At 49.5% G+C, this 273,388-nt stretch overlaps 67 protein-coding genes across 67 annotated transcripts; 29 read left to right on the top strand and 38 right to left on the bottom strand.

The window, feature by feature from the left end:
- Window positions 1-3,903: 3,903 nt before the first annotated feature.
- On the top strand, window positions 3,904-5,483 carry HOO65_040742 (Zinc finger protein with KRAB and SCAN domains 3; the record flags this gene model as incomplete). The annotated part of the gene is made up of 2 exons (XM_071002776.1): window positions 3,904-4,507; window positions 4,588-5,483. The coding sequence occupies 2 exons, from the start codon at window positions 3,904-3,906 to the stop codon at window positions 5,481-5,483; spliced, it is 1,500 nt and encodes a 499-aa protein (XP_070859585.1).
- A 962-nt stretch (window positions 5,484-6,445) lies between these two features.
- Window positions 6,446-7,450, bottom strand: HOO65_040741 (Transcription initiation factor IIE subunit beta; the record flags this gene model as incomplete). Its single annotated transcript, XM_071000725.1, has 1 exon — window positions 6,446-7,450. The coding sequence occupies one exon, from the start codon at window positions 7,448-7,450 to the stop codon at window positions 6,446-6,448; it is 1,005 nt and encodes a 334-aa protein (XP_070859584.1).
- Window positions 7,451-8,293: 843 nt separating this feature from the next.
- Window positions 8,294-8,886, bottom strand: HOO65_040740 (putative cytochrome b5; the record flags this gene model as incomplete). Its single annotated transcript, XM_071003036.1, has 3 exons — window positions 8,294-8,458; window positions 8,562-8,688; window positions 8,768-8,886. 3 exons carry the CDS (start codon window positions 8,884-8,886, stop codon window positions 8,294-8,296), a joined length of 411 nt encoding a protein of 136 aa, XP_070859583.1.
- Window positions 8,887-9,785: 899 nt separating this feature from the next.
- Window positions 9,786-12,685, bottom strand: HOO65_040739 (2-oxoisovalerate dehydrogenase e1 beta subunit; the record flags this gene model as incomplete). The annotated part of the gene is made up of 8 exons (XM_071002567.1): window positions 9,786-10,137; window positions 10,209-10,346; window positions 10,417-10,559; window positions 10,622-10,737; window positions 10,875-10,893; window positions 11,044-11,088; window positions 11,405-11,430; window positions 11,506-12,685. The coding sequence occupies 8 exons, from the start codon at window positions 12,683-12,685 to the stop codon at window positions 9,786-9,788; spliced, it is 2,019 nt and encodes a 672-aa protein (XP_070859582.1).
- Window positions 12,686-13,505: 820 nt separating this feature from the next.
- Window positions 13,506-16,212, top strand: HOO65_040738 (putative glucan 1,3-beta-glucosidase D; the record flags this gene model as incomplete). Its single annotated transcript, XM_071002589.1, has 2 exons — window positions 13,506-14,559; window positions 14,630-16,212. The coding sequence occupies 2 exons, from the start codon at window positions 13,506-13,508 to the stop codon at window positions 16,210-16,212; spliced, it is 2,637 nt and encodes an 878-aa protein (XP_070859581.1).
- Window positions 16,213-18,577: 2,365 nt separating this feature from the next.
- HOO65_040737 (putative drug/proton antiporter YHK8) lies at window positions 18,578-20,700 on the top strand (the record flags this gene model as incomplete). Its single annotated transcript, XM_071002666.1, has 5 exons — window positions 18,578-18,930; window positions 18,985-19,487; window positions 19,567-20,095; window positions 20,373-20,442; window positions 20,587-20,700. The coding sequence occupies 5 exons, from the start codon at window positions 18,578-18,580 to the stop codon at window positions 20,698-20,700; spliced, it is 1,569 nt and encodes a 522-aa protein (XP_070859580.1).
- Window positions 20,701-23,561: 2,861 nt separating this feature from the next.
- HOO65_040736 (Transcription activator of gluconeogenesis) lies at window positions 23,562-26,024 on the top strand (the record flags this gene model as incomplete). Its single annotated transcript, XM_071002610.1, has 3 exons — window positions 23,562-23,916; window positions 24,032-25,911; window positions 25,980-26,024. 3 exons carry the CDS (start codon window positions 23,562-23,564, stop codon window positions 26,022-26,024), a joined length of 2,280 nt encoding a protein of 759 aa, XP_070859579.1.
- A 317-nt stretch (window positions 26,025-26,341) lies between these two features.
- Window positions 26,342-27,127, bottom strand: HOO65_040735 (Riboflavin kinase; the record flags this gene model as incomplete). The annotated part of the gene is made up of 2 exons (XM_071003011.1): window positions 26,342-26,848; window positions 27,014-27,127. The coding sequence occupies 2 exons, from the start codon at window positions 27,125-27,127 to the stop codon at window positions 26,342-26,344; spliced, it is 621 nt and encodes a 206-aa protein (XP_070859578.1).
- Window positions 27,128-29,364: 2,237 nt separating this feature from the next.
- On the top strand, window positions 29,365-31,254 carry HOO65_040734 (putative double-stranded RNA/RNA-DNA hybrid binding protein; the record flags this gene model as incomplete). Its single annotated transcript, XM_071000724.1, has 1 exon — window positions 29,365-31,254. One exon carries the CDS (start codon window positions 29,365-29,367, stop codon window positions 31,252-31,254), a length of 1,890 nt encoding a protein of 629 aa, XP_070859577.1.
- A 1,383-nt stretch (window positions 31,255-32,637) lies between these two features.
- HOO65_040733 (Protein FMP52, mitochondrial) lies at window positions 32,638-33,336 on the bottom strand (the record flags this gene model as incomplete). The annotated part of the gene is made up of 1 exon (XM_071000723.1): window positions 32,638-33,336. The coding sequence occupies one exon, from the start codon at window positions 33,334-33,336 to the stop codon at window positions 32,638-32,640; it is 699 nt and encodes a 232-aa protein (XP_070859576.1).
- A 442-nt stretch (window positions 33,337-33,778) lies between these two features.
- HOO65_040732 (putative RING finger protein YBR062C) lies at window positions 33,779-34,477 on the top strand (the record flags this gene model as incomplete). Its single annotated transcript, XM_071003022.1, has 2 exons — window positions 33,779-33,797; window positions 33,876-34,477. The coding sequence occupies 2 exons, from the start codon at window positions 33,779-33,781 to the stop codon at window positions 34,475-34,477; spliced, it is 621 nt and encodes a 206-aa protein (XP_070859575.1).
- A 160-nt stretch (window positions 34,478-34,637) lies between these two features.
- On the bottom strand, window positions 34,638-35,468 carry HOO65_040731 (Phosphatidyl-N-methylethanolamine N-methyltransferase; the record flags this gene model as incomplete). The annotated part of the gene is made up of 4 exons (XM_071003000.1): window positions 34,638-35,146; window positions 35,223-35,239; window positions 35,302-35,341; window positions 35,405-35,468. The coding sequence occupies 4 exons, from the start codon at window positions 35,466-35,468 to the stop codon at window positions 34,638-34,640; spliced, it is 630 nt and encodes a 209-aa protein (XP_070859574.1).
- An 892-nt stretch (window positions 35,469-36,360) lies between these two features.
- Window positions 36,361-37,832, bottom strand: HOO65_040730 (3-ketoacyl-CoA thiolase peroxisomal; the record flags this gene model as incomplete). Its single annotated transcript, XM_071002803.1, has 3 exons — window positions 36,361-37,521; window positions 37,588-37,679; window positions 37,826-37,832. The coding sequence occupies 3 exons, from the start codon at window positions 37,830-37,832 to the stop codon at window positions 36,361-36,363; spliced, it is 1,260 nt and encodes a 419-aa protein (XP_070859573.1).
- Window positions 37,833-39,279: 1,447 nt separating this feature from the next.
- On the bottom strand, window positions 39,280-42,019 carry HOO65_040729 (uncharacterized protein; the record flags this gene model as incomplete). The annotated part of the gene is made up of 2 exons (XM_071002587.1): window positions 39,280-41,039; window positions 41,140-42,019. The coding sequence occupies 2 exons, from the start codon at window positions 42,017-42,019 to the stop codon at window positions 39,280-39,282; spliced, it is 2,640 nt and encodes an 879-aa protein (XP_070859572.1).
- A 2,706-nt stretch (window positions 42,020-44,725) lies between these two features.
- On the bottom strand, window positions 44,726-45,609 carry HOO65_040728 (Golgi apparatus membrane protein TVP18; the record flags this gene model as incomplete). The annotated part of the gene is made up of 3 exons (XM_071002988.1): window positions 44,726-45,026; window positions 45,086-45,181; window positions 45,452-45,609. 3 exons carry the CDS (start codon window positions 45,607-45,609, stop codon window positions 44,726-44,728), a joined length of 555 nt encoding a protein of 184 aa, XP_070859571.1.
- A 2,220-nt stretch (window positions 45,610-47,829) lies between these two features.
- Window positions 47,830-49,444, top strand: HOO65_040727 (ornithine cyclodeaminase; the record flags this gene model as incomplete). The annotated part of the gene is made up of 3 exons (XM_071002766.1): window positions 47,830-48,064; window positions 48,136-48,901; window positions 48,964-49,444. 3 exons carry the CDS (start codon window positions 47,830-47,832, stop codon window positions 49,442-49,444), a joined length of 1,482 nt encoding a protein of 493 aa, XP_070859570.1.
- Window positions 49,445-49,886: 442 nt separating this feature from the next.
- On the bottom strand, window positions 49,887-51,140 carry HOO65_040726 (uncharacterized protein; the record flags this gene model as incomplete). The annotated part of the gene is made up of 1 exon (XM_071000722.1): window positions 49,887-51,140. One exon carries the CDS (start codon window positions 51,138-51,140, stop codon window positions 49,887-49,889), a length of 1,254 nt encoding a protein of 417 aa, XP_070859569.1.
- Window positions 51,141-51,873: 733 nt separating this feature from the next.
- On the top strand, window positions 51,874-57,343 carry HOO65_040725 (DNA replication ATP-dependent helicase/nuclease dna2; the record flags this gene model as incomplete). Its single annotated transcript, XM_071002465.1, has 4 exons — window positions 51,874-51,921; window positions 51,990-53,519; window positions 53,755-53,847; window positions 53,918-57,343. The coding sequence occupies 4 exons, from the start codon at window positions 51,874-51,876 to the stop codon at window positions 57,341-57,343; spliced, it is 5,097 nt and encodes a 1,698-aa protein (XP_070859568.1).
- A 576-nt stretch (window positions 57,344-57,919) lies between these two features.
- Window positions 57,920-58,388, top strand: HOO65_040724 (NADH ubiquinone oxidoreductase 11.6kD subunit; the record flags this gene model as incomplete). The annotated part of the gene is made up of 2 exons (XM_071003053.1): window positions 57,920-58,221; window positions 58,301-58,388. The coding sequence occupies 2 exons, from the start codon at window positions 57,920-57,922 to the stop codon at window positions 58,386-58,388; spliced, it is 390 nt and encodes a 129-aa protein (XP_070859567.1).
- An 821-nt stretch (window positions 58,389-59,209) lies between these two features.
- Window positions 59,210-60,555, bottom strand: HOO65_040723 (Branched-chain-amino-acid aminotransferase, cytosolic; the record flags this gene model as incomplete). Its single annotated transcript, XM_071002838.1, has 2 exons — window positions 59,210-60,222; window positions 60,309-60,555. 2 exons carry the CDS (start codon window positions 60,553-60,555, stop codon window positions 59,210-59,212), a joined length of 1,260 nt encoding a protein of 419 aa, XP_070859566.1.
- A 3,864-nt stretch (window positions 60,556-64,419) lies between these two features.
- HOO65_040722 (Vegetative incompatibility protein HET-E-1) lies at window positions 64,420-69,370 on the top strand (the record flags this gene model as incomplete). Its single annotated transcript, XM_071002476.1, has 4 exons — window positions 64,420-64,953; window positions 65,021-67,012; window positions 67,074-69,041; window positions 69,248-69,370. 4 exons carry the CDS (start codon window positions 64,420-64,422, stop codon window positions 69,368-69,370), a joined length of 4,617 nt encoding a protein of 1,538 aa, XP_070859565.1.
- A 1,181-nt stretch (window positions 69,371-70,551) lies between these two features.
- On the bottom strand, window positions 70,552-75,074 carry HOO65_040721 (Vegetative incompatibility protein HET-E-1; the record flags this gene model as incomplete). Its single annotated transcript, XM_071002485.1, has 7 exons — window positions 70,552-72,312; window positions 72,375-72,412; window positions 72,467-73,392; window positions 73,480-74,415; window positions 74,481-74,765; window positions 74,826-74,964; window positions 75,020-75,074. 7 exons carry the CDS (start codon window positions 75,072-75,074, stop codon window positions 70,552-70,554), a joined length of 4,140 nt encoding a protein of 1,379 aa, XP_070859564.1.
- A 3,866-nt stretch (window positions 75,075-78,940) lies between these two features.
- HOO65_040720 (carbohydrate-binding protein family 6 protein) lies at window positions 78,941-79,975 on the bottom strand (the record flags this gene model as incomplete). Its single annotated transcript, XM_071000721.1, has 1 exon — window positions 78,941-79,975. One exon carries the CDS (start codon window positions 79,973-79,975, stop codon window positions 78,941-78,943), a length of 1,035 nt encoding a protein of 344 aa, XP_070859563.1.
- A 2,921-nt stretch (window positions 79,976-82,896) lies between these two features.
- Window positions 82,897-86,068, bottom strand: HOO65_040719 (Transcriptional activator protein DAL81; the record flags this gene model as incomplete). Its single annotated transcript, XM_071002544.1, has 3 exons — window positions 82,897-84,700; window positions 85,521-85,602; window positions 85,642-86,068. 3 exons carry the CDS (start codon window positions 86,066-86,068, stop codon window positions 82,897-82,899), a joined length of 2,313 nt encoding a protein of 770 aa, XP_070859562.1.
- A 6,531-nt stretch (window positions 86,069-92,599) lies between these two features.
- HOO65_040718 (Polyphenol oxidase 1) lies at window positions 92,600-93,802 on the bottom strand (the record flags this gene model as incomplete). The annotated part of the gene is made up of 1 exon (XM_071000720.1): window positions 92,600-93,802. The coding sequence occupies one exon, from the start codon at window positions 93,800-93,802 to the stop codon at window positions 92,600-92,602; it is 1,203 nt and encodes a 400-aa protein (XP_070859561.1).
- A 47-nt stretch (window positions 93,803-93,849) lies between these two features.
- On the bottom strand, window positions 93,850-94,683 carry HOO65_040717 (Polyphenol oxidase 1; the record flags this gene model as incomplete). Its single annotated transcript, XM_071002999.1, has 5 exons — window positions 93,850-94,002; window positions 94,106-94,153; window positions 94,231-94,310; window positions 94,383-94,459; window positions 94,520-94,683. The coding sequence occupies 5 exons, from the start codon at window positions 94,681-94,683 to the stop codon at window positions 93,850-93,852; spliced, it is 522 nt and encodes a 173-aa protein (XP_070859560.1).
- A 14,828-nt stretch (window positions 94,684-109,511) lies between these two features.
- HOO65_040716 (uncharacterized protein) lies at window positions 109,512-112,886 on the top strand (the record flags this gene model as incomplete). The annotated part of the gene is made up of 3 exons (XM_071002530.1): window positions 109,512-109,884; window positions 110,098-112,706; window positions 112,767-112,886. 3 exons carry the CDS (start codon window positions 109,512-109,514, stop codon window positions 112,884-112,886), a joined length of 3,102 nt encoding a protein of 1,033 aa, XP_070859559.1.
- A 6,962-nt stretch (window positions 112,887-119,848) lies between these two features.
- Window positions 119,849-120,991, bottom strand: HOO65_040715 (dihydrodipicolinate synthetase family protein; the record flags this gene model as incomplete). The annotated part of the gene is made up of 1 exon (XM_071000719.1): window positions 119,849-120,991. The coding sequence occupies one exon, from the start codon at window positions 120,989-120,991 to the stop codon at window positions 119,849-119,851; it is 1,143 nt and encodes a 380-aa protein (XP_070859558.1).
- Window positions 120,992-123,010: 2,019 nt separating this feature from the next.
- HOO65_040714 (NAD-dependent protein deacetylase hst1) lies at window positions 123,011-124,642 on the bottom strand (the record flags this gene model as incomplete). The annotated part of the gene is made up of 1 exon (XM_071000718.1): window positions 123,011-124,642. The coding sequence occupies one exon, from the start codon at window positions 124,640-124,642 to the stop codon at window positions 123,011-123,013; it is 1,632 nt and encodes a 543-aa protein (XP_070859557.1).
- Window positions 124,643-126,104: 1,462 nt separating this feature from the next.
- Window positions 126,105-130,129, bottom strand: HOO65_040713 (Calcium-transporting ATPase 2; the record flags this gene model as incomplete). Its single annotated transcript, XM_071002500.1, has 2 exons — window positions 126,105-126,849; window positions 126,921-130,129. 2 exons carry the CDS (start codon window positions 130,127-130,129, stop codon window positions 126,105-126,107), a joined length of 3,954 nt encoding a protein of 1,317 aa, XP_070859556.1.
- Window positions 130,130-137,043: 6,914 nt separating this feature from the next.
- HOO65_040712 (putative tubulin--tyrosine ligase PBY1) lies at window positions 137,044-139,833 on the bottom strand (the record flags this gene model as incomplete). The annotated part of the gene is made up of 3 exons (XM_071002580.1): window positions 137,044-138,373; window positions 138,814-138,879; window positions 138,941-139,833. The coding sequence occupies 3 exons, from the start codon at window positions 139,831-139,833 to the stop codon at window positions 137,044-137,046; spliced, it is 2,289 nt and encodes a 762-aa protein (XP_070859555.1).
- A 2,101-nt stretch (window positions 139,834-141,934) lies between these two features.
- HOO65_040711 (uncharacterized protein) lies at window positions 141,935-143,257 on the bottom strand (the record flags this gene model as incomplete). The annotated part of the gene is made up of 1 exon (XM_071000717.1): window positions 141,935-143,257. The coding sequence occupies one exon, from the start codon at window positions 143,255-143,257 to the stop codon at window positions 141,935-141,937; it is 1,323 nt and encodes a 440-aa protein (XP_070859554.1).
- Window positions 143,258-144,709: 1,452 nt separating this feature from the next.
- On the top strand, window positions 144,710-145,469 carry HOO65_040710 (DASH complex subunit duo1; the record flags this gene model as incomplete). The annotated part of the gene is made up of 3 exons (XM_071003014.1): window positions 144,710-144,964; window positions 145,115-145,352; window positions 145,402-145,469. The coding sequence occupies 3 exons, from the start codon at window positions 144,710-144,712 to the stop codon at window positions 145,467-145,469; spliced, it is 561 nt and encodes a 186-aa protein (XP_070859553.1).
- Window positions 145,470-145,875: 406 nt separating this feature from the next.
- On the bottom strand, window positions 145,876-147,129 carry HOO65_040709 (Ydr279p protein family protein (RNase H2 complexcomponent); the record flags this gene model as incomplete). Its single annotated transcript, XM_071000716.1, has 1 exon — window positions 145,876-147,129. The coding sequence occupies one exon, from the start codon at window positions 147,127-147,129 to the stop codon at window positions 145,876-145,878; it is 1,254 nt and encodes a 417-aa protein (XP_070859552.1).
- Window positions 147,130-148,095: 966 nt separating this feature from the next.
- On the top strand, window positions 148,096-150,570 carry HOO65_040708 (DNA replication licensing factor mcm10; the record flags this gene model as incomplete). Its single annotated transcript, XM_071000715.1, has 1 exon — window positions 148,096-150,570. The coding sequence occupies one exon, from the start codon at window positions 148,096-148,098 to the stop codon at window positions 150,568-150,570; it is 2,475 nt and encodes an 824-aa protein (XP_070859551.1).
- A 425-nt stretch (window positions 150,571-150,995) lies between these two features.
- On the bottom strand, window positions 150,996-154,054 carry HOO65_040707 (SCY1 protein kinase; the record flags this gene model as incomplete). The annotated part of the gene is made up of 3 exons (XM_071002556.1): window positions 150,996-152,359; window positions 152,457-153,300; window positions 153,428-154,054. 3 exons carry the CDS (start codon window positions 154,052-154,054, stop codon window positions 150,996-150,998), a joined length of 2,835 nt encoding a protein of 944 aa, XP_070859550.1.
- Window positions 154,055-154,806: 752 nt separating this feature from the next.
- Window positions 154,807-155,868, bottom strand: HOO65_040706 (3'(2') 5'-bisphosphate nucleotidase; the record flags this gene model as incomplete). The annotated part of the gene is made up of 1 exon (XM_071000714.1): window positions 154,807-155,868. One exon carries the CDS (start codon window positions 155,866-155,868, stop codon window positions 154,807-154,809), a length of 1,062 nt encoding a protein of 353 aa, XP_070859549.1.
- A 1,132-nt stretch (window positions 155,869-157,000) lies between these two features.
- On the top strand, window positions 157,001-158,868 carry HOO65_040705 (Methyltransferase-like protein 13; the record flags this gene model as incomplete). The annotated part of the gene is made up of 3 exons (XM_071002717.1): window positions 157,001-158,040; window positions 158,104-158,407; window positions 158,461-158,868. The coding sequence occupies 3 exons, from the start codon at window positions 157,001-157,003 to the stop codon at window positions 158,866-158,868; spliced, it is 1,752 nt and encodes a 583-aa protein (XP_070859548.1).
- A 2,719-nt stretch (window positions 158,869-161,587) lies between these two features.
- HOO65_040704 (uncharacterized protein) lies at window positions 161,588-167,508 on the top strand (the record flags this gene model as incomplete). Its single annotated transcript, XM_071002455.1, has 2 exons — window positions 161,588-161,625; window positions 161,685-167,508. 2 exons carry the CDS (start codon window positions 161,588-161,590, stop codon window positions 167,506-167,508), a joined length of 5,862 nt encoding a protein of 1,953 aa, XP_070859547.1.
- A 1,059-nt stretch (window positions 167,509-168,567) lies between these two features.
- On the bottom strand, window positions 168,568-172,887 carry HOO65_040703 (uncharacterized protein; the record flags this gene model as incomplete). The annotated part of the gene is made up of 4 exons (XM_071002490.1): window positions 168,568-171,847; window positions 171,900-171,960; window positions 172,002-172,323; window positions 172,870-172,887. 4 exons carry the CDS (start codon window positions 172,885-172,887, stop codon window positions 168,568-168,570), a joined length of 3,681 nt encoding a protein of 1,226 aa, XP_070859546.1.
- Window positions 172,888-182,041: 9,154 nt separating this feature from the next.
- Window positions 182,042-184,422, top strand: HOO65_040702 (putative ABC transporter ATP-binding protein C29A3.09c; the record flags this gene model as incomplete). The annotated part of the gene is made up of 2 exons (XM_071002623.1): window positions 182,042-182,908; window positions 183,037-184,422. 2 exons carry the CDS (start codon window positions 182,042-182,044, stop codon window positions 184,420-184,422), a joined length of 2,253 nt encoding a protein of 750 aa, XP_070859545.1.
- Window positions 184,423-190,350: 5,928 nt separating this feature from the next.
- Window positions 190,351-192,675, top strand: HOO65_040701 (uncharacterized protein; the record flags this gene model as incomplete). Its single annotated transcript, XM_071000713.1, has 1 exon — window positions 190,351-192,675. One exon carries the CDS (start codon window positions 190,351-190,353, stop codon window positions 192,673-192,675), a length of 2,325 nt encoding a protein of 774 aa, XP_070859544.1.
- A 1,814-nt stretch (window positions 192,676-194,489) lies between these two features.
- Window positions 194,490-196,718, bottom strand: HOO65_040700 (Protein kinase domain protein; the record flags this gene model as incomplete). The annotated part of the gene is made up of 1 exon (XM_071000712.1): window positions 194,490-196,718. The coding sequence occupies one exon, from the start codon at window positions 196,716-196,718 to the stop codon at window positions 194,490-194,492; it is 2,229 nt and encodes a 742-aa protein (XP_070859543.1).
- Window positions 196,719-197,204: 486 nt separating this feature from the next.
- HOO65_040699 (uncharacterized protein) lies at window positions 197,205-198,590 on the bottom strand (the record flags this gene model as incomplete). Its single annotated transcript, XM_071000711.1, has 1 exon — window positions 197,205-198,590. The coding sequence occupies one exon, from the start codon at window positions 198,588-198,590 to the stop codon at window positions 197,205-197,207; it is 1,386 nt and encodes a 461-aa protein (XP_070859542.1).
- A 3,401-nt stretch (window positions 198,591-201,991) lies between these two features.
- HOO65_040698 (methylthioribose kinase) lies at window positions 201,992-203,309 on the bottom strand (the record flags this gene model as incomplete). The annotated part of the gene is made up of 3 exons (XM_071002845.1): window positions 201,992-202,457; window positions 202,518-203,020; window positions 203,085-203,309. 3 exons carry the CDS (start codon window positions 203,307-203,309, stop codon window positions 201,992-201,994), a joined length of 1,194 nt encoding a protein of 397 aa, XP_070859541.1.
- Window positions 203,310-205,378: 2,069 nt separating this feature from the next.
- On the top strand, window positions 205,379-207,220 carry HOO65_040697 (Siderophore iron transporter 1; the record flags this gene model as incomplete). Its single annotated transcript, XM_071000710.1, has 1 exon — window positions 205,379-207,220. One exon carries the CDS (start codon window positions 205,379-205,381, stop codon window positions 207,218-207,220), a length of 1,842 nt encoding a protein of 613 aa, XP_070859540.1.
- A 2,825-nt stretch (window positions 207,221-210,045) lies between these two features.
- On the top strand, window positions 210,046-211,384 carry HOO65_040696 (putative PH domain-containing protein; the record flags this gene model as incomplete). Its single annotated transcript, XM_071002840.1, has 2 exons — window positions 210,046-210,285; window positions 210,362-211,384. The coding sequence occupies 2 exons, from the start codon at window positions 210,046-210,048 to the stop codon at window positions 211,382-211,384; spliced, it is 1,263 nt and encodes a 420-aa protein (XP_070859539.1).
- Window positions 211,385-212,212: 828 nt separating this feature from the next.
- HOO65_040695 (uncharacterized protein) lies at window positions 212,213-213,770 on the bottom strand (the record flags this gene model as incomplete). The annotated part of the gene is made up of 3 exons (XM_071002783.1): window positions 212,213-213,379; window positions 213,471-213,617; window positions 213,714-213,770. The coding sequence occupies 3 exons, from the start codon at window positions 213,768-213,770 to the stop codon at window positions 212,213-212,215; spliced, it is 1,371 nt and encodes a 456-aa protein (XP_070859538.1).
- A 2,470-nt stretch (window positions 213,771-216,240) lies between these two features.
- Window positions 216,241-218,679, top strand: HOO65_040694 (Nucleolysin TIA-1; the record flags this gene model as incomplete). Its single annotated transcript, XM_071002613.1, has 6 exons — window positions 216,241-216,399; window positions 216,459-216,539; window positions 217,085-217,180; window positions 217,402-218,049; window positions 218,108-218,240; window positions 218,411-218,679. The coding sequence occupies 6 exons, from the start codon at window positions 216,241-216,243 to the stop codon at window positions 218,677-218,679; spliced, it is 1,386 nt and encodes a 461-aa protein (XP_070859537.1).
- Window positions 218,680-220,893: 2,214 nt separating this feature from the next.
- Window positions 220,894-224,904, top strand: HOO65_040693 (Serine/threonine-protein kinase ppk15; the record flags this gene model as incomplete). Its single annotated transcript, XM_071002502.1, has 4 exons — window positions 220,894-222,144; window positions 222,673-222,872; window positions 222,986-223,884; window positions 223,973-224,904. 4 exons carry the CDS (start codon window positions 220,894-220,896, stop codon window positions 224,902-224,904), a joined length of 3,282 nt encoding a protein of 1,093 aa, XP_070859536.1.
- A 722-nt stretch (window positions 224,905-225,626) lies between these two features.
- Window positions 225,627-227,084, bottom strand: HOO65_040692 (putative RNA-binding protein; the record flags this gene model as incomplete). The annotated part of the gene is made up of 4 exons (XM_071002809.1): window positions 225,627-225,929; window positions 226,012-226,746; window positions 226,854-226,960; window positions 227,030-227,084. 4 exons carry the CDS (start codon window positions 227,082-227,084, stop codon window positions 225,627-225,629), a joined length of 1,200 nt encoding a protein of 399 aa, XP_070859535.1.
- Window positions 227,085-228,080: 996 nt separating this feature from the next.
- On the top strand, window positions 228,081-230,117 carry HOO65_040691 (uncharacterized protein; the record flags this gene model as incomplete). The annotated part of the gene is made up of 2 exons (XM_071002687.1): window positions 228,081-228,360; window positions 228,418-230,117. 2 exons carry the CDS (start codon window positions 228,081-228,083, stop codon window positions 230,115-230,117), a joined length of 1,980 nt encoding a protein of 659 aa, XP_070859534.1.
- A 1,041-nt stretch (window positions 230,118-231,158) lies between these two features.
- Window positions 231,159-232,232, top strand: HOO65_040690 (Cytoplasmic tRNA 2-thiolation protein 2; the record flags this gene model as incomplete). The annotated part of the gene is made up of 1 exon (XM_071000709.1): window positions 231,159-232,232. The coding sequence occupies one exon, from the start codon at window positions 231,159-231,161 to the stop codon at window positions 232,230-232,232; it is 1,074 nt and encodes a 357-aa protein (XP_070859533.1).
- Window positions 232,233-232,571: 339 nt separating this feature from the next.
- HOO65_040689 (Mitochondrial oxaloacetate transport protein) lies at window positions 232,572-233,761 on the bottom strand (the record flags this gene model as incomplete). Its single annotated transcript, XM_071002882.1, has 4 exons — window positions 232,572-232,810; window positions 232,888-233,489; window positions 233,579-233,653; window positions 233,745-233,761. 4 exons carry the CDS (start codon window positions 233,759-233,761, stop codon window positions 232,572-232,574), a joined length of 933 nt encoding a protein of 310 aa, XP_070859532.1.
- Window positions 233,762-235,097: 1,336 nt separating this feature from the next.
- Window positions 235,098-236,163, bottom strand: HOO65_040688 (putative endo-1 3(4)-beta-glucanase; the record flags this gene model as incomplete). The annotated part of the gene is made up of 2 exons (XM_071002924.1): window positions 235,098-235,928; window positions 235,975-236,163. The coding sequence occupies 2 exons, from the start codon at window positions 236,161-236,163 to the stop codon at window positions 235,098-235,100; spliced, it is 1,020 nt and encodes a 339-aa protein (XP_070859531.1).
- Window positions 236,164-239,414: 3,251 nt separating this feature from the next.
- Window positions 239,415-240,686, top strand: HOO65_040687 (wd repeat protein; the record flags this gene model as incomplete). The annotated part of the gene is made up of 2 exons (XM_071002852.1): window positions 239,415-239,534; window positions 239,649-240,686. The coding sequence occupies 2 exons, from the start codon at window positions 239,415-239,417 to the stop codon at window positions 240,684-240,686; spliced, it is 1,158 nt and encodes a 385-aa protein (XP_070859530.1).
- A 502-nt stretch (window positions 240,687-241,188) lies between these two features.
- On the top strand, window positions 241,189-241,695 carry HOO65_040686 (putative protein C17H9.07; the record flags this gene model as incomplete). The annotated part of the gene is made up of 2 exons (XM_071003048.1): window positions 241,189-241,269; window positions 241,345-241,695. 2 exons carry the CDS (start codon window positions 241,189-241,191, stop codon window positions 241,693-241,695), a joined length of 432 nt encoding a protein of 143 aa, XP_070859529.1.
- Window positions 241,696-242,145: 450 nt separating this feature from the next.
- On the bottom strand, window positions 242,146-243,417 carry HOO65_040685 (small subunit of ribonucleotide reductase; the record flags this gene model as incomplete). Its single annotated transcript, XM_071002851.1, has 3 exons — window positions 242,146-243,081; window positions 243,145-243,306; window positions 243,388-243,417. 3 exons carry the CDS (start codon window positions 243,415-243,417, stop codon window positions 242,146-242,148), a joined length of 1,128 nt encoding a protein of 375 aa, XP_070859528.1.
- A 2,535-nt stretch (window positions 243,418-245,952) lies between these two features.
- Window positions 245,953-247,254, bottom strand: HOO65_040684 (putative feruloyl esterase C; the record flags this gene model as incomplete). Its single annotated transcript, XM_071000708.1, has 1 exon — window positions 245,953-247,254. The coding sequence occupies one exon, from the start codon at window positions 247,252-247,254 to the stop codon at window positions 245,953-245,955; it is 1,302 nt and encodes a 433-aa protein (XP_070859527.1).
- A 446-nt stretch (window positions 247,255-247,700) lies between these two features.
- HOO65_040683 (putative membrane protein YLR326W) lies at window positions 247,701-248,717 on the bottom strand (the record flags this gene model as incomplete). Its single annotated transcript, XM_071002947.1, has 3 exons — window positions 247,701-248,229; window positions 248,358-248,572; window positions 248,643-248,717. The coding sequence occupies 3 exons, from the start codon at window positions 248,715-248,717 to the stop codon at window positions 247,701-247,703; spliced, it is 819 nt and encodes a 272-aa protein (XP_070859526.1).
- A 2,796-nt stretch (window positions 248,718-251,513) lies between these two features.
- Window positions 251,514-255,037, top strand: HOO65_040682 (mRNA-decapping enzyme 2; the record flags this gene model as incomplete). Its single annotated transcript, XM_071002520.1, has 2 exons — window positions 251,514-251,553; window positions 251,730-255,037. The coding sequence occupies 2 exons, from the start codon at window positions 251,514-251,516 to the stop codon at window positions 255,035-255,037; spliced, it is 3,348 nt and encodes a 1,115-aa protein (XP_070859525.1).
- Window positions 255,038-256,144: 1,107 nt separating this feature from the next.
- Window positions 256,145-258,196, top strand: HOO65_040681 (putative lipase atg15; the record flags this gene model as incomplete). Its single annotated transcript, XM_071000707.1, has 1 exon — window positions 256,145-258,196. One exon carries the CDS (start codon window positions 256,145-256,147, stop codon window positions 258,194-258,196), a length of 2,052 nt encoding a protein of 683 aa, XP_070859524.1.
- A 358-nt stretch (window positions 258,197-258,554) lies between these two features.
- On the bottom strand, window positions 258,555-259,788 carry HOO65_040680 (putative mis12 domain-containing protein; the record flags this gene model as incomplete). Its single annotated transcript, XM_071002864.1, has 2 exons — window positions 258,555-259,655; window positions 259,729-259,788. The coding sequence occupies 2 exons, from the start codon at window positions 259,786-259,788 to the stop codon at window positions 258,555-258,557; spliced, it is 1,161 nt and encodes a 386-aa protein (XP_070859523.1).
- Window positions 259,789-260,469: 681 nt separating this feature from the next.
- On the top strand, window positions 260,470-262,059 carry HOO65_040679 (uncharacterized protein; the record flags this gene model as incomplete). Its single annotated transcript, XM_071002770.1, has 2 exons — window positions 260,470-260,544; window positions 260,641-262,059. The coding sequence occupies 2 exons, from the start codon at window positions 260,470-260,472 to the stop codon at window positions 262,057-262,059; spliced, it is 1,494 nt and encodes a 497-aa protein (XP_070859522.1).
- A 500-nt stretch (window positions 262,060-262,559) lies between these two features.
- Window positions 262,560-263,560, bottom strand: HOO65_040678 (Translationally-controlled tumor protein; the record flags this gene model as incomplete). The annotated part of the gene is made up of 4 exons (XM_071002950.1): window positions 262,560-262,792; window positions 262,867-263,004; window positions 263,118-263,229; window positions 263,546-263,560. The coding sequence occupies 4 exons, from the start codon at window positions 263,558-263,560 to the stop codon at window positions 262,560-262,562; spliced, it is 498 nt and encodes a 165-aa protein (XP_070859521.1).
- Window positions 263,561-265,488: 1,928 nt separating this feature from the next.
- On the bottom strand, window positions 265,489-266,804 carry HOO65_040677 (mutator-like element transposase; the record flags this gene model as incomplete). Its single annotated transcript, XM_071002847.1, has 2 exons — window positions 265,489-265,519; window positions 265,570-266,804. The coding sequence occupies 2 exons, from the start codon at window positions 266,802-266,804 to the stop codon at window positions 265,489-265,491; spliced, it is 1,266 nt and encodes a 421-aa protein (XP_070859520.1).
- A 4,557-nt stretch (window positions 266,805-271,361) lies between these two features.
- HOO65_040676 (Sphingolipid C4-hydroxylase SUR2) lies at window positions 271,362-272,693 on the top strand (the record flags this gene model as incomplete). The annotated part of the gene is made up of 1 exon (XM_071000706.1): window positions 271,362-272,693. The coding sequence occupies one exon, from the start codon at window positions 271,362-271,364 to the stop codon at window positions 272,691-272,693; it is 1,332 nt and encodes a 443-aa protein (XP_070859519.1).
- Between the last annotated feature and the right edge of the window lie 695 nt (window positions 272,694-273,388).

Raw genomic sequence — 273,388 nt, 5'->3', positions numbered from 1 at the left:
TTGTTTCTTTTTAGACACCGAGTGGCACAGGATTTTGGCAGCCAGGTTAAATACACTCTGTTGTTAACCGATGCCCTTTCGTCGCAGTTAGCCTGGGTCTGTCGGCTTTTTTAAGGTTCAAATAGTCTGAGGCAAGGGTCCTGAGCTGCTCATCCTCACACAGAATATGTAGAGGCTGCTTCGTTATCAGAGCTAGTATTGCCTAGGGTTAAGACGGCACATAGGGTTATTTACACCAGAAGAATGGGCGTTTTACAGTACTTGCGATGGATATTCAGACGACAAGATTTAAAAATCCCGAGAGCAAAGGGGCTTGAGATAGCAGTAATCAACAGGCTGGATCCCAATTGACTGTTGGCATGCCGAAAAACTTTGGCTGCAAGTCGAGTGTCAAATAAGGGTTAGCGCTGTAGCCACAACCCTTTTACACTGGCTCTCTTGTCTTGGGGCAAATTTTGTTTGTTTCTCTTGCTGCGCTCCAAGGTTGAAGCCAAGAGAGAGGAGCTGGAGGAAAGCCGGCTAAAATGCAGACATGGAAGCTGGGAAAAGATAAGTAAAGCAGACTAGGTAGTGCTGTAATGAAGGGAGACGAAGAGGCAAGGTAGGGCAAGGTAGCCTGCTCCCAAAAAAGGCAGAAAAAAATGTCCGGTTATTTTTCTGAGTTTGGGGCCCTGGGAGCCGAGCTCCTGGGCCCTGTTGGAGGGTCTTGGGGCCCTGGGAGGGGAGGGGGGGGGGGGGCCTGCAAGACAGAGCAAAGAGAGCGTAGCTTGTATGTGATAGAGCTATTGAGACAAGCAGTGTAAATGGGGAATAACAATGGCACAATGGCGCAGAGGCGTTAGCGAAGGGCTTGTTCCAAGCCAGCCTGTACTGGTGTTATGCTGCTCAATATGCGCGGTGAGTATAGGAAGGCAAGAAGGGGAAATGGGGGAGATGGAAACATAAAGCACCAGTCTGGAAATAGAAGTGCTAGGTCTAGGTCTAGGTCTAGGTTTTTCGACCGCGGGAAAGTAGGGCTACTGGCATATGTAAGTGTAAGAGTGAGAGAGAGGCCAAATGGGTGATGTGAGCATAAATGGAGATGAAATGTGCAAATATAGAAGCTATAATGGAAAACACACTTACACCACCAGAGACCGGCTTCCATACCCATACCATACCATACGTACAACAACATATCGCCGGCCCATCCCATTTCCGAACTAATCTAACGTAGTGCATGCAAACTCTACACACTATCAGGCGAGGAGCATTATCATAATCTCACAATCTTGCATCATAGTCTCTCGCGTCATATCGTGTAGCTAGAGGTAAACACCCGAGGGGGGATTTGATTGGATGCAATGGGCTCTACCATTGTTTGTGCTTCACATTAACATGGGATATGTAAAAAAAACCCACAGTCCGTATCAAGCCCGGTTCAGCGCGAGGACCTTGGGTTGGTGGACGGACGGAAGGACTGGGATGTATTTGTCTCTTTGTGTTTTCTAATGTCCTCCCTTCCCCTTAGCTAAGACTCTGGCTTTACGTCTGCCTAGTTTTATATCTATGTAATGCTCTTTGTAATACTTTCACACTCAATCAAAAACTCGGCCGTGCAATGCAGCCGCGCAAAATGACGAGGCTGCGACCTGGGAGAAAGAACACCAACATAGCCTCGCGTCTTTGGGCGGTGCAGGACAGAGGGGAAGAAGAGATAAGAGAGAGAGAGAGAGAGAGAGGCTGTCTGCCAGGGGCAGTCTAGATTCCGTCCACTAGAAGAGCAGTATGTTGCCCGTAAACACGCTATGCCGCGTATCTCTTCCATGTCTTGACCTCCGGGCTTCTTTGCTTGTGCTTCTCGGAAAACCAAAGCCGAAGTCGAGGCGGTCCCTCGACCCTGTAAGAGAAGCTACGGAGGCCAAGGGCAAGGGAAGCAAGGGCTCATGTCCCATGAACTGGCAACACGGACAAGAAGACGTTGCTCCATGTCGTCGTTGGCGTCCTTGTGCTCGTGGCTCCCTGTCTCTCATTACCCGGCCTATTGGCTTTGGCTATGACGACGGGCCTGGATTTTGGGTGTCCGTATCTATGTTCTTCTCTCGTCATCGAGGGCTCGCAAGCAAAGGAATTCGAATTGTGATAGCAGTAGCGTGATAATGACTGGGAAGATGAACGAAAAAAAAGAAAGCAAGAGAATTACCAATAAAATCAGTAAAAGAAAGAGAGAAAAAAAAAGAAAACAGGAAAGAGGAAAGAGAAAAGAGAGGAGAGAAAATAACAACAGAGGAACAAGAAGCCAAAAAAGTGCACACAAAGAGAAAGAAAGACCAGCAGGAAGAATAAGAGAAAAGACGACAGGGGAGGGGTGAGAGGTAGGCAGAACGGCGTAGAGTAGGCTTATTATTGCATTTGGATAGAGAAGCCAAGGTTCTATTTTCCCACTTGATGGGATTTCTTGTTCTCGAGGAGGAATAAAACTCTTTTTTTTTTATTGCTTGGCTTTTCAACCTCTATCTGAGTCTTTTTTTGCCATTGCTGTGTTATAGTATGCATTTTATTTTGTTTCCCTGGAATTTATGGCGAATTTATCTTTCCTGCTCGTAAAACAGGTGTGCTGTGGTGTGTGGTGTGGTGTGGACCGGACTTGGTAGATGGCTCTCACCCAACATCGGCCGCCGGATAGAGACGGATAGACAGGACAGAGCCTCCTCTTCTTCGGTCAACCTCCTGCTTGCCACTGGCCATTGCCTCCCTCGCAAATAGTCCATACAGGTGCTGCTGCTGCCGCTGAGCTTGCCCTTGCCTCTGTGCCCTTTTGGGCCCGTCTTATAGTGCCTCTTCTAATGATTTTGTTTCTATCTTTCCATCTCTCTTTGCTTGCTCACGTTGCCGCACCCCTGCCCTTGCACCCTGCTCTTTTCCCTCTATCTTTTTTGGTCTCTATTCTCTATTCTACACCCCTCCCCACTTCCTGATCCTGGTCGTGTCCTGGCTCTGGGTCTTCCGATCAACTTGCGTCTCCCCCCCCCCAGCTGCACGCTTCACACACATCGTCCTTGAGAATATAAACCTTGGACCGTCTCCTGCTTGTTCGTGGCTTCTTGTTCCGTTGCTGTCCCATCCACAACCAGTCCAAGCTCCTCCTCATCGTTCTTGTGCCTGCTTCTCGATCATCTTTTCTTCTTGTTCTTGATTCTTGTCTAGAATTGCTTCATCTTCATCTATTCTTTTGCATCTTGCATCTTGCATCTTGGAGATTGTTCGACTTGTTTGTTCTTTGGGCAGTTTACTTGTAGTGATATAAAGAAACGTCCTCCTCAGAGCCAACCTGCCATCCATACTTCTCTTCAAAACCATCGTGGACATTCTTATTATTACTCTTCTTATTCTTCCTATTTCTTGCATCTCTTTCTTCTTTCACTACATTTTTGCATTTTCTTTACGCCTTTTATTTTTTTGAAATATTTATACTTTATTCTTTATTTTTTATTCTTCCTCCTCCAACTGTTCCTATATAAGCCCAGACCCAAATCTTTGGCTACTCGACAATACGCTGCCGTACGTGCCTGCCTGCCCGTCTTTTCCTTCCCCCTTCTAGAAGCCTTCTTCCTCCCTTTTCCTCTCCTCTGTCTCTGGTCATTACCCTTTTTTCCACTAACAATCGAGCCTTACAGACCCTCTTCGTTGCCCAAAAAAAGCCAAAGCAGTTACCTGTTTGGTCCTTTTTTGTTGACTTTTGTTGCTTCGCTCCTGCCATTATTTTTTCCCGCTCCTTCCCCTCAAGTCGCGCGGTTCTTTGTTCAATTCCCCGCCCGAATTTTTCTTTGCCTATTTTTTTCGTCGGCTTAAACCACACAAAGCCGATTTCTCTCTCTCACGCCTCGGCCTCCTTTTCTCCCCGGTTTTCACACCCGTATTCAAATGCAATCCCCCATTCGTCCTGAGGTTATGGGAATTACGAATCTGGTGTCTTCCCGCGCCATGGCTCAGCATCACATCCCCGTTTCTACTGCCGACTATCAGATGTCGACTCTCGGCAGACTGCCTGACCCCATTGATCGCTCGGATTCGCCCCACGGCTCTGTCCACTCCATGCACTCGCTGCACTCTCGCTACTCGCCCCGCCCTGGCGAGATGACCATGGGCTATGGCTCTCCGGGCAGCATGCACCACATGGGTCCTGCTGACCCCAGCATGGGCGGCCTGCCTATCCCCGGCATGACCCATTCCATGCCTCCTCAGTACAACACCGACTACAAGAACGATGGCCTCGGTAGCTGGGCCCACTCGGTGCCTCAGGGCCACCACATGGGACTTGGCGTGCACATGCAGCAGCCTCCCCACCAGCAGCACCAAGCGCAGCCTCAGCACCCCCAGGCCCAGGCTCAGGTCCAGGCCCAGCAACAACAAGCGGCCCAGCAGCAGCAGCAGGCCCAGCAGCCGGTGCAGACTGGTCCTATTAAGGCTCATCCTTGCCGGACATGCGGAAAGGGCTTTGCCCGCCGCAGTGACCTTGCTCGTCACGGTAAGCTTTCTATCTCTCCTCAGCCGCCGGTGCTAAGTCTTCCTACACTCTTGCTAACTACTCACCCCCCCCGTCTCTAGAGCGCATTCACTCTGGCCACCGCCCCCATGCTTGTGACTACCCCGGCTGTGGTAAGCAGTTCATCCAGCGTTCGGCTCTGACTGTCCACACTCGTGTGCACACGGGCGAGAAGCCCCATATGTGCGAGCGTTGCGGAAAGCCCTTTGGTGACAGCAGCTCGCTGGCTCGCCATCGCCGCACGCACTCGGGCCGCCGCCCTTACAAGTGCCCCTATGCCAACTGCCAAAAGACCTTTACCCGCCGCACTACCCTGACGCGCCACCAGAACCACCACGTTGGCACTATCGAGGAGGCTGCTGCTGCCACAGCCGCGGCGCTTGCCTCGCGCCCCAACCTCATGAAGATGGGCCGCTCGTCTGACATTGATCCTATGTCGCAGACTGGCTCGCCTGTGTCTACTCCCTCTCCTAACCAGCGTCCCATGTCCATGTCGCCGGCTATGTCTCACATGGAGAACCGCGCTCCATCAGCTGTCGACTTCCAGCAATACAGCACTATGCCTCCCCATATGCGCAGTGACCTGTCTCAACAGCCCAGTGTTTACGCACCTCTACGACCCACCTCTCACCCTACCAGCTACGGCCCTCCCCCTTCGACTCTGGAGCCTAGTTTGGACCAGTCTCAGGGCGGCAACCAGCAGGGCCAGCAGCAACAGACTCAGAGCACTCCTGGCAGCACTGTCAACAGCCCGCACATGAGCAGTGTCGGCAGCTGGCAGTCGCCCCAACATGTCAGTGTTGGCTCATCACCCCACTCATCTCACCATGCCCACAACAATGTCGGCTTTGTATACCCCGAGCCCGACACATACACCAACCAGCTCTACTTTAATGCCAGTGCAGCTGCCATGAGACGCTCTCAGGGCACTGAGGCCGGCTTGGTGCCGCTGTCTTAGGAGACATTGCTCCTAGTATCGGGCTTGGACGTGGCATAGAGCGACGGTTCTGCTCTGGTCTTGTTTCACTATTTATCTTTTCGATACCCCCTCCCCCCAACACTTCAAAAAACACTTTCGGCTACACATTTACATATAGCTTAGGACATCTGTTTCTGCTGATTTCCTATCACACACAACACACATGAGCGGCATACTGGTTTTTTTGTTCTTTTTTTTCGTTTGTTTTTGTTAGGTTTACTGCACGGGATTAGGCACCTGGTTCATGATATCACCTGGATTTTTGCCCCCCCCCTCTCCTTTGTTTCACACAATATTTTGCATTATTCATATAGACTTTTTATTTCCTTTTTTGACTTTGTTTTTTTTCTTTTTCTTTCTGCATGGCCTTTTCCTTTTTCTCTGTTCCGGCTGCCCGCCTCATGCTTCTTATTTGATCGTCCCTTTACTGGCTCGTACATATAAACTTGCCCACGCTCGTTTCAAATTTCTTTGGCCTTTGTGTTATTAGTTTGTTAGTTAATGGCATCTCGTTGTATTCATTTTGTTCGTTGACCTGTGTGCGTTGTCTTGTAATAATTCATAACTTTTGACGCTTTTATAAAAAAAAAAAAGAGAGAGATATATATAAAATAAAACCAGTAGAATATTTGGACGTAAAAGGAAAAGGTTGCAAGTAACTTTGTGTGTAAGTGAGAGAATAGGTCTAAAGTAAAACAAAGGAAACTAAAAAAAGAAAAAAAAAAAAGAACTAAGAAAGAAAAAAAAAAGACTCCAAAAACGCCACTCGTCTTCCTAGTCCACAGCCAAGAAGAAACAAAAACATGATACAAGTATATGAATGACAATGAACCAGAAATACAAACACAAGATGTGAGCGACAGCAAGGACAAAACTTATGGCCCTGCACAATACCCTTTACATATCTCTTCTCCCCTGCATGTTCCTGTTTCTCCCTTCCTTTACCTACGATACCCGTGCCCATGGCCATGGCCGTGCCCATTACTCCCCGTCGTCCCCGTAGCCGGCGTCGTCGCCATGCCTGGCAAGAAGTGGCCGTTCTCACGTAGCAACGCCTCCATATGCTCATTCGTCGCCTTTCCGACCTTGCGCACTGCACGCTTCTTCTGCGCCTTGCCCTTGGGTGCGACGGTCTTGATGGCCGAGGGATCATCGCTGGTTGGCCGTTGGCCCACAGCCATCAGCTTGCGTGGCAACTCGTCAACCTTGGGGATTATAGTGGTCAGCCACATCTTCTGGAAATCCGGATCAATCTGGTGGAAGAGCGATGCGTCATCGAGGAAGACTTGACGTGGCACATTATCCTTCTTGGTCCGGCAGACAAGAATCTTGCGCTCCTTCTCCAGCTCGGTCAGTGCCGGCTCGCAGTCAGGCCAGCCGTCCTTGAGCTCACGCACCTGCACGCCCTGAGCATCTGTGCGTTTTTGCAGGTACTGCAGCAGTGAGATCTTGTCACGCACGCCTGGAATCAGTGGCCGGTGTGCATAGGTGCCACTCTTCCACGTCTGTTCCGTCAGGTTGGGATCAGGGAAGAATTCGATGCGCGGGTGACGGCGCATAGTTTCAACCAGCTCCTTCTGGTGATCCTCGCTGAAGCGCGTCAGCGAGAGGTAGGCCAGAATATCCTGCACTGGCATCCTGTTGTCCTTGCCCTTCAGAAACTCAACAGCAAACGTCATCTGCGTCATCAAATCGTTGCCGAAGCCTGTGATATCAGGCTGAGAGTACACTGTGCCAGGCGCATCGCGCTTGCGCTTCGTTGGTGTCGAGGTAAGGTCAGATCGGGAGCCGGCAGCCGAGGGGGCGGGAGATACAGCACGAGTGCTGGTATTAGAGGCGGCACTGAGGTTTTTGAGAGACGAGGACTTGGACATTTTCGAAGCAGCCTCAATGGCACTGGCACCAAGGCCAGACTTGGACTGCCGCGGAGTGTAAGTGGCAGGCATTGCGTCGAGGAGGCAAGGAGAAGGAGAAAGCTGATAAATGGATAGCCCTGGGAGTCTATCGGGAAAATCGGCCGCTAGATAAAGAAAGGAAGCACAGGTCTAAGAGGGCTAACAGAATATAGAGTCGCCAGGAAGAGGGAAAGGAAGGAGGAACACTTGCAAACAGTTAATTTAAAATATCGTAGAGTCGAAGAACAAGAAAAGCAAGAATGAAAGTCACAGCCTCGCGGCGCAAAACGACTACTTTCAGCCACGATATGACGTAAGCAACATGTGGCGTAGCCGCAAATACCGTGTGGCGTTTCGATTGAACACGTCAAAAAAAGAACATCGTCACCAGAAGTTTAGCTTACTTTTCATCCTTGCCAGTGTGTCAAAAATTATTCAAAAAAAGTATGTGCAAAAATTCAAGAAAAAAAAGGAGGCCAAATTTCCAAGTAATCATTTTCAACTTCTATGCCCATTACCAATGCCATCGTCATGGTACTCCGTCGTTTGGTGGAAGTGGGAAGGACGAGGCTGCGAAAAGAACAAAGAGAACAAGATATATGTGGCGAAAGCCCCTGGGAATATGTAGAGGCTTTCTTGTCGTTAAAGCGAGAGTAAGACGTCAAAGCGAAAAAAAAAAGTGAAAAAAAAGTGAAAAGGAAAAAGGTCTATGGGTCTGAGAAAAAAAGATTCTGCCTGCAACAGAAGCGCAGAAGAACGAGAAAAAGAATGCGCATAACCACTGTGCGCTGTGTGAATCGGTAAATCGAGAAATGGTATCGAGTACGAATACGAATCGAAGAAGAATGCGAGGAGAAGAGAAACTAGGAACCAAAAGGAGTCTGGATTCGCAGTTTAGACTTGCACCTGCGCCTGCTTCTGCGCCTCCAGGTAGTTGTAGCCAAAGTATCCAATGGCACCAACAATCAACACACCTAGGTACATGCCGAGGCCCAGTCCCGAGTCGCTGGAGGAGCCTGAGGTGGAGGAGGCCGATTTCTTCGGGCCCTTTGCACCGGGCTATGTACAAGAGATATTCCGTTAGTCAACAAGCCCAGTAGATAACCTATTGCAAGCAGGTCTCTAGCATCATCAGGTTTGAATAAATTAGGGGGGTGCCTACCTGGCTCTTCAGCTGGCCAACCAGCATAACATCCAGAGACTCACGGGCCTCGTCACTGTGACCGACGTCGTCGAAGGCCTCAGTGGCATCCTGGCCACCAACATCGAGAAGGACCTCCTCGCCACCACTAGAAGCCGGGAAACAAAACTTTGTGTTAGCTATCCGACAGTCCAATATAGCAATGCGATTTGTATTAGAAAACTCACGGGTGCTCGTCTAGGAACTTGGTGCAGTCATAGACCTTGCCCTCAATGACCATCCACAGGTCGTTCTTGGTGTTGTGCTCAGCAACGTCCTGGTAAGTAAGCTCGCGAACCTCTGACATTTTGGCTTAGGTGTGTTTTTATGTATTAAAAAAAAGGATAGCAAATGAAGGAATAAATGAGAGAGAGAGAGACAAACAGGCCAAGATGCGTGTGTTATGTTGTGTTGATGGCGGGGAGGCTAAACGAAAAAGAAAGAAAAAGAAAAAAAAAAAAGAAGACGAAAGATTGATTAAAAGGGAGACTGTTGGCAGTAGCTGATATGACAGATGACAGATAGGGTTTTCTAGACCATGCTTCGGCCCCTCTTTAGGCTTGTTAAGGCTTACTTAGGATCATAGTGATTCTTTGGGAAAACAAAAGCACATGTCAAAAAAGACAAAACGAAACAGATTCTCAACAAAGGCCGGAAATAGGTACAGGTATCAAAATGTTTATTTCCACATAACTCGGTCCGAAGGAATGCAGCGCGTACTCGCATTTATCCTCTATTTTCTCTATCCCCCTTCTTTGCTGTTCGCTTTTTGTATCTATTTCCTCCGACTTTGACCCTGGATTCAATCCACGGTCTCAACAAAACTTGAACTTGAACTTGAACCCACCCTTCTCTTATCTCCTCCCCCATATTATCTAAGCCAATCAGCTTCCCGCTTTTGACCTGGCCGTGTATTCTTATTGGTCCACAGATCTTTTTCAGCAAGATAAACTTTAGCCCAAGGATTTTGTACCACTTCGTACCGCCCTTCTGTACAACCCTGCCTGTAGCATTTCTTTTAAGTAATTCTCTCCCTCTCCATCTCGATACGTTTCCTAATTTTGCTGTTTGTCTTAAAAGCTGGACAGAGAGTTGAAAAAAAATCAAGTTCATAGACGATGTGTAACAATATCTCCCCACTTCATGCTCTGACCTTCTCGTGCATATAAAAGCACACGTGCACTCTCCTAACCATTCTCTCTCATCTCATCTCCTCGCCGTGCCGCCGCCAATGTCTTGGCCTAACCGGTAGCTCGTCACCTTGTCCCACTCGATCTTCTGCCGCGTCACCGGGAGCTGTCTGCGCAGGCCCTTGAATGCGCCCTCGCTCAGCCCTGTGAACCCGCGGTTCAGCTCCTCCTGGTACTTCTTCTCCACTCCGGAAATCTCCTTGGCTAGTCCGGCTCCCGTGCCAGAGACTACGCTAGCGTTCGAGATAGTCTTGTTGGTCAATAGACGCACGTTGCCATCTTCGTAGTAGTGCACATCGACCTTGATCCAGCCCTCCAGAGTCTTGGTGACGGGGTCAAAGAGGTAGTGTGATCTCCAGCGACCACTCCTATATAGGTGAGAGGGGACCCTGTTAGAACATCTTTTTTTTCTCGTTGTTTCCGTTCAGAACTAACTCACCAAAAGTTGTTTGGGCTGTATTTACTCGACACAATCATCACCGCAACTTTGCTGTCGTTCTCTGCTGGGTACGCGCCAAAGAAGGCTTTCGGAAAATGCTCGTTGACGTAAGCCTTGAGGCTCTTGATAGTCGAGTTACTGCCATCTATGATGTTAGTAACATGGTTCTGTGCAACCTTGTACTTCCTATCTGCGCTAAATCCCTTACATCAGATCGATATTAGCGCTCTCAGCCATGTAGCTCTTGACATTGCTGGCTGTCTGCTGGGCATGGTCAAAGTCAAAGCTGACTGAGCTCTCAATGTCGTAGTAGCTGTTATCGCCTAGCGAGTTGAATGGGCTAATGATGACCTATTGAGTGGAGCACATGCATTAGTTATCCGACTTTCCCCCTTCCAGTGTATATAACTCACAGACTGGCTGCCACCAGGGAGCTTCACAGACGTAAACTGCTCTTCATTGTATTTCTGGAACGCAGGCGCGAGTTTGCTAACAACGTCAGGTGTTTCAAGCGTCAGGGCCTTGATATCTATCCATAATGTGTGAGTGCGGTGTTTTGGTTGTGGTGTTTGATTCGGGGCTTAGGAGCTATGGCGATTCCTCGGCTAGGAACACTTCGAGCCGTCTGTTTCATCGTGGGCATTTCGGAAAATGGGCCAATCTAACCTGCAACAACATCGGCAAGCTATGCGTTATCAGTTAGTCAAACTCTAGGCTAGAAGGTGAGAGGCAATATTCGCATTCCTCAACACAGTCGCAGCCTCTCTGAGAAGGCTATGGAAACGTGTGCGAGCCGCCCCTAGCCAACAAATAATAGGTGGACATAAAAACTCACCTCCCCGGGTGGAGCGCCCTCGACGAAGTCGGACACAATTTGGAGCTGCGAATACATTGTATGCGACTTCAAGGACTAAAGTAAAACACAAACAAGCTATGTGTATCAGGAACAAAGAGTCCTGAGAGTTCTCGTAGATCGTCGAGCATTTGGCATGTTGTTTGTCTGGGGAGAGCTCCAACAAAAAGGCGGGGCACAGGGGGGCCCCACATGTCCAGCCTAAGCTACACGATAACAGGGTACTTGTGAAATTTATATTATTACTATATAGACAGAAAGTACCTTATTATCAACGCTACTTCAAAGCCTAAAGTCCAAGCTCTTTGACTGGGCAAGCTTTCATTTCTCAATATTCTGTCACTGCCTTCTTAATGCTATCGTATATTCCTGTAATTTTCAGTGTTAGTATTGCGCTCATTCGAGTCTCGAGTGTTGTGTAAATCGCGGGCAACATGAACTCACTTGCTACGTCTGGAAGGTTAAACCTTTCATATAGCAGGCCTGTAGGCACGCTCCAGCCCGCTACTCTCTGCACTGGCGCCTCCAGCTTCAGGAATGTTTGCTCGTCTTCCTGAATCGACGCCGCTACCTCAGCTCCGACTCCCGCATTGACCATTGACTCATGTACCACAATACAACGCCCGGTTTTGCGAACACTGGCAAACACGGCATCCTTGTCCCATGGGTACACCGTCCGAAGGTCAATCAGCTCGGCCGAAATACCTAGGTCTTTTTCTGCCTTGTCAATGGCCGCCCAGCAGTTGTATAGTGGCTGGCCATATGACACTACTGTGACATCTTTACCTGCCTTGAGAATCTCTGCCTTAGATAAAGGCAGCGTATATGCACCAACCGGTACCTGTTCGACAGCCGCCCGGTAAAGGATTTTGGGCTCTAGAAACACCACCGGGTCGTTGCTACGGATTGCGCTAAGTAGTAGACCCTTGGCTTGGATTGGCGACCGCGGGATGACCACACGTAGTCCTGGGATGTGTGTAAAAAGCGCCTCAGGTGACTGTGAGTGATACAATGCACCGTGGCCCACACCGCCACACGGCATACGCACTGTTAACCCGCCCACATGTCTGCCACACGCTCCATCGCGATACCGATACTTGGCTGCTTCGTTGACTAGTTGGTCAAAGGCTGGGTAGACGTAGTCGGCGAACTGAATCTCGGCCACGGGCCGCATGCCCTCGGCAGCTGCTCCAATGGCGAAGCCCATGATCCCCTGCTCGCACAGTGGCGTGTTGAATACTCGCTGACTGCCATAGGTCTCAGCCAGCTTAGTGGTGCAGCGGAAGACACCGCCAAAGGCCACATCTTCGCCGAATATCATCACACGCTCATCTTCGGAGAGCGCTGTTGAGAGTGCATCGTTGATAGCCTGAAAAAGGTTCATACGTTGTGTAGGACCGCCGCGTACTGCATCTGGGAGTTCGGGGTTTCGTAGAGCTGTTTGATTATGCTGTGCTAGCAGCGGCGTAGCGCTGTAGTCGATGGGCACATTTAAACGGGCGCTGGGCGGGAGTGATGAATAGGTGGCACGCTGCCATTTCCAGGTCATTGCAGGCTTGTTAGCCGGACAGTTGGGGAAACACTTTGCACGTAACATAATTCTGCTGGGGCAGGGGAATTTCATTATGACGTAAGGTGATTTATAAAGAGTTTGGAAGAAGATGTAAATACGGGCTGTAAAACAATAAACAGGTACAGTACTGGATGAAGAAAATGCTTTCACAGGTCCAAAAGTAGGGTTTTTTTTCTCTATCTTTATGTTATGAAAGAACGAAGATCACACTGGAAACAAGAATCATCAAAACAAGGCAGGTCAAATTGGCGCATCGGTTTGCAGCGGGCTCGTCACATGCCTTGTGCCGAGATCACCATGAATCTCCAAGTTCAGGTCTGCGACAAGCTTGTATAAGGCGGGGCTATGCACATGCAAGGTTTAACCATATTCCGAGTATATGCACATATGTATAGTAAGCTACTCTATATGCATATCTGGGGGCTATGCATATATGAGACATAGACTCAGCTAAGATCAGTGCTAAATTACTTGTTACTATGCCAACAAAGCACCTGCCTCAAGCGGGGAGAGTATCCAGCGTTTAAATGTAGCTACCCTTTTCAGTGCTCGTGAAAGTGCAAACTAAGACAGAAAGAAGCCACTTCAAGCTGCAATTGCAAGTGCCATAATAAAAGCCACGCGCGGCTGCCTTTTTACTATCTATACCATTTTAGATGGGCCCTTGATAAAATCTTCAGAGTTAACATCGGTAGCTTAAATTCTTTCTTTTTTTTCTTCTTTAGAGTGGCTTTTGCCATAAATCTGCATTCCTCAGCAAGCTCCGCGGTTTTTTTTTATCTTTTTTTCAATCTAAAGTTTATGTGTTCTATATATAAAAGTTTTTTCTGCAGATTGTCCGACAATCCCAGCGTTACCACGTCATCCCGTCATGGCTGGCCGAGACGGCAGGCGGCATCGAGAACGAGGCGATGACAGTGAACGGGAAGCTTTGCGCAGTCGAAGAGACGCTAGCCGATATAGAAGCCGTACCCGTGATACCGACCGGGACGCTAGCGATAGCGAGCAGGACCGACGCCGAGATCGAGAACGCCAGGCAAGACGGGAAGATCGACAGCAAACCCGCGAGCGTCGGGACCGTACCCGAGATTCCGAAAGCAGACGGCCACCACGCACGAGCGAATCGCGAGACGCTGAACGGCGGCGGCCACGTGCAAGCCAATCACGAGATCCAGAGCACCGTCGGGATCGGACAAGGGATTCCGGCGAGCGAACAAGGCAACCCAGGGAGTTGCGTGAGCACACAGCAGAACCGCGAGAACGGTCAAGGCGAGACCGTACTCGGCATTCCCAAGACCACAGACGAGACTCTCGTGATCGGACGCGCGTGCGAGAGCTTTCCGAACGTGAGTTTGAACGCACGCGCGAACGGGCAGTCCAGGATCGGGAGCGCCTCCGCAAGGCATCTCGCCCTGTTGCAGCGCTTGAGCTCGACACCGAATCCGAAGATGAGCTGGCCGCTGCTAATGCAGCTGCTGAAACCCGCGGTCTGAACCGGACGCGCCGTCAGTCGCGGCATCCGCCACGACCAAGACGCCGGTCCCCTTCTGCTCCCGCTCCCGCTCCCATATCTGACAATGAGAATGGGTCTGAGCTTTTGCCTTCAAAAGCTCTAGCTGTCACTAGCCGTGGGGCTGGTGAGAGACCTGCTGGCACGAGCCGTTCGAGATCGAGACGCCGCCAGGTCTCACAACCGCTTCTGGGTGACATTGGACTCAACGGATCTCCCAATTCTAGGACAGGAATTAAGCGTCGTGTCGTCAGCGGCGCATACATGGAAGAGGGGAATGCTTCTGAGCTGATGCGCGGGGGCGCATCACCAGCATATAGCAAATACAGTCCAAAAGTATATAGTGTGGAAAAAGTCCGGCCCAAAAGGAGATGCTTCCGTTTTGAAAAGTCGTGGTTCACGAGAAAACGGCTCAGTACGTACCCGGGTGCTGATCTCAGATTAGCTTCTCTGTTCATTTTTGTACTGACAATTCTGTACTGTAGTCATTATCGGCATTGTAAGCGCTGTGCTTCTCATCATCATAATTGTGGTGGCTGTTGTGGTGTCGAATAACAACAACGGCAATTCTTCGTCATCTTCAAATAGACCATCCTCAAGCACCAACTCCCAAGGCCGCAGCCAGGTCCCAACAGCCGAGAAAAACACTGATATGGATCCGTGGTCCTGGTATGATACCACCGACTTCAACATGACATACACTAACGTCATGGTTGGCGACCTCCCCATCATCGGGCTCTACTCTGACTGGGACGACTCGGCTCAGGCCAACAGCAAAGTTCCGGCTCTTGATAAAGAATGGGGCAGCTACAGTACACGGCCAGCCCGCGGGGTTAATCTGGGCGGCTGGCTTTCGCTGGAGCCATTCATCACGCCATCGCTTTTTTCCTACTCGTCGGCTAATGGCATCATTGACGAGTATACTCTCACTTCCAAGCTTGGTGGCTCTGCTAAGGGCACGCTGGAAAAACATTATGCTACATTCATCACCGAGTCTGATTTCAAGGCCATAGCCGATGCTGGGCTCGACCATGTACGCATCCCATTCTCGTATTGGGCTATTGAAGTCTATGACGACGAGCCGTACCTGCACCGAACATCGTGGCGTTATCTGTTACGTGGCCTCGAGTGGGCACGCAAGTACGGGCTTCGGGTGAATCTAGACGTACACGGGCTGCCTGGCAGTCAGAATGGATGGAATCATAGTGGGCGCCAGGGCGCTATCAATTGGCTTAACGGCACTAATGGCGCTACCAACGCACAGCGCTCGCTGGACATCCATGACCGACTGTCCAAGTTCTTTGCCCAGGATCGCTACAAAAACTTGATAGCTTTCTACGGCCTCGCCAATGAGCCGCGCATGACGGCTCTCAGTGCATCGGCCGTTGTCAACTGGACCGAGGCAGCGTATAAAATAGTGCAAGGAAATGGCATCCAAGCACCACTAGTGTTTGGCGACGGCTTTATGGGCCTTGAGAACTGGAAGGGCGTGATGACAGGATACGGCGACTCGTTGATCCTTGACGTTCACCAATACGTCATTTTTGATGAGAACTTGATCGTATTTACCCACACCGACAAGATCAAGTATGCATGCAACACATGGACTAGCCAGGCGCAGAAGAGCAGTGACACTAGCACAGGTTTTGGCCCCACCATGTTTGCCGAGTGGTCGCAAGCTGACACAGACTGTGCACGCCATCTCACTAATGTCGGCTGGGGCAACCGATGGGAGGGTACATATGACACGGGTGTTGAGTCAACGTCAACCCTTAGTCCCAGCTGTCCAGCCAAGGACTCGTCATGCCGCTGCACTAAGGCCAATGCCGATGCGTCTGACTGGAACAGTGCGTACAAGGACTTTCTCAAGGACTTTGCCGAGGCGCAAATGCACAGCTTTGAACGTGGCCGGGGCTGGTGGTACTGGACCTGGAAGACCGAGTCGGCCCCGCAGTGGAGCTACCAGGCCGGACTGGCGGCCGGTGTGCTTCCGGCCAAAGCGTATGAACGAGACTTCGACTGCTCAAACTTGCCGACATCTTATCCTGGGCTAGACGAGAATTACTAATGGGGATGCGAGAAGCGGCACGAGGTACATAAACCCCCCCATTTGGTACTCCGACTCCCTTTTCTGCTTACTAAACCCTTTTTAGCTTATATAAGCAAGATTTTGCCGCGACCCCCCTTAGCAGCACTAACAAGCAGACTACAGATACAGCAGATGGAAGCAAACAATACAGTGGAATTTATTTATTCAGTAGCTCAGAATACCTAAGAGGACATGCCTTTGAAGTCATTATATGGCCAACCTGATGACACTTGCTACATCTTGGATCTTTCCTTTTCATAGGCTCAACATTCTCAAATCCAGACGGCTCGCGCCTCGTACTTGTGGCCGGCTGGGTAGGTCGTCTGAAAGTCGGGGTCTTAAATGGCTCTAATATAGAATTTTTCTGAAGTTGATTCCGTTTGAGATGCCAATGGGAGTGAAAATATTGAATGGAAAGACTCTGGTTTGTCTCTTGAAGTATCTTAAGAGTGTGGACACATGGTAGACCAAGAGAAGAAGTGAACGAACGGGTACAAGCTTTCAGGGGCTTTCTAGACCTTCCAGTTATAAATACATAGCCTCAAGGCCTTGCCCAGGCATTCACAGCAGCAAAGAGAGCTTGGCGAGACTCGTACGTCCCTTCAGGCGGAAGGACATCGTCTGGAAATTGACTGATTTGTAGCGCCTCTGCTACATCGTTTGCATTTACAGCATTTGTAGCGCCTCTGCTACATCGTTTGCATTTACAGCATTTGAAGCGTCTGATACAGCGTTTGCATTTACAGCATTTGAAGCGTCTGATACAGCGTTTGCTTTCATCTTTATCTGCTATCACTGGTGTATCTGGTGTATCTGGTGTATCTGGTGTGTCCGGTGTATGTAGTGTAGTCTGCTTGCTAGTGCTGCTAAGGGGGGTCACGGCAAAGGGGCCCAATAGGGCCACGGGTACCCGTGGTTTTAAAATCACACGGGACCCGTGGGACTTGCGTAATCTTTCACTTTCGGCACCATTAATCGCCAACACGACGCGTAAAATCGCAGCAATAACGCTCTTTAACCATGGAGAAGTAGGTAACGTACATGTCACCCGAGCGCCGCACTTTTCTTAACCTCTCTTATAAAAATCGCGATAAAAACACCACAACCCATTTAATCAATTAAAATTACTCACTATACTCTTCCCCAGATGTCTCAATCACTACTTTACAAGTCCTTGCGGCTCGTCGGATACTTAGATTTGGGTTATTTTGAACGGTCTGAAGGGCCTTAAGGGTTCCAGCTTCAATAGTAGTAGCTGACATCTTAGGTTGTTGAGAATCAATTGATCAAATGAAAATTTAGGTGTAGGAGGGAAAAGTGCGGCGCTCAGGTGACATGTACGTTAACGCAATAATGGAACAAGCCTGGATTGAAGTCGTAGCTTTGCTCACTGACGATTATCTCCCACCTGCAAGTGAATATGAGTTTCGAGAGTCACTTTTGCATTATCGCCAACTCGCAATAGAATCTATTGCTATTTAATAATAAAGCTGTTTTTGCAACTTAGATGTCTAATTGATCACAGTATTGTGATGTGTGAGCTGTGCCGAAATTGAAAGATTACGCAAGTCCCACGGGTACCCGTGGCCCTATTGGGCCCCCCGCGGCAAAATCTTGCTTATATAAGCTAAAAAAAGGGTTTAGTAAGCAGAAAAGGGAGTCAGAGTACCAAATGGGGGGGTTTATGTACCTCGTGCCGTAAGCAAAAAAAGGTTTAGTAAGCAAAAAAGGGAGTCGGAGTACCAAATGGGGGGGTTTATGTACCTCGCGCCGAATCTCCATAAGCGCTTAATAATTACATTGATGCATAACTAGGGTATGTCTTTAGGGTTTTAGTCAGTCAGCAACCGAACCGGGAATAACCAGTGCCTGTGAAGAGGACTTTCAAAGAAAAAAGAGGGTGGGCAAGGGGAGCGGAACTAGGAAAAGCGCGAGAGGCCGGGACAAGAGCCCAGCAATGGCTGTCTCGTGACGTTAATGCTGGCGCCATATTCAGCAACGCAAGCCGATGAAGCCGACGGAAGACGATAGAACCGGGCAGTTGCCGTTCCAGACGACGAGGACTCGAGAAACGCCCGTGGATAACTTTGCTTTGTCCCTTTCTCTTCTTCCGTCTCTTTTCTTCCTTTTTAAATACTGAGTTATTTTTTTCATTTTTTTGTCTTTTGGCGGGTTATATGATGTTCATGTTTATCTTTGGCTACTGTGCAGCTAATTAGTATCGTCATTTCTTCAGTGCTCTTGGGTCCTGACACTGCCGCCAATACAAGCGTTACTTCTTTTTTTTTTTTCTATTAGTATCTTATTCCTCACCATTCAAGTATCTTTAGGGCTTGATACAGCCATGGGCACAGCGACCACACCTCCAGCTGCGCTGGAGAAGCTCTTTGAAACATCTCATGATGCCAACCCAAACGATGTTATAGGCAAGACCAAACCCGAGGATAACAACATGAGCTCGGTATTGGACCATCAGCCCTTAGATGAGGACACACACTCGGCCACGGATTCGAAGACATTGCAGCAAGAAAGGTCTGGTGATTCTTCCGGTGATGTCGAGGCCGGCTGTGCGCAGTACGACCCGGCCTTTACTGTCGGGTGGGACGGAGGCGATTCGGACCCGGAAAACCCACGAAGCCTGCCGGTGTTGCGCAAGTGGGCGATTGTGTTGATCACCAGCGCTGGCAGTTTCTGCGTGTAAGTTGGAAGAACCAGCGAAGGAAAGGCATATCCACTAACCGGGCTACCTAGCACGGCAACCTCATCCATCTACACAAGCACTAACCAGCAGATAATGAGAGAGTTTAATATCTCGCGTGAAATTGCCGTACTCGGGTTATCTCTGTTTGTGCTCGGCCTCAGCTTCGGGCCAATGCTGCTCAGTCCAATGTCCGAGTTTTACGGACGGCGGCCGATATACATCAGCTCGTGGTTCATGTTCACGGTGTGGTTAATTCCCTCGGCTGTTGCCCACAACATCCAGACCATGCTAGTTGCGCGTTTCCTCGATGGCTTTTCGGGAAGTGCGTTTCTGGCTGTGACAGGTGGCACGGTCGGCGATTTATTCGATAAGGAGGAGCTGCAGGTACCCATGCTGATCTATTCAATGGCACCGTTTGTCGGGCCGTCTGTTGGACCGTTGATTGGCGGCTTTATCAACTACAATACCAACTGGCGCTGGACATATTACGTGCTGTTGATGTGGGCCGGTGTGCTCCTGATACTCCTCGCACTATTTGTGCCAGAAACATATCGTATGTAAATCGCTGAATGGGGGAGTTGGGGGTTGGAAACCTAGACCAGACCTTACTAATTAACGTGGCCTTCTCATAGACCCAGTGCTTCTACGCCGCAAAGCTGCTCGTATACGGAAGCTTACTGGTGACCCGCGTTGGCTTGCCAGTACTGAAAGGCAGGAAAAGTCGCTTTCAAAGACGCTGCTCACCTCTCTCTACCGGCCCTTCCAGCTCCTGGTACTCGAGCCCATGCTGCTAAATCTCTGCATTTATTCGGCCTTGCTGCTTGGCATTCTGTACCTTTTCTTTGGTGCCTTTCCGCAAGTCTTCACGGCCACACACGGCTTTAATCTCTGGCAGAATGGGTTGCCATTCCTGGGTATTCTCGGAGGCATGGCACTGGCCGGCGCGCTGGATCCGGTGTGGAAACGCATACGGGAGCGGCTAGTAGCACAGGCAGAACGTGATACTGGCATTCCAGGCCGCAGCGAGCCCGAATTCCGTCTGCCCTCGCTGGTGCTAGGGGCGGTCATGGTCCCGGTCGGGCTGTTCTGGTTCGCGTGGACATCGTATTCAAGTGTGCACTGGATCGTGCCCATTATCGGTACGGCGTTTTTCGGTGGAGGGTGAGTGTTTTCAATCAGTGAACAGCCTGTAATTTCACCAGGCAGCTCCACCCGTGTAGGGCGTTCTTCTTTTATACGGGTTTCGGACTTTACGCTTGTTTCCCCCCGGAACTCCCCCCTAGCATGTCCGACCACTCATATGCAAATGCTGACCTGGCCTCTTCCCAATAGAATGCTGCTAGCCTTTACAGGCATTTTCACGTTTCTGGTATGTCGGAATAAAGCAGACAAAAAGACTACCAAACAAACAAAAGCATACTAACTCACGCTGTCTCAGGTCGACGCCTACCCACTATATGCCGCCAGTGCCCTCGCAGCAAATTCCTTTGTGCGATGCAGCGTTGCGGGTACGTACTTTCACCTAGCTGATCCGACCCTCAAAGACACATGCTGTGCTTGTTGTTACTGCTACTAACAAAATGTGTCCTTGTCTTGCTCCAGCTGCCTTTCCGCTCTTTGGTCACCAGATGTTTGATACACTGGGCTTTCAGTGGGCCGGCTCACTCCTTGGATTTCTAGCTGTAGCCATGATGCCCTTCCCCTATATATTCTTCAAGTACGGCAAACGAATCCGTGGCAAGAGCCGATTTGCAACTGGTGGATGAGGAAAAGGAGAAAGAAAAGAACCAGCGGTTTGCGTCTTCCTCAAATCCTCTGCCGAGCCGGACTCGGGAACCGAACATTGAATCGGAGCAAAAGGAGAACAAAGCTTTCTCCCCTTTATGTACAATACATTCTGTGAGATGTATGTTTTGTATTCCTTTATTTCTTGAGCTTGCAGCTCGCTTATGCACATGCCCTAAGAATGACTCTCTTTGTAGTTAACAATTGCCAATAGGCTGGGAGAAGCCTGCAAAGCTTGCAGTAGGGCTATGCTTAATAGAAGTCCCTGTATATTAGTGTTGAGCATTACTTAACGAAACGCTCTGCCAGTCTTCCCAAGTCTTCTATGTTTTTTTATTTCCTTTTTTTGGTTACGTGCCATCATTCCTCAGCTCAATGACGCATACTGCTTCCAAAAGCCCAAGTTGTTAGTCATCACTTGTTGTTGTTGTTAGTTAATATAGCCGGCCTGGTCCTTGGCAGGCTCGGATGATGCAATACGGCAAGCACGGTGGCAAGGCAAGTGGTACTTGTTGTGTGACGCCCATAAAGGTAGTTGCGTGAATTTATATTAGGGTTGATCAAAACAGGGTTATTTAATAAGATTTTTGCAGGCAAAATGATAGAGCGATTATGCGGAACGTCAATTCGGGGGTATTTCTAAAAGAAATTTGCTGCAAGTCTGCTTTGATTGCTTGCTTGTCATGTCCCTGATTGTTATTGCTTATTACGATTGTTACTATGCTTGCCCCCCGCCTCTAAGGTTATGACAGCTTTACTCACTACCCCAACTGCATGAAAATCAAGGCAATGGTAGCATGGTTTTAGTGGTTTGGGATTTTGCAGCTTTTCCATCGGCCCGGGAAAGGGTTGGTTTGTGGTTCGTGGTCATCCCATGGATGGGATAATAGAGGAATTAGTTCTTGAGGGGGAAGTTGTACAGAGTACCTGTGTCTTATGCAGCTGGATCAGCTAGTTAGCATGTACCTAGTACCTGTATCCCCGCTTTTCTGATGCTTTTTTGGTAGTTTGATTTTGTGTAGGAAAAACTTGCGCTTTGCTTCTCCAACAAAGCTACTGTAAAAAAGTAAAACTGGATATTTCTAAACAAATGTCTTCAAAGATCCACTCCGCGCACACTTCTAAACTTTCAAAAAAAAAATATCGGTAGATTAGGAAACTGGAGAAAGAACAATAGAGCGTCCTTTTTTTATTATAACACAGGGAACCTGTTATTGGCTACTTGACCGCCATTGGCTTTGTTCTTTCGTTGGAGTTTCTTGGAAATTTATGCCGCCTGGAGTGACAGGCGTGGAGGGAAAGAAGCACAAGACGAGTCTTATATGGTCGACTTGTGGAGAAACAGGAAGCTACGAGCTGGGATCGCCGAGTCCCGTGCATGCCTACCCTTACCGGCCTCTTTTACATGAAAGCGACTTTGAGAATTATCCCAGGTTTACATCGAGGTATTGATTCTTCTCTGTTGCTGTTATTTGGCAAGGGCTCCTATTTGGCTCAGGAAGTCTTCTCTCAGGATCATATCGGTTATTTTTGACAAGTTGATGTGCCTTTAGTGTGTGTATGTATGTGCGCGTGCCTTCCTTCTTTTTTGGCTATAAGCGCTAAGCCAGGGAAAGAGGGAAAAAAAAAGAGCCACTCTCCACTTCTTGTAACCTCCGCCAAGGGCTTGGTGTTATGTTGTGTTGTGTTTTGTTGTGTGCTGGCTGTGTGTGCTGTGTGCTGTGCCCTATATACTTTTGCTCTGTCTCTCTTGTACCTGATCATCCCGATGTCATTCAATTCCAGATGGCTGTTTTGCCTTGCCTCCTACAGTCTTTGTTGTCTTTGATCTCCGCCCTCGTGACCATGTATCTAATTTTTTGTAGCAAGTCCCAAAAACGTGAAAAAAAAAAGAGTACCAGCCAACTGCCTTCCCTCCTTCCTTCCTTCCTCGGCCATCTTATTTTTTTTGCCCTGCTTCTTTCCCTTTCCAATCCAGCTTTGAGCACATGCTGCACACGTTGCCTTCCTTCCCTGAGAACAGCTTCCCTCAGTGAAAAAAAAGGAAATAACCCCCCCCCCCCAAATGAGTGAAACAAAGTAACTGCCCTTACCACGATGTACTCGGTAGTAGTTTTTATTTGACAATTTTTCCCTTTGCTTTTTTTTTTTTCCATTTTCCTCCTTTGGCCTCAGAAGCGCATCACGGCCTCGTTTTCCTCTTTGTGAGCTTGATTTATTTTTATTATTTTTATTCAGAGACTATCTTCTCTATAACTTTGCTCCCACATATTTATTTATATTTTCATTTTTTGGACGCCCCCGGAAGTACAACTTTCTCTCTCCGCTGAACCTCCTTTGTCACCAAAGAACAGTCCAATCACCAACCACATCGAGGCTCTTATATCTCCAGATTTTCTTTCGATGCGTTCCGAAGAACAAGGACAGGCGAAGATTCTGTCCATCAGCGCGAAAGACAAACCCCAGAAAAGATCGACGAGTAGCGCCGAGCCCTCCGACCAAACCGGCTTTCCGTCTGGTCGTTTTAGCAGCAGCCTTGCCACCGATCTCGACCAATTGCTGTGTGGGAGTGCGGAAAAGTTTGAAAAGGACGCTGCCTCTCAATAAAGAAGTCGAGTCCCTCTCGCCCTAAGATCGACCCTTAACCTCACTGGATCACACAGTGTCCTGCTTCTCCTACACATACACGGCCCAGAGCCTTTTCCGTTTTAGCTCCGCTGCCTTCTCTGCCACATAACCACTGGCCTCCTCTAGATCTTTTTTTCCCCGTCTGTCTTGCTTCTTGCCACACAGACTTTCTTCAGAGTTAAACTCGCTAGCTGCTCCCTCCATCTTACTTGCCATGTCCTCCGACCACCAGGCTGGCACTGAGCAGCACTCTGATACCCCACTAAAGACCGATACTGAGAATCGCATGAGCGCCAATAGACAGCGTCTGCTTCAGCCTGCCACTGCCGTGCCTGCCTTTGCATCGGCCGTGCCACTACCCGCCAGTAGTACCCCCGTTCCTATCAAACCCCTGCCCGTCAATAACAAGTCTGCCACGATGGCTAGCTCGATCAAAACATCTTCCATGGTTGGGACTACTGGAGCCCCAGAAGAAAAGAAAAAGTACGATCCCAAAGACCCGCTGCGTCCGCGCCGCAAAAAGGCGCGGCGCGCCTGCTTTGCTTGCCAGCGAGCCCATCTGACCTGTGGTAAGTTGACTATGCTTGTTACTAACCCTAGTAACAACCCTAACCAAACACTGGTGCAAGACCCCCCCACGATGTGTTGCTCTGTTCTATGTGCCAGTGCTCTAACAACACCCAGGTGATGAGAGACCCTGCCAACGTTGCATTAAGCGTGGTCTTGGTGATGCCTGTCAGGACGGAGTGCGTAAAAAGGCCAAGTATCTTCACGATGCACCACCCGAGTCTCTTCGGCCCGTTCTTGGTCCGAATTACACGGCGGCGGCCCCTACGACTACAACCCCTGCAGCAACCGGAGCTCCTGCTCGCCAGACAAGCAATGGATCGGGGATCGTGGCAACGCTGGCCAACACATCGCCTATTTCTAGCGCAGACCTGTTTGCACCGTCAACTACATCCAGCTTTCCTGTGTATTCAGCCGGCTCGCAAACTCCGATTGCGAACCTGCCGGATAGCTTACACGAATTCAACTCTCGCACATCCCCTGTATCGCCAACCTACCACGATCCGGCAGTCAGTAGTGCGGCGCGCAATAACAGCATAGCCGGGCTGAACGGCCTGGCTGATTCTAACGGTACTGAAGCCCTCAACTTTAATGCGCTCTTTGACCCGAGCAACCCCGCATTCTATAGCTTCGAGATAGATAACCTTGACCGTCTTGACTTTGGTAGCCAGTACCCAGCATTAGAGTTCAGCATGCTAGGTCATATGAGCAAGTCTGCCCAGGACGGCAATGAGCAACAGCAGTCAGCTGCCGGTGGCCTGCCCGGGCCTACAGCCACTAGTAGTGCTAGACTGCCGTATAATCCATTCGACAACGTTAATGCACAATTCCCTGTGTTCGAAAACCCCATGCTGGACTTCCAAGCTTTTGATCCGAGCACGGAGGAACTCATTCACGGGAACCTGCAACACGGGCTACCACATGCATATGCTATTAGTGCCGGGTCAAATAGTCTTGCAAGCCCTAGTACAGAAAATACGGCCAGTCCACAGAACGCCGCACTAGGTGGATTCGATGGTTCGCCCACTACTACGCCTGGCCCCAGCTCCGGGTATCAGCCTTCAGCTTTGGCAGCAGCTGTAACACCGGCACAGATCACCCTCAATGGAACAGCGGCTCTGCCTCGACAGAAACCCAAGCTACTCAAGACCACGCAGCTACTAGGCAAGCGACGACGCAATCCGTCGACCATCTACGAGTCGGTCAAAGAGCCGTACCCGTACATCAACGGCTTCCATCGACTCATTCTATTTTTGCGAAGACGGTTTCCAGCCGACAAGACGCTCAAAATCGCCAAGTCTTTATCTAGTATCCGACCATCGTTTATGTCTTGCACAAAATCACTGAACCGCGAGGATCTTGTATTTATGGAAAAATGTCTGCAACGCACGCTCTTCGAGTACGAGGACTTTATGCAGCATACATCAGCACCGACTATTGTGTGCCGCCGTACAGGCGAGGTGGCCGCTGTCAACAAAGAATTTACAGCCTTGACAGGCTGGACTAAAGATGTATTGTTGGGCAAAGCCCTCAATCAGAACGTCAACACGGGCATTGCTAATCGCTCCGCTAGCACTACACCTGTGCAGCACAGCGTGTTGCCTGATGGCAAGCCACAGCCCGTGTTTATCCCTGAGCTGCTTGACGATGAGAGCGTCGTGCAGTTTTACGAAGATTACGCCCATCTGGCGTTTGGTGATAGTCGAGGCCATGTCAATCGCACATGTCGTTTACTTAAGTACCGTAAAGCTGAGGATACCGCACTGGCTCAGTCGGGTACAGCCCCTGCTGCTCCCACATCCACTACTGCTGCTACTACTGCTACTACTACAGGCACTGCTCCAAATTCAGCACGCAGTTTATTGAGCAACCGTGTTATCAAGATTGACAGTGAGCATGGCATTTCCAAAATCGAAAAGGATGGCAAGGTTGATTGCACATATTGCTGGATGATCAAACGTGACATGTTTGATATTCCAATGTTGATTGTCATTAATGTAAGTGCTGTCTTAAGATTTGCATTTGGGACTGGGTTTGTTTGTACTAACCAACTTTGTTATCACAGTTCCTTCCATGTTACCATCGAAACCAGCAGCCACTACCGGTGTAAACACCGGAATCTCTAGTGTCATTATCTCCTACTTGCTACCTGTTATCGCCTATCTCCTATATCCTACCCAATCTTTCCTCCCACCCCCCTGGCGTCTCTCTTCTGTTTTATATACCACGGACCCACGTCACAACAGCATTGTCTGCCTGTCTAGTCTGACTTTTTTTTTTTTTCTTTCTTTTGCATGCTTTGGTTTTGCTGTTATTAGTCGTTTGCCGTATGGATAGACAAAGGATCTTCTGTATTAATGTCACAGGCTGTGATCTTCTTGTCTCATTATTGCCTTCGAGTTCTCACGTGTGTATCGTATCCCCTATCTACTCCACCTTTGTCTCAGGCTTTGCCTCTGGCACCGGCCCAGTCAGCCACTCTACATTCAAGATGCCCTCAACGCTCTCCTCCCCAGCCGCAGTGACCACAGCGTCCTTAGCTGGGGCCCAGGCCTTTCTACGTAGGCTATTCTTTGCTACAACACAGTCATAGTTGATGTCTTCGATCAGCGCCTCTAACGTAGTGTAGTCCAGCTCGGGACGGATAAAACCGAGGAGCAGCAAACGCATGTGGGCGCCGTAAAAGTCGGCTGCAAATTTGTGCATGATGTGCACTTCAGCGCTGCGCACCGTGTTCTTGTAAAATGGGTTGTACCCGATCGACATAACCATGGGAAAGACCAGTGGCGTGTCGGCTGGGCTGCCGGCCGGGCGGTCTGGATGTGTGTCTGGCAGCAACAACGATGCCCAGCCGAAGTAGACACCAGAGGTTTTATCCTCAATCCATGAAGTGACCGAAGAGTCAACGGGGAGATTAGCCGTCGGGATGCCGAGCTAAGGGGAGAGGAATTCTGTTAGCCGGTATGACATAGGGTTACGCTAGGGTCCTGTATGTTTGTGCGACTAGTTGTTGTTACACAGGAGAGGGGCTTCTAAACAACAGCTTATCACAGCCTATAGGCTTTTTGTGTAGGCAGTTTAGCCCAACAAAGGACTCACCTCCTTGGAGCCACGACCGAAGCCAGAGATAACCTTGCCCTCCATCTTGAGCGGGTAAGGTGGCTCAGGGCCCTGATCAGAGCCAACAATACTAGGGCGAGTTGAGGGAGACATTGAAAGACAAGTAAAAAGAAACGAGGATAGACGAGTAATCAGCGTAGAGGGATAGATCAAAAAAGGAATAGTAGTAAAAAAAATGACAAAGAAAGAAAGAGTTCAAAGGGGGAAAAAAAAGGCAAAGAATAACCTTTAAAAAGAACAGACTGGCTAAGAAGATGGGGGGCTTTTGGGCATCTGTCTACATGCATTCATTGGAAGAAAGTACGACACTGTTGCCGCCCAGCCCAGGCAAACCAAAAAAGCTGAGAGCCCCGTTTCTGCTGCCAGAAAATGCGCTAATTAGTCAGCAATAAAGACGCTGTCTACGATGAGTAAAAAGATGGTGTTCTCACCAACCGAAATCGAATCGGTGACCTTTCGATGGCAATTCTTTACAAGTTACAGTCGAACGTGATAACCAGCTACACCATGGTGAGTTGCGACAGTGGTTAACCACTGCACATGGCTTGACGGAGGCGGTCCGCGCTAAAACGGTTTAAGAGGGAGGGGCCCGGGAATGGCCACCCCTATCAAACTCTCCCTCTTACAACCCTCGGGGGGGTACCTTTGAGGTCTGGCGCCTCCCCTTCTTCCGGGCTGCTAGAGGACGACGCCTATGACACTGATAAGCGTCTTTCATTCTTTTCTTTTTCTTTGACTCTGTCATGGATTCTGACAATGAGCTGTGGAGCCTTGAGGCCGCTCTTGCCCAACTTTGAGGAACAATCTCGTCGTCGACTCGCCCCCTTTTTCACGACAACTTTCGCGATCGCCAACTCCTCATCGCCACAACACCACTCCAACTCAAGGAGTTCACCTTCACGCTCAGGACTGAGTATTTGAGAGTTCACACAGTCCACTCCTTTTTCTTATGTTTTGTTTTTTCTCGCGCTCCTCTGTCCTCGGACAGACTGGTGACTGTGGCAGGTCACTAGAAAGGGGGCTGCCTTAGGTCACATCCACACCGCATGAGGCAGCGGCCACCAGGGCGGTGGAAGGATAGACCATGAGCCCTCGGATGCTCACACAGTATGGTTGACTTTCCCGTCGCTTGACGGGATTCCCAGACTGCACTGGAATCTGTTGTCTTGTCGCCATGATTTTCATGGTTTCAGGACACATAGCAGATTTTTCAGAGGATCGAATGTTTGTGGGGAAGTTGGGAGTCGATTCCACTTCTGGGTTTAGGGTTTGTCTGGGGTTTTTGCCGGTGGGGAAAGGGGGATGTGGAAAATGGGAAGACCAAAGGTGTTGCAGCAGCCACGCATAAAAGGACAAAACCACTGTACTCCGCCGGGGCCTACCCCCCGTGCCGACAGCCGGGGGCCTTTTAGACTAGTTTTTACACGGGGCCTCCACCAACCAAAAATATCAGGTAACCAATCCTGGAACCCGACAGGTACGCCCTCGGGCCGCGCTATACAGAGACCCTCCTGGCTATATTGCTGGACCCTAAAAAGTCATAGGAGAAGGTTGAAGTTTATGCGTTCCTGTCACTGCGGACCGCCCGGGAGGTGCTCCCGGCCGGAAGGCCGTCGTATTACGGTGAAATAGCTGTAGGTAGACGTTAAATAGTACAATCAACAATCAATCGGCCACCCCTATCCCAGGAAGAGGTCAAGGCGTCCATATGGAGGCCAACGAACACCGCCCCTGGGGCAGACGGTATCTCCAACGAGGTTTGGAAGAGGGCCTGGAAGCCACTCGGTAAAGTTATAACGGGATTATACAACCAGTGCCTAGAAACAGGACACCACCCAGCCTCCTTTAAGAAAGCCAACCTCGTGGTGATCCCAAAGCCAGGTCGCCCAAGACTGGCACCACGCTCGTACCGCCTAATCTCGCTCCTCCCCACGCTGGGGAAGGGCCTGGAAAGATCAATAGCGAGAAGGCTCGCAGAGGAAGCGATTGATAGGGAAATCATCCCTAGAAATTACATCTGTGCGGTGCCGAAAAGGGCGGTAACGGACCTGCTTATTGACCTCCGAGGGAAGATAGAGGAAGCCCAGGAATGGAAGAAGGTAACCTCAATCTTCACGTTCGACATCAAAGGAGCCTTTGACGCGGTAGACCCGGAGAGAATGGAACGCAGGATGGTGGAGTGCCTTTGGCCCACAAAAGTGTGCAGATGGGTCAGAAGCTTCATGGAGGGAAGAGAGGCGAGCATCCACGCCGAAGAAACAACTACAACCCTCGTGGGAGGCTCTCTCCCGCAGGGCTCGCCAATCTCCCCAGTGCTATATATGCTCTTCATGGCACCGCTCTACAAACACATCCCCCCGCTACTGGGATATGCAGACGACGGGGCCTTAGTGGTCAGTGGGCGAGACTTCGCAGAAAATAGCAGCTCAATCGAAGTCATCATGAAGGAAGTGGTAGAGTGGACCACGCTCAACGGTCTAGAAATAGACCAGGGAAAGTCAACGCTACTACACATCAAGGGCAGAAGGAGGATTGCAGGAAGCCCATCCGTGACCGTGGAAGGCCTAGGCACGTACAAACCGACCCCGGCAAAAGAATCAATGAGATGGCTTGGACTGCACCTGGACTCGAGTCTTCTGTTCAACAAGCACATCGCACAGGTCATTGCGAGTGTCAACCGGTTGGCAAATGGCTTGAGGTATCTAGCCGGCTGCTACAAAGGAGCAGACACAAAGAGCATGCTCACAGCGGTACGGGCCTGCGCCGTGAGCAAAGCGCTCTTTGCAGCGAGCGCCTGGTCTGGGCTAGAGACAACAAAAGAGGCAGCAGAGAAGCTGAACATCTCGCTGAGGAAGTGCCTCCGAGCAGCTCTCCCCATGTACCGTACGACACCAAGGGAATGCTTACACCATGCCGCAGGCATTCCTCCTTTCGAAATCCTCCTGGAGGATGAAAAGAGGAGGGAAGCCATACGGTGGCACACACTAGATGATAGGCACATTCTGAGAGGGCCAAATTTCAACCCAGTGGTGGCGAGGCTACGCAAACTCCTCCCAGCGCAAATGGAGAAACACACTAGGTTGAGGCCGCTCTTGGAAGGACCGGACATGGCGCCCCGAACGTGGCTCAGCAAAGAGGAGGAAGCGAAGCGACACCAGGCAGAGGTAGAGAATATCCTACCAGGAACGCTCGTCGCGTACTCCGACGGATCGAAAGATGCAAGTGGCAACGCGGGCGCAGGATGGGCTATCATCGAAGACGGAGCTACCCAAGAAGCAAACCACATAGCTCTAGGAAAGTGGATGGAGGTGGCAGATGCGGAGGCAGTTGGCGCTCTCGAGGCAACTAAGCGAGCAACAGCTCGCGAAGGAGCTGGAGAAATCTGGCTGTGTCTAGACAACAGAGGAGTTGTGGACCGACTCCGAAATGCAGCCACCAAAAACAGCACATCACAGGAAGCGGTAGACGAAACCAGACGAATCCTAAAAGCCTGGGCAGACAAGACACCCGGAAGGCTCGCCCGAGTGCTATGGGTCCCAGGACACATGGGCATCAAAGGCAATGAGCTAGCCGATACCCAGGCCAAGTTAGGAAGCCAGGGACTGGTAACGGAACACCGCTTCAGCCTTGCAGGAGCACGGAGATGGAGAAGAGACCAGCTACGTCTCGACTACGAAGGGTGGTGGAAAGAACAAAAAGGATACCGTCCGCTTGGAACCGGCGTCTCCACTGAACCCCCCTTCCGCAACTCCCGCTACAAAGGGCTGACTAGAATAGAGCTGGGCCACATCCTCGCGGCTAGAACTGGCGATGGAGACTTCGACAGATACCACGAGCGATGGGGACACAACTGCCCACTTGGATGCAGAGCCTGCAACCAAGCCAAGGAACGAGGACACTGGTGGACCTGCAAGGCACTACCCAGACCATGGAGCCAAAGGTTCGCGGACAAGCTCCTTAAAAACACGAAAGCGACAAGTTATGTCGCCAACGTGCTTCGCCGCAACCTAATGCTCCTTAAAGAGAAACAACAACCCGAGCCCGAGCTGAGCTGTCTGGACACCACAGAGGCAGCCCCCCCTCAAGAAACGCGTAGAGGCAGGTCACTGCCACCGCAGACGACAGGGGAGCGACCACAACCAGGGCAGCCTAGGATGACACAACCAACTCCACGACAGCAAGGGCAACAACGAAGAAGGGGACGAGGAGGGCGAAGTTGAGGGAGAATGGAAGGGGAAGAGAGAAGAGATAGGAGGAGGAAACGTTTGCAGGACAGGAAGGAGATGTCGAGGAGGGCTCCGTGAGAAGGTGTGGAGGGAGCTCTGCTACCAACCACCAGCAGAACGGGAAAAATATTAAAAATGATGCGGCAGCAGCCATGCATACGGAAGGACAAAACCGCTGTACTCTGCCGGGGCCTACCCCCCGTGCCGATAGCCGGCGGCCTTTTAGACTAGATTACACGCGGTCGTCGCAGACCAAAAATACCTGGAACCCCGCAGGCACGCCCTAGGGCAATGCTGGACAGAGAGCCATCCTGGCCCAAGCGCCGGACCCTAAAAAGTCATAGGAGGCGCCCGAAATCCAAGCAAACCTGCAATTGCTGACCGCCCAGGAGGAGTCACGGGAAGCTGACATCAGCCAACGGCTCCTGTCCGGAATATGCCGTCGTATTACCGCGAAATAATTGGTAGGTAGACGTAAAATAATACAATACAATACAATACAATAGGTTTAAGAGGGACCGGAAACTGCCCTTCGGGAAGAGGAGGGTTGTAGGAAACCCAGCCGTGGTGCAGTAGGAAAGTGGATGGAAGTGGCAGACGCAGAGGCAGTTGGCACCCTCGAGGTAACTAAGCAAGCGACAGCCCGCGAAGGAGCCGGACGTCTCGACTATGAGGGATGGTGGAAAGATCGAAAAGGATACCGTCTACTCCCATCAAACCCCATTTCTGGGTCTCCCGATACAAGGACCTCGCCGGGACGGAGCTAGGCCACATCCTCGCTGCTAGAATTGGCGATGGAGGCTTTGAAAAACACCACAAGCGATGGGGACATAACTGCCCACTTGGATGCAAAGCATGCAACCAACCAAAGGAACGAGGCCATTGGCGGACATGCAAGACATTACTAAGACCGTGGAGCCAAAGGTTTGCGGACAATCCGAGCAAAGTCTGGCAGAAAGCCCCATAGCCACAAAGCCAGACCCTCAAAATACATAGATATTTGAAGTTGATGCTAACCTGCAACAGCTCACTGCCTAATAGTGATGTCCGGAAGATGACGTCATCCAGCTCGCTGCAGTCTAGACAATGGCTTCATGCTGCTGTGGAAAACTAGGAGGTAGACGTTAAATAAAACAAAAAAGCAAGACTCACTCAGGGGCTGGCATAGTTTAATCTTGGTGGTTCGCATAAACATTAAATATATTCAAGTTCAAATTCAAAAGGGAGACCGGGAGAAGCTGAGCTGAAGGTGGCAATAGGGGTATAGAAAAGGGAAATGAAAAGATGGCATAGGTATGGAAGACCAGACTAGGTCCAAGCTCATACAACAGAAAAGCATGTGCTATAGACATAGAGGCTGATAGACACAGAAAGCGCTTACTCCTTCCATTCTGTCCGGCCCAAGCGCACGATGTCCGCGGGTTCCAAGATCCACGGATTTGCCGGTGCTTTACCCTCAGCGGCCTGCTTAGCCGCCGCAACAGCCGCACGGCCAATGACATCTGAGTCTTGGCCAATTGAATCTGCAACGCCTTGGCTCAAGGATCCCAAGCCCTTGACGATAGCAGTGAACACGCCCTGGCCAGTATGCGGCTGTTCGCGAGTGCCCATTATAAGACCAGGGCGGACAATCACTGCGCTTTCAAAGCCTAGCCCCATAATGCAGTCCTCAACTCCAATTTTCATCTTGGCATAGGGAAAAGAGCGGGCAACTAGAGAGCGCGAGCTGGCACTACTGATGAAAACATAATTCTTGACGCCAGCAGCCTTGGCCGCTTTAGCCAGCTCAATGTTTAGATCGTGATCGATCTTCCACTGATTGGCGATGCCACCAGCCTGGGCGCGCGTGGTGCCTAGACCCGAAATAACAGTGATTGGCGTCGGGGACAAAGCTTTCAGAGCGTCAGCCCATTTAGCCGTGTCAGAGTTGACTACAGGAGTGAGTTTAGGTGAGGTTTGTTTCGGGACGCGTCGGCCAATAGTTTGAAGAGCAGGGAAGGCGTCGGAGGCAATAAGAGCTTTGAGGGCTTCGTTTCCGACAAGGCCGGTGCTACCAATAATGAGAGTGGCAGCCATTGTAGTTGTAGTGGTTGTAGTTGTGAGTGAAAGATCGAGTTATCGAGTAAGGGTAAGGGGTGTGTTGCTGGCAGTTATTTCGATGGTTAGTGCCAATAGTACAACGTGCAAAGCTGGAGGTGTATTAAAAGCCTGTTAGCACGGAACGGGGAGGAGGCCAAATCAGGCTCGCCGATCCAATGTATTAGTAACCACAAGCCAAAGAAGCTTGAAGGAAGCTTCAAGCTCCAATCATGTGAGATAAGATAAGATAAGATAAGATAAGATAAGATAACCACCCAGTAGTGGGGCTCTAAGAAGAGGCAGCTTCGAGCTTGCGCAACCAGAGGGCGTGGGCTTGGTTGGAAGTCTTGGGACTAAGCCGAACACAAACTGAGAAGCAACAACGATACATAGTGAAAAGTAAAACAATCTGCCAACGAGTTTCTTTGCCTTGCCCAAAATGTCTTCCCAATACGAGAGTACGTTGTCTCCCTCTCCTCCCTCTTCCACACTAATACCGACTATGTGTACTAACTAGCCCCTCCCCTTCCTTGCAGTTGAGCACAGTATTAAGCCGCAAGCAAAGCCACGGGGCCGCCGGCCTGATATGTCCAGCTTTGATGCACTACTCGACCAGGTCTCAACGTCCGGGGCGCGCACCTCGGCAAGTGCGATATTCAGCGCCCAAGAACATCACAACCCGCACGCGACACCGACACCCGTAGACATGGCGGCCCTTTACCGACTTGTACAAGACCAAATGGCTTCGCTAGCTAGCACGGCACCGTCTACCGAAAACCGCACCCTTCTTGAGAGCCTAATGGCTGAGCTAGATGCATCGATTGCCGATCCTCCCACCGAGGTGTGTGGCTTAGGGCAGGACTTTTTGGATGGGCTGGAGCGCGTTGATCGCGGACGTGTGGGCGTCGAAGAGACGTGCCCGATTTGTGCCGAGAAACATCGAGACGATCCATACTGCTTAGTAGTCGAGTTGCCGTGCCATAAAAGTCATCGCTTTGACTTGGAGTGTGTGGCGCCGTGGATACAGAGTAAAGGCAGCTGCCCTCTGTGCCGAACAGACTTCACAAAGAAGAAGGAAGTGGTGAGGGTGGAGGACAGCGAGGAGGAGGATGATGACCCAGCTGGTATGTATGCGTAAGGGCGGGCAGGCAGGTGTGTATCTAGCTTAGCAGTCCATGCACCACCTTTTGAATAAATAGCACATTTTACAAGCGTTGTATTTTTTACAATAGCCTAAGAAATATTTAAGTCCAGGCACGAGGGCTGTCTACATTCTTCTAATATCTGATTCCAACTTTTTACTGGGCCTTGGCGCTAGCCTGCTTATGCTCCAGCTCCCGCTTTGCGTAGATACCTGCAGTGAAGGGGTTCTCAAAACGTAGCGCCACTAGGTACACCAGCAGCACCCAGCCCGTCAGGAACACGCCAGCTGGCTTGCCAAAAACCAAAGCCGTTCCCAGAAAGCTCATAGTCGAGCCATAGTACATGGGGGCATCGGTAACGTTGAAGGGGAATCCAGTGACCATGTGGTCCATCAGGATGCCAAAGTAATCGCCGAGGAAAGTACCAGTGATGCCCAGGGCCCACGTAGAGGTGACTACCAGCAGGTTGCCGGCAGCAATGAGGGCGTAGCCAGCCAAACAGACATTCGGAGTGGCAAGAAGCGGGTGGCTAGGCTGAGCATCGATGGCGGTCTTGTAGAGAGCGTCACGGACGATGCCAAGAGAGAAGATTGTGGCGGCCAGGAAGTAGCAGGCCGTTTGGGAGTTACCACCAAAGAGTCGGGTGAGAAACTTGGTGCGATATTCTAGGGGCGGAAGGGAGTTAGATACCAGAAGCTAGGTGCAAAAGAGCGTAAGAGAAATGGGAGTAAAGAGACCAACCTCTGCGAGCAACGATGCTAGAAGACTAAGAGTTAGCGGGTTTGCTGAGTTATATAGGGGATAGTGTACGTAGACTTACTTCCAGAAGAGCGGATTAAACATGATGGAGAACGCCGAAACTAATACAAGTCAGCCTAATACGAACAAAAGAGAGACAGGAAGATGAAGAGAATGCCGCCTACTGTACAGCGCGGGCTGGTCGAGATCGACCAGGTCAGAGAGCTGAAGCCGGAGAAGGTCTTCCATGGCGACTATTAGCTATGAAACTCGAAGAAGGGTAAGAGTAAGAGAAAAGAAGGCGAAATTCCGAATCACGCAAGTAGCAAGCTGAAAGAAAAGAAGGTCCCTTGTGCGTGCCTGTTTTCTAGTAGGTTAAGCCAGAGCTAGAAGAAAGAGAAAGGCAGTGTGAAGAAATGGAAGAAAAGAGGCAATTAATATTTAGATGGAAAAAAAAATGAACGAATTAATTGGCATTAATACCAGAATTAATTTTTCTTTTTTTCTTCTTCACATGTCAATTTCCTAGGAAGGCTGAGATTTTGTTGAGTTTTACATGCATTAAGCCACTGAGCTCTGTTGATCTTTACTACAGCTAGACAGCCTATACAACACTGTAGTTAATGTATTTCTCTTTCCATCTCTCTTTTTATAATGAATACTTGCCGTCCAACCCAGCTTACTGCTCGGCCATGGCTGAGTAAGCCACTTCGAGCTATAGCTATGAGCACCATCGTATAGAGCTTATTTTCAGCCTTGTCTCTTCTTCCTCTCTCATTCTCTAGCTATGCCAAGCTCTTGCTCCCTCATAAGGTTTGTTCTTTGTTTCATTCCCAACAAAAATAAAGGGCCAACCACCGCTCAGGAACGGGACTTTCAATATCTCGCATTGTGTCCCCTCATCCTTCGTTTTCTTGGGATCCACTATCACATGTCAAAAACACAGAAGATCAAGACAAGGTCAACGGAAGAACACCACAGCGCTCTCACCCCCCCCCCCCCCCGCTTCAGTTAAAAGAGCGGATCAAGTATTACTCCAGAGATAACTTGGATAAATACAACAAATGTATTCCAATAAATAAATAGAAGTATCCCAAGAAGCAATACGCAAAGATATACACGTACACCCAGACCCTCGACCTTACTCCGCCACCCACACAGCTGCCATGCCCATTCCTGTGCCAACGCACATCGACGTGACACCCACCCGCTTGTTTGTCCGCCGAAGTTCATAAAGCAGTGTCGATACCTGGCGCGCGCCCGTGCATCCCAATGGGTGGCCAATCGCAATCGCTCCGCCCTTGGGGTTAATCTTTTCCTCCGGAATGCCCAGCTGTTCCGCACACCACAGGCACTGCGAAGCAAAGGCCTCGTTGATCTCGTAGATATCCACGTCGTCAATACTAATGCCTGCAAGACCTAGTGCCTTGGGGATCGCCTTCCACGGGCCCTGGCCCATCAGCAGCGGCGCCACGCCAATGATACTGGCCGTCACGTACTTGCCGAGGATAGGCTGGCCTAGCTTCTCAGCTGTCGAGCGCTTCATGAGCATCACGGCCGCGGCGCCGTCCGTGAGCTGCGAAGCATTACCGGCATGAATCGTACCGTCTTTGCTGAACGACGCACGGATCTTGGCTAAGCTCTCGGGTGTCACACCTGGCCGAATACCGTCATCGCGGTCTGCCACAACTTCTTTTACAGAGTCGGTCTTGGGGTCTTCGAACTTGACCTTAAGCGGCGCAATTTCCTCCTTAAAGAGGCCTTTCTCCTGGGCTACCTGCGCTTTCTTGTATGATGCCGCGGCAAAGGCGTCCTGCTTGGCACGTGTAATACCCAGCTGTTGGGCCATGTCCTCAGACAACTTGCCCATAGGCACGCCGCAGTCAGATGCCTGCTTGTGATTCTTTATCAATTCGCTGAACTCAGTAACAGCGCCAGGACCGTATTGCGAACTCATGCTCTCGACACCAGCCCCAACTCCAATGTCAATGATGCCAGCCTTGATCTGATTGGCCACATCAATGCACGACTGCAGGCCCGATGAGCACTGGCGATTCGTCGTACGAACAGCCGTAGTGTCGGGGAAACCAGCTATAAGCGCCGCAGCACGCATTTCTGTCGCGCCACCACCAGGTGCTAGCACTGTGCCTACGCAGATATCTTCAACCAGGGCGGGGTTGATACCCGAACGCTTTATTAGCGCATCGAGCACACCAGCTACAAGATCAGCAGCGGCGGTATCCTTGAGGGCACCCTTACCAGCCTTAGTCAAGGCGGTACGGCAGGCGGCCGTGACAACGATCTGAGAAGAGGGTTAGAAAAAGCCGCGAGTATATGTGGGAATATGATGAGGGAAAGGCGTTCATACATCGTCGGGGTTCTTCTGCAGCAGTTTTTCGACTCCACCGGGTGTCGGCTTGCCAACAATCTGGCCAGAAATTTGTGTCAATCTTTCGACGGCTATTGCAAAACAACGGAAATGTTAGTGAGTGCATTTCAGGAAGAGAAATCAAGATTGAGGAGCGACACTAGCTGTTGGAAATAGCCAAGGGCCAGGCTTCTAGTTGTAGCCTGGCCTGTGTCCTGGGTTGAAGCCGCGAACGTACCGCCCATGATGACAAGATATGAGATATAAACCAGACAAGAGAATCAAGGAGGAAAGAATCGTTGGTGTAGCGAGGCAATGATACAATTCAAGCTTCACTCAAATCGTCTTTGTTCTTTACAATAACTCTCCTATTAGATGAATAAAAAGGATTAATTGAAAAGAAGAAGTGTGTCAATGGGAAGGAGGAGGAAAAAAAGTAGATATAATTATTCCAAGGGGAAAAAAAAAAAGAAGAGCAACTCCGCCTACTGATGAAAAGGGCAGCTTCGTTTCTTTAAAAGCCGGGTTTAAGAGAGTAGAATCAAGAACGCAGGTTGAAGGTTTAACTTTCAGTCCTATCTAGGAAGGAGCGCGTCAGCGTCTCCAAGTGCTATAACCACTACAACAGAGAGCTCAGTAGCAATCCTTACCGCATTGCCTCGGCTTTTATGTCTGGAGCTACCCCTTGTTTCCTTTCTAACCCTATGGACATGATGACAACCCTAGATGGTATTTCTACACCTCTCCAAAAAGAACTAGATTTCAAAGTCTAGAAAAGCGCTTTCACATGATAAATATCACGTGTTAGCCGAGCCGGCCAGAACGGAACTTGACTCAAATTAATCTCAAACTGGAGCTGGACTCGATATTAGACTCGGTGTTGATGATGGCTATCACATGCTAAAGCTCGCTATACTTGCGTTTACATTTATATTCATAATGCTATAGGTTGAGGTCCTATGACGTAGTACTATCGAATAGGACGACGTTGTCGAGTAGATTAATCATCACCACCCACGACTAACGTTCAACACGGGGTTTTCCCACCAAGGGCAATTCCCTTACTCCAAATGAGGGCCGGATTGTTCTCACAATGGATGCGATTCGAGCGCTCTGAGAGTCAAGTATCTGACGCACTCCTCTATTCTTTAGTATCTTACACTAACATCAAGAGTCATGCGTCCAAATCATAAAGGAGGAAATCGGAGTTGATACAAGCAGAGCCAGGCTAGTCTATAGCTGCAATTTGCCACAGGGCTAGCCATGCCCAGAGGCCAAAGAAATAGATAGCTCAAACGATCACGAATAGCTAGCTGATTCCAGGCGTTTTGGCGGAAATTTGGGGGTTACAAGTAACAAGCGTTGAAAAAAGGAAAAAGTTGTTCTGCCTCGTGATGGCGTTCGCTCTTCTCTTTCTTGAGCGGTTTAGCATTAACAGTGCTGATCCTAACTTCGAGTTTTCTTTGCACTTGGTGTGCTGATTAAGCTACCGTTACACTTGTTTGCACATGATTTTCACACATACACATTCAAGCCTCAAGAATAAAAAACATTAGTCGTACTACATCCTCCTTCCGCCTCTGTTTTACACCCTCTTAAAGAATACATATCTACAACTTCGTCTTCATCGTGTAACACTATAAAAACTTCAAAAAGAACATAGAAAAACTCTGCAGCCAACTACAAGTCCATCTATACAATCGCTGCTTCAGTCTTCTCAGTCTCCTCTCTATCTCCTGACTTCTCGTCTTCGGTTTCCTTCGCCTCGGCTTCAGGAGTAGCAGCCACGGGATTGGTCTCCTCGACAGCTTCTTTGACAGCTTCTTTGACAGCTTCTTTGACAGCTTCAACCTCGACTTCATCGCTCTTCTCTTCCTTTATCGCCTCGATACCTGCCAGCTCCGTCGCCACAGTCTGTGCCGCAATAGCCTCAACGTCAAGTGTCTTCTCGATATCGGTTGCTTTCTCAGCCTCAGAAGCCACCTTCTCTTTGGCCTCAATCGCACCCTCACATTTACTTACAGTACCGTCAAAGCCAATGTTTCCATTTGCCTCAATGCTCCATAGCAGCTGAGGCTTTGAAATTGAAAACTTAAGCTCCGGCACATCCTCAACATCCACAGATGCGACAGGAGCGGTGGCTTTTGCCGGGGCACGGCGTTGAGGACCACGAGCTCGTCCTTTACGAGCATCCGCTAGAGGGGCCTTTTCAGTGACGGGGACCGCTTCAACACTGGCCGGTGCTGCGGGCTCTTCCTTCTTGGGTGCCTGCGGCCCAATTTGCAGCCGGCGGTTTAGGTCCGACATAAATCCGGATTGGAGTGCGGCAATCTTCCCACCAACGGGACGCATAACACTAGGCCGCGCCGGCACAGCGGGCTTAGGTCTGTCCGAGACTGCTGGCTTAGGTTTTGACCGGTCGACAATTGGTGGCTTAGATGAACTAGGGCGCGCGGGAACAGGAGGAAGCCCAGGCTTAGAATCCACACTAGGCGAGTCGGCCTCCTGCGTAGCGGGCGCAATTTCCTGATCTCCATCAACAGTTGTAATTATCATGTGACTGTCAGGCGTATCCTCCCAAATATCACGGCTGGGGAATCGGGGCACTGATGTAGGCCTGAAAGCATCACTAGCAAGAGGGGAAAAGCCAGGGGATTTGGGGTGCATGCCGAGGCCGCGAGGGATAAAATTGTGACTGTGGTGGGGAGAGCCCTCGCGGCTTTTAGCATCGTCTTCAGCCAGCTTTTCCTGCAGTTTGGCAAAAGCCAGAGCCGGGTTTGTAGGCTCATTTGCTGCGCTGTCGTCAGAGGCAGACTTGCTGGCTGTGAATGGCTCTTCATGCTGAGTCTCTTCCTCTTCTTCTCTCTTGTCCTTGACATCATTGTTGATTTTCTCCGCCTCGGCTATGGATGAATTCTTGTCCCCATCATCTTTGTCCGCGAGATTATTCACTTCCGCCGTGTAGTGCACACTGCTAGGAGCATCCTCCCAAATGTCCTTGCTGGGAAACTTTTGGTGATGACTGTGTACTTCGGCGGTCTCTTTTTTAGTTTCAGAGCCCTCGTCGTTGAACAAAGGTTCGTAGACCTTTTCCTCGCGAATCTCGGGAATTGGGCTGTTCGAATAGGACATTTTGGTATTATGGCTGGCAGCAGATCGAACTCTAGCCTGCTCTTCTCTAGCAAGGCGCTCAACTTCAATAGCCGGCGTATTAGAGTGGCCGATGGAGTCACGAGAAACCATGTCAGGAGCCAAAATGGGCACCTCCTCGGCATCAGCATTAGCTTCAGGCATATTGCGATCAACATGAACACTATTGCTTCCCATCATGGAAATACGGGGGTTGCGAACAGCCTTGGAAGATTGGGCGCGTGAGTTTTCCGGTGAGTTCTGGGCGACGAGCTCTTCTTGGACTTCATGGGCAATGTCCTCAGTGGGACCACAGCTAGGACCTATATATGAAGGGGGAGTAGTTAGTTTGGGTACATGCGAAAGTGGTGGTGTTTACTTGAAGACTGTGTCTTTTTTTTTCTCTTTCTAGCATGTACTTACCCCCATCATCGGCGTGCGTTTCATTCACGATCTTGTTCAGATCGGCACTAGAGCGGGCATACTCAGCCTGGTGAGGGTTATACGAAGCAGCTCTCTGCTCCTTTTGCAGGATATCGGGACGTTTCTCGTAGTATTCAGTCTCAAGCTTGTCTGTAGAAAAGACGCCATGGCTATGAAGACCGTAACTGCCGGGAGGAAGGCCACGAGTGCTTTGGGCACGGGAGTTGACATTTGATGCGTCACTATCCTCCGGAGCCTGGACATCTCCAGCGTTGGGAATCATGGGCACACGACGACCAATTTCAGGGATACCATGCTCGTCCTCAGCTAGTGGGGCGCCATCAACGGACAAAGCAGAGCTGCTAAGCTTCTTGCGCAAGCTACCAACAGTAGCTATATCGCTGCCAGCAGACTTATTGAGACCCAGGGATGCGGCAAACTCTGAAGTGGTCTTAGTGACAGCATCAACCTTGGCGGGTAGAGAGGGACGAGGAGCCTGGAGCTCAAGGTCGCCGACAGTACGGGTTTCGGGGACGGGAGAAGTCTTGTGGCGTTGGTGATCCTCCTCAATTTCCTCCACCATGCCGTACTCAATACCCTCATCGCCCACCTCAGAGGGCATGCGAGCCATGGCTGGACGAGACAAGCTCAGGGTATCGTTGTCCAGGTTAGGTTCATCTGTGAACTCGGTGACGTCCTTGGTGGGGCTAAAGCGGGTGACCTTGGGGCTCTTGGAGAAGCCCTCGTTGAGGGGTGAAGGTGCGAATCGATCATCGGGAGAGAGATCGCGGACCTTGCTGCGGCTTGGGCGCGGGGGTACCTTGGGGGTCTCCTTGGCGGGCGATCTAGAAGGACGGGGAGGGATGAGTGGAGTGCCCATGGTGGAAGCTGTTGACATGGTGGTTGTCGAGATGTGCAAGCGCGGAAAAGAGAAGGGGCAAGATAGCCGTGGCTAAGAAAGAAACATGAAAAAAAACGAAGACTTGGGAAGGCGAGATAAGGCGGTGCTTTTTATGGAAGCTATGGTGGGGAGAGTAAGGGAGAAAAGTTGGCCATGAAAGATAACCGAAGACGAAAGACGCAAAGGAGGATTGGGCCTATAAAGGATTGGGTTTCTGTTGACACAATATCAGTATGAGATCACTAAAAGGGCAAAGGAAGAGAGAAAAAGAAGGGCTAAACAACAAGCGAGAATAACGAGAAAAAGTAAAAATAAAAAACGAGAGGATTAAACAATTTTAGGTCTAGGTAAAAAGAAATGGACGCATTCTTGCTGTAACATTCTGGAACTAAAGCAGAAACAAGCGGAGCGATGATGGCGTCTAGCCAACCAGACGTCATACATTTTTATTGGTTTGGGTTCTGGGCTTGGGGCGAGAAAACGAGGCGGTGAGAACAGACAAGAATGAATAGATGGAAAGTCTCCAATATCGAGGTAAAGGGCTTGTTCCCTCTGATATAGATAGACTCGCTGCGACGATGGCAGATGTGGGACAGGGACATACGGATATGCAAATATGGGATGGGGTAGAAGAACGATTAAAAGTTGTTGGTCAAGAAAAGGGTAATCATAAAACAACCAATCAGCGTGGAGATAATAAGCAATGGCCAGCAGACATCCACAATAAGAACGACTGGTGCCAGGTTCACATAGAGCCAGAGAGGGCAAAGGCAAAGGAGGAGAGGGAGAAGGAGAGGAAGAGGAAGAGGGGGAAAGGAAGGGGGGGGGGAAAGGGCCAGAGAGAAAGAGGCAGACACACACAGACACAGAGAGCTCGTGATATTTCCCTTCTTCCTATTGGCCGGCCCGGCCCAGGCCGTCAGGGTAGACTAACAAGACAACGACCTGAAAGTAGAGATACAAGCTAGAAGGGCTTGAGCAAGGGCAAAAAGCAGAGGTGAAGACAGGTCATGGTACAAGCAAGTAGAGAGCTAGGAAAGGAGGAAAATAACAAACGAAAATCCGTTTGCTCTTGTGGCTAGATTCAAATGGGCAACAGGAAGCAACTTCTCTTTTCAGAGGAGGAATGGGAATAGAGGGCAGGAGATACTTACAAAATAGCAAGATTGCGCTTTCTAGTAGTGGTGCTATTGGAGTGAAAGGGAGAGAGAAGGAAAAAAAGAAGAATTTCACAGGAGAACAAAAGAAAAGCATCTATAAATTAAATTGCTAAGCCTAACAAGCGAATATATTCGCCCCCTCCCCCCGAAGTCAGTCTATTCTCAATATTCCCAGCCTTGTTTGTTCTCGTCCTCTCACGACAGCCCGAAAAGAACGAGCTCAGGTCAGGAACAAGAACAACTAACAAGCAAAAGACTAAGCCAAGCGCTAGACAGAAAAAAAAAGAATAAAAAGGACGTGAAAAGAGAAAAATAAGCTCGCCTCCGATGTATCCAGAACCACGTCAGTACTGCCCCTTTATGGCTCGAATGCGGGGCCATGCAGGTAGCTTAGAGGTACTAGTGACGAGGCCAGGCAGTAGGCGAGGAGGGGCCCATTCAAGGCGGGGGCTAGAATGATGATACACAGTATACCTTTGTCTTCGTACCTCTAATACGCAAATACACACAATACTGCACAGCACACCGTTTCTAGTATTTGTCTACATAAGAATCACTGCAGGATAAGCGCTTTATATTAACTACTTACAGCAACGCTCGCTCACAAAATAGAAAGACGTGAATGTTTTCCCCCTTCTCCCCTCTCCCCTCTTCTCTCTTTTACACGTGCAAATAAAAGCCTGGACTAGTCTAGCTGGGCCACAGGTCATGCTATATCAGAAGAGCCAGTCCAAGCCGGAGAGGGCAGAAGGAGCCGGGCCGCTCTATTCTCCAACCTGTTATTCTGCCCCGTCAGCCGGCGACAAGTCCCACTGCCAGCTGACTGCTAATCAGTCTGGCCCAGGCCAACTAAGCTAAGCCCGGCTAACAAATCTCTACCCCCGCCGAATTTTCTCCTTGTTTTGCCCTAATATCTCGTTTGCTCAGATGACCCAGACCTGAGGCTTTTTGTACTTTTGTATTCATTTTATTTTGCACTGACCTGAATAACCCTATTATCCCTGCTAAACCCTTCCAGCTCTCTGCGCCTCGACAAATAACGTCACTGCTAGGCCAAGGGACTAAAACAAGACCGACTAACCAATATACTACATTTTGTTGGGACTACGCTGTCTTTGATGTTCAATAGTGATTTAATGAATAAATAAAAGAAAAAGGAGATAGGGGGGTATTTCTTTCAGCTCAAGCAACACAAAAAAGTCTGTAGACAAAAAAAACAAAATACATAATGCGTAATATCACAGTGAGCACATACTAGCGAATCAATGAGCTAGTGAGTCTGCCTGTCGTTCAGTCAATCTGTCAGAAATAGGGTAGGGACAGGAGCAAGAAAGGTGAAGGATGACGGAACTCGATACCAGAAACACAGGCGCCTTCGACTCGACTTAACCTAGCTCAGCTCGACGACATCATCATATAAACGCTCTTCTTCCTTCTCCACTCGTTAATCCTCGCGTTCTTTTTTTTTTTTTTTCCATGTTTAGAGTAAAAAGTAGACAGATGTCGGGCCTTGGCCGCGTACTTTCTACACAATCATCTGAGCTACGCCAGCACCGCCCAGAGTCTTGCTGCCCACAAAGTCCTGGTTCTTGGCGGCAGCGAGCACGTAGCACAGGGCGGTAATGGTTAGAAAGACGGCGGCAGCAACTAGGCTTCCGGCGCCACCAACAATCGATAGCCACTGGAGCAGGCCCATGACGCCGTAGGCAGCGGCGCGCATCCAGTTTGTGGAGATTTTGCGGATGTAGGAGTCGAACTTGGACGAGGTGGGGCAGATGCGCAGGAGGAGAGGGACCTCGATGAAGAGAATGACGAATGAAGAGGCTCTAAGACATGACGATGGTTAATATAGGTGCAGGCGTAGATGGGGAGGCTTCAAGCTTACATGGCAAATGCGCAGAAAATGATGATCACAGGCTTGAAGGTGAAGATATTGGCGAGACCGACGGCAAAGCATATGATCATGGACAGAATTCCGAACCTAGAGATGGACAGTTAGCAAACCTGTGGAGGGAGGATACGGCCTTGTCTTTTCGGCCCAGTCGCAAATGAACGGAGCGAAAAAGGCGGCCACAAAAAGAGGACAGTGGTTAGCTGGCTCTGGCTGGCATTTGAATCAGAGCTCGCGCTTGCGCGTGAGGCTAGCTAGGTAGCCAAGGTAGGGCTAGCCAGCCAGGCAGTCGATTGGCAGTCTGTCGGTCGCATTCGCATTCGAGGATTTGGGGCAATTCTTGCGCAGTGTATCTCTTACCATTGTCCGTAAATGCCTGGAAAAGGAAACAGAGAGTTAGCACGGCGGTGGATCTTTTGGTGCTCGCATGGCACATGGCTCGAGATGGAGAGGCGGGCAAGGAGAAGAGAGGAAGACTCACTGAAATTCCGGGTCATGAGCTCGTCCTTGAGAGTCATTTTGGCGGTAGTCGAAGTATAGTATAAAAAGAGGCGGTGTAGCTCGCGAAGATTATGGAAAATTGAAAGAGAATCAGTGGAAAGATCAAAAGCCTTTTCTTTCACCTTCTGACACTGTTTGTCGTCGTTTCTTGTTGTTTGGTTGTTGATGTGTCAGAAGTAAAAAGGACAGGTTTGCAAGGACCAGTGAAAAGAGATGGAGGCACAAAGACGGGGACGAAAGAGCGATGATGTGGATGACGTGGGGTGGCTAGGCACGCGAAGTCTAAGCAGGGCAAACTTCAAACAGGTTTCGAGTTGCAATGGGGATCTGGTCTGGTTGCGCGACCGAGCGTTTGGTTGGCTGTCTAGCCGTAAAGAGAGAAGTCAATAGCGGAAATAAAACGATTGGGGGAGATTGTCGTGAACTCGTGGTGGTGTTTCTGCAGCGTCGCGGTCGTCGTTGTGAAGAAAGGCTGGAAAGAGGAGGATAGATTTGTGTGCGTGTGTTGAGAAGGCAGGTGATGAAACAAAAAGGACAAGTTTTCTTTGTTTTTTTTTTCTCGTTGGTACGAACTGGTGGAAGGACGGTCTCAATGGAAAAGTAACGGGCGGAATCGCAGAAAATAATAAGAAGACTGAAAAGCTTAAGAGAGACGACAAGAAAGGGAAGCACAGCTGTGGAATGATTTTAAAATCGGTTCTCGAATATTTTTATTTTTCATGGGGCTGTCTTTGTGTTGGCAATGCTTCTTAAAAAAGCAAAAGAAGAGAGAAGAAAGCATCGGCCAGCTAATGGCCTGGATCTTGGGCTAAGATAAGATCAAGCAAAAAAGATGAAATACAGGCAGGCAGACACAGTTCCAGCTAGACTTGGAAGGACAGTGCAGTAAAACAGGCTCCACGCCGCTATACTCACTGCTTGCCCACTAATGTAGGATCTGTTTGTTTCATTCCAGCCCTGTACTGGCCCAGATGGACTCTTGCAATGCCAAGGCTCAAATGCCCTGAGCAAAAATACATTCTATATGCACTAATTCTTTTGGCCCTACGTCTCCTCTTCTCGACCAAGAGCTTGAGACAAAAATAGAGTGCTATGACTCTTTTCTTTTCACCTGTGTTTTTGCTGATACTCGACCAACTGTTTCCATTGTTCTAAATTGATTCGGCCTTGAAAGGACGCTCTTGGTAGCACACTACAGGAAAAAAGAAAGGGCTGAAGTCGCTAGCTCGCCGTGGTGCAGTGCAGATGCTGGGCCGTCAAGAAAACCCTAAACCCTAAGGTCACATGATACGTGTCTCATGCCTCTTTACCTCTTAGGGAGAGACAAGAAGACGCCTATCTTGGACACATGAGTTTGTAGAGACAAAGAATTCGAAAGGAAGAAGAAGAAGACGAGCGAAGGCCCAAGGAAGCCCAATAGAAGGAGAGAACAGAGAAGACAGCGACAAGAGGATGTGGTGACAGGGAACAGGCGATACTAGCAAGGGGATGAATACAGGACAAAGAAGACAAGAGGACAAGAGGGACCAGGGCTAGCGGACAAACGAACAGCGGACTTAGTCCCTGGAGCCTGTAAGTCTCAAAATAGTAGCCGCCAACCGAGAGGCAGAGGAGGCCGAGATACGCAGGGCCAGAGCCATAGTTACAATACGTACGATAGCAGTGTTGCATGCTCGCCTGGCCTATTCTCTCTTTTTTCTCCCTTTTCCCGTCTCCTCTCTTGAAGGCCAGAAGCAAAAGCTACGTGTGTCTCGACATTAGAACCACCAAACACCAAACGTTGCTACTATAGGGCCCAAGTGAAAGCTCTAGGAACCATTAGGAGATCGGCTGGTCCAGGGCTTTGGGCCGGACATTATAACTGATTTGTTTATAGCGGCACAGATTCCTTGCACACAAAATATACAGAATACATACTAGACGGCCAATTTGGCGAGACTCTTCTTCCTCTCTCCTCTATTTCTCCCTCCATTTCCCTCTTTTTCTTCTTCGCTATAGTGCCCTAATACAACAGAGAAGGGCTTCTCTCTCTTCCCGTCTTCCTTTTTTCTTCATCTCTTTTTCTTTCCTTTTTGTTCATTCTCGTCCGCTATTTTTACCTGGTTCCTTCATTTCCTCACTCTTTTGCTGTTTTTCTGTCTCTCCTTAGATGCCTTACCCTACTCCTTCCACTCAATAACCCTTATTGCCTCTCTCACCGTTCCCCCCTCTGTCTTATCACTTCTGTGCTTGGGACAATGATCGTCCTCAACGATGCCCAGGTCCGCGACATCCTAGAAAGCCTGACCCCGGCCGAGCTTGACGTCTTCCGTGAGGACTTTTCCAATGCGCTCTACCAGTACTCTACCGACACCGGCCTGGGCGACGATGCCGTCTTCCAGACCCCGCACCGCACCTCGACCTATGCTCCGGCCTCTGATGCGACGACTCTATACATGCCGTCAAGCGGCCCGCAGGGGATGGGTGTCAAGGGTAAGCAAGCACTGGCGCTACTATCAGTCCATGGCCGCCAATGCAGATGCCAATTTACTAACAGCCTGTAGTCGTCACCCTCTCTTCTCCTCGAGAGAACTGCACTCCGCCCTCGGCTACCGCGACTACCCCGCCCAAGCACATCCGGCCGACCGGTGCCCTCACCCTTTTTTCGGCTACCGGCGAGCCTCTCGGCTTCATGCACTGCGGTACCCTGACCGGCTTTCGCACAGCCCTGGCCTCCATGTGCATTCTTCACCGCCGTAAAAAAGTCAAGACTCTGACTGTCTTTGGCGCTGGAATTCAAGCCTATTGGCACATCCGTCTATCGCTGATGATGCGTGGCGCGGAAATCAAGCGTATCCATCTCATCAACAAGTCTTTTTCCGACAGCGCTCGCGAGATACTGCAGAAGCTGTCGGCTATTGCCTCCAAAACCAAAGCCCGCGAAGGCTGGAGCGATACAAATATCGATCTGCTGACTCCTGGATATGGCCAGTTTGACCGCATAGTGCGCGATAACGTGCGTGCTGCTGACGTTATTTACTGTTGCACGCCTTCTACCAAAGACCTGTTTGATGCCTCGGTCCTCACTTCACACGACGGGCGCAAAAAGGGTCGCCTTATTGTCGCTGTTGGTAGCTATCAGCCGCATATGCGTGAGCTGCCCGAAGAGCTGGTGCTGCAGGCTGTCAATCAAGGCGAAAACAAGTGCACATCGCACTTCCACAAGCATGCGCAAGAAGGCGGTGTTATCGTGGTGGATACTATTAAGGGCGCCAAAACTGAGGCTGGCGAGATTGTGCACGCTAATATCGACCCATCTCGGCTAGTTGAGTGAGTTTTCCTTCTATTGCATAGCTTATGGCTCAATGTACAATTAGCTGACACTTCTACAGACTTGGCGAGCTTGTTATGCTACGCAAACTTGAAGAAGCTGAGAAGAATGCTCTTGACAAAGACGACGAGGAAGATATAGTATCTTTCCACGATACTCCTTGCCGCTCCATTTCTACACCAGTATCGGGCTCCGTCACATCGGGCTCTACTACCCCAAGCGTCACCAGCTCTCCCAATAGCCGCATCAAAAACAACAGCAATCAAAACAGCAGCTTGCTTCTACCTCCTAGTCTCTCGGCCCCTGCCCCACTAACAGGCCTGTTCGGTCGCCGGAGCCGCAGCCGCAGCCGTAGCCGCAGCCGCAGCCGCTCACGCTCAGTTGCCAAGACGGCCAAGGACGATTCGATGACGCGCTGGCTATACAAAGGCAACGTTATCTACAAAAGCGTCGGCATGGGCACGATGGACCTGGTGGCAGGCATGCATGTGGTCAAGCTGGCCAAGGTTAAGGGAATTGGCCTAGATGTGCCAGGCTTTTAGGCGGTCTTTGAAATCTCTGCTCTGTCTTGAGCACACAGACCGCCTTCATTGGAAGCTCACCATGAGTTTCTCTTTTTTTTCGTATTTCTCTTCTTTTTTATTATTGTCTTGCAGGATTCTCAAGTTTTAAAGGTCTGGACTTTTTAGACGGAGCGGGCAGGTGTTTCTTCTGTTCTTTATTTCTCTTTTGTCTATACACGGGCGGCGTTCTTGTTCTTAGTCTGCCATTTTTCATGTTGCGAGCTAGCGGGCGTTCCATGTAAAAAACCATCTCTTCATTTCATCTTGCTGAATATATTTTTGTACTTATAAGTGACACCTGGACTGGCCTGTCCTGCCGTTGTCCCGTCTAACCATCCCCGTAATTCAACTTGTACACATCCATTTCTGTGAAGCTCTGGCCCACCCTTTGGACCTGATATAAATAACTTTCATTCAATGTCTATTGCCACTTACTATTTGCTTGCTGTCCACCCTGCCTCTCTGCCTTCAATAACGAATCGAAGTCCTGCTGCTTATCTGTATTCCAGCCCCCACTGCCTGCAGGCCCGGTGCCTGGAGCCCCAGCAGCAGAGTCCTGGGCTGCCTGCTCGCGCAGTCTGTCCCATGCTGAGCCCTGGATCTGGGCGTTGGCTCGGCCGTCCTGGCCCTGAGCCTGAGCCCAACCCTGGTGCTCGTATTGCTGGCGCTGCTCGCGCTCTTGCTGTTCTTGCCGGCGGATGTGTGCTGGCACAGGAGAAGCGTCCTGGTCGTCATCGCCATCAAGGGCAAACGGATCATCGTCATCAGCATCCTGGGGGACTTGTTGATTTAGCTGTGACGTCGGCATCACGCCGCTACGGCGCTGAGCCCAAACCGACTCAGGTGAGTTAACAGGTAATGTTTCTTTCCTTTGGGCCTGGCCGACGCGCTGACGCCACTCTTCTTCGGCCTTTTCAGCCTGATGACGACGTTTCTCGGTGGCCTCGCGCTGGGCAGGGGTCATGCTCTTTTCAGCCTCCTCATAGAAACGGTTACGGCGGATTTCTCGTGCGCGAATGACCCACGGGTCGTCCTGGCGGCGGAAGTGGATGGGCTCGACATTGCGCTCCTTCTGTAGCATCAACAAGATCTCCTGATTCTGGGGGTCAAGAATGCTCTCGCGCAGGAAGTCACGTAACCGTGGGTCTATTGCTTTGTGCGTTAGTGCTGCTCGTGTTGAGAGGACACCCAGGAATGAGCCGAGAGTCACACTGGTTCCGATATAGTATGTCGCAAAACGCGCTACGTGCCAGGCGCGCTGTGCACGCCGGCCGCGCAGCCATGGTAGACCGGCACTAGGAAACGTGTTGAACATGGACATATCGGGAGCACGCCAAAGCGGAAAGCGCATGGTCTTGCGGCCCCACAGTGTCAGGCCGAGGGCGGTAGCAATTACCATAGCATGGTCGGTGATTTGTGAGTCGCCTTCCTGTGAAGCGTATTGCGCGAGAGCAGCAAGCTCGCTGTCCGTCAGCGTGCGGTCGGTCAGAGCATCTTGTGAGCGTTGTACCGAGTAACGCACGGCGTTGAGCTTGCGTTCTGTATCAAACCCGATAAGTCGTGCGAGAAACGGGGGCGCAGCGGCATCGCCTAGAGTTTGACGTACACGGTCAACAGTAATGGTAGTGTTTTCGGGGGGCGCGGGGAGTTCGGCCCAATGAGTGAAGTCCGGCATGAGCGGCGAGAAGGATGGGGTGTTGGACGGGAGGGGAAAAGAGAAGAGGGTGGGTTCACGGCTAGAACGCAAATGCTTAGGAAGAAGGATTTGGGTTCTAAGAGTAGGTATTTGTTAATGATTGAAGCTGAGCCAACAAATGCCGAAGCTGGGTCTTTAAGAGTCTCCATGGAGTTAAGCTTGCCCTTCGTCTAGGTAAAGCTACAGCACAAATGTGGGGTGCTTCTCTCACGCCACAACGTCATGGTGCCACATATTGACTCCAAAAGTGTGGCTGAAAGCCGCATCCGGCATTTTTATTAGCACGGTACAACTCTAACTCAGGAACAGGCACAGGCCAGCAACAACGCGTTAAAGCTAGACAAGGGCGCCAGGAGCGTGCAAAGTGGTTTTTCATGTCACAGTTGCTGTTTCTAGAACGTTGTTGCTTGGCAGCTATGCTAGTAGAGTAATTGACAAAAAAAGCGTAATCGAGTCTTTTATTGATTTTTTTCTTCTACAGCCTTGTCAACATTATCGCCATTCACATTTCTTTGTCCCTTCACGTTCCGGCGAGTTAGATCTTGGTAAAGAGCCCTAAGCTCAGCCTTGTTTCCATCGTTCCCTTGTTTACGATCCCTTTATATATGTAATCTAAATCTACTTACTACACTCTACGTCTTACATCTCTTGTTGATGCCGTCCCTATTTTTACAAGCCTCGCTGCTCTCTTTCCACAGCGAGTGACCCCATAATGCCGTCTCACATGCGGCGGTCGGCATCTGATGGTGTACATCTTCGAGTGAGTTTGCCGCTTGCCCTTACGGTTGTCAACTTGCTGACCCTTCTACTAACCAATCGTTGATCTAGGGTCGCCCGTGGCAACGCAGCCGTAGTACTCCGATTCCACAACACGGGGCTTCTGCCTCTTCGGTGACGATCTCTGACGTCACACGTAGCAAGCTCGAACAGCTCAGTTATGCACCACAGAAAGGCGACTCTTCCACACGTGATCTAGTAAACGTTTCTACTCCTCCTTCCAAAAACTGCCAGGCTGGAGCGGATCCTGATGCCGATTCCAACAGCGGTTCACAAGAACCTACATTGCCAGAAAATCATAGCCATGAAACCCCAGCTAAATGGAATAACCAGCGCCGCCATTTGATCGATATTGAGGAGGAACCGTCACCCAATGACCGGCTATCGTGGAATACGGATCTCGCTTTCATAGAGCGTAGTGTAACTAAAGACACGCCTATGCGTAACCGCAAGCGTGCAGCCAGCTCTTCACCCACGCAGTCGCCATACATTAACAAGCGCGACGGTGAGTCATCGACCTTTCGCCGTCTCGCTGCAGCATCCAAGACCCGTGCCGATCCAACTCTTGAGCTCTGGGATAGCTATGCATTGCACACTGAGGAGGAAACTATCGGTGGCTGCACTATTTCTGAGCCTATGGCACAGCTGCTTGCTTCGTCATCGCCGCAGCCAAATAGGGGCATTGCTAGCTTGACTCGCTCACGTGGATCGTCCGCGTCACCCGGCCCGAATCTTGGTGTTGTTGGCAGCCGGCTCACGCCTGGAGAACATAGTCTACGAAGATCGGTTGCTATGGCTACAGGGAGTAAGCGGAGGCGTGTAGCGGAGAAGAACGCACGCGCAAGCCTGCTCAAAAAGGATGACAGCCGTGATGATACAGACTGCGATTCGTTGGTCGACGTCTTTTTGAGTAACGCATGTAACCCTGCTATGCTTAAAGGTCCCACAGAGGTGGCGGTTTCTATAGCTCCAGTGAATCCGCTGTTGAAACAGAGCCGCGATGTGCTTAGTCGTAGTATGAGTGAGAGCGCAGCAACTAGCCTCTTGAAGACAGCGACAGCAGCAACAGAGCCGGCATTAGAGTTGAGGGCTGCTAAGCCTCCGAGATTGTTGGCTACTGTCTCGATGCCTGCAGTGCCACTACCGGTCGAGTTTGATGATCTTGAAGCAGATATGTTTGACGACGACTTGGACGACGAGACGTTGCTAAGCCTAACAGAAGACACAGGGACAGTTGTGGGGGTGTCGGTGTCTGATCCAACACCACAGCCACAGCCAGTCCAGAAACAAACACCACAAACCGCAGCCTCAGAACAACCAGAAGACTTGAGCGATGAATATGGGGCTGACGATTTCGACGACGCTGAGCTCAATATGCTGTATGAGAGCACACAAGCACCAGCTCCAGAACCAGCCCCTGCACTAAATGGCCAGCCGCAGGCAGACACCTTGGTCAAAAAAAATGATGATTATGATGACGATGACAATGACTTTGATGGTCTTGACGATCTTTCTGGGATTGATCTTGATGCAGAATTTGCGACTGCTTCACAAGCAGCTCCGTCTTATCAGTCCACTTTTGTACGTACCAACAACTATCACAACTACAGCGGCAGCCACGGCGGCAATAACAACAACAGCCGATCATAGCCCGCTTTCTGATTCTTCTTGGCATTTTTTTGGGGAACAAACGATCTATGTTGTCGTTGTCGTGGTAGTCCTGCTTTCTGTTGTCTATCAGTCCAACCATTCTTTGTGTGCAGTACGTTAATGATGACTCTATGGGCTTCTCCTGTCTTTGCGACTTTTTAAACAGACGCCCTCTAAAGTTAAAACAAAACCACGCGTTGTGCGCAGAATGAAGATTGTGGGTGTTGAAGAGGGTGAGCATGAGATGCAAATGCAAAAAGTATGTCTGCCTGGCCCTAAGCGGGCTCCCCTCGCTATGCTCCATGTTACTGACCGGCTTATTTCTTTAGATTGTTACTCTCCAGCCAGAAAACTCTAACCCCACTGTTACTGTTTTTCTCCGTGACCTCTGGGCCGAACCTGATCTCGAGCCCGGGCCTTGGGCCTATGTCACTGGACCTTTCTCAGCTGATGGCGTTTGCATCGTTGACATGGACCAGAATTACTTTATTCTTGAACCCGATCATCTTGTATCCATCACTACACTGGCTGATGCATTTAACTGTGTGCGCAAGGCTGTCTTACAGGACCGCGTACGGGCTACTGGCGCCCCGAGCAAGCCGCTCGTCTACGGTACTATTCTACACGAAATCTTTCAGGCGGCACTGTTCAAAATGGACTTTTCACCAGCCTTCCTTGGAAAAGTTATCGCCGAAACGCTGGAGGAGCATATGGAAGATCTATTTTCGATTAAGCTCGATCCACGGGCAGCGTGTGAAGAAATCCAGGGGAAAATGGCAGCAATGCGGGCATGGGCTGAGAGGTTTATATCACCAGTACCAAAGGCTTCTGCGAAAGTCCCTGGTATGCATGGGCAAAACCCGGCAACCATGTGCATCTCTAAACTGCTAGACGTTGAAGAACACGTGTGGTCGCCCATGTATGGGCTTAAAGGCAACATTGATGCCACCGTCCAAGTTACCATTGATGACAAGAATGGCACACGGACTCTCACAGTCCCGTTTGAGGTCAAAACAGGCAAAAATGAAAGCATTAGTCACCGCGCCCAAACCACAATGTATACGATGTTGCTAAGTGATCGCTATGACATTGAAATCCTAACCGGCATCTTATATTACACTGAGACCGGTAATACGAAGATAATCCCGGCTATCCGAAACGAGCTAGTCCATATGATTATGAAGCGCAATGAGCTGTCTGAGTCCCTACGTAGACGGACACTGCCGCCCATGGCGACCAGTAAAAACACATGCCGCGGCTGCTTTGCTAAGACAGAATGCTCTATTTTTCATCGGTTGTCAGAGGGCGGCACGGCCGAGACGAGCAATTTCCCGGACGAATTCAACAAAATTGCTGGCAAGCTGACTGCGACGCATCAGGAGTTTTTTCGCAAGTGGGATGAGCTATTGACATACGAGGAAAAGCATGGTGAGCATGCTAAACGCGAGATATGGGCCATGACAAGTATAGAGCGACAGGCAGTTAACCGCGGGGTTTCCGACTGCGTCATTGAAGACATGCACGAGTCGTCGGAGAGGTCGTTTGCTAAGTTTAGCTACACATTTGTGCGACATAACCCGCGGTCAGGCCCGGCTTTCACTGAGTCGGCCTTCAATATCTACGACCCCGTGGTGATATCTGATGAAGAGGGTCACTTTGCCCTGGCTATTGGCTTTGTCGAGGATATCCGCAAGGATGCCATCCGACTCAAGGTGGACAGGCGCTTGCATAACCAGCGTATCCGGCAGGCTGGGTTTGATGCAGTGAATAACCAAGTGTTTGCGGGAATCAACGAGGTGATTCCGGAGGGGGTCCGGATGCATGATTTAAGGCAGGACCGAGAGCATATTCAGTCACAGTCTCAGCGCCATCACCCTGTCCGCTACCGTCTTGACAAAGATGAGTTTGGCAACGGAATGGCACGCGTTCGCCACAATCTTGTAGCTATCATGGACGACTTGCTTTATGGATCCATCAAAATTCGCGAGCTTATTGTCGATCTCAAGCCACCAACATTTAGAGCCGAGCCTACACAGTATCATGTGGCCAACATGGACACACTCAATATCGACCAACGTGCTGCTATTGAAAAGGTCATGAGTGCCCAAGATTATGCTCTTGTGCTCGGTATGCCTGGCACCGGCAAGACCACCACCATTGCCCACATAATCCGTGCGCTTGTAGCCCAGAAAAAGACGGTGCTTTTAACGTCTTACACGCACTCTGCAGTCGATAACATTCTCATGAAGCTCAAAGATGACAACATTCCTGTGTTCCGGATTGGCAGCAAGAGCAAGGTGCACAGCCGGGTAGCCGAATTTGCCAATCTAGATTGCGACAAACAGTCAGACTTTGCTGCCATTGAGCGCGTCTGGCTGCACTCGCCGATTGTAGCCACAACATGTCTTGGAATTGGCCATGCTGTGTTTGCTGAGCGCATCTTTGACTATTGCATTGTCGACGAGGCCTCGCAGATTACATTGCCTGTATGTCTCGGCCCCATCCGGATGGCTCGCGTCTTTGTTCTGGTTGGTGATCATTACCAGCTTCCGCCTGTTGTACAGAACGAGCAAGCACGTGCTGGAGGGCTTGACGTGAGCTTGTTTAAACTGCTATCTGATAACCACCCGGCATCAGTGGTAAATCTAGAACACCAGTATCGTATGTGTGAGGATATCATGACCTTGAGCAATGAGCTGATTTATAAAGGCCGACTCAAATGCGGTACGGAGGCCCTTAAGACGCTGAAACTCCAGATTGATGGCATGGAGGCATTGGAAGAGCACCACTACAACCATTCATCACCCACAACTGCTTCAGACACAACCTCAGCCCATCTTACTGCATGTCCTGGGTTGTCGGATCCTACTTGTTGGCTACGCCATGTAGTCGATCCAGAAAACCGCGCTATTTTCCTTAACACCGACGCACTCGGGCCCGACAGTTGTGAATCAAGGTCGGGCAATCGCATTATCAACGAGGGTGAAGTTCGTATAGTTGTGCAAATCGTTGAGGCGCTGTTATCAGTTGGCGTCCGTGAAGATGACATTGGAGTGATGACACATTACCGCTCGCAGTTATCTTTGCTTGGCAAGGGCCTAGGCCACCGCACGGGTATCGAAATGTATACGGCCGATCGCTTCCAAGGCCGAGACAAGGAAGTAGTCGTGCTCTCGCTTGTTCGCAGCAATGATCAGCACAACATTGGCGACCTTTTGCGCGACTGGCGCCGGATCAATGTGGCCATCACACGTTCCAAGACTAAGTTGGTCGTAATTGGTAGCAAGGCTACGATCATTGGCGCCGGCGCCGATGAAATGGTGCACCAATTCGTTCGACTCATGGACGCACGTGGTTGGACATACGATTTGCCTCCAGCTGCATTAACCGATCATGCCTTCACTGCAGCAGCTACCCAATTTGACGCCTCCATGTTTTCGCCACGTCGGACATCACCCTCACAGCGCAAAACAGTTCTCGTTTGCAAGCAGCAAAAGAATCAGAACCTACTCAAGGCTTTACAGGCTGATCGACCATCACGCGACCCAAGGAACCACTCAGTATTGGAGTTTTTCGGCAAGGAGAATAGCCCAGTCACCAATGGGAATGTGTCGGCCCAGTCCACGCCTGTATCTGGGGCCGAAATAGGCCCTAAGAAGATTGTGGGTTTAAATGGGAAGGCCCGCATGAAGAGCTGCCCGGTCACTCGGGATATTCTCAACGAGTTTTCTAACGGGGCATTTTCAAACCTTTAAGAGCCTACCTAGGTTGCTGCAGGGATTATGCAGCGTATAAGCGGTTCGAGTAGGCCTAAGCTGTGGAAATAAGGATGGATCAGGATTGGTATCTGAATAGTCAAGCAACAAATGCGATATAACAGATAATAAGCTATAAAGCGTAATAATCCATCAAGCCGATGAACCCTAACTAGAGACTTATAAACCCTAGTTCATTTTGACAAGAGTCTGCTATTCAGCCGTAAATTAACCGACCGAACAATCTGCGGAGCGGAGGCATTTTGCTTCCTTCCCTTTAGTTTTCGCTCACTCTTGAATAGCGATAAAGCCAATTGCAACCAGTTCCGTAAGGCTTAGGTTTTTTTGTTTTATTTTAATCTATTCTCCTTCATTTTCTCATCGCGGTTTTTCATCTCCGTGTCCCTCGAATTCGCCCAAGGCCTTTTTTCGCCCATTACTTTCCGATATTGGTCTCACCTTCCGATCGAAGCAACGCCTCCCTTCGAGTTTTTCCTTAATACCAGTACAACATAGAACAAAGAAGTTACCGTTCAAAACAACAATCTCCCTCATTAAATATCTTGATATTTCGTCATGTCATCCAGCCTTCCCCGTTTCCGCACCGCCCTTCGTTGTCTCCGGCCGACCGGTGGACCTGCTGTCGGCCTTAGCCGGACCGCATCTTCCCCTGTGGCTGTCCGTGGTTTTGCTACCTCGGCTGCCCGGCTGGGCGGCGGCGGCAACGGCAACAACTTTGACCCGCCGACTGGATGGCTGTGGGGTGTGAAGCCGGGCGAGAAGGCTGAGAAGGAGGGCTGGGAAGGCCCGGTATACTACGTGTTTTTGCCGTCGTTTGTGGTGCTTGCTATTGCGTTGGCGTTCAAGCCGGATACTTCGTGAGTTTTCTTTGGTTGAGATGGGACAATGAGATACAAAGAGACTGTTGCTAACTTTTGTTTTTTTGCTATCCTCTAGACTCGATACGTGGGCCCTTGAAGAAGCCCGGAGGAGATTAGAGAAGGAGGGTATCCTACCTGACCCTTTCCCTGAGAAGAAGAACTAGATGCGACGGGCGGCCGGATGACCGGATGACTGGAAGCCGAGAGTTGGAGTAGCTGGTCTCTTTACGTTGGAGGAATCAGCGGACTTTTTGTCTTGGTCGCTGTGGCTCCTGGGCTCATTGTATATTGCCGTTCTATGGATTACTCTGTACTTGTCCTTGAGCTGCCCCATAGCCTTTCCGCCTAGGCTCGCTTAGCTTAGACTAGAGTGCTTTGTTTTCCCTTTGTCTTGTTCATTTTTTCCCCCATCATTTTTTTGTTTTCTTTTTCACACCAACATCAACAACCAGCCAACAAAACAGTTTACGCCTCATATCCATGGACCGCCGCCGCCAATCTCTGTGCTGCTCGGCCGCATAGCTCTTCAGCTGTCTAGCTGCCTAGCTGCCTAGCACAGACCACCATCAAGAATGGACGGTCTAGGCAGAGATGGGAGATGAGAGAGTCCGCTCCAGCCGGATAAGACAGACAGATAGAACGAGAGGAGAGGGGAGAAGAAGGGGGAGGGAACGGAAGACTAGGACTCGGCAGAAGTGGATATGGAGAAGACCCCTTGTCCTCTCTTTCCCCTTTCCCCTAAAGTTATGATGTGTTTATACTCGTTATTTTCTTTATTGTCATTTTGCCTCATCTTCTCACTGTGTTATGCCCGTCGTATCAACAAACGTGGTTTTTCCCAATTCTCTTGATTTTCTTTGCGGGTTGCTCTAAATCATGCTTTCCGTTGCCTTGCTGCTGGCTGTTGTGTCAAGATTCAATACTCTACATGGAAGGGAAAAGAAAAAAAAAACTCTTCTGCTTATTGCCTTAGGTTGTTTTCCAGTTATTTGGCCACGTATGACCACTTGTGGTTCTCCTCGCCTGTCTGGATACCCTCGATCCAGTCCTTCATGCGGCGGGCAATCGGGCCCGACTCCTCCTCGGCCTTGAGTCCGCACTGGATCATCTGGCCCTTCCATGAAATGTTGCGCACGGGACTGACAATCGCCGCCGTGCCGCTGCCGAAGGCCTCGAGCAACCGGCCTTCCTTGTCAGCTTCGTAAAGCTCCTTAATAGAGAACTTGCGCTCGACAACCTTCCAGCCCTCAGGCACCAGCCGCTCGCGGGCTAGTGTCAGAACAGAGTCACGTGTCACGCCCTCAAGAATGGTGCCGTCCAGAGGGGCAGTTAGAAGCTCATTGACACCCGTCTGCTTGTTTTTGATGGCAGCGAAGAAATTCATAGTGCCGACCTCAGTCACGTACTCCTCGTCGCCAAACAGCCACAGGTTCTGCTGGAAGCCGCGGCTAGCAGCCTGTATTTGTGGGACAATGCATGGTGCGTAGTTGGCGCCTAGCTTCTTGTCACCTACACCACCAGGCCATGCGCGCACTGCGTAGTCGGTGGCCTCAAGAGAGACAGCCTTGAAGCCTGTGGGGTAGTATGGGCCCACAGGCGAGGCAATCACAAACATCATGGCCGAGCCGGGCGCACCAACACCTAATGTCTTTTGCGTGCCAATCATGGTCGGCCGGAGGTACAATGAATAGCCCTTTTGCTCAGGGATGAAGCGCGACTCAACCTCAACAAACTTGGAAATCAGCTCGATACCTGTCTGGGGGTCGAATGTCGGAAGGGCGATGCGTGCCGTTGATTTGTTGAAGCGCTCCATATTCTTGTCGGGCCGGAACAGACGCACAGTTCCTTCGGCATCCTTGTAGGCCTTCATACCCTCGAAGCACTCAAAGGCGTAGTGAAAGACGCAGGTGGCTGGGTCGAGCGAGAGGTTCTGGTACGGCTGGATCTTGGGCGTGCCCCAGCCGGCCTCCTTGGTCCATTCGACGACAAGCATGTGATCTGTGGGCAGGGGGAGGAGGTGAGGGAAGAGAGAGGCATGTTAGGAATAGTGGTCTTCTGAACCGAGCGTGGCGGCGGCTACACACCAGTAAAGGTCCGGCCAAAGACAAGGTCCTTGGGGTCCTTGAGCGCTGACGGCTTGGTCGTCTTTTCAATTGTTAGCTTAGACGCGTCCAGCGGAGCGCCGGCCTGTGCTGAGCTGTACATGCGCTTCCATTGCCACTGGCTAACGAGGGCCGGAGCGAGCCGGGATCCAGATAGTCTGCTGGAGGGAGCGGCGGTGGTTGAGACCGCACGAGATAACGACGCAAGGCTAGAGACAGTGCGCCGCATTTTATTGTGTATATATGGCGAAAGGGAGGAAGTTCCGGTGGTAGTGAGACAGCAATGGGACAAGACAAGAACAAGAAAGAACGAAGCTTGCGGGCCAATTAGTAGGAAGAAACAAAGTGACGAGAAAAAAAAAGATAAAGGCTCTAGTGACTAATGGAGAGGAACAAGACTCTTCCTACGCCCAGACCAGAGCACAAGGCTAGAAAGTAAAAGTGGAGTAAACACACCTTTCTTGCCAATATGAAGATTATAATGCAACAAAAGAAAAAAAAAGGCCGCAGAAAATCAGCTGACGATGATATGATATGATTTCTCTATGTATAATGCAGCAATAGCAGGCAAAAGCTTGCGAAGAAATGATGGATTATGTCTTGAGATCATGTCAGACATATTGAATATAGGGTACGAAGAGAAAAAGAGAGAGCAGAGTCACCGATGTCGGCTGGCTGAGTCAGCGGTATTTGGTGTAGATAAAAACATCAAAAAGATACAACGTTGTGTGTTTGCGTAATCTGGGAATCGAACCCAGGGCTAATCGAAATCATTGCTTTGGATGGCAACGATTAATGTTACCACTACACCAATTACGCTGTTACACTAAAATCAGCCTTTATGATGCTATAAGATCTATTACCTTCCGAAAAAGTGGGCCCGGAGCCAGTCCGGCGTCGTTTGATCTCTGATTCCCGTAGACGTTAAATATAGTCAAGTTCAAAGTGGACCAGGAAGTGGTAGTGGTAGACGACATTATCTGCGTTGCTTCCGCTCAGAGTGTCGTCACCCTTGCAGAGGGTCAATTCCGTCCGGTAACCAGTCCAGCGTTATTTCATCTTAGTGATTGTAGAAGACAATTAATATTTTCAAGTCATATCAAAATCCATTCAGAACATGTCATCTTGTCTTATTGCTATGGAAAACCAGTCAGTAGACACTAAATAAACAAACAGAAAAAGAGACAAACAGACAAACAGACAAACAAACAGACAGACAAACAGAAAAACAAACAAACAAACAAAAAAGTGGTCCTACCTGTTTGGAATCATGTTACTGACCCCCGCAGCCTATTCACCACAACACCTAACGGACAAGACAAAGAGGCCTCTAAAATCCATGGCAGATGCTGTTTCTTCTCTGCCAATGTATTGCTGTTATCGGTGTCCACAGAAGAATCAGTTAGGAAGCCAGCACCAGTAAATTCTAAAGGGAGAATCGTCGCTTTGTGTGCCCTATTACAGAAAATCCAGCTTTTTATCACCCGGATGTAAGACGACGTTGCACAGATTTCAAGGCCCTCGCTGAATCCAGGCATCCCTCATCCAACTACAGCCTTCTACTTTCAGGATCTGCGTTGTCTAATACCGAAATGAGGGATAGTTATCGATATTATGCTGTGTGCCCCTGATCATTTAGCCCTAGAAACTGCATCCTCCAATCCGTCATAGAATATTGGCTGGATAGAGCACCCATACAGGACAGGTTGATGATGTTCGCTAGTACCTTTTATGGCGACTAGTTTGCAGAGTCCTATATCCTGATGTTTGTATTGTCGGTATTGATAGTCAAACCAGTGACTCACCAATAATGATGAAACAAGTAATTGCAAACGGCAGAATGACTCTTAAACGACGGTGAGTAATATTTTTCTGCTGGTTGCCCCCCTTATAAATTGCTGTCCCCCCCCCCCACCAAATTGAAGTCCATCGTGTCTTCTCCCACATTTTTCTTAACACCCAAACTTTTCTTCTATTTCTTTAGCATCTTACTTGCTGCTTCATAATGCCACCTCATTGATTGCTTAACCACGAATTTCTCTCTACATCCTCCTTTTCCCCTTGGCGGCCCAAGTTTTATTGGAGCTTGGTTTACTACACCCTACAATGGCATCATCAAGCACAAAACAATCCCGAGGAGACTGCTAGACGATCCAAAGAAGCTACGGAAATCATCCAACCAAAAACCTTAGATGAGCACCTGAAGGCGTGCAACTCTCTTGTCTCATCTAAATTTTGCGTACAGAAGAATAAAAATTCCGGGACCCTCGAGGACTCCACGACCATCAGTGTCGAAGAACCCTCGATGACAACCTTCACGCCAATTTTGATGGCGGACGAGGGGTCATTTTTGAGAATTGCTCCCGTGTTCTTGACAGGATTTTTGATGAGGAACAAAGTAGCTCTCAAGACTCTTCTACCACAAGGCCTAAAACTCCCGGAGATCAAATTACCCTTTGGCCAGCCGATTATTACAGGGCAATTAACCCCGATCGGTTTTGTGCACATACGCCGACTGCCTCAATCACCCGGGTCTATGATTATATGATCCGCGCTGGACTGGACTATGGCTTCGTTTCCAACGACGAAGCCTCAACTGTCCATATTCCCCGCGGTTCGCCACGTCATTTTCGCAAAAGAAAACGCCTGCGTGATGATGATGATGATGAAAATAGTCTGTCTCCTAAGTTGAACCAAAGTTCATCCAATGGCGATAGCAGTGGTGGCAAATACAAAGATGACAGCAGCTCGGGCCAACAAGAATTCATTTCGCAGCGATATGGATCTGGGACCTGTGGTTTTATAGATCCTGCGCTGGCCTTTTTGCCGCCACCCTGCTGGGATATGGTTATAGGTTTATAGGCAAAGGTGCTTCTAAGTCTAACTGATGGTCCCTTGAGAATGAGGTCTATGCGTATCAGTGTTTTGAGGTAATCCAGAGGATCTCTGTCCCCGTGTATCTCGGCTAAATCTGCGAAATGGACCGAGACTTTCCTCACCACTCAGGACACACTTGGGTGTATGAGGTTCCTATCGTGAGCTGGAGACAGACTTAGTGTAGCAAGCAAGAAATATCGGACCCCCAGAGCCTGAGGCATTGCATCGTTTCGTTCTATTGATGAACAGGACATGACGTGGAGGAGCTTAAACCTGGAAAAAGCGTGGTACGACCCCGAAACGGACCACGTCTTGGTGTTTGGATTTCCTCATTTTCAAGTCTATCGCCAGCCGCAGTGGTCGTTTGGACACGTGGAGTCATTTGGAAGACTGGACGAAGAAGGTGAAAAAGGCCCTCGAGAAGTTGCGTGGCATTGAGTGCTGCAAAGTCTTTTCCTTTAGGGACTTGACGTATGAGATGACGAAGATGCCCAAGCTGTTTTGGGAATCGGACAACTGAGCGTTTGTTTACTTTTATCTTTTCTAGTTTCGATTTAATAAACTTATGATGAAACTTTTGGCTCTGACTTTTTTTTAGATTTTGGACAAGACTTTGCTTTCCTAATGGCATCGTTTCCCGTTGTCGTAGCCCTGGCCACTACCACGATTGCTTTGTATTAATTTCTCATTTTGTTTTCTCTTCTTCCAACAAACCAATGAAAAGTACCAAAACAATGCGTCAGTCTTCGATTTACTAACCTGCTGCTGAAAACGCGTTTTACCACTGCAGTCATATAAGTCGCCTAACTCTGGTCTCGCCTACCATAAAGCCTGTCCGCTTCCGCCATGATAGAGGGCTCTTGATGTTCAAGTAGCTCAGGTCACATCGCAGAATGGGCGTTCTCTATTCCTCTTTTTTTCCTTGTCTTTTTACACCGACATCATTCTGTGGCTGCAGCTGGGCGAAACCGACAACATGAATCATGAGTTGGCCGAACCCTGGTAAGCATGCATGCATGTATTCAGCGTCACAACTGCAGCAGCATGATGCTATTAGGCTGGTAGCCTTGGGCAACAACTCACCCTTCCCCGCATCTGGCATCAATAAAGCTGCTCTCCTTTGATACACATCAAGAAAACTTCTCTTCGGCAACTTTATTGCCCAGATTTAACAACCGCCTACTATCATTACACATACTCTTGAGCTTCACCAAAGATGCCATCCTTGTTTCATAAAGCCAGGACCAAGGTCTACAGGCTTTTCAAAGCCTCCAATCAATACTCTGGCTCAGCTACCTCACTCATAACGTCCTCATCCGGGCCGGTACAGTCACTGCCAACAACAGGCACGCCTTCTCCGCCGCCAGCACCTGAGCCCAAACCAGCGCCGCTGGCTAGTATACAGGAGAATGTTTGGCGTCGGGCGTACGATGATTTGAGGAAGAAAGACCCTGAGTTAGTGAAGGCTTTCGAGAATATTGTCCATACTACACTCCACCTCAACGAGAAGGACGCCGAATCCTCTGAAACCGCCGAGAGTAAGGCGGTGGCAGCCCGGGAGGTCTCTTCGCGTGAAATGCAGCAGATTGTTCGGGATGCGATCAACCGGACAAAAACCGAAACTTCCCTCAAGCAGGAAATCAGCGATGGCTTGCAAGCAGTCCATGCGATCAGGGGACTCATGGATTCAGCTTTACGCACCGCCCCGGAAGCTGCTGCTGTGTGGGCCACTGTCTGCCTTGGAATAGAAGTATGTGATTCAAATACATTGGCAGAAGATCACACACGGTATACCGTTCTTGACTAACACTAGATAGATTTTGTCAAATCCCGTCACTGAGGCGCTCGAAAATCGCAAAGGCATACAATATGTTCTATGCAGGATGGAGTGGTATTGGAACTTGGCTGACTTGCTGCTTGACGAAAACAAAGGCGAGACAGCCACGACTTCAATGCGAGATGAGCTAGAGAAGGATATTGTGCGACTCTTTGAGAAGCTCCTCTTATATCAGATGAAGAGTATCTGCCTTTACCACCGCAGTCGGTCTGTCACTTTTGTCAGAGACTTGTTTCAAATCGACGACTGGGGAGGGCAGCTGAGTGGCATCAAAGAGGCTGAAGAAGCCGTGCGATACGATATCGAGCAGTACAACAACCAAGAGAGCCAGATCCAACTACAGAAACTTAACGACACAGCGGACTCCCTTCAGCAAGGCTTGCAAAGCATTACCACAGCAGTAAAAAACCAGACAGAACTCCTACACGACATCCATGCAGCCGCGCAAGACCAAGCAGAGCAGCAGGCAAAGAGACATGAAGAAGACAAAGACAAACAGTGCCTTTCAGAGCTGTATGTGACTGATCCTCGCATCGACAAGAAGGATATTGAGGAGAAAAAAGGCGGCTTGTTGAAAGCCTCTTACCAATGGATCCTTGAACATACGGACTTCCGGCGGTTTCAAACCGAAAACGACACCCCAATTCTCTGGATCAAGGGAGACCCTGGCAAAGGCAAGACTATGCTCCTTTGTGGCATTATCGACGAGCTGGAGTTGGACCCGTCAGCGTCACTCTCCTACTTTTTTTGCCAGGCTACGGGCGGCGATCGGCTAAGTTCGGCTACGTCTGTTCTACGAGGCCTGATCTATTATCTGGTGCGTCGCAATCCGCAGCTAGTGAAGCATGTGCGAATAAAATACGATTACATGGGGAAAAAGCTCTTTGACAATGAGGGTGCCTGGCATGACCTCTGCGAGATAATGACAGCTATCCTGAACGACCCAAGCCTAGAGAATGTGGTCTTGATCGTTGATGCCTTGGATGAGTGCAGCGTGGACCGGAAACGCCTACTTGACTTTATCGCCAGGCCTTCGCCTGCCAAGTGGATTGTATCAAGCCGCAATTGGATAGATATTGAAGAAGTTCTGGACCACGCAAGGCAAAAGATTCAGATAAACCTCGAAACGAACCGAGAATCTGTCTCGTTGGCAGTTGAATCTTATCTCCAGCTCAAGGTGGATCAGCTAGCGCAGGAAAGGAAATACAAAGAGGGCATGAAGGCCAAAATCCTGAGACATTTGAGGGCAAATGCTGATGGGACTTTCCTTTGGGTAGCCCTGGTTTGCCAAGAGCTCTCAAATGTGAGTATCCGAAAACGCCACACTCTGGATATAGTGAAGTCGCTTCCACCCGGGCTTGCTCCCTTATACAGCCGAATGCTAGAGCACATTTCCCAGTCGAAAGATGCACAGATTTGCGGGAAGATACTTTCTATTGCCGCTGTTACTTATCGGCCCATCACTTTGGAAGAGCTACGTGTCTTTGTTGAGGAGCTCGAGGACTTGGAACTCGAGGAGGTGAAGGAGATCATTGAGTCATGTGGCTCCTTCCTGACTGTCCATCGAGATCTTGTTTCTTTTGTGCACCAGTCAGCTAAGGAGTATCTGCTTAGCGAAGCCCCCGGAAAGATACTGCCTTATAGCATTGCACACCAACACCAGATGGTCTTTTTACGATCACTTGATCTTCTGTGTGGAGAGCTGAGCCGCGACATTTACGGTCTGCAGGCTCCAGGATACCTCATTGACCAGGTTTCGATCCCCGAACCCGATCCATTGGCTTCTCTTGGATACTCTTGCCTCTTCTGGGTCGACCATCTCCGCGACTCGACACCAGGTGTAATGGCCAGTGGAAACGATAGGATCCTGGACTTCTTTAAAGAATATTATCTTCAGTGGCTAGAAGCTCTCAGTCTTCTACGCAGCGTCTCTGTCGGAGTAAGAGCAATGAACAAACTGGAGATTTATCTGGTAAGTGGTTCTATATCAAGAGGAGAAGTTTTAACAAAACATGGTTTTTAACATTTTGCAGAAGAAAAAAGCGTCACAGGAACTTCAAGAAATTATAAAGGATGCTCGCCGATTCCTCCTATCTCATAGAGACATTGTTGAAGTTGCCCCACTGCAGGTGTATGTATCGGCTCTGATATTCAGTCCTACCAGCAGCCTCATAAGGCAATTTAGCCAGGAGGAGCTCAGTTGGATTGAGTTGAAACCAAGGATTGAGGCAGATTGGGATGCCTGCCTGCAGACTCTCGAGGGCCATGGCCGAGGGGTGACATCGGCGGTGCTCTCAAACGATGGACTACGACTAGCATCAGGGTCTCGTGATAACACAGTCAAGGTCTGGGACGCGACTTCTGGAGCATTCCTACAGACTCTTCAAGGTCATGATGACTGGGTCAGATCAGTGGCCTTCTCGGAAGATGGACGGTGGCTGGCGTCAGGATCGGATGACAAAACGGTCAAGATCTGGGATGCGGCTCGTGGCACGCTCTTACAGACCCTTGAGGGTCACGGCGATCCGGTTATATCGGCAACATTCTCGAAAGATGGGCGGCAGATTGTGTCAGGATCCTATGATAAGACAGTTAAAATCTGGGATGTGTCCTCTGCTGTATGCCTACAGACCTTTACGGGCCACGATGGCCGGGTTATGTCCGTGGCATTCTCAAGCAATGGGCAACAGGTGGCATCAGGGTCCCGTGACAAGACAGTCATGGTCTGGGACGCGACTTCTGGAGTATGCCTACAGACTCTTAAAGGTCATGACCGCTGGGTCAGATCAGTCGTATTCTCGGAAGATGGCCAGCGGCTAGCATCAGGATCGGATGACAAAACAATCAAGGTCTGGGATACCGCTTCTGGCACATGCTTGCAGACCCTGGAAGGCCATGGTGATTTGGTGTCATCGGTGGCGTTTTCGAATGATGAGCAGCAGCTGGCATCAGCGTCAAATGACAAGACAATCAAGATTTGGGATGCAACTTCTAGCACATGTCTGCAGACCCTTGAGGGTCACGACCTGGGAGTGACATCGGTGGTGTTTTCGGAAAATGGACAGCAACTGGTATCAGGGTCGGACGACGGGACGGTCAAGATCTGGGATGTGGCCTCCGACGTATACATGCGGACCTCCAAAGCTCATAACGACCGAGTAGCGTCAATGACATTCTCGGATGACAAGCAGCGGCTAGTATCGGGGTCTCGTGACAACACCATCAAAATCTGGGATGCAACCTCTGGTGCCTGCCTACAGACCCTTGAGGGCCACAATGACAGGGTGAGATCAGTCACGTTCTCGAGGGATGGACAGCGGTTGGCATCAGGGTCCCGTGACAGGACGGTCAAAATCTGGGATGCGACTTCTAGTGCATGCCTGCAAACCCTCAATGGCCATAGCGAGGTTGTGGCATCAGTGGCCTTCTCGACTGATGGACAACGTCTGGCATCAGGGTCCCGTGATAAGACAGTCAGGATCTGGGATGCAACTTCTGGCACATGTCAGCAGAAACTAGAGGGCCACGATGGCTGGGTATCATCAGTGATGTTCTCAAACGACGGAAAGCGGCTAGCGTCAGGATCTCATGATAACACGATCAAGATTTGGGATGCAACTTCCGGAGCATGCCTACAAACTTTTGAGGGTCACGACGATTGGGTGAGGTCAGTGGCCTTCTCGGAAGATGGGCAGCGGTTAGCATCGGGCTCTTATGGCAAGGTCAAGATCTGGGATGCGAGCTCCGGTGCTTGCCTACAGACTCTTTTAATAGGCGGCGCTATACGTCGCTGTTCATTTGACCCACTTGACGACTCTCTCCTGTCCACAAACATTGGCGTCCTAGACTTGGAAATGCCTGTATCAGCTGCAATCCCATCGACTGGCCAAGTTTCCTCGCTTACAGCCAACATCCGCGGCTACGGTGTTGATGGCCCCTGGATTGTGAAAGATGGGCAAAGGATTATTTTACTGCCACCAGGATATCATTACCATTCTATGGTATCTGATGTATCAGACACAAGGGTCGGGCTGGGTTTCAGGTCGGGGCGTGTCCTAGTCATAGGGTTCAGATCCGCTTAACGACCGGCTCACGTTAGTATCTGCGATCACCTAGCTGCTCTGAAGCTGCTCGTGGGGCTTGGCCAAGGAACCGAAATCCGCCACAAGTCCAGGTCTTGCGATGAGAGTCTGCTGCTGTGTGTCAGTGGGTAGCTAGAAAGGTTGCTGTGTATGCCGCTGTTGAAGAGGCTGGATTGGTGCGTCGGGAGCGATTGCGATCTGTTGAGGAGGTGATGTGGCTAAGCAGGAACGACAACAAGCTGAGCTAGTGGTGGTTGTTGTGCGGCGGTTTTTAGAAGACGTTTGCCTTGCTATTATCTTTCTTTCACTGTTTGATCAGTCGTTCCCTATTTATTTTTATGTTGCTGTTTTTTCCTTGTTTTTATTCTTAACCTCCGTTATTCTGTCTATTGGTATAATCATCATATAACGTACATGTATAGCGAGTGAAATGAAAATCCCCCTGCCTATACCTTATCTACTTGATCAATTGATTCTCAACCACCCAGCATGCCACACTCTAATCATAAGGCTAGCATGCCTCTCGTCTTCCAGGCCCTCCAAAATAACCCGGAATTAAAGCTCCAACGTGCCAGAGTGATCTATGTAGCCAACCTAACAATGCTATGGCGTCGACAGAAGGGCATCCAAGCCCGAGCCGATATTGTCCCTAAATCACGCAAGTTATCCGATCTAGAGGAAGAGATCGCTATTCACTTTATTCTTGACCTAGATTCGCGAGGATCTCTCTTACTAGAGGCCATGGTCAACGACCTTCAACAAGCGAATGAGATACTAAGCCAGCGCCGGAGGGCAAAAGGGCCCGGCTACAAAGAAGAGAGTTAATGGCAATATAGGGAGGAAGGAACCCAGGCAGTGACCACATGGATGTGGATGCGCAGGTAGTGGCTGAATCGTCGAAACGCGGTGGTCGGCGCGTTTAAAGGAAAGCCGTTGTGAAATGTGTGGCACGACCGGCCATGACAGGACAACGCGCCAAGCTTTGCTTATATGTCTTGGGAAGAGGATAGCGATTAAATTTAGTTGTTCAAATATTGTGTCATGCTTTTGTCTTCAGGTCTGGCTTCGAGGCTGAAATTTCTGACACGTATGCTTGCTTGCCACCCAGGCTTATCATGTACGCTATCTCATAGTCGAAGTACGCAGGGAGAACGGGACAATTAATACAAGCACTTCTACAACAATCAACCGCTAACGCCAAGTATTAATCTTCGTATGAGGTGCAATATTTTTATTAAAGTGGTGAATTCAATGAAGGAGAGTTCTACTATTCTTCCGCACATTATAAGTAGCCTTGATGTGAATCAAGAATCGGGACATGAAATTTAGTGTAGTGAAGCAATCAGTACGTACAGTTTACTAAAGGGTGAAATTCTTGCTTTGGCATTGGGGGATAGGAGTATGCGGTTTTGGTCGAAAGCTGGTGACTCTAGCGAATGGATCTGAATCGCATGACTATGATACGGTTGGAGGTAGTGCTGAACCCAACTCCCTGACGTGCTATGGCTGACTCCACAGGACGATACGATGGTGGTAGCCAAAGGACTCTTTTTTGGTCCTGCAAAACCCAAACGCCATCACTGCTAAGACAGTAGTTGTCAAATCCGGAGCGAAGAAAAGAAGGTTGGTTAACGAATGATGGCCATACCGGTCGCTGAACGATGGTTGAGAACACCGCTGATGTCACTTGTCCATGATGGCCCTCAAGAGTCTGCAGACACGCACCAGAAGTCGCATCCCAGATCTTGACTGTCTTGTCCCAAGACCCTGATGCCAGTCGCTGTCCATCATTTGAGAAGACCACTGATGTCACCCCATTATCATGGCCCTCAAGAGTCTGCAGACACGCACCAGAAGTCGCATCCCAGATCTTGACTGTGTTGTCAGAAGACCCTGATGCCAGTCGCTGTCCATCATTTGAGAAGACCACTGATGACACCCCATTATCATGGCCCTCAAGAGTCCGCAGACACGCACCAGAAGTCGCATCCCAGATCTTGACTGTCTTGTCCCAAGACCCTGATGCCAGTCGCTGTCCATCATTTGAGAAGACCACTGATGTCACTTCTCGATGATGGCCCTCAAGAGTCCGCAGACACGCACCAGAAGTCGCATCCCAGATCTTGACTGTGGAGTCCCAAGACCCTGATGCCAGTCGCTGTCCATCATTTGAGAAGACCACTGATGTCACTTCTCGATGATGGCCCTCAAGAGTCCGCAGACACGCACCAGAAGTCGCATCCCAGATCTTGACTGTCTTGTCCCAAGACCCTGATGCCAGTCGCTGTCCATCATTCGAGAAGACCACTGATGTCACTTTCTCATGATGGCCCTCAAGATTCTGCAGACACGCACCAGAAGTCGCATCCCAGATCTTGACTGTGGAGTCCCAAGACCCTGATGCTAGTCGCTGTCCATCATTCGAGAATGCCACTGATGTCACCCCATCATCATGGCCCTCAAGACTCTGCAGAAACGCACCAGAAGTCGCATCCCAGATCTTGACTGTGGAGTCCCAAGACCCTGATGCCAGCCGCTGTCCATCATTCGAGAAGACCACTGATGTCACTTTTTCATGATGGCCCTCGAGATTCTGCAGACACGCACCAGAAGTCGCATCCCAGATCTTGACTGTCTTGTCCCAAGACCCTGATGCCAGTCGCTGTCCATCATTCGAGAATGCCACTGATGTCACCCCATCATCATGGCCCTCAAGAGTCTGCAGACACGCACCAGAAGTCGCATCCCAGATTTTGACTGTCTTGTCCCCTGACCCTGATGCCAGTCGCTGTCCATCATTCGAGAAGACCACTGATGACACCTCTTCATCATGGCCCTCAAGAGTCTGCAGACACGCACCAGAAGTCGCATCCCAGATCTTGACTGTCTTGTCCCGGGACCCTGATGCCAGTCGCTGTCCATCATTCGAGAAGACCACTGACGTCACGGTTTGTTGATGGCCCTCAAGAGTTCGCAGACAAGCGTCCCAATTTGCTTCGACTTTTGGCTTTAGCTCAATCCAATCTGGCTCTTCATGACTAAACATTTGTCTTATCAAGCTGTTTGTAGGGCTGAATATGAGAGCCGAGACATAAACTTGCAGTGGGGCAAGCTCAATAGCCCCTGCGTGAAACAAGAAAAATCGGTGAGCGTCGTTTACGAGGTCTCGCAAATTTTGGGGTGCTTTCTCCTGTTACATAACGTTAGGTGTTGTTTTATCGAAGGCCTCACAATTAGTAATAAGCAACTTACTGAGTATAACTTTAGCTTTTCCATTCCTTTTCCTGCAACTGAAATCCCTTTTAGGAGACTAAACGCCTCCAGCCACTGAAGATACTTTTTACCTAGAAAGGCCAAGATCTCGTCGTTTTTGCTGGCCATCTCATCTCCTGATGAATCGTTAAGATGGTCAACCCAGAAGAAGCAAGAATATCTGATAGCAGCCAATGGATCAGGCTTAGGGACTGAGACTTCTTCAATGGGGCATCCAGGTGCTGTTAAGTTGTAAATGTCACGCCGTAGTTCTTTCTGAAGAATGTCAAGTGATCGTAAAAAGATAGTCTGGTGTTGGTGTCGGATTCCGAAAGGCAGAACCTCGCCTGAAGCCTTTTCTAGGAAATAGTCCTTGGCTGATTGATGCACAAAAGAAACAATGTTCTTATGGACAGTCAAGAAAGACCCGCATAGGCTGACAGCCCGTATCACGTCATCCTTTTCCAAGTCGTCAAGCGCCTCAACGAGGACATAGAGTTCGTCCAAAGTCACAGGCCGATAAGTAACCAAGACATTAGCAATGATATCCTTGCAGAGTTGTGCATCATCCAAGTCGCAGATCTGTTCAAGCATTCGCTCATATAGGGGGTAAAGCCCCGGTGGAAACAACCTCATTTTCTTTGCGGTATGCCATTTTTGCGAATTAGAAAGCTCATGGCAAACCAGGGATACCCAGAGGAAAGTGCCATCTGCATTCAAGCGTAAATGTTCCAAGACAGCAAGCTTCATCTCCCTGTTGTATTTCTTTTTCTGTGCAAGCTGATCCACCTTGAAATCGATGAAAGAGTCGACCGCTGCAGAAACTGATTTCTGGTTTATTTCCAGGTGTATCTTGACCTTCTGCTCTGCGTCATCCAAGATTTCTTCGATATCTGGCCAGTTGCGGCTTGACACAATCCATTTGGCGCGTGAAGGTTTAGTGATGAATTCAAGTAGTTGTTTCTGGTCTATCCTGCACTCATCCAAAGCATCAACAATCAGGATGGCGTTTCTCAGGCTTGAATCATCCAGCATACTGGTCAGTATTCCGCATAAGTCATGCCAAGCGCCTTGACCTTCGAACAGATCTTTATTGTAGTCGTACCTCTCTCGCACATGCTTGGTGAGATGTGGATTGTGGTATGCCAGATGGTAGATCAAGCCTCGCAGCACCGAGGTAGCTGTGTTTAGTTGATCATTGGTGGCTTGGCAAAAGAAGTAGGATAGAGACACCGATTGGTCTGGCGTTAACTGATCTATGATGCCGCACAGGAGCATTGTCTTGCCCTTGCCAGGGTCCCCTTTGATCCATAGAATTGGGGATCCGCTTTGACTTCGGAACTGCTGAAAGCTATCGTGACTGAAAATCCATTGATATGAGTCTTTCAGCAAACCACCCTTCCTGCTTTCGATAGCCTTCTTGTCTGTGGAGGGATCAGTAATACGAAGATCAGAAAGGCATTGCTTGTCTTTTTCATCGTGCTGATAAACACCACTCATATTGAAGGCGGTCACAAAGTGTTCCACAGACGGTTTATTCTCGTTGACATAGTTCCATGTGTGGGCCGAGATACGGTTCAATTTATGCCCGTCCAATTGCTGGCCGTTTTTCAGCCCATTCTCGACATTGAATCTATAATAGACTCCAGGGGTAGTATACTTTTGTTTGAGTCGTAAGTCGGTATCCTTAGAAGTCGTGGCCATCTTCTTTAGGGCTTCAAGCACAGAATCTCTCGAATCGCTAATTTCAACAACGTCGCCAAGGCCTGTTCCGATACTCAGAGTCATGATGCGTCTACCGGGGAACTGTTCTTTAGCCTCGGATATGAGAGCTTCACACGGGTTATTGTAGCCATAGCTTGCGTCGATGAACTCGATTTCGTCGCGGCCAAGTTTGATTGGATCAAAGAGGGTGATCGCTGCAGATGTAGCTCTGGCCACCTCCCAAACCTTGCATCCTTCGAAGCATCCAGGAACGTGATATGTTTTGAAAAGTGTAGGTAGCGTTTCGATATTGTCTTTAGTCATCGCCAGGACAGCACTGCGTTAATATAACATTAGATATGAAGTCTTCCATGTTTTTCGTTTTTATTTGTGTCAACCCACGTCTTGGTGCAATCTTGCTGTGCGAACAGCATGTCTTCATGAGGACATGTGTCAGTGCCAGTAGCATGTCTCTCATTCTTTCGCTGCAGGCATTTTGAGTCGGTGCAGTTGTTACGAATCATTCGTTTGATAGCGGCCTCCAGCCTTGTAGCTGAAAAGGCAATCGTGGGTATTGTAGGTGAAGGTGTTGGCTCCGGGACAAATATTTCGCTGGCAAGGCTTTTATACTCTTCAATCGATCGGGCGATGCTCATTTTCAGTCGGCCGAGCATAATGGCAATGATCCTGTACGAAGATGATTAACGAAGATTCTCTAATGCGTAATCACGCCTAGTCAATTCATACCCTCCAGTTCCTGTCCCACCAATGAAGTCAAACCTGTCACAGGGTCTTGGTACTTCAGATAAATCTTCTGATTTTTGGATGTTTTCCATGATGTTTTCGAGGATGAGCAAGCTAGATAGTGCACAGACACCACCGCCATCTGTAACAGTTAGCGACATGATCGTTAGCTAATATCAAGACATTAGAAAACATACCGAGAGACAGAAGCCGCAATGGCGGCCCGGTGGTTTGCGGCGTATATGAGTCCATAGTGATGCTATGAATGCGATAAGGTCAAAGAAACTAAAGAAGGCGATTGAGATAGACGAGGCGCATGCAGAGACAAAGCACCAACAGGTAGATGGTCAGAGCTAATCAGTGCAAGACAGCTTTGATCTTGACTTTCTAGACGCAAGCTGAATTATGTAAGAAAACAGTAGCATGGAGTGCACATGAGAGTTAAGTCCAGCAAAGAGAAAAACACTGTTATTCGAGGGGAATTATGCCTAAAAGTGTAATTTGCGCCTCTTCAAGCCTACGCAAGGCACCCCAAGTATCTACTGATTATTTACTAGATGCTGGGGACCTATTGATGCCCAACCAGTAAGCAGAGGAGTAGTTTTCTCTCCAACTATGATGTATGGTGGCATCGCAGGCGGCCTGCTATTGCAACAGATCATTCAGCGCCCGACAATTAGGAATTAAATTACATACCTTCTATCAGGGCAAGCCACTGGTGTACTATAGAGACTTGTTCATCAGCACATGATGAGAATAAGCGCTGGCTCAGTCGGAAAGCATAGGCCTTTCTCCTTCAGCTTGATTCAGCCCGCCTTCAAGCCAAGACGATCCTTCCCAAATGGAATGTCCTCGGATATTTCAAAGCTTCCACCCATGTTACTTAACTTGTGTTGCAGGATTTCTGACATGCTTTTTGCACAGAGCTTGCAATTGATTTCCCGCCCAAAACATTTCAAGTTGCGCACCACAAGGCTATCTTGACCGAGCCATGCCCGACTTGGGTAATTCTCGGCTTTCTGCTGTTGCGTGGCGCTCTCTACATGTTGAGTGGCGTCCCATCCATGCCCCACTTTCTCAAAAACAAGACCCCACATATTCTGTGGCTGAATGCCCATAAAAGGGTTGACATCCTCCCACAAACCCTCATGAGTAGAGACATGAAAGCAATGAAGTCTGGGGATAAAACTTTTAGAAAGCAGCGATTTTATTAATAAGAGATCTATTTAACACTGGATGGGGTTTATGCAGACAGTGCTTATAACTAAGCCAATGAAGCAATATCTGTAATTAAAGTAGTAAAAAGTGAGTGAAATATCATTGACGATGGAATAGCTACACCCCTACTTATCATGAAGATGGACATCAATTCTTGCGAAAAGGCAGAGCAAAGTAAGGGTTAATATTGATAGTATTTGAGGACAATGACATGACTGACTACTTTAGTTTATTACCGAGAGCAGAAGGCGGTGAGACAGGGCAGAAATACAGTGGATCCAGTAGACGTATAGCTCAACCCCGCACTTGACCTTAACAAGAAGTAATATATGAGCATTGCATCATAATGAAAGCCCCAAATGTATTCATCTAGTTAATATCACACACGCTCCTCCAATCGAGTACCATCAAGCAGAGAGGCCACTATAGCCGCCCCTAATGAGCCTAGGTTTAGCGTACTCTTAATTTTGCTATCTATAAGCGTATCGCCTAGAGGACCTCTGGGCTTGTAAAGGGCCGACTCCAACGTATCGTTTACAAGTGCACTAGACTTGGTACAGCGGTTTTTAAGCGCCGCAAATCAAGCATAGGCTATCAGTAGCTTTCTGGCTTGAATTGCTAGGGATGGCTGTGGCTGCACACATTGTAAAGCAGTATTTGGCACTCAAAGTTTCTGTGCAAGGTGTTGCTGTACTGAACACTGTATATGTTTTTAAAGATATCCTCAAGCACCTTTGTGACGGAAATCCTAGATCAATAGGCCGTCTCCTTGCATATATTATTCACTAGACGACTTCGAGCACCAGAGCTCCAACGGCATGGCACCCACTTCTGTCCCTATCTTCTCTCCCATTAGTGGAAAGCTAAGAGGCTTCGGTACATGGCTTGGCGCTATACACAGCTATGCATTAGAGCTAGAGTAGCGGAGAGAGATGAAAAGAACAGCCGACTATTGCAAACTCTCACGACTACATTTTCCAACTAATTATATGGGTATAGCATTTGACTCCTCAACCTTTCTCCTTCTTTCCTCTCCAACCTAACAATAAAACTACCTTTTAAGGCCACTATCATCATCACAAGTCTTTGTACAAGCAGCCATCTTTCCTAAAAGATGCGAAAATATACGCAGACTTCCATGTGACTAGCTCTCCTACCAAAGTCTCCTTATCCAAGTCCTAGTCTGACCGTAGCTCCCATCAGCCCACCTCAATGCCGCGACTTCGAAATATCTAGCCCGCTTTCTAGTCTTGATGGTTCTTGAACTTGAACTTGAATTTATTCAACGCCAACGAGAATCACCAAGATCAAACGACACCATATTAGTTCCCGGACAGAGTTGCCCCTCCGCAGCGCTAACCATAGATTTTAGGTGAGAGAAGGAGACAAATTTCGACGATGATGACGATGATGACGATGAAGTTCTTTTTATACTCTTGGGACTATCTGGGGCCCCACTTTGAGAGTCCAAAGCCCTTGAGAGGTCCGAGTTTTCTGACACCTGTTTTTCTGTACTTCCGCCGCCCATGTCCATGCGGTCACTGGGTTACGGGCTTGCCGTACCCATAGGTGCCTTCATGAGACATTCCCCTGCCACTAGGCGTGTCTGCTTAGCATCAAACGAAATAAAAGTTGTAGAGTCGAGGCATTAAGTCACCAGCACTAATGCAAACATGACCTAACCTGCCTTTGGGGCCTCCGCCTATTGTCCTGTGTTTGCCATCAGCACTTTCCCAAGTGCGATTCTGCCCTTTGCCGTCCTCAGAAGCTTGGTGACAAAGTTTTCCGACCACGGTTATTTGCTCTTTTTACGTATCCACTTGTGCGTCTCCTTCTTGTCCTTGCCGCAGGCTGGTCTGAGTGGTGTTTAAACCGTTAGCGGTACTCCTTGAAGTCTCCATGCCCTGAGATTGCCGCCGGTTTGGTCCCCAAGAATTTCCGGGGTTCCTTTGGAATTCTGAACCTGTTTTTCTTCGGGAACTCCAAGTGCTTCTGAAAACTGTGATCCTCTATGCCTTCTCTGGTGTAGAACCACCCCCGAAGATTTTCTTCTCCCGTTTCCCTCAGCCACCTCTTGGCTCTAGTCAGTGACATATGGTATTCTGTGGTTTTTGTCGCTGCCTCTTTGGCTTTCCAGTCTGCCAGCCGAGCGTCCGGGCAGCCAGAGACAAATTTTGAGGGCCCGACTGGCTGTGTACGGTTTTTAGCCTTCACTAAAGGTGATTTTTCCAGCGAACCTAGTTTATCTGGTCTTGTGGTCTAGTGGTATGATTCTCGCTTAGGGTCCACCCTAAAGCAAACAGCTTGCGAGAGGTCCCGTGTTCGATCCACGGCAAGACCCCAGATAGAGCGTGCTGGTACATGTGTTGCCGTGCCGTTCCTTTTTTTGCGCGCCGGTGCAACGGCGCAAGATCATGAACCCCGGTAGCACACACAACCTTCAGCAAACACAAGCCTTGATAGCTCAGTTGGCAGAGCGCGACACTAGTAATGTCGAGGTCAGCGGTTCAAGTCCGCTTCGAGGCAGCTCAAGTGGCAGCTAGTGCCATGTCTTATTTCTTTTGCTATTTTCTCTTTTTGTTATTGCGTGCCTCTTCTCCATGAATGTAGTGACAGCCAGTAGTTTCTATTTTTACAATGCAACTCTGCTATTTTGTGTGTAACCATGCTCTAACATCTTAGTGTTACACAACATAAATCTGCTCATTCACAACGATCTGACGTAGTAGATGCCAATGACTATAATTAAAAATAAATCAACGTAAAACATGTAAATCAACTCCACAAAGAAAAACAAGAAGGTATTATCATAAAGCAAAAACTGCCCCCCCCCCCCCCCCAATGTTCACCCTCCTCATTTTTGGTTCATTCGGCTTTTGTTCTTCCCCCCTTTGTCCACTTTAGACCTTACGAGAAAGCACGGCCACGTGAGACACCTGCATCGCCGAACCAACCCCTCCTTCAGTGCTAGTCATGGGAGTAGATGAGGAAGCCATTGCATTGGGCAACGCGCCGCCAACTGCCACATTGAGTAACAAAAAGTGATCGTCGTGTGCCAGTGCCGCCCAGGCGTCCTTGTCGCCAACATCGCTGCCCAGAAGTGTATTTACAACCTTGCCATTCATGCGCCACTTGAGACTCTCAGCTCGCCAGTCTCCGCCGGCATTAGAACGGTCGATCGTAACACTGGCCGTGATCCACTGGCCACTAGGGGCGCCGCCATCGATACGTTTAGACAAGCCATTGGGCTCATTGCATGGGCCACCAGGATTAGTTCCACAATGCACTGTGTGTATACTGGTGGCATCCCCATTGACAGTCTCAAAGATGTCGATCTCGCCTATGGCCGGCCAGTTGTTATAATTGCCACGGAAGCTCGTTCCAAGTGCCCAGAATGCTGGCCAGATACCCTGCTGAGTAGAGGGTGACGCCGAGCCCAGCTTGAAACGCGCTTCCATGCGCAGCTGCCCACCCTCGGGGCAAACGAAGTTGAAGGACGGGCTGGTCTCGATGCGACCCGAGGTCCAGGTGCTGTTCGAAACGCTGTTGGTGCTGGCACTCTCGGAGCCCGAAGAGCCGCTGCGTTGAGGCACAATGTTCAACAAGTTCGCTTGGGCACTCTCGGGGTCGGTCGACTCCATGGTCGGACTGCCATCGCTGTGGGAGCTGATGTACAGATTAGTGGCTGACGAGGTATATTCCTGGACCTCGCCGTTACCCCAGTTGGCTGGACCGCCAGGGTACCGCGTGCCGGTCGAAATGACCCAGTTTTCGGTGCTGAGAGAGGTTGCAGAGTTGGTGAAATTGTCATAGAAGACCACGGTCCAGTTTCCAGCGCCAAAAGAAGGCACATCGGATTCATCTACAGGAACTGGAACGGCCAGGACAGAGGTGAACAGGCTCATAGAAGCCAGGAGAGCAAAAAGAGAATGCATGGCGAAGAGAAAGAATACAGATAAAGGAAGGCAAAAGAGAACCAAGGGAAAGAAAAATGAAGGTGGGTGTGGTCAAGACAGACTTGTATCGAGATGAGGAACAAAAACAGTTGAGTAAATGCTCGAGTTAGTAGGGGGGGATGGCACATATATACCCGAGTATGCCGGGTAGACTCTAGCAGTATCTTCATCTAGAGTTATGGGCGAAGGGTGTTAACCGCTACACAAAACCCAGACATGAACACTGGCACATAGCGTACGGCAATGCCAAGCGCCACATATACACGCACATACAAACACAAACACTAATAGTACAAACACATCTACTCTCACGCACACGGCTTAGGCCGAAAGCCAAGCGACACAGGTGAAGAGCTATGCTAGATCCAGACCAGGGCTTGTTGTCCCAATTCATCCAAAGGCCCGGGAAGACGCAAAACACAAAAAGCAAACAACCACATAGTAAGCTTAGGATCTTCAATTTTTCTTCTTGGGGGAGGCCCCCAGCTACATTCTTGTGTGGGTAGGTAAAAGAAAGAAAAAAACCAATGGTGCTGACCAGACTTGGCCCTTCTCTCCCTTGATTGTTTCTGTCATGTCTCTCCCTTTCTCTCTTTCTTTGGGTATTTCCTTTTGCTCCGAGTCTCCTTAGGAATGCAACAGGAGCTGGAGCGAAAAGATTCATTCATTTAAAGAATATAGACAGCAAGAGAGGAAGATAAAGAAAAAAAAACAGAGGAGTTCTTCACTTGGCCCATCGCAGCAAATGCTTGTTTCCGTCCGGACGTACGTACACCTATGGACGGGCTACCGAATCCTTTCCGGGAAGCAAAATCCAGCGAAAGGCAGGGGAAGATTAACCACTAGATTAAATGCCTTCTTCTATATCGCAGCTCCTGGCTTCTTCATAGGCCTCTGCTGATGCATCGCAAACAGCCGCTTCTCTTTTCTTTTTCTTTACTTACGTATGTACATGGTCAAAAAAGAAAGTGGTTGGCTAGAGGAGAAGGAAGAAAACTGAAAGAAGGAAACACAGCCGACTAAATTGTTTGCTTGTTTCAAGCTGCTCCGCGTGTGTCTCTACCCCGACGTTCCATTCTTCTTCTTCTCCATGATGCGATAGAGATGCAGCAGTAGTAAAATGACGAGGTGACGTTGAGGAAGGCAAGGTGACGTTTAGGAGGGGCTTCGTGTCTGTGTGTAGCGTGTGCAGTGTTAGTGATAGTGACACCAGGCCTATTACCTCTTAGTACGTGTATTACCAAGTGACAGCAGCATAGCACGCCTGGTACCTGGGCTTACGCATACACTTAGTATCCATTTCCTGTCATCCATCCTGCCACAAATTAAGTTGTTGTTTTTGTCTGATGCATGGATTGCTTGGCTGGATCATGGTTTTTGTCTCTTGCTGGGGCCTCACCGGTCGTATGTCCAAAGAAGGCGAGACAAAGCAAGATGCGACCCAGACTAGATAGTAACAAGGTTCTACTACTACGTCTTGCCGACACTCAAGACATGTTTTTCCCTCAGCTTATCCTACAACTTAAGCCAAGAAGTGGGAGGGCAACTCAATGACGAGCCTGATGCGCGCCGTTCGCTTTTGCTTCTTACGTCTCCCTCTTCTCTCTCATCAGCTTCTTTGCATCTTCTATTGCCGATAATCATCTCTTCTTCTAGTACCAATTTGCAGCATCCATTCCAGTCACACACCCGCTTTGAGACATCGAGAAGATACACCAACAAAACAACCCCGCTATGACAAAAGCGACCTTCCCATCCTATTCTAACGCTGCGTGAAGTTTTGCTCTCAGCAAACCTAGTGGTAATACTGACGCTAAACCTTCTTCTCCCTTGCACCCATTCTTCTTTGACAGCTTTCTCTTCGTTCATCCTGTTCTGCATCACCTGAGAACCTGAAAACATCATCCAAACATCCTACACTAGCAGGGATCAGCATATTCTAGCATGGCCAGATATAGATATAAAACACCACGCTTCTATCAGTCTACATTCCAGCTTGCACTGCGTGGCAGCCATGGACTGTTTATGCCCACGTACCTCACGATGTTCTCCCTAGTCAAGCTTATCCCTGTAGTGTAGTGGGAGCTCCGCAATATTTTAGATACTTAGAGCAAAAGAAGTGGGAGCTCCGCAGCAGTTACAATTAAATCTGCCATGAAAGACTGGGAGCTACGCAACACCTCACAAATTATCCAGCATCTCAATGTCTCGCGTCTCCTACATTTCTCGCTCAGCTTCTTTTTTCTACAACCTTCCTTTGTCTTAGGCCCAAGAATCATAATGTCTTTATACTATTTGTCCTCTTCTACTACCATCATAACTCTCCTCCACTCTTCATCTCTCGTAAACAGTCGTCATCAGTATAGATAAAAGAAAATTCATGCCATCGTCTAAATCAAATTCCCGCCAAAAGAATAAACAAGATCCCTTCTTAAATGAGAGGAAACTCCGGCGTCGCTTCATCCAAATCATCAAATCCAAGATCCCATCCAAGAACATAAGCAAAAGAAGGCAAAATGGAAAAATGGTAAAAGAAAATGGGAAAAAGCACCCCTCCCCCTCAGGCATGGGTGGGATACCACAGAGCAGCGCATCATCTCCCTTAAAGATAGGAGACCTTTTCTCCCTTTCTCTCAACCCTTTCTTGCAACCCTTTTATCCATACCCCCAAAGACGCCAAGAAGATAACATTGGTATTGCCCCTCAAAAAATGGACACGGAATGTTGACGCTCGGGCTCGCTATGCAAGCAGAGAAACAAGAGGTTATAACCACTCCAAAACCAAGGCCAGCTAAGAAACAACACAGCCTCCAGCCCCGGTTCAATGCAAAGCAAAACATCGCCAACAAAGCTATATCGCTCCCTCTGTCGCGCTCTGCTTCTTCCCTTCCCCTCATGTCTCACTCCTCAATCGACTCCATGTGGCCTGACGGCTGATACCCATCATAATCCATCTCATCATCGCTGCTATCATCCGACATACTCCGAGGGCTTACCACTCCACTAGCATCCAATCGGTCCATGTCATCCAACCCATCATGTTGGCCATGCTGTCCAAAGCTACTACTTGACACCGTCGCAAAGCCCACTGGTGCTGCAAAGCTAGCCGATGGCATCTCAACCACACTGCCTGATCGGCTCATAGGCGGCTTTTCCGGAAGTTTCTTCAGCAGTCCAGTCGAGATGTCTAGCATGCCCATAGCAAACTGCGTCAACCCTTTGCCTTCGCCCGGCTTAGAGCTGACTGACAGCGTCCAGCGGTATTCGCCTAGTCTTCGGCGGTACCAGTCTGCCTCCTCCTGCGCCGAGGCCGTAGCCCAGAGTAAAGAGCCAAATGTGCCAATCAGCGCAAAGTTTGTCTTGGATGCAAAGTACCAGAACGACCGCAGATGCTGTGGCATCAGCCGGTTAACAAAATCCATGGCCGAAATAAGTCGTGCTTTGGCAGCACTACGACAGATTTGCGATACATACGGATCGGTGGCATCGGGGTTCGCCGAAAACGATCGGATTATTCTCCGGTGGAGAGTGATTTCTGTTGCAAAGTATGCTAGGTGGAGGTAGCCGATGCTCGAGAAGCGGCTAGGTGAAGATGGGTTGGAATAATATGTCGAGTCCATGCGAATTGTCTGGGGAAGCGTCGCGTACCAATCCTTGAGCTTTAGTTGAATTGGCTTGGCTTGTGCCAGTATTGCTTGTGTTTCCTGCATCGAGATTGCAGGAGATGCTTGCATAGCATGCAGGGTGTAGAACGTATCGAGAATTTGCGACAGAATCTGTGTTAGATGCACCATATTGACAAACAAGACTCGGCCTTGCTCGATACGTGCCCTTTCTTCCACATCCTCCTCGTCCCACTCGACATCGGGGAAATCGTAATCGCATAGCTGCCGAACCGCCCAGTTTGTAGAAAAAATATGTGATGGTCGGCCGTGGACCAGAGCCCCCCACTTGTCTTGCATGTATAGTGCCCAAGCCAAGCGCTTGCGAAGTCCCTTTTCCCACGGCGGAATCTTCCAGTTTGAGCAGTCCAAATGTAATCCCAGCTCTTGTGATACAGCCACCAGTTGTGCTGTTGGCGCCCATTGATCGCCCTCGGGACGTTGAGAGAGCAGCAGGCCAGCCTGAATCACTGATAGCTTGGGCCGGAACATGGCGTCAGCCAGTGTTGAACGCATGAGCTTCTCCAACGCCACCACATCCGGGCGGGGTACTTGGGCCAGCTTATCCGAGTGGCCCCACCAGTTGACGGCAATCAAATATACAGCAGCCAGTAATGGAGGAGTAAATTCCCGGTACGACCGCTCATATCTCTCCATAAATACAGTTTTTTGAAGAATTGGGAAGCCAGGGTGGACCACATCAAAGAATATGGCAACTAGGTCCGGTCCGTATGGAGCTACTACCCGTTCAATGGCGTCACAGTCATCAATCTGGTGTTCATGGCCGGGTGTCGCGCTATCTGGGAGCATTAAAAACGTATCCGAATCACTGACTTTGCGGAGGGTTCCTCGGGCCAAGAGGCTCTCGTCGTCTGGGTTAAAGGGCGAAAGATTGATAAGAGATGGCTCAAAATCGGTTGTTGGGCCAATATACTGGCTGTACCGGTCTTCCTGCATGCCCAGGGTACGTTTAAGCTGGATTGGCCCCCCAACGTTTTCCATGTCTTCTAGAAATGAGTTGCTTCCTGCTGTAGAAGATAAGCTAGTACTAGTTTTGTGAGGGTGTCTTCGTCTGCTACTAGGAGAACTAATGGAAAATCAAATTCAACGGCAGTAAACAGTTAGCACGCGCGCTTTGAATTTCTATTCAACATTGAGGGCAGGAGGGAAGGACAGTGGTGGGGAGGTAAACAAGGAATAAAGCAAAAAAGATGGTAGCGGGTTAAGCAAGTGTTATAGACAAAGCAAACAGGATGAATTAAAGATGGGGAAAGCAAGCAAAGGATGGATAGCTCGAGGTGGATAGAGGTTATCTATTGGGATTTGTAATATATTAATTACAATAGATCAGAGCCTCACAGAAGCTCTCGAGGCAGCCTGAATAAAAGCCCGCTTGTATGTTTATGTCCCGACCGTAGCAGCCATGTCTTATGCATGTCTCCTCAAGAGGAGACTCGGGAAAATGGAACCCGACTAGATCTCATGGCTTGCCAGATTAAGGAATTTCTCAACCAAACATGGTAAAGGTGGAAGATGGAAAAAAAAAAAAAAAGGAAAAAAAAAGAGGGAGAAACAATAGCGGCAAAGGAAGCCCGCTAGAACGCAGGCTTCACACGTGCGACTGGCTATACAGACAACGGCAGATGAAAGGGACAAGGGCGAGGGCAGGATAAGGCAAGGTAAAACAAAGAGAGAGTCCAAGGCAAAGATAAAAAAAAGCCCCAAGATGGAGGCACAAATCAAAACAGGATAATAGCATGATAGGGCAACAGGGCCTAGTCCATAAAGCATCAAGGCAATTCGGAACACAAAGAACACAAAGAACACAAAGAGCAAAAAGCAAATCTGGAGTTTATGCTTACCTCCTTTTACCAGAGATGTTTCCATCACCAGAATCCCGTGGCTTGGCCAGCTTTCTCTTTCGGAGCTGTGGACTTGACAAAGCTAATGAGCATTCACATCCGTTAATCTTGCAAGACACACAGGCCGAGTCTTCGTCATCGCTCGATAAAGTACACTGGGATCTGGATTGCCTGCAGGCTGAACAAGGAGGCGGAGGTGGAGAAGACCTTAAGTAATCTTTGCTGGCAAACGAAGTAGATAACAATGAAGGCTGGGTGGGTGTATGGCGGTGGGACTCTAGAAAGTGGCGGCCAGGCATGCTGCCCATGCATAGATCGATAGTACTAAGTCCTACTTGGTGGCGGTTTCCGGGAAGTGAAGAGCTAGTGGTAGATGCGACATCCACTGCTGCGGCTACAGATAAAGATGAAGAGGAAACGGTGGCACCAGTAGCAACGCCGGAACCAACAACACCAGTCGCGTTGCTACTATTCTGGGAGTTGTAGCCCGGAGGTTTAGGGGCAATAGGGATAGGAGCAGTTCTCCAGACGGAGCCTGAGTTAGACATTGTGGATGCCGAAAAGTAGATGGAAAGAGAAAAGAGAAGAGATCGATATCAAGGATACAGGAAGGCAAGGAGTGGGAATAGGTGGGATAGAGATGGCGGCAGTGACTCGGTGACTTGAGAGTCGTACACCCCTGTGCGTGCGTATATGTGAGTATGTGTGACAGGTGGCCGGGACCCTCTTCTCTATCTAGTCTGACTCGGACGGCCTCAAAATGGTCAAAATATGATGTTTATGTGGGCAGATTTCGACTAGGAATACTTCAGCCGTTGGTTAAAGAAAGAGAAAAAAAAAAAGAAGAGGAGATAAGAGAAAGAGAGGCTGCTAGCCTGCTGGGAGTGTGGCCTACTTGGTGATGGATTAGTCGTAGCAAAACTCCAACAGGAGGTACAGAAGGAAGGCCGAAGCAGAAATCAAGACACAGCAGCGGCCGCAAGAGCGAGAAGTGGATGTCTTGGCTATGCACAGGATGAAATAGTATGTTGTATCCTGTATGCACAGGGAAAGTGTACATACCCTCTGGTATCTGGTTTAAGGGCTGTGGGTGCAGAGCAGAAGGCGGTCCTCAGAGGATGACGTTGACTGTCACGGCGATACAGATGAGACCCTGGCTCAAGCTGGTTAAACTGCAATGCACTAGGGTCAATAAGGCAATGGCAGAAGAAATTCCAAGTACAAGAAAACGAAAGAGGCTGATAGACAATAAGGAGTTTAGGTACGTAGTCAGCCAGGTATTATTAGGTGAGGGTTGAAGGTCCCCCGCTCATCAACCAACTTCACTTGGGCTGGGCAAAACGGAAAAAAAAGCACAGGTAAAACGCAAAGTCCGAGAATCAGCAGTGGACAAGATTGAAAAGAGGAAAGGAGAGAGGGAAAGGAAAAGGGTAGATGTGAAGAGTGAAGGGGTAAGAGGAAGGGGGAAGACGAAAGCAAGCTAGCCCCACAAGTGGATAGATGGAAGTCTAAAGGCGATAGAGGATTAAATCTGGATGCCCGGGATGAGAGAAACACCGCAATGAAAGCCGTGAAGAAAAGCTAGTGCCAGGGCCGGTATTGCAGCTAGCAGTAAATGCTAGGGGTAGGTGGCAGGATGCGAACGTGTGAGGTTAGGTGTATTATAGCAATGATACTGGCCTATTGTTGGTGTAGAAGTCAGCATGACCAAGTGCCATCCAAGCGCGCTAGGCCAGTGGCTAGCTAAGCATTCATCAAAGCTTTCTTTCTGAGTCTCAGCTCTACATGATGGTGAAGTTTGGATGAGTGGCAGTAGGTGGGTGGGGAGCGGGTGGGATGGATGGCTTACAAGTTCCGAAGCAAGCTGTTACTAACGAAGAAAGGCGGCACACAACGATTCATCAACAAAGGCAAGAGGATGTGTACTATGGAGGTGGCGCAGGCAGCAAAATGGCGTGTATCATGACATGAAAGCACCGTTGGCAAAGAGGCAAAGGCATGCGATAATACCAACACCAATATCGACATCAACATCAACACCGACACCAATACCAGGATCGACGACCAAGAAGCAGCCAATATTGTCAAGGGGCCTATGTCTGTGCCTGCTCCTTGTACCTGTCTGATAATAAGACGCAATGAGACCGACTGGGAAGCGGCCCAAACGAAGAGCGACAGCGTTTTGAGGCTAGCTATCCTGCACTTTTGCGCCCGCAGAAGGGAAAAATAAAATAATAAAACCGATCGAGCAAAACCCCGAAACACTCAAAGATGTGCGAGTATACCGCCGAATAAGCAAGCAATAGCAAGGATGGCAGAGAGAATATAAAGGGAAAGAGAAAAGATTATGGCGGGCAGCGGGCGCAAGCAAAGTGTGTCTCGAGCCTGGACAAAGCTTTAACTTGATGGTTAGCAAAGCAAAATATAAGATAAGCTGGTTGGCTGAGAGAAGATTTAAAGATTTATTACTTGCCTTTTGCTTATCAGTAAAACACAGCAATGCAGATGCAGGACAAGGATGTGATGGGATGCAGGCAAAAGCAAGGGCCGTATCAGATGGGAATGGGATCTAATTTAGAGTGAATTGGGACTTGGCTGGGAAGATTGGAAGTTCGGGAAACCCTAAAAAGAAGTAAAAATTGGAGATGCACTGGGCATGGGCGAGCCAGGGTTAGTTTCTCGCCCACAAGATCAATTTTGAGAATATCCAGAACGGAAAGAAGTGAAAAGTCTAACGCAAAAGTGACCAGCTAAAAATTGTGCGTTAGTGATATGAGACGATAAAACAAATGCGGAAGGCACTCACACTTGCGCTTGCCGTTGGAGGTCTCAGCTCTTTTTCTCGTATATCCCCTGTTTCTAAATGCCGTGGGTTTGTTTGTAGTAGTACAGTTAGGTTCAAGCATGAGAACTTGGGCGCACGCTGCACTGTATTTACACAAGCCTGCTCGTCGAGCGATCTCCTTCTCAACTGACTTTGCTCGCAAAATGCCAACTCAGTTTTCGACCTCTTATCTGAGAAGCCCCTCGCTCCTGTCTAGCTAGCTTTCTGTGGCAATATCTACACCCAAAACCTCCCGCTCGTCGTCCGCTTGCTGGCCGCCTCCTTGTTCTCTGTCTCACGGCGGAAGGCACCCGTTACGGATAAGGGAGGGTTTTCTAGGGCTAGACGCCAAAGATCACCAAAAGAAAACCTCTACTTTAATTCCCATCTGCTGTCTTCGATATCAGCCCTTGTTATTGCCCCGTCCTCGATTTCGCATCAAAAATTAGCGATTTAAGTCCCGTTTCCGCCCTCTCGTTTTATTTGGAGTCTCGGCCCAGTTGGACTGCTACTACAACTCCCTATGGTACGATACGATAATACGGGGTCGATGTCGCCATATTCAAAAGCCTCTGTCTTCTCAATTGACCACCGAACCACTGACATCATAGCAGCTTCTCTCAATTCTCTCAGAAAGCATACAGCAATACTCCAATTTCGTGGCTTCTCTATTTCTACGAGTGCTTTGTGCTCCCCCACCCACACCTTCATAGTCACCCACCTACCCAATCTCTAACGTTTTTTTTTTCTTTTTTTCTTTTTGCTCTTTGCAAATCATCTCATGTTTGGGCCCTCCAATACTAACGCTTCCTTCGGAATCTTACTTGCTAAAATTAAGCAAATTAACCACCCTCAACTCCGACTAAACTCCATCTGCCCCTTTGACATGGCAGCAGAACACAAGAAAGAAAATGGAAGGAGAAAAAAAAATCGCCGTCCGTCCGACAGTGGCTCACCCATTCAGGCCAGAAGCCAACGCTTCCTGCGTCTTTGTCCCGACCCATGTGAATATTGCTTATCTATCTGACAGCTCTGTACAGATAAAATCAACTAATGACAATCTCCTTGGTGGAACCAGGAGGTCTAACCACATTGCTGTTTGTTGCCATATCTTTGCCGAATGATCAACATCTTGGTACAATCAAGCTAGGCCAAAATCCCTTGTTTATTTTTTTTTTTTTCTTTTTGCTATCTGCTAACGTTGTTAATGCAGAAATCCAGGCCCCACATCCGGCTCAATACTTTACCGCTACTTGCACAAGCCGCCATATTGCCTAATTTTGCCCTCAAGAAGATGTCCAGCTGCAGGTATCCACCAGGTACTGCCCAATTATCGTCCACTCAACCCCATTACCCAATGGAAACTGTGCGTCTTGCTTCCCTCTAAATCGACCTGTTTCTCCCCTTCCTCCCTCCACGTTTGTTGCCTTTTCTTTTTTGGGGTTGCATTTCTGGCGCTACAGACCCCTTGGGTTTAAACATTTAAACATCAACAACGTCGCTTTCTTTCTCTATAGGGCGTTATACCCCTCGCAAGTTACGTACGTATGTGTGGACATGATCATGCTACACATAGTCATATGCATATACAAACCCCACTGACTTTTGTAGAGCCTCCATTTTCCCTCTCAAACTGGAAGTCCTTTCTTTTGATCCTCTTTTCCTACCCCATTTTCTGCTGCACACTACTCCCTCAGACTGTGTGGGCCTCGATTGCACATAACAAGGTCCGGTGTTTTGCTTGCTTACTCTCTTATTGTAAGTGCTACCCGCTCGCAATTAATCCCACAGCTATATCGTGACCCGCCAGGGCATCTTCAGAGCCGCACCAGGGGGGGGGCTTTCCAATGGGTGTAAGTCGATAGGCCAGCGTCTCTTATCCAGATCAGAACAAACTCCAGTTATCGCCCCCAAGTTTTATCCCAGAATGCTCGGAATGAGCACTTATATATTCATGTTTCTGACGTACAGCTCTCTCCATGCCCAGCCAATGAGCCAACCAGAGCTAGGCCGGGGTCAAGGACAACCTTTATTTACCATCCTCCCCGTTTATTTCCCAAATACTGGAGCATTATCTTCTTGACTGGATAGTCCGGTGGATTGCTCAATCCGAGCTTGCTGCTTCCCCCTCTCTCATGTTACATTGTCTATGTATTGTCCCTTGTCTATATCTCAACACATTTTTTTCAAAAGAAAATAGAGACAAAAGGGGGCAAGCTCGCTTCCCACTCGTGAGAATTTCAGAGTTTTCCTCGACGGGGGGGGGGGGGGGGGGCCACAGCACGCAAGGTTGCCGTTAGGTATGCAGTGGCGCAGATGTGTGCAGTGCAGTGCAGCGCGATGCAGTATAATGCAGCAGTGCATTTGCACACTTGCACTCTGCCACGCCATATCAGAAACCGTCCTAAGAGAAGGGAAAAGGAAAAAGAAAAATAGGAAAATAGGAAAAAAAGACTATCACATCTTGGGCACGAGCCTTCTCCCTTTCTCTCTCTCTCTCTCTCTCTACATACATGTGCGTATGTGCAACAGGCAGAGCACAGAAGAAAAACGCGGGGGGCTTAATCAAACTTGATGTGGAGAACTCTGGATTTCATTCCGGCCGCTTCAACGGGAGAAAAGGAGTTGGGCGAGTTATGTCGTGGCCGTGGGGTGGAATAATTGCCGTCTCCATGACATCCACATAACATACAACCTATGTGTCCTAGGATACCCTTTTTATTATCGTTGTATATATGTTTTGGACTTTTAGTTATTATGGGATGGCTCTTTGGGGAAGTACCCCCGGTGTTTGGTATTCGTTTTCTTCTGCGTGGGCAAGAGTCCAGCATAGAATAACATAACGTGGCATGACGTGGTGCAGCGCATGCGTCGATATTATTGCAATGAGGGATATAGGTTGAGTATTTCCCCCTCCCATCCCCCCCCCCCCCCCCCCGCTGCAAATAATAGCCAGTGGCAAACGTGGGATATCCGTTCATCCAGAGACGGCAATACCAATATTAACTGACTGGCCGTTATCTGTGCCGATTGCGGGGCGGCAAAGTCTCGGCCTCGATCCGTTGGAAACAAGCCTGCTTTACGTTGCGGCGCGGTCGAAAACGCAACCGCGCGAGCTTTGAATTTTGAAGCATGTAACCAAGGCCAGTCTACTACTCATTGCACCAGCCAAGACAAAATTATAATTAACGGGCAACGACAAGGACGGCGGCACCAACATGCTCCCATGTCCTAGTATCTTGGCCACTAGGCATTGATATGGATAAGTAAGCCACGACACGACAGCCTAGAGAAGCAAGGGGACCAAGAGCCAAGAGGACGACAAGACAAGCCAGGGGCCGCCAAGTCCAAAGAGGCAAAAACGAGACGAAACTGCCTAAAATTAGAACAGCTATTCTGCCATCTGGTCAAATCGGATTAAGCTGGCTTCTTGACTCACTCGGCAAGGAAAAACATCCCATGCCGAGACTGGGAGGGTGAGTAGAATTAAGGGTCAAGCAGTCCCGCGCAGCGGAGACCAGGGCAAAGCAGAGCCCACGGACGTCGCTAATGATTAGTTTCAGGTGCAACAGAACAAGCCATTTTTTTCTCACTCAGATACGTACGCACATTCATGAAAGCACGTTGTGTAGAATAGAATATATTGGATGATATTAGGGAAACAGCAAGAAAGAGAGAAAAAAAAAACTATGGGTATGTACAAAACAAAAGGCTCGATCGATATGGCCTAGTCCCCCAATGACGTCACGTGCATTTCTTCATGTTCCATGATTAACAGACGAGCCAGAATCTTCGGCTCCTGCTGACCAAAAGATCATGCTTTTTTAAGTATCGAGATTATTTCAGGTGAGGTGAAAGTGCAGGTAAGTGTGATGCCGAGATTTGTGCGCGTCTTTCGTCTTCCCGCTTCCATGTTCAGATTTAGTGTCACGTCACAGCTTGTGGCCCAGCTTCATCAGGCAGTAGAATGGACATAATGACTGTGCATTAAATGTTGGGTAGATATCATACAGACGAAGAAGATACAAAGAAAGAAATACAGCGCAAAATATAGGTCGGACGCCGGAAGTGAGAGGGAAAAAAAAAAGATAAAACGGGAAGGGAAAAAAAAAATAGGGCACGAAGGCGGCAGCCATAGGCTAGCTAAGGCGAGTCCAATGATGCAGGCTAGACGAAAAAACAAATGAACAATGGAAAGAAAGACAAAAAACCAAAATAGCAAGCAGCTAACAGATCAGAAGCAGGCTTTTTTCTTTTAGTAATCCTCCTTCTTCTCGTCGTCTTCATCATCGTCGCTGGTATCAATGTTGATAGACACGCCGAGACCGTTGATGGTGAGCTTGAAGCTGGGGGAGTCGTCGAGGTCAATATCAAGATCAACGTTAATGAGCTTGGGAACAGCCTCGAAGAGCTTCGACACTCCGTATGAAGGGAGTTCTTCAGGCTGGGTAGGCTTGACAACGGGTGCCTGTTCGATGTCGATTCTGTAGGTGTCGATTTGGTCGACGGGAACAGCGGTGCCGTTGGGCATCTCGAACTTGATGACCATGGCCTTCTGGATGGCGGCGAGCATCTCCTCCTCGGTGTTGCCAGTAATACCAGCAGCCTCAATTCCATTCTGCAGAGGGATTTCGCCGTTGACAATACCCTTCATGGGGTGGGCCAACATGGTGAAGGTACCGGCGGGCTTGTCGTTGAGGAAGAGCAACATGGAGCAGGGACGGGGGAACTTGTCGACGACAATGTTCACCTCAGCGAAGTACTCCATAACAGCCGAGCGCTTCTGGGAATGTCTGCGCGACTTGCTAGAGGCAACGGGAGTTCCCTGGGGACCGTACTTGGTGTTGACAATAGAGGTGATGTCACGGACCATTTCGTCAGCGCTGCGGCTCCAGGGCTGGATGCCCTCGTAGCTGTATCCAAAGTCCCAGACGCGGCGAACGGACATGGAGCTGTGCATACCACCATCGCTCTTGCGGAAGGGACCCAGCTCAGTGTTGTTGTCGACCTGGGATTCGGCGGGGATGGTGTAGGTACCGTAAGTCTGGTAAGAGTAGTTGAACATATCCTCACTGGGGTACATAGCCTGCCACATAGCAATCAGACGGTCAACCTGGGTGTGGTGGAGCATGAAGAGGGGGTCAAAGGCAGACTCCTTGATGCTGAGCAGCTGCTCACCGCAAGCAGCGTAGACGTGGACGACACCGTGGGGAGACTCGAAACTGGCACCGCGGCCACGCTGACTCATGGCAGAGAAGAAGGTGTTGGAGCGAGTGAAGGTGTTGTAGACGGCTTCCTTAAGACCACGGGTGGCAAGTCCCTGGCTGCCCTGGAGGGGCTGGCTGACGCCGTTGGCGTCGGGGCAGCGGCGGGTGTGGTCGGAGGTGGGGACGTAGTTGGCGAACTCGCCGTTCATGGCCTCAGTAGGGAAGCGGTAGGTGTAAAGGGGGTTAGGCATGGTAGTGTTGACCAGAGCGCTGCCGTTGGTGTTAGGGCGCAGGATGGTCAGGGTCTCAATGGCGGAAACAGGGGGACGTTGTAGTCCTCGGCCCAGTCCCAGTAGGGACAGCGAAGACGATCAGCGGCCTGCTGGTACTCGTCACGCATGGACACAGGGTAAGTGGCGGCAATATCGGCAGCGGCCTTGCCCAGCGCTTGCTACAAAAGAAAGAGTGTGTTAGCATTGTGAAGCAATGGTGAGCGCGGTGCTTGGTGTGTGCAGCAGGCCGCATATCAGGGACAGGAAAAGGCTACTACTTACTTCGTAGAGAATGGTGTAGGGTCTGTGCCAGGTAGCAAAGATTTCCTCCTGTACGATGGGATGTAGGTTAGCAACAAAGGGACTGGCACGAAGCGAGCATCCGTAAGTGAGGACGGATGACTTACACTGTGGGGGCAGTATTCCTCAATGCCAGTAGTAGACTGAGGCTCCTCGTTCCACGGCATGGTAGGAGCTCCGTGGATACCTGCGATGATGAGTTAGTTAGCTGCCGAGAATACTAGCCATGTATAAGCAACGGAGGTGGGTATTGACTCACCCATGATCTGGAACCACGACTCGGGGTCGCGGGGGTCTTTGGCCTGCAGAGCAGCCATGGCCTGGACATACAGTTGGCTGCAGAGGGAGTTAGCAAGGAAGCCAGTCGTAGAGGGCGGCAAGAGGGGGGAAGCTCACAATTCGGGGCCGTTCTCATTGTACAGGTCGTTGATGTTGCGGCGCATGGGCACGGCGTTGGTGTTGGGGTCAATGCCGGTGGTGCGGCCAGTGACGGGGATGAGAGAAGCTTGAACAATGGCGGCGAAGCCAGCAACGGCAGCCAAAAGTGATGATGACAACATGGCGAATGTGTTGTGCGTTAGTTGTGGTGGGTCGGGTTGTTCGTTGTGTTGATCTTATAGACAGAATATTTGTAGTTATTTAAGCTTGTTAAATGCGTTGGTGATATATGCAAAGGGCGGGTAAGAGGCGGAATAGAGGGACAAATGAACGAACGATGGAATGGAGAATGGAAAAAAATAATGAACAATGAATGCAATATGCAATACTAAACGAAAGGAAACGAAAAGAATGAATGGAAACCTTGCAACAAACTTTGAACAAAGTTGAGGGATGGGTGAAGAGAGAAGAGAGAGAGGAAGGGAAGGTGAATCAAGAAGTAGAACATCGAGAGCACTTATAAAGAAATGATTGAACAGAATAGAACATACCAAGCCCCGAATATGGCACAGCTATTCCTGATCCTTGTTAGTAGCCCATTGCCATTGCCTTTGCCATTTTCCATAGCCTTGTTGTCTTGTCTGTTCATCCCCCCTCATCTTCGTCTTCGTCCTCCCAGTCGTGCCACGCCCCCCCCCCCCCCCTCTCTCTTCCAAGCTAAGAATATACCACCACCACCATGGAAGTTAAAATGACTTGATTTAGAGAGCTCTAGTTTCGATGAACTTTGCAAGCGTGAGGTTCCTAGGCAAAATGAACCAGGGGTGGGTTTTGGGTGGATGGAGGTGAAGGTGAAAGGGGGTGGGGGGTGAGAGAAGGCCTTTGGGGTGGCAATATAAAGGGGGTGTTATAATAAGCAGCCAAAGAGCAGCGAGACGAGCAAGCTCAGCAAAGAAGGGCGAGAACCAGACGAACAGAGATAGAAAGACGAGATCACAGTTGAGGCGGGTAGGCCCCGGGGGGGGTGAAGGGGGGTGGTGTATTTTTGTTGTTGCTTTCAGTCTCTTTTTTTGCCTGCTTTAAAGACTTTGCCGTAGCTAGATTTTGGGCTAATATGGTGGAGGTTCAAGCAAGAAAGAAATAGAAAACACCGAAATATGAGCGAGAGGGAGACAAAGAAAGAGGTGCCATGCCACGGGCTACCGTCCGTTGCTGCCGTAGGTGTTTATGCCGGCGTTTCTTTTCTTATGTGTGTTTGTGAGGTGAGGGTCCTGCGTAGACAACGATCACCAAGAGCCAAATTGACAGCGGTTTTGCAGACTAAGCAGAATGTCGCATCAAAGGGAAACTAAAAATTGATAATAAATAATATCAAGCATAGAATACAAAGGAGAAACACATTGCAGTGCACATACGGCGCACATGATCAAGGTAGAGCAAGAGAAAGAAAAAAAGAAAAAAAGGGAAAAACCCCGAAAGAAACCCTAAATAAACCCTAAAAGAGGGAAAAAAAAGAATAATAAACCCAGAAAAAAGGGACTCTTGTCCTCGCTAATTGTGATCGCCGTTTAGTTTTTCTTGACTTGGCCAAGCCAAACACCAGTATAAGACGAGAGATTATTGCACCCGTGAGCCCGTGAACGAGACCCTTTTGCTTGTCTGGTAGCCAAGCCGCTGTTTAGCAGTGGTCTGACGCTTGATAAGTTATAGGCCATCGTTGTGCAGCTCGCCAATCTGGGGGCGGCAAAAATAAGTGAATGAAAAAAAAAAAAAAAAAAAAAAAAAGAAAACACCCATAGGGGAGCCAGAGATTTTAGATTTTAGGGGGAGGGATCGGGGGCGCATGGAAATAACACAGCATAACAGCATATGGACCATCAGAAAACAGAAAAGGCTACCGCTCTCCTATCCATATCCATCGCCGCTGGCCTTCATCACCACCACTACTATGCTTTGTCTTCTACCCTCTCCGCCTCTGGCTATGCCTCATCTCCGCCGCCTCTCTCTCCCGCCCCTTGCCCTGTTCATGTCATATCATATCGTGTTCACATCATGCTATTCTCTATTCTCCCTCTCTCCCATTCTCCCTTCCCTTCTTGGCAAAAGTTCCAAGCCCGACCCTGGCCTGGAAGTCTAGAAGACTGGCTGGCAACGGCCATGTCTACAGCGACGGCGACGTCTCCATCTTCAACCTCTTGCTGACATCCCATCCCTTCTCTCGTCTCTTCATCTCCCCGCTCGCAGCAAACGAAAAGGAAGGTAAAATAAACAGTGGCACAGTCGCTAGCAGCGTCTCGAAAGGAGCGGGCTATCGGGGCTAGAGGTTATATTTAGCCCATCCCTATATTACACATCCCTCCCCTCTAAGCAGTCCCTATATCTTGTTTCGGAAGGGTGGAGAGGAAGCAGAGAGACCCGCCTTTACTCTCTTGGACGCCTTCTCCTAGGATAGGCCAGCGCCCCTTGTCTAGCCAGGCCTGCTTTGCCTTATCATGTTTGCTTCCCCCCCTGTCTTCATCTGACTGACTCTGCTTAGCCCCAAGTCGTTGGCGCACTTGGTCTCCAGCTTTAGCTCTGGCTTTTGACTTGCAAAGAAGCAAATGCTACTGTAGCACTTTCTATTCTTTCAACTACCACATCTACTACACTACACACTGCACTGCCTGGCGCTGGAGGGGAGGGAGGGGGGGGGTGCAGCATAAGTGCCTGATTTAGCTAATGGGGGCTGCAGCCCAAAAGGACAGCATAGCTGGTGTTGTGTTGTCTGGTGCTGCTGCGTAGGAAGGGTCCTTTGGCTTTGGCTCCTTGGACTTCTGATAGGGGGGGGGGCCTGTTCCTTAGGGTTGCGTTGCGCGTTGTGCAGCGTTGCGCTGCTTTTTTGTTTTATTATTTTTGCTATTATTCTTTTTCTTCTATTCGTCTTCTGACGATAGCATGTTGCCATGGCGCATGGACCTATCTTAATCTTCCTAATCTTGTTTGCTGTCTTCAATCTCTTGGCCTAGCGTGATGCATCGACCCAGCCTCGTGCTGGTTGGTTTGACAGCAGGAGGTAGGAGGGGGCGGCGGCGAGTCGGGCCATGTCGAGGAAATTCAATCAAACAAACACACGAGAGGAGCAGCAGGAAGATAAAAGATCGGCCGCGGGACGAGGGGGCACGGGTCAGAGAAAGTGGAGGCAGTGTGAGTGCGCGGGTGTGTGTGATGAGAGGGAGACACCAAGAAGGAGGGACGATGAGGCAGACTTGCCTTTGTCAGCAGCTTGCTTGTTTTGCATAGCACTTGTCTGGGCTGTTGAGGCAGATGGGATAGCCGGGCTTGTTTGTAACTCGGACGTTGTCGTCATGATTAGACTTACACGAAATGAAGCCGAAAGAAAGGGACGGCAGTTATTCGCATCCTCTGCCTCCTTCTCCATTCCTGCTCCTTTTTTCTAACGACATGACAAGGCTTATTCCTGACAGCAACTTTCCGAGGAATACGAATGCTACGACAAAGAATAAACAACAGCAGCAGCAGCAGCAGCGGCGGTTGTAGCAGTAGAGGAGTGCCCACTTACACACAGGCTCTGTTAGGTGGGCAGCAGGGCGCATAGCATCGTGTATAGCGTGCATAGGACACCAGGGGAAGCAAATGAAGCCTGCAAGCCCTGGGGCCAAGAGAACGCTTAGTCTGGTTCTTCTTCCTTGTCGTCAACTGCAGCTGGACATCAACATCAGATAGACAGACGCTTGTACACACATCGCTTCGTCGCCTGAACCCACTAGGCATGTTTCCGCTTAGGCCCTGTTGCATCTTATATTCTTATTTTATACCCTCTCCTCTTCCTTCTCTGTCTCATAATTACCTGTGGGTGGGTGGGGACGAGGCCGGCTATAGCATAGCATGGGAAACAGTTATGAGGGGCAGTCGCTATGAGGTGGTACGCAGTTGTTCGTGTTAGTAATGAGATACACAAAGAGACACGGACGAATCAGCAAAGTAAGAATTAGAAAAAAAGAGGCCTGAGACTTAATATCCAGGGGTCGTTACAGAGGACCTGTAGGAGGAGGCAGTGACATGAAGCAAGGTAGAGGTTAAGAGAGCACAAGGACAAGGGCAGGGTGGACAGGAGGAGGAATGGGTCGTATTTCTTTCTTCTTAGCACTTGAGAAGCCCCCCTCCCCTCTCTTTCGTTCTTGAGCCTATGGGCGTGAGGTGAGGTGAGGTGAGGTGAGGTGAGGTAAGGGGAAACCCCGAAAGAAAATCAAGATCTGAAATCAGATTCCAGATCGGGCTTTCATTTCTTGTTCTAGATTCCTCGTTTCTCCATCTCTCCCACATCCCACATCCCAATCCCTCTCCTGGCCATCGCTGTGCTCGGTCGCTATGTGTCTTGCCAGGCGTTGTCCTCCTCCTCCCTGTGAGCTATAGTGCCTGTCTTCTCTTGTTCATAATCACCCCAAGCCGCGTTGCAAGGAAGCTTGCAAATGCTAATGTAAATAGTCATGCAAATAGTGGTGCTAATAGCGATGTTCATGCTGTTCCCTCGACTCTCCTCCCTCCGCCGGCTGGCCCTTCGCTAGCGAGCACACACACACACACACACACACACACACACCGCTAGCGTATTAGCACCGGCTAAGGTGTCTCTGCATCTCATTTCTTTTGTGCTCCCTCTCCCACCGGGCTTAAGCCGTGGGGTTTTCGATGTCACTGTTATATAGTTGTTTATTCATTTTAAAAAAAACGTCTGTTCATTTTTCTTCTTGCCCTTGCCACCCTTTTTCTTTTTACGGAAAGCCAAGAGCATCTAGCATCTCTCTAGGTGAAATTGAACCCGTTCCAGGTTGCAAGCGGAGGGGACACGGATGCAGCAAAGCGGGAGAGAGACTGGATGACGTCGCAAGACTAGGGCGTGCAAAGTCCCAACTTTCAAGACGACCATCAGGCTGTTTCTTTTGCCACCTGCTGCTTCTAGTCTCTTCATCCTCCGTCCGTCCTGTCTTTGTTCCCTCTCTAGCAAAACACTAGAGGCTGTTCCTTCAGCTTCGTTTCGTTTTTTTGCGTGCTAGTCCATCTACTTTGAGGACTGGCGAGCAAGCGAGAAGAGGACGGAGGCGGAAGAATAATAGCCGGGAACGGTGAGAGAGAAAACAAGCTAGAAGAGAAGTGAAGACAGAATAAACTCCGGCTGTCGAGATGAAGAAAAGAAAATAATGAAGCCAAGCGACAGAGCACTGACGTTGGGCCATACACTGCTATACTATGCATGTTCTTCTCCAGTTTTCACTGACTGACTGACCGACTGACTGCTACCACTGGCTTGCTTGTCCTTCGGCCCAGCTCTGCTGCTCTCCTTTTTGTCAGCTCTGCAGTCCTTAAACAAGGTTTATGTTCAGGCCCCAGGACAGCCCCGACCGCACGCTGATGTGCGTAATCCGGGTGAGAGAAGCAGAGGCCAGGCCCAGGATCAGCCAGGGTCAGACCAGACCCCCCCCCCCCCTCCCCCAGCCCTAAGTCGGGTCGGAGCTTTGTTCTTTTTCTCAGGTAGAACAAGACGCAAAACAAGCACAATTTCAAGTTAAAATAAAATGGCGAAAGAGAAAAGTATAGGCGAAAACAGCAGAGTGCGTCCAAGTCCATCAGAGCCTTGCTGTCGTTCTTCTCGCTATCGATAATCAGACAAAAAGTTCCTCTGCTTCTCCCCTCCTCCTGTCAATCCTCCTATTTGGGCCAAGTTCTTCATGCGTGTTTAGTGCACGCATGGCTTGTTCTTTGTTGGCTCGTCTTCTTCTCGGCACGTTTCTCCTCTGTTTAGTCCAAAGGAATCTGGACGGCGATCCCAGTGGGAAGACGAGCGACTTTGTCTTGTCTTGTCTTCTTCTTGGTCCCAGTCCTGTTGTTTTAGACTCAGACAAGTTTGAAGAAGAAAATAGAACCGGAAGAGAAAGAACAAAAGAGCAAAACGGACACGGAAAAGGGGACTTGTTTCTCTCCTCCTCCTCCTCCAGCTCCTCCTGCCTGCCCTTTGCTTGTCAGTAGCGTCGTCTATCCTTCTGCATGTCTTTCTGCATGTCCTCCCAGACAGACAGACGCTACTAACTCCCGATACGCTAATTTTCGCCGTCGATCACAACCTGGGCGTCTCTTGTTCCCATTTCTTTGGCTTCTTCTCTGCGCCCCCTGTGAACTATCCAGGCCCAGCCAGCGTCTAACAAACAGGCAAGGAAGAACAGGACATCCAGGACAGGACAGGACATCCAGGACACACAGATGCGCACCAGCAGCCTGCCAGATAATCTGCACCCATTCACGTAACATTGCTTAGTGCATATACATACACGAACAGGGTACTTTTGGCGTTCCGGCTTGTCCTGGCTCTGGCTTTTATGGCTACCGAATTCCGGGGCCGCAAGTAACGAGATGGACGCCTACGCACACACAGAGAACGAGAGGAGAGAGGGAAAGAGGGCAAGAAACATAGCAGATCCATCCGAGGGACTGACTGACAGCAGGAGAGAACGAAAGCAAGAGGCGGAGAAGGAGACAGAAGGAGGGCAGAAAGGTTGTACCTACACCATATTGTGCATGATACTGTAGATCATGTTGCACATCTTGCGTTTCTACTTTCTGCTGTCTCTTCCTGCCCTGCCACACGAAAAGGAAAAAAGAAGGGAAAAAAGAAAAGAAACCCTTCCCCCGAGGAGAAGAAAAAAAAAAAAAAAAAAAAACAACCAGGGGCATGTTCTCCCTCTCCCCTAACCCTAACCATCTGCAAACCCTTGCTTTACGTCATGCCATGTCTTGTTTCTCGTATTCATTTCTTGCGTCCCCTTTCTTTGTTACCCTGCTGCCCAACCTCAGTCACTACATGGCCAATCCAGATTCTTGTTAGGCTGCCACGAGAGAAGCACACCAAGGAAATAAGCAAGGAAATAAGACGCAAAACAAAAAAGAAAAAAGAACTCCTTGCAGTGCAGAAGAGCCCATCCCGTCTAGCTTCCCCATCCTCTCCTCCTTTCTCCTGGACATGTGCCTGGCTAGCCAGCACCTACCTGCGCATATACGGGATCGGGCTCGCAATTTATTAATCCCCGCATGCCGTTATATCCATCACATCACCGCTGGCTCGTATTGCTTGCCACAGAGCCCATGGGATTGACGTTGACAAACCGCCAGCCAGGTCGGTTAACCAGCCAGCCAACTTGCTGGCTCAGTTGTCCTGCCAGTTCCACGCCCGGGCTTGGCATTGGAGGCTGCTGCATCATCACTTCCGCTGTATTTCCTTTTTTTTTTTTTTTTGTCTTTTTCACATTCTCTCCGTTTCTTTCAAGGCCCAAAACGACAAAAGACATGTATCCGTAGCTGCAGACACAGCCGCAGCAGACAATGGGCACCGTCGGGGCCACATAGTGACACAGGCCTTAAACTTTTAAGCTTTAGCCTTATTTTTTATTATTCCTGCTGTTGTTGCTCTGATGGCCGGTGATGCTGATGTTGCCCCTCTTGTCTCTTGTCTCTTGCCTTTTTGTCTTTTTGCCCTTTTGCCTCTCTGCTTCCTGCTCCTCCTCCTCCTCCTCTTCTCCTGGCCAAGTGCACGCCTACCTTGAACAAGTAAGCGAGGCGGCTGGCTAGCTGGCTGGCTGGCTGGCTGGCTGTGGTAGAGTCTGGACCGTCACTGGCCTGTCCTGCCCCATGGCTTGGGGCTTGGATATGTCATTTGTCTAACCTAGCGTTGCTGCTTGCCTCCTCCCCCGTCCCCGCCCGCGCCCGGGTCTCTGCTCTACGCAGACCAAGAACAACCAGAAAGCACAGTAGTAAAAAAAAAAAGAGAAAAGGAGAGACATAGGCCAGGAATTGTGCGTCAAATTCTATAATGAAAGAAAGATTAGAGCTGTCTCTGTGGTCTCTGTGGTACTTGCTTAGAGTCACCCTCTTGAAGACCCGCGATATATCCGCCCGCCCTAGGAGACCGGTACCAGCAGTAGACATGCAGCCAGGCCCATATATTGCACACGGGGTGTTAGAAAATTAGACATAAGCAAGCTTTGCCAAGAGAGACACTTCTACACCCAACTGTCTCGTCCCAGCTCACAGGTTTCCCCAGCTTCGCCGACTGCTGACTGCTGACTGCTGACGGTAAGGTTTCTGGCCGCCGGTCCGTCTGGACCCCCTTCTTAGTCTCCTCCTCCTTTTCCTCTCTTGTCGATGCGTCGACATTCATTACTTTGATAACACCGCACCTCGTAGCCTCTAAGCCTCTAAGCCCTCGGGCCATCCTCGCCATCCTCGCCATCTACCCACAATCACACACACACACGCATTCAGACGTAGACATGTAGGGTCATACGCATGGAGACAAGCATGCAACAATACACAACGCATGCACTTTCAAGTTCTAGCTGAACACCATCCAGTATCCAGAGCCCAGAGCCCGACAAGTAGCATCCACCCTAGACACACCGTACTAACACGAGCAAACAAGCCCCGCTCCGTCCGCTGCTGTGCACCTACCCGTTTCTTTTTATATCTTCCATGTATTTTGTGTTGTCGTGTCTTGTTTTCGGCCTTGCTAGTCTAATTTCGTAGTCTTTGTTCTGCTGCATACACGCCCTCTCTTGTTTCGCGTGTCTCTGCCCTTTTTTGCTTTTGCTTGCAGCTTAAAAGCTTACAGCTTACGGCTTGCAGACCGCATCTGGCCTGATAGATGCAGACATGCGGAACCATGAGATCGGCAGGGGGAAGGGCGTCATGTATGTAATGTAGTATGTATGTCCAGATGTATGTATACAGACACAGACACAGACACACATACACATACACATACACATACACATACACATAGACATAGACATAGACACACGCTCCCACCTCCCACACTCCCGCACACACTCTCTCTCTTACTCACCCACCCGCTACATCACCCACTCCCTTACTCAAAACTGACACACAGCATGTACACAGCAGACACACAACGAAGAAAAACAGGATGAGAGAGGTGGATGAGAAGGCAAACCAGACTATAGACGCCGTCTACCCCTCTTTTCTTTCCCGTCTTTCATTACTGATAGCCACGCAATAAAAAGAAAAAAAGCCCCAAACCATGAGAAATCAGCAATAAAAAAAAGACAACGAAAAACACGTGAAAACACGTGAAAACACGTGAAAGTACGAGCCAACCCAAGTTGAGAAAGGGACTTCTCAAACTAAAGAAGAAGAAAAAAAAGATTCCACAACGCTTCTCTCCGAGAAAAAGGCCGGAAAGAGTAGCCAGACGATAAGCGGATGAAAGCGTTGTGGTGGCCCCATCCAGTTGGTTTGGCATATCATTTAAACCGCACAATATCGGGCTGTTCGCGTTATGTTGGCAAAGAGAGACAGATAATGAGAAAAAGACGAGGGGACAGAAGGACCCGTGGATATACTCTAGGCGAATGCCGTAGAGCAAATTAGCGGATGAAGCACCTGCTGCTAATGCCTCCATACTGTACAACAAATGGTGCTATGTGGCTGCCTACGTTCCCTCCCCATGGCAAACACGAGGTGGGAGCATACCGAGAGCAAAGTATCGTATATCTCCATAGCAGCTGTCACGACAACAACGATGACGACACAAATCATGAGGAACCAAAGGAGATAGAGGGTCACTAGCGATCTGGTCACCCCTTCCCCCCTCCCTTCTTTCAGGTCTCTTGGTATTTCGGTCCCAGCCCCTCCCGATAAAATACCAACGGCTCGCGTAACACAGCCATCATCACATCACCACGACACGCGCTGTTACAGCGAGAAATAGGAGATCCACGATCGACACAAGCAAAGAACAAAAGAGCACAAGAGCACACAACCACACAAAACATGTATAAAGAAGAAAAAACAAAAGGAAAGGGATAAGGAAAGAAGAGAAGAAGGGAGGAAGAAAAGCGAAGAAGCAAAAAAGAAAGCAAGCAAAGACAACGGTGGCGCCTGTGGCTTGTGTGCTACCGAGGCTGTGTTAGTTAGTATGGTAGATGTAGCAAACAACGCAAACACGCAAACACACACACACACACACACAAACGGGCTGCTTGACCGAGTCATGGGGCCCTCCGTTTTCTGCCGAGTCCGAGACCAGGCCCTTGATGCAAGGCTAGATAGGGTAGGGTAGGCCAGATGACAAGCGGCGGGTACGAGGACGGTGGCACAGAGGCGGATGCGGTAAGCACCCTGGCAGTACGGAGTGCTGAAGAAAGTACTAGCAGGTGCTGAAGCAAGCGCTGGTCATTTGCAGTCGCCAAACTCCAGCCTCCAGCCTCCAGCCAGCCCGCAGCCTTTCGCTTTGTAGCTCGATGCAGCTCAGCCCCGAAGCACAGCTTGTAGCTTACTGCACAGATTCCAGCCCAAAACACAGCTCGTGACGGTGATGGGCACACAAGCCACAACGAGAATGCAAAAGTACGGGCAGAGTCACAGACTATAGAGACAAGCAATATATTTGCTAATGATGGGGAGGCGCAGAACACGCCAGCAAGACGGGCAGAACAAGACAAGGGAGCTAGTAGGGAAACAAAAATAAACAGACAAACCAAATGAGAGACCATGGATACCCAAGCAGGAGACAAGAGACCAATAGTAGAGAAACGACAGAGACAAACAGCGAAAACTCAATCACGCACCCCCCCTTTTTTTTTTGTCCTCTCCCCCCTCGCGTTTGTAATGGCAGTTGTACAAAGCCCATCACCACCTACGTGACTAACGCCATGCCATGTCATGAGTCGGTGTTGGCGCCTGGACTCTCTTGGTTCTTAGTGCTCTCTATAGTCGTTTTCCTCTCAGTCTCTTTCTTCCGTTCCTCCTCTCCTGGTCTCTTGCTTTCTCGCTCGGTCTCTTTTTTTTTTTTCCTGCTCTGTTTCTTGGCTGGCTAGTGGTATTGGTACCGAGAGAGGACGGGCTGGCCGAACAAGGCCGTTGTGCGAGGCTAGATCACGAAAACAAGAAGAACACGGAGAGTTCATTCTCGATAACCTTTTTATGATCTACTGTCCTCCTGTCTCCTTTGTCGATCTTTGGTGTTCTTTATGTTCTCCATTGCTTCCATGACTCTTGGCTTGTTAGTCGAGAGACACACACCACCACGCATGCACACGCACACGCAAATACATACGCGATCGAGTTAGGCTTGGAACGTGTCGTTATCAATGAGTAGCCCGTGGTGTAACAGGCCCAAAACCCTAACGCCGTTGAAGATAACCCCGATAGCTAACCGCCACGGCCAAGATATCCAGGTCTGCAAGACGGTATGCCAAAAATCGAAACAAGGGATTGGGTTGAATGAAGGGGAGCGTAGACACGGCAATTTGGGCACAACCAAGATAGGCGAAGGGTCTGCTGTGCTTTTCTTTTCCCCTCATTGGCTTATCGCTCCTCGGCCAGGCTTCCTCTTTTCTCTGCTCGTCTCCATGTCTGATTCTGTCGATCGGGAGAAGATCGCCCACGTATCTGCACTTACAGCGGCGAAGCGGCGGGAGACGGAGGCAAAAGTCCAGGAGAAGCACTTGCATCTACCAGGCTGGACTGGATGCCAAGGTGGATAGGTGGACACAGGCGCGTCAGAGCGGACGGGGCAGTCGGGGAGGCAGAAAGGATAGGGGGGGGGGATGGGAATGGACGGGGCGAAAGGCAGGGCAGGCCAGGGCGGCTTGCCTTGGCTTGGCTTGGTTGGACCTGGCCTTCTTGGCCTGGTTTCGGATTGGCATGCACTCGGCTCGGCTTGACCGCAGTGGGCTGGCGTTGGGTGTGATGGTCGAGGAGGCTGGAGGCTGGAGGCGTGACTTGACAGCTGGAGAGCCAAACTGGAGACGTCACTGGGTGAGGGCGGATGTGGAGGCGGGGAGTCGGGGGATCGGTAGGTATGCATGCGTGTGTCTATATTGGCGATGATCTGATCTAGTTTTGTGCGGTTTAGCCTGGATCACCTGCAGGCGTGAGCTGGCACAAACAGACAAAAACAAAGCCATCTGGGACAAAGGACAACAAGCGTCCGCATTGCATGAGCATCGACAAACGACAGCAGATGTGTATCAGCGCCTAACACGTTGCGGGCTACAAATCGCCACAAAGCTCACTCTAGGCTCCGCCTTTGACGTGTCTTTTTTTTTTTTTTTTCTTTTTTTCTTCTTTTTCGTTTCTCCGTTTCTTGCTTCTCCTGTTGCTTCAAGTCCAAGTCCAAGGGTAGAAAAGGAGAACAAAAGAGCTAAGCGGAGCGCTTAACCAAGAAGGGAAAAGACCACTCACCCACTCTATAGCACTAAGCCTGGTATCGACCAGACAACGAACAAACAAAGAACGGGCGGGGCTTCCATTGTTTGGGGTTGTAAGATTGTTGCGGGTGGGCGAAAGTAGGAGTCGGGGGGGTTGTCTTTCTGTGTTCTTGTCGGCCGTCCTCTTCGTCTTGCTCTTCTTCTGCTCTGCTTCGCTGAGGGGAGACAACTATAATCAAGCATGTGATATATGGCGATATAATAGCTGCGTTATAGCACACTGGCTGCATGCTCAAGTGCCAGGGCTAGAGGGGCTCCTTTGGCGTTTGTCAGAGGATGCGAGAGAGCCCATCATTCGCTGCATAGGTGCAGGCGCAAAAGCAGCCCGCCTTGCCGCTCACCGAAATGAGCTTCGGCAAGAATGACAGGGCACATGAACTTGGTTGATGCTGATAGCTTGCTAGACTAAGGCCTGTTCTGGAGACTTGCGCATGCAAGAATCGTAGCCCACAAACAAGTCCCCACACTCTGGATTTGCTTGGCCTTAGCCTGCTGGCAGTGCCAGACAGACACACCGAGCGCTGGCGGCTGTTCTGGCCCGTAAACACAACCCTAACCCGGGGTTAAGCAGCCCCTTGGGCACAAAAGCCCCCAGGCGGCCACCTCCTCTCTTCTCTCCCCTGGCTAGCCAGCCGCCCACTTGCCAGCACATTGATGGGACTTTGCTGTACTTGGCTGTGCAAGGCTTTCCATGCATGCATGCATGGGGGGAGGGGTTTTGCTTGTTCTTGTTCTGTGAGTGTGCATAAATGTATGCACGTGAACTAGGCCAGTTAGTTGGCTATGGTGAGAGAAGGGAAGGGACGGCAGCAGCGGATAGAGCATGATGAAGAGCGTCAGGCTGGGATGGAGAGGACAAGCAAAGCCTTGCGGAATTTGGGATCGGGTTCGGGTCTAAGGTGCAGGTCTAAGGTCTAAGGTGCAGGTCTAAGGTCTAAGGTCCAGGTCCAAGGTGCAGGTCTAAGGTTCAGGCCAGGTTGGGTCCAGTCAGGCTAGGGCTGGAGTCGTTTTTGTGCTTTTCTTTGGGGGGAGGGGGGCAGGGGATGTTGATTGGGCTGTTGTCTGCAAATATGTGTGCGTGTGTGGTGTGTGTTGTGTTGTGTGATGTGCAGACCCGTGCCTGGCCTTGTCTGCTATTTGTTGTCTCTCGGCAAAACCAAACACAAAGAAGAAGTGGAAGAAGCTAAAGAAGCAGCCCTGCTGACCGCTAAATTGGACAAGGGAGGGAAAAAGAAGGGCTGAACCAAGTTAATGAGCTGTTCCTTGCAAGCCAGAGAGCACAGGACTCGGACAGGGGGTTGTAGCTTAGCTTAGCTGAGCTTTTTCTTGTTTTTTTAGCTTTCAAAGACTCTCTGCCCTTTTTCTTGTTCTGTGCCGTGCTTGGTGTGCGTGTGTGTGTTGTTGTTGATGATCTGTGCTTCTTCGTTTCTCCCTATAGCGAAGGCCAACAGGAAAAGAGGCAAGGGAGCAGGAGAGCCAGGGAGCCAGGGAGGAAGATGTCAAGCTCAGTACGTCTGGCGGAAGAGACCAAACTGAACAGGTAGTAGGGTAAATGGGGCCATATAGATACACCTGGGAATAGTGATGATGCCTGATGTGATATGTTTAGAAAAAAAAAAAAAAAAAAAAAAAAAAGGCAGCAGGCAGGACATATACTGATTGGGTACAGCGACGACACAGCAAAAATAAAAAGAATAAAAATAAAAAAAAGTAATGCATCCCAACTCATGCCCAAACATCACCAGCACCCACAGACATCGGATTACAGTCTTTCAAACAAGAAAAAAAAAACAAAATAATAACGAGGGCCAATCTTCTTCGTCTTCCCGCTCTCTTTCTCTCTCTCTGCGTGTTCATTAAACGGTCTTTGCATGTCCGCATGTGTGTTGTACGTACATTACATGTGCAAGCTTCAAATAGAAATATTAATTTAATCTTTAATATTAAATCTAATTTTTTCCTTGATATAAAGAAAGCGCCTTGGGCCCAACGCGCCAGGCATTATATTCTCTCTTAGTTCTTAGTTCTCTTAGTCCTCTTTGTTCTCTTTGTCTTCCTTCTCTTCAATCATCTTTCTTTCTCAAGAGAAAAGAAAAAAAAAAGAAAAAAAAAGAGAAGCTGTCGTCTTGTTCTTCTTGTTCTTCGTCTTCCATTAATGAAGCTTTTTTTTTTCTCTCCCTTTTTAATTCTCTTCTTAACCTTCTACCCTTTTGTGCAACAAAAAAGAACCGCTTGACCGCTCTTAAAACACTGAAAAAAAAAAGAAATACCATTACTTTATATTCTTCTGCCTCTCGACCTTCTCGTCCCTCGACCGCGTCTCTTCTTCCTCTCCTCCTCCCTTCGATCAGAATATCTCCTAGAACAACAACAAGAAGAAGAAGAAGACCTTGGCCTCCCCTCCTGCCACTCTCTTCTCCCCCTTTTTATTATCATAAAAGCTAGCCGCCCAGCTTTTCTATTTCGTCGTGTGCTTCGCCTCCTCTTTTGGCCAGGCTTGACTTGACGCTTCCCGGGTCTCGACAAGCCTTCTCTTGAGGGATTCCCACCCACACCCTAGCCAGCCTTCTTGCTACCCTGCTGCCCTCCTCTCTCTCTCTCTCTCTCCCTCCTCTCTCTCCCATCTCCCTCTCTCCCTATATCAACCCATCCCAGCCCAACCCGTAACCTCCTCTCAACTCTCTTCCCATTCTCGTCTCCACATTATCTCCCACACCCTTCTTTCTTCGGCCATGTCACGGTCCCAACAGGCCCTGGCCATTGCCGCCAACATCGCCCTCGCGCGCCAGGTCTACGATATCCCCGAGGATCCCATCACCCACGACCCAATTGCCACCTTCCAAAACCGCCTGCCGCCGCCCGAGCTCTACCATTTGCCGGCCCAAAAGGAAGTCGAACTGGCCCATGCGCTGGCTGTAACGTCTAAGCTCAAGGACGAGTCCGACTACACTTCTGCCGTCACCGTCACCGAAGACCCTAAGCGCCGGCGCTTGTTGGTGCTGCTGGCCGTCAACCGCGCTTCGCCCGAGGATGGCCAGGAAGAGCTGGACGGCGCCCATGCGGCGCTTGAGCGTGTGCTAGAGATCATGTCCGAAGTGCGCAGCAGTGAGTCTTGTCTTTTCCTCCCGTTCTAACCCCAATTGCTAACATCCGGGTCTCTCCCAACCCCCCCCCCCCCCAGGAAACAACAATGGAATGCAAGACCGTATTCTTGGAGCTGTCGTTACTGCCTGCCACGCCAAAATCCTCGCCCGCATGGGCCTTGCCCCGTGTCGCCACAACAAGACCCGCATGCCGCTCGATGGCAAGCTATCGCAGGCCGTCCAGGCTGTCAACACCCTTATGTGGCAGAAGCCCCCGGCGCCGAGGAATTCAGTCAACACGGCACTACCGTGCTGCAACTCATTTACAAATGGCGCCAGGCCCCCGACGACATCGGTCGCCTTGTTGCCGTTGTGGACGGCCTGCACAAGCTCCACGAGAATGTCCCAAGCCTCGACAATCTGATGAGCAAGCTGCCGTCTCGTCTCATCGTGCCCAGCGCTGCCAAGAGCATTGCTGCTGTTGTGGCCAAGACAGCCTACTATGTGCGGGTCGCCCGTACTTTGTACCGCACAGCTAAAAAGTATCCCATTGCGCGCCGTGCCCGCATCATCCCCATTAACCTGCCGCCGATTGCCTTTGCCCAGACTCCTCTGCCCATGCACGGCACTCCAGGAGCGGCTGCCGTGCTCTCGCGAGATACCAAGATTAAGAGCCTGTGCTCTGGCGCGCCACCAGCCACCCTGCAGGCCATCGTGCGCTATCTCAACAGCAGTCCTAAGGCATCACGTGCCGGCGAGAGCTTCGAGGAGGTCATGCACACCTCTTTGACTGGCCGCGTCCATGCCGAGATGCAAATCATATATTACTGCAACATGCCAGAAAATTGCCACATTCTCTCCCCGCGTGCTGTGTGTGCTAGCAAGGCATCTTGCTTTCTGTGCAACTCATATGTTACTGCTCATGGCTCTGTCTACGTGCCCTTCTCGCACGGTCGTCTGTACACCAACTGGCGCCTGCCTAACATGACCGGCTTGGAGATCCCCGAAGCTGCCTTTGTTGGCCGTCTTGAAACTACTGTGACCTGGGGCTTGGGCCTCCTTAGTGCCTACGGCCATGCCCCGCAGCGTCCCGAGCCAGCACAGAGTGTGGTCATGGGGCTGACTGGCAGTACCACCACTCTTGGCGACTTAGGCCCGTATGATGCTGAGCGCGAAGATGCCGAAGTCTGGTACACCGAGGACGAGATGGAGAACTATGTCGACGAGATCACTGAGCATGGCGACGACGATGATGAGTTGGAGCTTGAAACCGAGCCGCACTTGATCCGCGGGCACGACGACGACGAAGACGACGAGCAGAACAACCTGATGGACGAGTATGAGGACGAGGACGAGGAAGTCCAGGACTCGGGTCCGTACCAGAATGGTGTCTCAGTTAACGGGACCAACCCCTACGGCTCGAACCCGCTCGGCACTAACCCTATGGGAACTAACCCGATGGGTACTAACCCAATGGGCACCAATCCCTTTGGCACCAACCCTATGGGTAGCGCCCCTCACGGCTCTGCTTTCACGGCACCGGTCATTGTCTCATCGCATCGGGAACTAGCCAACGAAACTGCCGACGTAGAAACCGCGCCCACCACCCCCGAACCCGAGTCGGAGCTGCAGCAAGTCGAGGCCTTGGCTGCTGCCAAGCGGGAACCCGTCGCCTCTTCAGAGTCAGACCCACTCAGCCTCCCTGAACGGCCCAAGCAGCACTTCATCCGTGCCCAATCAGCACCCGTGTCTAGCTCGTCTGCCTCGCGGCCCGAGCCCCCGGCTGCTAGTGTCACTGAAGCTGTGGTTGAGGAGCAGGTTGTTGAGGCTGAGATCGACGAGGCTATTGATACTGATGCTGGGTCTGATTTGGCAGTCTCAGAAATGAGCGAGAGCCCCTCTGCACCCGACCTGCGCACACAGTCTGTGTCGGAGCCATTGACAAACACCCAGCGGCCTGCTGTACCGACACCACCGACGCACGCGGCCACGCCGTTTGTCTTGACTGAGCACGAGCGCAGAGAGTCTGGGGCATACGCAGCTAGCTACCAGTCCACAGCAGTCTCAGACGGATCAGTGTCCGATGGCGATATTGAGGCACGTGACAAGCCTTCGCAGGTGCTGCGCTCGTCTGCCTCAACTAGGCCTGTTGTGGTCAACTCGACGGTTGAGAGCGTCCCTTCGCCAATTGTGGAGCCAGTGGTCCAGGTGGTTGAGGTGGCGAACACAGCCAAGGTGGCGGAGTCTGTCGCAACATCCGTTGCTGAGCCTGAACCCCGGCCGGATGTTGTGGCAGAACCCGTCACTGTACCCGTGCCTGTGGCCGTTGCCGAGCCTGCCACTCAGTCGCCTGAGATTCCCGCCAAGGCTGCTGCGCGCGAGCTCAAAGAAGAGCCCGCTGCTGCTGAGACTCTCGTGCCGACAGTCGTCAAAGACGCCCAGCCTGTGGCCCAGCCCGACGCTGAGCCTAAGCCTGAGCTCAAGACGACAGTTGAGCCACCTGCTGTGCCTGTTGTGGTGGCTGCTCCCGCTGAGCTTACAACCCCTGGAACTGTATACGTGGCCGACTTTGGTATTCCTAGCCCTGCTACTGCTGTTGCACCTGCCCCAGCCGCTGTCGAGGTAGGGGTGCCTCCTAAGGCTGAAGTTTCGGAGACCATGACGCCTGCTGAGCCCGTGGCTTCTGCCTCTGCCGCCCAGACTACCGTCCCCGACCAGGCTCCCGTTTCTGCTCCCACCCCGACTGCACCTATTTCTGCCCAGACCGTCGCTCCGGTTGCAGCCGTCAACCAGACACCTGCACCTGCGCAAGCTGCCAAAGACACAACGGCTAATATCGCTCCTGTAAGTCATGTTCCCTCTCTTCGCCATCTCATCTCTGTGCTAACAAACATACCTCTACAGACCCCTGTATCTGTTGCCTCTGGCTCTGGCTCGGAAACACGCCTGAAGAAGGGTCTACGCTACCGGCTCAAGTCGCTGTTTAAGAAAGGAAACAAGACGGCGGCTGCGGCTGCGAAGTAGAGAAATCCGAAGCTTAAGTGGAAGCACAGGATGTAGATTGGGAGAATCTCGGCCGTCGGCGTCTCTGTTCGGGATGCCGGCTCGGGGCGTCTCGACCCGGAGACTCGACGCAGCTCGGCTCGGCTCTGTTTGGGTTTGCCGGTGTGCTTGTTTCCGGCCGGTCGTTTTTTAGTTCTCGTTTGTCCTGAGAACTGAAATCTCTGCATGGGGTACATGGGTACTTGGGTACTTAGGTACATGGTCCTTTCTGTACTCAGGTACCTTGGTACATTGCGTCCCAAGTGCCTTGTACTACGTTTAACCGCCCGGCTGATACTCTTCTCCATTCACCTCCGCTTGCCTAACGACCTCCTACTTTGCTGCCTCTTCTGCCAGATCTTCCCGGTATTTCGAACCTTCCCATTGCCTCCTCTATAATCTACCATCCTCCCCCCGTCTAGTGATTTATTTTGTATGCACGCACACCAACCAATACACCACCACCCCATAGACTCCGGCATGTTAGAGAGCTTGTTTTTGCCTTATATTTGTCTCCCTGCTTTCGTTTTGCTCTGATATTCTTTTTTTCCTTTTTCTTTCCTTGTTTCCATTCTCGCTTTTACACTGACTTTTCTTGTTGTTCCTACCCTCATTTATACTGTTTTGTTTTGGCTTGCCTCGTGCTGTTCTGCTTGCTTTGATTCTGCCTTCCTTATACTCCCCCATTTCGCTACACCTCGCTTTGATCTGCTCGCTCTAAGTTGTCATCTTATTACCTGCTGTGTTCCGAGTCTTTTTGCCATTTCCTTTTCGACTATTTACTATTTCCTTTTTATGAATATACGACTGATGCCTTGAAACTCCGGCCTGTCATCTAGTAACTGTGATATTAATTTAATCCCTTGTCCCCTGAAGTGCATTGTATTGTGTTCTTTCGTAGCTGCCTACCTACCATTAGTCTCCAGCAACGCGCTCGATCTATTGTTTTGTTGGTGGCTGGTAGTAGAGCTCCCTCAGCACCTTCTCATGGAGCCCTCCTCGACATTTCCTTCCAATCCTGCAAACGGTTACTCTTCCCAAACCTTCTCTCTTCCCTCCCGGTCATCTTCATCCTTGTCGTCCCCTTCTTCGTTGCTGCCCTTCCTGTCTCTATCCTGGTAAGCCCCTTGTAGCGGGAGGTGCGGAAGGGGGGTTCAGTGGGGACATCGGTTCCAAGTGGACGGTATCCTTTTTGCTCTTTTCACCGCCCTTAGTAGTCGAGACGTAGCCGGTCTCTTTTCCATCTCCGTCCTCCTGCGAGGCTGAAGCGGTGTTCTGTTGCCGGTTCTCTGTCGGTGCCGGTGAGCCAATATATAATGTCCGATAAACCCGCTACATCCCGAACATACGACCATAGCCTGTGGAAAATACGGGGTCCCGTCTGCTCCCCCTTAGTCAAGCCAGAGAGCGCCGAACCAGTAGTATGGTGGGTGACCACATGCGAATCCTCGGTGTTGTATGTCACGATACTTTTTGCTCCCACGTACTATTTTAGAGTGCCTTACAATTCGTGTTACCTCCGGGTTCACCCAACATACGACCATAGCTTGTAGAAAGCACGGGATCCCGTCCGCTCTCCCCTAGTTAACCTACAAAGCGCTGGACTAGTATTATGGTGGGTGACCACATGAGAATCCCCAGTGTTGTATGTTGGCACCGTTGTCTTTTTGCCTCTCATCCAGCTAGAAAGCTTACACATAACTCGGTGCCCTGTCTATATGTCACATATAGCCATGGCCTATTGGAAGCATCGGACCTCGTACGCTCTCTCCCTCCGTGGTCCTTCAAACCCCTCTCCTGATACGGCATTAGGTGGGCATGTAGGAATCACCGGTGTTGTGTTTTTTTTCGTACCATTGTCAACTTGTACGGCATGGGTTTCACTGGGTTTACTTTTTCATCGTCTTCAACGTCTACTAATGGTTTCCTACAGGAATACAGGTCATAGCAGCTTGATTGGTGTCGTCTTCTAACGTCGCTTCTGTGCAGGCAGGTGTCGACCTCAAGGATCTCCTATGACTTTTTAGGGTCTGGCTTAGCAGCCAGGAGGCTTTTCCGCCCGCCGTTTCCCAAAGGCATCTCTGTACGGAGCTGGTTCCTCCTCCATCTTCGCGCTCCGGCTAGGCTCATGTGGGGATCCGGGTTAGTTCCATGGCACCCCAGTCTTGCTTGCTCGTCTGTCAGCTCGTTTCCCTCCAGGCCTACATGGCCTGGGACCCACAGCACTTCCACTTCTCTCCCTGGTCTCTCGTTCTTCCAGAGGCTCAAGATCCGTCTCTCATTGCCAATGACGTCCTAAGATGTGCTGTTTTGTGTTTGCTGGTTGCGTAGGAGGTCTACTACCCCTTGGCTGTCTATACGGGGCCGGATTTCCTCGGCGTCTGCATGTGTAGTGGCCCGCTTTCCAACCTCATAGGCTCCGTGCGCTTCTGCGTCTGCCATCTCCATCCACTTGCCTAGAGCTATGTGTCCTGTTTCCAGGGTAGCTCCATTTGAGGTGGTAACTCATCCTGCTCCTATGTTTTCATCCGCGTCTTTCGAGACATTGGAGTAGGCTAGGAGCGTTCCCACGAGGGCCATGTCCACTTCCTCTTTTCCCTTGCTGAGCTACTTTCGAGGGGGCATGCTTAGTCCAGTGACTCTTGGCCTCAGTGTCGTGTGTGTTTCCATCTTCATAGCAAGCATTTTCCGTAGCCTCGTCATGACTAGGCTATACTGTGGTCCTCGCAGAGTATGTTCTTTGTCCAGTGTGTGGCAGCGTATGGCTTCCCTTCTTTTCTCGTCCTCCCACAGGAGTTCGATTGGTGAGAATCCTGCTGCGTGGTGCAAGCCTTCCCTTGGTATTGTGCGGTACACGGGCAGGGCTGCCCTCAAGCAGTTTCTGATGGCGACATTGGTTTTTTTCCGCTGCTGTTTTTGTCGTTTCATTTCCCATCCATGCGTTCGCAGCAAAGAGTGCCTTGCTCATCGCACACGCTCGAGCTGCGTTCAGCATGCATGATGTATCTGCTCCCTTGAAGTACCCAGCCAAATATATCAGGCTGTTAGCCACTCGGTTGATGCTCGCTGTCGTTTTTTCGATGTGCCCATTAAAGAGGAGGTTGGCCTCTATGTGGAGTTCCAGCCATTGCATTGATTTCTTTTCCGGTGTGGGTTTGATCTCACCCAGTCCTTCAATCGTGACAGATTGGTTGCCGGCGACCCTCCTCCTACTCTTGATGTGTAGAAGTGTTGACTTTCCTAGGTCGATAACGCACTTGACCTTGAACTTGAATATATTTGATGTCTATGGAGATAACGCACTCGCCCCGAACTACAGTACTGTTTATAACCTCTCATTAGAGCCACAGAAATCGTTCAGGAAATGCAACAGGCTTCGATGGCGCAGTGGTAGCGCAGTGGTCTCATAATTAATGAGGAGTCTGATTTTCTACCTAAAATCATCCGAAATGTAAAATGCCATCCAAAGGTCGTGAGTTCGACCCTCACTCGGAGCATATCTTTTTGTGTTTACTTTTTACCTGGTGGTTTTTATGAAATGTTGAGCGCCTTTCCTTCAATAAGGCGTAGTAGTAATACTCAAGTACAGGTCAGCCGAACCTCCGTGATCGTGTCACTTTTTTTTCATTTTTTTTTCATTTTTTTTCATTAAATGTGGAACCAACCCCCTCTCCCCTGCTACTCGCTGTGCACTCACCTCTATACATTATCTCGTGTCCAGTATTTGGTTTTGTGGTGGGCTATCTTAGGCGACTTCCATTTGCTTAACTTCACACATACGCTCTCTCTAGACGATATGGTTTTCGATCTATACAAGCATGTCGCTTGTTTTTGGCCGTACTTGGCTTTGGAGGACCCCATTCAATCTCTACTGGCCTTGAACTTGAATGCATCTAGCGCCCACTGTCAGGGCTGAGCCTGTGAGTGGAGGACCATGCCTCACTAGACTACTATAAATATCTCTCACCCACTCGAGCCACTTAAATAGTTTTCTTTTCTTTCCTCCTTTAACGTTGAATCTCTGTTTATCCCCGAACCACCTGTGAACCAAACCGTGACACCCACTAGAATCTCTACAAATAGACAAGAACTGGAGTGGGTCCTTTTGCACCCTTTGGCGAGGAAAGCGTAGTTGCTCACAAGCAAGTCTGTTCTTGCTCATTTAGTATGATAACAAAATGAAACAAATAATATCAAGGTGGCAGATCTAAGTTCCTACTACTTGACCGCTCTGCCTCTGTGGTGCATATATTTTATAAGATGAATAAAATGTATGATTTGTTAGATAGTTATGGCCTAAAAGCGGCCGTTCAGGCAAATATGGTCCAAAATACACTACATTGAACTGTATCCTCAAGAATCTACCCAGCAGTACAGTAGGGAGCAGCTGATATCATTCTGCTGGGTGCAAATGGACTTTGAGCATCTCTTATGACCAATGAGCCCCACATTTTGAATTTTGAATTTGAATTTATTTAACGTCTACTGGAATCACTAAGATCAAACGACGCCGGATTGGTTACCGGACAGAATTAACCCTCTGCAGGGCTGACCACAGGTTTTGGGCGAGAGAAGCTCGTATGCTCCCAAGCAAGCTTGTTACTCGTCTTCCACCTGTAGTCGTCAGAGACAAAAGAAAAAAAAAAAAAAAAAAAAAAAAAAAAAGGAAATCCCCAGATATACCCTAAGCGCAGAAGTAGTGGGGCTAACCCCCAACTTCCCCACAAACATTCGTTCCTCTGAAAAACCTGCCACGCTTCCTGAAGTCGTGAAAATCACGAGAGCAAGACGGCGACGTCCAGTGCAGCCTGGGAAAACCCCCCAAAGAGAGAAAAAACCAAACTGTGTGAGCATCCGAGGGCTCGTGATATATCCTTCCACTTTTCTGGTGGCCGCTGCCTTGCGCGTGTGGATGAGGCGCCAGACAGCCCCCTTTCTAGTGACATGCCACAGTCACCAGTCTATCCGAGGACAGAGGAGCGCAAGAAAGAAAACAAAACAAAAGAAAAAAAAAAAAGGTGCGGACTGTGTGAACTCTCAAAATTCAGTCCTGAGCGTGAAGGTGAACTCCTTGAGTTGGAGTGGTGTTGCGGCGATGAGGGGTTGGCGATCGCGAAAGTTGTCGTGAAAAAGGGGGCGAGTCGACGACGAGGTTATCCTCAAAGTTGGGTAAGTGCGGCCTCAAGGCTCCACAGCTCATTGTCAAGATCCATGACAGAGTCAAAGAAGAAGAAAAGAATGAAAGACGCTTATCAGTGTCATAGACGTCGTCCTCCAGCAGCCCGGAGGAAGGGGAGGCACCAGACCTCAAAGGTACCCCCCGAGGGTTGTAAGAGGGAGAGTTGATGAGCCCCACATTTATGTAAGCACATATCTTATGACGTAATAGCTGCGCAACATCTCGGCGAGGCACAATCGCAGCGTAATTGGTGTAGTGGTAACATTAATCGTTGCCATCCGAAGCAATGATTTCGATTAGCCCTGGGTTCGATTCCCAGATTACGCAATTCTACATTTTTTGCTCTCTTTTTTTATCGTGCTTCACATGCTGTTTTGTTTGTTTCTTGACTTATGCTTCATGTTGTTTGTTGCTTGGGAAAAACTGGTAGGTAGACGCTAAATAGAACTCTCCCTCTTACAACCCTCGGGGGTGGTGGCCAACCCCGGCTCACGATAATCCGTCGTATTACGGTGAAATAACTGTAGGTAGACGTTAAATAGAACATACATACATACAACCCTCGGGGGGGGTACCTTTGAGGTCTGGCGCCTCCCCTTCTTCCGGGCTGCTAGAGGACGACGCCTATGACACTGATAAGCGTCTTTCATTCTTTTCTTTTTCTTTGACTCTGTCATGGATTCTGACAATGAGCTGTGGAGCCTTGAGGCCGCTCTTGCCCAACTTTGAGGAACAACCTCGTCGTCGACTCGCCCCCTTTTTCACGACAACTTTCGCGATCGCCAACTCCTCATCGCCACAACACCACTCCAACTCAAGGAGTTCACCTTCACGCTCAGGACTGAGTATTTGAGAGTTCACACAGTCCACACCTTTTTCTTATGTTTTGTTTTTTCTCGCGCTCCTCTGTCCTCGGACAGACTGGTGACTGTGGCAGGTCACTAGAAAGGGGGCTGCCTTAGGTCACATCCACACCGCATGAGGCAGCGGCCACTAGGGCGGTGGAAGGATAGACCATGAGCCCTCGGATGCTCACACAGTATGGTTGACTTTCTCGTCGCTTGACGGGATGCCCAGACTGCACTGGAATCTGTTGTCTTGTCTCCATGATCTTCATGGCTTCAGGACACATAGCAGATTTTTCAGAGGAACGAATGTTTGTGGGGAAGTTGGGAGTCGATTCCACTTCTGGGTTTAGGGTTTGTCTGGGGTTTTTGTCGGTGGGGAAAGGGGGATGTGGAAAATGGGAAAACCAAAGGTGTTGCAGCAGCCACGCATAGAAGGACAAAACCACTGTACTCCGCCGGGGCCTACCCCCCGTGCCGACAGCCGGGGGCCTTTTAGACTAGTTTTTACACGGGGCCTCCACCAACCAAAAATATCAGGTAACCAATCCTAGAACCCGACAGGTACGCCCTCGGGCCGCGCTATACAGAGACCCTCCTGGCTATATTGCTGGACCCTAAAAAGTCATAGGAGAAGGTTGAAGTCTATGCGTTCCTGTCACTGCGGACCGCCCGGGAGGTGCTCCCGGCCGGAAGGCCGTCGTATTACGGTGAAATAGCTGTAGGTAGACGTTAAATAGTACAATCAACAATCAATCAAATTAGACGCTAAATAGTACATACATACATGTTGTTGCTTGTTCTATATTAACATCAAGCCTTGCCTCTATTACAAGCCACCGCTACCAGTAGGTAGACGTTAAATAATACAACCAAACAAAAAATCTATTGCAAGCTTGCTTGCTTCCCTGGCCCCTTATCTACAATGTTCTCTCAAGAGTTACCAACTCCTCAAATCCAGCCTTGATCTCCGCCATTTGCTTTTCCTGCGGCCGCGGCAATGGGCTACGAGCAAACCCACCATATCCAAGCCATGACTGCATGCCGGCCTTGACACCCACCACGCCGGTCTTAATTGCTGTCCAATCACCACGGGCCACAACCTCTTGCACGGCCCGGGCACCGGCATAGTCACCAGCCTCATGAAGTTTTTGCATCTGTATGCAGGCCTTAGGCGAGATGTTGGCCAGACCGCCCAGGATTCCGTGGGCTCCGACGGAAAGCGATTGCACAGTGAAATCTGCTGATCCAGCAAGTACAAGAAAAGCTGGGGTTTCAGCAGAATTGGCCAGAGTCTCTGGTGTGAGCGACTCTTCTGGTGCCAACTCGGGCTTAGCTTGATTATTGCTCTTCCTTAGTGAACGAGTCGCTGCCACAATTCGTGCCATCTTTCCCGTGTTGCCACACGTTAGCTTGACACCAACAATGTTTGAGTGGTGGGCTAGTTCGACAATAGTATCGCTGTCAAGGTCTACACCGCCAGCACCTGCAGGGTAGTTATAGATGATTAGCGGTATTGGCGAAGCATCAGCTACGGCCACAAAGTAGTCTCTAAGGGTGTTTTGGGCATGCAGGCTACGGTAGTAAGCCGGTGGGAGGATCAGAGCATAGTCGGCACCAGCATTTGCGGCATCTCGGCATAGCTCGATAGTCTCACGTGTGCTTTGGGCACCACAGCCAGCAATGATAGGCATGGCTGGAAAGCCTGCACTGGCAAGGGCTGTGCGAGCAGTCCGTGTCACAGTACGGCGCTCGGCAGCGGTCAGGTGAACTGCTTCACCGTTGGAACCCTGCACAGCAATTCCGGCTACACCGGAGGTGGCTAACTGTGTCACGTGCTGGGCAAGTGTGGTGAGATCAAGGTCTTCAGTGACAGGGTCAAAAAAGCATACCGTCGGCACATAGATACCACGCGTGAGTGGGCGTGCAGAAGAGGTGGTGGAGTGATCGACAGTACTGGGGCTAGTGCTTATGATGGAGGCCGTATCAGAGAAAGAGTCAGAGACGACGTCTTCACAGGCGGCCGGGGGATAGAGGGAAGAGGAGAAGCAATAAGAAGACATGACTAGAACGTGTTATAGGTAGCTTAGACCAAAATAAGTATGAGGCCAATGGGGTGTGGAAATTGAATATGAGACAAGACGAGGCAAAGTGTATGTATGTGTAGTGGGAAGAAACAAGGTTGTAAAGAGACACGATAATGACTACGAGGAAGGCCAGAGTCCCGCATCTTTATACTCTCTGAGAGCCATATGCTCAGAAATACACCAAGGAAGACTAAGCCGGCCAAGCCTAGCATAGATTGGCTGTGTCGACATACATACGAACTCCCGTAACATGAAGGAAGCTGAGGTCTGGATGTCAGTTGAGCAGGTCTCGTGATGGCTTGGTTGTCATGCACGGATCCCCTTGCCCCCGGCTTGGTCTCCCTTCTACCCCCACACACACATTATATGTCATGTTGTATGAATATGAGTCTAGGGTATAGCATAGAACATGACTACAAGGTAGTTCCAATTGGGACCAGACAGAAGAGTAAAACAAGATAAAATCGGGGGAAACGTTTGAATCAGAGAATGTGGGAGAGGGGGAGGGAAGGGTAAAGGGAGAAAAGACAGACAGAGGCATGTTTTTGTTGGAGAAGAGCCAGCCATAGAGGCAAAAGGGTAGCAGCAAGATGGAGATATGACATTAGGTTTGGGGTTCAGTGGACGAGTTGGATTCGCTTTGTTCACCGCCTTTGCCCTGTTAGGGTGATCTTAGTCAGGTCAGGTCAGACAGTGGAAGACGGGCCCTGCCGTTGTTTTTGCTCCTGCTCCGACCCTAAGCTAGTGCCGTCTTTGCTGCATTCTGCCGCGTTTTGAAGCTCTTCAGTCTCGTCTCGTGAAACTGCAATAGAAAGCTGAGCTGCGGCTACGTGCGGCTTACTCCAACGAGCATGTCTTTTTCCTCCAAACAAAGGCAGCACAAAGAAGAAACGGGGAAGGGCGCGGGAAATAATAACAAAAATAAGCGCAAACACAAAGGAGGGAATAAAAATCCGGGGGTTGCACCCAAAAACTAGCGTGGCTTTTGTCTGGGGCTAAAACAACGCGGGGGAGGAGAAAAGGAAGAGGGCGTGGGGGTACATTCTGTGTGACTGGCTTTGGGGGAGAAGAAGAAGAAGAAGAAGGGGGGGGGGGGTCAATATTCCCTACAAAGGAAGACGAGGCGAGACGTTGGGTTTAGCGGATGTCATCATGCCCTTTTCCTTCCTGTTACGGACTTCTCTTTGTTGGCCTTTAGCCCTGCCCCTTTGTCACCCCCCCCCCCTGGGTTTGTTTTGTTATAGCTTGTCTCTGACTGGCTAGCCTGCCTTTCTCCTTCTCCCTGTCTTTTGTTGTGCGTTGTACACAGCATAGTCAGCCGGTCGGCCTTTCTTCCTCCTCCGTTGGAGATGTTTGGAGGGATTCTGGAGAGACCGCTTGGTTTGATTGTTCCTATTGATGGAGAAGTGACGATCGAAAAGGACAGTTTGTGTCAAATACAGGGTCAAGACAAGGCGAAGGAAGGAAGCGGGGCTCCCCGTAGAAGTGAGAGACAACAAGCCTTGGCAATGGGGCCTTGATCGGAGGTTGCAATCAAACTGACATCACGGAGACCTGATCCGGGCGAGGCTTAGTAGCTACGCCAACCTAGGGTCTCAAAATCGAACGCCATCAGATAATGAGCGGGAAAAGGAAAAGAAAAAGAGAAAAGTAAAGAGGTAGGGGAAGACCCCGGGACCTGACAGCATTTAAGCAACCCCATCCATCCAGCCTGTGAGCCAGAACAAAGAGACGGGCACAAGATCGAACTCCCTCTGCCTCTTTGGTCCCTTCATCCTATTTTCACAAGATGGATATGCGCGCATAATTAAAAATACAACAGAAAATGCCCCCAATATGTACGTAGTGCCATCACGATTGAAGGCCAAATGAAATGCTCAAACAAAAAAGCAGGAAATGAAGCAGAAGATAAGGGCAAATGAAGAAAAAAAGAACACAGGAAACGAAAAAAAAAATGGACGCCGGTCAAAGAGAGAAGCGAGCCAAGCATCCCTTTCATGCAGTCTCTTGCACCTCCCCGTCCCCTTCCCCGACTACCACAGGCTTATCCTCCCTCACCGGCAGTGGCTTTGCAACCCTAACCCAATGACTTGCATTGTCCTCTTCATCTGTCTGTACAGTAACCTCCTGATCATCTGGAATCATCTCATGTTTGAAATCCCACTTCAGCCTCTTCGCCAGTTCTGCCACTACCACATCACAATCGCCCAGTAGCAGAATATCAAAGGTGACATGGCCAATTGGATCGCGGTTGATATAAATCTGCGGCACGTCAGGCGGCAGCACCGCACTAATCTCCGATACCGGCCGTACCTTGAGTGATGTGCCAATGACGATCAACAAGTCGACCTTGTCACGGTCATGTTGCGTTAGTCGATCGTGGAAGGCGTCAGGCAACGCCTCGCCGAAGAAAGTAATGTCGGGCTTCATGACGGCCAAGTTCGGCCGGCCATCGTCGTCATCATCGTCATCATCGCTAGTCGCCCTGCTTGCTGAGCGTGCACCACCTGGCCGCCGCTTATTCTGCGTGGCCTCAGTACCGTTAGCTGCCCGCTTGCGCTTGTTGTTAGCCTCGGCCTCGGCAGCACAGCGTGAACATGCGGGTATGTTTCCAGCCTTAATCTCGGGAAACACCAACTCGCCATCGACTCGAAAGCCGCAGGTAAAGCACGTAGCTGTCTTAAACGAGCCGTGGCACTGCACCAGGCGATCCGCTGAGATGCCTGCCGCCGACTCTATGTTGTCGATGTTCTGCGTATAATTAGTCAACAACTTCCCACGCCGGTCCAGGTCGGCAATAAAGGCATGCGTAGGCGTGAAGCGCTTTGTCGAGGGCAGAATATCCTTAGCTACTGAGTAGAACAGCGACGGATCCTCGCGGAAGACATCGATGTCGAACACATCAGTCGGGTCATAGTAGCCCCTGGCCTGCAGCTGCGAATACAGCCCGGTGTCCTTAGAGCGGAAGTCGGGTATTCCCAGCGACGTGGAGATGCCAGCACCCGTGACGACGATGATGTTGTTTGCGCGCTCAATAAGGCCGACAACGTCGTCCAGAGACCTGTAGGCATCCAGCCTGACGCGTCGCGCCAGTTCGCGCTTGATAGCAGCTCCCAGCAAATGTGTGATGGCTGTTACGTACGCATCGCCCTTGAATTCGTCGATGAAGAAGGGCAATTTGACGCCTAGCGCCTCGATTACATAGGCTGGATCGTGCCTGCCGCTAGTGATCATGTGCTTGACGAAGCCCTCGGACCCAAGCTCATGCAGAATGCGGCGCACAGCTTTGCTCTCTTCGGCCGTCGGCGGAGGAGGCTTGCCTGAAGCAGGCGAGTCTTGTGCATGAGAATCTTGTTCTGAGCCCTCACGGCTAGCCTCATCCCCGTCTCTATCCTCGTCCTCATCCCCATCTTCGCCTTCACCGTCATCTTCATCGCTGGTGCCATCGCCTAGCTCGTCGTAGTCTTGCTGCTCAATGCAGCCATTCAGAATCTCCTTGATCTGCTCATCATCCATGACAAAGCTCTCTTCATCGTCGATGGCTGACTCACTCGAGGCATCTCCGGCCTGCTCCGGCAAGTCGGGAAAGCCCTCAAACTCGTCGGCCTCGGCAGCAAGCGACTGCATGATACACGAGCTAAATCAAATACCGCGTCTCTTTATCTAGCTCTGTGTGTCTATCTCTATGTCTTTGTTCTGTTCTCTTTAGGCTCAAGCCTAGAAGCAAGGAGGCCTTTTTTTTTGGCTACCAAAGCCCAGCCCACAATCTGGAGTAAGAAGAAAAAAAGGCTAGCCCAATAGCGCGATGCGCAAAATAAAATGAAGGAAAGTGAAAAAAAAAAACAAGGGCTGCCCAAGTATGTCACCAGCTGATGGAAATTGGTTAAAGGGGTTGCTAGTTGTTGGTTGTTGGGCAGTCATTTTATGACCCTTTTCACGATAGACCAAGGGTTGCTATGACAGCTGTCGACGGGCTGGCGGGCACCTGTCACAAACTAAAAGGAGCTAATTACAATATCATCACCACGTCACACAGCAACATAAACAAAGAAAAGGTATCACGTAAGTTCATTTCTAACTTCTTAGCTTAAGCTCCTACCCTCGAAATCAGTGATACCATCAGGCTTGTCGTTTGCCATTAGCCTTGGCCTAAGTCTTTTTTTTTTCTGGTCTAGGCCCGAGCCTTGTCCCGGGTCGCAGCTTTGGCCAGCCGCCGGCCAACCACGGCTAGTAAAAGACTACCCAATTGTCTAGACCGACCTGGCGGGCTAGGGCTGCGCAAAGAGAAACAAGGCACTCGCCGTTCCAGTGATGCTAGCATTGCATTGACACAACCATTGTGAGGCTAGCACTAGGCTATGGCTAGAGCTAGGTGTTTGGTGCATAGGCCATAGAAGGAACGGCATATACACGCATACATATATTACCCTCCCTCCATCTCCCCCAGCCATGTCCAAACAACACTCTCTGTAAAACTTTATGTTCATCAGCTGTCAGCAACCTCCTCATATCAAGCTAATCCAATCATGACAATAGTTCTTCGCTCTCGATGAATCCAAGTTAACTGGCCGCAATAGTAGGCCAGGCTGGAATGTGAACTCAAAATCAAGCTTAGAAAAAAAACAAGAAAAGTACAGAAGAGACTCCAATTGCGTCGCTGCGTGAATATTGTAAAAAGAATAAGCAAAAATAAAATAAAACCATTTGTCTTTTTTCAACAAACATAGGGTATAACAAATAAGAGCGAAGAGACATGACGAATCTGTGTGGCTGGTGGGTGGCGAGTGAGTTGCATGTTGTTGCATGTACATGCAAGTGTATGTGCGTTTGTATAGCACTACACACGACAAGGAAAAGAGCAAACAAGCAGAAAAAGAAGCAAATACAAGAAAAACAAACAGACGGGCCATCGATATGACATGGCGCAACGACAAGTAGGTAACTCAAAACAGCAAGCGGATCTCCACACCAGCAACAGCACCAACGCACCCAACCGCACACAGACACTTCAAAAACCAAAAAGAACAAGAGCCTACTATTCCCTCTATCATTATCTCCTCCCTAGCCCGCCTAAAGAGCTCACCCAGTCTCAGTTCTCATCTCCGTCCGTCGCCTTGCGATCTCCCGCCTGCCACGATGTCGCTATGCCCGCTGCCACAATGCCAGCCATGACACTCGGCGCTCCCAGCGTCGAGTTTGTGCGGGTGCGTAGCCGATGGCGAGTCTCGGGAGAAGGCGCTGCGGCATTCTCGCCAGCTGCCGCCCCACTCTTATTCGCGACCGCCGGTTGATTAGCTGGCGGCGGTGATGTAATTGCCGACTCGACCTGCGTTACGGTAGTTGACGACATGCGTGAGCGTGATGAGTTACGCGAGTGAGCAAAGCGCTGGCGCGGGTGAGCAATAGCAAACTTGAGGTTTGTCAAACGCCCGCCCTTGACTTTCTTGATGAACTCAAGCTCGTCGCGCACATCCTGGTACTCAGGTGGGAATTGCTGGAACGTCTCTTCGTCTGAGACCGTCAAGCCGGGTGCACGTGAAGCCCGATTCTTGATGAACTCGGGTACCACTGCTGCCAGCCATGCGTCGGGAATCGTGCGAATCAGCATGCCAAAAGGAATTGATAGGAAACCTAGGCCAATTGCAATTCCCCATAGAGCTCCGCCCTGGGGGTCCTGGCCATTTCCATCGCGAGGATCATTGATGTTGAAGACGGGACCGGCAACAAAAATAATCAGAACCTGAAGGCCGCACATGGCTACGTTGATGCCCAGGAACAGCGGGTTCTTCGTGACACCCTCCAGGATGTTATACCCATTATCCAGGCGACGGTTGCTGCAGAAAGAAAGAAATGCTGTTAGTCATAAAATCACTTCACTTCAACGACTTGAGGACAAAATACTTACTTCCACTGATTGAAAATCTGCATCCACACAAACGTGTTAAAGACCAGGGTCGCAACCTCATCGTGCGTGTACTTGGGTGTAATCGAAGGCAGCACGGAGTTGCGGCCAAAGTACAGCACAAGCGTCACTACGAGCTGGTACACAGCCTGTCCAAGAATCATCTTCCACATCGTAAGCGAAATGATGAAAGCATTGCGAGGCTCCGGCTTGCGATCCAAAATCGAATCATGGGGCGGATCAGTGGCCAACGCCAGCGCAGCCAAAGTGTCCATAATCAGATTAACCCAGAGAAGCTGCACTGCAGTCAAAACGGATGCCTCCTCATCACTGGCAACAGCAGAAATAAACGTCAGTAGAACAGCAGTAATGTTGACCGTGAGCTGGAACTGCAGGAACCGCTTGACGGCATCGTTAACAGCACGACCCCACTTCAGGGCGTTGATAATTGACGTAAAGTTATCATCCATGAGAATAATAGCCGAAGCTTCCTTGGCAACCTCGGTACCAGCAATGCCCATTGAAAAGCCAACATCAGCAGTCTTCAAAGCAGGAGCATCGTTGGTACCGTCACCAGTAACCGCGACAATTTCGCCCTTTTCTTTTAGACGCTTAACCAAAACACGCTTGTCCTCAGGGCTAGAGCGCGCCAAAACACGTAGACGGGGAATAATCTCGTTTTGCTTCTCCTTAGACATGTTGCGGAACTCGGGACCTTCAAGGACAAGGCCTTCATCCTGTAGAATACCACACTCTCTGGCAATAGCAGCTGCAGTTATCCTGTTATCACCAGTGACCATGCGAACAGTAACTCCAGCCTTCTGGCACAATGCAACAGCCTCGGGGACACCAGGACGAAGAGGGTCTTGGATACCAACAACACCCAAGAAAGTCATTTGCTGAAACAGGTCGTCAAACCTGATTTCGTTGTCGTCCTCATTCCGACGCAGACCCTCGGCAGGCCAGGAAGCAAAATCACGGAAAGCAACGCCGATAGTGCGAAGAGAACGGTTGGCATAGCTATCGATCACGGCCATGAATTCTTTGTTGATGGCAGAAGTCATGGGTTCGAGGGAAAGATCACTGGTAGGGTTGCTCAGGAGCTGTGTGCACTGGCCTAAAACAATCTCTGAAGCGCCCTTGATGAGCAAGCGGGCGCCACCGGACGGAGTCTGGACAACCACACCCATGCACTTGCGACCAGAGTCGAAGGGAATGATCTGAAGAACCTTGGCATTCTCACGCTCCTGGGCCACATCACCCATTCCAAGATAGTCACGACCAAGGATAAGGAGAGCCGTTTCAGTCTTGGAGCCGATGAAACCAGGTTTGCCCTCAACCTCGCCCTCGAAGGCAGTCGAGTTAAGCGCAAAAGAGTCAACCAAAAGCTTCTTAACAGGTGCAGAAAGGCTAGAGGCAAAGGTTTGAGGCGGGATCTCTGAGTTGTCATCTTTGCCAAAACGACTAGAGGTACCAATTGTTGCGGCAACGACCTGCATCTTGTTCTGCGTCAGAGTGCCAGTTTTGTCGGAGCAAATAGCAGTGGCATTGCCCATGACCTCACAAGCTTTGAGGTGACGGACCAAATTGTTATCCTTCAACATACGAGTCGTGGCAAAGGCCAGTGCAAGGGTCACAGCTAAGGGGAGACCTTCTGGGACAGCAACGACAATGATTGTAACGACGACAATGAAGATATCCAAGAATTGCTCACCCTTTTCTGATGGGGTTTTGTCCGATCCTGGGAGGTTGGCCAAGAACTTGATGAACAGCGTAATAAAAAGAAAAAGACCCGCAGCGCCACCGATCTTAGCAATGTACGTGGCGATCACGTTCAATTTACCCTGCAAAGGAGTCATCTCAATATCTTCATTGAGAGACATGAGGGTGCGGCCATAAGACGAGTGGACACCAGTAGAAGTACACAAGAAAGTGCCAACACCCTCCATGATGCGGGCACCCGACTGGATAAAGGGGTCCAGCTTCTTAAGGTTTCCATTGCTTTCAATAGCATCGAAAACCTGGTAGCCTGAAGTCTTCTTTATAATGTCGGATTCACCAGTCGCCTGAGACTCATCACACTTGACGTTGAAGCCTTCAATCAGAATACCATCAACAGGGACCATGTCGCCAGGCTCCAGGTGGACAACATCGCCAACAAGAACATCGTAGACGGAGATTTCCTGCATGCGACCGCCACGAACAACCTTGACGAGACGGTCACTCTTTTTGCGATTGAGTTTGGCGAATTGGCGCTCCTTCTGGTAATCGTTGAGTGATCCCACAATAACAACAATAGCAATAGCAGCAATAATAGCAACACCTTCAACCCATTCGATTCCAGGGCTTCCGGGATCGTGATCTTGTCCAAAGGTCTCGTAGAGACCAATGGCCAGGGAGACAATGGCGGCGATAGTAAGCAAAATCAGAATCTTGTCGTTGTATGTTATCCACATGATTTGCAGGAGACTCTTGCCCTTCTTATCCGGCAGGCGGTTGTCACCAAAGGTAAGTTTGCGCTCAACAAAAGTACCATCATGATTGGTTGCCGAGGGCGCCTCGTTGGCCACCGCAGGCGCATCAACCGGCGTTCTGTGTGTTGGTGTAGCCTTGTGGGCAGTGGCTTCCTCAAAAGAAACAGATCCTTCAACATGGATCTCATCAGGGTTTAGACCCGACTTGGTATCAGCACGGAGACCTTTAGCAATGCCAACTAAACCGCCAAGGGCGTAGTAGGCGGATAGTGACTTGGGATCGAACATTTTATTCAACTCGCCAGGAACAAAGGCAAAACGATTGTCTTTAACGTGGAAGTCAGCTTCTTTTCCAGCATCTGGTTTCAATGCGTCTTTATCGTTCATGATGAATTCGTTGGAAATTGGTGTCGACTTTTTAGAGTTCGAAACAAAAGACGCGCCCGAAGGCGTCAAAGTAGTACCGCCGTGTGAGGAAGCATCACCTGAGTCAACAGATCCTGTTCGTGATCTCAAGTTGTTTGGGACAGCCAGAAATGATCGTGTAGTGTTCGGCGTTGTGAGATTTAGGGGGCTCGATGGCGGACTCCCTCTGCTTTCGTGGGCATCATTGTGCTGTGATTCGACGGTATGCTGGGCCGTAGGACTGGTAGTGGTATCATCGGCATTCTGAGCCGCAGGACCATCGGAGGAGAGAACCGCGGTATCTATGGTTATTGTTGGGCTGCGGAGCGACATGATTAGAACGTAGAAAACAGGCGTGTAGGATATTATGATGGCCTTGTGACTTGGAGTGGACATGAAGTGAAAAGAGAAGCAGATCCAAGGACTCTAGGGAGTTGTCTGTCTTTTTATTCAAACACGCAGCACGCTCATGATCTTGCGACTAGCAGTAGAGCGCCGGCGTTGACTGCCTAATTGATATGTTGGGAGGGTTTGGAGAACAGGAGAGGATTAGGAGCGAGGGAGGGAGGCAATGGGTGAGGCTGTGGCCACAAAGTTGAGGCAACAAACAACAAAAGGACATGTGAAGAAAAGGAGAGATGCGGGTATGGATGGTACCATCACAGAGACCCGAGCTGAGCTCACGCAATTGTATAGAGAATGTCAAGTGCAATATCAAAATAGTACAGATACAGGCAAGCGAAAAAAAGTGATCAACTTACGCTTTGTCTCGCGTGGAGGATATGTCAGGTGCTGACGAGTTGTTGGGATCTTGGTCGCTCATGATAGGCTATGGCTCTCGTGTTCAGATGCCAGGAGACAGCATGTGAAGCAAATAGTCCAAGGCTATGAGGTAACCAGTGTAAAGGGGCAAGTAGAGCCTAGAGAGGAAGAGAAGAAGTTTGCAAATGGATTGGAAAGAGAGCACGTTGGGATAAATGAAAGCATGAGCCGCTCTTGAATAAAAAAAAATAAAAAAGAAAAGAAATAACGATAAAATTAAAGAAAAAAACGAGTGGAAAAAAAGAAACAATACCGTAGAGAAGAAAAAAGAAAAAGAAAAAGAAAAAAAAAGAAAGGTTTTCTAACGACACAGGCTTAATCCAGGTCGTGGCAAGTAAACATATTGGACGGCCGTCAGGGGGGGCTGTGCGAATTGACAAAATGCTAAGTTCTTACGAATGCGTGCATGCTTCAGGGCAGAGGCATAGAAGTTAGCGGAGAACAAGGCAGAGGCAGATTGAGACAGAAACAAATCAGAGGAGAGGGAGAGTATGGAGAGAGATTGTTGGGGTTGTATGAGTGCAAGTTAAGACAAGCCCTAGCAAAGCATATATTAGATGGTGATGTTGATGCCAGCCATGCTATGCCATTCCATGCTATACGCCCTTGTTTTCAACGTTCTGCCTTGTTTTCTTCTCTTATTCCTGTGCTAAATTTTAATGCAGGCGGAGCTGTACCTGCAATGCTATGCAATGCAGTAAAGCTAACAACCAAGCAAAGCCAATAAATTGCTATTGCTATTGCATTTGTGTAAAGGCAGCAGATGACAAGATCGCAAGGGCAAAAAGGAGAAAACATTGTGGACATACGTAAGAGTAAGCGAGTTGGCCCTACTTGGTCACCAGCAGCTCTCTCTATCTCTGTGTGTGTGTTGTGTGTGCGTGCGTGCGAGCGTAATACGGGTTACATACATACTACGAGTCTTCGTCTTATGGGCAGGCAACTATACAGCGCTTTCGTTGCGCAGGCGGCGTGTTGGAAGCAAGAAAAGAAGAGATGGCGAAATTGGAACGGAGCTTGGCTGGCTCTTAGAAATGAGAAAAGACAGGGAGGGACGGGTGTTTTGTCGAGGGGGAGAGTCGAAATCTGTGAGGGCGGGCCTGATGCGCAGAGCCTTTACACTTTTAGCTAGTGGTCTGGGTTCCCTTGCGAGTTGTTAGCGAGGACGCTATGATCTTGCGTTCTTTCTCCCTTGTCGAGACATGCCACCACAGCCTAAGCAGCAGCAGCAGAGCAAAACAAGTCCAACTAGCCGTGTGCCTTGGCCTTGGCCCCAAATATTAGCAAGCGCTCAATCCAACTCACTTTAGACGTCCACTTTGACTCCTTTTTTCTTTTTCCCTTCCTATTGATGTTGATTGTTGATTGTTGTCCTCGTTGTTCCTGGAATCAGGATCAAGCAGAAAAGAAAGCCAACCAAGCAAATGCCAAGCGTTGACTTGTGCGCTGGGAAGGAGCAAGACGAGACGAAGACGCTGAAGTCGATCACAAAGGCTGGAGAAATCAATAAAATGAACTAAAATAGGGAACAGAAACGCCAGCCTTGGACAAAAAATGATGGAATGCGATTGAGTGAGATGGGGTTTGAGAGATGTGGCACAGTGTGCTGGTGATGAAAACCGAAGACACAAGGCTGAGGCCTGGTGGTGAGGCTAGGCTGCAATCTAAACAGGGGAAAATACCTGCTTTAGGCCGGCCACGTTAATTTCTGCCACCCGACGCGCTCTTGCTGTTTCGTTCGGACCTAAGAGGCAAGTAGCAATCAGTAGGAAACACAGCAAACAAGACCGAGACCAGGAAAGGGCTAGATTTACTGTGGCTGTGCAAGCCTAGCTCTAAAGTCTCTTGGCACGCTTTTCCTGTACACAAAATACGCCAGAGGTACTCTTGTCCCTCTCTCGCTCCCCCAGCTTGTGCCGTTTGTATTACTTATTGCTACATCTACATGCATCCCTTTTCGCTAGCCTAGTAAGCAAACTAGCCATAAAAATCTCGACACTAGTCTGTTCTAACCGCCTGTAGCTGTTTAGTGATGCTGCAGTTCTTAGGCGCTGTAACAGAGCTGTAATAAAATGGCAACTACAGCGACTACAGCGACTACAGCGACTACAGCGACTACAGCAACTACAGAGCCTTTCTGCCCTCCTCCATCCCTCTTAGGTCAGCCAAGCTAAGCCAAGCGCTATTCACTTTCCATTTCTCCGACCGCTGTTTCACCCAAAACCCCCTTCAAATCCTGACTCTTCCTCCTTTTTCTTTGTGCATGCTAGCGTGTCTTTGCCTCCATGTGCCCTATTAGCCCTCTAAACTTCAAAATTGCAGGGGCCTGCCTAACTTCGACCTCTCAGCTTGGCTTTAATGTTACTTTTTAGCTTAAATTTTTGGCATATTTTGGCAAGGCTTTTTTTTTCTTTTCTGTACTTGACATGCCATCGTTTTAGTTCTCGGTTTTCAGCTTGCCCTGCTTCGGAGCTTGCGTCAAGTCTGCCAAGATAGCCGTACTCTGGAATTTCTACCAGACACTTTCTTAGAGCACCTTCTTCCTTCTATCAAGACTGACTCGCTCTACCCGGTCGTTATTCGCACTAGCTAGCATCGCCATGAAGCCCACGTCACGTACCCTATTAGTGCGCGTCTAATAAACCCTCAACCCCCTCAACTAAGTCTGCCTTCTTAGTTTGTTTGCTACAGTTCCCCCTAACGCTCTGTCGCTATAGTCTTCAGCTCTCTTGTATTACTCATAAGCTCCCTCTGTTAAGAGTACTTGGAAATCTGCGCCCCAAGGAAACGTCACCAGTTCTTCTGTTTGCCCCCTCCCTCTAACACTCAAGTTAGTCACATGCGATCGCTTGTGTGAAGTCTGCCTCCGCAGGCCCTTAATGCTTTTCATTTATGCTTCTTACTCCTCTCCAAAGGCGCAAGTTTGCCATTCCCTTTACGTCCATCGCCGACCAGGATTTCGAACTTGCAGCTAGACGCCCGCACATTCGTCTGCCCAGCTGATATCACCACTGAAATAATCAGGAAAAGAAATACATTTTGACGCTGCTGACCGGCAGAAAGAAGTGGGGGGATTTCTATCTAACCTTTGTTGTTGTAGAGTTAAGTTAGGGCTTTCAACTAACCCCCCCCCCCCCTACACTTCTTCTCTTCTTTGCCACGTTGCTTACGGTACGTGGAAACAAAAGAGAATAACGCTTCCACTTGGCTATTGGCTTTTGCTAAAAAGAAGTCTGAAAAAAAAACACATGCAGTGTAACTCCGGATAGTCACACATCAAGTCAGTGCTGCTTGATGATGTTCCGCGCTGCTTCTTACGTGCTGCTTGTACGTATGCCTTTGCAAGCTTTGACTGGGCCAGAGCTTCAAACCTTGAATCCCACCCCCCTTTTTCTTCTCCCTCTCATCTTTGTTTTTGGCCTCCAAGTGGCTCTTGCTCTCTGAGACCTTCTTTTCCTTCAACACGTGAAAAGCGAGGTCGATGGGAAAGCCTGGTTCGATCAAGCAGCTTCTAGCTGGCTAAGCGCTGGGGCAGCAAATCATAGCACGAAGTAGTAAACGCCAGCAATCGGAATGAGTCGCACCCTAGGCCATCCTCATACCCAGCCCGAGCCATGGCATTTAGCGTCCCTTCTCCTATTTTCACGACTTGGCCCTTGTCACTGTCTCTTTCTGGGCAGCTGTTTTCTCTCCCTAGAAGCTAAGCCAAGCAAGCCCTTGTCTATCATCTTGTTTCTGTAATCAACTCGTGCAACAGCGTGTCCTAGCAACAAAAGAAGAGGATAAATGAGCACTCTAACCATGTATATCCCTTGTCACTAACTTCCTTGCAACCTGCCCTAAAGCTATCTCATTAGCCTATAACTAACTGCCACAGTAGCCCAAAGAAAGGCTCAAGAATGGCTAACAAGCATCTAGTATGTAGTATGCTTCGAAATTTTGCAAAGGATAAAATCGGCGACTACCGAGACAAAGAAGCTCCGGCCTTGCGTAGGCTCGATTGAGGGAGGGTGATGGAACGATTAATTCGATAAACTACCGTAAGTAATTTTGTTTCCTTTTCAGGCAGGCGCCCTCAGTTGCCCTTTTCAATCTAGACATTATTTATCAATCTAGTCCATATTTTATTGGGCCTAAATACCCGATACAGATCGACGATAACATTAAGATAACAAATGGGGTTCCATATCTTGCACAGCCTCAAGAAAATGAGCCAAGAGCGAGAATGAGGGTTTTGCCAAACAGGATTACAACGCGAAGCGTGATGTTGAGAACAGTATTTTCTCGCATATTCTCTCCACGAAGTGTGCCAGTATAAGAAGCCTAATAGGGCATAGCAGGAAGGAAGAATAAGTGGCTTGATGTGATATGATTGGCCAAGACGTCTAGTAGGGTGCCAAAGGTGGTAGTTTCCTTGGCGTAACCATCTTGGTGCATTCTTTCCAGTATCTAGCAAATCGGCAAATTCCTGGCTGTCAGAGCTCCTTTAATTTCGTGACAATATATTAAAGTCCAATTTCTTCTAGTTTTTACATGCTTTCCTGCATTCCCTCTGGCTGCTTTGCTCATTTCTCTGTATGCTCTTTTTCTTCTTTCCCCTAGTCGTCCCCTTGTTGGGTAGTTTCCATTTCGTTGTTTTGTTGCTTCCTTCCTTCCTGTGTTCCTTCCTTCCTCCCGCTTGATTTGTACTTTGCCCTATGGATGTACGCGTAAAGCGCCCTTATACTGTACCATCGTTACCCTTTCGTTGTCCTATGTCGTGTTGTACCACTATGTTAATGTCTTTTGATCTCACCTCACCTCACGCTCCTCTATCATCATCATCCCCCCCCCTCTCCGCATCTTCGCATCTTCTTGACCTCATCCAACCTTATAATCATGCTTATTGTCTGCAGCTTGAGCTTTCCCGCCCTTGTAACCAATAATCCCTAGTCTCCCCTCTTTTTACTGGCTTCCTGCTGGCTTCCCCCGCCCCCCGCGTGCATGATATATGCACGTAGCACTTCAGTATGGTGCGCCCATAATACCATACCATAATACAAAATGCAAGTGCAGATGCTATCACTACCAGCCAAACCCCATTTGCTCTAGCATCGCAACCATGCTACTCATTTTGTCTTGGAAAGGGAGGCTGTGCCTGCACTGTCCCGCTTTCTCTTCCTCTTACCCTCCCCCTCATCTTTTCCCTCGGCCTAGAAACAGAGAGAAGGTAGCTTGAGGCTTTGGGCATCTTGAGATTCTGTCTCAAGATGTCTTGGTATCATCACACTGTCTCCTTCAAAGACTCCAAGGATTTTGGAAAGAGAATCATATTACTTGTCGTCCTGTGTGTTGCTTGTCCTAAACGATGTGCATTTCCAATATTAAGCTTGCTCGTCACCTATCGCCGTCCATTGTCCGTCTCTTCCCCAAATCCACGTGGTGTCGCATGAGTGCTTTCCCATACAGGGAAGAAAATCCTATTGCGCTTATACAAACAGCCCATATATTGTCCACACTTTTGATCTTTTCACACTGGCTTCCTACTCCCCGCCCCGCTTCTTCTGCTTTTGTCAATACTCCCGATATGCATGCTTGGCTCCATTATCTTCCCGTCTACTTTTCCTGTGTGGCCCTCCATCTTAGTTGCCACTGGGGCTGTGCACATGTCGTGCTGTGTACTCATGTTTCTAGTCACCCTAAAGCGCATGAAACCCGCTAAACCGCCTCTACCTAACACTAGCATGCAACTCCGATGACTTGGTCCTGCACAATATGAGGAGGCCAGTAAACATTTTGTACAACCGTGAGAGCGGTGTGATGAGCTCGGGCGAATTACACCGCAAGTCGATAACACGTGTGTATGAATAGGGTTTGTAACCCTATTCATATACGATCGTCTATACGATCACGGCTTCGTAATATAGAACTTGTTTGGTATTATGTCGCAACAGATTCACACATCATCGTGGCGGAGTTTTGCGTTGGGTTGAAGGCTACGTCCGTGCTGATGTGTTTTTGCAGACCAACTAGTTCATACAGAGGAATAGGTTCGTATGTGATAATAGCCGAATAAGATACAGATCACTCAGGCAGAGTAGCTGCAATCATTGATAGAGAGAGTGCGACGTTGAAATAAGAACTTTTGCCGTCTAAGCGGCCATTGCTACGCCCAGACAGGCTGGCAGCATCGTAGCGTCGTTATATTGTTTTTTTTTGCTGTCGACACGCATCAAAGCACACGTCCACTTTGCGTACGCATCCTCTTCAAGTCCTCCAACTCCTTGTCCTAACCTTCCTCCTATCCTCGTGATGCTAGTACGTATGCTGGGCGGCAATTTACACTGCACGGTTTTGTTACCCCTTCCTTCTTTGTCTTCCCCCACACCCCTTTTTTATTTTTTGCCTTTTTCCTTTGCTTTTTGCTTTGGATCTGGCTGTTTAGCTTACAGCCCCAACTCAACCTTGCGGACAAGCTGGAGCTGTGGCTCGTCTGCTGCAGGCTTGCTAGCCTGTAGACCAAAGAAACCACCAACGGCATGGCGTAGCGTTTCAACCCAGAAGCCTTCGACCACTGCGCTCAGCTTGTCGCCTGTTTGGCGGAAATCTGGGAACGAGTTGACCTCAAGTAAGTACGGTGTGCCATCGGCGCCGACTAGGAAGTCAACACCGAATACTTCAAATGCGTTGGCTAGCGGCGAGAAGTGCATGGCCATGGCACGAGCCGCTCCTTCGAACAAGTCACCGACAATCTCACCAATTTGCATCCGGAGAGTTGCGTAGCTCGTTGAATCCGGCGGGAAAGCTACCTCGCTAAGTCTCCTGACTACTGGTTCCGCGCCTTCTGGAAGTTCGTCCTGTCGGCATGTGTTGGTCAAGTGAGCATCTAGGTTGGTATCGGCCCACGGGGCGGTGTATTCTTGGCCTGCAGATAACGCAAGCATGTCATCGTAGACGTACACTGACATGCGGCCGGTGCACATAACGTATGTGCGGATGTGAAACTTGCGGTTATCACCGGCAGGGAGCAGAGGTGGGTGAATGTATTGCTGCGCGACAAAGTGACGTAAGTGTGACGCAGTTATGTAATCGCCCCCAGACCCGGCTCCGTCCTGCGCTACCGCGCTCCCATCAGCACTATGCGCGTCCTCGCCGACATCTCCCTCGTCGTCCGAGTCTGGCCTCTCGGCCTCCCACTCGTCAAAGATGTCCTGTAGCTCCTCCATAGTGCTAAATAAGCGAATCCCCTGGCCACGATCACTCATGCCTGGCTTCAGAATCCACCACTGGCGGTCCTCGGCATTTCTGCTCTCGTTCTCATCCATGCTTTGGCGTAGATCAAAAGCCTCTATTAGAGAATCGTCTAGAAACTCGGCGTAGTCAACTTCAAAAGCATCACTAGGCTTGACGGCCTTCTTAAGAATAGATTCAGGGTGCTTGGCAACCCAGTGCTGCACAGCTAGTGAAAGGTAATGCTTGCGGATAAGGGCCTTACGAATCATGTAGCTGTTGATAAAAGCCGTGTTGGAGTGCTGTGCGGCGTAATCAAAGTCTAGGGCCTCGTAGGCCATGATCTGCAAGACTTTGGAGGCATCGGGGATGTAAGTAGCGAGAGAAATTGGGTCGTCACCTTTGACTTCGGGCGAGAGTATCTTGAAAACACCGGGAAAGAGCCTTTCCAGCGCAGATACAATAATCGGCTGCACATAGGGATCATCGTACTTGATGGCGGCAAAGAGACTGGACGGACCCGGGTTGGCAGAAGTGGCGGAGGAGCTACTAGAAGGAGGAAAGAGCTGTGAGTAATCATAAAATAAACACCAGAAATGACAACTAGGAGCGTCAAAAACAGCTAGAACTAAGGAATATACAGGTAAAGAGTATAGCAAAAGTTCATTGTTCAATAAATATCTCATATCGTCATGTACAGGCGCAAGATACATTACCCTAAGTCACACTTCACACCTCAATCTTACGCCAAATGTGACAAAAAACTCAAAGTCATAAAATGCCATCTCGCAGTGTCCGTATCATCCACTTGTCCACATGACCCAGCCCGACTGAAATAAGTAGGGCATTACAAGAGAACGATAAAGGAGGTAAAAAGCTGAGGTAGGATAAAACACACTGGGAAAAAAAAAGAAACAACAGCAACAACAACAAAGGCGGAGAGAAAATAAATCAGAAAACATGCTACTGCTGAAGTCGGCACTTACAGCTCCAGTTCCTTGCCATGTAGGTGGTGACCTGCTTGGGAAAAGTTGGCCTTGAGAGGGGTGACGCTAGAAAGTATGAAAGGTTAGCTACAACGACGAGTATAATACGCGAAGCACAGAGACCTACCTAGTTAACTTCTCCTTGACAATCCACCCATCGTTTCCAGGTTCTGACTCTTCGACGCTCTTATAAACACCAGCAAACTTGGGCGCCCATTTGAAATGCCTGTGGATGTGGCCAGAGACGGGCCCGTTGGTCTCGGATAGGATGGATCCCTGGCGAATGTTTTCTTCTTGTAGATCTGCGTCGTCCTCAGCGCCGCCATCAATCTCCTCAAAGCAGCTACCTTCAGTCCAGTAATTTTGCAGGATATCCGTCCACATCGTCTTGTTCGCCTCAACCTCACCGACCAGCGGTACGTTGATACTGTATAGGTCGATGGACTTGTCAGCCGGCCACTGCTTGTAGACCGCCTCAATCACACGCACTGAATGGCGGGTGGCGGCTTCAATGATGTCGGGGTCATGGTTCTGCGTGAAGAAGGCGTAACTGAGCGCAATGGCTTTGAAGCCACAGACGGCTGCCTCCATTGCTGCTCCCATTGTTCCACTGCTCAGAGCAAAGACGGCAGTGGTGTTACGGCCAAAGTTGGGCCCGCTGACGACGAGGTCAATGGGGGCCTTGTGCTTGAACATGTGGTGCACGCCAATCTGCACACACGAAGCCGGCGTGCCGTCAACCAGGACCCATTCTTCCTCGGCAGGCGAAGCCTGTGGAAGTTTATGCACAGAGCCCTGAGCCTCAGGGCCATCTCCATGGGAAGCGCTGCCGGGCCGGTAGTACACGGGCTTGACGGTTTGGCCAATGATATGTGCCTTACCGATCCATGACCGCTGGGCGTGCGGGAGGATAACGGAGACGGTGTGTCCGGCAGCCTTAAGCTGGCGAACCAGCGTATGGACGTAGGGCGAGGAGTGGGGAGATGGCGGGCCATCGTCGTTGGTCACGAGGATATGCATTATCTGAAGTCGAGCAGGGCAACGAGGTTGAGAATCAAGGGCAGAAGAACGCCTACAGGCAAAAGAAGAAAAAGCGAATAGGGTCGAATAGTTTTTCGAGTGAATCTAACCTGCTTTGAGGCGTACGGAGAATGGTAAGCCAAGAGATATGTGAATAGAAATGTAAATGGCTCTTGCTGGGTAGTTATACTCATAGATGAACGAACGCATCAAACGCAAGGAGGGGCAGAAATTGCAAACAATTTTAGGCTCAAGCTTTCCTTTTGGGGGTAATTACCCCCCTCAGAGGGTTAGGCTGGACTGGATGTGGACTGACTTTGGCGGCAAAAGCGCCTCCTATCCAGTTTGGGGGGAGTATTGTCTACCATAGTAATTGGCACCTAGCATAAGGTCACGGTAATTACGTACATTACCTAGAACAGACAACCATTGAAGTTTGGAACTGGAACCTGGTTGACACATTTTCCCTTGTGAAAGAGCAGCAAAGTAACATCAACTAACTATAAGACAAATTACAAGACAAGAGGAAAAGTTGACATCGCCGCCCCACAAAAAAGCAATCACGCTCGTTTGCTGCTTGTTTCAGGGTCATACACAGAAGGTGCCGGGCCGACGGAGCACATAGAAAACGCAGCAAGAGAGACAAAAACCCAGATACAGAAGGAACCCGATCGTATAGGACATTAGCGGCGGCCGATTCGGGCAGGGACAAAACAGTTTGTGTAACTAGAGAAGAGACGACAAGCAAGTCAACGATTGCGTAGATGGCCTTGCGCAAACAATATATGGGCTCTCGCAATTACTCAACATACAACAAGCGATGCACCGAGACACGGAAGACTAAATAAACGAAGATGTACTTGAATACATATTTAAAATATCAAACGCCACGAAACAAGTCAGTTGTATTTACTGCTGTAATCCATCTTCCAAAATCCAAGCAAGACAGCCCTGGTTGCCCGAGATGCTGACCGCAAAAAAAAACACTACTGCCGCCGCCATATGAGAAAAAACAAACCAAAAAATTCACATAATAAAGAGATACAAAAAAGCATGTACAAGGTGAAGGGTAAAAAAGGGAATGGTCAATCAAGCAATAAAAGTAGGGCAGTGAAAAAAGCTAAACAAAGAACGCCAAATAAGCAGCCGTCTTAATAGTAAAAAGAACTAAAGTGGGATATCGTTTCCTTCGTCGTCTGTACTTGAAAAGCCGGAGGGGCACACTTGCTAGAGCAAGTGAGCACCCAGGTTTTTGTAAGCCAGTTTCTTGCAAAAAAAAAATCAAGTGCCAAAAACGAAACAAAATGTCAAAAGCTAGCGGGTGATATGGTATGGCATGAGTGACGACTGCGTCAGGTCTCATGATGAAAAGCAAAGGGGGATCAAGGCGGACTCGGACTTCCAAAGTCAGGGGCAGCATCTATTTGACGCGCGCCACATGAGGTGATGTGATGGGAAAGCAAAGAAATCAAAAGAAAAGGTATGGTCCTGTTAGATGATACCAGGCATGAGGCATAGAAGACCGTCAACAAAGATATGCAAAAGCTGCTTTGTCAAAGCATGTTGTGTGCGTTTTGAGGTTCAAACCGTGCGTGATCACGCAATGTGCATGAGGATATGACAAGAAAAAGAAGAGAAGAGAAGAGAAGAAGAGAAGTAATGAGTGTAGAGAAAGTAATGAACGAATATATGTGAAAAAGCCTTAAACTGGCAGAAAAGGATGGAACGAAAAGGAAGAATTATGAAATAAACTAAAAAATGGTCAACGAGCGTGGTGAAAAGTAGGCGAGGATGGAGAGAAAATAAAAAAAAAGAATGTGAGAGGAATGAAGAAAAGATAAAATGCTCAAGACGTAAGGCCCATGAAGAGCATGTATGAAAAGAAAATGCAATAGTAAAAAGACCAAATGTGAGAACATCGGTGAAAAGAGTGTCGAATAAGAAAGAAAAGAAAAAGGCGATTAAAGAATCAAGTCAAAGTTCATGAACAGGGTCGGTATGGATGAAAAAAAGTAGGCGGGAAACGGCAATGACAATAGCAACAAGGCACAACTGTTGACTTCGAGAAGCGTGATAGCGCAATAAAGAAATAGTCCTTAATCTACGCCCTCGCCCGCTTGAATACAGGCTCCGAGTCTTCATCATCGGCAGCACGACGACGTTTAGCCCCCGTGCTGCGCCACTGCTCGAAGACTGCACTTGAACGCTTGATCGGAAGGGCATCAAAGAACTTCCCGGATGAGCGTGTAGAACGGTGCGACTCGGGGGGCGTCAGCAGGCTCAATCGGGCGCTTTTAGGTGTTTTGGTGCTAGCGGCCATGGGCTTGGTAGGTGTGGCAGGTAGTGGGGGAGCCACGGTAGCAGCGACCTTTTCCTGCTCCTCGGCGTCTTCAGCAATGATAATCTCGTTCTTAATGTGATCTTCAACATCGGTATCAGCCTCTTCGTCCTCAAGTGATGACGAAGGGGCAGGTTGGGTCTTCTTTGGAGGGAAAAGAAGACGAGGTTTCAAGCCACTGCGAGTGCGAATACCATCAGCTTCTTCGCGCTCAGGAGAAAACTTGCGAAGGAACTTTTTGCCACGGAAGGTGTAAATAATACCATCGTCTCGCTTGATGGCATCCTCAACGGTGATACGGCCCTCCCCAGCCACTAGCACATTCTTCCGCGGGCTGCGGCGCCTAGGTGTGGGAGGGGGCATCATTGAAGGGGCTTTGCGGAGAAACGGATCATCCTCTGTGTTTTTTATAACAAAGGGTCGGTCGGCAGCGTCCGTAAATATGGGAATAGCCGGGTCTTCTTCATCAGGCTCGTCAGCAATGATGCTATCAAGAGAGCTACCCGTGTACTTTTTGACTCTACGACGACGTGGTGTCAGCTCGGGAGACTTGGTGTCTACAAGGGTAGTAGAAGCAGAGAATATATTCCGAGAAATGGAGTCCAGGTTTTCATTTCTCAGCGCAGCCTTGCGGGGTGTCTTGGCAGGCGTTAGCATACCAGCAGACCCAACATTGGTGGAACTAGCTGAGGGCTCTTGTATTTTCGAGGATGATGATAGGCAAGCTGGATCCAAAGTAAGACGAGAGCTACCCAGTTGTTTGCGAGGCGTCTGTAGTCCTTGGGGTGTCTTCTTTCTAGGTGGAACCATGGGAGAGGTGAAAGAGACGGAAGCCGTCTTGGAAGAGGTAGTTTTCCGGGCAGGGGTAGAGGCAACAGTCTGGGTGCGGCTGAAAGGCGGCGGCGACGGTGTTCGGTGTGTCTTCCTCTCTGCAATACGAGCTGATTTGCGCGGGGAATACGGAGCCCAATGGTCCTCATAACCACCAAATCTAGGGGTGGGAGGTGTGTGTACGGTCATCTCAGACTCATTGCATGAGGGCGTGGTGGCTCGGGCACCTGCCAAGGGAACTTTGCTAGAGACCATGATTCCGGGCCAGCAAAAAAAAAGTGTGTTCGTAGGAGTATGCAATTGAATAGGAGGTCAAGTGTATAGAGAAGATCTAGCGAGTGGACGAGATACACTGGTCTCAAGTTGCTGAATTGACACGCTGATGCGCAAGTAGGCTCCAAAGAGTTTAGAGGTCAGGGTTTATCTCGTCGTTAATAGCAAACAGGAAGTGTCCAAGAGATAGACGAAGAACAAGATGCAGCAGGACTAAAACACCTGGCATGAGCAGCAGCAAAGGCTATCTTATTGGCGAGTGACCGTTATGGCTTGAGCTTCATCAAAGACAAAAAGCAAGAAAGCCTGTTACTCTTGATGCCTGTCTCACAAGTTCACGAAGAACGAGAGAGGGATGCCACAGAAGGCACACACAAAGACGTAGAAACAAATAGCCGTGGTAACTAGGATTCCAGGCGGTATCCAGGGAGAATCAAGCTAACAGGTGGGTTGGTGTATGGTGATGTTGTGCTGAGATATCTGGGAAGTGGATATGAGAGTAAGCAAACCCGTGATAATGGTTAGGGTAACAAGAAGAGAGGGAAAAAAAAAGAAAGGGGGCGCACGTCCTGGTTATGAGTAGAGAGAACAAGAAGGGTTAAAGAGCAGGACATGAAGGGGGGGAGGGATTTGCCCAGGGTCATGGAGAGCGATTGAAAGAAAGCTGGATATTATACAAAGAGATACAAACAACAGCCAATCACAAGCCATATGCAAGCCCCTCTTGTTTACTGGTTGTCGGGTATTGAGGAGGTTGGCAACTAGATTCCAAGCAAATTGCCCCACTGCTTTTTCATAAGGGATCCCCGCGACGCGTTAAGAGAAAAAGAGTGGAGCAACACAAAGAAAGCACACGAAAATAGGGCAGAATCATGGTCGGTGTGGGCCGTTGCTGCGCGACGTGGAAACCAATCATGGGTGTGGCCTGCTAAATGGTACCTGGATGTTAAGTGCTTTTGACAGCAGAGAGGAGGTACCTGCTGTTTCAGCTCTGCTCCTCTGTTTTACTACTACATTGCCTAAAGTGTTCTTGCTGTTTGCTGCTGTACTGATTGATATCCACTGTATCATAATGTGTACGTACTGCATTGTACCCTGGCGCAAGGCTGTATAATTTTCTCCACGACACTCTGTGACACTTTGTCAGCCTTGTCAAGTGGACCTCACTTCATAATCTTATCACCAAGCCCCGTCTTTGACAATTCATAAACCGTGTCTATGCTTATCTCATGTATAGCGTTTACAAACTAGCCGGTTCTTTTTAAACACGCTATCTAGGTTTTTTCTTTTCTTTGTTTCTTCTTCAACCGTGTCACACACCTCTCATCCCATCCCGTTTCTGTGTTTCTATTTCCAGCACTAGCAAAACTCAAAGAAACCAATATTCTCTTTGGTCTACTGCTCCGTTTTCTCATTGCTCGGTTTTGAATGGCCATGTCAGATCCTATCGACGACGATTCTCGAGACCACATCTGGACGTCGCCTGCTGCTGTGCCGGAGCGGCCCAAAACCCCTAAGACGCCAAAGACACCAAAGACACCAGTGACGGGCAGTGGCCTGCATGGTAATCAGAGCGCCGGCTATGACCGTGACACTGCATTGCGTTCAGAACTCGAGGGCATTAAAAACATTAATTCGGTAATCGAGAGTACCATAGCGACGCTAGAAAAAGTCCGGAGCAACATGAATGTGAGTCGCGGCTCTACCCCTCGCCCTACTGTCATGCTACTGTAGTAGATACACATTGTCATGCCCTCTGTTTTCTACTTCATCTTCCTTTCTAATCTTTCGAATCTCTCGCCTGCATGTCGGTTTACTTATCGCTAACTATTCATTTAGGTTGTTGGTGGTACAGTCAATAACTCCTCAACCCTACTTGACACATGGACCCGTATTCTCTCACAAACAGAACATAACCAACGCCTTATACTTGACTCTTCATGGAAGGGTGCCACCCAAGATCTTGCCGACATTGAAGCAGAAGCCATTCTTAGACAACAAGCCGAACAACGACGACTTCTAGAGGAAGAGCGCAGACGTGAGGCGTTGCGCCAAAAGGCGGAAGATGAAGAGCGAAGTAAGACTGTTGCGCCTAGTGCATCGCGGGGCTCTGTTCGGGGAACTAGGAGTCGAGCTGGCACCCGTGGGGGCATTTCAAGAGGGTCTACGCGTGGAGCTACAACCAGAGGCGTAACACGAGGCACGGCCCGGGGATCTAGCTCTATCGCTGCGACTTCCTCATCTTCAGGCTTTGGGTACCAATCGAGAACAACTTCAAGCTCTAATGCACGGGGGCAGTCGAGTATAGGCAGAGGCATCCCTAGAGGGACGTCTAGCTCTAGGTCACGTGGCGCAAGCACACGATAGGGAGAAAACCCCATACCCTCTAGCAACGACTGGTGTGATTTAGGGCGAGAAGTTGACTTGATTAATGACTCATGAATGAAATGAAAAGAGACGCCTTATGCTATCTGTGTGTATATCCTTGCTCTTCCGTATCTATATACGCATTTCTGCCCGTGAAACCTTACGACTGCGAGCCGCTATTACCGACTCAACTGATTAAACAAAACGCACTACCCACAACACAAGTTTCTGACTCAGGCTTTTTTGAAAAAGTGGCTAAGTTTTTTCATGCCTGTTGTGTTAGCCTTTTGTAAATTTTTCACGCCACGACTCACTAGTTTTTTCTTCTTGGCTTCCTCCTCTACTTTGCGTTTCTTTTCCTGCAGCAGATCTTCGGCATCCTCTAGAGGGTGCTTGCGTGACATGTCGCTGGAGCGGGAAGCTACAGCTTCTGAGCGTGTCTTGGCTAGCTTTGCTAGATAGGTATCAAGTGGTCCAAAGTCCATTTTCTTTGTGAGGTGCATCTTTAGCGACACATCGAGTGATTCGGAAACGTATTTGGAACATATGAACTTGAAGGCGATGGATATCCGTTGTAGCGCAAGCACATCCTCGGGGATCTTGACAGCGACGAAAGAGCCTCCTGCAAAGCCATCTACATCTGTAGCAGGCATCGCTGGTGTTGGCGCTGAGTCGGCGAATGATCGTGGCTTGGCTGTATCTGTGCTTGGTGTTGTAGAGTCAGAGGATGGCTCGTTGGTGTCACCCAGGACAGCCCCAGGTATCGCCGCTTGGAAGACCATTGGTGGCTCTAGAACCTTTGTTACAAACTTATCCTCTAGACTATCGGGTAGTCCATTTTCAGCCAGTCGAGACGCTTTGCTGAGGACTAGATCATAGAGTTTGGCTTCATTTAGGCAGTACATAGTTTCGCCGCCAAGGTCGACCGTTGTACAGATGGCGCTTAGTCTGTCTTCGAAGATTTTGCGCATGCCCTTCCACTTGAGGATGGACCACAAATGCGAGCCGTCGCTGGGAATTTTGTCGAGTTGGTCGTCAGCCGAGAGGTAGCGAGGCTTCTCATCTGATGAAGTTTCTTTGTAAAGGGCTGAGATCAAGTGGAACACAGGGTCAATTGCTGTTGCTATAAAAAGGTCCGCATCGCTGATAGTAGTGAGCTCGCCAGCATGCGCTATCTTTGTAGCCTCGCCAGCTGGTACTGATGTAGCGGGGCTTTCAATCAGCCAGCTTCGCGGCTCATCGGAAGAGACTTGTGTGAACTCGTAGAGGCCGGTTGTGGGACAGGCATAATAGCGTGTTGGCTTCCCTGAGCGTGGGTTGGGTAATGTAATAATTCGCGCATTTGGAGTTGCTTCTTTAGGCAAGACAAAGATACGTTGGGAGTTTGCGGCTGGTGGGAGAGAATGAACCTTGCTGGGCGTTTTAGAAGTGGTATAGTCGGCGACTGCTGAAGCTGAAGCCTTTGTTGAGCGGGTTGTCCGTGCCATTATGTGTGATGGGATAAGTCTGAATGAGACCTGATACGTTGTGGCACAGAACGGGGCGTTTATGTTGGTCCAAAGACAAGTGTTGCTTGAAAATGGTTATGTGATCTGATCATGATGTGATGCACTGAACGAGGAACTGATGTCCATAGAACTAAAGTAAAAGTGGAGATTTATTTCATTGTTGAACAAAACGCGTCTTACGCGTTCTAGCCAATGAACGCGATATCGCGCTAAGCGAGGCACTTATCCAATTTATCTCTATCTGTGCAGACATGTGCACGGGCACCTGCAGTTTTAATGGGCAGGAGCAACAGCGACAGCAACGGTAATTGCAAATAAACAACAGGTTTGAACGTTGGACAAGACAGGGGCAAAGTTGCGCAGCCAATACAGGGCAATAACTATTTGCATGTTGACAGGAAACTACTCAAACAGAGCAACAAACAGCAGAGTTGAAGCCTCGCGCAAGCAAGAGCCAAGAGTAATTTTTTATCTGCAAAGCTCAGCCTTGTCTGCAACTATCACCAGGCCCACGTTTTGAGCCTATAAGAGACTTGTTGTGCTCCTCGGCTTTTTCCCTTGTCTTTCTCTCTGCTATATCATATCGCCTTTTTAGCTACTCTTACCACTTCACCGAACTACTCCTACTGTCGATTCAGAGCGGATCTTTGGGCTGTGGCACACCGCACGAGTGGCAACTTACACTTGACACTCAAGTGTTATGCCCAAGGGGATTTCAGTCTTCATGGACCCAACAAACAAAATGATTCCCTGTAAGAAGCCGATATAAACTGACGTCATGGAGTTACCCTTTCAGACACTAACTGGTGATTGACCGACTACCTATTAGCTCAGAGGGACGAGCCACAGTGGCCGCCTCGATCGCCCCGAGATGCGCTTCTATTGACGCCCCGTGGGCGGGAGAAATATAAGGCTATGACAGCAGAACAGCAGCGGCAGCTCCAAATGTCGCCATCATCACCGTCACCATTGCGGAGAGCCCGCGTTGCCCGTACACCGGAACCCATTGAGGAAGCCTTGGGAGGTCTTGACGGCGACAATGACGATGATGAAGACGATGATGAGGAGACTTTACAGCTCAAGCTACAGGCTATCCAGGCGCGGCTGAAGCTCAAGAAACTCCAAAAAGAAAAAAAGTTGCAGGCATCACAGTCTCGACAGTCATCCCAAACATCTCCTGGAACGCCAGTCAAACCCAAGCCCATGGGCCTTCTCGACTCGCCTGCCATGTTTGCCAATTTGCCCAAGTCGCCTGCCAGTGTTGGAAAATCTCCTGCTAGACTTGCCTATGCGCGACCGTCGGCTAGTTCTAAGACAAGCGACAATGTTAGCTCTAGTATTAGTGCGATACCAGACCCTATGGCCTTGAAGCCACCAATACTACCACCATCTAGGGCGACAGTCGCTGCGCCAGTAGCCGAGCGAGAAGTTGAAGTTCCCCTATCACCAGTCCAGCGCGTCCATAAATTAGTCGAGGCAACATCACCTCTTAGAAAGATCCTGTCTCGAGGCCTTCGAGGGGAAGACGTGAGGCTAGACAAACCAGGCAAACCGAAACTCAATGACTCATTCTCCAGCACAGGAAGTGGTGGTGCTAACACTAGCACGGGCTATCTTCGCACAGCTCGAGGCACGGCGCAACACAAGCAGCAAGCGGGACTTGCACCAGTAGAAGACCGGCCGCTCAGCTTCAATGAACGGCTAGCGCTGGCTAAGGCTGAGCATAGCGAAAAGCTAGAGAGACAAGAACGCATTCAGCAAGTACGGTCAAATACATTTGGTATCACAAAGCAGGAGATGCAGACTTTCAAGAAAAAGGCCGTTGAGATAGTGCAAGAGCCCAAGGCACCCCGCCACTACACGCGTGAGGAGATTATGGGCACCACGAAGCCGGAGACCGAGAAAAAGTCTGAAGCTTCATTTGAGTCGTATTCGTCGTTTCATTTGACTAAGCGTATCTTGCCACACCAAGTTGTGGCTCGCCATATGCAGGACTCTAAGATTTTCTCAGTGACAGACCTGACCAAAGTTGTTAAGGCGCCTGATTTTGAACTGCCAGAAATTGAACAGAACATTGTTGTCTTCGCTATTTTGGCCCGCAAATCCGATCCGCGAACCCACAAGCCAAATGCCGCACAGCCTAACAAAAAACAAGAAAGCAAATACATGGTCATGACTCTTGTAGATCTGAACCTTGACGTCGAGCTATTCTTGTTTGGCACTGGCTTTGAGCGTTTCTGGAAGCTCACAGAGGGAACGGTTCTAGCTATCCTAAACCCCAACGTCATGCCGCCTCCACCAGGCAGGAAGGATACGGGCCGTTGGAGTTTAGTCATTAACTCTGATGCTGATACCATTCTAGAAATTGGCACAGCACGCGATTTGGGCTACTGCAAGTCGGTCAAGAAAGACGGCCATCCATGTGGTGCATGGATCAACTCAAAGCGCACCGAATACTGCGAATTCCACAGCAACCAGGCTCTGCAAAAGATCAAACAGGGCCGCGTGGAGATGACAGGGTCAGGTTTTGGCCGCAGTGGCAAAGACTGGAATGGAATGACGGCTGTGACTAACAAGAAGTTTGGAAAGGGCGGTGCTGGTTATGCTACCCGTAAAAATGGCGGAATGCCCAGCGAACTGAATCGTGGCAAGGGACATGTTGACTTTGATAATCAGTCGAATTTCTTTATGAGTCGTACACGTTCTGCTGCCGACATGATGGATGGCAAGCACCTGACCATGGCCGAAAAGCAAGAACGTGAGGACAACCTCCGCCGTGCTCTGATTTCTAAAGAGAAAGAGCGGGATCTAGCTCGCAAGTTAGCGGGCCGTGGAGGCAGCGGTGTTGGCCATGAATATATGGCCAAGTTTGCTGGAAAACCCGTGAACTTAGCTAAGCCCAGCATCAGCGCTGATTCTAGTGGATCCGGATCATTAACGCCGGGATCGGCTGGTACTTCTACCTCTACGCCAATCTCATCGTCCCATTCTACACCGACCCTAACCTTAGCTGATATTAGTCGAGGTCGCCGTGCTGAAGATGTTGATCTAACTAACGGTAAGCGAAAACGTGTGGATGACAGCACTATTTCGGCGGACAAGCCAACGCCCTCCGCGACAGGTGGGAGTGGCCCGTCGTATGGCTGGGGTAGTGGGTTAAGCTCTAAGCTAGGCCGCATGAAAGGCGGCGAGCGATTATGTCGCCAGAATAGCCAGCCGTCGACAGCCGATGAGCCGGTCAGGAAGAAGACGCGCTTTGTTACAGAGGACGGTGTCAAGGAGGCTGGGCGTGAGAGTGCTCAGGGTATGCGTTCTTTAGCGCCGGCACTGGCACCAGGCCTGGGCATGGAGATGGATCTAGGGGATGTTGATTTTGTGTTGGAGATTGAGGGCGCACCACCAGGGTTTAACCTAGAGTGATGCAATGGATCCTCCTCTTTTTCCTTTTCCCTCTTTTCTTTTTTCGTTTCAGTACGGCGTTTGGACACGGATCCCGGGGCTTTGGCGTGTACAGTTTTTTTTTTTTTTTGGTTAAGATGACTGAGTATACGCAGTAATACGATGTGAAGTGACGTGATGTGATAATACGCTCTAAGGTACTTTTACACTCTATGATGCAAGATTGCAATACAGCAAAGACAGGAAAAAACAACAAATGGATCACAAATAAATACAAAAAATAAACGAAAACAAGACGCCTGCGAAAACACACTATGCAAAGCTGGACGCCGCAACTGCCACAATAGATATAACAAACAAGATATAAAGCACATGGCCTAGTTGGTGACTGAAAGCTCAAGGAGAGGGGTATCAGATACAGTCTCTATTAGCCTTGCCCAACCAGTCTACAGCAAGCTCTGGTACTTATCCAGCCCACCAGTTGGCTTCTGCTGTTGTTGCTGCTGTTGAGAAACAGGAGAGCTGCTCGCCCAGACATTCTGTGCAGGTGGCGGTGGCAAACTAAATGCCGACGAGGGCGATTTTGCCTGCGTCATGCCGAAAGCCCCAGATGAAGTTGAAGTCGCAGGCCAGGCAGAGCTGTTCTGTTGCTGTTTCTGGCCAAGAGATGCTAGCGAGTTCATTGACGCGCCACCAAGTCCCGACAAGGGTTGCATGCTGGAGGAGCCCCAGGGCGACGGAGTTGGCTTCGCAGCTGCAGACCAATCAATACCACCACTGGCTGTTGCAGGGGCTGGAGTAGAAGCCATGGAGAACGACGATGTCGAGGCCGCTCCGCTTCCATTACTTGGCGCTGGCTGCAGCGGCTGTGAGAATTGCGTGACTGAGGGCGAAAGAGCGCCAAAGCGGTTCAAGTCTGTGGATGGCTGTGGCTTGATGGTAGACTGAGATGGAGGTGGAGTGGACCATGAAAAGCTCGGAGGGGGAGAAGCCTGTGATTTTGTAGCAGGAGATGTTGTAGGGGGGGCCATTTGCGTGTGTGAATGGGAGCGTACTGGCAGCGGTGGGTTGTCGTCCCAGCCCGATGCAGAGGCGGAACCAGCAGCAGAACTAGCAGCTGCACGACCCTTGACAAGGCGCTCAAAGTCATCTTCGGTGCTGGGTGAGGCATCAAACTGGGTGCCAGTGATACCGCCAAAGGACATGAAATCGTCGCCAGGCTGGGCGGTCGCTGGGTCAGAGGTACCTGATAGTTCCTGTAGTTTCTTGATCTGCTCGTCCTCGACACGGCGTGATAGTAGCTTAATCAGATCCATGAAGGCCTGGAACTGCTTGAGATTGAGTAGCGGGCCAAGACTCATGGACCACAAGATGGGCAGAATTTCCATGGCTACAAACTCGCCGTCAGCCACCTCACCAATGACTTGGAGTAGCTTAAGTGAGGCTATCATGACGGCTGGCTCCTTAGTTTTAATGGCCTTAACTAGCGGAATGATCTTTTCCTGCATTGTGTACTTATCCAGAGCTGATGAACTGGCTGTCTTCTTGACATTGAAGCCGTCTAGGCCATCGTTGGATTGGGTTGATGTGTCATTGGAGCCACCACAAAGAACTACAAAGGCCTGTAACCCACGCACTTTTATAGCAAGACTGCTTGTGCGACTAAACATGGTGGCAATAACAGGAAAGAGTTCGTTCTTAATGGTACTAAAGTCAAGCACAGGTAGAATAGCCGCAAGGGTGCGCAGAGACATATCTACAAGGGTTGGTGCAGGTGATTCGATGGCCAACATATAGACGGGGAGAATGTCTGGGAGAAAAAGTCGGACAATCGTTAGTTAGAGTTACTGGCAAGTGGCTTCTTGATAGGCGCGTTATCCGCGATGGGCGCGCAAACAGGTACATACCGTCTTTAAACTCCTTGCCGTTGCAATTGGCAGAAATAGCTGGCATGTGTTCGAGGACCATCATCAAGCCGGCATCTCGGACCGGGTCCTTCTCACCGCCCTGCTTAGCATTAGCAATAAAGACGTGCTTGAGAGCTGGACGGACCCTATCAGCAAACACTCTGCGAGCAATGCCGGCCGGAAGCAGCTCGACGATTTTAAAAACATTATGCAATATAAGTGAGAGCAGTTCTCTGTCCTTAGTCTCGTCTAGCAAAGCTGGCAGAATTTTGCGTTCCATAACAGTCTTGGGGAATGACGGCAGCACTTTTTGAAGACCGCGCAAAAATGAAGATTTCTCTGCGGCAGTCTTGGTGGGGAACGAGTCGAGAAAACGGATAGTAGACACCAGCACATTGTCAAAGTACTCGCTAGCTTGGAATTCCCGTGCTGTCAATCTCTGGGCTGGCCGCCGCGTGATGAGCCGTGGTAGCACCAGAGATGCCAGCTCTTTGGGCACGGGCTTGGACGAGAGGAAGTTGTTAGAAACTGTAGGGATAGAGCCAGGCGAAGAGAATAGTCTTTTGTACGAGGACAGGCCGCCGTGAGCTTCGAGTGGCGATTTGTGAGGCGAGTTGTACAGGGTCACACAAAGAATGCCCAGCGAAAACATGTCAGCTGCAGAGGTCACGTTGTTGTCCATGACAAAGTCGGGCGATGTGTAGTCAAGATCGAGCTGGACGAAGCGTGGCAGACGTGGGTCAAGGTTGAGGACTTCAGAGAGGCTAATTGGTTGAAACGAGGTGGGCTTGTCGGAGTTGGCAGCAGGCGAGCAAAAGGCAAGGCCGCTAATTTTCCAGTCTGACTATAAGAGGCGTGTGTGTTAGCATGTGAAAGGAGAAAACCAAGAACAATGATGAGGTCATGGACGGGAATATACAAGGGAGAGCGGAATCCCCCGCCCCTACCTCTCCCCTTCAGGCCTCACATACCTTAGCATTCACCAGCACTGCATCTGGCGTTAGGTTTCCATGCACTAGTCCCGCATTCTCATGTAGAAACTCGAGCGCCTTGCTTATCTGCAAAACTCCCTTTTGGATCTCAAGATCATCTAGCTCCAATTCCTTTCGTTTTCTACCACCATCAGTGTCTTCGGTTGTATAGCGACTGGTCCGACCCGCACCTGAGCCGCCACGTCGTTCAACATCGTCTTTTTCTTGCAGAAGCCCTGACAATGACGCCACGACGGGCTCTGTAACAAACTGGAGGCCACCACCGCGTGTGTCTTCAACTGGCTCAACCAGCTCGAGGATATTTGGGTGCCGCAGTCGTGCTAGACTCGATGCCTCCTTCCTCAATCTTTCTACTACCTCCTCAGCTGCTCGTTTGAGCATTGCCGAATTGGTCGCTCCCGATCGGTTGCTGCTACCGAATGCGCCACTAGACGAGCCATCGAGACTCTTGCGGTCGAAGACAAAGACGCTGTATGGCTTTCCGGTCGACTTCTTCTTGCAATCGTAGATTTTCCATGCGCCAGCTGTCGAGCTAGGTGTCGATGAAATGCTGTAGTTGGCAGTAATATTGGTGGCCGAGATAGACTTGAGCGCGTTGGCGAACATCCTGACCTATCATTCCCTTAAAGGAGAGAAAAGGAAGAGAACCAGAAAAGCGAGAATAGAGAGATTACGTTATCAGAGAAGGGCCGTCGCTTACGTCGAGATATCGCGACCGGCTGCGTATGGCAAAGGAATAACCTCTAATGAAGAGAGGGGGAAGGGAACAAGTCGCAAATCAATTGCTTCAGCTGGCACAGCCAAACGTCTCGGATAATGAGGACATCAAGAGTTATCTTAAAATTGTCTTGTCTGAAGCTTGAAGGCCTTCTTCCTTAATTAGAGAAGAGGCCAAAGCCACGGTCTCCACTTTTTCTCTTATTGTACTACAAGACTGCTACAGCGTAATAAGCCACAATGTCACCTTGAAGTTGTGGCGCCCTATTATTTGTGGCGTTTGGCCGTACTTGTGATAAAGTACTGTAAGCTGCGGCGTTCACGTTGTTTTCTCAATTAGTAACAGTATATATTAGGGGGATGTACTGAATGTCCTGAAAGGAGGAGAAGAAGAAATAAATGATTATTAAAGTTGTTCCGTGTCTATCTATTTCTTGCCTGAAGAGCGGATCTCAGCTAGTTTATATATCCATCACTGCCATGTCTGGATCAAGCACATGGGCCTTGGAAGAAGACCCTTTGTGTCTGATATTAACCCTGACGTTTAGACGAACTAGATCAGGGTCAGCGGTCTTGGTAACCCTGACTTAGGTTACTGACAATTAGGCTATCCAAGCTACCTCTATTTCACCTTTGCCCCCTTAATTCTGCAGCACTTCCCGTACTGCTTTAAGCACTACATCATGCACAGTCGCTGGAGCCGCAATAACACCCTTGTTGCTGCTCAGAGTGCGGCCCTTGGTAAAGTCCAGCTGGTTACCGTGGATATCCGTAACTTTACCACCAGCCTCACGCACAATCAGATCACCAGCAGCATGGTCCCAGATCTTCTCTTGGTAGGTCTTACTAACGGGCAGTCGCAAGTAAATATCGCCGGCACCGCGTGCAATCGAGCCGTACTTGGCCTGCGAGTCCATGCGCACTGACGGAGACGTGATTCCGAGCAACTGTGCAATCTTTGCCTGATCGTCGTGTGATGAGTGGCCAGCCTCAACAGACTCGCAAAATGTCGCCTCGGCCATCGAATTCAACGGCCGCATAGTGATAGTCTTGTCGCTAGTGCTCAGTGAGCCAGCAGTTAGCGGTCGTGATGTAGCGCCCTGGCCATGAATAGCCGAAAACAACACGCCGTGGGCAGTCGAGTCGGTCTGCTCTGAAGCCATGTTGGCTGTCAAGGGAGCCGCATCATCTATTGGCAGATTAGGGCAGCCTAGTACACCAACGACCACCTGGCCGTCAACCATGAGGCCCAGGCAGACGGCATATTGGCCGCCACGCAGGAATCCCTTGGTGCCATCAATAGGATCAATAGTCCAAATGCGGCCTGAATCACCGCCATTACTACCACCAGCATCAATCAGATCCAGCATGGCATCCTCCGAGGGAATAGCGCCGCCCAAAAGCTGCTCACTCTCAGCATCTTCCAGTGCTGTGTTCTTGACCAGCTGCCAGATTTGGCTGCTCAGCTTTGAGTTCTCGCGCAGCATTGCCGATTCCTCCTCAGCCACGATTTCGTCGTCAGGAAAGTGGTGCTTCAAGGCGGAAATGATGAGGGCCTGGGCGCCAAAGTCGCCGATAGTCACGGGTGACTTGTCGTTCTTGTCAACAGAGCCCTTGGCCTTTTCGTGAAAGACACGCTTGGTCAGGATAGAGGCGCGTTGCACAGCGAGCTGCGCAATCTTAAGTTCTTTTTCGTAGGCCATTGTGGTAAGAGCTCGTGGTCCAGGTTGGGATGAGCGTACTGGAGAAAAGAAAGAAGGAATTAGAGCGTGTGATGCTACTTCAGAGGCTAAGGGAACACATAATGCCTGCGAGGCAGTAATAACAGCAGCAGACAAAACGAAGACGGGATTAAAGAGCAACATGTTAAAAAAGCAGGATTGCTTGAATAGAAACGACTTGTTGAATAGCCATAGCGGAACAGAAAGAAGGAGAGGCAGCGGACATAGTTAAGTACATTGATGCAAGCTCATGAATGACTGAAGAAGCCACAACAAAGAACACAGGCCGGCCTTGAGGACCAAGCTTTGAAGATGTGTGGACTGAGAAGCGGGGAGAGCAGAATAAACAGCACTATACAGAAAAATATCTCAAGGGAAGAGAGGGCCTAGGGCGCGTACGGGTACTTACTTCTAAAGCCAAGATAAATTGTCGCTCGAGATAATTTCCGGCGAAGGATTTGAAGAGCGCATTTAATACCGAACATTTTTCAGTCAAATTTATAGCTTTTCCTCCGGACTTCGTCACGAATATAAGCCTGGATTTCGCCATCATTAAACTCCGGTTGCGGGGCCCCTTTTATATTAGGGTCTATAGACCCTATTCCCAAACCCTATTTATCGGTCAAGGGTTGGGCGGTCTCCACAAAAGTCGCCAAGGCCAAGATCTAAAGCTTCAACACTTTCTAGAGGAAGGCGGTCCGTTACTTTCCCCTTGTTTCATATCACCATTTCTCATTGTGGTAAGTTCCACGTAGCTTAAGAAGGAACGCCTGCTTCTAGCAACTACTTCACCATCACAATTTCGGGGCTTCCATTGATTCCCTTAGCTTCCATTGGCTCAGTTGGGCTATTGCAAGGTTTCTTCTGACCCTTTCTGACTATATTTCTCTTTTTGGCTCTTGCTGTCCTGGCGCTAATTTCATCTGAAGCTCCTATTTACTTGCAGTAGTTGCACTTTTTGTTGTGGAAAGTCTCACTTCTTTTTACAACACCATATTCGTTATCACGACGCGCTGGGCGTGTTCTTTTAGTGTTTCTGCCTTCTTCTCTAGCTATTAGTTTTTGTCTTTAGTCCCCGTCTTCCCCACCTTTTACCTTCCACCCTTTGCACACAATGGCCAAAAAACCGGCCCCGTCGGCTTCAGCTCCTCAAACGAGTAATGATGCTGCGATGACGCCTGCTCGCTTCGAAAAAGAGTTGCGTGATCTGAAGCACAAGGCCGAGTCTCGCTCGCCCTTGCAAGACTCTATCGCCTGCACAACGCCGATTATCAGGTCCGCATTTTTACTGCTTCTACTCGGTCTTTCGTCTACTGTCTCACAGCTAGCTCTGTCACCTACGTTCGGCGGCATCCCTACAGCTGTCCACCACTCCAAGCTAACTGCTACTGGTTGTTTTCTCGGCTGGGCAAGCAGCATGGCTCTGTCACGTCTCTTTGGCAAAGATCTTGTCAAGCTTCTCCCGGTGATTGCCATTTGGATTCCAGCATTGCAGTTTATCATCAGTGACGAGAGTGCTTCATTGGGGGCTGAGTGGGGCCCAACTATTGTGGAATCTGTGACGCTGCTCCCGTTGATCATCATCTCAGTGGCAGAAGTAGCGCTGAGCCTAGAAGGCATGAGCATCCGTCTGCTCCCTGGCTGGATCGGGGACTCACTCCCGGGTCTACTCGGGCTCTTGTTCTTCAAGACGGTCGAATCTGTGTCTAGCATGAGAATCCCCATGTTTCTAGGCTCCTCGGCTTTGGCTTCACGGGTTGGTCTGCAACTAGCATTTGCTGCTGTCTACACTCTTTACGCACCCTCACAATTCCTCCTGCTTGGCCTCCCTGCTGTGGCTCATGCTGCCCTATTCAATACGCACCTTCCTACAGCTGCTGCTACAGCCGCGCTGCAAGCTTCTCTAGAGGAGGAGGCATGGAAGCTAATTGCCCGCAAAGAATCTGTCACAGGATACGTCTCGGTTCTAGAGAGCGTGGAGCGGGGCTTCCGTGTAATGCGTTGTGACCACAGTCTTTTGGGCGGCTTGTGGGTTAAATTCACGAATGGAAAAGTGGCTGAGCCAGTGTACTCGGTTTTTGTTATGCTTGAGGCTGTCCGTTTGATTCTAACCAAGGAGACTATTATGGACAGTACCGCCAATGCCTTGGTCATGTGAGTCAATCCTCCCTATTGGCGTCTATCATCGGCTCTTTGAATGCTAATAATGATCTATAGCGGACTCGGTATTGGTACTACCCCCGGGGCTTTCATTGCTCATGGAATCAACACCACTATTGTTGAAATTGACCCTGCAGTGCATGAGTTTGCCGTTGATTACTTTGGTCTCAGTACCAATCACATTCCCATCATTGAAGATGCCGTCAGCTACACTTCGGCTCTGGCCAAGACCAACCCTGAGAGCTTTGACTATATTGTCCATGACGTTTTTACTGGCGGTGCGGAGCCTGTGCCCCTGTTCACGCTCGAATTCCTGCAAGGCCTCAAAGATCTACTGAAGCCCGACGGTGTAATTGCCATTGTAAGTTTTTTCCCCCATGGTAGCCATGGAATAAGTTACTAACAGATATATAGAACTATGCCGGTGACTTTCTCCTCCCACCAACCAAGGCTGTAGTCAAAACCATACGCTCCATATTCCCCTCGTGTCGGATCTTCCGCGAAATAGAGCGCCAAAGTGATGAGGAGATCAAGGAGCAAAATCAGGACTTTGCCAATATGGTCATCTTCTGCCGCAAATCATCGGAGCCGATTGATTTCCGGCCCGCTACGGACGACGACTTCCTTGGCACCGGTACACGCAAACTCACCTTGCAGCCTCGATATGAGGTCAAGGAGGAAGAATTCAAGGCAATTGGTGAGACAGGTCTTGTTACACGCAATGACACGAGCGAGCTAGAGATGCACAGAGACTCAAGTGCACTTGGACACTGGACGATTATGCGCACAGTTCTACCCTCATTTGTGTGGGAACAGTGGTAGATAGGGGGTCTGTGTAGCTAAGTGTGTTGGTATCTATAAGATTAACATGGAGAAGAGAGAACCGGTATTATCTCTGCTATTCCTATTACATTCGCACTGTGTATATCGCCAAACAATACTTGTTCTTACAGTGTCATGTACTACTTTAATACTGTTCTTTTGTCGGCTGTTAACCCTAATGTTGTTGTTATGTTGTAACCCTATGGCTTACTATCGCCACTTGTATGATGATCAAAAACAAACTGAAACAAACCAGTTCTCTTGTCAACACACGATTTTGTTTTTGTTTTTTTTTGTGAATTTTGTTTTAGCGCCAAGTTTGATAGCCGTCACCGAGTCTCAGTTATTGACTGCGTAGTTGAGTACTATACAAAGATGGTCTTGCTATAGGTAGTGATATTGCATGTACGATAGCAGAAGAAAGTGGGCTTGGGCTCTAGGCTTAGAAGTTGGCTTCGGCTTAGAAAAAAAAAGCAAAAGAGGCTTAGCTGTATTTGAAGGTCGTGTTTAAATTGGTCTTCTTAACACAGAGATGATATACGCGGTCCAAGCTTCAAGCTTAACGCCATGGCTCTAGGGCTGGGTTGGAGGAAAAGGAGTGAAGGGAAAGTAGAAGAGGCAGTATTTAGAGCAACAAGAAAGTGTCTAGGCTCAAGAAGCTGCTAGCGTACGTGTGCAACAAGCAGCGTTGCAGCGGCGTTTTATTTCTGGAAATCTTGAGATAGATCGGCCAACAGAAATACGCTATTGAAACAAAGTCAGCGCCACATAACGTGACGCCACAAACTCACTTAAGTTTCTAGAAAACGTGGCTGCACCTAACGTTCCTTCCCGTTTTGAATACTTTTTTTGCCTAGAGGTGGAGCCTTGTGATCCTAGAGCTTCACTTAAACAATGCCCCTTGCAGAATATGCAGAGGGAAAGATGAAGATTCCGGGCCAGTTTATATTCCGAGGTCATCTTGTTCCTCATATAGGGAGTGGAAACAATATAAGAGGGAATATTAGTTATTGGTTTAACCAGGCTAGGCTAGAGTAGCGAGGTCTGATTAGAATGCTGACTCTAAGCAAGATAAGCTCGAAATTCGCCCTCGTCTTCGCTAGTACTAAGAACTTGTTATTGCTCCTTCCATTGTAAATAGTATATTGGAGCTTGGCCTAAAAATTACAAGATTTGAGCCTTGATTTTGCATAGGACGGGGTTTCTTATTTCATGGTTTTCCGTGAGAAGGTGGACGGAAGAGGCTACCCGAAGATAGCGAATCCTAGCCCTCTCCTTGTCCTTCATCTGATTGAGCTCTGACGTCTGTGGTTTCAGATGTGGGATCCTACCAGGTACTTGACTTGGGCCACGCTAAGGAGTGAGGAGAAAGAGAGGGAAGAAAGGGAACGAGGGGGCGGAATTGGGAGGAAGTTGCAACTGGGGAGACATGAGACGCGGATTGTTGGGTGATGCTGTGATCAAATACAAGCCGTATAGGCTGACAATGAGTTGAGTAGCGGTGGGAAAAGGATAGGAGGAGGTGATCATGTATGTCGTCTTTCTATTGCTATTATTATTCGTAGGCGCGCGGAGACACGCAAAGAAGAAAGGGGGGGACAGAAGAGCGGTTAGGAAGAGGTAGCAGTAGTAGCCGGCAGTTTGCGTATTGACCTCGGTCCTGAGTCTATCGTTAGTTTTCTCGCAAAAACAGACTAATCGAGGAAATATTGTGGTAGAGCAAACCTCCCCTGCGGCGTCTGCAAGATTGCTGGGTAAAGGAAAAGGAAGGGAAGGGAAGGAAAGAACGAGGGCCACGCCCATCGGCTGATAGAGCCTAGTCTCTGAGCGAGCAATTACTACGAAAATAATTCTCCGGCACCTTCCCATGCACATTATTCATTGCCTTGTTTCGCACCCTTCGAATATCTTAGCACCTCTTTGGACAACTCGTGCCGCCCCATTTTTCCAGGCCTCTTTGGTCTGTGACTGGCTGTCTGGCGAGGGGCTCTCCGAAACCTCATGAAGCCCTCCTTGTCTGCTCCTTCCAGATGAATTTCTGAGGGCTGGTCCCACTTTTATGTCCCGGCTGTTGGAGTCTTGTGCACCTTCGAATTTCCTCTCTCGATCATATTTTCTTTGCTTCATTTTCTTCATTTTCTTCATGTTGGTTTTTTCGTCCTTTTAGTATTGCGTGGAGGACGATACAAAGTTCCTTTTTTCTGTACTTTTCTTTCTAATTTTTGTTGACTTCTTCACCATTTTCGTCTTCTTTTCTTCGTCACTCTTTCTTTTCTTTTCCTTGGCTCGAATTTACTGCCATATCACCATGTATCGTCTCTGGTAGCTTTCATGCGATTTTCTTTCGTCATTTTTTATCCATGCTTTCGACATCAAATATATCATATACGTCCATTTGTTTCGCTTCTTACGACTCATCGCTCTTCCACGATTTCCTCTTTAATTTTTAGTGCCTCCTTCCATTGATTGGGTCTGGCCCGTTGATCTGGCTTGATATCATCACCAACACCAAGTTAAACACCACTTGCGATCTTTTATAGCGGCGAACTTAAGCAGAGACGAAGAAATAAAATCTCAAAAGCAGCAGGGGCTATTTGCCGGCTTCGCCCTTTGTACATATATACATACGCTCACTACTACGGCACAACAACATAAACCAAACTGCACATTATAGTTTTTCTCAGGCGGCCCGAGTTGTGGCCCTCACAACTCTTTCAACATGGCTGACACAGGCCCTATTTCATCGTCTTTTTCTCTGTGCGTCCCTTTACACTCCCCACACCCATCCACATGGCATACTAACTGCAATCCTCTAGTGGCATTCTACTTCAGTCTGCTATCGGCCTAGTAGGCCTTTACACAAAGAACCACTCCACCCGCATTTGGAACGATGGCCCGAGGCTGGCCCTCATGACCATGACGATTGCTGGTGGTGCATGGTCTCAAATGCAGTTCATGGCATTCATGATACCGCCAACCATCTGCCAGCCCATCATCACATTTGGCAACATTGCTGATCAAATCACTCGAATAGCGGCCATTCAATTCATGATCTGGACTGCGACAAATGTCCCTACTCCCATACTCCCCAAAAAGTCCATGTTAGGGTCTATAATGCGCCAGATGTTTATACTTACACGTATCGTGCTGGGCTTTGTATACTGTGGGTTCGTCAGACCCAACTTTGTACCCCAGTGTGCAGCAGTGTCTACTGTTCCTGGTCCTCTACCAGAGGTCCTACTAGGGGTCGATGCGTTGGTCGTCTTATATGCCCTATTCAAGTTCATCATGTCAAGTGCTCGCAAAAATCCTGACAAGAAAAGCAACGAACGAAGGACCCGTAAGGGCTCTATCGCCTTTTCCATCGGCTTCATTATTTGGACGGCTAGCAGTGTGCTGATGATCATGGCAACTCCGGGTACCATAATCCTTCTCCGCGTGGCTCTCCCTGCCACTGGCCTCACTGTTCTGTTGGCTATAGTCAGCAATTTCGGCCTGGCTTTGCTACCAAACTCCTTTATCAAGGGAAACGAGTCCAAGTATCCTGAAGCCCCATCTCCGCGTGACTTTCCCTCGTCTGCGGCTGGACGCGATATCGCTTCTCGGGGCAGTGTAGGCTCTGTTGCCACGAGCAACTACCCTCCCTCACGCTATGAGGACCTCAAGGCTCGCCAAGCCAGTCTCCGCGGAGCCTCCTTTGAGATGAACAATCTCTCGTCTACTTCAAGTTCTGCCCAGTACCAGTACCGTATTGAGGGGGCATCTGGTAGCTACTACAGTGGCCAGACTGATATGTCAACATCCATGAGCATTCCTAAAAGAGCGGCTCTTTCCCGAAACCTTACCAAGGGAAAAGTCACCATCTCGCAGCCTGTCATGCAACTAAACGAGTTTGGCGAAAACCCTCTCGACAAAATCGCTACCATGGACTTGAAGGCTGCTGCTCAGGCCGAGGCACTTCGCCGCCAACAGCAGCAACAGCGTGGAGCTGCTGCTGGTGCTAGCTCTAGTAGTGAAGGCGGCTTCCAGCGCTCTAGGCCTTCGATTGATGAGCGTGTTCGGGTTATGTCTGTTCTCAGAGAAGATTCAGAGCCAGTCCCGAGTCCTCGTCGTCTGGGCGATATTCAAAATGCCCACAGTACTAGTTCGCAACTTTCGCCTGGCAGCAGTGAAGTAATGCGACGTCGTTCCCCCCGTACAACTAGCGTTATGCAAGAACAAACGAGCGCCCAAACATATGTTGCAGGAGCGGCTCCTCCTCGCAGGCCCTCACGGTCAGACGATCCTGAGCCATTGGCTTCAGTAGCGCCTTCTCAACTCCCTAACCACCCATATAGAGGTCTTCAGAATCATGATGTTGCTAACGGGACTCAAGAGGCGCAGCCAGTAGCGGTGCCTATGGAAGATCCTACCGTGATGCTGATTCAGAATTTCCAGTATGACAATCCAGCCGTCGTTGAAAACATCATGCTTGATGCATCAAACAAGCTTATGAAGCGACTACCACCAGTTAAATCCCAAGAGAGAGAAGCCTCGGCCAACGACATGATTTCTCCAGGGCAAACCGACGAACAAGGCCAGGGCTCAGCTGATCAGGAAACGCCTATTGTCCATCGCCCTCGGCCAATTCCAAGAAATGGCAACGGGGATCGCCCCATATTCCCCGCCGAGCTTCCTATCAGCCACCTACGCTTGCGCTCTCCTGATTCAAACAGAAAGTCGCAACTTCTTGACCAAATTCCCGCAAGTCCTTCACAGCTTCCGCCTCTACCAGAGATCCCCCCCGCTCTCATCATCTCAAACCCCAAGCGAAGCGCTCCCGGTGGTAAGGCTCGCCCCCTGCCTAACAACACGCGGAGTATGTCTTTCAAGGAGAAAATGGATCTTTTATACAGATCCGACAACAAGGTGGCTCGCAGCGCCAATGCAGCACCGCATATGCCGGCTCATTCAATGCCGGCCGCCCCCATTTCTCCTACCGACTCTTTGATCTCAGCAAGCACAGCTGGTATGCTTTACCAGCTCAAAGACATCATCCCACCTATACCCACTAGAGAGCTTAACAACAGCGTCTACAGTCGGTCCTCAGGCTCGCGTACTGCTGTCGAAGATTCTAGACGCCGGTCATCACCTGTTCTTCCAGCCTTGAACATTGTCCACCGCATGTCTGAGTTTAATGACCAGCCTGATGATGCCAGTACTGTATATGGGGATTCTGCAGTTACCCCTCATCATTCTAACGATCTCCGTGATGATTGGTTTACTGCTGTATTCCCTGAAAACACTGCAAATAGCTCAACGCAACAAGAGGAGCAGGAACAACAAGTGCCTGAGGTGATAGAAGAGGAGGTCCCTATGATACTCGAGACGCGTTTCCACCAGCAGCTTGGCGAAGAGTGCCCGACCTTTACCCACCGTAAGAGCAACAGTCTTTCACGCAAAAAGATACCTCCTGCTCCAATTTTAGTTGGCACGGACGCCATGAGACAAAACACTATTCTACGTGCGGCTCAGCCATCACCTCTTGAATCGCCCGATCATGCCTTGAGAGAGATCCAGGCTCAACTACTCCGCATTGAGCAAGGAGGCGGCTCTGCCATTGACCGCGATGACCGCCGCGCTTTGCTAGATAACTTAGAAAAGGAGATTGGAGCTCAAGAAAACCATTGGCTTCAGCTTCACAACAATGTGCGAGACTCTAGCTCGACGTTACGCACGTCTCCTTCCCGAAATCACGCCAGCATGCTAGATATGGAAAAGAGCAAGTCTCGTGTTATCTCGCCATTTGCGCCCAAGCTTAGCTCGCGGCTTTTGCGCCACCAGGAAGCTGTTCACCCCGAGCTACACATGGATAGCCGTGGGTTCATCAATATTTCCATGTCTCAGCTGGGCAGTCCTACTCCCCCCGAAACTGACGATGAAGCTTCAGACTCCGAGATTTTAGTCATTCGAGCCCCTTCCATACGCCATGATTCCCGCTTTTTGGCCATTCCTGGACCTGCTCGTTCGGTTGCCCCATCTCCTCGTCTTATGATGCAGGTTGTTTGCCGTCTATGGACCGCCTCTGCTGCTCGTCCTCTGTCTCCTGATGGCTGGAGTGGCCTGTGGCAGCCTGCGCCTGCCCCCGTTCAGCGTGATAGCATCTTCGAGAGTCTTGCCGTTAATACAGTTCGCCCTAAACCCCGTCTGTCATCTGAATCATCTTTCCCTCTTAACAGCAAGCACCTATGGTCACCTCCTCCCCAGATCGCATTTGCTCCATCACTACTTTGGGCACCAAGGGTTGAAGAACCTCCTGAGAACTTCTATCAGCATCAAAAGAGAGAACGCCCACCTACTCTTCGCCCCCCACGTCGCAGTCGCCGCATCACTGTCCTCCCTGACATTCTAGAGGAACCCAAGCCTCTTCCTAATAAGCGCGACACTCTGGGTATTTTCCAATTCCCATGGGGAGAGACCTCTGATTCAGCCAATGTCCAAATCACAGCCACCAATATGTTCATGACGATGCCAGGTGCCATGGGTGGCACCGGAGACTATGGTGCATTTTTAGCAGGTGCAGTGCCCAACATGGATAGCGGCAACGGCTATTTCGGTGGCTCGTACTTTGATGACTACGAGAACGAAGAATCTGACGATGATACTGGCTCCATTTATGATGATAGCGATGCTGAGTACGACGACGAGCAGGAAGAGCATGTTGGGGATGAGACTGCAACTACGGGCGAAAACTTTGATGAGTCTATGCTCCAGGAGATTGCCACTATGCTGAAGTCTAACCAGAACCAGCTACCTCATCATAGCAGCCTGCTACCTTTGTCTTCTAACGAGCCTTTTTATTTCGAGCAAAGACAGCCCCAACAGCCACAGGTCAACAGTGACCTCTACATTGGTGATGGTGAATTTGTATTTGAGACTCTCAGCTCAGACAGCTCTCGCTACGGTGACTCAGAGGACGAAGTGGAAGAGGAAGACTATATCGAAGGATATGCTCTCGAGAATGTCACCGAAGAAGAGGAAGAGAGTGAGGCATATGAAGACGAAGAAGACGAAGAAGAAGTGCCTTTTATCTTTCAAGATAGAGACTCCTTTGCTATTGCTTTAGACCAGGCCAACTTTCCGGATGTGCCTAAGTCAGCTCTGATGCCCATCCCAGTTACATATTCTTTGGATACCCCCAAAACCCACAGTATGCTCTGGGGAAAGACCTACGTTCAAAGAGTCTCTTTTGGTCTCCCTCAACCTGCTACTCTCTGGGATATGTATCTAGACGTTGCCTCTGAACAGTTTAGTACTTTACCAAAGCCTCCACGTGTTATCCAAGACAGCGGACACGAGCTGCAAATCAATAGTGAGGAAATGTGGCAGCAGGCCCCGGTATTACCACAGCCAAGTGCTTTACTATGGGCTCCTCCAAAGACTGCTCCTCCTCGCCATATGATGTGGTCACCTCCTTCTATTGTGATACCCAAGTCATTTGGACTCAAGCAGCTCTCGGCTTCGTGGGACATGCATATTGCTGCTGTGGCAGAGACTCATCCTAAGAGTCATACTACGGGCCTCAGATTGCTTGGCGATGAAATGAGTATCAAGTCCTCTATGCTATGGGCCCCTAAAAAGGCCTCTGCCAAAGTTAGTCTGTTATGGTCTGCCCCGGCTCTTGCGGCCCCTAAGAAGTTGGGATTGAAGCACATTGGCCCCTCCTGGGAACTACATGTGGCTGCTACAGCATTAATCTCTCCTGCATCTCGGGCTCCATCTAAGCTTGCCGACGAGTTGAGTATTAAGTCTTCTTCTCTCTGGGTGCCGAAAAAGGCTGCACCTCCTAGCCACATGCTTTGGTCTCTGCCTTCCATTAAGCCTACTGAGGCACTTGGCCTTAAGCAACTTTCGGCTTCTTGGGATAAGAGCATGGCTGCCGTAATATCCATCCCTACTGCCGCCCGTGTCGCAGTATCTAGGCCTTTTGGCGAAGATATGAGCATAACATCATCAACGCTATGGGCTCCAACAAAAAAGTCTGTTTCAAACAAGCCTCATCTATGGGCCAAGCCCGTTCCCGTGTCAAGTTCCACATTAGGCCTCCCCCAACCCTCCATTTGGCCCAAGGATGAGACCTTTAATGGAATACGCAAGCCGAGAATTCCATCGACCGAAGCATTGCCTGCTATCGAGAGCTCATCCACATGGAGCACACCCAAAAAACAACCAGCTCAGCCAAATTGGTTGTCAGCCATTCCCCCTTCATCCGCCACTCCTAGCCAACACATTTACCGTGATACAACACCAGCTGACTGGCAAGCTGCCCTTGACGAAGCCATCTTCTTATCCCTGGCAAACCGACATCTAATCAAGTGCGCTACACCCATTGACTGGGATAATGCGTTGTCTGTTGCCCGCACAGCCTCAGCTGGCACCGCAGGCTTGTGGACCTGGGCTCCCAGTGCCACCTCTGCCTCATCAGAGCCGGCATTCGCAGTTGAGCCCCTTGCCAGCTCGCCTGCTACCGTCCGCCGTCGCGCCCCGCTCCCTGCTGATCTTCCTCTTGTGCCTGATTCAGAGCTCAGAGGGCAGACGCTATGGCGTACACAAAGCTCGACGAGGCAGCTAGTGAACTGGCTCGAGACCATGTCAAACTGAGCATGTAAACCAACAGCAATGGAGGCCAGGAGTTTCTAGCTGTCCTGGTGTATATACCGTGATCATGGTTCTCGAATATGAAGAAAAAAAACAGCGCCACATTCTTTTTGCTTAGTTGCACCTTCACGACCTTCTTTTTTTTACTCTCCTTTTCCTGTATTTCTTTTTTCCTCTTTATTTCCTTTGTACTTCTGGATATCCAATAGCGTTGTTTTTTGAGGGGAGGGATGGTGGATGTTTGGAGAATATACTATACGTGACTTTATATATCAGCCCTAGGTATTAGTTGCGCCCAATTAAAAGAAAAAATGTATTTTTATTCAACGAGAACAAGCCGCCAAAAGTCGCCGATTCGTGGCGTGATGTTATGTAATCTGAGTTTTCCGAACAGGAAACAAAAACGTTGTGTCAAGCCCCAACAAAAAGCCACGCGATAAGAATAAACGAAAAGCAAAACCAAGAAAAAAAAAAGAAAGCAAATAAAAAGTAGCAGTAGCCAAGATAAATGATGAAACAGTAAGAAAAAAAAAAGGGTACAAGTCGAGCCAAGCCGAGTCCAGATAACGACAACAAGGAAGAAAAGAAAAGACAGCTTGAACACGCAGAAAGAAACAAGCAAACAGTAAACAAACAACCGCAGCAAACAACAGTAGGAACAACAAGAGCAGTCCTGACAATACAAGAGAAGATGGGAATCCAAGAAAAGTAGTTTTTTTTGCATAAACAAGCAAAAAGAAATGAGCCATAACAGAAGACACAGACGACCGACGAGTTGGAAATCAAGAAATAGAAAAAAAAGTAACGAGAATGGCTTGTGGAAGGAAGACTAGTCTATATGGCAGAACAAAGTAAGGAAGAAAAAGAACAGAACAGACGGAAACAGGAGATACAGCACGGGATGGATAGGTAAGAGAGAGGGAAGGGGGTGTCAAACAAGACAATATACTAGGCAGGTCGGAGAAAGAAAGGGACGGAAGGGAAGTGCCAAAAAACCACATCATCACAGCATCAAACCTCACACATAACGAACGAGCAGCAGCCAAGACACAAACCAAGCCGCTACTCTAGCGTCACCAGCTGCATGCGCTGTCCTAGATCCTGGGCCTCAGATAGCGCCGTAGCGGGCTCCTCCGCCACTAAGGACGAAATGCTCAGCGTCGATGGTGCGCGGGGGCGAGTAGATAGGCGACTCGGACTGGTCGCCGGATTATTAAAGACCTGAGTAAAAGCAGGGCTTGCACGATTGACAGCTGACTTACGCACAGGACTTTGGGAAATCGGATCATGCTGATGGAGCACGCAAGCAAGACGGCCACGCAGATCGCTAGCTTGTTTAACCAGCGTCTTAAGGCTAGTGGTGTCAAAATGGAACTTGCCGTCGTTACCGCGGCCATTGTCTGAAGTAGAGCTATGATGCACAGCTGCAGCAACAGAACGAACAGCACCGTTTATATGTTTTTGCGGGGTACGAGTGTGAGAGTTTGGTGTCTGTGGGAACTCGGAGATGACAGTTTCATCGCCGCATAATGGCCATTGAGACGATACAGAAACAACACGGGGTGGCGAGGAAGATATACTGGAGCCCCCACCGCCGAAAATGTCGTCGTCAGGCATCAGCACCGACCGACGTCGGGCAAATACGGGGTTTGTTGGGACATTATCGCTAGAAATGTTGTGGTCGGGGTTCTCGAGGTCATCTAGACGGGAAATGTCTGCTTCATCAAAGCTATCATCCAGCACCTGATCACTGAGGTCTGAGGGAAAGTCGATAGGCGAAGCCGGTGCTTCCACGCCACTCTCTAGTTCCTCATCATCAGGAGAAGCCAAGGCAATGATACCCTCAGCCTCTTCCCACAGTTGCTGGTGAGAGCCAGATGTCAGGTTAAGCTCCCTTCCATGTCGGCATAATCTCTTGAGGTCGTTTACAAGTAGCGAAAGCTCACGGATGTGGCCTGTGTGAGCACGTAGACTAGGCTGACTGGCTTGAATCGACGCCGGAACGAGCATCAAGAAGCTGCTCCGCAATTCAGAGTCCGCCGTGTTGGCATCAATAGCCGTAGGCTCATCTCCAAACTCAAAGTCTTCGCCCCAGTCTTCACTAGCTGTCTTGCTACCCATGCCCCACGTGCCGAACTTGGGGTTAGCATTCGCAACGGCGTTTTCGCTCGGGTCGTTGACGACTGGGACACTTTGACTGCGTATATGCGCCGGCAGAGGTGATCTTCTACTAGAAGTCCGACCTCCTCGGGTGTCAGTATCATGCTTACCATGAACAGTACGGGGCCGAGATTCATCGAGTTCCCCCTCAACATGTATCGATGACTCAGTCCAATCAAATAGGTTGCTCAAAGGCCGCTCCGATATTTGGTCAAACTGACCCTCTCTAGCGCTTTCATCTACTCCTTCATTTCTGCCAATGCCCCTGAGGGCTTGTCTCATGTTAGGAGAAAGGCTGTTCATGTTCATAGAGCCCTGAACCGATGGTGGAGACAGACCGTGAGCCAAAGAGTGGTCAAAGTCGCCCCAATCATCATCCAGGTCATCCGTCATAGAAAGCCGTGGGTTGTATTCGTCTGTAACTAGCTCCAGTCGCGGCTGCAAACCAACTGGCGTGGGCAAGTTATCTTCATTTTTATCTCGTAAAAAGCTTGGCGCATCCCAAGCAGGATCAGGCAGAATAGACGGCCGCTTATGTCTAAACGCACCAGTTGTTGTGCCAGGTGGTGAATCGTTGAAAACAGACTCCAAAGGAGTCTCAACGGTACGGTTAAGCATAGAACTGTGAGTACGAATGGAATCAAATACAACATCGCGTTCACTACGGAAATCAGTATCATCGTCTCGCGATGCAGCATCACCGCCATCGATATCCGAACTGGCGATAGTCGATGATCGCTCGCGTCGGAAGTAGCCATGCGACTGGTCACTAGAAGCCTGTGAGCCGCTAAATATGCTTATTTGCGCCCGGCTTGGTTGGACAGCTGATGCTTGTGGTGTCATGGACTCAGCCTGAGGATGCTCAAGAGGTGAAGGTGGTGTCGATGCTGGTGTAGTAGCACGGGACATTGGCATTTTTCGTTGACGCCCTGAAATTTGGGTGCCATGCGAAAAGGTGGGACTTGTAGTCGCACCATCTTTCTTGTTTTCCAAATCCTCCTGACATTTATCTTCATAAGTCGTTGCCATGTTGTACTCGCATGGCGTATCTTGGTTGCCAGGCTCCATCATTGTGTTGTCACACAAAATAGAAGCCTCAATAGTATCCAATGGAGTAGCTGCTGCTGCATAATGCGAGCTTCTCTTGCCGGCAAAAACTTGAGAGTTCAGCCCACCATCATCATTGTAAGTGTCCAGAGTAACCTCGTTGTTGCGCTTAAAACGACGTAGGCTACCAGTTTTTGAAATCCAGCTTCCAGGAGAGGACAACGTCATGGAGAGAGATCTTCTTGGCACCTTGGCGCTAGAGCTCGGTCGGGGAGGGGTCTGAAGATGTTCTGGCTCTGTCTGTGCTTCCTCATCCCTTGGACCCTCGGATCTTCGTTCTTCAAAGGACTGGGCGTGAGAAATTCCAGTCTGAGGGAAGGAAAACGGCGTGTTTTCAGCAGACCGGCAATACAGTTGGTCAGATTTCAGTAAACAAGCTGGTGAGTTAGCTGCACTCTCACCAACATGCATTCTACGCGTCACTGCAGCTAGACGACGCCCGGACACGTGTTTACTCTCAGCAAATCGGTTAGAACCGCTTCGGAGATTCACCATGATGGTATGGGCGTGGAAGAAGGAGGACCACCGCGCGTTCGCCCGAGGGCGTATTCTAGAGAGCGGAGGCGCAGTGTTGGCGTTGTCTCGCAGGTGCTGCTGGTCTAGTACGAAAGTAGGAGTATCGGCAACAATCGGGCTCGGAATGCTTTGGAGTGTGGCAGACCGCTGGTGACTAGTAGCAGGACGACGGAACCCAGAAAGCTGTGACAGGGCACGACGACGCCCACTTCGTTCTTCGAAGTTTTTGTGGGCCGAGGGGGGCCTTTTCGCTAGTTTGTTTCGTGATAGAGGGGAGCCGGCAGGTGATCCAGAGCTCGACCCAGGTCGGTAGGTTGAACGGTGCGATGGACTAGGTGTCGAGCTATGAGCAGAACGGGCCGAGTAACCGGTGTCAAACACGGAACTTGACCGAGGGCTGCCGTGCTGAGAAGCGGGCCGGCGAGACAGCCTACGAATCCAGGAGCCGTGTGAAGAGACTGAAGTAGAGCAGTCCTCGTCAATTATAGGTGTTTGAGATCTCGAGTAGGGCAGTGATGGTTCCTGGTCCGGTGGGACTGGCTGATGCTGTTGCAGCGTTCTACGAAACGACAGTTGCTTGCTAAGCGTATACCGACGAGAACTTGGCCTACTGGTCTTCAAATTGGACGGTGAAACTGTAGCAGAGGATATGGTGGAAGACTGGTGTTGGATCTGGCGATGAGAAGAGTCCTTCAAGCTCTGAGACGACGCACGGTGATGATAGTTCAAGTTGGCGGGTGTCGAGGGCTTTGCTTGAAGCTGGTATTGTGACTGCACCGAAGCCTGGGACCTGGAATACGATTGGGATTCGCTTTCCTCAGACACGAAGAGGCGGGAAAATCGGGAGAACGCTGGCTCGCAGTCTTGAGAAAAAGGCCTTGTTAAACGAGAAACGCCAGTTGTAGATCGAGGTCGGGCTGCTAGAGAGGCCGATCTTGAGATGTACGAAGTATGGGCGCGGTCCTGGTCTGGAAGGGCTTGGCCAAAGACCAATCCTGAGCTAGCAGCTGCTACAGCACAACTAGTGCCGACGAGCTACAGGAGTTGAAGGGTATGTCAGCAAAACGAGATGTTTAAAAGAACGAGTGAACAAACGTCAAAAATTAGGACAAGCAGCGATGATTAACAGGCTCACAATCTTGCAAGACCAAATTCAAAGCGACTAGGTTATGAATTGGCGTCAAGAACTAAGGAACCTGACAAAATGATGTTTTCACGTGAGCCCGCTTGTGGGACGGGACTGTGCTTTTTTTTTTCTTTGCGCTGCTTGTGTTGTGCATAAACAAAGTTGCATGTCTCGAGTTTGAAATAAAGACAGCCGTTTCTGTGTTTTTGCTCTTCGCCGAACCCTTGTCGGCCTACTTTTTTTTTTTGCTTTGCAGTCGTCACAGATGAAGTGTATTTTCTCGCAAGGAACAAGCAAAGATAGTACAGCACGCCAGTGAAATTGGCGTCTTTCTGAACGGACTAAAGGGAGGGGCAGACAGGGTAGTAGAGCCCAAGACACTTGATATCCCAACAGGAACCTAGGCCTGTGTGCAAAGTAGTCATTGGGGAGAGGGTTTTGTTTTGGAGACTCACACTTGGAATGGCTTGCATTGTGGTGGCTTGTTGTGACTTGCTCCTCAGGCTGGCCTACGGATTCGTTGTAGTCGTGTTGTTTTTGCTGTGACAATATTATCGAATCCGACACCACTGTTTATGAAGCAAGCTGTGCCAGCAACAGCTGCAGAGATCACAGCCTGTCTCTATCTCTAACCTGTGAGCAAGAGCAAGATAACGAAAGACTAATGGATCTATTTATTAGGGTCGATAGTGTGAGCACGCTGGGCAAGTTATCGTAGTTGACAGTGACAGAACGTCAAAGCAACAGAAAAAAAAAAGATTCGATGTTGTGCTGTGGATCTTTCGTTATCGCATTGGATGGCGTGAACAGGGCTTTTCTGGGTTGCTTTGGTTTGGTTGCTGTTTACCTTCGGCGGTTGTTGTTTTGCCTGAATAAATCAATGTTTTTTCTCCTCTTGCGTCAAGTTGAGCTGAAACTCTCCAAATCAACCACAAAATAGAGCCAGAATATCCAGAGACGGCTTAGAATTGGAGTTCAAAACTGTCTCTAGAATCAACCCTAATTCTTGGTTCTGACAAATTCCTGGCGGCTTTGTTGATATGGCGATGAAAAATATGAGGATTTGATGATGCTTGTCTTGGAGAAAAATGAAAACAACAACGCAAAATAAGAAAAAAAAATGACCAAGAAAAAAGATGAAGCTGCAAAAAAAAAAAAAAAAAAAAAAAAAAAAGAAAAAAAGAAGAAAAGTATCGTGAGAAAATATTTCACTCTGGAGAGGGGTAGCAATCTGAGATAGAAATAGGAAAGAGCAAAAAAAAATGGCTTCAAAGTGAAGAAGAACTGGGGGAGAAAAGGAAAGAAGTCTAGATAGTTGCCGTTATTCGTGAGCGAGGAAAGAACAAGCCGTCAGCGAGAGTGAGGGCATCATCAATAGGGCAAGATCGAAAAGGAATAGCAGGAATGAGCCAAACTAAGCAGGCACTGACTAACTGACTGGCTTGTACTAAGCCGTGCGGTGTGGTGCCAGTTGCAGGTGCGTGCAATTGCTGCTGAAAAGGAAAGACCACTTCAGGCAAATGGGCAACTGCTGTTCGTGAAAAGATGAGTAAGCACGACAAACCCAGCCGTAGATTCAATATGCCTTTTATTCTTTCGTCTGCTGTGATGGCCTAATAAAAGACCAGAAAAGAGCGTTGCAATCGTAGCTTCGTCCAATAGTGTGTGCGTATCGCCGGTCCTTCTTCTTTGCTTCTTCTTCTTCTTCTGTTTCTCCCTCTCTCCCTTGCTGGACTCAGAAGTCAGAGGATAAGAAACAGGTCTGTTTTGTTGCTGAGAGGCCCCCGCGAACTGAAAACAGGAGGACGTAAACGACTTGAAGAAGACAGCACAGAGAGGCCAAGCAACAAAGAGAGGAAGAAGAAGAGACGTACGGGTTTGTCGACAAGACAGCGCAGCCTGGCAACATATACCAACTCTGCTTCCTCCTTGTCCAGGTTTAACATGCAGGCATACATGCATCCATGCATGCATTGTGTGCAGAGAGATCAACAGGCAAGCAAACAAAAACAAGCCCAGGGACACAACGCAAAAAGCTCTGTTCTTGCTTGTTATTGTGGTACCCGACTTGGCCTTGTATGTATGTTCCTTAGCCCCCCTCTTACACTCTATGCTAGCCCTGCCCTTCCTACGCTTTTCCCCATCACTCCTCCACCCATAATCACTTCTGTGCTGTAGCAGTCATGTCCACTTTCACTTTCGCTTTTGGTTGATAGCACAATAACAGCCTTCTTTCCCTTTCTCCCCCTACCACCCCCATGGCCCAGTCAACAAGCCCCCCCTCTACAAGATTCAAAAGGGAAAAAAGCCTGAGCCCCAGACGAGATTGCCCCTTACAGTATGCAACACGGTGCCAAACACCATACACCTAAAGAGGAGAATGAAGCGAGTGACGGAGAAAGGGATCTGTAAGAAGCAAGGCATATGGGACGGTTGGTCTTGTCTCTACAAGACAAGGGAAAGGCAAAAAGAAAGAAAAATTGCAGCAAAAAAGGAAGCAAATAAAAGATACACGCAAGGTACCCGCACCGGTAATTATGGTGCAAGGTTTTGTAAGCTTCGCAGGTTGCATTTGTTGGAAATATATGCAAAATAGTGGTACATATTAGAAATGACGGTCAAGTAAAACACGAGAAACGAATTCAGGCTCAGAAGCTGTTCAGACTCTTAAAACCATGAGGAGGGCCAAAGCAGAAGCCTAACGCACCAACTTAGTATAGGCATTGATTCATTGATTTTTAAGGCTGAACGTCCCCGAGTATAGCAGTAAATGAGGTTTCATCAGCCAATAGTCTTCACTCCACAGGGCCTCATACAGCCAGAACCGTAACGGCGGAAGCTGGGCTTCAAGTTTATATTATGAGACCAAGACCATACCATACAATAGGACAGCCCACTACTATACAGACATGACCCGTGCAAAAAAAAAAAAAAAAAAAAACAAGACACCCTCCCTGGCTTCCTCCTTATTCTATCACTATGTCCCTTGGACGCCTTCGCGCTTGTGCATTGTGCTTGCGCTGGTGGTTGTACCGCACCCTATGTTTGTACCTGTACCTGTACCTGTACCTGTACTTTCCATTCTTGTGCCTTTGCGTGTCGCAATAATTTGTGCTCTGCTTACCAGCTTCCTATCCTGGAGCTGGCTCTTTTTATTGGCCAATTCATTTTGTTCTATTTATTCTTCCTCGTTCCATTGTTCCTTATCCACGGTCCACTTTTCCTATTCTTTCCCCTCAACCCTCTGGAAACGGTACCTGCATAACCGCCCTAACTGGCTGTTGCTTAAATGGTGCAGATCGATTTGATTGGCTCGATGTGCAATTGGTGCAACACACAATTACTTGCGCTGATACTTGATCTTTTTTTTCTTCGTTATAATCAACACATCTAGACTTTTCGCTCTCAAGTTAAGCTTGACCTTCACAAACTGAAAGCTCTCCTACTGATGCAGAATAATTCATAGTCGCCGCGCAACAACGATAAGAACAAGTCTAGAAGCGCCTCTAGAACGTTCGCTTTTCGGATCCTACAAGCTGAAAACAAAACAAGGAAAATAAATAAAAATAAAAAAAAGACAAGTACCCCCAGCCTCGGCCTTCTCCTCTCATTCTCATATTAAACCACCGCTCCCAACCCACCCTTTCGTCCTGTTTCTGTTCTTCTCCTGACTTTTCTTCAGGAACCCCTGACTTCGCACTAGCTACTGAGATAGGACTACAGCCCTGCAAGTCTGCTGTAAGCCCTTGGCCCTTGTCACACCTTTGTAAAACCCTTGGATTCGCCTTGTCGCTGGTCTTGTAGTTCTCCATGCCTCCATGTCTCCATGTCGTGTACGCCGACAGCCCATAAAGACAAGACAAGGCACTGGGCGAGCGCGATCTTCCTACTCAATATAATCCATGATAATCATTTCGCAGATTTTATCGTTGCTCCTTTGCTTGCACCATTCCCATCCTATCATTCATCCCCCCTCTCCTAAACCTTCGTATATAGTTGTCTGTGTAACTGACTACCCCTCAAGACAGAGGACTCGTCTCTTGTTGCCAACCCAATAGAAAAGAGGCAGGGAGGGGGCCTAGCAAAAGCGGAAACTTATGACTTCGGATTGATTTGCTCATCTCTCCTGCCCGGGCTATTGCTCTTGCATCTTTGCGAGCTGCCATAGTAACAACCGGTCAAAGCCTCAGTGCTGGGCTTCCTGTACTGGGGAGGGAGACGAGGGAAGATGCGAATCTGATATTTCGAGATTGGATGGCTTTGGCTTTGACTTTTGTACGTCTTATATGCAAGCATTTTCCAAGTTGTCGGGTTTCTTTGTTTAGTCGGAGACTTGCTGTCGGTCCTTTGTTTGCTCCCTTTGTTTGTTCTGTTTAATTGTGTATAGCTAGATATCAGCGTATTCCACCACACTGTGTTGATTATACTAGCAACATGAATGTTATCCAGTATATACAGTGCTGCTAGCACTGTTTACTCACATGTCACATCTGTGCGCAACGGATCTACGCCTCAACAGACCTTCATCTTGTTGTATTGTCTGCTTGTCGCCCCTATGTTCTTCGTTGAATGTAGGGTATTGCCTAGAAAGAAATATCCAACGGGCTCTATAACGGCTAGATACATATGCATCTACCTGCACTGTTTATTATATTGTATGCACTACCTTGTGTACATGAATGATATTGCGTGCGACCTCTCCCATAAAGCACTTGGCCAGCACGCCCAGCATGCCCAGCACTCAGCTCCTTCTCCGTTGTTGCATAATTTAGTTTATAGTTTACTGCTAGCGTAAAATCCAGGCGTTGCTTTGCATCTCTCTTACACATGGCATTCATTGCACGGCTAGGGCTAGCTGCCCAGACCATGCTAGAGCTTAAGCCCGAGCTATCACTGTTGTTTTTGCGCCACTTGGTTTATGTCAACATGCAGTCCGCCTTGCGTGGGATTGCTTCACATTTTATCATAGTGCCTGTTGCCATGTGAAAAAATTAGCCGTGAAACCCAAATAAAGGAAAGCTGCTTAGAGGCGCCGTTTATACAGTGATACAGATATATGCCATGCACCCTGGCGTTCTTAACATATTGTGCGCGCGCTATACGTTGCGTGCTGGGAATCTCCCATGCCCCCATCCGCAATTGAATTCGATGCAATCTGCTTGGTGTTAAAATGCATTGATATTCATACACAGTTCGCCTTTCCGGCCTCATCTCATCTCATCTCATCTTCATTTCTTACCATCCCATCTCCATGCCTCTGCATGCTCTTAAGATCTTGGGCTTGTTCTTTCTCCTGCCTTCCCTGAGGTAGCCCTCAAGGCTTCGCGAGGTGCCAAAGCCCAAAGTCGAAGTCCAGCTACGGATCAGCCGCCAAAGCCAAAGGGTCTTTTTCATTGCTCAGTCCAAAAGGACGCTCGTATGATTGTAACCATAGCCGCCAACTCCCCACTTAGTATTAGCCACCAAACTTCGGGACTGTTTGAGCCACCCAACTCCTCCACCAAATATTCTGGAAGTTCGCCAAGGTCCCTAAGCAATCAAGGGATGAGCAACAGATGTCATCTGCGTTGCCAGAGTGATCTTGATCTATCACAGGGGCTAATGGGGGGAGGGGGGCAGCACGGCCAGAGACAGGCCTGGCTTGGTGTTTGTCAATAGCCTGCTAACAAGCATTTGGTCAGCTAGTCTGGCCAAAAGAAAAAAAAGAAAAAAAAGAAAAAAAAAACAAAAAATATCTTCAATTAGACTTGGTGCTAGGACCCAGCCCAGGGCTTGGTTCTATTACAGCTCTCATAGGATAACCCTTGCGCGAGGGTAAACGAGGTAAGGCCCTCGATAAGAGCCACAGGAAAGCCCCGACAAGAACTCACAAGCTGATGGCCATTCTTCCGTTTGCTCGATCGTTTAGTATCCCAAGTTCCCGAGTCTTAAAAGAGAACTTCAGCTTATCCCAAGTCTCTAATTCCACATATACCAAATGAGAACTAAATCCAACCCCTGGCCTGTCTTCAGTACGCTCTTCTAGCGGTGAAAGCCCTGTATTTTTGGCGAGTTTTCGCTGCTAATTAAAGGACGTTTGCTGTGGGGTTTTATTGGAGCTAACCCTTATTTAGCTTTGTTTTGCAGCTGGATTCGTGTCAACATTCTATGGTATCAATCAAAGAGGGAGGACTAATACTTTCAGTGGTATCAGGGAAGGCACTTGTCCTGGTATAGTCTGGGCTCCAGGGGACTGTCTAGCTAATGTTTTCAGTTGATGCATAGATGACCTTTTTCAGGCCACACCCTTCTCTAGGACAGGAGTGCTGTACGTAGTTCATAGTATTTGGTGGTTCTCTATCTAATCTAACTAGTGTTCAATAATTTGATAGCCCGCAGCCACCGCTTTGCGGCTAGGCCAAAGGCACCAGAACACATGAATGAGATGTCGAGGCTCCTCATATAGAGGATCGGTAAAGATTTAGTGTATGATGGCGAAGGTCAAGCTCTATGCCAGACGTGGAGTTTAACAGTGCCCAGATGTGGAAGTTACATAGTAAGCAGGACAATTACTACCGTAATTACCTGTGTTGTAAAGATAAAGGTCACGTGCAACGTTCGCTCGCTTCCACTCATCTTGGCAACAACGGCGACTCCAATCGCAACTGTTCAAGCAAACAAACACTACCCAACTTACCATCCCTTGAGATTACCATACGGCTGAATAGAAGGTACCTAGTTATGAGCTACAGAAGCTCTTTCACACCAAGCCGAGTTTACCTACGCTATGGAATCAGATCCAAAGCCTTATTCTATCTCCTCGCCCATGAAGATCACTGCACAGCAAAAGAACATGGAATCTCCTCCAACATCTGCAACCTTCCCCTAAGAGGGAGACTTGTCTGACAGGATGTACGGCTCAATCGGTGTTTGCGATGATAGCGAACACTCCCTCCATAGTGTTGCAACTTGGTGACCCCTGCTTCAGCTTGGCTGTAGCAACCTATCAACGTGGTGTGATTGTAAGGGGAAGATGACATTTAAGGGTTGTCAAGAGCTTCGCGGGTTCTGCTTGCTGGCGGCATACTGGTATTAATGAGATAGGAGGCTCTCTTGCAGAACTGGGGTTTCTTCATACTCCTGATGCTGATAATGCGAAAGAGAAGGGAAATTGGGCATAGTTCTCATCGAGTCTATCACTATAGCGAGCTTTCTTGGAAGCCTGATGAAAGATTTGCGCCAGATTTGGGACTGATTTTTGTCAAAGTCAACAAAGCTTGAAGAAAGCTTTTCTCCAGGAAAAGTGGTAGTCACCCGATTTCATACACACCTGACCCCGCCACCAATGTCTGATGGCGTGTGCCTACGGGCAGAGATGAAGCCATTGACGGAGATGGGATTATCGCTTGTTTTAAAGACTACCATCCCAAGGATATAGTATATTCCTGGGGGATTGATACAAACCTCAGTCCTTGGTTGTAGAATGTGTTGTACTCAACTTTATGTGATACTTTGTTTTTCTTTTACCTATGATGGTCGCAAGAATGGCTAGAGTTAGGGCTGGCTTTGAATAAACGACTTGGGCGCATTTTATGATAGAAGTAGACCGCAAGATCGTTAAAGGCTCCAAGTTCCATTCTATCCATGAAGGAGGAATTATCAATCTCATGCTGTGCTTTGGGCTTTGGGCCCACTGGTAGTTACTACTACGGCTTATACCCCAAGTAGTAAAGCATATTACATATTATCATGTTAGGATATAATAGAATGAAGGACAGAGACTTGTAGCCCTTCAAGTTAGACCTAGACCAAGGTATCAAAGGAAACGGTCCAACTGAGGAAAGTTAAGTTAAAGCCAAAGAAAAAAAAAAATCTATCACAGAACCCCAAGATAATGCACAAAAACAGCGGTTCTGTCGCTCGCTGATATCCTTTTCCAATGCGAGACCTAGTACCAGTAGACTTTATATCTGAACGGACTACATCTGACTACTCCTCGACGAGCACTCGAGGGTGCCCAAAATAGGTGGCTGGAATCAAGGTATCTACGTTCGACCCGCAAACAATGTGACTTGAAAGGGGTGTAGTTTGGAATAGGGGCTGTCTGGCTTGCTACCCTTCTGCTCTCAGCTTCACTTTTCGGCTTTCCTCTTTCTCTCGTTGTTGCCAAGTTCTTTTTCGAATCTATGTTCCTCCAAAATAAACCTGTAGGTAGCCTCTTTCCGCGTCCTAGTGTTTCATGAAATCCGCATATATGCACCTCATAATTCTTACCTGAAGCTGTCGTTAAAATACTGCAGCAACAGCAGTCTGGTTACGTTAGAGCCTGAGACCATATTCCTAATTGTCTAGTCCTCGCGTACGTATTCTTTTGCCCTTCTTTCACACCATCGTTCTAAAATCTGGGCAAGCAGATACGGGTGGGTTGTCTAACGTACATGGGATGCTTTATTTTTGTATTTCTTTTTTACCATTGGTATTCCCTGTGCCTTGTTTTTGGAACAATAATATTCATGCTGACATATAGCTCACTGTAAATAATTATGCTTTGGGCCTTTGTGTGTCAAGGCTACATTCACAAAGCAATTTGAGATTGCATAATGTCTCCTTGCAGATTCAATGTTTGTATGATACGAGATAACTAGCTTCTTGACTCAGATTCTATAGCAATGCCGCTGACTACGTACTCCTTTTTTCACATCCTTTTTTACTGTCATTTATTTACGACCTTTAGGTCCTGTGGGTTAGAGTCTCATAAATTGCTTCTTGAGATGATCCAAATTTCATGTCCTGCATGTTTACCCTGTGTATTCGTGTATGCTGTTGATAAGTAGAGCTCCCTGTTTGTTCTAGCTGCGCCTGTCAGATCAAGACTCGCCCCTGACTAGAGCTTTTGCTGCAAGCCAGGCTAAAGCCAGTTTGTTTACACTAATGTTTAGCCATGTCTCAGACATAATGCGCAGACCCTGAGCTTCCCGAGTTGACCCTTACTGCGATCACCGTTGACCGGCTGACAGCTCATATCCGAATTGACGTGTAGCAGCACAGCAGAATAATGGCAACTTAGTGGTTTTGTTCCTGTTGCAGTGGCTGCACTAATTGAAATTGACCACCAACGCTGGGACACGTGTCAGAGGCCGCACCGCATTATAGGGCCAGGGATAAACAAAATGGGCTGTGCTGGCTGGTTGATTTATGCCATCCAAGCCAATATCATGTGTAACCGAATCCTTTAAGAACGAGCGGACAAGTGGGGAACTAGTTGCACAAGACAAACTTCGCGCCAGAAGGGTTGGTTAGGGTTCGAACAATATGTGGCCCCTCATGTGACCCCACTAAGCAAGATTCTCTTGTCAAGCTTCATCATATCGACATCATCAAGTCCCCACTACAGCATTGCAGAGACAACAAAAGCAGTGCGCATCTTAGGTCATAAACCATCAGTCCAGAAAAAAAGTAAAAGCGTTTGTGACTCGAGGCGTAAAAGTTCAAACTGTAAGCAACACACAATAAGCATTGAGAAAGGCTAGATGAATCTGACTCGCATCATAGACCCCACCCTCCTATCCCTCAACAAAAGGACGAACATTTTGACCAGTCGACTTTCCTGAACACTTCACTAAACGCTTTCCCCGCTACTCTTTTAAAATGGACGCCGAAATCAGGAGCATCATCCCTAACATCGACCCAATCCTCTCCGAGTACTCGGCTGGCTATCTCACCCATGCTTCCACGTCTACTGTCGACGAGGAAAGCAATGCTGCCGCGCCTATTGTTGAAGCCGCCGAAACAATCACTGAGCTGCTTCTTTCAGCCTCCGGGGCGCCTAGCAAAGACCAAGAAGAGAAGATTCGCGCTTTAGTAAGCAAATGGGCGACAAAGTACAGCGAAATCTACGGATCCGAGGACCACGGCTCCTCGGCTGCCATTAGGCGTTTGGACCAGGCTTTCCAAGTTAGCGCTCAGCGCAATATGTCGTCTACTCTAGCTGTTTCAACTGGTGCGGTGGATCTGGAGTCCGCCAACTCCCGCAAGGTCGAGTCCAAGGTTGACAAGAAGAAGCTGGAGAAGGCCGAGCGCAAGATTGCGGCCAAGCAACAGAAGAAGGAGTTTAAGACGGTTGAGTACGAGGCTTCCCGATTGCTCAACCAGACCGAGTCGGCCCAGTCGTACGAAGAGTTCTACATGGCCGTCAACCCGCTGCAGCTTGGTGGCTCGGGCGGCAACAAGACCAAAGACATTAAGATTGATAGCATTGACGTGTCTATTGGTGGTCAGCGTATCCTGACTGATACCAACTTCACTCTGGCGTACGGCCACCGCTACGGTCTGGTTGGTAACAACGGTGTGGGTAAATCCACTTTACTTCGGGCCCTATCTCGTCGTGAGCTGCCCATTCCTACACACATTTCAATTCTTCACGTTGAGCAGGAGCTCACTGGAGATGACACGCCAGCTATCCAGGCTGTGTTGGATGCCGATGTGTGGCGCAAAATGCTGCTTTTGGAGCAGGGTGTAAGTAATCTCAGACCTGGATTCTTTGGAGCTTGGTTTCCCTTTTGCCTCATATTTTACTTGTCGTCTCTATCATGGGCTATATATTATAATACTAACCCAGGCCTTCCTTCTTTTTATCCGTTTAGGAACTTACCGAAAAATTGGCGGACCTCGAGTCCAAACGTGCCAATATGGCCGATACCTCTGCTGATGCGGCCAGGCTCGATCGCGAGCGTGAGGTCCTCGATACTCGTCTAGGAGACGTACAGGGCAAGCTTGCTGAGATGGAGTCGGACAAGGCTGAGTCCCGGGCTGCCAGCATCCTAGCCGGTCTTGGTTTCTCTGCTGAGAGACAACAATTTGCTACAAAGACGTTTTCCGGTGGTTGGCGTATGCGTCTAGCTCTTGCACGAGCCCTGTTCTGCGAGCCTGACCTGCTGCTTCTTGATGAGCCGTCTAACATGTTGGATGTGCCGTCAATCACCTTCCTATCAAATTACCTCCAAAACTACCCCAGCACACTGCTCGTGGTCTCTCACGACAGAGCCTTCCTCAACGAGGTGGCCACGGACATTATCCACCAGCACTCAGAAAGGCTCGATTACTACCGATCAGCTAATTTCGAGAGCTTCTATGCCACGCGGGAAGAACGCAAGAAGCAGGCCAAGAAAGAGTATGAGAAGCAGATGGGCGAGCGGGCCCATCTCCAGGCATTCATTGACAAGTTCCGGTACAATGCAGCCAAGTCATCAGAGGCACAATCGCGTATCAAGAAGCTTGAGAGAATGCCAGTGCTAGAGCCCCCTGAGGCCGAGTACAGCGTCAAGTTCAAGTTCCCCGAGGTAGAGAAGATGACGCCTCCGATCATCCAAATGACGGATGTTACATTTGGCTACTCACCCGAAAAGACGTTGCTACGCAACGTCGATCTAGACGTGCAACTAGACTCACGCATTGGCATCGTGGGGCCCAACGGCGCGGGTAAGACGACGGTGCTTAAGCTGCTAATTGGCAAGCTGACGCCCACAAGTGGTCTGATTTCTCAAAACCCCCGACTTCGCGTGGGCTACTTTGCGCAGCACCACGTCGACGCGCTAGACTTAGATATGAGCGCAGTGTCGTTCATGGCCAAAATGTACCATGGCCGCACCGATGAGGAGTACCGTCGTCAGTTGGGTGCCTTTGGTATCACAGGCACGACAGGCCTGCAAAAGATGGGCGTACTCTCGGGTGGTCAGAAGTCGCGTGTAGCGTTTGCCTGTCTGGCATTGACAAATCCACACATTCTAGTACTAGACGAACCGTCTAACCATCTAGATATTGAGGCTATGGATGCGTTATCAGAGGCGTTGCAGAAGTTTGAGGGCGGTGTGCTCATGGTTTCTCACGATGTCACGATGCTGCAAACAGTGTGCACGTCCCTGTGGGTTTGTGACAACGGAACAGTGGAGAAGTTTGATGGCGATGTGCAAATGTACAAGAAACGCATCACCGCACAGGCTGATGCGGCTGGTGTGGTGCAGGCGCATTAGGGAGAGAGAAGAGGGGCAAGGGAGTACTACTAATAATATTAGAGCCTAACCCTTATTTGTGTTTGTCATGCGATCGCCGTGAATCCCCTCGTTCTAAAAGGGCCTCTTTCACTTATCTATCCATTCATTACTCCTTACCAAGACAGTCTGTAATTTAAGAACTGCCACAAGCTAAACGAATTAGTCGGGCTAAAGCGAAGCTTGTATTGAAAGTAGGATGAAAATGTGAGCGAGACAAGAGAGGATTGCCTAACCCTAGGCCGCTAAATGCTGTTGCATTTCGTTCATCCCAAGTTGGCTGTCCTGATATATTTACCCAGGGAAGAGCCGACTAAGAAGTTGTTTGTTTTGTTTGGGTGCGTGGCCGAGCACTTGTCACTTGTCACCGCTTCTGTGCAAGTACAAGAAGTACTAGTAGTAATGCTGTGTAGGTATGCAGTTGTCAACAGTAGCCAGGGGGAGGCAGTAACCGTTTTCTCGCCTTGTTGTTGTCTTGTTGACATAGACAAGAGGGAGAAAAGCAGGAGTGTTCTGTTGCCTTTGTTGTTGTGGCCCGCTGACGAATGGGGCATTTTAGGAAGGAGGAGGAAAATGGGGTTTGATAGGCTGGAAGCAAGAGAGGCCCCACAGCGCGAAGGCTCCTCCTCTTCTGGGACAAGAACAAATCAGCAACGGTAATTAGAGCATTATTGATCTGCCAATGGTAGCTGTAGTTTAGGGTTTTTTCCTGCAGTGGGCTAGATACCCACTGAACTGGCGCTATAGCTTGTTTTCTTTGTTCCTTGTTAACCTACAACCATTACGGGAACAAAAACAATGTGTCGGGCAAATTTAGACAGCGAAACGAACAGAAACACAAAGTATAAGTTGAATCAATGCCTATAATGCAAATCGGTGCTGGCTGTTTCTTTCCCCTTTTTGGGCTTTGTTTTTTAACACCAGGCTCGAAGTTGTGCGAAAATCAAAAGTGGGGCAATTGGCCTGGCCACGTTGATGGGAAAAAAGAGGGCTTGAGGTTCAAGGAGGGGAAAGAAGAAGGCGGAGGGCGGATGGGGCTACAGGGGGGCGCTGAAATTGAGGGGTGGAAAAGAGACGAAGGTGCTGAAATGCGGGAGAGAACCCACTAAAGTCGAAGCCTACGGTGAACAATGTACTAGGCTTACAGCGTGGCAATAGGGGAAAGGGGATGTGAGCCCAAGTGAGACCTTAGGCCGGTGAAAGGAGAGACATTCCCTCTCCCCCCCCGTACAACATTGAGCCTATCCTGCTGGCGATTCCATGGCGGTGAAAGCAAGGCTTTTCCAGCAGCCCAGAAGGAAGAAGAGAAAGGAAAGGAAAAAGGAACCAAAGCTCGAACAATCTCGCGTCCGGCCCAGCTCAAATAAATGAGGACAAAATGATCGCTGCTCTTGACTGTTTCTGGCTCCGCGGGCTGCGATTGCTGATTGGCTGGCACGAGGGGGGGGTAGGCAAGATTGCAAGATTGTTGGGCTGGGTCACTTTCTTGTTCTTTCGAAGGGGGCATCATGGGAACGACATGTACACCGTGGAAATCAGCAGTTGAAGAGGAGATCACGATGGGGGCAGAGCTTCGCAAGAAGCTTGGGAGCACATGTAAGGCAGGCCTAGAGAAATAAACAGACTGCCAGTATCTATTTTTCCCTTTTCCTCTCTCTCATTGGGGTTCCCGCGAAAGGCTTCCCTTCTTTGTTGTCGTCTTAATCTCTGTTGTTTCCCCTAACCTTGACCTTGTATCTCTCTTGTGATTTTTAATTAATTAATTAATTCTTTTTTTTACCCCTTGGTACTTCCCTACTTGCTAACTTCCTTCGCACCTGGCTTGGACCTGACCTTGGCCTTGTCCTCCCTCGCTCGCCCTTTGAAAGCTCTCCACGTCTTCTTTTCTTCTCCTTTCCTTTCCTTTTCTTCACCTCCTCCGGCTTTGACTTTTGCTTTTTATTTTTCTTGACTTCCTCTTTCTTTTTTTCCTGCTTTTCTTCTTTTTTGTTAGGCCCATCCCCATATTAAGTCAGATAATCAGTCCACCATGCGCGAGATCGTAAGTCTCTTTGTTCCAATTCAATCCACCTGTCATCGTTGTGTGCATTGTCCTCTGCCATCGCCATCCGCTGTTTCGAATCAATCGCCATCGGTTATGCCTATAACTTCGCTCATGTCGATATGTCGGCCCGCACGCCAATTACGCTGAGTCGATGGGGCCAATTGGTGCCATCACCGTCTCGCAATTCTTCGCTTGGTTGTCTGCGTGCTCATCGAAAGGCGGGCGTCTTGCTTTGCTACGCTGTCCAAAATACCAAAGCTATCCATGAGCCTCGCCCACCCTCCAGTACCCCGCGACCGTCATCAATACATCAACCCACCACTGCAGCACTACGATCGGCTTGGTTTCATGCATAACGACAACAATAATTATCGCCATTGTATCATCAATGTCATTCATTGTTTTCCTGATAGCTAACGTTTTTTTTTTTTTTTTTTTCTGTTTATAGGTCCACCTTCAGACCGGCCAGTGCGTAAGTAAACCCCATCACTCTCGATCACGACGAACCGGTGTCGTGTATCAATTAGTCCGACTCTATATTCAGATGGGTTGGCCTGTTCAAGAACTGAGCTAACGTGTTCTTCTCAACAGGGTAACCAGATTGGTGCCGCCTTTTGGTGCGTTGGCCTATACAACTCCGCTTCTGTGTGCATGTTCTGCTTTGTCGGCTACAACCCTGGCCTGATGCTTTTTTTTTTCTAGCTAGTCGCCGTCAGCAGAACATGCAGCATCAATAGCACGCCTACCGTCCCATGATTGGACTCAGAAGCTAACATGCTACCAACAGGCAAACTATCTCTGGCGAGCACGGCCTTGACAGCAACGGCGTGTATGTTTTTATCTTCCTCATCAAACCTAATGCTCACAGTCTGGCAAGATGGTCTATCCCTTAAATTGGCCTGCAAGGTATCAGCTTTTTTACAGCTAATATCCTGTTGACCTACTTGCCATGGCCCCTGAATATCATTGGTCATCCCATCTGATACCCCCTGTAATGTACTGACTCTTTTTTTTTCTCGCAATGACAGGTACAACGGTACTTCAGAGCTTCAGCTGGAGCGCATGAACGTCTACTTCAACGAGGTACGTTTCTTCCTACCCTCCCCCGATTGCACCATCCTTCAGCCGTCAATAAATAGCATGAGCAGTATTGCTTTGGACTGGGTGAAGCGTTGCAAAAGAGTGTCTGGGCCTTGCATATTTCCTTGAATACATGGCCCAGCTCCGCCTGCTTCCACTCCATGCTGCTTCGTCAGCCCCCTTGTTTTTTTTCCCCATCACTAACCTCTTTTTTTTTTTTTTGCCATTTAATACAGGCTTCCGGTAACAAGTATGTCCCCCGCGCCGTCCTTGTCGATTTGGAGCCCGGCACCATGGACGCTGTTCGTGCCGGTCCTTTTGGTCAGCTGTTCCGCCCCGACAACTTTATCTTTGGTCAGTCCGGTGCCGGCAACAACTGGGCCAAGGGCCACTACACCGAAGGTGCTGAGCTTGTCGACCAGGTTCTTGACGTCGTTCGTCGCGAGGCCGAGGGCTGTGACAGTCTCCAGGGTTTCCAGATCACCCACTCCCTGGGTGGTGGTACCGGTGCCGGTATGGGTACTCTGCTGATCTCCAAGATTCGCGAGGAGTTCCCCGATCGCATGATGGCCACTTTTTCTGTCGTCCCCTCACCCAAGGTTTCCGACACCGTTGTCGAGCCCTACAACGCCACCCTGTCGGTCCACCAGCTTGTTGAAAACTCGGACGAGACCTTCTGCATTGATAACGAGGCCCTGTACGATATCTGCATGCGTACCCTGAAGCTGTCTAACCCCTCGTACGGCGATCTGAACCACCTGGTCTCCGCTGTTATGTCTGGTGTCACTACCTGCCTGCGTTTCCCTGGCCAGCTGAACTCTGACCTCCGCAAACTGGCTGTCAACATGGTTCCTTTCCCCCGTCTGCACTTCTTCATGGTTGGCTTTGCTCCCCTGACTAGCCGCGGCGCTCACTCTTTCCGTGCTGTGAGCGTCCCTGAGCTTACCCAGCAGATGTTCGACCCCAAGAACATGATGGCTGCTTCCGACTTCCGCAACGGCCGTTACCTGACTTGCTCTGCCATCTTGTACGTATACCCCTTGAAAAGATTAGCCCATTGTTGTTTTCTTCGTACATGTGCCTCTCTCTGTTGCTCATGCAACTATGCTTTCTATGACCATTTGCTAACCCTTTTTTCTTCCCCTCTCTACTTTACAGCCGTGGTAAGGTTGCCATGAAGGAGGTCGAAGACCAGATGCGCAACGTCCAGAACAAGAACTCGTCCTACTTTGTCGAGTGGATCCCCAACAACGTGCAGACCGCTCTGTGCTCTATTCCCCCCCGTGGCCTCAAGATGTCATCGACCTTTGTTGGTAACTCGACGGCCATCCAGGAGTTGTTCAAGCGCATTGGCGAGCAGTTCACTGCCATGTTCCGTCGCAAGGCTTTCTTGCATTGGTACACTGGTGAGGGTATGGACGAGATGGAGTTCACGGAGGCCGAGTCCAACATGAACGATCTCGTCTCCGAGTACCAGCAGTACCAGGATGCTGGTATTGATGAGGAGGAGGAGGAGTACGAGGAGGAGGCTCCCCTTGAGGAGGACGTTTAAATTAATTACGCCGCCAACATTGTTACCTACTGCTGAGTGCTGGTGCTGAGCTGCCTTATTTTCTTTAGTCTCTTGGATGACCTTACTTGCCCCTCTTATTTTTCTTCACGTCTCTCCATCCCCAATATCCTCTTCTCGCGTCACTTGTCTTTGCTCATACCATAATCCTTTTTTTCTCTCCATACTTCATTCTTTCTATGTGGTGCGACATTTTGCGTTGTGTTTTTTTTTCAGTCTCTATTCCTCTATGTTTATTCAGGAGAACTGTTACATGACGGATAAAAAGGCGGGTGATTTAGATATCTTCTGCGGCTCTCGGTAGTATGTCTCCCTTTTCTATTCTTGCTTGACCGTCTCTTTTTGGTGTTTCGTTGCTTGTGACGGCCCTCCTTTTATTTGTGGACTGTTATTGAGATGCTTCTACTAGTGCATGCCCTTCTCATTGCCTATACTTTGTCAACTCGACTACGGCTCTTCTACTACCTCTTTTTTTAGTCTCCCTTTCGTATTATTAATTCGAGTCACTGTATTTAGTCTGATTTATGCTTTCAAAAGGCGCTGTCTTTGTTTTCAGTATCACTCGTGGCCTGATTCCTGTACTGAATAGTGAGATGAAATGAATGATGCACGGGCGCTCTGGTAGTGCGGAGAAGTTTGATGCAAGCGGATGTAGACGCAGTTGATTTGGCATAGCTCTGGCCTTAAGGCGATGGCTGGCGTTGAATCAGCTGTTAGGCAGGAGTCACGTGCGTACACATGTCACGCTACACAAAATACTACTTCACATCACCGCAACCACCTCAGATGTTGGCATTGTAACGATTAAATTTTTAACAAAACTAGGCGTTTATCTTGGATAGCGATTCACACATTTCCCTTTTGCACAAGCTACCAGACCCCATAATACTACTCCATTCTCTTCCTACTGTTGATCCTTAAGCATCCTATCGTGGGTACTCGGTGAGCATCATCGAAATATCATAGCATCATCATGTATTGCGTCTTTTCTAACTTCATGGTATTATGACCTAGAAACATCGTCGTCTTTGAAATGAATGTACCAGCCCGAAGTTTTGCCTACCACCATGTCGCCAATATCCAATCGTTCGAAGAGTTGTGTCAACATACGAAATGGCACAAAGATGTCTTGCCTCCCCCATACCTGAAATCCGCAACCCCGGAAAATATTCAAGACCGCATCCGAATAGCATCCAAGTGCATGGTGGGAGCAACCATGGAACAATATTTTGATCTTAAACTTATGTTCGAAAAAATAAAGGATCATAGAAACTACGTCAATCTTGACAACTTCAACATCTACCTTGCCCTAGAAGGATCATATAGCACGTGGTGCAATGTTGGTGCTCTTCCCAAAGCGTCCGTTTTTCATGAAGTCGAGAAAGTCTGCTCTCATATTGATGAATACTCCTCTTCATCTCTCTACAAATCGAGACCTTGGTCGCTGCTGCATCTGTATAGACCATGGGGATTCAAGAAGATGGAACTAGCTCATCCAGGATTTGAACACACAAGCACCATTCTTTGCAGAAAGCTTGAACTCTACCACGATCAATTCCACGATGATAGAAATGAGTTCCTCTATCCATACACGACAGTTGTTGCATCTTTGGGCATGGGCAAAACATTCGCCGTTTCGCAACTTGCCGTTAAACATAGCAAATATGTGCTTTATATGAACTTGTCCAAAGAGAAAGATTCATATCCAAACATGTCGTGCTTTTCTGACCAATTTGTTGGAAATGATGCCAAGACTGAAGCCTGGATTTGGGGCATCAAAGGTCTTATTCATCTGGCTAGGGCGGCTCGCGCATCTGGAGTCAGCCCTGAGGCCTTTTTCCGTATCCAAACAGATGAAGACTATACCCCGCAACAGCTGGCAATCCGTAAAATCATTGTTGACATCGTTGAGAGTGAAAAGCACCAAGACCAAGATTACTGGGACACGATCGATCGTCGTTGCTACGATGTCATCAAAGAAGTCAAGGCTATCCTGCCTCCCCCTCTTCAGTCACAGCCGGCGCCGGGCGATTTTCCAAAGCTCCAATTTGTTGTCTGTATCGACGGAGCAAGCAGTATTCTAGAGGATTACAAAGGTCCAAAACACGAATCGAATTTCAATTGCCTTCAAAATTCCCTACGGGTGCTCTCTGAAAATGAGAAGGCCTTTTTTGCTGTCCTGGTCGATAGGTCGGCCGCAATAATGGACCTATCTCCTGCCATCTATCAAGACCTAAATCAGAGAACCCCAAATGATAAGCAACTGTCCAAACGTTTTTTCCCGCCCTTTGTTCAGTTCTTCACGAAAAACCTCGTTGGCCCATACAACGCGACCAAACCCGACAGTGCCATGTCGTCAGAGGAAAATATCATGGCGCTTGGCCGACCTTTATTAGGAACGCGGCTTTTTTGGGGTGGCTCCTTTCAAGACGCTGAGGAGATTGTCCCTTGCAATATTAGTAAGGTGACTAAGGTAGTCCCTGATGAGCTAGAGGTTAGGCCTGGCAATTCGGAGAAGCAGGTCAAACAGATTGCGCTGCTGTCTTACAGGATCAACTTCAGCATCTGCGATCCTGTTCTTGCGAAGGAACTTTTGCATCGTTGGATGTATAATCTAATCGATGTTTCAGAGGACCGCGAGCATCTTTTGGTGGCACCGCCTAGCGAGCCTATTCTCGCTACTATATCACGCAAGCACGGGATGGGCGAAATAAATGTCGACTTTCTGGCCGCCCTTGAAGTACTCAAAGACTTGCTCTACTGGCGAATTGTGGCCATCGAAAATGGGGCCGAGTTCGTTGCAGGAGTGGTTAGCCTCATTGGGTGCGATGCTGCTAAGTCTAAAGACAACAAGAACGAGTATTTAAGTCCTGCTCGTGTTCTTGACTTTCTCGGATGTTTGATGCCCCTGTGCGTGACGTCAGAGCTCATGGAAATCTTACAACAGAAGTCACCACTGGCCAGGATGATCTCTTCTGGGAGCATGTCTTTCAACCGAATCTTTAGGCGAGTGACCCTGCCTTCAATACCCGATGTTGAAAAGATGTACAAAGCCTGCGCAGCCTGTTTCCTCCCAGCCAACTTCATTGGAAGAGACATACTAATCCCGGCTTGGGTTCCTGCTACTGAAAATGTGGCCGGCCATGTTGGCTGCATTCTTATGCAGGTCAAAGATGATGACCGTGATAGTGGCCTCGAAGCTTGGCAAAGGCTGACCTATGATCGTATCCGTGATGTAAAGGCCCAGCTCGGATTTGGCGACAATGTGCCAGTTATCAGTTTGGTGGTGTATCTGGAAGCGTATGAAGGCAAAGACCCTTCTAGAGCAAAGGTTATAGAGTTCCCTAAGGGGTATCACAGGCAGCATAACAGCATTGCTATATCTCTCAGCTTAAACTCGCTTGTCCATTACATATTGGGGAATAATCAGGATATAGAGAATTTCTTTTTGGATAATCCCCAGAGATTTGTGGGAATTTTGCAGAGCCTTGCGTCTCCCTATCTGGCGAGGCGTAATTCTGGCGCTAGATACTATGGATAGAGTTTGTTTTCTCATCCCGGGGCGGCCTTGATACGTTCTGATGGGGCCTGTGGGGTGCTGGGCATGTGAGGAGAGACCGAACTAACAGGCTTCGCTGCATGGGCAACCCATTGATTCCCTTCTCTATGCCTGCGTACTAGTCTTGATACTGAGTTTATGTGCAGCTCAGTGTTGCCTCCTTGAAAGATATGAGTGAAAGAAAAATAGGTAGTGTAACATCAGATCTTATGTTTGGGAAACATACCTTGAAGCTCACGAAACATATCACTTTATCCTTGTTGTATTGGGTAACTGGGCAATGGCAAAATGGTGGTATTTGGTGACATCATCCCAAACTAACCCTGTTCTATGTTGCTCCTTGGCTGCTGTGCCGTTATAAGGCACTTGGTTCGTTGTGAGGGGGATCTCGCAGCTCACAGACTCGGGCGATTCGTCAGTGAAGTCATGTTTCGTGGCCGGGGAAGCGCAAACCCCAGGTTTCACGGCCTGTTATAACAGCCAATGATCGAATAGAAAGATAGGGAAGAATGGCAATGCTCACAGCAGACAGGTGATATCTCCCACAAATCCGAAAGAAGGGAAAGTTATCAAACGTCGGAGGCGCACCCTCGAGGGAATTATATGCCTTTACTTTGATTGGCTGTGTTCTTTGGCGTCTATCTACTTACTGTCTGTTGTGCTACAGCAATACGACAGCGTATTCCGGACAGGGGCTGCTGGCTGATGACATCTTCCAGGTATGGTTCCTGGTGTTTTTGGTCTGCGACGACCGCGTGTAAACCAGTCTAAAAGGCCCCGGCGGAGTACAGTGGTTTTGTCCTTCCATATGCATGGCTGTTGCCGCATCGCGTAATCTTTTTCCCGTTGTGCTGGTGGTCGGTAGTAGAGCTCCCTCAGCACCTCAGCACCTTCTCATGGAGCCCTCCTCGACATCTCCTTCCTATCCTGCAAACGTTTCCTCCTTCCCTCCCTTCTCTCTTCCCCTTCCATTCGATCTGCTCGTGGTTCAAGGGCAGCATGAACAGCACATATCTTCAGCTTCAGCTACCTGCCTTGTGTAGATCTTACTGCGCGGAGAATGATGCTCCCATAGGCTTGCTGCAGGCAAGCAGTGTGATCCATCCACCCTTGGAGATTGTCGCTCGACTCTAGCCAAGTCCCTTCTACTATAGCCATTGCACACACATGGTTTAGAAGCCGACAAATGGCCATGTCTAATCCTCCCCTTCTCTGTCTTTGCAAGACTTTTTGCGGTACTGTCAAGCTTCTACCAAGACGCCGAGAGGCCACAGCGTTGACTTATAACCAAGGTTTGCGGCCTACATGCCCCCCACTAACTCGTAAGCCACTTGATCGAGCCTCTACAAGAATGAGATCAAAACCGGCCACATGCGTGACCTTTTGCCTTTGCTTTCAAACATAGTAGGCTGTAGTTAGACTCATTAGCTCAAGCAGTCGTTTCCAACTCGGATATATGGCAAGCATGACCCACCACCACACCACTTAACCTTACACCCTTGTTCTGCCTCAGCACTTCTTCTGCAGTATCGACATCTTATTAGATTGTGTGAAGGGAAAGATAAGTAATGAAAAGCAGTCATGGGATCTGTGTAAATGCTAGCAAAGAAGGATTCGATTGGGACATGTGGTATAGGAAAGCCCTGGACAGGTATGGCGATGGAGGCTTTACGCCTTCAACCGTCAGATGACAGTGACATATTCACTTACCCAGCTGTTTACCATCATGACTTCATTCCTAGAAGGTCACATGTCATGTCCCTGCATGTAGTGGTAAAATAATTGTTTGACATTAGCTAGAGCTTGCTGATAGCCTCGTCCAAGGCAGCTATTATAGGATTGTAAAGTTGGTCAGGGTCTCCAATAGGTGTTCCAATGTTCATCCACATGTCCTTGTCAAAAGGAAAAAGGATCTTCCTTATCTTCAGGCAGACCGGCTTCACGACATCCAGCGCCTCTGGAAATTCCTCCATGATCCTTGAAAGACCCACAGCCATTTGACCTTCCTTAACACCTGCTATATCTTTGAATCTCCCAATATCCCATTTCCGGAGTTCGCTATACCTGGGCGGGTTCTGGTTACCAGCGAATCCATTACTCCATGCTTGGCGTGCGCACATCCAAAGCAAGACATAGAAGAACGACTCGAGGTCGTGGCGGTAGGTGTGATCCTTCTTGCGCAGTACCTCCACCGCCATAAACTGTATCGTGCCGGTCCGGTGCCGTGCCCCGCTCGGTTCACTGTCTAGTATTTTGGCTAAGTCAAGATTGGTGAGCATGCCCTTGAAGCCATTGGCTGTTTCGGGGTTGGTGATAATAATGCTGTTCGGAGAGATGTCGCGGTGCAAGATCTTACCAGTCACATAGAGAGACCGATGCGCTTTGATCGCATCCCGCTCAGACTCCAGCAATTCCTTGATGGTTCTAAAGTCGCTGATGACACGGCCGGCTGGTGAGACGACAAGGCAGGAGTAGTTCCTGTTCTCCCACGAGTCCTCACCAGGTGTGTACAGACTTGGCTTCGTATTGCTAAGCCGCCGCTTCTTTGACCCAGATGCATTGCCAGAAGTGTGATCAGCTGGATATTTGCACTTGGTTGATAGGGGCACGACTGTTAGTGGTTCGTGAAAGTAATCGTCCTCATTCCGAAAACAGTGGGCCGCGGAGAATCGGAGTCCCTCCCGCATCTCTGCAATAGTAGTGATCTGACGATGTGCCACAACCCTGGCCACGCCCTCGACACCCATCGCTTCCGCCCTTTTCAGGTGTTCGACCTCAAGCTTCCGCTTATCCGACGTCCACGAAAATGTGGCAACGTGGCTGTCCTGCGTCCCGTAGCATGTCCTCCCGCGACACACAATGGCTCCCTGTCGAATTAGTGCCTTGTCCAGCCGGAGCCTTGTTTCTTTGCCGTTTGCATCATCCAAGGTGACGTAGCGATGCCCATCCTGCCGCTCCATGAACGTATCCAGGCCCATCGCATCATCATCCATTGTAGCATAGCCAACGAGGGCACGCGCAAATTTGTCCGGCTCGTCGTGGATGTCGAACGTACCCGAGCTGTACGCCCCTGACCGATCGAAGATCCAAAGTTCGATTTCGGAGGCACAAAGAGTGAAGGCGTGCACAAATCGGCGGGTCGGCTGGTCAGTGAAGACACCCTGAACGTGGCACGTGAGCTGGATGAAATCGGCCTTGAAGCTGTATGTGTCGTAGGGCTCCTTCCTCTGCTCGCCCACAACCAGGACGTGCTTGTACCAAAGTGTGTCGCTCCCTTCCGCAGCTGGCCTCTGCAAGAAAAGGTCCATCCGTTCATTTGCCTCTTGAAACTGGTTGGCGGTCTTGATTGTGTGGAACTTGTATGGCGCTTGGTCCAAGAAGCGCTCTTCCAGAGACCGAAGCCAGTCCCAGACCAGCTTTTCGTCAGGCACCTTCGGGAAGGCCGTCCATTTCTTTCCATCATGCGCGGTCAACACCCCCTCAAGCATTGCCTCCTGTTCTCTGCGCCAGCTCTTAGGGTCAAAGAACTTCGCCCAGAAACCCCCTACATTGCGGAAGGTGCAATTCTTTATCTCCTTGAAAAGCTGTCTTTCAGCAATATTGCGCACTTCATTTTCGCCGTGCCAACTCGAGCTGGCCTTGATGACTGTTCCTCTGAATGTTGGGGGGATGCTGGCGGGGGGAGGAGCGAGGTTGTTGACGATGTTGAATACAGCTTCCCAGATGTCGGTGTCAGCAGATTCGTCAACGACATGGCGGACAAGAGGACGAAATTCGTCGAGTCCAACTGCACCCCTTCGGAAATTCTCTAGAATTGAGAATAATTTTCCCACCATGTTAACGTTTCCATCGAGAGAAGGAAGGCTGAATGCTGCTTTAGAGCTAATAAGAGCGTATAGAAGGCCTGCGATATCTTCGTTCCATGGATCGTCGACATGCTCGCATAATCTTTCTCGAACATGATTAAGCGTATTTTTAAGAGGGTTTTTTGAAATGATTTTGATCTGCTGTTCTGTGAGCGCCATTTTGAACCAAAGTGCAGCGCGGCGATGGGTTTAGCAGACAATATTGAAGGGCTGAGATGGAAAGCAACAACACAAAACAAGGCAGACGCAACGCGTCACGTGATACTTGTGGCGATAAGGTCGTTGTCAGGCCGGTGGTGTGAACCGTCGAAACTAGGGCATCCAATAGTAAGGTTCCAGCAGTGCTTTCTCTGCTCTGTTCAAGTAGTAAAATAAAAATAACAAGGCAAGGGCTATAATGCAGAGTCGGGGTTGAGGCCTCGACAAGTGAATACAAAGCGAGGGTGAGGACGAAGATCCAAAGAAGGCCTGCCATTTTTTGGGTTATTGTACTATTTAACGTCTACCTACTGTTGTTTCACAGCATGGAATGGGGGTCTTTTGTTTGCTTGCACCATTTAACGTCTACCTACTGGTTTTCCATAGCAATACAGCGGGACGGAAGCAGCGTGGTTGATGTGGTCTTCCACTACCGCTTTTAGGCAGTCACCGGTTGCAGGTGTACGTCGGCTTCAAGTATCTCCTATGCTTTTTAGGGCTCGGCTTAGCAGCCAGAAGGCGTCCTTGTTGGGTATGGTTCCAGGATTGGTTACCTGGTGGTTTTGGTCTGCGACAACCGCGTGTGCGGTCTCGATCCATTTTGCTCAACCTCCATCTTGTTTCCGGTCTCTTGCGTGCTGCCCTTGCCTCCACTTCCACTTCCAGGATGTCATGGTCACTTGTACTTCCTGGGACGAGTCCCATACGCGTTTCCAATCCAACCACTGCCCTCTGTGGCATAACCACCAGGTCTATCACTCTTCCAGCTCTCTGAGTTGGTTCACTCTTCTGGTTAAGCACTACTAGGTTGTTTTCGGTCAGCCAGTTTTCCAATACTCTCCCTTGAGGGTTTTCTTTTTCATTGGCGTCCCAAGTGCCGTGGTGGGCGTTAAAGTCTCCTAGCGCTATCCAGCTGTGTTCCTTCTCAATGAGCCCAAGTTCTCGCAGTGCTTCACTAAACCGAAAGCTCTGCTCTGGCGCGTTGTAGACTCCTAAAAGTTGGAGTATGCCCTTTGTTGTCTTGATACGCACTGGACATAGGTCTGGGTGTGCTTGGTGCGTCTCCAGTACCCCTCTGTGTTCTGTGGAGCCACATAGCCTGCATCGCGGCTTTTCTTTGCACGCTGCCGTGGGGTGTGCCTTCCAGCATTGCCAGCATAGTGGTATGAACATGGTCCGGCACCTCTTGACTGTGGCGCTGTTGGCGCTTCCGTCAAAGGTCAACGTTTTGGGTAGCAGTTGACCCTCTGGAAGCTCAAGAGCGATCCGGGGTGTGGCGTCCTTGAACTTCTCCGTTTCTAGCTGCCACTTTATGGACTTGACGTGGCCGCCAGTCTGTTTCTCGATTTGCTTCACAAGCCATTTTTCCTTTTTCTGGGTCACGGGGCCGTTGTCACTCAGAATGTAAAAGTCAGCCAGGTTAGTGATGCAGGCGTGTGTCCATTTCTTCTCTACTTCACACGCTTTCGCTCCGCAGGCCTCCCTGATCTGGTTGAGTTTCGTGGCCGTGGCTGTGGTTTTGGGAAGGTGGAAAGCCCAGCCCGAGTTCACCTTCTTCATCAGTATCTCGGATGGTTTGCTCCCCACGGCTTTCGCCACTTCTTCCCCGGCGATGCCTTCATTAGCGGCTGTCGGTCCTCGGATGAAGACCCTGACCATCTGTTCCTTTTCCGCAGCGATGCCTCTGCGAGCTAAAGCAATATTGCGTTCTTTCTCCGTGGCCCGTCCCTCGCGAGGCTTGGTGGCTTTGTCAGGCGTCTCTTTCGCGACCTTTTGCACGGGTGAGGTCACCGGCTCCTCGACTGGGACCACGGTGTCATTTGCATCGGCCATCTCCACCTCAGTTTCAATAGACGCGTCCGGGCGGCCATTGTCTATCTCGTTCTCTTGGGTGAAATCTGGCGGGGCGCTCCTTGGTGCAACCTCCTACTCCATGGTTTCGTCATGTTATCGTGTTGGTAGTCTTTGTCGTTGTAGAGCGTATATGTGTAGGGTTGCTTTGCTTAGGGTTACCTGCTTTTCCTGGAGTTGAAGGAGGGAAGTTTGCCCTGGCCTTGGAAGTCCCAGTGCCCCTCCGAGGTGGTCGGTGTTTGGGCAGTTGTCCCACTTTTTTTGTTTGTTTGTTCTATTTAACGTCTACCTTACTGTTATTTCGCAGAAATACGACGGCCCCACTTTTTTGTGGCGAAAGGAAATCTTCACAAAGGCCATTAACACCCGTCCAATCAGCGAATTGGGGACAACTCTCCCTCCTACAACCCTCGGGGGGGTACCTTTGAGGTCTGGCACCTCCCCTTTTTTCAGGTTTCTGGTGGAAAACGTTTATGACACCGATAACCGTTTTTTCATTCTTTATTATTTTATGGCAAATGAGCTGTGATGCCTTGAGGCCGCACTTACCCAACCTTGAGGTTAACCTCGTCGTCGATCCACCCCCTTTTCCACGACACCTTTTTCGCGATCGTCAACACCTCATCGCCGCAACACCAATCCACCTCAAGGAACACACCATCACACACTCAGGACTAAACTTTGAGAGTTCACACAGTCCAAAATATTTCCTAGGTTTTTCCTTTTGTTTTTGTTCTTTCTTGCGGTCCCGTCTGACGACGGACTGGTGACTTTCGGGTCAGGTCACCAGAAAGGGGACTGCCTCGAGGTCACATCCACACCAAACAGGCAGCGCATCGAAGAAGCGGAAGGACTAACCATGAGCCCCGGATGCTCACACAGTCTGGATTTTAGACAAAATTTATGGAAAAGGCTTCCCAGGCTGCACTGGAAGCTGCTGTCCTGACTTCGTGATCTTCACGATTTCCGGGCACTGCAGAATTTTCAGAGGATCGAATGATTGTGGGGAAGTTGGGACAGACTCCCCTCTTCTGGGTTTAGGGTTGGTCTGGGGTTTACCGGTGGGGTAGGGGGAAGGGAGGGAAAATACGGGAAGCCCTCTTCCCTGCCTTTTTTCCTCTCTTCTCCTTACGGGGATGGAGTCAGCAGGGGAATGTCCTGTGGAGGCCCCTATGGGTACGGCAAAGCCGTGACCCGGGACCACACAGACATGGGCGGAGGGGGTACAGAAAAAACAGGCGCCAGAAAATACGGTCCTCGAAAGAGCTCCGGACTCCCAAAGTGGGGCCGCAGATAGTCCCTAGAGTATAAACTGAATTTCATCATCATCATCATCAGCGAATTGGGGGCCCCCAACATCAGTTCCCCCAGACGGGGCAAAAACAGAAGGGCTCCAGAAGGAAGAAGCGGCAGAGAGCCACCTCGCCTGGAAAGCAAGGTGTCCGCCAACAGACATCTGGCTGTACACGGACGGCTCTAAACTGGAAAACGGCTGGACAGGAGCAGGCTGGTGGGCAGAGAGCGAGGGAAACTGCATCACCGAAGGGGGATGGTCCTGCGGGAGATGGACAGAGGTAGCAGACGCCGAAATCCGAGCGATCAAGCACGGACTAGAGAGTCTGAAACAGTGGCACCTCACGCACAGCAGGACCATCTGGATCTGCACAGACAACCAGGCAGCGACGACGCGAATGAACTCCATGCAGAGGAAAGTGGGAACATCTCAATTCGACGTCGACAGGGCCAGGCAAACAGCACAGAACCTTAGAGCGCAGCACCCCTCACTCGAGGTACACTGCATCTGGGTCCCAGGTCACAGGGGAATTGAAGGCAATGAAAAAGCTGATGCCCTTGCTAAAAGTGCTGCAGTGGAAGTCTTTGAATATACCATGTCGCTAGCGAGAGCTAAGAGATGGCTGAGAGAGGACCTCCACCAAGCACACAAAGCCTGGTTCAAGGATCAGAAAACGGTTGTACACCATGCCACCAGGAAACTCTTGGAATTCCCCCACCCAGACAAGCTGGGCGTTCCAGAAGGCCCCCGCAAGCACCAGGGAAAGATCCTGGCAGCGATATCAGGACACGGTGACTTCGCAGCATACCACCGAAGGATGAATCACCCGGACACTCGCAATCACTGCCACAGATGTGGCAGCGACAAGAAAGAAACCCACGAGTGGACCTGCCGGAAAAACTCAAAACCATGGAGCCATACCTTCGTGCAGAAGTTGCTGCTCTCTTCCAAAGGCAGAACGTCTCTGATCGGCGCGATTGCCAAACGGTCAAGCCCGACATGACAATCCAAGAAAACTAACAGCGGCGTGAACCGCCCCAACTAACTCTAAAGACACCAGGAAAAAAATCCCACTCCCGACAGAAGTCTCCCCAATGAAAAGTGCCGAGTACCTGACGTTCACCCCGGCCCGCCTCCGCTCCCCTCTGCTTCCGCTAGGTGAGATAAAGTCGGATGACGAACCCCCCCCCCTCTCCCCACCTCTGACACAGCCGTTGGTTCTCCCCATAGGGAACCACTCCCCTCGCATTCAACACCCTCTGGAAATCTATTGCTTGCACAAACCTTCACCCAATCTCGCTCTTTGCTGCTTGACTGCTTGAAAATGTGTTTGCCTCAATGCTTTCCATTTCTGCTTTTGTTCCTTTTGCTCTTATCTTTCCTTCCCGCTTTGCTCTTCACCTGTCAGGTAATCGACCCGAACAAAGATCCCTATGGCACCGCTGGTGACCGGGGTTGGAGGACGGATTGATGGCCTACACAGGCCCATATACGGCGGCCGAAAAAGCAGTCTTCTTACGGCCGAATCGAGAAGTCTGGACTCGAAAAACCTACATTTTTCTTGATCTGATCCCACGTCATAGAGATCCACGGAGCCACGACGCAGGTCAAGCTTAGATAGTTTTAGGTAGAGAATAAATACAACAACAACAACAACAACAATCAGCGAATTGGGGACATGGTCTAGTGGTATGACGGATCCTTAGCATGATGCGGGCCTCCGGGCCGTAAGCTCATAGACCTGGATCAGGTCCGGGGTTCGATTCCCCGTGTCTCCAGCAACTCCAAGATTCTTTTTTTTGCCCGTCTCCCAAGCTCGGCGTGCAGAGGTCAAGCCCCGTAATGAACGGGATATGTATGTGGTATTGGGATCTTTCTCTCTCTTTTTATCTCTACTACTTCCGTCGTATTACCGGGAAAACTGGTAGGTAGACGCTAAATAGTACATACATACATACATCACTTCCATCAAAAATCATGTCCAGAAATCTCACATCTAACCAGTATGCGTCATTATCAACCAAAAAAAGACCTTGGCCGTCTTTTACTGCTAAAAGCAGCGAAGAATAAAACAAAGCCCACTCTCTCTCTATGGACGTTTGAAAAACCCACCAAATGCTTCATTCTCCTCGAAAAACGCCCGGTCCTTGGCCCAAGCTGCCTCAATCAACTGGGCCCCAATCGTCGCCACCCGGGCCAATTCCTCATCGGAGCCCCAAACTCCAGGCATTGGCGAGACACATATCAGATGGGCTCCGACATGCAACAGCGCACGGAAAGCAAAATCATCGCGCTCCTCAAGTGTGGCCCAGGGCCGCGTTTTGTTGGCCCGTGGTTGCAGGCCTGTGTCTGACATATATGCATCAATGAAGCCAACAGCAAGATCTAGCCCGGCTGGAATGTTGCGAAATAGGTGCAGCTGGTACATTTCAGCTATCATCTGGCCAACGTCTACGGCAAGATGGCCAAGCGAAAACAGCTCCCAATCAACGACAAACCCGGTAAGCTGGGTAATCTGGCTAATGGGAATGTCTGGGACCACAATGCTACCGATGCTGTTAGATTTCTCCACTCCAAAGCACTTAAGGGGCTCTTTAAGCATCTAGGTGACCTACTTTCCAGTCCAGAAATCTCCATGGACCACGTGTGTGCTGCTGTCAAGCTCACGGCGAGTTTGGTTGACAACTCCATTTATAGTCTCATCACTCAGCAGTTCCAATGCCCCAGGGGACTTTTCTTTCATGGCCAGCAGCCCACCATAGTTCAGTTCCTGTTTCAGCGCTGGACCGCTAACGTTGCTTGCCGCTAAAGCCTTTGCAGCTGTATTAGTCGGGCTATTAGCCCAGCTGTGAAGGTTGACAAGCCAGTGCCCTAGCGCACGGCCAAACTCCATGACTTTCTCTCTCTCAATCTTGCCCAGTGTAGGTTGGGACAGATGGCTAAAGCCATAACTGCGTAGATCGATGCCTGAAGGGAAGTAGCTTTGGACCATTGTATTCGAGGCAGGGTCGCTGTACAAAACTCGCGGACTAGAGACTACAGGCATGTTAGACCCAGTAGCCAGCCTCGGGTCACAAGGCATGTGCTCCACGATTTTCAGGGCTTCGACTTCAAGTTTCTTTTATATCTGTTAGCCGCTATCAATATCCAAGTTGTCTCCAAGGTCAAGAAAAAAAACATACAAAGCGCACCAGGTCTAGCTTGAACGAAGGCTGAATTCGCATGTATGGTTCAGCATGCTTAATCAAGACATATCGGGTGCCTTCAACTGGAACCTTTAGTTCTCCTCGCATCGTAAAGTTGGCATGACCGCCAGAAACAGGGAACAGCTCGGAAACGGCATACTCTGTATTCTTCAGAGCTTCGAAAACCTCCCGGTAGACACGTGCTTGGGAATCGTCTTGCATGATGGATTGATGGACGATCGCGCCCAGTTCAATTAGGAATGCTGTTGGTTCGTATGAGTCCCGTGTCCCTATATTATTCAGGGCGATGGCATATATCCGCAAAGGAGGGTGCTCTGAGAAGAGTATTCATACATTCTCAAATGTCCATATCAAGCGACACGTATAACTGTTGCAGTGGTGTGTAGCTCATGATGATACAATATGAGCCAACAATGCACTAGGAAAGTGGGGCTATACATTGCCCATCATGAAAAAGGGCTTGGGCGTAAGTAAACAAAGTGTTGGTTAGCTGTCCCAAAGTATGACAGAACCCAGGTTTGAGCAAGGAAGGGCATATAATTAGAGTATGAGGCTGTAAGAGCCTATTTCCCCAGAGCTGACCACGGAGTTTGTATGACTCTCTTATTTCAGCTCACTGGAAACCCTCAGCATAATAACCGGTCCAACTGATGGAAGAGTGTGTCGTGCAGCAGCGCTAGCGCTAAGCAAAACACATATATACCCATGCACATTGCTATTGTACAGTATACCTGACATGTTGATCCACACGGAACCTCATAAAGGAGCAAAAAGGCCCATAAACACGTGCCATGTGTGGATTTCCCAAGCCTAAGTCGAGAGATAGTCTGTTGCCATTCTAGATGCCTCGTCTCAAAACACCGAGGTCTCCTCATGCGTCTCTTCAGCCCGGATATCGGAGATGCAACGAACAGTCCAGTCCGTATTGGGTCCCAAATAGGCAGCGCAGAGAAGGGCCGCAAACAAGCTAGCAGCATCGCACTATTTGAAAATTCTCATCCGCCGTTGCAGCCATTACGCAACGAAAACCTTTCCATGAGCAGTGGCAGAAGTTAGAGCACGGGACAAACACTGCTTGTGGTGCCGGCTAATCTGATTGATTAGATCAGGTCTGGCCAAAAACGGAAGGACGCTAGGTACATAGGTACATGGATAAAATGCAAGCACCATGGCCCTCAAAGCCCCCCCCTCTTTCCGAGCTTTTCTTCTACTACTCCCCCAAATGCTAGCGGTTCCTTTCCTTAGCCAAAAAGCCAGCGGCTGGCTCGAGAAATATAACCCTAAACAAACTCTCGTGCTACTTGCACCCGCTGCGTCTCCACTTTTCGGAATAGTTTTTTCTCGCGGCTTCCTTTAATTTGCTTGCAGCCCCACATGCACGACAACAGCGCTGATTGATAACACATCCAATCAAATTTCTGGCCACACACCAGGAACTTTTTTCTTAGACTTTTAGGTTACCCTGGCGGCGCCATTGCAAACTGTTACGTTACGGTCGCGGAGAAGGGAAGTAGAACCAAAAGAACAAATCTAGCTTAGCGGGCTTCCACCTATCAGCTGAATCAAGGCCTCATTGCTACTTCACGGCGAGAAAAAGAAAGAAAGAAGGCGATATCTACTACATGTCTTGATCTTGGATAAAACCGCCTCACAAAGAAAGAACCCCCGCGCATATCGCCGATTCCAGGCCGGGATCCTCTTTCCCTCTTGCGCCGTGGGGGCCATACAGCGTTCTCGAGCACTAAAGTCTCGACGTACCAATGTACCGACGTATCGATGTACCTCGGAACATGAATCCATTTATGTAGCTGACCCTCCGACTGGACCCTGCTGCCTCCCCTTCCTGGTCCTTTTCACCTCTCTTCTTTTGCCGTTTTTGTCTTCTGTCTTTGCTTTTAATTCTTTTCCCTTACTACAGCTGTCTAGCGCAAACCTGCACATAATTCAATAAATGTGTCATTCAATCCTTCTTGCCGTTATCAATCTCTGCTAGCTCTCTTGATTACTTGATCGCCTTCGTCCGTCTTTCTCCTCGCTCACCCTAGTTCATTCCGCATTTGCGTTATAAATCTTGGGCCCGTCCCTGGCTTGAGCTTCTTCTCTGCCTTCTGTTCTTCCTCTTTCCCCTGCCTTCGTCTTTGTTCTTATCCCCGATGTATACAGTCCAAAACCACACAATCTTTAGGCCCCGCCACTAACTAACTGGCCTGTCTTCTTCTATACTCAACTCTTTCTCTACATTAATAATCACCTTCTAGCTAGCCCTCTAGATGCCCTTGTTCGGATCCAAAGGGGCCCGCCCCAGCGACTCGGTCGCGGCTGTCAATGAACCCCCCACAGACTCTGACTCTGACAATTACATTAATCCGGAATACAATTCCAAGATCGTTGAAAAGTCCAGCGGCGTGGCCCGCATTGAAGCCCTGTCCTCTGTTCTCACCCTTTTCGATCGTATCGCTTTATACTTGAGCATATTCTTAGTCGCCTATGTCTATGGCTTGGATGGAACTCTCAGATACACCTACCAGACATATGCCACATCGTCGTTTGGCGAGCATTCCTTGCTAGCCACCATCAATGTTGTCCGTGCTGTCATTGCAGCTGCCGCCCAGCCCACCGCCGGGAAAATTGCCGATGTGTTTGGTCGCATGGAGCTTGTCTGTGTCTCGGTCTTTTTCTATACTATTGGTACTATCGTACAATCTACGGCCAACAATATCGAGGCCTTTGCCGCTGGTGCTATTCTGTATCAAATCGGCTATACCATGATCATCTTGCTTGTGGAGATCATTATTGGTGACATTTCGTCTACCCGTAGCCGTGTGTTCCTTAGTTACATCCCCGCGACCCCCTTCATCATCAATACCTGGGTTAGTGGAGATATTTCGAGTGCTGTCCTAAAGACTACCACCTGGAAGTGGGGCATTGGCATGTTTGCCATCATATACCCCGTCTGTGCCTTGCCCCTCATTGCCACTCTCTGGACCATTGATCGTCGGGCTAGGAAACGGGGTTTGAACCCTCATGGCACTCATAAGCGCAGCATGTCTGAGCTGGCTGTCCATCTCTTTTGGCGTCTGGATGTGGTTGGCATTGTTCTCATGATTGCCGTCTTTGCCTTGATTCTGGTTCCCCTCACTCTTGCTGGTGGCTCCAGCTCCAAATGGGGCACAGGTCATATCATCGCCCCTCTCGTTGTCGGAATCATCTGCGTGCCGGTATTTATTTTCTGGGAGATGCGAGCGCCCCATCCACTTGTTCCTTTTGTCTTGATGAAAGACCGGTCTGTGTGGAGTCCCATGGCTCTCGCCCTTTTGCTCAATTTTTCCTGGTACATGCAGGGAGATTACCTTTATACGACCCTTATTGTTGCCTTTGACTTTTCGATTAAGGCTGCGACTCGTGTCACTTCGCTGTACTCATTCTGTAGTGTTCTCATGGGTGTTTTTGTTGGCCTCATTATCTTCAAGGTGCGCCGTATCAAGCCCTTTGTCATCGCCGGTACTTGTTTGTTCATGGTGGCATTTGGATTGCTCATCCACTATCGTGGCCAGCCCAACTCTTCTGGTCGCTCTGGAGTTATTGGTGCTGAGATTCTCCTTGGTATCGCCGGTGGTCTGTATCCCTATCCGACCCAGTGCTCGCTTCAAGCCACTCTCAAGCATGAACATCTAGCCGTCATGACTGGGCTTTACTTGGCTACCTACAACATTGGCTCAGCTCTGGGTAACACTGTCTCTGGAGCTCTGTGGACACAGGTGCTTCCCAGCACACTCGAAAAGAATCTCGCTGGCATCAACGACACCCTAGCAGCTCTCACCTACCAGGATCCGTTCACACAGGCTGCTTTGTATCCCGTGGGCACGCCCGAGCGTGACGCTATCATTCAGGCCTACCGCCACGTTCAGCGGCTGTTGACCATCACAGGCATTTGCCTTTGCGTTCCCATTATTGCATTTGCCCTGTGCCTGCGTAACCCCAAGCTGAACAACAAACAAACACTAGCTAAGGACACACATACAACAGATCACGAGGGTGTGAACACTACTACTCCCGAGGTCATGTACAACAAGGAGAAGCAAATTAATGAGGAGAACGAGGTTAGGGGTTAAAAGTTACGTCTTTTTTTTCCATCTCTTGGAATCATATTCATTAATGCTTAATTCAAGAAAGGAAAAAACGAAATAAAAAAGTAAAACTGTCTCACACACAGTATTCAGTTGGTTGCTTGAAAATAAATCAATTTCTAACGCTGATTGTCATCTGCTCCATAGGGTTAGGGTTTAACACGCGCGCAAATTTATGATCATTCTGAGCAACTGCTTGCAGTCATCTTTCCACAACTATTTGCATTCTTGTCACCCACTAGAGATATGTACTCCTGGGGCAACTACTTTTAGGGAATGAAAAAAAAAAAAAGAGATAGGACGACTAAATTTTCGCACCAAAACTTCTTCACATCGCGACTTTGCATGACTTTCATCATTTTTTCTAGCTGTAAGAAATGAACCCTCAATCTGTCCATTGGAAACGCTGGAACAGGAATTTCTGGCCATAGCTTTGCTTTTATTTAGCCTGTGAGTTCTTTTTTCTCCCCTATATATTAATTTCCCTTGATTGTCTCGGCGAGCTTCCTTGCTTTCTCCGGCTTAGAGAGTTTGATCAAAGAAGGAGGGAACTGTGGGGGAAGAGGGAAAATGTGAACAAACTGCATTCAATTAGCAACGGTAGATGCAAGAATAACAAACTAGGGAGACTAACGATGCGGTCGGTAGAGTTCTAGGAAAGCTCAAGTCGGCGACAAACAACAAGCGCCGTGGCTGCAGGGAAGGCTTATTTTGCTGTCCGCACACGTCAACAGTTTTCCCTTTTCTTGCCCTCGTTTTTTCTACGACGTTTTGAGATAACATTGGCGAGGAGACGAGGGTGGGGGACGAGAATCAAGCCCTTATCGGAGTTATAGCCCAAATCAACAAGGTGTCGAGCCATGGGAACATGAAGGACGACTTCTTGACGAGACAGGACATGGAGGTAATTGGGCCTGGGAGCCGTTTAGCCGCAGCGACTGTGTCTGTCTGTTCGTTGTTATTCTGTTCTGTTTTACCGTGATTGACTGCGACTTGACTTGCATCAATTTTGTAGCGGGGTAAATCATATTTGTCTGTGGCCTTGCCTTGCATTGCCTTGCCTTGCCTTGTCTTTGGTAGTCAGCCGAGCATCTAGGCTGATCAAAGCGGTTGGAGGACGACTAGTCTTTGGTTCTACACAGGATTTCACAGCGTCTATCTGAGACTGCATCATTTGCAGCTGCTCTACTGGCCAATTGTCTGTGGCTTTTCTTGGTTTTATTTCTTTGTCCTCCAAGTTTTGTTCCTATCTTTAGCTTTGGAAAGGCAGGGCTTGCATTTTTAATACCTTCTATCACCTTCTTTCATGGCCGTGGTCGAATCATTCTCTTCATCCCAGACCGTCAGACCCGTCCTCATGAGCGTGTTTGGTTAGACTCAGGTAAGACTTTTCCATGGTTTGGGCTTGTATGCTTTTGGGGGCTGGCATCCTTACCTCTGTTCCTACATTTTTTTTATTCGTTTGCTAATGTAGAAAGAAAATAGAAACGTCTAGATCGAAATCGGATTTCGTGAGCTTTGACTTTTGTCGCCGCTGTTCCTTTTTGGTCTCCTGACCGGCTGCTGATAGCCGCTAAAAGCCATAACTCTCGATGGCTTGTCCTTGTTTGCTGAGAATAATTTGCATATTGCTTAGCCCTATACATGTACCGTTTATCTTCGAACTTTTCCTTCCTTTTTTCTTTGCTATGCCATGTCAGCTCATCCTTTTCTCTTTCCTCCTCTACTCCTCATTGTCACGTCTCATATTTTAACCTCATTCATTGCCTGTTAGCCACAAGACAGGCAGGGCGCATCCATCAGCCACGTTATTGTCATCTGCAGTAACGGCGCCCCACCAGCGCCACATAAGAATCCTCGAAAGCATAGCAACAAAGCCCACTTATCCCTTATGGTCTAGGCCAAGCTTTTGATTGATTGCTGGGCTTCTGCTCCTTGTTTCTTTTCTTCCCTGTCGTGTGTCCTTGCTCGTTTCTCCTTCGTCTCTCTCCTCCCTTGATTCCACTGTTTCACTGCTTTATTGGGGCACCCCGTCTTCTTCTTTCTTCTTCTCCCTTGTCCAGTGTCTAAGCGACAGCCTTGACTCTCTCTGACTACAGCAACGCAACGGTAATCCTGTTTCCAGGAGGAGTCTTGTTCTCTCCTTCTCTTTTTTCTTCACTTTCTCACGGCCTGCCTGCTCATTTTACCTTGCCTTTATTAATTCAGCGGCTGTTATTTATAACGACCTCAACAGCCGCCGTCTATACTTCCTTTTTCTCCTGTACACCCTCTCATCTTCTGTTTCTTCGCTTTAATTTATTTCTCCACGCCAGGCCCCCTTCTAGAATCCTGCCGGGCTTTGTTTTGCTTGCTGTCTATTACCCCTTCTTGGCTCATTTACCTTTTTGTTTTTTTTTTTTTTTCTTTTTCGAAGGCCAAGTCCAAGTCCAAATCTAAGCAACCTCAACTTGACCTCGCCCTTTAACCGCATAACGCCCGCCATTTTACCAGCCACGAGGTACCTGTGCGCTTGTTTGACGCTTGACGGTACTCGCCTTCCTTATATATCTCCCTCCTTCATCTGCACATCACTAGACTCGCTTCGTTTTCCCCTGCGCTCAGTTGTTCCTGACTAGACCAGGCTCTTGCCTTGTTTTGTTATTCTGGGTATCTTGGCTTCTATCTCCCTAATTCTTTCGACATATTTTACTGTCTGCTCCTCTCATCTTTGTCCCAAGCAAACGTTCAGCACTCATCACATACTACTTTTACTACCCCCCCCCCCCCCCCCCCCACTTCACTTGACACTTTGGTATTGATGTACCAAGATGACTGCTATTGCAATGTCTGTGGCTATCCCAAAGCCGGCGAGTCAACAGGACTCAACCTCTAATACTGCCGACTCACAGGCTCCTCGCCTCTTCCAAAAAAGCAACACCAATGACAGCATCTCTCGCCAATGTGACCGCCGGATTCTCGGCAATTCACCTGTGGATCAAAATGGTAGCTTCGAGTTTGATCGTGTACTCAAAAGCGGCTATGTCCAGAAACGAACACAGAAAACCAAGGTACGAGAGGTGCTCGCCTAACCGCCAAATAGCCGGATGTATCACTACGTGACCCTTACTAACTCCCTATATTCAGACTTGGAAATCTGTCTTCGTTGTTCTCCGCCCAACGTCGCTTTCTATCTACAAAACCGAACGCGAAACCAAGCTTCGTAATAAGATTGAACTTGCCGATCTAACTGCTGTTGTGCACCTTAAAGACCCCAAGCACAAGCGAGACCATGTTTTTGGACTGTTCTCTCCCTCGCGCAACTACCACCTCCAGGCTTCATCGGAGGCTGAAGCCAATAATTGGGTCGACCTTATTCGCACCCAAGCTAGAATCGAAGAAGAGGAAGAGGAAATGTTTTTGCAGAGCCCTCAAGTTCGCCCAGGTGCTGCCTTTATGGATCGCATGTTTAACAAGAAACGACCCATGGTTGGTGAGAGTGATGGTTGTAATGCCGCTTCTGGACTTGGCGATGACCGAGTCCTATCGTCTTCGCCTGAACTTCAAGTTAAGCCACCGACTCCTCGCTTGAACTCACCACCCATGTCCATGGTCATGGACTACTCGGGGCTCTCGAGCAACGAGATGGCATCTGACTTTTCTGACGCCGATGTCCCCCGCCGCTTTGTCCCTATTGCGTCGGATAAAAATTCTGCCGGTGTCGTTCATGAGGATAACCCTGCCCCCGCCAAACGCCTGAGCATGCCACAAGTCCCACCCGCAGCCAACAGCGTTGGTCATACTACCGTTCCCGATCCCGATCGTGTAATCTGGCATGACTGGCTTTGGATGCAGCGTAGTAAAGGCGGTGTTCGTCAATGGCGCAATTACTGGGCGGTGTTGCGCCCACGTAATCTCATTCTATACAGAGACCAAACTGAGTACACAGCGCAGTTTATCCTGCCTTTGGGCTCTATTGTGAATGCTGTTGACATGGACCCCGTTAGCAAGACAAAGAAATATTGCCTACAGGTCATCACAGAGGAGAAGACCTTCAAATTCTGTGCCCATGACGAAGAGTCTCTGGTACAGTGTTTGGGTGCGTTTAAAAGTCTGTTAGCTAAGAGACGGGAGCTTGAAGCTGCTGCAGCGGCACATGCAAGAAATTGAGTATGGTATAATTTTCTACCTTAGCCATGATTTCTTGTTGATCCAACTCTTCCACTCGTTTATCATTTCCATCACTCCTTCCGCTCGGATAACTTTGCTCTCAGCCTGTCTCGATACCCAGCTTCATCCATTATTATTCTCTTTTGTTTTTGTTTCCTCCGTTTCGTCCCTCCCTTTGTCTTCTTTCTAGTATTTCATGAGATCACGACTCCTTCACTCTACCAACTTAAACAACGCACAACAAGTCTGTTAATTAATACTCCCCTGTTGGCCTTGGTATTTCCTGCATACATTCCCCCCCCTTTTTTTTATTTTGCCTTGCAACCGTTTTTAATCTACCCAGCGGTTTGAGCAAGTTTTCCAATTGGCGAACCTTAACATCTTGTTTCTTCTCACAACGTAGGAAACTAATTATTTATAATTGAATATTGATCTAAATTGAATAAATCAATACACGATGAATGGGGGTATCTCATCGTCGCTGCTAATAAAATGCGTTGCTTGCATTACCATGTAAATCAAAACGTGGCCTACGCTTGTTTGCCTTCATCTTCAGATAAGACATGACCTCGTTATAAATTTCAACTTGCAGTCCATTTCTATATCCATACTCTGATAGTGACCAGCCTCTTCTCTAGAACCACCAAACTCCAACCAGGAAACCCGCACAGCAATCTTCTTTCATGATGCTAATTGGAAGTTAACTGAAAGAAATCATCATCAAAATCCTCCATATCGTAAACCTGCAAGCCGTCATCGCCTGGTTCCATATATATGTCATCAAATGACCCCGCCTCTGTTCCGTTTGTTACTCCGAGACCCATGATCTCAGCGCCCGACATTGGCATGCCTACGCCCATAGGCGCTGGGGGGGGCTGCACTGGGTACGCCCATTGACGGTGCCATAGGTGCTGGAGGAGCGCCACCCATGGGTGCCGAGGGTGCAGCTGCGGTCGGGACCGGAGCTGGAACAGAAGCAGGTGTTACTTTCCTAGCACTGGCAGAAGTGGTAGTCGGTGCGAGAGGTGGAGCATCGGAGATGAGAATGTCTTCAGACCCGTCGACAGAGGCGAACGTCATTTTATTTATATCTGGTGGCATAACGAATGATGCGCCGGGCTGTTGTGGCGGGGGAACAGCAGATACGGACATCATGGCCGCAGGTGCAGGGATGGATGTAGATGTAGACGTATGGGGAGTAGCGTTAGACAGTGCAGCAGACTTCTTCTTAAGCGCTTGTTTCGGTTTTGTAGTGGTGGCCATGACCGGCGGTATCTGCGGCGGCGGCACTGGGGTCTGTTTTTGCTCTGTTTGACCAAAGCTAGTGTTCGTAGAACTCATATCGTGACTAGCCGTAGGTGGGACTTGTGGGCCTTTGGCGAGCATGGCGGGTGTGGCCTTGCTAGTTATGGCAGGTGAGGCTTTAGATAATGCAGGCGAGCCCTTGGCAGATGCTTTACCTAAGGCAGGTGGCCCTTTGGCTAGCGCAGGCGAGGCCTTGCCCACTGCAGGCGAAGATTTGGACAGTGCGGGAGAAGACTTCTTAGTGGGCGATTTGGAGATGCCACTTGTTTTAGCTAATGCAGCTTTAGTAAGAGCAGGAGATTGCCTTTTAACCGGTGATTTAGTAAGAGCACTAGAACTCTTTGCTAATGCAGCCTTGGTCAAAGCCGGCGAGGCTCTGGAAGGGCGGGGGGTAGATCCAGAAGATGAGGGCTCTTTCTTCATCATGAGTGGTGACGTGCTTCGGGCTGATACTGAAGGTGGTGGAACAGGAGTGACAGTGGGCGCCATTGGTGCTTCTGGGGCCATGACCATAGGTGCCATAGGGGCGGTCGGTACACCTGGAGGGATGATTGGTGGCGGCACCGGGGTTGCTTTAAAAGGGACCGGGGTTGGTGAGGCGGTACTGGGTGCCGGCTTCACAGCACCGTTGGTAGATTTAGAGGAAGTGATGCGGTCTAGATCACGTGATAGAATAGCTCTGGCATCAAGCTGTGAGGACATGTTAGGTGAGGCTCAAAAGCGCATATCGCGCAAAGAAATAGGGCGATGAAGGGTGTGAGTTTGAAAGAGGGAAACTCACGATTTGCATTTCTAATTCATCTATTGCATTCTGCCATCGCCGGTCGGCTTCAGGTAGTTTGGCTTTCATGCTTTCCTGGATAGAGGTAAAATCGCCAGCTGGGCCAAGACGCGCAGCATCCCGAAGAGCGCGGCCGAGATCGATAATCTGATGGTTTAGGGTTAGCTCGCTGCGCTTGTCCTGGCGCCAAAAATCTTCGAAAAAGAAGTTGATGCTGTTGTCTCAAGACAATTGTCAACATACTATTTGAGTTTTGACATCTAGTAGTTGTTGTATTTGATCCTTTGGTGAGGGATCCATTTTAGCAATAGTTTTCCAAGTTGGAGGCTCGAAGCTAGAGATAGCAATAGCGATGGTCGTGAGGCTAGATTGTGTAGATGAGAGGACAATAACAAGTTCAAGGCGAGAAGGCGACAGGAATTGACGAGGTTTGTTTGGAAAGTTGCGACGGGGTCAAGGGCCGAATTAGAATATATATGAGGCAAGGTCCACTTTAAGGTTAGACAATAACAGTAATACGTTGCCTGGTTCCAAACGCACGTTGAGTAAGAGTAAATAAAGCCTTCTTTCCCCATGCGTGACGCTGGACATCAGGGATTCCCGTTGGCAAATCTACTATTTTGTGTTGTCGAGCATGTTAATTTTAAGGCAAGAAATGAATATTTGATGAGCAGTTTTTAGGGTCAGAGGGGAAGGCAAGATAAAGAATGAGTAAGACTGAGACATACGACCTGACGTCGTCATCTTCACGTGATAGGAAGGGCAATGTAGAAGAGCAAATAGAATGCCGATTGTTCGTACCATTAAAGAAACTTCCTTTTATTCCATTTGGATTCGTAAGCGTCCTGATCACCTAGTCACAGAGTATTATATATTCTAACTTGCTGGGTACTGGTCTGATTGTAGGTAGGTAGGGATAACTCTAAGTTAGCTGGTCAGGTCGTTTTTTTAGAGGAGGTACAATAATAGTGCAACAGTGCAGCTGCCAAAAACAGATCCTGCCCTGTTTGACTTGTCTGCTGCTATCCAGACGGAAACCTGCAAGAGAACATGACGTTCTTGCCTCTTTCTTCGTGAAGCCCTAGCGATATAGTTCAACTAGCTATTGTGCGTTCATAATCTCCACACCAATATTATCAAATAAGGCAAGCGTCAAAACCAAGAAAAAAATTGTCCCTACTCTCATCGAAAGTTGCGAATAGCTCAAAAGCAGGAATCTTCAGCATTGGTCTCTCCAAATATCGGCACCGTCCGTCCTCTGAAACTTTCCCTCATCGAGCTCTCCTATCTCGCTATGAACGGATTTTGATTTGTACATGTGCACCCCACTCCTCCGAGTACTTAACCCTACTGTTATGCTATTACTAACTAATATGATTGATCATTGTCGTCAGTGACAGTGGCAGCATAACAACAGATCATTATACGTTTGTTAATTGGGCACAATTATAGACAAGAAAAAGAGCCTCGTAACGGAGGAGAAAAGCACGGCCCGGCTTGTTAGCTTGCAAAGACTGTCTGTCAATTGTAAGTTAGCTTAGTTAGGTCTGGTTCAGTATTTGCGAGTATTACAGGATTATTTGTATCCTGAACGATCCAAGCTTCATCTTGACTACACAACCACTGCAGCATCACTGCCATCATCTGTAGCACGAGTCGATAAGCCAAAACCTTCTCTCCAAAATCTAACATATACGAATGACTGCCCACATTGAATGATCCCATTGAATCCCCCGTCCTCTTCCACGCACCTCTGTCTCTGTTTGGTCTTGTTTTCCTTGCCCCTGTTTGCTGACTCTATGTAGCTCCACCCTTTTCGTTCGTCTTCCTACAGTCAATGAGAATACTAGCTGGCTACTGTACGTTAGCACATGTAGTGGCATAGGTGGTTCCTTGACTGTCCTATCCTTACTACAATTTTGGCATTGGCCAAGATACTGACTACCCTGCATTGCATCTTCTCACGTCTTGGGGGGGAGGGGGTTTTTCTCCTCTCTTTTTCTTTACCTCCTTTGCCGGACTTTCTTTTCTTCTTTTTTCTACCCATCGCTGTTGTGTCACTTTGCTCGACTTCAATCTTCGTCTTACAACAGACAGGGAGGTAGCAAAATCAAACGCATCCTCATCACCCTCCTGTTGTTCTTGATTCCCACCTGCATCTTGCATAGCTTGCTTGCTTTACATTTCCCTCCACTAGCCCAACCCTGCCCCCTTTACTGGCCGCCGTTTTAATTTCTCCACGTCGTTGGCCATCGTCGGCTGTCATTTCCTTTCCTTTCTTTCTCGGTTAAGCTTCTTTTTTGGTTGTCTAACTGTTGGGTCGCCGCATATATCTTGCTATCCCCCTTCCCTTTTATTCTCTTTGCTTGGGTTTCCCTGTCCTTTTCTCTTCTGTTCTGGCGCTGCTTCACCAGAGCTTGTGGTTTTTTTTTTTCTCTACTGGTTCCTTGTTTGGACCTGCATCTTGCTTGTGCTTTCTTTGCGTTGCTGTCCTTCCTGCGTGTCCGTCTTGCCATCTTGTGCGTTTCGTGCTGCTCTCAAAATCGCTTCATTCACCCCGCCTTTTGGTTTCTCTGCTCATCGCCTTTTTCTTCGAGATACCTTGGAACCGTTGTTTGTCATCTGTCTTTCATTCCCAAGTTCTCGACTGTTCTTTTTTGCTACTTTGTTTGCTTCGCCTAGATTCCTCTTCTCGATACCGCTCTTCGTCCTCTGTTGCACCTCGCCTTTCCGTCTTTCGATACCGATCCGTAACATACATATACCTATCATGTCCGACCAACCTTCTGCCAATGCCGAAAATGGCCAACAGGCCCAACAGAGCATGGCACCTCCGCCTCTTCACATTCCTCAGAGCAACAACTCTATTCCCACCAACATTACCTCTCCAATGGATCAGGGCGTTCTTTCCCCTACCTCCGGTGCCTTTGTTCGTCGTGCTGCCCCGAGCCTAATAAGCGTGCTCTATACATTGGTGGCCTGGACCAGCGCGTCACCGAAGAGGTTCTTCGTCAAATCTTCGAAACTACTGGTCATGTTCAGAACGTCAAGATCATCCCTGATAAAAACGTAAGTTCCTATTCCCATCGCTAATGGCTACCACGTGGGTCTTTTTACCTTGCATTTTTCCTGGAATTACAGCTAGAATCACGACACATCAAGCTTGGAATCCAATGGAAACTACCTAGTAATGCACATGCTCTACCACAAGGCTATGGAAAGGACGGATGGCTTCATAGGCAGGCCAAGCGAGACTGAGAATAGGGCATCCCATCTTTGCTCCATACACATGTAAAACTAGCATGTCTCTTTTAAGACCTATTGCTACGATGCAATTGCCATTCTAGGGGCTTCTAAGTTCGCTTGTTAAGATCTCCTTTCCCTTGCTGCGTTTTTGCTAGAAGCCACTTGATGCCAAGCTACCCTTTTTGATGTACATACCTACCCCGACCCCAAAGGCCTAGTGGTTGGAGCTTGTGCTTGCTTAATTTTAAATAAGCTATCAACTTGAATCTTCTATCTTTATCTCCCTACTGGCTACCAAGCTGTCATTCTGCTCATTTTCCATTACCTTTTATATTTCTTACTAATTTTACTCTCTCCTATATTTACAGGCTAAAGGCTTCAATTACGGTTTCGTTGAGTACGATGACCCCGGTGCAGCTGAGAGAGCTATGCAGACGCTCAGTGGACGTCGTATTCACCAGTCGGTAAGATATCCATCATACACGGAATCCCGCCCGCTTAGAAAATAAGAAGGATTATAGTTCAAATTTCGAGAAGTCTTAGGAAAGCCATGAAAGCTTGAACTATCATCACATGCACTGCCGTAGGACTAGCGCCTATGGTACCTTGAAATTGGATGGTCTAATTATTAATCTACCATATATCGAACCATTGTAACTAACTCACTGCTATTTCTCTTTCATAGGAGATTAGAATCAACTGGGCTTATCAGGCCAGTACCAACAACAAAGAGGATACCAGTGCCCACTTTCACATTTTCGTTGGCGATCTCTCGAACGAAGTAAACGATGAAATTCTCACTCAACACTTTGGGCCTTTCGGCAGTCTTTCCGAAGCCCGTGTTATGTGGGACATGAAGACCGGACGCTCCCGAGGCTATGGATTTGTTTCCTACCGTGAGCGTGCTGATGCTGAAAAGGCTCTTAGTTCTATGGACGGCGAGTGGATCGGCTCGAGGGCTATTCGCTGCAATTGGGCTAATCAAAAGGGTCAACCATCCATTGCTCAGCAGCAAGCTATGGCTGCTATGGGCATGACCCCTACTACGCCCTTTGGCCATCACCAATTCCCTGCTCACGGTGCCGCTAGTTACGACATCATTGTGGCCCAGACTCCCCAGTGGCAGACCACTTGCTACGTCGGTAATTTGACGCCTTATACTACGCCTCAGGATGTTGTTCCCCTGTTTAGCAACTTTGGGTTTGTCGTAGAGTCCCGTTTCCAGTCTGACCGCGGTTTCGCCTTCATCAAGATGGAGAATCACGAGGCAGCCGCTATGGCTATTTGCCAAATGAATGGTTACAACGTTAATGGCCGGCCACTTAAATGCAGCGTAAGTACTTACCACATAGTATCAAGCAAAGGCAACCTAAAAACATTGTTACTAACAGTTCGATACACAGTGGGGAAAGGACAAGCCGTCGCAGGGCGGCAACTTCGACCCTTCGCAGCCCTTTAGTCCCCAAAGTGCGCAGGGCCCTGGCTTCCCGCAGACCCCGACAGGATTCTACCCTCAGTACGGAGGTATGTGATGAGATTCAGTTAATTTCCAAGGTTGGTCCTAGCTATTAGGAAAGCTTGTGTGCTAAGTGCTGTAACAGCGCACTTTGGCTTGATATCTTGGTTGCTTAAAAGAAAAGAGAATAAATAATAGGAAAGTGTAGATGGCTGACTATATTTTTTGTTTTCAATAGCCCAGTTTAACGGCCAACAGGGCAGCTTTGGTGGTCCTCAGGCGCAGTCTCCAGCGGGATACGGCTCGCCGGGCGTAGGCGGCTATGGTGGTCCTCAAAACGGTGGCGGCAATGGTGGTGGCTTCAACCGCAACCAAGGTCAAGGTCAAGGACAGCAGGGGGGCCAAGGCCAAAGTCAGCAGCAGAATGGTCAATGGCCGCATAACTCACAGGGCAATGGTAACAGCAACGGTAACGGCAACGGATTCGGCGGCAACTTTCAATCCTAGGGGGCGGTAATGTATCTCCGACAACGAGAACGTGAACGGAAACGAGCCAGATGGAGACGGGAGAAGGCGAGTGTGAGAATGAGAACGGGGACGGGGGCGAGGGAAAGAATGAGGACGAGGGTGAGCACATAGTAAAGAAGGTAAAAAGGAGAGAAAACGGCCAGAGAAGGACTAGGAGGCAGTACACTAGAGCATATCTAGCTTTCTTGACTCTTTCTCTCCGCTCTCTGCTCTTTAATTTGTCATTCAACACTGTCGTTCTTTCTCTTTCTTTCCCACTGCCGTTATAGCCATCCCGCTACTAGTTGCTCCGCCCTGTCTCGCTTGGCCTCGTTTAGGTTCTTTCTACGTGGCGTCAGGTTGCCATACTTCCTCTTCTTTTGCTTTGCCTTGGCTAGTCCTGTCTCTTCTCTTGGCTTTTTTTTTATCTTGGTTCTTCGCCCTTTTTTTGACACTTCATCTCTTTCTTTTTATTGCCTCGTCTTATATTTCCTACCATTCCTGGTTTCTGTTTATTACCCTTTTTTGCTTTCCAACTAGTATATATTCCCTTTGCCTCTTTTCATGTTGCTTCTTCTTTTCGCCACTCACTTTGCTACGCCCATTACTTTTTTAATGCTCATAAACTTGTATTATGTAGAGATGAGAAATATGTCTATCCTGTTGTCCTTCTTTTGTTTTGTGAGCCTAGGGCAAACCAGGCAAAGCGAGGCCATGCGACTAAATAAAACTAAAAATCAGGGCACCCCCGACGCTTAGGCCGGTATGAAGCCCGGGTAGAGGGAGATGGCCGTTTTTCTACTGCCTGGCTCCTCTCCTGCTACTATTGTGACAGGGTTCTAGGATGAGTAGAGGGGAGGAGGGACGTAAGAGGGGATTGAGTAGACTCGTAGATAAATTGTGGATTGCGGTAAAAGATGATTGTACGATTGTATACATTACACAATGTATTATTTGAGCCGACATTGTTGTCGTATAGTTGGGAAGCGATGGTTGATTGGCTGCTGGGCTAAACAAGGTTATACAGGTTGAAGGACAACTATATTTAAAAGACAGCTAACATTTACCTAAAAGACAACCTCTAGCAGGGAGGAGGCGAACAAAAGTGGAAGGAGGGGAAAAGGCTGTAAGCAGCAGAGCTGCAAAGCCCAAGCCAAAAATAAAACTCTAGGCCTAAGGCTATTTCTTATAAAGCTTTGCTACGCTGTTCCAATTGCAACTCTCTGTTATTGAGGATGTGAATCTAGATCCGACTGAATGGTGACTCGACATGCTCATTTTTCCTGTTTTATTTGTCTCAAATAATCCTTGCAAAGAAAAGAAAAAAAATTCATGATAAGGTGGTGAGAAGATCGTAGCTTTGAGGCCCGTCTTTTTTCCTTGTTCCAGGCTGCGGTCAACGGTTGGAGATATAATAAAGTAAGTGTCATTGTTGGAAAAAGTTAGTGGACATAGGCAGGTTAAACTGTCAAAGTTTAGTGGATAATACAGAAGGGTTACGGTGAAGAGGGGGACAAGAGGGGAAAAAAGAGGGGGTGATGCAACGGAGAAGAGACAGACAAGTAACCTCGATCTTTGGGGTTTTGTCTTGAGAAGGCGAAAACAGAGTAATTTATGATTTTTCCTCTTCTCATACTCCTCTGATCGTCCCTTTTGGATCCTCGCTTTTTGTATGTGCACTTCTTTCTTTCTTGCAACTTCAGGCCTCTCTTTTTCTCACTCTTGTTATCTCCTCTTTTTAGGGCCTCCCTCAGCCACTTAAGCACTTGTCAAATAACCCTCCACTGTCCTCTAAAGCCTAGCAAGGAGTGCTAGAGGGTAGAACTCGAGGCCCCTCAAAGCTTCTCTTACTTTTTTCCCCGCCTTAACTAGCCAGCAACGTTTAAAGAAGCACAGAGCCAAGTTGTAAACAACTCTGTTGTAGGCCCTTTTTTTTGCTTTCTAGGGCTCTCTCGCTTCTCGTTTCTCTCTCCTCTTTCTTTTCTTCTCTCTTTGGTCCAATCTATCACAGACAGCATCATCATCGTATTTTTTTTTGGCTCTCCCTTCTGTCTTCTCTTCCCGTTCTCTTCTCTCCTTTTTTGCAGCCTGTCCTCGTCATCTTAGGCTTCCTTCCCCCCCCCCCCCCAAACAGCAAAGCTGTCTTGCCTTGTCTTGAAAATCGACACGCTTTTGGACAGGAAAGTCAGTTAGAATTGGTTGCATCCGTAGGCCATGCAGGATTCCCACGATGTTGTTCTTTTAGCCCAACAGCAGCAACAACAACACCAACAGCAGCAGCAGTCACAGCCACAACCACCGTCGCAGCAGCAGCAGCAGCAACAACATCACCATATTTTTCAGTCAAACACCGCTTATCATCAACATCACTCCCAATCCCCCATCCAGCAACAACCCCATTCAAATCAACCTCAACCCCAACCTCAGTCTCGGCCTCAGCCTCAGCACAACCAATCATCCCAACTGCCGCAGCCGCAGCCGCAGCCACAGCAGCCGCCCTTTACCTACCCAATGCGGCCGCACCACCAATCGCATCTCCCAGGCAATGTTGCCGGCGGTCCTATTTCTGGCTCTGGCTCTGGCTCTGGTTCGGCTTCGGCCTCAGCTTCAACCTCAGCCTCAGCCCCGCGAAACCCCGTACTTCTAACCACGTCCGCCGGCAGCGAGCCCTCTAGCGCAGCCCAGAGATACTCCCCCATGCAGGCCCTTTCGCCTACATCTCCCTACGGGCCTAAGACTGTTAATACTGCCAACGGCCCCGTTACGGTTCCTGCCAGCTTGGCTCCCAATGGTGCTGGCATGAGCCCTCAGTTTTCATCTCAAAGCCAGTCACCTACCCGCCTCGATTATGCCCATCAGCAGCAGCAACAGCAGCAACACCAACAACACCAACCTCAACAATCCCCGCAACAGCAACAGCAACAGTCGTCTCCCTACTCGTCCTACCCTGTCTCGCATGGCAGCCACTCGCATTCACATTCAAACTCTCATTCGCTATCTCAACGCCCGCCGGTTTCTCTTTCTGCATCCAACTCTTCGTCAGGCTCACCTCACCACTCAACACCCCCCCAGCTCCAGATCCAATCTCAGTCTCAGCCACCTGCTCAGATTCCGTCCATGCCCTATGATAACTACAGTCATAATCACGCTCACACCCATAACCCCCATAACCACAACCATAACCACAGCGGTGGTTCGGGTATGCCTCACATGGACTACTCCTCTGACCCAAAGTCTCCCCGCCGGGTTGTACCCCAGAGCTTAGCTGTTGGCCAACAGCCGCCACAGGCCCAGCAGCAGCAACAAACGTCGACTGCGTCTTCATCTGCCCAGCCCAACAACGGCAACCCCGCCATGCAACAGATGCCCGAATTCAAGAGACTGAGGGCCTTGACTGATTTGAACCCCAAAGTCAATGCCCAGCCGCCTTTCCGTCGGGCAAACCCCGAGGGGGGTTTTATCAGTGTGAGTTTTGCTTTTTTTCCTACTACAACAAAATGCACAATATTTGCCCGTGTCTCTGTTTTTCATCATCTTGATTCATTTCTCTATCTCCTGCCTACTTACCTCATTTCCTGTGTCTTGTGTCTGGTTCCCCTTCTCTATCTCCCACGTTTCGCCTAAATTATAGAGCGTCACTATATAAGTAGTCCAGCGTCTCTGCCTTGTCTTCGCCTTGCCTTTGCCGCCTTGTCTCTTCTTCCCAATTCGGCTATCGCAAGGCTGCCGACAGGCTAGCTGGCTGCTTATGGTAACCCCTCATTATTTTCTTTATAGCCATGCTATCGTGCGTCCTTGATGTCTTTGATTATTCCTTTTAAGTTGTGCTCACTTCATTTAGGAAGAGATACACTGATAGAACAAAGAAGCTATCTTTGAAACCTGGTTTTGGCCAATTCAATTACACGTGCCTTTTTCCCTTTTCTCCAACACCCTCACATACACATAACTTTTTGAGGCTAACCATGTATATGCTTCCTTTCTTCGTTTTAGCCCCTTCAAGCTCTGACGGTACATCTCCCTGCTACTTATCGTATTTGTAACCCGGGCTTCAAGTACGAGTCATCTCGCAACCCTCGACGTGTTCTCACTAAGCCTAGCAAGGGTGTCAAGAACGATGGCTATGACAACGAGGACAGCGATTACATCCTTTATGTCAATGACATTCTGGGCTCCGAAGAAGCTGGCCACAAGTAAGTATTATTTACAGTTAGAAATCTTGCTGGGAAAATAGGCACCTCTGCAAAACTACTCCTGTTTTAACTACACTTTGCTGACTATTGCTGACAACTGCTCTGCTAAAAAGGAACCGCTACCTGATTCTCGATGTTCTTGGCCAGGGAACCTTTGGCCAAGTTGTCAAATGCCAGAATCTCAAGACCCAGGAAGTGGTTGCTGTTAAAGTGATCAAAAACCGTACAGCCTACTTCAACCAAAGTATGATGGAGGTTTCTGTGTTGGATCTCCTGAATACCAAGCTTGACAAGAACGACGACCATCATCTTCTCCGCCTAAAAGATACATTTATTCACCGTCAGCATCTGTGTCTAGTGTTTGAGCTTCTTAGTGTCAACCTCTACGAGCTGATCAAGCAAAACCAATTCCGTGGGCTCAGCACTACTCTGGTGAGAGTCTTTGCCCAGCAGTTGCTGAATGGCCTGACTTTGCTGAATAAAGCTAGGCTGATCCACTGCGATCTTAAGCCGGAAAACATTTTACTCAAAAACCTCGAAAGCCCTATCATCAAGATCATTGATTTTGGCTCCGCCTGCGATGAGCGCCAGACTGTTTATACCTACATTCAGTCCCGTTTCTACCGGTCACCCGAAGTCCTCCTGGGTCTGCCCTATTCCTCTGCCATTGACATGTGGTCTTTGGGCTGTATCGTGGTTGAGTTGTTTCTTGGCCTTCCTCTGTTCCCTGGATCGTCTGAGTATAACCAGGTTGCCCGTATTGTTGAGATGCTGGGAAACCCAGCCAATTGGATGATTGAGATGGGTAAGCAGGGTAGCCAGTTCTTCGAGAAGAGCCAGGATGACTATGGCCGTCGTACATACCGTCTGAAAAGCATGGAACAATATTCTCGCGAGCGCTCAACCAAGGAGCAGCCTAGCAAAAAGTACTTCTCTGCCAATACGCTTCCTGAAATCATCAGGACGTATCCGATGCCGCGTAAGAACATGAAGCAGTCGGAAATTGAGAGAGGTAAGTGTTTTTATGCATCTTTACACAACATTGTTCCTTTTCTCTTCTTCTTAGCTAACAATCACACCCCCATTTTCTTCTACCATAGAAATGAACAATCGAGTCGCCTTCATCGATTTTGTTCGCGGCCTCCTCAACACCAATCCGCTTGAACGCTGGTCACCTCAACAGGCTAAGCTGCATCCCTTCATTACTCAGTCCAAGTTTACTGGCCCGTTCGTTCCTCCCATGAATCTCAAATCAAGCTCTCTCAATCGCTCACCGGCACCTGGAACACAGCAACAGTTACAAGCAGAAGCTGTGAGCAAACAGCGCGCGCAGGCCGCTCAAGGAATATACGCCAATTCTGTGGCTGCTGCCCAACAGCAATTCCAACAGCAACAACAACAGCCGCAAAATCCTCTATCTCCTCAACAGCAGGCTTACAACAATGCCGCTACTAATGTCTACAACCCTGGCCAGCCTTCTGTTGGAGTAACTTCGGGCTCTAATCAGACGGCCCCCAACTATGGCCAGCCTCAACAGCCACTGGGGCAACCTGGAAACTATACTCAGATGCCGGACCCGGCCAACTTCCAGGCCCAACCTCAGTTCCAACAGCAGCAACAGCAAGCTCAGTCGCAACCGCAGCCCAACCAGGTGCCTAGCCAAGCTCAGCAGCTGCCTAACCAGTATGCCAACCAGCCGCCGGCCAGTGCTGCAGGCATGTACTCGGCGGCACAGAACCGAGCCCGGCCGCGCGCATCTACAATGGAGCAACAGCAAAGTGGCATTCCTGCGGCTATTCAACGTGTAGCCAGTCATCTTGATCCCACGCAGCCTATTCGGCTACAGCCATCGCCAGCCTACTACCCGCCCGGTGCTGAGACAGGTCTTGCGGGCATGGACGGTGTGGCCAGCCGTCGTCGTGGAAGCAGAACTCAAGCATCGGCTCGTGGGAACCGCGACTTTATTCGCACGCTGGAGGAAAGAACACTGGAAGAGGGATATATGGGGGGGAGCACCAATCCATGGCGGTAGAGAGACTACTAAGGCGTAGTGTCGCTAATAGGGAAGTAGAGGAGGGGGGACCTGGAGTTGACCTGCATCAAATGGATAATGGGCAATGTGATGGGATGATGGGGAAGGCACTTGGGCAGGCAAGGCTATGAAGATGCGGGAGGCTGATATCATTTCGTCTTTTGTTTTTCGTTTTTTTGTTCTACTCGTTCTTTTTCCGTTTCTTTTCCGTTCCCCATTTTCTTTTGTTTCTTTCTTGTATCCGCCCTGTCCCTCCCTGTCTCTATTTCTGCTCTTTTTTCAGTCCTTTGTTTTTTTCTTTCTTTCTTGGTGTTGCTCCATTTCGTCTTTTTCCTCACATTGACTATCTTCTTTTTTTGGGCCCTTGGGACCTTTTTCTCTGCCCGTCTTTTCTACTTGTTTACTTTTCTCCTGGCTGACTTCCTGATGATGCTTGCATATACTATGTCGGATCAAGTTGGATTTTCTTGTTTTTCTTTTCTGTTACTGTTCCCCTGTCCCTATGCTGTGTTCACAATGCTCGCTGTCCGAAAAAAGAGGCGAAAAATAAAAGAAAAGACTGCCAATTACCAAGTGTCTGTATGAAATGATGCTAGAAATGTCTAGCCAAATGCCCTCGCGAACACTTCCTATCCCTTGTTGATATCTTGTCCCGCTACCTTCTTGTCGGAATTATTCTTTTTTATCCGATAACCCCATCTTCTTTAGTGCACTGTACCGTTCTAATGCGATACCCAATTGCCCTTGAACCCGCGACCCTTACGTGTGCGCGCAACCAAATCATCGCTGTACAGTCTGCTAGGTGGGGTTATCTGTACACTTCCACTAGCCCGTGTTGTAGCATCTTGCTGATATGATGGACTGTCATCGTATGTTTCTTCGGCAAAGCCGTGTGAGCCATCGACAATGACCGGCATAGCACGGCGTTCCATGCCATTAGACGACGAGGCAGCCGCACTAGCCTCATAGTTAGGTAAGACGTAGCCGCCGGGTTTGGGGAAGACTTTGATAACGCGACCATCGGCCTGTGATTGCGGGGGGAACCATAGGTTAGCAGGTAGTGATATAGGGGTAGTAGCACGGGATAGGAGAGGGTCAAAAACGTACTGTTTGGCCATTAAAACGAGCAACCACTCGCTCGCCGCCTTCGCGTGTCGCGAACACCATCTCAGCCAGTATAAATGGCGTAGTTAGCATGATCTCACAGCTTAGCATCTCGCCACCCACTTGGCTCATTGCGCTTTCAATATCTGCAGCCGTCGTGCCAGGCGCAAAGTTCTGTGCCATGACGGCATAAGGGCCAGCAAGACCACGAATAGAAATACCACTGGTATCTTGAGCACGATTTTGCGATAACCGTGTGCTACGATCAGTATTACTCGTGACGCCAACAGGTAGGGCACTTTCGTTTCTGGATTCGGGCCTGGGGGAAGCGTGACGGCCAGTCCCCTTTTTTCTATTGCGGTTTTTAGTAGAGTGTGTCTGCGCGAGGGATTCCGACTGTTCGGGGTGTGTAGAGAGTGTGTAGAACGAGGAAGACTCTTCTGCAACGCTAGAGGCACGGAGCTTGGTACCCTTGGGGCCGGTAGCCGTAGCTATGCTATTGCCTATGCGTGCGGCAAGCGAGCCGGGTTTTGGTTGCTTATTCTTTGGCGCTGTAGAGATGGTCTTTGGAGGTCCAACAGTAGCTAAACCCTTTGCAGCGGGTGCTGATATGCGGGAGGCAAGAGAAGGTTGGCTCAGGGCTCGGGCGGTTCCACGAGAGTTGGGAGCCGAAGTGGAAGGAGAGGACCGAGACGCGGTGGACTTGAATGTAGAGGACATATCGGTTTTTGAGCGGTTCTATGATCATTGGGAAACAGTTTGTCAGAATGAAACAAAGCTAAGGGGTAGTATGCGATGGGTAAGGCATAAGATGAAGATACCTTTTTCACACCAATCCGGCTCACCATGTTGCCATTCAATTTACTGCCCGGCTTACTTGCAACACCTGGGCCATTGCGCTTAGAAGTTAGGATTACTTGCGCAAGATCCTGAGACTGGCGACGTTGACGGCCTACGAGAGGGCTAGGTTAGTCGTTATTTGTATCTACTTGGGCCGATCTGGTCGTGAATTTGTGCATACCATCATCGATGATCTTTTCGAAGAGGATGGCGTTTTTGGCCTTGGAAGATGCCATGATTGCGACTGGTGGTTAGCTGGCTTTTTGTATGCTTTGAAGAAAGAAGAGAAGAGCAAAAGGCCAAAGGCATGCAGAAAAATAGGACCTGCGACTTGGAAGAACGGACGAACAGACAAAGCAAGCCAAGCCTGGTTGGTTTTTTGGTTTTGCTTGGTTTCCTGTCGCGTCAGTTTGCAGGAGGAAAAGTGGGACTGGCCCAAAGCCAAAGTGACAGGGAGCAAAGTCCTTATTAGTGAGAAACACTGTAGATAAGTAAATAGGCTGTTGTGGAGGAACGCCGATAGTGCATTTTATGAGAGACTAGAAAAGAGATTCGACAGGAAAAAAATAGTCGACTCTCTAGACTAGGTTATAAATATCAAGAGAGCTTGCAGAATGACTTGCGTATCGTACTGCCTTTTCTCTTCTCTACGAGTTGCTCGGTTCGTAGCTTAGCCAGGCCGAAAACCCTTACCCTTGTGTAACATTTCTACATCACAACTTCATCACTAGGCCTCAAGCCTCAATCTACATACATACAAAAAACTTTTCTATGTTTTTCTAGCAACTGCCATATCATATCTTCTAGTTCCATTGCTTCCTAGCGGTGACCATGTCCTTTCTTCTTTCCTGCCTCCCCCGCCTTCCTCATGGCTTGGACAGGAAGGCACTTCGAAAGTCTTTGTTGTCCTTCTCCCATATGGAAAGAACCTCTTATTTGTTATTGTCTCTAGATTCTTTTCTCGTTCTCCCTTCCCCCAACAAATTCTTCCCATCTGTCCTTCTTTTATTTTCTTCTTCAAAGTCTCTCTACTTTTAGCATCTTGTTTTTATGCTATCATCTTTTGCTTATTCATAGCCCATAGCCCATCCCAACCCACCATCCACAAGGCCCCATTGACTGCCTTTCTTGCATTTTAGCTTCTATCATTCTTATCTATCATTGCCTTCTGTGGCTTTGCTTTGATCTTCTTTCATTGCCAGCCGCAAGCAATGGTTTCTTCCGTCTCTATCATGGACGTCCTCGTGCCCAAGTCAAGCCGAACGCCGTCAATGAGCGGAGCCCTTGACCTCCGGGATACAGATATCACTGATGATATCGAGTATGGCTCTCTCTTCCCCAATTCGTATGGCACAACTACGTTGAACCAGCGTTCTACGCGTTTTGGAAAGGTTGTTCAGGTGGCCAATGAGAACCATCGGTCTTTGAGGGCATGGGGCAGAAAGACATTTTCTCGCAACAAGATGCCCATGCTTGATAGGTCCGAATCGGACGACACTGAAGGAAGTCAAAGTGAGTCTCCGATACTGCTTCTCCATTACAACTCTAGCTAATGCGCCTTTTTTATAGTGCCTACTCTTTCCGATGTTGCCAATGTAAAGCTGCGCCCGCGTCTTCACCGCCGCAAGAGCTTCAGTGGCCTGTTTCAAGCTATGGCCACCATGATGGCCAAAGACACTCCTGGCAACGGAGACCCAGAGGCGGAAACGTCTCTGCCGTTGGATGTCACTCGTACAAGTACTCCTGTCTCGGAGGAGACAATGACTTTTGACAAAATCCCGGCCCTGGTTTCCACGCCAATCGAATACCTGCCCAAGACCCGTGAGAAGTCAGAGTGTAGCTCCACTTTCCGCCACTGCATCGATGACGCCGTCAAGATGATTACTGGCGAGGGTCTCGGTATTTGTGACAAGTCCGCTGACTCCACGGACGACTGGTCCAGCAACTTCCTGAGAGCCTCTCGTGCCTACAAGACTCCACTCAACACCCCCACTGCCAGCATTTTTGAAATCTCTGGTCAATCAACCATGGGCTACCAAGCATGTGATGGCGTTGGCTCCTCCAATCAGCTTATTACTCTGGTGCTTCCTCCTCGGGATGAGGATACCCAATGTGACGCCTACCACTTGTATTTCTCAGAGTTGTTCGCTTTCCTAGGCGCTTGCCCGCCTAGCTTCTCTGTGCTTGGAATTTATGACGCCTCCCACCGCGTCTACTACCTTCAGCCCCCTACTTCCTTTGACAGTACCCTCAAAGAACACGCCGTTCATGTCAATGAAGAGCCGTTGGCCCTGAAAACTCTACCAGCTGGTCTGCGCCGCTTTTTATCGGAAATCCCTACGGAAAGAACATCTTCAGAAGCCGGTTCCGATGCTCAAAAGAAAGCGCGCACTACAGGCGATGCTACATCCATTCCGATGGCAAGTATAGGAGTTGAGACTGAGCCTGCCATGAAAAAGAGACTCCGATCTGATATTACCGAGATTTTGCGTTTACTGGTTGCTCACCAAGAGGAAAGAATCAATGAGATCAACAAGAAGCGCAATGGCCCTAGTGAGATTGAGATGTTGCGAGACGATGTCCGCAAACGCCTCGGCAAAACTGTCGAGGCCATTACGGAATTGATGGGTACTCTAAGTCCTTTACCCGAAAAGGAGGCACTCCGCTCTGTTGAGGCTACCACTTCTACTCCCCCCACTTCTGGCCCTGCAGCTTCTATAGATGCCACTCTCCTAGATAGTAGTCCTCCCACTTCTGGAAAAGCAGGAAAGCCTTCAGAGACTGTTTCACCAAGTTCCCGAGCAGCAACAACGGCAGTAACAACAGCTGATATCCCGCCACCAAAGGTTTCTGCCATCGGAGCATCTCCTGCGGAGGAAGGCCAGGAAGTGCAAAATCTAGCAGAGGCGTCCCCGTGCCGGACAGGCATGACCAAGCTGAGCCATGAGGATGGCAACATGTTTATCGTCCCTCCGAGCATTTTGGAACGGAGGTGTCGGGTCCCCTGTGTAGACTCGGACCATGGCGAACTTGATGGTGCCATGCAGAAGAATAGGGGCCGTTCGCTATCCGGTACGGGGCCTTTTTTTACCGGGAGTTGGCGACATGAGGCCGCCCGGGCGGATCATGTTTCGCCCTTTCGAGCGTCGCGTTTGGTCCACGGCAACGCAGACACTGACGGTTCCGTGGTAAGCGGGGACAGTGAAGGCAGTTTGGATATGATGGCAGAAGCCATTTTGATTGCAAATGGCACACTGAATATCGACTAAATGGGATGGGCGGGAGGCTCAAAAATGAGTATTTTTGGCTACTTTTTTTACTTGGTCGTTTTTTGGGCATACATGAGGCTTGGAAGAAATCAAGCATGTATTGTTACGTTATTCTTTTGGTACAACCGTGTACTACCCGACATGACGACCACATCGGCTACATCTTTTTTTTTTAGGCAATGCCGAGCTTATTGAAGATGGAGAGTCTGGCGCATTGTTTAGTAGAGTTATTAAAGCCGGTATTCTGCGAGTTTCCGGACAGTGACTAGCTAAATATATGATGTTTGCGTTAGTTGATATCCCTAGTCACGACAATAATAGCAAATTTTAGGCCGATAGTGAATAAGTGGATAATAACATGACGACAATAATGAGTCATGGTTGCACAAAGTACCATTTAGGGTTTAACTAGGGTATTTTCGGCGGCCTGGCTACGGGCGGAAAGACATAAAACTCTAAGCCTCTTCCGTTTTCCAAAGGCGACATTTGGGATCTCAAAAAATCAATTCTTTCCAGGTTTTCTATATACCTAATGATGCCAATCAAAATCAGCAATTTGAGCCTGCTGGACAGGACAACAGAAGAACCACTGGAACATTCAGCGACAGAGACAGCAATGGAGGGGTCTGACGATGTGGGCAAGAGCAGCAACGGTTGTTCAAGTGGAAGTAACCAACAAAAGAGCAGTGGCGGTGACTGTGGAGATAGTGCAAGTACTACCAGCCTGGGCAGGACTTATGGTTGCGGTGGCAACAGCGAGTCGACAACAACGGCAAGTGGAGATCACGGCCGTAGCAACGAAGATTCGGCAAGTGCGGGGCCGAAAGCTTGCCGACGCTGCAAAAAGAATGAGGGCACAATTTCTATGAGAGGCCAGCCAACATGCACGTAAGCTACACCCTCTTACCTTTCCTTGTTTAATTTATCCACAGACGCCATGACTAATCTAATAATGCCTTTGTACCTAGCGACTGCTTTGTCCCATTCGCCAGACTGAAGGTGGTTAAGAGATTAAACACGCTGCACCGCGACTTGGCCGACATGCGCGGCTCGCGAGCGCCGCAGAAGACAAGGTATCTGTGTGGCCTGTCGTTTGGCCCGTCGTCGGCTGTGTTACTGTCCATGCTGCACGACAATATTGAGTACCTTGAGCAAAAGGGCCGCGGCGGCATTGCCTACGCAGTTACCGTCGTGCACATCGACACAACCTTGAATGAAGCCGGCCGCCTAGCAGCCACAGCTCTGCTAGAGATGTACCAGGCCCGCTTCCCCCGTTTATCCTTTGAGCACTATGCGCTGGAGGATGCCCTACAACTGGGTGGGGTCAACTGGGCCGCTTTAGGTGTAGAATTGCCCCACAAAGAAGGAGAAGAACTGCGTCAAGATAGAGCGCAACGGCTACGCGCGGCACTGGATGCATTGCATTCGGTCAGTGCTCGGATGGACATTCTGCGGCTTATGGTGCGGCATGCTCTAGTATCACGCGCGGTGCAGAGCGGGTGTGATGCGGTGCTGTTAGGCACCAATATGACAGGTCTAGCAGAACTGGCATTCAGCGAAGTGGCCAAGGGTCGCGGTGCTTCAGTGCCGTGGTTGACGCAGGACGGTATGTTTCCCCTGCCATCATTTGGCAGCGTAGTGGGGCAGGAAGAGGAGATAGAAGGCGCACAACAGGGGAATATCACTGGAAGAACTTCGATCCCAGTGTACCATCTCCTACGTGATGTTTTTCGTGGCGAGGTGCTTACATTTAGTGGCCTGGCGATACCCACGCCGCTAACGCCGCTGATCCCCAGCCTGGCGGAAAACAAACAACAGCAGCAGATGGCCAAAAAGACCATTGTATCGCATAAAAACCTGAGCATCGAGGAGGTAATGGCCAGATTTTTCAACGACGCCGAGACCGCTGGTCAGGCGAGTGTAGTTTCTAACGTTGTACGCACAACCGACCGACTGGCACGGCTGTGTGAAAACATGTCACAAATGTGTGAGATCTGTGGGCTGCCATTGGACGGAAAGGGTGATGAACGCTGGCGGGGAGAGATTGGCGTACAAGAGGATGAAGAGGAGACAAAGGGGCTTTGTCACGGGTGTCATCGGTCGCTGACGTCATGAGAGTGGGACTGGAAAGGCTAAAAGTGACGCATGTATGGCTAGTCAGGATTAAAGCTGACCAGGCCAGGCATGCGAGTTTGTCTTTGTAGGCACCATGTTTTTGTGATAGAGTCAAGCATGAGAAAAATGGCACAGGCAGGACAGGCTTTTTGGATATTGTAAACCGCAGCAAAGAAAAAAGATGAAATACATGTACACGCCACGAGATCCCCCCCGTTCTATAGTTTCTATCGGCCCCCAAAGAACAAATCTTTTCCTCCTCCCGTGGCTCTTCTTTTTTTTTTCACGCGCTATCTCTATTCAATGACAGTCATGTAGCTCATTATCTGCATCCCGTCCCTATAAGTTTTTGAGAGTCTTTTCATCTAGAATCTTGGACTCGACTTTGCGCATCAGCTTCATAGTTTGTTCCGCCAACGACAGGGTCAACACGGTGTGCGGTAGGATGCGTGCCAGGTGAGGCACGAACCCCTTGTAGATGGCGAAGAAACCTTCGGTGCGGATGGTCTTTCCAAGACAATCAAAGACGCCCTTGTAGAGGTTTCCGTTTTGGTTATAAAGACGGGCCATAATAGTATCTACAAGAGAAGGATGGATTTCATGTTAGCCAGTGAGATAATAGTAGCAAGTAGAAAGGGGTTGGGGTTGTTCCTACCAGGAGGGTGCATCACGCAGCACACGGCGAAACCACTGACCGCACTGCTAGTCAGGTGCAGTGTTGGGCTTTCTTCCATGCCGGCATGCTTCTGTAACATACGCTTGGCCAGAAAGTAGGTGGGGAGTTGCACAGAGCTGCCAAAGCCTGTGCGGATCATGGCTGCTCCGACACCGCGGTATAAACCGCGGATGCCCTCGGTAGCATAAATTTCTTTCAGGCCATGCCAAGCACCTCGATACTGATGTTGGGTCCCCACAGGGCGGAAGGGTGAAAAGGTCTGCAGGCGAGTCTTGACAAGGAAGAAAGGCGATCCGAGAGCAGCGCCCACCATGCCACTGCTAGCGCCGCTGAATAGATTTACTAGCAGGCTCTGCTTGGTGTCGCCGCCGTGCACTATGTGGGTCATGGTGGAGCGGATCGACTCGTACATGCCCAGACGGCAGCCGTTTAGCAAGATCTGATAAACATAGGCGGCGCCCAAGCCACGGTATAAGCTTTTAACACCCTCGTGGCGCAGGATCACCGTTACGCCATGCATAGGGCCGCGATAATAGTGAGGCTGATGGCCCTTGGTTTGAAGCTCGCCCTGGAGCTGCATGCTAGGCGTGTGGAGGAAAGGGGGAGATATCAGCGGGGGGGCGGAGGACTTGGGGAAAAGGAGAGAGAAGACAGGTAACCTCGGACTCACCGGATCTTGACGGTCTCAAAGGGGTGAGTGGCTGTGACGGCACCACAGGCTGCAATGCCGCCGGCGATGAAGCCGCTACAGTGAGGCTTGGGTCAGCAAAGAGACTCGCCTAGGATAAGACAGAAGGAGCCGTTTGGCGGAGCAAAAGATGTAGGTTAGAACTTACCCCAGAGTAGTGGACATGGTAGAAGTTATACAGGGAGGAGTCGGCGTAAGTTCAGGTTTACAACGGTAGTCGCGGCCGCGATTGTGTGACAAGTACCAAGCGCAGAGAGCAGCCGAAGGCAGAGTATATAGAGAGAATAATTTTCTCCCCAACAAGCCAAAGACTTATATAACGCAAGAAAAGACCGACAATGGTCTTATCGGAGTTGCAGTAGTATGGCTAGATGTGGCGTGATGTTGATGCGACAACAAGTTGCTTGGTCCAGCAAGCGCACTTATACTAGGAAAACAAGCTGCTGCTTTAAACCAATTCAAGGCGTCTGCTTTGGGGCGGTTTTGCGACGATGCGGGTTTACCTTGTTCAGGCCAAGAAGTTTAGGGCTTCTCCGGCAAAAGGTCTAAACACCTGCTTGTCGAGCCGGTTGGCAGTGATGTTTTCCGCTGCACGGAGACGAAGTTCAGGTCAGGGGCGGCAAAAGGGCGGGTGGTCATCAAGGCTTGGCATTTAAGGACAAAAAGAAAAATTAAACCAAGCTGTTTTGTTTAATTGCCGGCTCCGATGCGGAGTTCAAACCCTAGCGACTGTGTAACCCTATAGATTTGTTTTTGTGCGGTAGAACTTCGCTTAAATAACGAGAACCAAGCATTTGACTTGCGCCTCAGACACGCAACTTTCCATTTGATAAACTAGGTGCCAACTACTACCCGATATGACACAACAGAATGGTAAGGCCAAAAGCCTTTCCTAGCCATTTAATATGCTGGCATCATCTATTAGTCCTTTGAGGTGAGATTACGCTGCCAACAGGGTGGGGGTGACCTTATCTATCCAACCTGGAGGACTAGACTGTTCAATTCACTCATGGCCTAGTTTCGCAGAGACTTCTCCTGAACCTGTGTAGTGCTAGAGGAGTATATGAGGTCCGCTGCTCGATAACGAGGCTGCAATGTGTGCTGGCAAGCACTGGACTTCCATATTGATCAGACAGCGACCTAAAAGCTAGGATATGTTTCAATGAACAGTATCTTATAGCGCGGTCTACCGAAACTGGATGCGGTGAGTGTTATATAATGCAATTAAGCTGACTTTATTATTTAATATCATGCAATATAGGAAACGCAGTGCGTTGTGAAGCCACGCAAGCAGGGTGAGGTTTTATACTATGCTGAAGAAAATGCTGAGAGGGAAGACGCTGGGTGACGTAGCGACTTATGAAATGATTGAGTTAAGCACATATATATTTATGATGGCCATACAATGCGCATGATTTTTGATCGTTGTGACAGCTGCGAGCTTCCAAGATCAAGAAAGGCTTACCGGCTGGCTAGCTTGCGGCTAAATAGGCGCGCAGGCTTAGGCAATGAAGGTGTTGGCAGCTCTAGCCGCGGGGGTGGAGGAGACACTGGCAGGAAGGACGCCAGTGGGATTGGCCTTGGGAACTTCCTCAGTAGTCGCTTTATAGACCTTAACGGAGTTGATGGCCCAGTAAGCCTTTGTATAGGAATTGGGGTGAGCACCAACGAAATCCTTGCACATTTCGGAAAGAGCCGTTAGTCTATCGTCGAATTGCCAGAGACTGCCGGCCCAATCACCACAAAAGTCGGTGTTAAAAATCATATGGTGCTCTTGGAAGTGGGCGTTGATGTCACATCCAGGGCCGCCGTTGAATCTGGCCGTAGGAGTACCCCAGGTGGCGGGGTTGGGTTTCTCGTTTGTAATGTCGTCGGGGATAGAGTCACGCGGGAAGAAATACATGGAAATGTAGTCGGCGGTCCAGTCCATAGCATAGACACCGCCTTGGATCTTGTTAAATGCAGTGCCAAAAGGAGCGTTGGTTAGCTGGCTGCAACCTTCTGAGCCGCCTCCGTGGTTGCAATCGTCATGTACCAGGAAAACATCCTTAGGACTGCCTGTGTTGGTGACAACGCAGCCCGGGCCAGTGTGAAGAGTAGCGTGGTTTCTTTCATCCAGATTGATACCCTCGATGATATCAATCTCGCCCTTGTAAGGCCATTTTTCGCTATAAGACCAGAAGGCAGGCCAGATACCAGGGCCCTCGGGCATGTGAGAAATGTCGGCGATGACAAGAACTTGCTTGAAAGCCTGCTTGGAAGTAAGACGGGTGCTCATGCGACCGTTCGGGGGGTTGACGGCAACATGATCAGCCCAGGTAGACAAAGCCATCTTCCAGTTTGGCGTAGCCTCCATCCAAGGCAGTCTTATAATCAACATACTCGACATAGCCGTGGGTCGGGTCGGCGTCGGTGAAGAACTCGAACTCTTCAAAGAAGTTGGTATCATTGAAATTGGCGATCATCTTGTAAGTAGTGATAGTGTAAGGAGCGGGAGGGGTGAGACCGGCAGAGACGAGACTGGCAGCGGTCACGGCCGAAAACGCAATTTTGGAAAGAGAAGACATGGTACGGTGTTGGTAGGGGTACAATAGATGTCGATTATGAATTAATGAGAGACTAGAAGAGAGCGACTGAGGGATGATGCAATAATGAATGTGTAGGTATGGTGAGCAGAGAAGGGAAAGGAGCGGATAGTGAGAGAGTGATGCCGGTTATGGAGAGAAGAGCGAGAAGGTACATCTAGAAGCGGGAGGTTGAGATGATACTTATAGTCGAGGGGAGCAATGAGAAAGGGTAGCTCGCAAGCCTTCACCGAGATCTAGTCTCTTTCGGGGCGTTTTCGATCTCTGGCGCCGCACTATGGTGGCATAGAGTTTGATAGATCGTGGTGGCAAGTGGGATAGAGGCATCGGTGTGTTTTTGGTTTGTTCTGGTTTTGTACTAATTTCTCTTACGAGTTCTCTCAATTCCATTGTCATTGCTTTTGCCAATTACACTTTGGCGCCTATGTTCTTGCTTTCCGTTCTTTGTATCAATTCCATGCGTCCTGTTCTCCTAAGCCAAGTTCTTGTCTCTCTCTCCTCCCATGAGCATGGCCACTTTTTACAAGGAGAGGGTTAGAAGACAGGAAGAGGCAGTACTAGATAGTTAATCACAGGACACCACTTCTCAGTGGCATATAGAAAGCAGACAAAGTTAGTGCGAGGCCATATCTTGGGGGTAGAGGAGGTCAAGGGGAAACAAGACGTAGTGTAGCAACCGATAGCAAATTAATCGCAAGGTCCATAGCATGCAAGGAAAAAAGCAACCCCATTTCGTTTAGAGCGCTTCTGCATCGACTTGTCTAAACCTAGGAAAGTCAGTCCTTCCCTAATATTTCAAAGCAAAGTGCTATTCGGTTTGCCTTTGTCTCCTAGCTCTGACCATCCTCTGCCTTTCCTCGCCCTGTCTTCTCTCTTCCGCGGTCTTTCATCCCCTCAAGTATCTCTAGCTTGCTCTTTGGCCATGTCGTTTGTGGTCCAAGTTGACGTGTGGATCAAAGTACAACTATGCTAAAATACGCGGATACGTATATACAGCATATTGCGTCCCATAGCAGTCTTACGACGGCCTGCCGTCGGCATAGAAAACCGGAGGGTTTTACCGTAAGCGGGAAATGAGATAATAAAACATTGACGCTTCCGTTGTGTCTTGGACTGAGGGGCGGGTTACAGACTTTGGCCCTCAATTATCCATAACTACCGGGCCGCAGGTGTCATATGCAAGGCAGTCAGTATTGCTCCCCATTGCTCCTTCTTTATGCCAGTGTGAAGAAGCAAGCCGGGCCTAAACGTTTTCCTTATGTTGTGCTTGCTCGACTCCTAAACGCCGCTTCACTGTGAAACCCATCGCTACACTCCCACAGGACTAGGGGCCGACACGCTGGTCCTTCGGCTATTAGTCTTGCCAGTTTGTCCTATAGTGCATGCCTTAATCCCAAACCACACTGTTATTACAGTACGGAAGAATATGGCCCCAGCTAGACTGTTTACCACCATCCAGCCATGGGCTGCCAGCGCTCCCGTCACACACCATCAAAGCTTTTCCCCCTCGTCGTATCCCTTCCTCCGTGGCTCCTATGGCAAGGGTTGTGGAAAGGGAAAGAATGAACACACGCATCACAGCTGCGGCAGAAGCAGGATCGAAGCCAATAGAGTGTGGTGGTGGACTGTTGCAGGCTACTGGTGGCTGGCATCTTTGGCCTACCCGAGACTTATGTTGACAGGCGGCGCGTCTGCATGTTATTCGGATGGGAACCTAGCCGCAGAGTGCAAAACGAGACATTGGCAAGCCTTACTCGCTACTAGAAGAGGCAGTACTCACGCTTACATGTCTTCATGAGCTTTAATAGTCTCTAACACCATGCCCTGGATTGTCCCAGAGAGACTAAGCGAAGTCCAGACACTATCTCCCCGAAGGACTAAATCAGCTCGGGAGACAGTATCTGTGCGAAGGGCTATGGGGTTCTGGCCTGAGTCGTAGCTAGGGACGGGAAAAGCAGGTGGCAGCCAGTGGGAGACTAGATGAAGATCAAGATGTCATGGCATAAATGATATTATTGTGGAATGGGGGCAAGTGCTTGTTTCTCACCTGTTACCTTCAGCTTTCTATTCCTCACCCTCGTTTGCTGCTTGCTGTTTTTTGCTCTTTGCCTCCCACCTCCCGCTTCTCGATTTTCACTTCCCACTTCCCGCTTCCCACTTCCCGCTTCCCGCTTTCCTCCTATAAGGAATAGCTTGGTACAGTTAATTCCATGCCGTGTTCTTAGATCTTGGATGCTCCTCGTTTCTGACCTACCTTGTATACATTTTTCTGTTCCTGCAGATGTCGTATCTTCTAAGCAACACACAGTCAGCTACATGAGGGCTGTTCCATTTCCCTATCCTTGTGCTACCATAGAGTCACGTGACTTGTCCCCACACCAACCTCTAGCTAGCTCGACTAGAAGATTAGAAACTTGTTAACTGAGAGCATATAAATCACACCCTGCTGTTATCTGTGCTATCCAATGCTGGCAATTAACAGTGCGCAGTGCGCCAGGAAGGTAGAGGGAAGGCTTGAAGTTGACTATATTTAACGTCTACGGGTAGAGCGAAGGCTTCATGCTAAAACTATCGCTTGGTTGTGCAGCGCGGCAGACGGCGCTCGGGGCTTTCGAAGGTTCTTTGAAGAATTGTATTGCTGTTGGTGACTAGGATACTGAAATTACATCAATACTTATTACAGGTAACGTACATGACCTGCATCATCTCTTATTGATCAATGAATTCTCAGCTGCGAATTATTCTAGCTCTAAATCATGAAGGTAGAATTCTTCTTGCCTTAACCGCCCGTCAAAAATAAAGCACCGACGCTCTGCAGAAATCTACCAAGTTGGCCGTATAATAGTATAGCGCCGACAGAGGGGTATTCAATCTCGACGCGATTGGATCCCTAAGTCACGCAGGCTATCGTGCGAAGAGGAATTCTCATTGAAAAACCATCACCATCAATCGATTGGGAAACTATGTGCTATTTAACCGGTATTCTACCGTATGGCAGTTTGTGACTTTCAAATACTCCAGTAATTATCACTACTCTTATCTTATCGCCCGCTCCTCTTACCATATCATAGCCTTGTACCACCACTCGCAGCCTTGTAACTTTTACCTTGCCTCAGCCTTTACAAAAAATCAGGAAAACGAGCCCTCGACCTTCATTTTAACACTACGCTCTTTGCGCGGGTCATAATAAAAACGTACAAACACTCTTCCCATCAGTAGATACCTTCTCCATCATGGCGGCAACGCCAATGGATATTGAGGGCGGTCACAGCTCTTCTGCCAACCTTGCGCGCTCTGGCACAAGCAGCATGACGCACCTCGGCGACATTATGAACACTTTCCGCCCAACAAAGGTATGCTTTCCAGTGGGCTCTTCTTACAAAATATACTTCTGTCCTATTTTTGCTTCGGCCTGCCCTATACACTTCTCCTATGCTTTTTTTCTTAGCCTAACCCCCGTCTTCTAGCTCTTCCGTCGCGACGATATCCGCGATGGCCGGCCCGTTCCGTACGTTCTCTCGCTCGACTTTGATGATCCTGGCGAGCTTCTTATGACGTCTGAAAGTGATGAAACTATCCAGATCTACAGTGTGCGTGAAGGCCGCCATGAAAAGAGTCTTCTTAGCAAGAAATACGGCGCCAAGCTTGCTCGCTTCACACACCTAAGCTCTGGTATCGTTTACGCCAGCACCAAACAGAACGATGCCATCCGCTACTTAGCCACCCATGATAACTCCTTCATTCGCTACTTTGAAGGCCACGATGGCCGCGTCACTGACATCTCCATGCACCCTGGCAACGATACCTTTATTTCTTGCTCCGTTGATAACACCATTCGCCTATGGACTCTAGGCACCAGGCAATGGGTTGGCCAGCTCTTCATTAACAATCCCTACCTGTCCGCATACGACCCGTCCGGCCAGATTTTTGCCGTTGGCTGCCCTGCCTCAGGCACTGTGCTGCTCTATGACTGTCGTAACTTTGACAAAGCCCCGCTAGGCGTCTTCGACGTTGCTGCCGTCGGCCGCCATGCCAACCATGCCAACCTAATGCGTGGCTGGACCAAGCTTGAGTTCTCCAATGATGGCAAGCACCTGCTTGTGGCCACTAACGGTGATGGCCATTTCTTGCTAGACGCTTTCGACGGATCGCTCAAAGCATATCTTCGCCTGCACCGCCCGGGGTTGGGCCGTGTGCCACGACGTCTTGCCCCTGGCGAGTCAGCTACGACTGCGAACTCGGCAAGTTTTGTCACGCCACATGCTGAGAGTAGCGGTGACTGCTGCTTTTCGGTCGACGGCCGTTTTGTGCTGGCCAGTTCAGGATTAGACGTAGCGGTGTGGGACACCAAGAACATGGGTAAAGAGCATCCGCCCATCATGGAGCCAACATTTGTGTTAGAGGACGGGAAACGATCAGCAGCGGTGATTGCTTTTAATCCACGCTTCAACTTCTTTGCAACGGCAGACACAGAAGTAACTTTCTGGGTGCCAGACCCTCATTAAGTTAAATGATCCTTTGTCTATGATAGGGTGGTGCTTTTGGCGGTTGTTCCATCGTGTCCTACGTTTTTTGCTTTATTTTTTTCTTTCGAGAGAGCAGTTTTTTTGCCTCTTCGGCGTTGGGATCTATCATCTATAACTTGTACATAGAAACTTGGGGCGTTTTGCTTTGCATCGTCGTTATCTGTTAGACATGAACTACAATATATATGAACATGTTATTCAGTGAATGTGCTTATTAGGGTTATGTCTTTCATAACCCTTGATGTCTAAATCACACCCCTATTTTTGCTAGCAACTATGAGAGCCCCGCTGCCTAACAACTCCCCACTCAGCCTTGCGTTAAATCAAGCGTAGCACATCATGAGTTACTAGACTAACAGCGTCCAGCAACAGACACTTACTAGGCTTGGCTTACATGCTTCCCCCCCCTATTTTGCTACTAGAAAGGCTTGCATAACATATCAAGGCAATTATTCACGGACAATCGAGAACGTCAGCTTCAATGGCCAAGTCCACGTACTACAAAACTAGCCAGGACTGGCTAGAACAGTCTGCCGAGCTCCTGCGCGCGCGGCCATCAACAGTACGTGCTCGCGCTTGATGCCAGTCACTTCTTTTTCTCTGTTTCTAACTCATCTTCTGGTCATGGCACCAATAGACGCGCATTACCACGAAATACTCGGTCAAGAAGCCCAAGACTACCTCAAGCACTAGCACGACAAGCGGTAGTGGCGAGCCAGCAAAACGGGCGTTCCTGACGCTTAAAACGTTCGATCCATCTAGCGGCGCCACTCTCAAGTACAAGACCACCAAGGCGGCAGAGGTCTCGCGTCTAGTATCTGCCCTAGGCATGCTAGGCCGCGACTCAGCTGGCCTTCCCCCGGCGTTGCTGACAAACAGCTCTGTAGAAATGAAGTCAGAGGCAGTAGCAGCACCAGCAGCCATGAACAGGAAAGACGAGGCGCCGCCGGCAACAGGAGGGAAGAAGAAGAAGAAGGGTAAAAAATAGAGGAAGCAGAGTAGAGACACAGGGAGCCAAGCCCAATAATGAGGCCATGTATGCTCGGATACAAGCGGACATGAGAAAATCGGAACACATAGACAAGTCACCAAGAATTTCATACTGGGTAATCTTAGAGAACATGTTTTCATGATGTGGTACTAAGCAGAAGAGAAAGACAAAACATGACTGAACAACGCATGACAACCGACCTGGGCTGGTTACCAGAAACACAGCCCTGAAACTAAAAGCGCAAAACCACCCCAGAAGAAACAAAAACGCCAGTATAAAGAGTCCCCCAAAAATATAACCCAACAAAAATAACCAAAGGAGAGGGGAATCTACACATGAAAAACACACAAAAAAGAGCTGACCAAGCACGCGCTACAAGAGTATCACAACAGAACGGCAGAGACGCTAGACCCGCAGGGCCCCATGTCTTCGGACATCCTGTTTTGCTTAGAAGTCCTCGTCAAGAGCAAAGGCGTCACTAGGAGTTTGGTTTGCCTCACCGGAAAGCTTGTTCGCTGAGTTGAGCACACCAGCCTTCTGGTAGTCGCCGACACGCTTCTCAAAGAAGTTAGTCTTGCCGCCGAGCGAGATGTTCTCCATGAAGTCGAAGGGGTTTGTGGCACGGTACACCTTCTCGTTTCCTAGAGCAACAAGCAGGCGGTCAGCAACAAACTCAATGTACTGCTTCATCAGATCGGCGTTCATTCCTAGCAGACCGCAGGGCAGAGCCTCGGTCAGGAACTCCTTCTCGATCACGACGGCATCAGTGATGATCTTTTGCACAAGGTCCTTGCTGGGGCGGTTGTTCAGATGCGAGAACAGCAAGCAAGCAAAGTCGGTGTGCAGGCCCTCATCACGAGAAATAAGCTCGTTTGAGAAGGTCAGACCAGGCATGAGACCACGCTTGCGCAGCCAGAAGATGGAGGCGAAGGCGCCTGAGAAAAAGATGCCCTCGACAGCAGCAAAGGCAACTAGGCGCTGGGCAAACGTCGACTCCTTGTCGGTGATCCACTTCAGAGCCCAGTCGGCCTTGCGGCGGATGCAGGGAATAGTGTCAATGGCATTGAACAGGTATGTGCGTTGCGAGGGCTCCTTGATGTAGGTGTCAATCAGCAGCGAGTAGGTTTCAGAGTGGATGTTTTCCATCATGATCTGGAAACCGTAGAAGCAGCGGGCCTCGGGGATCTGCACCTCGCCTGAGAAGCGCTCAACGAGATTTTCGTTGACGATGCCATCAGAGGCAGCAAAGAAGGCAAGAATGTGGGAGATGAAGTACTGCTCGTCTTTGTTCAGACGGTTGTTCCAGTCGTGGAGATCCTTAGAGAGATCAATCTCCTCAGCAGTCCAGAAGGAGGCCTCGGCCTTCTTGTACATCTGCCAGATCTAAAGCGGGAGTGAGGAGTTAGCAAGCCAGCCGGCTTAGATTTGGGTGTAGAATCGTCATACCTCGTGGTACTTGATGGGGAACAGCACGAAGCGGTTGGGGTTCTCCTGAAGAAGCGGTTCATCGGCCTCAAAGGATTTGATGGTAGCAGCGACCTTCTTCTCTTCGACAGGCTTCTTCGCATCAGCGGCGACGGCCATGTCAGGCTTGTTCTCGAAGGAGAGCTATGGCGGGGGAAGTAGAGCCTTGGTTAGTAATAGTTATAGCAACAAAGAAAGACAGCTGGGCAGACATGCGAAACGTACTTGTTGTGAGGGAGTGACGTTAACGGCCATTATGACGTATAGACAGTTGTGATATGTGGAAAGAGGTAGATTGACTCGGACAAGATCAAGTCAGATGGATGATGGATAGACAAGGAAAGAAGGCAAGCAAAGAACAGATATAATCAGGAGAGAGAGCGTAGGGAATAGGGTTCGACTGGTGATGAAGGAAAGGGTAGAAGACAGATGAGCAGAGATGGGGTGCTGGAGAACCGCTTTATAGGTCGCTGGGGAGAACGTGTTGAGCTAAAGTGCATTAATAAAAAATGGTGGCTCGCACGCGCTTGAGACGTGACTGGGACGCGTTTCGATCTAACCGGCAACTACCTTGCTTCAAACTCCAGGGATTAAGGTGTTGCGTTCTTTATTTTTCTTGCTTTTATATGCAGTGTTTTACATGTATCTTTTGACTCTTGCGTGGTATTATAGCCTATCTTGAACATTCGTGCCGAAGAGGGCCATCCTTTTCGGGCCATCATGCAGGGGGAATAAGGATGTCAGAAACAATAAAATTTTACTCTTTTTTTTTTTCGTCGTTTAAGAGAAAAAAAAAGCTTGGAGTAGTGAGGGGTGGAGTGGGGCGTGTTTTGTTGGATCTGGTTAGGAGCCTTGTCGACACGGCTTGCGTTGCTAGGCAGCCTGACGGTGTAAGCGGGGTGTCCTGCGCTCCCTGACGTGGGTTTTGCCACAATGCCCTGACGACTTCCACGGCAACAAGCATGGTATTATAATCAGGGCTTAAACAACGACAAGGCAGCTGGAGATCTGGAGATGACCATTGGTGAATCAATAGAGGGCGCGAGCGCTTCACTGGAGAAACAGAGCTTCGTCGAGCGCAAGTTTTATACCCATAGAGTCAGTCGTGGTTGCTGTTTCAACCGGCTTATTTAGGGCGCGCCGTATACAGGACAGGTGTGGGTACAGGATCTATACCACATATGATGCACGAACTCACTTAAGCCAGCATCCTCGCCTCGCCAAAAGTCGACCTGGATAAGTAGACGAGATGTGGGCGAGGTTACACGGCATGCATAAAGTATGCTGCAGAGAATTGAATAGAATACATGCACAAAGCAATATGCAGCTAGCTGATATCTTTGCTATAAAAGACTTTGCTTTCTCACTCCCTAGATCTACAGCGAATGAAGGATTGTGTCTACATCACGTGATTTGCACTTAAGTGGTCTTGCCAAAACGCGTGATGCGCGCGTCAATCTCGCGTCAGGACGTGCCCTGAAGCTCGTGATGCTCCAGACCCTTTGACCCTTTGAGCAAGGCACAGCACAGTGGAGAGAGTGGGAATGGGGCGGCGGTCTGTGAAATAGCCAATGTATCAATAGATTGCCTCATTGATGCTCCAACGTATCAGACTTAGCGTGGTATTAATGTGTTGATGAATCAATGTATCCATGTATCAATGGACGATGAATCCATGCGATTCGCGTACCAATTTTCTCACATTCCAAACATCAGAAAGACAAGACCGAGACACGGCACACCAAGCTTTCAGCTCTCACTCTTGCCCTGCAATAGACCATGCCATAGAGACCATGCCATGGAGACCATGCATTTGTTTACTTTCACACCCTAGCAACTAGAAACTAGCAACTTTTTCTTTTTCTTCTTCTTTTTTCCTCTCAAGTTTAATTGTCTGAAATTTATCGCGACCTCGTGTTCCTTTTTGCTCTTAAAACCATATTGTGATAAAAATGAGGAACGCTTACGCCTCCTCCTTTAGTTGAAAGGCTTGTCGTTGCTGTGGGGCCCGTGGTGCATCTTCTGCTTATCAGATCCTGAAAACCCAGTACCTCATAGCTCTAGACCCCTCGCTTTGAGCAAATTGCCTCGTGTTAGGGGGCGAGCCTAGTCACTTGGCATGCTCTAGCAATCTATTGGGTTCTTTTCTCCGGGCCTCACCATCTCGGACTTGTTGATCTCGGACTACCATCGGAGATTGATAAGCAGCATTGTCACCAAGTTGTTGTCCAAAGCCTCCAACTCCGCTCTATCCGTTGTCGGCGGTCTTGGACACGCCCAGCCCTGAAACAAACCAACTAGAGTGAGACACAAACACCGAAAGAGGCGACCCAAAAAGGACGCAGGATTTAAACAATACGAAGTCGATTTTCATTCAAAAACGAATGGCACTATCAAAATTATACGCATGGATAGCCACAACAAAAAAACGCAACTGACCACCATGCGCTAGCAAAATTAGCAATAAACTGGCGCTTCTCAGGCCGTCTCGCTGTGGAAATAATAGGCTGAGTTTAGTCTGCTGACCAACACGCCATCTTGTGTTCACCCTGACCGCCAGATTAACTTGGCAACTTTTGGCATGAAAGCATAAACAATAACAATGGTGAAATGGCCTCACGGCACTGATATATCCTCCATTTTCCCTCCTCTATGCTTGCTAAGGTCTTAGGGCAGCAGCAGCAGCAGCAGCAGCAAACGACCTTCAGCCCCTCTCCCTCCCCCTCACAACCTTCTTATACCTCCCTATCTCGCTTTACTTGCCTGTTGGTACTCCCTTGTCCCTCTCGCCTAGAAGAACCGCGAGAAAAACTCCCACGTATACCGTGGCGCCCATTCCTCACCCGACCAATCGTCCGTTGGATGCTGCGTATGTCCGCCGTCGAACTCGACCCATACGACGGGGTGGTTCTCATCACACTTGTACTCGGTAATTGTGTGATCGCCTGAACCCCACTCAGGCTTTCGCGAATACTTGAAGCGGCAGTTGTTCTGCACCAGATAGCGGTCGCGCATATTACGTCCCAACACAACGGGAAGTATGAGGTCACTGACGCCGTGCTGGCCGTAGAAAGCAACAGGCGAGGGGAGCTTTGATGGGCACTTGCTGATCTGGGCACCCGACCAAGAGGACACAGCACGAAAAGCACTGCCCATATGGCAAGCCGCAGCATACGTCATGGCAGCACCGAAGCTATATCCGTGTATGTAACGCTGGTTCTGGTCAATGCACAGTTGGCTCTCAACGTCGGCCATTATACGTTCGAGGAAGGCTGCATCTTCCCCCGCGACGTTCAACCACATGCCCGCGAACCCATGAGGCGCTACATAAATGGCAGAATCCTCGGGGTCCTGATCAGGCAAGCCATACCACGCATCGTAGCCATGATCGCCATTCTTGAGAGCTTTAGCACTGCCGCGGAAGGCATGCAGTGTGAATATCAGCCGGTATGGGTGCTCAGGGTTGTAGGACTCGGGGATCCTCACGTAGTAAAAGCGCTCAAGGCCGTGCACTTTGACTTTTGTAGCGTAATCATTGTCATAGGCCAGCTGCTCCATGCCACACCCAGTTGACGCAATCATGCGGCGAGAGAGACCAGACGAAAGAGTGTTGTTATTGTAGATATTCGGGCCGCGGTGAGGAGAAGAAGAGTTGGATAAGCGCGGGGTATCAAGGGAGGGAGGGCCAAGGGGAGTAGGTACAGGAGCCAGGGAAGTGCTTGTATTCTGGGTGGCAGCATTCGAACTATCCTGGAGATCAAGAGGAAACGCCACGGTATCAGATACCTCAACCCCATTCTTGGCAATCAGCTCACGGGCGAGCTTTGCCAGAGCAGCATCGTCATCTAAGGGAGTCAGACTGTGGGATGTCGCAGTCAACGAGTCGTTGAGAGCTTGTCCTGATAGTGGCTCTTCAGCATTGATAACTTTCTTGGGCAGGGCTTTACTCGTGAACAGCTTGGCGTTAGACTGGTTAAAAGTGCCCTTGGGGTTGGTATCACCGACTTGGAAGGGAGGTTCTAGGTCATTGTTTTTGACATGAGGGTCAGACGGTGCGCTGATCACGACGCTGGTCGTAGTAAATGCTACCATGGCCAACGACCAACAGAGACGGTAGATGTTACCGGGACGCATAATGCCCAGCTGGAAAGAAGTTATAACGAAAACTCGATAGGCTAAACAAATAATACTTTGGAGCAAAAGACACAAAATAGACAAAATATATATGGAAGCCTAAAGGCCAACGAAAAAAAAAAAAAAAAGCAAAAAGACGAAAAGGAGAAGAAAGAAAGGCATAGCAGAACAAGTGCGGAAGGACGAGCAGTTGCCTCTTCTTTTGTATCAATGTTTCCAGTCATTTCAAGCCGTCAATTGTTAGTGCCAACCTTCCATTGCCACCAAGTACGGTAACGGACGATACATATCACATCACCCCAGTTCAGTTTGGCTTGTGTCCCATGCAAAACTATCGTGAAAGTTTTTTTCTGTACGGAAACAGTTAAATTCTCATATTTTCAAGCTACTCTGAAAACAGTCTCTCAGAAGAACCAGTACCTCCGAGTTTGTGTCTTCTTCTGTGAGCTGGCTGGTCGTGACTCCTTAGGTCTGGTTCCAGCCTCCAAGTCTGGCTCACGCCGGTGACCTGTCCAGCTTCTCTCCGGTCGCATTGGTTCCTGACGAGTGGGTTGGCGGTCCTGGCGGCTGTGGTGGTCCCGGCTAGTGTTAGAACGCGGGATTCGCTCGTCCGAAGAACTATTTGACGGTAACGAGCCGCGGTCATATTCAACGGGATCCGACGGATCGACGCTAGGAATCGGTAAACCGCTCTTACGCAGGTTTTTGCGACCAACTTCGCGGAGATGAGCCTCAAGGAGTGCAGCGTTGCGAGTATTGGCACGGAAAACGGCATCAACGAGATCTCCCAGAAAAGGAATAAGGCCAACACAGAAATCAACGATGATGTTGGCTAGCATGCAGGCCGACAAGCTAGTAGGTAGGCCGCCTTCAATTTGCGAACAGGTGCGAAGGACCATGAGGGCAAGCAGGGTGTCAATTACGTCGCCGATTCTAGCTAGATGTTAGCGGCAGGCCGGAATTGTAAGGGCGGCCGGAAATAGAAACAGACAAGAAAAGAGATGGGTGAAAGCAAGTAAAGAGCAAAAAAAAAAAGGGAAAAAAAAGATGCAAGTACTCACGCGGGCACCAAGCCAATAACGCTACTCCAGCCGAAGCGAATACCACAGCAATTGCATAAGCACATGTCCAGACGATAGGCCCGCCGTTTTACTTTGGTCAAAATCTTAGCGTCGTGCTCTGAGAGGCCGGGAGGATTAGCCTTTTTCCGCCGAACAGTTTTCCCATTAGGTTTTCCATTAAGGCGGGTTGCGGGAACTGATTCGAAGTAAGGGTCCTAATAAGGCAGCTCCGTTAGATGCGTGAAAAAATGGACAGGAAAGGCGAGGGTTTCCCAGTTTACTTACCTCGGTGCCAAACTTATTCGACACTGACTCGCCCAAGATGCGCTTGGTGACATATTTGGCGATGAACCCGGACATTTTTGACAGGTGTGAACGGACGTTTTTTTTTGTCGGGTGTAAGTACCAAAAGGGAAAACAAGAGTATTTGTGGTAAGACGTTTACTAAAGTAAGAACTAAATGTGAAGAAACGAATAGAGACAAGAAAAGGGCAAGAATTTATGGCAAAAGAGCTCCTATATAGAAGTCTGAAAGTTTGGTTCAGTGTGAGGAAATAAAGGCAAGCCTGGCGTCTCTTGTAGCCAGACAGAGAAAGAGGAAAAAATGTGACTGACTGGCCCAAAGCCAAAGATAGCTTAGCAGGTAGATCACAGCGCTTCCTTGACGCACAGCGCAAAGGGGGGGCGATAAGAGGACAACGACCAAAGCTAGATGCAGGCGCTGATGCAAGTGGGCGCTTGTTTTGTGGATGGTTGTTTCGAGGTCGAGAGAAGCGAGCCAAGAGAAACAGAGTAGCGCGGCAAGCAAAAAGCAAGGGATCCAGGGGAGACAAAGAGAGCAGGCCGAAGAAAGAAGATAGAACGAGTGGATGAAAGAGACTAACAAGAAGCAAGAATAGAAAATAGATAAAGTGAAAGAAGATAAATCAAAACAAGATGCCAAGTACAAATATAAAGGCGAAGAACTGAACTATGTTGCTATTTTGCTAAAGATAAATGTGGGAGGGAGGTAGCAAAGAGAGTACTAATAGATTGAAAGATGGGTTGAAAGAAGAGGAAGAAGAACCAGATCATGCTGATGATGAAAAAGAAGGGAAAGAAAAAGACCTCATGGCGACCTAAAGAAAGGCAAGAAGCTGCTTTTTATCTTTCTAAATTCGCTCCTTACTACTAGGGAATATCATACGTATGTGCCTTCCCTCTATTTTGTCTTGAGAAAGCCAAAAGCCACAGCTACGTTCAACATCACGGCGGCCTCTTTATCTCCCACCCGGTGATATTAATTATGCGGGTGGGGCTCTTTCCTCTGCTCATCTTTGTTGGGAGCCCCGTCCGTTCATCGTTTAGGCGGCCTCTAAATTTCTGTCTTGTTGTAATTGCTAGTCTTCTTTCCCATGCTGCTACCTTCTCTGTGGCCTCCAGGTCTGCGCCTCGTTCAGCTCAGCTGAGTCAAGCACTACTTAGAAAAGTAGGCTAAGGGTTATAGAGACTAGGGTCGGTATTTCAGAGTACACATGGCACATGAGAAGGATGGACAGAAAGGGAGAGGGGCTGCCTCTTCTCCTTCTCAGAAAGAGAAAAACGGGAGGACGGCACAAGCATCCGTTGGGTCGTTTTCCTGAGGTTGCATCCATAATAGCCATGGAGTTGGGCTGGTTACTCAATAAACAGTATGTCAGAGTCGCATATGGCAAGATGCAAATGAGCGCACCAAGGCCCAAGGCCGCAAGTCACCATACGAAGGTGAAGGTGCAAAAAGTGCCAGAGAAAGGAGGAAAATCCCAAGAAGCTATAACCCTACCATGTCTCCACATCATTCTCGAGAACCTCAACTTCTCGAGGCTTAACCCCAATCAATCAGGCCAGTCCCCTGTCTGTTGGTTGTCTGATTGGCCTGGAGCAGGGGAGAAGCTTTGGCTTCAGCTTTCTTTCGACGACCTTCGCTACTCTCTGGATCCCCGGTCAGTTGAGAGCGAGCGAGAGCGAGCGAGAGGAGCAAGACGGCGCAACATTAGACACTAAAAGGTCAGACGAGATGAAGAAGTCAATAGCAACACGTCATGTCCACTCTGTCAATCTGTCACTTTTGTATGGTGTGAATGGCGTGAGCCGCGGAAACTATGCCAATTTTTGTCTCTGATTGGCCCGCTTTTTGTATGATACCCAACGGCTGGCTGGTTGCCACATTGCCCCATAAGTATAGTTTTCCTTGTCTCCAAGGCCATGACACACACAAAAGAGGTGAGGAGAAGAGGCCAGAATCAGAAGTAGCATTATAGCCAGTGCGCATCAATTTAACGTGTAACTGCCAGCGTTGTCACACTTACGTGGTCCAAGTCCTACCCCCTCATCCCCATGCCGTTACTATTAGAACTGCTCAGCCTTGCCTCTTCCCCGCCCTGGTTTAGTTCGAGCCCCAGTTTTCCATGCTCAACCCCAAGGTTAACCCTCTTTCAGCCTCGTCTCCCTAATCCAAAAATTCCAAGCCCAGACCTAAAACCCGCTTTGCTTTGCTTTGCTTTGCTTTGCTTTGCTTTTATTTTGCTCTTGCTTTGCTTCTAGCTTTGCTTTGTCCTGCTGTGCTTTGACTTATTCTGCCTTGTGCTTCGCTTTGCCTCGTTGCTTTTTCTCCTGCGCCTTTTCAACCTCTTCACCACTACCTTCTGTCCTGTTTTTTTTTTTTTTCATTCTCTAATAATCAAGTCCTTTTCTTTCTTCTGTTTTAGAATCCCCGCTTTAACCTGCTCTATCCTCATATCGCATCATCCACTTTGTGGCTTCTCTCCTCTCCCCTCTCAAACGAAGGCAAAGCTGACTGAACATTTGGCCTAATTTATTAGACTCTCTGTCTCTCTTCTCTTTTCTCACGTAGAAGCTTTCTCTTTTTCTATTTTTTTTTCCCTTTCTTGGCCTCAAATCCATCCGCCTCCTCACTACTAGCAATTGTTGCCGATCTATTTAATTATCCTCATATCTCTGATCTACATCACTCTCGACAACAAATATAGCCCACCAGAAGAAGCCCCCCATCCCCATCTGCTCGATCGATACTTTTCTCTATATTTTTCCTTTCCTTTGCTATCCTCCCTCTTGGATAAGCTTGTCTGTATACCTTCTTTCTACTAGCATGCTTGTTTGGATACCGACACCGCAGTCATGGCTTTAGAACAGAGCAAGCTTAGAACGCTTGAGGATTGTAGGTGCCAGCCTTCTAACGTGACCTTCTGGCGTGACATTAGCCCAATATCCCACTCCTCCTCGCCTTCTCCCTCTCTTGTATCACGGCCATTTCTAGTTCGAATTTCGTCATTCCTTACTTCTATTTCTAATGCCTCTTCTCTTCATCAACTAACAAGCTCTTGTCTCCTTTAGGGCTTGATGACCTCTGCGCTCGCTTCATCATTAACCTCCCTGCCGAAGACCTTTCCTCTATGGAACGAATCTGCTTTCATGTGGAGGAAGCTCAGTGGTTCTACGAAGACTTTATCCGTCCTGCCGACCCGAACCTCCCCACACTTACTCTCCGCAATTTCTGTGCCATGATCTTCAAACACTGCCCATTACTGGCCGACTTCCCCGTTGAGGCCCATGAAAAGGCCTTTGAGAACTTTATGCAGTACAAGCAGCGAATCCCAGTGCGTGGTGCTATCATGCTCAACGAGGCCATGGACCACGTCGTTCTGGTTAAGGGCTGGAAAAAAACAGCTAGCTGGAGTTTCCCTCGCGGCAAAATCAACATGGATGAAGACGATCTAGATTGTGCCATCCGAGAAGTCGAAGAAGAAACTGGCTTAGAACTGCGCGAAGCCGGTCTTGTGCCCGACGACGAAGCCGTAAAATACATCGAGCTCAACATCAGAGAACAGGCTATCCGCTTATATGTCTTCCGCAACATCCCCATGGACACTACATTTGAACCCAAGACTCGGAAGGAAATTTCCAAGATCGAATGGTTCCCCCTGTCAGAACTTCCCACCTTTCGCAAAAAGAACAACCAACTGCATGACGATCCTGCCAACAGCTCGGTATCTGCAGCTGTCTCTAGCGCCAACAACCGCTTCTACATTGTCGCGCCTTTCCTTGGTCCGCTCAAGAAGTGGGTGCAAAAACAAAAGAGAATGGACGCTAGAAGACAGGGCACTACCACCGATATGTCTCACTTGATACCTAGTAATATCCCCGAAGAGGCGTATGCCGAGGGCCTGGAGACTGCCCACCCATACAATCATGGCGACAACAACTATTCATATGGCCAGCAGCAACAGCAGCAGGCCAATCTCGATGATGCTAGCCACGACCTCCAGCGTCTTATGAACTTGGAGTCTTCTGGCAACCCCACTGTCCATATTTCTGCGCCTGTCGCTAATAGTGCAGAGATGTCTGATCGCTTGATGTCTATGCTTAAGATTGGAGGAGTAGGTGGAAGCCCCGATAGTCGGGGAAGTCAGGGAAGTCACCAGCCTCAGCAATCATTTGGAGCGCAACAACAGCCGCAGCAACATCAGCAGCACCAAAACCAGCAATTCCAACAACATCAGCTAAACCAACAGCACCAATCATCTACGGAGTACTCTCACCATGGCGGCACCTCCTCTCATTCTAATCTTGAGCCTTCCCAACCTCCGCTCATTAAGCAGACTCCTCCAACTCAAATTCACCACCCCCAGCCCATCCCGCCTCAGGTCCAAAAGGCGAATCTTGACCAAGGTCTTCTGAGCTATGCTACGCCGCCGCCAACCAATGGAAAGCCGCAACAACAGGGCCCATCATATTCCCTTCAGACTATCCTAGCTCAGACAAGGCTCCAGCAGCAGCAGCAGCAAGAGTACCAACGGCGGGCTCAACAGCAAGCCCAAGAACAGTCTCAGCAGCAAGCCCAAGATCAGTCTCAGCAGCAACAACAGCATCAGCATCAGCAGAATCTGGGCCAACAACAAACGCACCTTGGATTTCCAGGGCACCCAGACGCACAACAGCAGCCGCAGCATCAACCGATGAATGGTCCTGGGCCATACTCCCAACAACACCAAACCCCAGAGCTTGCCATCCCTCAGTCGCACTCACAGCCCCAATCAGTTCCTGGCTATCAGGGAGAGCAGTATGGCTCGAGGCCTGTTTCTGGCCAGTACAACGTCAACCCGCCTCACTCTGCTCATGGGAGCCACGTATCTGGTGGCAATCTTTCCAACCACACCAAAGGGCTCCTTGGTATGTTTGGAAGCGAAACTAGCTCTGGTACTCAGCCCATTCCTATTCCTGCTCCACAGCATCAGCAAGCCACACCAGAGACGATGCCTCAGCGGTCGTGGCCTAATGAAACTCCCGAGCAACAGCTTGCTAGGACACAGGCACTCAACGGGCATGGTAATATTAATGGGAACCCTGATGGGACTGCCCATATGGTATCCCAAACTAGCGCTAGTCAAATTGGGTCTCATCCCTCTCACATGGATCCCATGGCGATGCATAACGGCCAGGCTATTCTCAATGGAATGATGCAGAAGACTCAGCAACATGGAATGTCTTCGGATAAACAGCGGTCAGCTTTGCTCGATATGTTCAAGGGCGGTCCTTCTCCATCATCTTCGATCAACGAGCAGCAACAGCCAATGACACAACCCGACAGCTATAGACAGTCACCCATGGATGGACAGTCCTTTGCTGGCCCAAGACATAATGGCGGCGGGGATAGCAGCGTGCAGAATTTGCACAACGCAATGGGTGGACTGGCACTCCAAGGCGGTGTACGACAGTCTAGTTCTATGTCAAACCCTCCATATGTTCGCGGTACTGTGTCTATTGAGTCACCCATGCCCTTGCTGCAAAGCAACTCTATTTCTCCTAGTGTTGGAAGTCAGTCCCGCCACTCGCAGACCCCGTACAATTTTGACCGCTCTACTCTAGAAAGCACAGGGCCTAATCAGTCTGCAATGGCCAGTCCTCCAATCATCAACGGTGCTGCGGTGCCTGGTGGTTCGAAACGGGCAGAGTCAACGCCGGAACAGAAGCAAAGGCTCCTGTCGCTATTTAGTGGCCAGCAACAGGGTCACCCCCAGCAATCTCAGCAGCCACAGCAGCCACAGCAGTCTAGCAGCTTTCACCAACAATCGTCTGGCCAGTTTCATCAACAGCCACAACAACACCCCATGGCACTGCACTCTCGGCAGCAGAGCTCGCCACAGCAGCATTACGCACAAGTCTATGGCCAGCAGAACCACCAGCAGCAGCATGGACACATACAGAGCCACATGCAATATAGCGGCAGCCACCAGCCCCAAGGCCAACAGCCCCATCCGCTTAGTCAATCCCAAGTCCCCGGAACTGAGGCCGTGTACTTTGATAAAGCCAAGGGCCCCGAGGTCTTGCAGCCTAGAGGTGCTAGCGGAGGCCCTGGATCTGCTGGTTCTGGGCCTGTTCATATGCACCGCCAACCCCATAGTCAACAGCCGCAACAGTACAATACGACGGAAGCCTTCCACCGTCTACCCTCGACAGCATCGGCAATGAGCGATGGCTCACATCCGTCCAATGGTGGCAAGAACACGCCCATTTCGCCGGCTGATAGGAATTTCCTGCTCGGCTACTTGCAGTCGGCCATGACAACTACTCCGGCAGAGACTTCAGGGGCCCCAAACTCGGGCGTGGGGCCAGCAGCTACGCAGCCTGCGGGTAGCAGATAGGGTCTGCAACCGTGGCAAAGGTAAGGTTCGGTGGCAGTGATGATGGCAATGGCGTTGCTTTTTGTACATGCATATATATGTATGTATTTAAATAGTACATACATCGCTGTGGTACGCGCGTGTTTGTTGCTTTCTTGTGTGCATGGCAGAGCTAGAGGAGGGAGTTGGTTCATCCCGCTTTACTTTTTTCTTCTTTTGAGGGAACAAAATCTTGATTTTTGATTTTTGATTATTTTTGGGTTTATCCGTTCCTTTTGGCATTGCTCCTTGCTTTTCAGCATTAGACTTCACAGCGGTTTTATTTTTGTTGTTGTTGTAACCATTGTACGCTCTTTTTTCAAGGTGCGGTAATATATTGTTGAAAGCCTCATCCTATTCATTTCTGTTGTTTGTACACTAGTGGTTAGCGTTACACGATAATGCTCATTGCTTTATGCTTATACTTTTGTGCATATACCCAGTGCTTATTGTCATATAGGGGTCTTGCATAAAGTGAGGGGGGGGGGGGTTTCTTCCAAACAAAGCAAGAAAAAGAGCTCAGGCGTTTGGTGACGTTAGATGGAACAGCGTTACAAGCTATGGGCAAGGCCTGAGGACCCCCCAACCACATCAACTGTATTCTGGGTTATCTTCAGGGGCTTGAACGCTGTAAGGGGCTGTGTCAAGCTAGCAATTATAGTGGAGAAGCCCTGCGGCAGTTTGTTGAGACTAGCAGTCAAGGAGCTAGGCAGCTAGCCTTTCCTAACTCGTTCGTCCATGTTTTTGATACTGCTAGTTACTTAGTAGTACTTCAATCAAGCGCAATCTAACCACTTCCAAGTACGGCAATAAATGTCGCTTTATGTATCTCTTTCTCGCCTTCTCCCTGTTCCTTCCACTTGCCTCTTGTCTTGGTGACCCTTTCGTTATCATATCAAAGCCTCACAAGCTCTCTCTTTTCTCTTCTTTCTTCCTTAATGACGTCGTGACCCCCTTGTCCTTCTTTTTTGTTTACCCTTATACTTTCTTGCTCGCCTTTCACACCTTCCCTCTTCTTATTCTATACAATATCAACCAGCCCCATTCTCAGGCTTCTCCCTTACAGTCTATCAATACCCCTTCGTCACCATGATGCCGCCAGCCTCGTCATCACGCTGTACATCGGCCAGTCGCGTCACCGCAGCCGTCCTTCTCTCCTTCCTCGCCTTCTCTCCGGCCGGCGTTGTCGGAGCCCACAGAGCCGATGGCTTTGGCGACAATTTGCATCCCGATCTGGTACTGCCTCCCGGCCTCGATCTTCCATCTGAAAGCGAGCCTGGCACGGACGGCCCTGCTCCTGCTCAACATACATTTACGCTTCGCCAGATATTTCATCACGGCACTCACCTACACCCACGTCTTCACCGTCGCAAAGACGTTTTCCAAACTGCCGATAACGTCTTTCTGGCCGCGGATGCTGCGGATGGCTTTGATCGCGAGCCACTGCCACCTTTGGTTGTTTCCAGCAGGCCAACCCGCATTGAGCGCTTGGCTGATAGGCGGCCGGCTGTTGTTGATGCTATGGTGACCCAGACCCGCCGTTACGGCCAGCTCGAGGCTATGTCGCCGTCGGCCTGGACTATTGACAACATCTCGGGCCCCGATGTCACTAACAAACAGACAGTCCTAAGCCTAGCCCTAATGTGTAGCGATGCCTATGTTGAGGACGACCATCAGACCGACTGGGACGATGTAGGCCAGCCTTTCAACCGCAGTGCGGATTTTGGCTGGGAGGGCGATGGTTTACGTGGGCACATCTTTGCCGACAAGTCAAACTCTACTGTTGTAATTGGCCTCAAGGGCACGTCGGCCGCCTTGTGGGATGGCCAGGGCACAACAACAAACGACAAAATCAACGACAATCTCTTCTTTAGTTGTTGTTGTGGTCAGCAGGGACAGTGGACATGGCATCAGGTGTGCGACTGTGCCACCGGCACTTACACCTGCAACAATACATGTGTGCGAAAAGAGCTACAGGATGAGAACCGCTACTACACAGCCGTTAAGGAGCTCTACACCAATGTCACGGAGCTGTACCCTCATGCCAACATCTGGGTGACTGGTCATTCGCTAGGCGGAGCTGTTAGTTCCTTTCTTGGCCTAACCTATGGCCTCCCTACAGTCACCTTTGAGGCCGTGCCTGATGCCCTGCCTGCTTCGCGCCTGGGTCTACCCACACCGCCCGGCTACATGCAGAGCCTACTGCAAACGCGCGAGATGACGGGCACGTACCATTTTGGCCACACAGCTGACCCCGTGTATATTGGCACTTGCAACGGGGCAACTGCCACATGCACATACGCCGGCTATGCCATGGAATCGGTGTGTCACACGGGCTACGAGTGTGTCTGGGATGTGGTGGGTGATAAGGGCTGGCGTGTTGGCATTGGCACACACAAGATTCGCGCTGTCATCCGCGACGTGATTCTCAAGTATGACGAGGTTCCGCAGTGCAAGCGCACGCCCGAGTGTCGCGATTGTGGCAACTGGAAGATGATTGAGAGCAATGGGTCCGAGACTACGTCCTCTTCCTCGTCAACCTCGTACATGACTCTCACTCGCACCCGTACCGAGACGTGCAAGACACCAGGCTGGTGGGGCTGTCTCGATGAGACCACCACTACTAGCACCAACCAACCGACTTCGGCCCCCCCTGTGACTACCACGGGCAGCACTACTCCTACATCTACATCAACGTCGACGTGCAGAACTCCGGGCTGGTTTGGCTGCAAGGACCCCATTACCCCTACTAGTCATCTACCCTCTGAAACCTCCGCTCCGCCCATTACCTCAACTTCAACATGCCATGAGCCTGGTTGGTGGGGATGCAGAGATCCTACAACAACTGCTAGTGCCACTTCTACTGCCACACCCACATGCCACGAGCCTGGATGGTGGGGCTGCCGGGACCCGACAACCACTACTTCTGCAACAACTGCAACTACTACGGCTCCCTCAACCTGCCGCTTTCCTGGCCGCTTCTTTGGGTGCCATTCCGAGCCGATCGCACCCCCGGACCCTTCTTCAACCCCAACTGCCACAGCCGCACCTGAGTCGGGTCGCTGCATTAGGCGCAGCTGGCTGGGTCGTTGTGTGGCATGGAATGAAGACGAGATACTAGTACTATCCGATGAGATGTAGCGAGTCACGAGTTTATCCGCATTTTGCTTTTGTTTTTTTTTACAAGTTTTTCACACTATAACTTACTTTGTTTCTTTCTCCTAGGGAAAGTCCCCCCCCCCTTCACAGAATTCAAGACTGCCACAGACACATGTTGTTTATTTTCCTCAATATAAATTTGTTTCCCCATCCAGTGTAAAATGTATCATCGCATGGTAATGATTGTCCAACTCCAGCAACGTAAAAGAGTATATTATTCGAGTATATCCAGCTTAGCCAATTCCATACGCCGTTCATGCTATCCTTGATGAAAAGATAAAAAAGTAAATAAAACCCGCCGCCTGTCCGTAAAAAAACGCCCATCAACACCCAATGCACTTCAAGAAATATCCATTGCCTCCCCATTTTTCTCTCCCTGTTCTTCGCTCTGTGCCTTGCTCTGTCCTTGCATCGCATGCCCTTCTTCCCCGCTGCCTCCTACAGCCCCTCCCATAAGCGCTAGCACACTTTCCAGGCCCTCAACCTCGGCCATAGATATCTTGCGTCCAGCGCCTTGCCACTCACCGTCGCGCACTTCGCCTTGGAGGCCAAGCTCCAAGCCACGTGCGCGCTCCATATGTTTGCGTGTTGCTGTCTCGATGTACTCGACCCGGCTCTTGCGCCACGAGCGGCGGCTAGGCGTCTCGCCGCCAGCTGGTCCGCTTCTGTCATCCGCGTCGGCATCAGCTGGAGGCTGCAGATCAGCCGCCATGCTGCGTAGCGATATGCTAAGTGCACGTAGCGCGGGGAGTTGGGACAGGGCAAAGGCTGCGGTTGTTTGCAGCGGTGCAGTGGCGTCAGCGGTGCCCAGGCCCTCGGTGGCTTGCAGGAAGGCGAGTGGCGCTGTGACGGACTGTGCCGTGGGCGCAGATGTAGGTATCTCGGCGCTGCCACCATTGGCTGTAACCTGGGCGTCGGGATCAGGCTTGATCACCGCCCGCTCAACGAGCCCGCGGAGCGTAGTCAGCAGGGCGTCGTTTTGCGCTTTTTCAGCTTGTAATTTGGCAGTCAGGCGCTGTGAAGCAGATACCTTGCGACGCAGCGTAGCCACGCCGGCAACGGAGGGTGCGTCGGGGTCGTCCAGACGCGAAAAGTCAAGGCCATCGTAGTGACGCAGGCGCATCCAGGCACGGTCATCGGGCCGTAGACTGAGGATGTTGCGCATGACGTACAGTTCGAAGATGTCGAAATTGCGGTCGATGGACGAGCAAAGCAGTGTTTCTAGCTGGTGCGTGCCGTTGTCAATCTCGAAGCGTGCGGCTTCTTCGACCGAAGTAGTAGCGATATCCTCGGGCGGGGCTTTGTTCTTTTTGCTTTTGCTTTTTCGCGGTGGCCGGAATCCGAGCGCCGCTGGTGGCGAGCGCAAGAGGCCCTGTTCAATAGACATCAACGCACTTTCGGCGAGGATGTTTATGGCGTTAATGATGTCATCGAGCAGACTCTAGGAAGAGCGGAGACTGGGTTAGCGAACAGGGCGGTTCTTTGATCAGAGGGAAGCGCAAACAAAGACTCACGACTGGTGGATAGCCAAAATGTTCGGTGAGGATTTCTGTGTTAGCGGTCGCATCAGCCATGATTGCAGCCAAAAAGGGAATTATAGATCACGATAGCCTTGTTAGAAAGTAATGGCACAGACGAGCCTCGGTGATCGCACAGGCAAAACTGAAGCTCGTGATAAACCCAGAGGCGCGTTTTGGCCGTCCCTGTGCTAAAAGGAAGATTGGCGTGTTAAATAATGATGTACCAAGTGTAAATTTCCCCACAATTCAGCGATTCACACACTGCTACATACCTCTTTCGGCTTTGAATGCATCCTCAACATTCGCTCGCATTCGCATTCACTGCTCAGCCCGTGGAAAGGAGAACAAGAACAAGCCATGTCATGGACAGGAGCAACATAGTTCATTTCCATAAATCATATATCCTAATTCTTGCGACTCCAAGTAGCTCCTAGCGATCTTCTAGTTAGATTTTTTTTTCTTCCTTGTCAGGCCTCATAGCTTCAGATCTTTTTAGGCCTTCTTTTTTTACTCTTTTGGGCTGCGATAAGGATTTGGTTTGGCTCCAAATGGAGTAGCTTCCCCTACTTCTTTCTCTCCCAATCTCATTTGCTCTTTCTCTTCACTTGCTAGAAACTCGTTGACATTTTCTTATCCTCCTCCCTGCAAACATATTCTTTTTTTCATCGTCATACACGTGCTCCGGAGTCCCCTCCAACAAAAAACCTTAGATACTTACTCCAACCACTAGCCCTTATGGACAAGGCAAAGTCGATCTTCAAGGACGGATGGCATCCGGAGAAGCCGGGCCAAACCTTCCGTCAGCAGGTTGTAAGTATCCCGAAGCCCTCACACGATCATATCACCCCAGCCGGGCTCATCTCTTCCCCCCCCCCCCCTTTTTACTCCTCATACTAACTTGCACAGAATGGCCTTATGGGTCGCGACAAAAAAGCAGAAGAAGAAAATGCTAATCGCCACGTTACTCCGGTCTCCCAACTTCGAGACCCAAACTCCTTTGCTCCACCCCCCAAACGCACCGAAGGCAGCATCCGGCCTCCCCCATCGCCGCCGCCGTCATCCAGCTCCCGCAAGCCCATAAAATTCCAGCCCGGGACTGACCTGTACTCGGCTGACCACAAGGTTATTGAGCGATCATCACACCCACCTACGTACCAAGCAGCTACAAGCCCCCCGCTGCAGATAACCCAGGGCTACGGAGAAGACTCACCGCCTGCTACTTCCCCTGCGGCGCCACCTAGCCTCCCCCCGCGGCTACCCCCGCGTCGGAATACTACCTCATCCGTAGCATCGTCCGCCGTCAGCAATGACCTGCCACCCCCGCCGCCTCCAGTGCGCAATGCGGGCAATGTCGCAATCCAACCACCACCGCCACCGCCAACGCGCAATGTTGTGGCGGCCATGCAGCCGGCCCCTTCCTCAGCCATGTCGCGACTAGCATCAGCGGGCATATCTGTGCCCTCGCTTGGAATCGGTTCCTCCTCTTCAACCAGCGGCGGCGCTACCAACGAAGCTATGGCTCCTTCCGATGCCCCAGCAGCTAACTCTGCGACATCAACTGCAGGCGGCACAATGGATAAACTCTCAGCGCGTTTCCAGCGCTTCTCTCCTATGAGCTCCCGCACCGGGTCTCCCGTCCTCTCTCCATCAGGCACGTCGACAGCCGTAGCCCCGCCTCCACCGGCCCAGGGCACCACTCTCGAGCAAAAGCAAGCAGCTCTGCGTACCGCCCAGGCCCTGAACAAGGACCCATCCAAAGTATCTCTGTCGGACATGCGCAGTGCCGCATCAACGGCAGACAATTTCCGCCAGCGTCACGGCGACCAGGTAGTGCAAGGCGCTCATAAAGCTCAAGAGGCAAATAGCAAATACCGCATTACCGAACGTATGGGCCAGATGAACCAAAAGTATGGGCTATCCGAGAAAGCATCGGGGCTGGCTGCTCGTTTCAGTGGGGGCGGGAACGGGGGCTCTGAAACCACGGCCCCTACAGCTACCTCTACCTCTACTCCGACTCTTCCGCCGCCAAACACAAACTCGCACTCACCCACACATTCTACTACATCATCGATTCTCCCACCGCCACTCCCGTCATCTACACGCACACAACAGCGCACGAGCCCTCCAGACACATCTCCGCGCCCCGCTATCGCGCCACCCCCCGTGCTTTCGCCATCTTCGTCTCCAGCCGCTTCCTCTGCGGTGGGCAAGAAGAAGCCCCCGCCGCCTCCGCCCAAGAAAAAGCCCTCCGGCTTCAGTGGTGCTGGAGCTGTTGTGGGTGATGTGCCGCCGCCATTACCAATGAGTACCAAACCGGCATGGTAGGAGGCGACAGCAACGAAAACCTAGGCGGAGGGCAAGCCCAGAGATTGGGAAGCTTGGGATCTTGGGGGATTCGGTCCGGCCAGAACACATCTCGCTTGCTCCACTCTCGCGGGGTTGTTAGTTAGCTGCTCGCTGTGGATTTTATGCCTCCACATACGTATACATTTGTTAGACATGTACCTACCTACCTTGTTCCACGTCGTTTTTTTTTTTGGGTGAGTATTTCCTTTTAGTTATCTATATATATACATATCACAAGTACATGTATACCAATAGAGCTATACTAGTATCCCAAGATACACATACACTACGCATCTCGTTCTACTCACTTCTTGCATGTTCTTTTTTTGTTCATTGTTATTTCAAGGCGCTGGCAAGAAACCCAATAACTACTTCGCCTTCGGTTTATATTATTTCTCATTACCAACCAGCCAACCAAGTCATCGAAAGGTCTTTTTTCATCATTTTTCAAGGCAGGGCGAGTATCATGCAAGCTTTACTTACACCTTCGTGGCTTTGAGGCCGTGCTTCCAGAAGGTGAAGTAGGGAGTGACACCATCCTCGCGGTAGTTCAGCAGGGCGACCATGCCTTGGGGGTCCATGCTCTCGCCGGTGTAGAACTCGTATTGTTTGAAGTTAGGCAACAGGGTTTTTGAGGCAAATTTGCCGGCGGCATCCTGGAAACTTTGGACTTGATCTGCAGGCAGTTTCGCCTTGACAGCCTTCATGTATTCTGTGGTAGAGAAAGCGATGTACGTTAGTAACAGGAGCAGTTATTATAGAAACGGAGGAGGGGATGGAACCTACCCTTCAAGTAAGCGAGGAAATCCTTCTTACTGAATTCAGTTGGCTGCAGACGGAAACTGTTGATGATGTTGTTGACCTTGACTTCGCCATCATCAAGAGCCTCCTCGGCTTCTTCGGCGGAAGCGTTAGCGCCGGTGTCTAGACGAAAATAAAGAAGTTGTTAGTAGGGGCTCAGTTCCAGCAAAGCCTAAGAAACGGAAGGATACAATATTGTAGTCTATTTTCCATTGTTCAAAGGGATGGGTACTCACCAACATTGACAGCGCCCAGAGTGATCATGGCGCAGTCAGCCTCATAAACGACGTTATCGATTTCCTTCAGGTCGTAGGAGTCAGAGATCATCTCATCACCAGTTAAAATATCCTATAAACAAGTCAGTTAACTACAATGTTCAAACATGAATAAGCATAGGCATTTTATAGGACTAGAAAGACGCCAAGTTGTCCCACAGATATAAGCATATTCCGCATCATCTAGTCAAGCCATGATGCCAGAGGTGGGTTGACACAAGACTGGCAGCTGTCAAGCCAATCCAGAGCATCATATCTGCACCCACCGACAGTCAGTTGCGGCCAGGCCGCGCCTTCCTGTAGCATGCGGGGACGATTGAATTCAAAGAAAACGAATAATTGCAGGCGAGATTGGGTTTGCGGCGGAAGTATCGAGGATCACGACTCACATTGTAAACGAGCATTTTGGCGGTTTGTTTCTAGGGCTTTGACCTGAAGACTAAGAGGGAGAAAGCTGCAACCAAGCAAATAATAGTATTAGAAGACGAGATATAAGTCGTTAGGGATGTTGAGAAGGGCTATAGAAACACTCACCAAGTATAGATATCTCGAAGAAGACAAGGAGAAGATTAGAGAATGAGAAGTAAAGAGATCAAAAGAAAAGGGAAGGAATAAAAGGTTTTCTGGGGGAAAATTTAGCCTAGTACAAGTCTATGTGGAAGGCGCCCCTCTCTCTCCTTTTTTCTCAAGAAACCCACCCCACCCAATCCACACAAGGCGTACTTACCCCTCATGTTTGTTGAAAGGAATCTCTACTGTAATCAGCCATTGGCCAGATTCTCTCTCCATCTACAGCTATGATTAAATGTATCTGACTCTGTCATCTATTGACTACTGCGGCCCTCTCTATGACCAACAGCACTCTGTCAGCCCATGAATAGAGGGGGCAGGCTAATAATCGGATCGTATCCTTGTGAAGACCCGATCGATCTCTTTTCATTCATCTCACCTTCAGCCACTACACACTTTTGGGGAATTTAGTGGGGGGCGGGAGATAACGATAAGATAAGGATTGCGCTAGACGTGCGGGTGGCAGCTGTGCAGCTGGCGCAGTTCCTCAGACACCTCCCAAGGGTTTTCCCAGAAGAATTTCAGACCCTAATGTGGCTCGAAAACGCCTTGGCAAGCAGAGTGGCGTTACAGCAAAGCCACAGATATGTTACGGAATTATTGTGGCTGGGAGAAGCGAAAGGGATAAAACGTCACTGTGATCTATCGTCTGTCCATCCGTGTGAGAATGGGGTTAACTTTAACGTTGATACCTGGAGAAAGGGAGAGAGAGAGGTTTGGGGTTGGGGCCTGAGGGTCTGGGCTTTGACGAGTCTGAGGAGACCAATACGACACGACACACACGAATTGGAAGTGAAGCATGGCATCGCGTGACGGACTAAGCATATGGAAAAAGAACAGGGCGGAAATGGATCTGGACAGTGGGAAAGATGAGACAAAGGACAAGGAAGAAGACGAGGGCGTTGTTTTTCTGAAAACAAAAATATTCTTTTTTTTTTTTTTTTTTTTTTTCACATCACAATATGTATATACTGGTTGCTTAAATCCGCCCACGGCGCCGCCTACATGCGCGCCCCCAATTCTTTTATGCGCCCCCTCCCTTGTTGTTTTTTGCTTACCTAAGCAATTTTTTGGCTTACCTAAGTATGATTTTGCTATGACCAGCAAGCAGACTACAGATACAGCAGATGGAGGCAAACAATACAGTGAAATTTATTGATTCAATAGATCTGAATATCTAAGCGGGCATGTCCTCGAAGCCATTGTATGGCCAACCTGATAACACTTGCTACATTTAGGGGCTTTCCTTGTCCTAGGCTCAACATTCTCAAATCCAGACGGCTCACGCCTCGTACTTGAGGCTGGCTGAGTGGGTGTTCTGAAAGTCGGACACCTCCATGGCTCTAAAATAGGCTGCTGATAAAGTTGATTTCGGTTTAGATGCCAATGAGGATGAAAATATTTAAGGGAAAGATTCCGGTTTGTCTCCTGAAGTAGCTGAAGAGTGTGGACACAGGGTAGACCAAGAGAAGATGTGAATGATTGGGTACAAGCTTTCAGAGGCTTTCCAAGAAGTTGCCGCTGCTCTTGGACTTTGCGTAAAGCCTGATGCGAGACCCAGCCACGGACAGATTCAAATGGTGCCACAGGGATATCTAGAGGCACACGTAATTTCTGGGAGGTTTGCATTTTGTGAAGCTCTCTCATCTGACCCAAGATTGCGTTTTTAATGGCTTGCCAAGCATCGAAAAGATCAAATCTTGAAGTTCCCAAGTGTGATTTGATCAGCCAGTGAATTCCTTCAACCCTTGAGGTAGCGGTATTACCAAAATGGAAATACTTGTCCACCCATGCTTTTACAAGTCGTTCCTTGTGTGGGTTGAGCCAGTATGTCAAGACATACCCAACTTCTTGAAGGTGTTGTGAGGTGTACTGACGCCGAAAGTCTTCAACACGGGTCTTGTACGTCTCTTCGTCTGGCGATGCGATTATGGAGTGCCACCATCCATAAAACTCCTCCCATGCCTTGGTCTCCGGACTGTCGGGTGACTCATTGCGCTTAAGGCCAAAAGCTGGTTGGCAGTGTTGGAGAACTGCCTTATTGGCATGCCAAAGGCAAAGCAAGGCAGCAGCAGAAGGGAAATGAATTGGAACAGCATTCATAACTGCTTGACATCGATCTGTGAGAACAACAGAAGGAAGTTCTTGTTGGTATAGAGACTTCAGGTGTTGTAATGCCCATAGATAGTCATCCTCCGTCTCTCCTGAAAGGAATGCGAAGGCGATGCAAAACGATTTCTGGAAGGAATCGACTCCGATCATATCCAGGAGCGGCATAGAATACCGATTTGTCTTATATGTACAATCAAGTAACAAGACATCTGGGTTCTCTAGTAGATATGCTATAGAGCTAGGATGCGCAAAGAAAAGAGCTGTTAAATGGTTTTCCGAGTCAACCCGAACTTCGCACCTAAAGCCTTCTATCTTGAGCTGGTCGATGAGGGCTTGTACGCTGCTCTGCCCTTGGCGTAATTCTCGTCTCGCAGCTGCAATTTGATTGCCAATGTCTTTTGCAGTTGCAAGAGTATCTGAGGTATTATATAGATACGTCCTGATGCTTCGAGGGGCAACTCCAGCCGTTACTAGGCCCGAAACTGTAGATATGTCCTCTGTTTTGAGAGTGCGATGTATGGGATGTGCAGATGGGTCGTCGCTTGGCGGATGATTATGCTGGGCAAATTCGCTGCCTGGCCGGTAAGTTAGAGTCCAGCCACCGTCATCTGGAGATTCTTTGGCTAATACTGAAAACTTGCAGCTAGTTACTCGACTTGAAGTTCGGCGTTTTCGTATGGCTAAAGGGTTTGGCGGCTTTCTAGATCGATCGCAAGCAACAACAACTTTTGTCCGGCCATTTTTAGTCTTTTTAGACTTTCCAGTTGTGAATGCATAGCCTCGAGGTTTCGCCCAGGCATTCGCAGCAGCAAAGAGAGCTTCGCGAGACTCGTAAATCCCTTCAGGGGGAAGGATATCGTCTGGAAATTGACTGACTTGTAGTGCCTCTGCATTGTCTGCTACTTCATCTGCTGTGTTGTTTGCATTTACAGCATTTAAAGCGTGTGATAAAGCGTCTGTCTCCATCTCTATCTGGTTTATCTGGTGTATTTGATGTGGTGTATGTGGTGTATTTGGTTTCATGTATCTTCTGAATTTGCATCGCTGTTGAGGGGTCAAAATCATACTTAGGTAAGCCAAAAAATTGCTTAGGTAAGCAAAAAACAACAAGGGAGGGGGCGCATAAAAGAATTGGGGGCGCGCATGTAGGCGGCGCCGGGGGGGGCATGAGGCACGAACCAAGAAAAGGGAAATATACGTCACCGGAGAAAAAAAAAAGTATTAATAGCGGGAGTGGAATAGGAAAAAAAGGCATTGCCGACGACGTATGCACATAGTCTACGTTAGGGATGTTGGCCGTGTACTTTAGCTTGCATGTGGGAAAACAGCCCAGCACCACACCATATATACAAGCGAGCGTGGGTAGCGGTAGTAGAGCATGGAGGGATGGCAAATTTCAGCGGAGGGAGCAAAGATCATGAAAAAGAATGCAGAAAATGGGGTCAGGGCAGGTTAAACAGAGGCTATCTATCAATGCGTGACATGTCAGCAGTATCAGGAACATACCACCAGCACTGCGCCAAGGTGGTGATGGGCTGTGAGGGGAGGGAAAATCAATTAAAGGTAGGCGCTTGCTGCCATTCGCTTCTGGACCAGAGCTTTTGTTTCTTTGTTCCCTTATTTTTCCCAGCCTGGGGCTAGAGACCCTAGCCTTAGGGTTGGTTTAACACAAGGCAATCTTATCCGCCTATCCGCCTATCCGCCTATCCGCCATCCGCCATCCGCCACCCGCCATCCACCATTCATTCCTCTGAACCTTGATTAAAAGCATAGAGACACAGGCCAACTGAGGCAAAAAGAAAAAGAAAATAAGTGGAGATGGTGACGGTTGTATCGGTGTAACTCTAACATTCACCCCGACTTCTGTTTGTATCCACCGATTTTTGGAGGTCATGTTTCTTAAATATTCATTATTTCTGTCCTTTCTTTGCTTGTGCGAGAGGCGCGAAGATCAGCAAGAAAAGTATGACCAAGAAAAAAAGCAAAGGTGGAAAATTCTGTAGAGGGTGGTTGGCCAGTTTCGAGCGGGCCGGCCGGAATGGAGGGGGGCACAAACTTATAGGAGGCGTGCATATTATGCGGATAAAGAGAGACAACAGACAGACATACGAACAGATAGAGACAGACAAATGACATGATGGGAGACACACTCGCCATTCATCCAGGCGGCCAGAGGAAGCACGACAGGGAAAATGAGCCAAGAACAAGATGGGCAAGAGTTCCATTGGGCGGGAATTCACGCAGGCTGGCTATGTTGGTAAAGGGAAATGTTGCCGCAACCTGATCTGTCTTGCAGGTAGCAGGTACTTGTAAAAAGGTGCACACACAAGTGTACATATGGGGTTAAAGACCCGACCGGGTAGACAGGTCGAGGGGGTGGGTGGTGGGTTGTGGGTTGGCTGCGTTGCAGGTAGCGGCATATTTCAAGCTTCCATACAGTCGCAGTCAGTCGCTCGGGTCCTGTCCTGTTGGCGGATTTCCATGGCCATTTCGTGATGTGCTGTTTGTGTTGCTTGTGGGCTCATGAGCAGCATAGGAGCTTCACGCGCTATTATTATTGCTCTCCATCGAGCTGTGCTTGCTGGGACGGGCGCCTGCTTGGCTGATGAGTGGGAGTTAGCTTGGCGAAAGGCTAATTCTAATGCAATGCAACTCCTAGAAAGAGAAGAAAAAGAGGAGAGGAGAGGAGAGGAGGTGGAGGTGGAGGTGGAGGTGGAGGTGGAGGAGAGGAGGGAGGAGGGAGGAGAAATAGCGCGTTCCGCTCCTCCCCCTCCCCCCGTTGCACTGAGAAAAGGGCTTACACGATGGGCTGTTGTACACAGGTGCATGCATGCATGCATGCAAACATGCAAACATGGACATTACACACTACACACAAACACTGGGGCAAGCAGATATACGGGGAGAACGGCGGAGGCGAGGCTAGGGGAGAGAAAGCAAGAGAAAGAGGGGGCGACATGCACGATGATGTCGATCTGCGGCGAAGAAAGGAGGGGTAGTGAGTCTGGCAACAAGCAGTGTTTCCCCATTCCGTCTTGTCCATTTCCGTTTTACCTTGGTCTCTGGCCCTGGGGCATACTCTTGAGGTTTCTGGCTGTTTTACCTTGTGCTGTCCTGGCGACCGGCCTTGGTCTGACCATGGTTCTGATTTTGCGTTTTGCATTTTTAATTTTTTATTTAATTTTTAATATTGCATTTTTTTTTCTAAATGCAGATGGCCAGGAAGGCAGTGAGCGCGCTGATTGGACAAGCAGGGAAAGAGGGAAACAGCAGGCCGGCCGCCTAGAGCAGAAAACAAGACCGCTATAATTGGGGGCTGGCCTCTGAGATTGGCTGACTGACTCGAGCAGAGAGGGAGGACAACAGGGGTGAGCCTGGCTCCGAGGACTGGAGCAGGCCTGTGTTTGCGTCTCGCTTCCTGGTTGGGGCTTTATTAGATTTTATTTAATTCTCCTCCTGTGCAAACTTTGCTTGCTTCACTGTCAACAGGCCAACCAGAGCAACAACACACAGCTTGGAAGATATGCTGTAGAATGCAAGAAAAAGTGTGCTTGATTTGTAATGCTCCAGGCCCAGAGCCCGACACCGCTCGCCCTCTCTCTGCCTTATTTCCGGGCCGCCTGGCTGGTCTCCCTTGTCGTCGCCATTTTCGGTCTCGCTCCCACTCTTGCTCTCGCTCTCATTCTTCTGCCCGCCAGGCGTCTGGCTCTTTCGCTACTCTGCCATGTCCACGGCAATGAAGGCGCGCGAAAGGACAATAGGAGTCTGGGCCTACTGTATCCCATCCCTTTTGGTCGCGCCTAATTTTACAGGCGTATTTTCGTGCTTACAGGGAGGAGGGAGCGAGAGAGCCCCAGAGCGATTCCGGCCCGGTAAGTTGGTGGCTTACAGGGCTCTCTGCAGGGCATATGGCGCTGTGGGCCCCTGAAAACACAGTGGCTAAACCGCTGTCAGAGGCCGAATTGGAGATAGATAGAGTTTGCTGTGGCCAGCTTGTTGTCCCAATCACTACTATACTATCACCACGACCACCGCTGCCATCCCCACCGGGCAGGAAAACACTGGAAACTGGAAACTGGAAACGCTGAATCCTCGGTGTTTATTTCCTCTTCTGACACGCCGGCCAAAGGATTTGAGGCCCCAAGAAGGAGACACCTTGAAAACAACAGCAGGCTTTTCTTGTTCTCGCCCGCCCGCTGAAATGCTCGTCGCTGATCTTTATTCCCAGCAGAGCAGAGGGAGCCGCAGTCCAGGGGTGATTATTAGCACTGTCTTTGCGCGCGGGGACCAGAGCCATTCTCACAGTGCGCACACAGTGCCGCTCTCTTGATTCTCGGCTTAGTGGGCAGGCTCCTGCTGGGGTTCTTTTTTTGGTGATGATGTCCTGTCCCTATGACATGACATGCTCACTAGGCTGGTTAGGCTCATTAAGAGAGGAGAGGGAAGGGGGCATAACGAAGGCGTTGGCGTCGGTCTGTGCGCTTGGTACTTGGTGTGCACTGCGCTCATCGACAAAAGTACGGCGAGCGCTGTGCTACTTGTCTTCTGGACCTCTGGATCAATCTGTTCTGTAATTTCACATGGCCGACTGATTTTCTGCCCCCACGAGGGGCTACATATTCAGTCTCTCTGTCTGCCATCTCCGTCTTGTCCGCCTTCGCGTCGTTCGTCGCCGTGCAAGGGAGCCGAGCCTAGCAGGCAGGCCATCTGGTGTGGCTACAGCGCCCAGCAGCGGTGCTCCAGCGGTGCTCCAGCGGTGCTCCAGCGCCCTCAACAGCTGTGTTGCAAGAGGCAGGCCCGGCCCTGCATTGCTATAGTGGCCTCTAGTTCTGGATCTTCTTTTCTGTTCTGTCCAGCAACCCAACAGGACGGAGTTGACGTCGCTTAAAAAAGAAGAGATTTTATCCTGTTTAATCAATTATTCTCTGCCCTTTTTAGCTTGCACAATATGTACAATATACAAGTCTTTCCATTTATTGCATGGCTGGCTTGGGTTTGCAGTCGTTCGTTTTAACGGCACATATTTCTATTAATTCTGCGCTATAAATTTATTATTCATTTATTATTCATTTTTTTTCTATTTTTTTTTTTTACCAAAATTCCTTTTTATTCTCTCTTCTTCTCATAGCTCCATCGCCTTGGCTTGTCACCCTGTTTCTCCTTCAACCTCTTGTCTATTAAAACGTCTAACCGCGGGTCTTTGTTCATTCTTGCATCATTTTCTCCTTCTTTTTCTCTTGTCTATTCTAGCTGCTGATTGATTGATCTCTCTTTTATTTTTTTTACATTGGGAAAAAAAAAGCTTCACCCTCTCACCAACTTAGTCCGCTCGGACTCCGCCCCGAAGCAAAAACATATACTCTGAATCTAGCCATTGTCACTGCAACTGCGTCTCGACGAAACAATCTTTGCCGACTGAACTTCCCCGTGTATATCTCTCTCCCTCTCTCCCCCCCCCGCCTTGCTACGACACTGCTCTCTATCTCTCGCACATAGGCATTCGCGCCCTCTCACAGCCCCGCCATGGCGCTACCTAATGCTACGCTCCTCGATGAGCTCCCACCACTCCCCGAATACACCCTCAAGCCGCTGCCCGACTTGTTCCCCGGCATTGTCAACGATGTCACCCTCGTCGCCATTCTCCCCGTGCTCGTGTACTGGATCACATCCATGTTCTTCCACTTCATCGATGTCTACGACTTCTGGGCCCAGTACCGCATCCACACCCCCGAAGAGATCACGTCGCGCAACAAGGTCTCGCGCTACGAGGTCGCCCGCGATACCATCATGCAGCAAATCATCCAAATGGCCACTAGCATCCTCCTGTCGGTCACTGAAGACGCACCCACCTATGGCCGTGAAGAATACGACGTGGCGGTCTGGGCCCAGCGCCTGCGTCGCGCCCAGCGTGGCTTCCCGCTGCTGCTTAACCTTCTCGGCCTCAATGCCGCCGACATCTCTGCTAACATGGCCCAGTCCCATCCCCTCCTGGCCGGCGTGCTGGCTGGCGGCCACTACCCCAGCCTGACCACTCAGCTCAACAGCCACACCGTGCCGACCTTTGCTGCCTGGGAGCTGCTGGTCGGCCGTCTGATCTACTATGTGCTGGTGCCAGCCCTGCAGTTCGTTGTCGCCGTTGTCTGGGTCGACACCTGGCAGTACTTTCTACACCGTCTGATGCACAACAACCGCTGGATGTACAACACCTTCCACTCGCGTCACCACCGCCTCTACGTACCGTATGCCTACGGCGCCCTCTACAACCACCCGGTCGAGGGATTTCTGCTCGACACGCTCGGTGCTGGAATCGCCTACTTGGTTGCGGGAATGACCCAGCGTCAGGGCATGGTCTTCTTCTCCTTCTCCACCATCAAGACCGTCGACGACCACTGTGGCTACTCGCTGCCCTGGGACCCGTTGCAACACATCTCCAGCAATAATGCCGAGTACCACGACATCCACCACCAGAACTGGGGCATCAAGACCAACTTTTCGCAGCCGTTCTTCACCTTCTGGGATAAGCTGCTGGACACGCGGTATACTGGCACTCGTCACATTGAGCAGCGCATGCGCGTTCGCGAGGCCTTTGAGAAGAAGAAGCAGCAGCAGCAGCAGCAGCATGAGAAGAAGGAGCACCACCACCGCCCGCGACAAGAGCAACAGCAAGAAGAGCAGGAAAGAGGCCACGACCAAAGGAATCTCCGCCTGCGCCGCCAATCGCAGCAACCACTCGCCTCAGATCTCGGCCTGCTTAAGAGGCATCAGTCTAGCGGGCAGACACAGACGTGCGGCCACTCCTGTGGCCAGAGCACCACTTTACAACCAGCCGTGGTCTCGGTATCATCACAGCGCTGATGCATGTGTATCCTGTATGTTTGTTTGCTTGTTTGTTTCGTTTGCATCTGTCCAGGACCGGTCTGTGGCTTGAAGGGTTGTCCTCTTCTGACTTTTTGCTCTGTGTTTGCACAGATTCAATCTGCTGTCTTTTTTATTACCTTTATTTTTCTTTCTTTTGTCTTTCGCTCTACGCTTATTTCTTTTCTTATTTTTTGTCCTTTTCCCCTTTTTTTCTTCACACGTCTGTATATGTCTTATCCTGTTTTGCCTGCGCCTGCTGCTTGCCGCCCTCTGCTTATTCTCCTTTCTTCCCTTTGTTTGGCCGGTGATGATGATGTTACTGAAAATTGAGTTTTTACTGTCTTTGGAATTTTGCTTACTATGGCTAGTTTTTTATTTTTTTTGGGCTTCTTCTCATCTAGCTTTGTCTTCTTGGTCTTTCTTGGTCTGCTCAACTATCGCCCGAAGCACTAGATTTATATGTATATCCGGCTCCCTGTCTGCTTCTCTGCCTCTCTCTCTCTTTATCTCTATCACCATCCTTCACAATTCTCTTGCCATCTCCCCTTTCGTGTTCTGCTGCTTTCATGTGCTGCAGATACTGGTGGCGAAATAAAGCCTTTGATTTCATCGTCTCTTCTACTTGCGTCATAAATTGTGCTACAAATTGCTGACTCCCATATTAACGCTGCCACTAAACCCGTCTTGTTTTG

This window comes from Ceratocystis lukuohia (genome assembly GCF_044167205.1).
Source record: "Ceratocystis lukuohia strain C4212 chromosome Unknown Supercontig4_pilon, whole genome shotgun sequence".
Lineage (NCBI taxonomy): Eukaryota > Fungi > Ascomycota > Sordariomycetes > Microascales > Ceratocystidaceae > Ceratocystis > Ceratocystis lukuohia.
This window is presented reverse-complemented; position numbering and strand designations above follow the sequence as displayed.